This window comes from Mugil cephalus, chromosome 7 (assembly GCF_022458985.1).
Source record: "Mugil cephalus isolate CIBA_MC_2020 chromosome 7, CIBA_Mcephalus_1.1, whole genome shotgun sequence".
Classification (NCBI taxonomy): Eukaryota; Metazoa; Chordata; class Actinopteri; order Mugiliformes; family Mugilidae; genus Mugil; species Mugil cephalus.
The window spans coordinates 26,446,249-26,713,222 of NC_061776.1; the positions used below are offsets into that span (position 1 = coordinate 26,446,249).

The following is a 266,974-nucleotide window of genomic DNA, read 5'->3' on the forward strand; positions in this document are numbered from 1 at the left end:
TCGCATTATGGTCGTTATATGAAACTGATGCCGTTATATTCTAGAGGGGGAGAACAAAGGACAGATGTGGAAGGATGGACAGAGGAAAGCAGGCATGTGGTGCTGGTAGGAACTGGTGGAGTGCAGGATCCTGTGCTTTCCAAGTCACTCAGGATTGAGAGGGTCCAGAGGGTTCCTGAGAAGATCTCTGGAGAGATGGGAGAGTCCAGGATGGTAAGGGTGTCCCAATAGAGAAGCCAAGTCAAAGATAGGACACATAGTGATAGGGTGGAAGAAGAGAGGAGAGTCCAGCCCTTATCAGACAGGGCTCATCACTCATCTTCTTGATGTGACCCAGCACAAGTTGGCAGGTGACACCACACATGCATGTGGGCATTCCCTACATATGGGTGAGACCATCACCAGGGCCCAGAGTCAGGTCAGGGGACGCAGCCTCCAAGAACCACCACCCCAGTGCAGGAGCACATTGGTACCAAGCTCAGAGAACCACTACAGCCATAGGACACGCTGCAGCCCTGGCACACATGGTGAGCAACAGCGAGCACCCCAAGAGAAAATGGCACAGGCTGGACTCATGCGTCTGCATTGAGGACAGTAGCCTCAGTTTATGGTGAATCTACTCAATAAGAGTGCCTTAATACAGCGAGTGTTGAAAACAAATATATTTTAGGCACTTATTTCTTCCAAACCATTTATGATGCACACAAAAATAACAAAATAGTCTGAGCTGCTTTATCAGGTTTTGCAATTTCTTGGGTGGCTTTTGACAACGCCTTACTCCTTTGAAATGTATCGAATTTATCGCACTGTACCTGTGGACACGTTATTAAACAAAAACACATGAAAGTTGGAATACTGTTTTTATTAAACATCCTGGCGATGAAAGACAGTGACAGACGGAGAGTCTCTCACTTAGTCCTTGGTTCTACTTACAGTGTCTTGTTAGGTAGCATTAAATAAGCTATTACAAAGACAAATAATTTATACAGATTAACAATAACTTATAGTAAAAAAACAAACAAACATAAAACATAACCATGCATTGTATTTTAACCAATTGTGCAAAAATGCCTATGTATGTAACCAACTGTCAGTGTCCTGCAAACAGATCAAGCGCAACCCACATTTTCATACAGTATGCAGTTGGGTCAGTGGCACAATATATTTTATACTGTGTGGAAATTGTTTATAAGCTGCTCTGGTTTGCTCATGTTTATACATTCAGAAATGGAGCTGCTCTGTTGTCTGGCTGCCATGCTCAGGGAAACATTACATGCTCTCTTGGCCAAGACAGTCCTTGAGTTCTGTAGTAGTAAACAACTAGTGAAGTAGTCCTTTCAATATAATGTATCACTTAGTGTAACAATGTCCTGGCAATAACCCCCACACAGCTGTAAGAACACACACTATGATAAGAGTGAAAATTTCTACAGGACAAGACAAGGCTGTGCATAACCACCAAAGGGAAACGATATCAATAATGTTGACTCAAAACATTCACCCCTCAATGCCCAAGTAGAGAAAGACTTCACTGCACTTAAAACAGAAGCAGCATGAGAGATTATGTAGTGCCTGGTGACATTCATTATGTCATTGTGTCACACCGTTCCCCTGGAGGACTGGAACTGAGCCACTGAGGATCATGGATGTTTTAACAATTTCAGTCCGACCGCAACACCGCAGTCTCTGTCTTCCTATTGAACACCTAAAGATTCAAGAACCTGCTTTCCCTAATCTCCTCCTGTACAAGCAAAGAATAAACAGAGCCCAAAACACAGAAAGCCCTGCCCAGTAAAGTGCCAGACCAGTTCTATGCTGCCAGTGACAGAAACACCCAGCTGTTACATCTGACGTGACGTCTTTTCACTGACGTTCATTTAGGTGTTTTTTTGCAACAGGTCTAAAACATTATTTTATTACATGATAGTTTGAATAAGAGGGTCCAACTCTTCTACAGTGATTGGATTTCTATTTTTCTCATCTGTGAAGAAACGTAACACTATTGTGGTTTGACAACAGTAACATACAACATACACTTGAGGCAAAACCACACAACTAGAGGAGGAGGAGCAATTGAGGGATCCAACACAAATACCCTTTACCTTGCCTGGAAAATACATATCACTGGGCTTCAATGTTTCACACCATACATATAACTTAGTAGTGGCCTTGCACAGATTGCACTACGTCTAGATGAGATAAGCTGTTTCAGGTGTTTGTAGGGTGTCTCAAGGGAGCTGTGGGCAGTCTGATTAATGTCCATATATAATATCACTAACAACACACTCTTCCAGTATTGAAAGTAAAAACAAAATCTGGTAATGTGGCTCACGAGACCTCCTTATCTCACTTCTCATCTCACTGCAGGTTCATAGCCACATCAGCCACAACAGGCATATGACCTACTTCTGAATCCTGCTAAATCAGTTTGGACCCTTTAACTGTGCACTGTGAGCCAGAGAGTGTTACAAAAATGCACCTTAGTCTGAACTAACCCACCAGTGGGAAAGCAGGTTGGACAACCCTATGCTTTTTATGATTTTAGAGTGATGCACACAAAAGTTATGTTACATGTGTTGTAGTGCAGTGATGGCTGAGACAAACTAGGGCATCTGAAATTATTCAACAATGTCAAATTACTTCTTCGATGGACATGGGGAGGTGTGGGGCGCTAACAAATGACTATATAGGAAACACATGCAAAACCTATCAACATACAGCAGTGTCGGCATCGTCTGTTTACATTCTTCTAATTATTTACTGAGTGTAAAAAGACTAGGCGAGGAAGACTTAACCTCTTAACTGATGAATGAATTAAATGTCTTAATGTCTGCATGAAACTACAGTCTATTTAAGAACTACTTTACAATCTGTAGTGTGCAGCGCTATGTCTTTGTGGATTTGTGACGACCGTCTAAGTAACCACAACAATTCGTTCATGACTTTAGTGGTGAAAAATTGTGAACATGCAGGAACAGGTCTGATGAACACACCAGGAATGTGTGCGTATCTACGAGTACTGATAGAAGGGTTGTTCATCAGGTCTGAAGCCGTAGGCAGTGGCCGGTCGTCCAGGTGATGAGCTGGTCTGGTCAAACACATCATTGACATCTCTGGATAGAGTGGCGGTGGAAAAAAAACAAGAGTGCCATTAGATGGGAGGAATTTTGACTTGAGGTTGTGACTGTTTCTGACGTATGGTAACTCACCCTGTAAGGTGCGATTCTCCATTATGAGGCTGCAGGTCACTGAAGAAATCTGGGCTGACCGAGCCATCTGCTGGAGTGATTCCATCTAAAAGACAGGTACAACAATAAACCTGTATGACAATAAACCATACAGACACGCTGTATATGTTTTTACACAATCAGACATTTCTTAAAATGTTACTGATATCTACAGCATGACAGTTTTAGTCCAACAGTTTTGGACCAACTCAATTTATTTATACTGGTAATGTAAGTATTACATATCCTTTTTGTTCCAGTAAAAAATGATTCCTAAAACTGCATTATATTTTAAAAATTTGGGTTTTAGATGTGTCCCACTTTAACAGAAACACCCACAAATTGAAGAAATCAAGAGGGGATTCAATACCGTTTCATTGCCCTGTATAAACTATTTTACACACACATACAAACAAGGAACTAATGTCCACTTTTCCTCCAAGTCCTCAACTCAAAAACAAAATTACAAATATGAACTACAATAAATATTACAAATATATAGAAAAGAAAAAAAATTACAAAATATATATTTTACAAATGGACATGGCTCAAGTTGTAGCTCGCTGTGTAACTTACTGTTACCATGGCAACGCATTACTTTCCACCTCTTGTAAAATTTACATTAGTTTAAACAAATTATTTTTTTTTCAGGATATTCCAAATCCACTTTAGCATGAATGTTAAAAATGAAGATAATACCGTTACTCAGATCAGCCTTATATAGGAGAGATTATTAAATCAGGTATCATCATAATACCTCTGACATCTAAAAAGCTACAACTCTCTCTCCTAAAGCTGGGTAAAGACATATAATCTCTATAGTCAGTCTGGAAAAGACAGGTAGGCACCTGATACACCACCCTCATTTGTAAACACGGTGACTGAAACTAAAAATATAAGCTATGACCTGGGAGGATTTGAAGTTGTGTACCTGCACTGTAGAATATATCAGTTCTGTCATTGTCATTATCATAAAGATATGGCTCAGAGTCATCAGCTTGGCGACTCTCGACCATCTCCAGCCACTGGTTGTTGTGGAAACGGAACTTCTCTGACTGAATCTTCCTGCCCCACTCATCATCATACTCCTGGAAGAATAGAGTAAATACATTGGAGAATGACAGACAGACAATGACAGGAAGGAGGGCGTCTGTTCCTAAGAAATGTCAGAAACGTGAGGTTCACTTACAGCAATGATATCAAGTGTGTTGTCACACACTTTTCTAATCTCTGCATTCTTGTCATGCATCAAATCTATCAGGTAGGCTGGAGCCTCTGTAGAGACGGTTAAAGAAAAACCACAGACATCCTCTGATGATGAAGAAACACCTTAGACTGAACCCTGTCTAACCTCCACCCTGCTCAAAGACATGTGACTACAGAAATTTTGTGAAGACTGAACTGTGGGAAGGATACGGGTGTCTTTGATGATGACGTCTCGCGTAGCTTGGTGGAACACCATCTGATAGAATACGTAGACAATCTGACACACAAACTCATCATCCTCTTGCTGGGCTACATTCAACATTCAAAGAGAGACATATAAGGAGAAACTTAAAATTCCATCAGCATGACACCGAGATCTATTTTGAAGACAACTATTGCTGTGTGTGTGTGTTACCATTCAGTAGTTCAATAAGGGCAGGGATGATGCCTGATTTAGCCAACATGGCGGCGCAAGCGTCATCCATGGAAACCGTTCCGATCATTATCACCACCTCCAGGATGAGGTCGTCCTCTGCTGAGCCTGAAACAAAGTTGAAGAGCTTGTGGTGGGAATATTTGGGTGAATCAGTACAACTCAGAATGGATTCTCCAGTCAAAACAGATCAGTTACAAAGGAAGGAGTTTAGGTTTTCACTGGGAATATCTGTGGGTGGTGTCCATCTGAAACTCGATTCGCTGGCAGAAGAAATAATTTGCAAATACCACTAAAAACTATGAGTGCATAACAAGAAGTGAAAAGGATGCTGGACCAGCTGAATTTAAGTAAAGTGAAGCAGTATGCCCTTGAAGCTAAGATCCTAAGTTCACACCATCGAAGAAGATGAAATGATGATGATGCATGCCAGTAAATTCTAAGTCTGATCAGTACCTGGTTTGAGCCTATCTTTGAGGTAAGGAACCAAGTTGTACTCCTTCAAAACCAACTCCCAGTCTAAGTCAGGGATGGTGAGGTTGGCCAGCGTCCCCAGACACTCCAGCACCCACTCCTCCTCTTCCTCTGCACGGATCTCTGCTGCCAGGTCACCGACGTAGTCCTGCCAGAGACAGACAGAGAATTCAGATCAAGGAACGCTCCAGTAAAGAAAAACAAAGAAAAATGATGCTTGCTAATACAAATAGTTTAACTTGTAGCCTTGACCCAGCAAATTTATCAGTCTAGGTTTCATTAAGAGAAGTGACGCATCTTGCTGCTCTTACTATGCTTTTTTCTTAAACCACTATATAATAGCATATTTTATTAAAGTTATTATTTAAGAACAACTGTGGCACATCAAACACGCACAGTTTTAGACAAAGTCTGTTTTGTACAACCTGAACTGTGCTTCTTACATTTATAGTATAGACTAAATTTTGCATTTGTCCTGTCCCTCGTTGTCTTTGCTAGCCTGTGTCACTGATTTGCCTGAGGTCCCATGCCCATATAACTAACACAGCTTTGTAGGTATCCACCTAGCTGGTCTAGGTGTCAGTCAGGCATCTTCAGTACTTCTAGTCAAATCCATGCCTTGATGGCTCAGAACTGTTATGGAAGCACAAGGGGGGCCTGCAAAATATCAGCCAGGTGATTGAATGGTGTATAACTCACTAGGAACAGTGGTTTGGTTGGTCCGTCGTGTTGCGAGATGTTTCTGATCATCTTCATAAGAAGGCAGTCTTTCAGCTTGAGAGCTCTCTTCATGAGCATCCTCAGTCCATTTCCTACAGATGAACAAAAACAAACAAGATCAAAGACCAAATGGAGATCAGAACCTGTCAGAGCGACCTTGGACCTAATTGCACTAGTTGTGTGAACAGTGACCTACCTTCACACATGAGCTGTGCATTCCTCTTGTTCGCAGCCAAGTTGATGCAAATGGAAATGAGCTCAGCTTCCATGTCCTCCTCACCATGCTCATACAGCATTTGCATTAGCTACACACAGTCACAGACCCAACATTAGCTCAGACATGCGATCTATCAGTCAAACAGAAAATGTAAGCCAGTTCAGTGGGTCTTATCCTACCTGTGGTATGCAGTCCGTGTAAATAAACATGCTCTTGAAACGGTCGTCAATGCTGATGTGATACAGGATGCGCATGACTACCTGACGGTTGTTCTCATCACCTGCATGACAACCAACAAGGGAACAGGTGAAGATATGAATGTACTTGTCAATAACATGACCATCTCAGAGAAGTATGGAAATCAGCACCTCTGTTGCAAAACATGACTCTGTGGACACTCCAAGGAGTCACTGCACTGTGAGGATGAGTTTTAAAGTATGTACATGATGCCAATATTAGCACAATAACATGGTCATAAAGACATAGAAGATAGAGTAATGATGTTCACCATCTTAGTTTAGCATGTCAACATTTGGTAGTTAGCAGTAAAACGTTAACAGGTGTTGTAGAAGTAAACAAAGTTTTGGCTGGAAGACAGGGCTACATGAAATTCAAAATATTAAGTGGTTTTCCGGTGTTACCAGTCATTCTGTGACATTTGAAAACAACTTCTCTGTGTTGCTATAAGTCCAATCCAAGACAGAACGCTGGTAAATACTTGAAGAAGAGCATAATTCGTAGCATAAAATATCAGGTGTGGTGAATTCCACTGGACTTGAGTTTTGATTATTCTCAATTATCCACAGTATTTCCACTTTTAAAAAAATCCAGCAATTTTGGCACACCGGATATTACATACCCTGCACAACTGAATTCTGAACTTATCCTTCAAGAACATCTGTAACAAACACAGCTCAATACAACAGCACTCAAATATCCAGGAGCTGATCAACATAATTAGGACTCATCATCAATGTTTCATGGCTACCCGACTGACTAACATTACTATGTGGGGTACCGTATGTGAGTGTATGCTGTTACCTAACAACGCTGTCAGTTTAGGAAGCAGCCCAACTTCTACCATCTTGGCTCGGAGTCCAGAATCGAAGGAGAGGTTGAGTAGCAGACGCAGAGTCAAGTTTAACAAGTCTTCATGTTCACAGGGAATGAGTCGAGCCAGTCGCTCCACAGTATCTACCTCAGCCTGAAAATCACAGATACACACGGATGATGCTGAAACTCAGAAGGATAATAGTGTTGGTAAAATCAGGACACATGTCGAAGGGAACGTACAGATACATTAACGGATATTAATTATTTTAATGCAAGCAATACATGTTGATGCATGTATTATTGCTTTAATGTGATATTCAAATGAAAATTATAAATATTTTTAACTACATAGTCATTTTGCTAAAGGAAAGTATTGCATCACTTACTGTATTACTAGACTAACTCCTTGCTCATCTTCGGAGATACTTAACATCCGTAGAAAATAAGTACATAAAATTGCTCTAGGACCAGTTCACATCTTTTCCACTCACCATGTCATTCTTGTTCTCCAGGAAGATGGACAGTTTTTTGAGGAAAGAAACCACCAGGACCAGCAGCTCCTCATCATCCCGTTCGAGCACTTTAACCAGCAGGCCAACAATGTTTTTATTCCTCATCTTCAGCTCAGTCCTTGTGTCCTCAGCAAGGTTGAGCAAGAGGTAAAGAGACACTGAGAGTGGTGGGACAAAGAGATGATGAGGTGAGATGAGGAAGAAAACGTGAGCACTCATTTGCGGTTATAAAGAAAAAGAACTGTGATAATTAATGAATGAAAAAAGGCATATAATGTCTTACTTGCAGAGACAAAATTTACTAGGATGTTGTACATGAAGTTCTTAATTCAGGTTTTAATTCAGGTTTAAGTATCCAGTCAATACTGCTTTCACACGTCAGCAAAGAAAAATACCTGCTACAGTACATGTACGGCAAAACGGCCTACCTCTGAGCAGCTGCTCCTGCTTAGCCAGGAGGCCTTGGTATTTTCTCTGAGCTTTATCCTGGTCTCTTCTTAGAGAACCATTCTCTGGTGCTGACTCACGTATAAAACAGAGCGTTAAAGAACACAACTATACGCACACAAAGTCAGTCAGCTGAACTATAAAACGAATGTGTAGAAAAATAACAGACAACTCAAACAGAAGAAAGGACTGCAGAAAAAAGGATATAAGCCTTGTTTTTCTTGCGGAGCTCCTCACGCCATACATCATGCCTCTTCAGCTCGTGTTCCACCACGTTCATACACAAAGCGCCTATTTTATAATGACTCACCACTCCGTGAAACTGAGAGAAACTGGGAAAGACAAAGACTAAGTAAAGGCTGGAGCACAGAATGTAGACATACTAAAGGAATGCATGCCACTGTGAGTGTGTGTTACCTGGAGAAGCAGAAGAAAATGTAAATAATGATGGTAGCCAACTCAACACTTTGTTTCCAGTCTTCTCTGAGTACTCTGGCCAGAGCACCTAGGGCCACCTCTGCACACACACAGCACAGACACAGTATACTCAGTGTTTTGGTGTGAGACTGAATGACATGAAGCATTATAAAGACATCAGATTGTGGTATCAACTATGTGGAGCAAATTCTGAACATTATTTTTCTCTGCAGTCTTAAACAGTGTAGGAACTGGAGATAATGGACAATAAAAACAACATGTGGAATGATGGTAAAAAAAATGATGGTCTTGCTTTTATATAGCAAATTTCTACCGATTGGTACTCAAAGCGCTTTTACAGCCAGAGACACATCCACCCATTCATTCACACATTCACACACCAGTGCCACAGCCGCCCACTGGCAGCAAGTGCAGCAATAGTTCTGCTGCAACTAAAGACCGACGCTAAAACAGTTTAACAGAGTATGTGGAAAGAACAGGACATACACAGAATTCAAAATGAGTGCGTTTCAGTGGTCAATTATATATATTATATATAACATGTTATCACTGTAAAACACAGTAACTTGATTCTGTTGCAGCAATGCTCGACACAACACACAGCAGTAGCTCATAATGTGAACTGCTTGCTGCTTATTTTACCACTTTAAATAAAGAAGAGTCTACGTTGAAATATATTTCTCAGATTTATTCCTTTTATTGATTTTGTATTAAGAATGGTAGAATTAATGTGGACCAACTTTTTGGCATTTAGAGTAGTGGACTTTAAGCTGCATTTACTCAAGAGATAAAAGGTTATTACTAGCACCACTTTGATGCTCATGACAACACATGCTTACTTCAGGTTTCATAAGATAATTTTTTTTTTATTATGTATGGCCATGTTTAGACCTGCATCTCAAATAACCTCCTTAGTGAAAGTGCAAAATATGCAACAGATAGGTGACAATTTGTCACTCCGAATCATGCTAAATCGACGTGTTTAGAGCGTAATCGTCAAGGATATAACACAATGACAGTGAAAGAAGGTGCGACTGATAAAAACTCTTATACTGTAACTAGGCTTGAATAAGACAAACAACGGTTTTAGTCAAATATTCTGGGCAGACCAAAGCACCTCAGTCCGCCCAGAAAACTAGGGAACATGGTAGGTGTGAGTGGTTTGTATTAGCATGTAGAATGAAATCATACCATTATGCAGCAGCTCCTCCAGGTTATCAGGGTTGCGGGCGAGCTGCAGAATGAGAGCAGAGCCTCTGATCTTCTCTGGGAGGCCTTCATAGAGCAACTCAACATACTCATCGATGCTGTTTATACTGGCTTCCTCGTTCAACTACCCAGACAGAAACAGATACAGAGTATTACTGAACAATGCACAACCAAGTATTTCAGGGAAGTGGTATGAGATCGGAAGCTTTTTCTAGTTTGTTACTTATTAACACTCAGATAATTACATAAAAAATGGGGAAGCAGAATTTTGCTAGAGAATGTTGCTCTTACATTTCTGTATATTTCATCAAACAAAATTCTTATTTCCCATTTTTCTCCTTTTCATAAATGTCCAGTTTGACAGTTACTCAGTGTTTTGGGTGTTGTGACCGCCTGATCAAGTTGTTACCTCCATTCCTTCAAACGGTGTTAACTCTCTGGGCTTCACTGTTCTTTTCTCTTTCTTTTCCACTGATGATGAAAAACAAAACAAACACAGGGTCATTTTTTATATTGTGCATTCAACAATGTTTACCAACAGCATCTATTGCACAGGGTTAACACTAATTGAATACATCTTAGAACTGTCTCTTTATGTCTTTATATGTTTGATGTTTGTACCTTCTGTCCTGCGGTTTTGAGTGAACTCACCTTTGCCCTCCACCGGGGATGATTTCCTGTTCTGGAGATAGTAGAGGAGCTGCTCCACCTGGGGCAAACGGGACGGAGGGATGAGTTTACACTCCTCCACCACTTTCTTTGCCAAAGCTCCCACATCAGTACTAGGAGAAAGACTTTTCACGCGGATACTGTAGGAAGGTAGACGGGACAAAGAGTTTAACTAGTTTAGATGGGTGCCTTGTAACACAAATAGGTCATTTCAGGTTATCAGCCTCAACAAAAGAAGTTCGGTTAACATACTAGTCCATGGCAAAACTGGAGAGGGAACAGAAAATCAAGAATAAACTCACATTTTTTGCCCTTCCTTGCGTTCACCCAGCATGTGACCTCCACCCTCTCCCAGTATAGTTGCCTCCACCTCATAGTGGACAACCAGGGCCTTCTCAGTGGGATGGACATCCAAACTGCCCGCAGTCACTTTGCTTCGGGTCACGATGAACAGACAGTAATTAGTCACTCAAACATTGTCTTTTCGTTTCCTAACTTTCAACAACTCCAGTGTACTAGTTGTGGATACATATTAAAAGACTTTGCTTTGGGCTTAACTGACAAGTCAACTAAAAATGAACTTAATCAACTAATTCATTTGATAATAGTGACTTTAAATGTGGCTTAAACAAGTAAGTCCCTGGAAATCACGCAATTAACGATTAAAACACATTTTTATCCGCCCAGCATAACAACAATAGTTAGACAGGAAGACACGCCCATGCAGAAACACAATGACTGTATTGACAAGCTGGCTCTGGAGAAAACAAGAGTCGAGAAAAGACTGGATAGTTACAAATATCAGCTAAACACAGCTTTAACTGTAAATAAGTACGATTGTTCATTCGCTAGCAATAAACTCGTGGTTTCATTGCAGCTTGCTAGCTAGGCTAACTGTGAGGCGGATTTCCCAGGACCCTTCATTTACGGAACCAAAATCCGTTTAACAATATGGTGTTTAAAGGGTATTGTGTTTATCAACGGAAATGGGTATCGGTGGGGAAATTAAATTAATCTTCAGTAACTGTTACAAAGCTTTGGTGAATTCCGCCTGACAGAAAGTCTCGATTGATTCCTTGTACTGATTTATAATGTCCCTGCTTTGAATTAGCTAGGGACAGGCTAGGAGACTGCGGGAGCAAGCACGCCGCTTTGTGTATTTTTCTAAAGGTACGTGCTTCATCTGTGGATTTCAATTACGCCGTATGAATTAGTAGGTAATAGTAATTTACTAAAGCTATTAAGTCACACGACACTTGATGTTAACGTTTCTTGGCCAGTACGATAACACAAAATCGGCCGAACTTTCACTGGTCATTGGTGTCAGCTTCTCTCCACGCAAAAGAGACGAACAGAGCTAGCGGATTAGCAAAGACAATTCAGTCTCTCCCAAGCGCTTTTAGATGACCACGGGAAGCAAAGTGAATACAATATACTACTTCTGGGCAATAAGTTACACTGGATAAAGATAACATTGCGTACACTCCCTGATACTGGACTCAAGTTAATGCTATGCTCATAACGTTGTTGCGTCTTACCGTTTGAGGTAGCGCGCGTCATCCTGCATCTTCAAGCTGTAGGTTTGAGATTTTAAATGATTTAACAACTCGATCACAATTAATGGAACCCCCAAATCACTGCCATGTAAGCCAACCTGCTAACCGCTAGCACCTCTGTCAAGTGGACTTCAAACATGGAGTCGTATTGTGCATTTTCCCCTCTGACTCTCAGACATCATTTCCGGTTAAAAATATCAAAATATTGACACTAACATTGTCGCCACAATAATCATACATGAAGTTGACTATAACGCTCCAGCATAACTGTTGTAACTGACTGAGTCACAGGTCTGAGAGGTTAAACTCAGGAGACACAGACTCAGTATTCCTTTACCTTTTGTTATCTTGATGCAATCTCAATCGTCTGAATAACTGGTCTCAAGTTTACTTGTTTTCATAATCACTTGTCTCCTCGAAGTTACCTGGGATTGTCTGAGAGAGTTGTAATGGCACACTTGATGATTATTTACACGACTATGTCCTTTTACAGCTTTAAGTTGTGTGGACAGACTAGAAAATCCCCACTATTGCAGCCTTTAGTGTGGGTATTAACCACACTCACAGATAGGATGAAAGAGCACCATTAAGATACTGAAGTTGAGGGGTAATATTATGACTAAATACACCTATGTACAATACTGAATATTATTTAGTGCTCTGCATACATTACTGTATGTAATAATGCAGTAAATATATAATGTCCTGTAGTAGCCACTATAATATTATACAGACACAGAGAGAGAGAGAGAGTTTTGTGTTAAAGACATATTTTATTGGAGAGCTATGATAGGACTGCCAAGCAGTATTTCAACAGGTTTCCAGCCACCCTTCAGTTTATGCCCAACTGCTTCTAAATAAACCATAAACCCATTCTACTATTACTATTGTGCGTTTATGATTTCTCCTCTTCTTTGTCCTTTTCCTCTTATTCCACATCCCCTCCATCATCCTCATCATCAGCGCATGCAGCGAACTCCTTCTCGGGTAAGAGGCCATATTCATTGAGAAACGCCTCCACATCTGTTGCAAAGAAGTCTTCATTGAAGTGTTTGGTAACCGACAGGAAATTACCCAGTAACTCGCCAGCTTTGTACACCAACAGTGCAGGAAGAACCTGGTAGGACAGGAACAACAATCCAGATGTAATCACTGGCTATCTCTGAAGTTATATGACTTAACATTATTATGACTACAAACTAACTGACTATAACTACAAGGTGAAATTGGTGAACATGTCACTTATTAATGTCATAAACACACATTTTGTTGACGAATGAATTCCAGGGCAGTTTTAAAAAAGAGCTTGCATAGCCATACTCAATGCTCAGAATAGAAGTTTAGTACTGCACCATTGGGATTTCATTGTGGCTTGTTTCTTTTAACCATTATATGGAATAAAATAACTACATGCAATTGGATAGTGTTACAATCATGAAGACCCATGATATTGTAAACAAATTCAACTGCACGGCATTTTAGTAATAGATATGACTATGTTGCAGTTATTCTTCTTCAATTGTTTCCGCAAATACATCCAATATGGCACAGATAGACGGCATGTGCTGTCAAACCAAAGATAAAGCATGAAGAAGAATGTATCATATATAACAAACAGATTTAAAGAGAATGTTGAAGGGGTCGTTGTTGCAGAGAGAAAAAGTCTTTTAAGAGTTTGTATTCACTCGTGTTTCTCCTTTTTTGGATTCTTTCTATTTTGCAAAAACACTGTTTAATAAGTGGTAGTCTTATATTAATGGCACCTTCAAATGCCATATTTCCTAACTAGTGTACTAACCTCAGAGGAGAAGCGCTCAGCAGCACCTGTTGCCACAGCATCAATACGACAAAATTTAACAGTGGTGTACTCCAAAGCCAGACAGTCCAGACATGAGTTCAGCTGCTCACATCCTGACAAAGGACAGATTACTATTAGCAAACACAACCATACTATACAATTACCTTGATATTTCTTTGGATTATACAGGGTTATGAATGAGACTGTACTGTAGTTTTGACTACATTGAGGTGTCAATCAGTTAAGACTTAGGCATGCATGCTGGAAAAAAAACCCTAACCTTGGACACCATGTTGGTAGATGTGAACTACCACAAGGGTCAACCGGTGCTCCTGCTCTATTACTTCCAGGAAGGCTTCTCCACTGTCAAGTTCGTAGACTGATTCAAACTTTGGACCGAAGCTCAGGCGCTCGTGCATTTCTTGCATGCACTGTTTTCTGTAGCGTTTCAAGCAACGTTCGTCTTCCTCTTGGATCAATTCGTACTCTTGAACACTCATCTAAAATGAAAAGAATAAATGTTACTGCTTAATATTTCGTTACACTTAAACATATTATCGTTAGTATGCATTTCTGACAGTTATGTGTTTCCTGTCTTCACCTTTCTGTTGAGCCTCTCCTTGTCGTCCTCTCTAGGAGTGGACATTTGTCTGAGCAGTTCTTTCTTGCTTGGTGGGAGAGTCTGATCCACACTATCCAACTTAAACCTACGCCAGTCATTAATTACACCCTTTGGGCCTGGAGACATATTGAGAAATGCTGTCAAACAAAGTACTTTAATGAAGGTATACATGGATATTAACATAGACCTAAGTCAGTAAGTCAGTAAGGCAAAGAAGTGCAAAATGAATTGACCAAAGTTCTAATAGTCTGCTGCCTATGACCTGTGTGGTTGGCAGGGAGATCCTCTTCTTCCTGGGTAGAGGCAGACATCCTACTAGCAGCCTGGTAAGGTACAGAAAGCAGGTGTTAAATCTTGATAACCTTGTTTAAAAATTTGATATTGTGTGACTTTTAGCTTCATAAATGTCACACCTATTTCAAAATTTCTGAAATAATATATTCACCATAAGTAGTTTAGATTTGTCATAAACTACCATGTATCCCTGAAAAGCTGTGTAAACCTTTTAGCTGCTGAACAACCTAAAGTTGACTTGGGAAGAAGTCAGAGTCATACTAGGCAGGTGTGGTTTAAACTAATATATAGGCTGTATTATATATGACTCTCTGGTGTGATATAACAACAGGTAGTGCATCAAAATTGTGTCAATATTTACGTATTTTAAACGTTTCATCCAAACATTCACAATGCTTTAGTACTCAGAAAAGTATTATTTTAGTATTTTAGTGAGGATGACAAGCCAAAAAAGTTTACTAAGTAGAATTTCTGATTCAGCAGTTGTAGTGCGTGTATGTTTGGATTGGCCCATCCAGACACACTGTTGTCATTAACACTTATTGTAAACCAGGCTGAAGTTTACTTATGAGATTATATTGAGATTACCAGGAGTTGGACTTGCTCACGGAACATCCTCTTATGCACTGGCATGTGAGATAAGATACTTTAATTTGCTAGCTAAGCCTGTCATTCTGTTTTACACGTTGTAACCCAAACAAGCTTTGTTCTATTACTTTTATCCTGAAAACATGAGATAAGCCTCTGGTTTGACAGGCTTTATCTTTAAGAACGTTAAATTATCATTTCACTGAATGCCAGCAACATTGCTAATTAAATCAATCATATTGCTCTTGAATGTAGTTTTATGGTAAATTGTCATACTTGTGTTCCTTTGCACACATGAGTTTTTTAGGCAAAATAAATACTGTAATACGTTTTTACTGTCAGTTATAGACAAATTCAATGAAATTATTATACTGCAATAACGTGCAGTCCATGCATTGTTGCAGTATCAAGCAAGCCACGCACAAGGCAACGGCTTCTTCCAATATATAGACATGTAAAGGCCACATTGAAAGTTGCATTGCTAGCTGAGCTGTCAATGACAACAAGGTTATAATCACAGCGACATGAATCATAACACTGATAAAGCCCCTTAGTCTGTGGCAGCTAATTCCTTCATGTTGTCAGAGGAATGCATTTTTAGCATGACTAGTTTTCATCAGAAATTAAATAACTTCACTTGCAAATTATCTAACTAAATATACTTTCTTAATAAATGATTTAAAATGTCCATAAATATTAATATACTCTATCTATACATCTACGCAATATAATAAATAATTGTGTTTTCAGATACATTCCCCTTTTTATTCCAATTTACACACAAATAATAATAAAAAAAAATCCAACTTTATGCGCAAGAGTGCATAAAATATACCATTATAACCAAAACTTACAAATACCACTGTGAACTGCAGAATAAAATCATTATCCATATATGGGCAATTGGACAGTAATGTAGAAACAGACAAACTGGAAGGTGAATTTGTTGCACACAATAAAACCAGCAATTTGGTGAAATTATACTTGTAGCTACAAACATCAGTCACGCACAAACAGGTTCAAGTATCTTATATCTAGTATATAACTTAAAAAAGGCACCAATTCTTACCTTTGCGTCTTGAGTGAGAACTGGTCTGTGAGTTTTAAGGCCAGTCAATCTTCTATGTCCTTACTATTGTGTGTTCGTGCAGGTATTCACTGATTAGTGTGTCCACATATGGGAGTGACAGGAGTGAAGGGAGTGCACATTTAGAAAAAGGTCGTGACAGACGTGAGGGAGTATCTTCACTCTCATCTTCATGGTCACTGTCACTGTAACATGACGTTGCCTAATATGATTAGGTATAATACCAGGCTCAACGTTATGTACAGATGGTAACAGTAGCCACAAATAAGAGAATGCATTTTCAAATTAGCTGCAATACGTTGCCAGCTAAAATCAAACGTGATCAAATACCCTATGGTGACTTTTGTAGTCTCAATTGTTTTGCTTATGTTTGCCCCTCATAGGTAATCATCTTGGTTAAGTCCTACGCAGTCAAAAAAAATCCCCATTTGGTAGAAGTTTTAAGGTATGTAAAGACAACCTGTATCTTATTGGATCACTTTATTTAACGTTGCTGTAAACAACTGAATCTCTCACCAGAATGGTCAGGTTAAAGAAATATTATCCATGTACACACTAGTGGTGAGAGGGCAAACAAGCAATAGCACATTTTCAATGGAAGCCAGCAATATAAAGCTAAAAGCTGATGTCGAACCGGCTATGAACTTTTGGCCGCTTAACCCATATTGTGTTGGCTTCTGCCATTCCCTGGTATCGTTATTCCAAACGCCCCTGTCTATAGCATCGCTGAGAATTTGCGTGACAGTGTCTGGACAGTAAGAGCTATGAGACTGAAACGCTCCAGTTTGGTGCCAGCTATTGCTTCGCCCATGTCTCAGAAGCAGCACCATTGCTGGCAAAAAAAAAAGACAATGATGAAGGTATGATCTGGTCCTGGATCAATCGCACAAATAAGAGCGTAAAACTATTTGCGGTTTCTGTTGTAAAGAGAGAAAAAAAAAATTGTACCTCCCCGTCGGGGAATCGAACCCCGGTCTCCCGCGTGACAGGCGGGGATACTCACCACTATACTAACGAGGAGCGGACGCACGTAGATTTCCTACTACTGGAAATATACATACGGGTCCCACCACTGTGAGACGTATAGTTCGGTACGTTTTCAAGCTAGTGACTTTTCTCGCGTGATAAAACAACCTAGTTTATAAGATATTGGTAAACTATGAATAAAAAATATTATTTTATTTAAAATAGTATTTGTCGTTGGCAGGTGAAGTAGTGCAGTGGTTTTCAAAGGTCGAGCCAAAATCTCAAGGCACACCTGTATACATATCCATGCAAAATCTTTGATAGCACGTGTTATCACTGTCACTACTCCACAAATGTCTTAATTTACTTATACCAAATGTAACTTGATAAACAACTATGATGGTTATTCGTCATTTATTAATAAAATATTAATCACTGTGGTCACTGTTTCCTTCTGTCAATGGAGCCTCTCTAACATTTAGAAAACTGAATTCCATCTCTGACGAGGTTTAAGGTGTGAGCAATGCAAGGGTAGTGCTTCCAGCATATTAACACCGTTGTCTATTAACCCAACCCTCTGAACCCAGACATGAGGTCATTCGGAATGTATACAGAATATATTAAACAAAAGTCAGTTTGCTTTGTAGTGACTGTTTCTCTGTGTTTCTTAAATGTAAAAGGGAAAAAAGGGACGTTGCATTGGCCGGGAATCGAACCCGGGCCTCCCGCGTGGCAGGCGAGAATTCTACCACTGAACCACCAATGCTACATGAAGAGCAAAAAGATGGCTTCATTTTTTATATGATCACAAAGGAAAATGATTGGTCAGATCAGATAATTGTTGCGAAAAGATGAGCTGTTATACAGCTGGATATAGTAAGGAAGGTTCAGTAAGGTTCACTACGGCAGCGGAGCTGAATCACTCTAAGTCTTGTCTATTCTCTGCTGGAATATGCCTTTTGAAAGGGCATATAAGCATATAATAAAAATGTCGTCCCTGGGTGGGCTCGAACCACCAACCTTTCGGTTAACAGCCGAACGCGCTAACCGATTGCGCCACAGAGACTGATGCCACGAGTTCACATCAAGAGGAAGATGTAGCAAGACCATTTTCTGAACTATTGATTTAATCGATGGTATATACCCATGCCGTTAACACCATTCGGTCCTTTCTGAGGGCTGAGACGCAAAGGATGAAGTGTCACAGCATTTCAACAAAATTAATATGATGAGTTGCCTATACGTGGTGAGGAGACTTATGGGTGGTAGTGGTGGCTGATGAAAAATATTCTTGGTGGGGCTGATGTGACAATACATTTCTCTGCCCAGTCCATCACATTAGAATTACAATCAACAGTCAGACAACGGCTACAATTCAACAATAATGATTTAATCTCCTTTTCAAAATCACCAGTTAAACAGAAAAAGTAAATTAACTACTGGTAAAAGACTCAATCCCTGCTTTATAAAGGATATCAAGGGTATCAAACACAATACAATATTGTAGTTCTTGACAGAACTTTACAGCAAGGCTATGGCCACCTGAATCTATACAAATCAACAGTGAGTGGGTGAGTGCATGAGAGAGAGAAATACATGAGTGAGTGTAATATGAGTGAGTGGAAGGATAGTTCTTATTTGTATGAGAACTTTGCTCGTATGTCTTTCTGAGCGCCAAATTTCTTAATGACCCTGACGTTCTTATCGACCTCTTCATTGTGTCTTACCGCAACGCGGTGTCCGTCATCCAGCTCCTATGCTAATCTTTCCTAGCACAGCTAGCTTGATGCAGTTTGCCATATGAACTCTTGATCGTTCATGCTTCTTGATGTGTTTAGAGAGGTGCATTACGTCGGTTTGTCCTGACTGTTTTCAGTTTCATAAAAAAAAGAAGAAGAATACAGGGAAAACAGAAAAGTGCATTGGCTATTCCATAGCCTGTCAGCCACGACTTACACTCCGAACAACTCCGGCAAAAACTCCGGTTTAAGGCTTTATTTTCCTCCTTGGTCTACTGGCTGATGATAAGATCGAGCTTGTCGTGTCCCAGCTCCTTAACATGGATTTTCTCCTCCATAGTTCTTCGTACAAACGGACAGATAAGTAAAGATCTCACCGAATTGGGTGGAAGCTTCTGATCGCTCGTTAAGTTCTCCATTACTCCTCTGCCTGACTTACTGCGCCGGCGCAGTATTTTTTTTTTTAAACCAAGACTTGCGCGGCATTTTCCTGTTTCTGGGGCGATATTTTCAGCGGCCCAAGGCCATAAGATTCTGTGCCACTGATTATATATTAATTTGCCTTGGCAACCGTACTTGATTTGCTATTTCGCTGCACTTCTGACGGAAACTATATGTATCCCCCTCCTATCAAAGTTGGCGGCGCCCCAGCGCCCCCTATGGGCCGGACGCCACTGATGGGTGGGAGACTTCACTCTCCCATCGTTTGAACTTGGCGATACTGAGAGTTTATGTGTCGATCCGATACCAATTAAGTACAGGTTAAAAAGCCCAATTTTACAGCATTATTAAACATGTTTACAGTCTGGTTCAAAAAACGATTTTGGTCTCAATGTTTTATGGTTTATTTCGAGCCTCCATTAAGAACCCAATGGGTGACGTCACGATGGGTTTGGCCATAGTAGTCAATGGTTCAATTAAGTCAGTAGAGAACAGACAAGCTAAGCAGACTGCTGAATTCACTTTGCTGAAGTTGTTTCAACACTTTTTGCTTGGAGGATCTTTATCTGTCTATCTTTAGTATTTTTTGTGGATATTTGTTACATACTCTTCATTTATGATGTTTGTGGAAAAATGTACTTTGCTAGTTAGAGCAGATGCTAGCCGATTGAAATGTACCTGTATAGTGTTTATTCAGTACGGATATGTGTTTCTGCCTGTAACAATTTCCAGTTTTTCGATAACAAGAAGACTTCATTAAAAAGACAAGAAAAGACAACCCTTGTGATTATTGAACCTATTGCATTGTGTGTTCTAAGATTATTGGACTCCCTGCTCACCACCTGAGCCCTGTGTACGAGCAGCAGGCTAGCGGCCTGGCTCGTCGAAGTCTCAAAGACTCAACCCATGCTCTGTTTCCAGCATTTGAGCTGCCATATGGTCGCACATTTTTTTTTTTCATCACAACATTTTTTTTTTTTTTAACCATGCCTCACTTTATTTATTTTATTTATTTATTTGTCATGCCTTATCTGCTGTTTTACAGTTTTGTTTTATGTACCGCTCTTCGCCCTTCTTATTGCCCTTCGGGGATAAATAAAGTTTTTTTTTCTGATTCTGATTTCTGATTGGTACACGCATCGTGAGTGCAGTACAGTAGATGACTTTAACATCCATGTTGATGTTGGTAGTGACAGTCTTAGCTCTTCATTTATGTCATTATTAGATCCAGTTAGCTTTTCTCAGAATGTAAATGGATCAAATCACTGTTGAGTTGTCAAAAATAAAGACTTGAGACTCGACTCGGACTTGGAAGTTAAAGACTCGGGACTTGACTTTACTTGAGACACGATGACTTGAATGACTTGAGTGTTATTCAGTTAATGTTTTCAGTTTGAATATAAAATTGCTAAATTAATTTAAAGAATGATATAGATTACCCGGTAGGAGCGCAGGCTGAGAGTGGCGTTGTCATGATTGGATCACTACCCTGTCAATCAGTCATGCCCTCTCTCTAGTACCTTACGTGTTTATTGGAGAAACCCGCCTTCAACATGTCCGCGGGAGGACTACCGTGAGTCATCGTCTTTGCTTTCGGAATTACCATTTTGACGGCAAAAGATAAATAACTCGCACAGCCAGGCGACAGCTTCAAACTTTGTTCGTCATTTGAAGATCAATTCTGACCAGTAAGTGCTTGTCAATTAGCTAATATTATCCTGTTAGCCTAGTCGGTAGTTAGCTAACGTAATGATACGGGGTCGGGTGTGGTCGGTTTGGTGAAACTTTTTTTCCCCCTTTTTTTTGTTGCAAACATTAACACCATACAACGCAGCATGCCAACCGACTCATCACAAGACCGGCTGTACATTTTAATGAACAAGCAACAAAGAAAGGGTTAAACGAGCTAAATAACATGCCAGGCCAGTGCTCAGGCAACGGCGGGCCGTCTGGGTGATTTTGGCCGCGGCCTTGGTTAGCGCGGGGTCTCCCTGCAAAGCAAACATTGCAGCGATGAAGTCACCGAAAATTTGGTTAAAACTGAGTAACCCATGTAACTAAGGTTGTATAGTTGAGTGAATGCTGTTGGAGATGAACTAAATGAAGTTATTGTTTTATAATTGAGTAATTCTCTGTTTCTAACCGGCTGGCCTTCGGCAGATGGGTCCCTCATATTGAGCTGGGTTCTGCTCAAGGTTTCTTCCTGTTAAAAGGGAGTTTTTCTTTGCCACCGTCGCCCTCAGGCTTGCTCTGGAGGTTGCAGGCTGGTTTTTCTGAAGCGTCTTGAGACGATTTGTATTGTTATTGGCGCTATAAAAAAAAAATGAATTGAATTAATTAATAATTGAGTAATTATTACAAGCTAAAACACTAGTAAATCAAGTAGATATTGCTTAAAAACAGATCATGACATGAATATGGTTTTACAAATTAGCAAAGTAGGTAAATATAATTTAAAATGGAACAAATATGTTTAAACAGTACATGAAATAAATCGGATTATAAAATGAGGTAACGTTTGGTTAAAAACAGCATATGCATAAATTAATTTAGATTAACAGCTGAGTAAATGAGGTGTGTGTATTCATATATATATATACACACACACACACACACATTTACATCATATATATATATATATGCATATATATATCTTTAATGCAATGAACATGATGATAAAACTTAATTAAATAAATGTGATTTAGTATGGAGAAAGTTGATAAATAGAAACTACAATTAAGCCTCAAAGAACATTTTTTATGCTGTTGTAGTTATACTGCTATAGGCCTATAAGCTGCTGTTGGCCGATGCATTGAATGTCCTCTACTCTCTCTTCTCTGGCACCAAACTCGTGTCCTCTGATCTCTTATAATCTATTTTCTATTACTAACTGCTGTGTCTCCATCTCTCTCCTCCCCAGTTCATAAGCACAGGGCCGAGTAATGGTGACACACATCTGGACCAGCTGCTGTTACAGGGTCTAAAGTTGATGTGATCAGTTTTCAATTGGTATGATTGAGCTGTCTAACAGCTGCTTTCCTTGGATTCAGCCTCTTTAATTGTCTAATCACAGATTGTAGTCCGATTTCCCCAGCAGTGGTAAGCGTGTTACCTTGTACGCATCCTTCATGCAACTTTATAGCTTGAAGAAAATGTGGATACAAACTGCAGAAAAAAATATGCGTTGGCCGGGAATCGAACCCGGGTCAACTGCTTGGAAGGCAGCTATGCTAACCACTATACCACCAACGCATGTTGAAGAAATTTTTGCATTAACCGTAGTCCAAACATGCTGTTATGTTTTGTGCTTGTAGTGCTTTGATTTGTGTTGCCACATAGGGATGTAGAAAATCATACTGTCATTTCAAAATGATTGATTGAAATTAAAAGTTCTCAATGCTGTAAACAGACCCCTATTCAGGTCAAATACAGCCCTTTTCACAGAGAGACATTTTGCCTGGTCACCCTCCTTCTTGATGTGTGTTCAAATCTTCAGTCTTAAACGCAAATGTTGAAAAATCCTTCTTGGTGTGTGTTTAAGACTTTAGTCTTGAATGCAGATCTTGAAAAAAGATAAAAGGATTAAAAGGAAGCGCCCAACGTGGGGCTCGAACCCACGACCCTGAGATTAAGAGTCTCATGCTCTACCGACTGAGCTAGCCGGGCTGTGACACTGTGTGTTAATAAGTACATTTTTGTGTCAATAACAGTTGTCCGGAAGGACCGACATGGAGGAAGAAGGATGACCATACCACACAGTGGGGCATCCAGGAGAAGTGGGTCCAGAACCTATCACACAGAGAACTCGCTCAACCAGAGAATTAGATCCTGGCCAAAGGACTAAACTTTGCCATAACACCGGAACAGATTCCAGTGGTAGACCTCATCACTGCCACAGAGTCTGCCATCAAGAACAACAAACTGACGATCGCAGAAGCCGAACAACTCAGACTGGAAATAACATCAGCCCTCACCAGTGCAAAAACACCACCGTCGAACATCACCCCCCAGGAAAGGAAGGCACTAGTGTCACTGCAGAAGGACCGGGTAATCACAATCCTTCCAGCTGACAAAGGGAGATGCACAGTGGTGTTAAATACAGTGGACTACCACACAAAGATGGACAACCTCCTCAATGACAAGGACACGTATGAGACACTGAGACGTGATCCAACCAACATCTACAAAACCAGAATAATAAACTATCTACAACAGCTGGAGAAGGAGAAGGCCATCAACAGACTCCTTTATTACCTTCTGTACCCAGGGGAAGCGACACCATGTATTTATGGAAAATGCACAAGGAGGGAGCCCCACTCAGACCCATTGTCAGCAGTATTAACTGTCACATACAACATTGCCAAGCATTTGGCATCCATCCTGGCGCCGTTAGTAGGCAACACCCCACACCACATCAAAAACTCCAGGGATTTTGTGAACAAAGTCAAGGACGTCACACTGGGCCCAGAAGAAACCATCGTGTCCTATGATGTCACCTCACTGTTCACCTACATCCCCACGAAAGAAGCCATGGATGTAGTAAGGAAAAGACTACAAAAGGATGACACCTTGGCCTCAAGAACCAACCTCAACCAACCCTGTGGACGACACCTGGGTTAAAATTAAGACAGAGGAGGTGGAATCCTTCACAAAACACATCAATGCAGTGGACAGCAACATCAACTTCACCAGGGAGGACATCAGCCCTTTTTGGACTGTTTGGTGCATGTTGAAGAAGACCGAAGCCTCAACATAGAAGTATATAGGAAACCCACGCACACAGACCAACACCTGTTATTTGATTCACACCACCCTCTGGAACACAAACTGGGAGTCATCAGAACCCTCCAGCACCAAGCACAGACTGTTCCCACCAGACAGGAGGGCAAGGACAAGGAGGGACAACACATCAAACAAACCCTCAAAACATGTGGATATCCCAACTGGGCCTTTGTCAAAGGCGCAAAAAGATATCCCAGGAAAGATAGGGAAGAGGAGCACAGCAGAAGGAGCAACATCACCATCCCCTACATAGCTGGTGTATCAGAGAAACTTAGGACAATTTTTGGTAAACACTGCATCCCAGTTTATTTAAAACGTGGCAACACACTAAGACAAGAACTGGTCCACCCCAAAGACAAAACACCCAGGCAAAAACAGAGTAATGTAGTGTATGCTGTTCAGTGTAGTGAGGAATGTACAGACTTGTACATTGGGGAATCAAAACAACCCATCCACAAACGCATGGCCCAACACAGGAGAGCCAGCTCATCAGGAAACGACTCAGTAGTCCACCTCCACCTGAAGGACAAAGGACACTCCTTTGAAGATACCAACATCAAAGTCCTGGCCAGAGAGGACACGTGGTTTGATAGAGGAGTAAAGGAAGCCATCTATGTCAAAGTGGAAAAACCTTCTCTAAACAGAGGAGGTGGACTGAGATTTAATTTACCATCTATTTATAATTCAGTCTTGACTTCTGTCCCCAAGAAGTTTCAACAACATTCACACCTTGAGCCTCCAGGTTCCCATTGACAATAGCCTCGTTAGAGCTCTATTCATAGGGTAAGTAGCCTAGGCACACAGTTCCCCCCATTCAAGGACAGGTAAGTACCAGCCATTATGGAAATTAGTGACCCCAGTTTCTGGTCAAGCAAGTTTCGGGTGGGTGGTACCCACAGAGTTTTTCCTATTTAAACCTGAATTTCCCACTAGTTTATCAGAACTGAAGAAGCTACTCGGATGAGTGGCGAAATGTCTTCAAGAAATTCTACAAGTCCAGCTGACCTTATTCAACGCTTTTTTGGAATATATGCATTATTATTAACTGAACAAATTACATAACCCTGTATATATATATGTATATACATGTTTTTTTATCCCTTGTAAATAAATTATAAATAAGGTCATCACCATCCAGGGCCTGGAGGTGGCTGTGGTTTGTTGCTGGGGGAGTAGTACCAGCAAAAAAGACATCAACAAATTGATCCGAAAGGCTGGATGTGTGATTGGCAGAGAGTTGGAGTTGTTTGTCTCAGTGAGGGACAGGAGGACACTGGATAAATTGCTCTCCATTATAGACAATCCATCCCATACACTGCACCAAACATTAGAGGGACCTATAGATAGATCACTACAAACACCCTGCGTACCACAGAATTTCTATTTCATGAAATGGGGGAGTTGCCTACATTGAGATTCAAGACATGAAAACATCCTGACTTTATTAAACCCTATTCACCCCCAATGGTGATCAACTTGTGTTACAAGTTGGTTTACCTTGAACTTTAGGGTCCATCTATCTATGCATTATTTTATTTCTATCCATTATTTCTATCCATCTGGTCCATTGTGTGTATTTGTTTACTTACGTTACTTTATGGCTAACATTCACACATGTAAAATTAGAAATGGAACAGTTTATTTGTACTGGAAAACAAATTACATTGCTGTTTTAAACCAGTAAAGAATCCAGTTCCGGTGGTCACCATTCTGGATCATTGAAGTATGGCAAATTATGCTGACATGATGATTTACGTGGTGGAGTTTATGTGCATTTAGAATGTGTTTCATGCAGCTGGGTTTCCATAGCACTGTAATGAATAACTGTGTCCCAAACATAATGCAGCAGTATTGTAGGAGAGTTACTGGGAAGAATTGGAGCGTGCTTGTTTGATGCAGTGCCAGGTCATACTCCTTGATAGTCCCTCTTGTAGTGGCAAAGGCAGAGTTAACACGTCTGAATATGCTGCTGCCATTGCCTAATTGGTGTATGGTCCTGAATATCAGATCTTATTTATTGCTATGTTATAGTCACACATAGATGCTCGTGGAAGCCTGCAGCGGTCCGCACTCTTTATCGTATGCAATAAAAGCCCAATTGTCACATGACACTCACTACAGTACGGTTGTCATGGAAACGGGAACCTCATCAAACAGCGCGAGGGCTTGCAACAGCAGCGTGCGACGCAGCCAGCGGAATCGAGGAGGCAATCGACGCGATTTCATCCGCTGTGAGTAAACATCTTCCGCCCTGTTAGTGATTTGAAGCACGGCCCAAGTCACTAAAATAGAAAAGAGCAGACAATCAAGAGATAAAAAAAAAGCTGTAAAGTCTTATCTTCCTGTCGTCACGAACGTCACCGTACACAAAAAGCATTGATGCGTCCGGTGTTGACTTTCAAAATAAAAGCGCTACCAGGGTTATAGCTGTGACGGCAGGAGATGGATAAACAATTAAAACTCATCTCATCTTCCATACCGCTTAAGCCTCACTCGGATGCGGGGGTTGCTGTAGCCTGTCCCAGCTGGCATCGGGCGAGATGCGGGATACATTCTGGACAGGTCGCCAGCCTATCGCAGGACTAACGCATATACACATTAATTAGCGTATGTAGTGCAATGATTAAAATGTAAACTCTATCTATCTATCTATCTATCTATCTATCTATCTATCTATCTATCTATCTATCTATCTTCAGTTTAGTTTTAAATTTAAGGTACGCTCAGTTTAGTTCATAGACTGTATATTAGATAGTTTATGATATTTTATACTTTGTCTTAGTTCTAACCTTTTACATGACATGTTCTCATAAACGGATACTAGCAATAAATTGAGTTTGTCTTACATATACTGCATAGGTGCAATGAAGTGAAATGCTTTGATAAAAAAGAATAATTCAAGGGTCTTCAACTTTAAAATTGTATTTTTGGTTCGAATGACATGTGATCTTTGTAAAAATGCACATAAATATTGAACAATAGTAGTAGATCAAACTAACTGCTGTTACTTGTTCAACCCACAGGACATCATGCAGAATAACAAGAGTGGGATAATTCCATTTCCTCCACCAATCAGCAGAGACAGGGTCATATGCAAATTCCCTGAGGTAGATTTTTTTTTTTTTTACTGTTTGACCAGTGTGCTTGCAGAAATGTAGAAATGTAAAATCTGAAGGATATAGAATTTATCGGAAGTGTGTGACTGCTGTCTAACTTTCCCAGAGACTTAAATTGGTGTCACATCACAACACTCAGGGTAATTAGGGCTCTTGCAGCTACACAGTCTGAGCTCAGTCAACATGTCCTTTTGCCCTCTGACTATTCTCCATATTAACCATTTTATCATCTATAATTTTGATAAGAAAATGTGAGTTGCTATGATTTGTAATCTAACTATTCAATATAAATGATTATAAATGTAAACATCATTCTTTGTCTTATGCCACCATTAAGATTTTGACCTTTAGTGTCAACCATCACATGGATTACCTTAAAATGTGGTACACGTATTCATGGTACCAAATGGATGAGTCCTAAAAATCAAATTCCACCAACATTGTGATGATAATTTTTTTCCATGTTGAGGTTGATATTCATGGTTTCGAAAAACATATCTCAGCAATATATATGTTACTGTCCATTTGTTATATAATAACTTTTAATTTCCTGCTGTCAACAAGTGTGATTGAGAACACAAACGTTTTTAGCTAAAACGCACCAATGTGATTATATAAGTCACACACAGTCGCTGATATGATTATACCCTTCTAGTCATTTTATCACATGTATTCGTTATGTGCAATATATATTACTTGTATGTGTTTTGTTGTTGTCAGTGCTATGCACCTGAGGCTTCCTTGCACCTGAAGAAGGACTGGGACATTCAGACTAAAGCAGCCTGTAAAGACAGAGCTGTCATCCATCAGCCGTGAGCCTGGTTTTGAACATCACTTTGAAAGAAAGCACTGTACATCTTATTACTGAATAACCTGTTGTCTTCTTTAAAGTTGGGACCGTCAGAAAATGTCAAAAGTGGTGGTTGTTGGAGACCTTAATGTGGGGAAGACCTGTCTCATTAACAGGTACCTCATTGTTGAGCAATGATTCTTATGTTATGTCATATGACATAACATGAAGGAGATCACAGAGACCCCCTTTTCTATTTACACATTGGCAGGCACCCTGAAAACCACCCTATGGATGTTATAATGGATTATTGTCAGCAGGGCATTTTACATCTCTACGTAATTTGCATGGAATGAATCATATTTGCCATAGTAGGAATGGAATGCAAATTAATATTTAAGCGGCTGCGATCTTGAGGCAAACCTCTAATTATATACATCTCTTGCAAATTTTTCCATATCATCAGTTTGTTATACATTTAAGCCAATTTTCTTCTGTATTTGGATCAGCTCCCATGCAGTGCAACTGTCAGTAGAAGTCTGAAAGAGAGTTTCACAAAATGGACCATTGGTTTCAACATTCCTATGTTGCCCACGGAACATGGTTTTCCAGAAGTTTTGAAATGACTGATCTAGAGCCACCAGTAGATGCTTGTGTTGTTCACTGAATTATTAAACCAACATTTCTTGTAAGAAGTAAAGAGAGGAGATCTGACAAAATGTGTCCCGCTCACAATCAGATTTATCCTGTTACCCCTTTGATTGGTCACTAAACATAATTTTCCCTGATACCAGCCACAAAACATCATTCAATATCATGTTAAAAAATCTGTACACATATATGGAAATCTTGCTCAGTTATAATATATGAACATGTGTCTTTGCTGGAACTTGCTGAATTAATTAGCATGTAGTCAAACAAACCAAAAACTGACTTGAACTTTCTGTTATTTGCAGATTTTGTAAAAATGTATTTGAAAGAGACTACAAAGCCACAATAGGAGTGGATTTTGAGATTGAGAGGTTTGAGATATGTGGGACTCCTTTCTCCCTTCAGATGTGAGTAGTCTGATTCTAATTAAGAAATCCTTCAAACATGCAACTGCAAATGCTTCGTGTTTTTCTATGTTGTTGTTTCTGTGTTGAATGGCACTGACTTTTGGTTCTAGCTGGGATACTGCTGGACAGGAAAAATTTAAATGCATTGCTTCTGCATACTATAGAGGTGCTCAAGGTAAGTTGTAACCTAACTTAAAAAAAAACAGTTGTGTGCATGATTCTGTGCATTGTAACTTGTGTAAATTAATAATACAGAAATATGTTGTCCATATTTTTCAGTCATTGTCACGGTGTTTGACATGGCCGACATTAAATCTCTAGATAATACACGGTAGGTCTGATAAATACTGGATTTCCTCTACTGGTGTATATAGTCATTATGAGTGATGAACATTACTGTTGTCACTTACAGTATGAACTTTGAGTACTCAAATCAATATTTGGGAGGGTGGCAGACTGGATTATGGTGTATTGTGCACTGTAAGATGTTTTAAGAGTTTTTTGTTTTGTTTTCATAGCCAATGGTTGGAGGAGGCCTTGAGAGAAAATGAGCCTAACTCCTGCTTTGTCTTTTTGGTCGGCACTAAGACTGACCTGTTGGTGAGTATGTTTTATGTTGAATGTATATTTTCCAAATTCTATGCATGCATTTTTCTTCTGTTGTTAAACTATGTTACTCTTAAGCCCTTAGAAGAAAAACGGAGGACAGAGAAAGATGCTCTCAGGATTGCAACAGAAATGCATGCAGAGTTTTGGGCTGTTTCAGCTAAAACAGGTAAAACCAAGGGTATCAGTGCCGCATGGTAAATTAAGACAGTGTAGGTAATCTGCATCCAAGAAACAATAGATTTTCTTATTTTTAGGAGAGAACGTGCAGGGGTTTTTCTTCAGGATAGCAGCATTGGCCTTTGAGAACTGCATACTGAAAGACAAGGAGAATGGTGTCCCTGCTAACATTGGACGTGGAGTTACCATCAGTAAGCATATTACTCAGCCCCTAATAAACACAGATGCTGTCAGTGGAAATGGTAATGGTAAGATTATAAAAAATATACATGAACCTGTCTTCTCAGAATCAGATAGAGCCAACCTGGAGGAGGCTGCACCACAAGACACGAAGAGAAGTTGCTGCTGATAAAAAGTGAAGTTTTAAGGAAAGCAGAACCAGAGGCTCTACTGTCTGCTGTGTCTGTCCCACTAGACTGAAAATGTGCATTAGGATGTGTTCTCTTAGGTTTAAAAAGTCATCAAAACTGCCATGTTGTTTAATGTTTGCAAAAAGTTTCAATTATTGGATAGAAACCTCCGATAATTGATTATTTTTTATTAACACAAAACATAAGAATTTTGATCAGTATGTCTCACTGAAATGTCTATAGGTCAATTCTGAAATACAAACTCCATGTCATAATCTTTTTTGAGATCGACTGTAGTGTCTAGACTCGATTCATTCTGGTCAGGGCAATATTACCTGTGTTAAGGTTCTTGTACGGATTCTTTATATTTTCTTTTCTACGGTCACATAGTATTTGTAACTTTATACAGTATTGTTGTGGAAAATTTCTCACACATTATCATGAGTTGTGTAAAAATGGAATTTATAAACAAAGGAAAACAAATGTTTTTATTTACTTAAGCTTATTAAGTAATAAACAGCTGTACATGTGATTGCTGAATTTGTGGCACAACATATGTAATGGACTGAAAGTTATGATGGGATTTCTTAAAGTAATAAATCAGTTCAGCAATTGCTGATGTTAGCAGCTGTGCATTTAATAAAGACTGTTTTATTATTTAATAAAGTAGAGCTAACTGGGTGTCTGGTGTTGATATTGATAGGCTTAAACATTATGAGGTGTCACTCTGCAAAACCTCCTGTGCTCTGTCACAGTCACACTTGGCTTATACAAGAACCGACGAAATTTAGGTAATAAACTATTTTATTTTTTGTCATTGTACAGTGTAAAAGTTAAATTTTTACAATGTAAACATTGTTACATTGCCGAAAGAAGCAAAGACGATAAAGTGCGGAGTGAGCCCTCTTCCTTTGCAAAGTGTCTTTGAGCGGAAGTCAAACCAATCCGTTTCCGTGTTTTGGAGGAAGTGCAACTAAAGTGTGTAACTTAGCTAGGAAAAAGCTCCATACGTTAACCTCCAAAGAGTCGTCCTGAATTATTTTAGTTATATGGGTGCATTTTCATTGCAAGCAGTTCTTGTAGCGTTGCTGCTAGAGCCGGTTAACTTAGCCGACGCGTTAACTGTTTCAAATTAGCCACATGCTAAGCTAGCAAATGTCAACAATTCAGTGCAGCGTAAGCTGCTAGGAGTTTGGGTGTTTGTGGAGAAACGCTTAAGGTACATGTCTTCTAGACGAGTTTAATTGTTCAAAGTGTTACGTCTTGTTTAATACGTATAATAAACATCCATTGTAATATCTATAGATGCATTGTTTGACTCTTTACACTAAAATAATCGGCCACTCACATTTCCAGCTTTATCTGAGTTGAAACAACTTTGCCAAGAGTGTGTCTAGTTTTTCACTGTGTGCATAGAGCACTATACTAAAAAGATTTAAATGAACTGTTATGTTGCGGCAGTAAAGTGCTCTCTGCAGTAACTGGGTGTAGGAATGACTAAATGAAAAAAGAGAACAACTAGTTTTGCAGAAGTCATGTGCTAGTTTCATTGGAACATAGGCAGCTCCCTAGTAAATTAATGGTGTCATTCCCCAGGAAGCTCAGCATGAAGACCAACAAGTCATACAAGCTAGTGCTGCACAAGAAAGGGTTTGGTGGGAGCGGTAAGCAGCAATGCAGCAGTATGCGTTTCTGTTGTGATTTTTTACTTTTTATTTTTATGGGATTATTTTTCACATAAACTTTTCCTTCAAACAGATGACGAGTTGGTTGTCAACTCAAAAGTTTTCCCTCAAGTCAGCTTAGGGGATATAATTGAGATTGCACATCCAACAGATGAATACAGGTGAGCTTGTTTAACGTGAAGTTCACTGTGTTGGTTATTTATCATATTATTCCACTGCTGAGACTATAATGTGTCATTGTCTTTTTTAAATTCCCAGTCCTCTCCTACTACAAGTGAAGAGTCTGAAAGAGGATCTGCAGAAAGGTAAATAAATAGTGATATAAGATAGCACCATGTGTGCTATGATTTTACACGTTCATTTAATGTAGATTAGAATAGACTAAACATGAACAATCTGGACATCCCAACAACCTCACCGAAGTACACATCTGAAACAATTATCCCATCGGTTTGACTAGTAGTTTTGACATGTTTTTGATAAACAAGGCATTTTACTCGTATTGTACAAGTTAGGATCCGCTGCTTTTACTCTCCTCTCTTTCTTATTTTTTGTTTGGTGGACTAAATAAATGAAACCCAGTGCAACACATTCTGCCTTTGTAAGGTTTCTTATATCACAGATTGTATTTGTTCGCTTACTGCAGTGGATTGCATTAAATTCTAGGATGTTTCTGTTAGTTTGTGCACCTCCATTACTATAGAATGTAAATGGACATATATGCAGTCATTTTACAATTAATATTATGTATTGGGTTATTATTATATTCCTCATGCAGTGCAGATGTTTCTTGCCTCTTGCCCAGCCCTGATTGATATCTTGTTCTTATGCAGAGACAATCAGTGTGGACCAGACTGTAGCACAAGCCTTCAAGCTCCGTGCATACCAAGATGTTATTGTTAACATTGTTGACCCTAAGGTACGTTCACTGTGAGTACTCTGCAGCTCCCCCACTGGAACAGAATCTCTTATATGTATATATATATATATATATATATATATTTTTTTTTTATTTATTTATTTATTTTTTTTTGCATAGGATGTAACACTGGACCTGGTGGAGCTGACATTCAAGGACCAGTACATCGGCAGAGGAGATATGTGGAGACTAAAGAAGAGTCTGGTGGGCCACATTAATGTGTATGTTTGTATGTCTGTATGTGATATGACATTTAACATTGGTGCTTTATGTTCTAGGTGAGCACATGTGCTTATGTGACCCAGAAGGTGGAGTTTGCAGGAATACGGTGCGTTACATTTGTAAAGAAAACATATACTTATATTATACACAGACCACATACAGTGTGGTCGTCATCTTTGCATACAGTGGGGATGATTCCAGGACCGTGTAGATCATATTTCTCTCATTATATCCATGTTTATGTGGTTTTCATTCTATAGAGCTCAAGCTAGTGAACTCTGGGTAAAAGGAGAGAAAGTGACCTGTGGGTACATCAGTGAAGAGACCAGGGTAAGTGGTTAACTAAAGAGGGCTTTAGAGTCAAGATTTGTCAAATGTACGAAAGAAAGAAAACATCCCAGTCAGTTAACCAGATATCCAATGCACAGCAACTGATAGATGTTAAATCATCTTTGGGAATGGAAGGATAATAATTATATTATGTGTCCTTCCTATCGACTAATCACTATAGCATTTGTTTCTGTTAGTCATTTATGTGTCTGAAATGGCATGCTATCTTGTGACACAGGTGGTGTTCAGATCCACATCTGCAATGGTGTACATCTTCATCCAGATGAGCTGTGAGATGTGGGACTTTGACATCTATGGTTAGTTGTTTATAGGCTTGTTTATGACGTAAAACTTCTCCTTATGTTTCTAAATGTCTTATTTGAATGTTTTGCTCTTAGGTGATCTCTACTTTGAGAAGGCTGTAAATGGTTTCCTGTCTGACCTTTTTGCTAAGTGGAAGGTTTGTGTTTTTCTTTCATTTGCCTGCGTTTTGACTCTTAATCTCCTGCTTTTTATAAATGAAACATGAATCATTTCTAATATTGAAACAGGAAAAGAACTGCAGTCACGAGGTGACAGTTGTACTTTTTTCACGTACATTCTACAATGCTAAAAACATAGGTGGGTTTATTTTCTTAATCATCCCAATGTGTTGTGACAAATATCAACACTACAGTAATGCTTAATTAATAATGAATACATAATAATAGTTATAATTTCCCTCAGAGGAATTTCCAGAGATTCTGAGAGGATCCATCAGACAGGATCATGAGGGACGCTACTATGAAGATTTCTACAGGTAACAATGCTCATGCTAACTTGCTTGGAGCTCAGCAGAATGGTCATAGTGGATGACAGTGGAGAGTAATGGCTCCTAACTCTTCTGTGATCAGGGTGGTGGCTCAAAATGAGAGACGGGATGAGTGGACATCATTACTAGTCACCATCAAAAAGCTGTTCATCCAGTATCCTGTCCTGGTGCGCCTGAAAGAAGCAGGTAATGAATTAATTCCCCGATTTTCTGACATTGGATCAATGTAGTTATTTTTAACTAAAATGGGACAATTGTCTGCCATGACAGATGGCTTTCCTGTGGGGTATAACTCCACTGCAGCTCAAGGAAACTACCTAGAGGCCATTAACCTTTCCTTCAATGGTAAGTAAAGCAGAGTTCAGTTAGTTTTCATGAAAGTAATTCATCTTTTTTTGGAACGAAATGCTAATCAAATGTTTGAATGTGACTACACTAAAGCTAAAATGCTAAACAAAACAAAAATGCTAACAGATAAAACATGCAAGCAGCTAGTAAATTAAACTGTTTACCTGTTTTTCAGGGGAAAAAAAACAAAAGCAGAATAACAACTGATGGTGGCCAATATTATGCGTCAAATGTAGTGTGGTATTATTCCTCCATGGGCCAATAAATACATTCCTTTTTAGGGTAAAATGTCCACTTTGTTGTTCCTTGGACATTGTTTAGTTAATGAACTGCACTGGGTTAGTCATAAAAGGAGAGATTTTTGCTTTTGAAAAAGTCTGCTTTATATTAGCTTAAGCTACTTACAGTTACCGGTAACTGTAAGTAGCGGTATGTAAAAGAATAAAAACCAAAAGTCTCCATGTTTCCCACAGTGTTTGACAAGCACTATATCAACCGTAACTTTGACCGCACTGGTCAGATGTCAGTGGTCATTACACCTGGGGTGGGAGTGTTCGAAGTAGATCGGCTTCTTATGATTCTCACCAAGCAGCGTATGATTGACAATGGTGAGTGTGGAGATATAAACACAATATTCTTATTAACGGGGAATAGCTGGTCCGTTAAAGAAAGCTAATGATGTTAGTCATACGTATTCTACCCTTTAGGTATTGGAGTAGACTTGGTGTGTATGGGGGAGCAGCCACTGCACGCAGTACCCTTATTTAAGGTAACACATGTAACATATAGTATATCAGTCTCTGCATGTGCATCAACCCATGTGCCAATCTGTTACTGAGGGTCTCTGTCATTTCTTCTATAGCTGCATAACAGGACAACGCCCGGAGACTCTCGAGTGGGAGATGACTATAACCTGCCTCACTGGATCAACCATAGGCAAGAAAACATAACCAATAATAATATTTTTTTTATAATTGTGATTGGAGTTATTCAACCCCCTTTACTTAAAAGACTCTCAAATGCTGTGGAGACAATTTATAGGACAAGAACCACTTAGCTATTGTACTGTACCTGTGTACATACCTGCACCTTATATAAATGATAACTTCTTTGCACCTCTGATCAGATGCTAACTGTACTTCATTGGCTAAGTATTTGTACTCTGCACAAGACAATATAATCTAATTGAATGAACACAACAAAGACAGTTTATTAATGGATGGAGTATGTATGAATTATAGAGAACATTTTCTCCTGAAAGGTCTGAAATCAAAATTATAAACTGCAGAATCATGGTTAATAACATCAACAACAGCCACAACAATAATATACTTTTACCATTGTGACCAATAAGCATTTGCCACAATATTCAGACACTTGTATTTTAGATTTTTTTTCCATTTGTTTCTGGATCATCAATACTTTTCTTTAATTCTACTTTCTGCACAGCCATGCATAACATGACTGGATGACATTCTTCTTACTTCTAGACTCACATCATATCCATGGATCCAGACTGTTTCAGTTTAGTCTTTTCGCTCCATAAGTGAAACTTGCATCAACTTTACAATAGTTTTTGGTCCAAAATTCCGTGTGAATGGGCTTCCAGTTACGCCGCTTTTTTCAGGGTTCATCAGTACCAACAATTTGTTAGTGTTTTCCTACTACTACAGTCCTCCTTCTACTGACTACAGATGGAGAAACTGACTAACACAGTTATGTGTGTTTTTTTTCCCGCAGCTTCTACACCTCCAAAAGTCAGAACTCTTGTAGCTCCTTTACCCCTCGAATCAAACTGGCAGGCCGTAAGGTATATTCACACCTTTTTCGCAGCTCTTGACCAAAAAACTATTTATTTGTGGGTTTAATAAACTAATAAAAATGACAACTACTTGTAGCTTCATGCTGAAAAATTCAAGAGCAGCAAAGACCACAGTAAGTACTGACCTATTATCTCTATCTTTTTTTTTTTTTTAGTATATTATATACATTTTTTGTATATTCACATGTCTAAACAAGGTAGTGACTTCATGACCTCTTCCAGCTCTCTGTTCGCTGAAGGACTCAGACAACAGCCTGCCTATACAGGTGGACTATGATGCCTATGATGCTCAAGTCTTCCGACTTCCAGGTCCTTCAAGAATTCAGAGGAGCACCAACTTCAGGTGTTTAACTACTTGCACGGTCCTGTTTGATCAGAGAACAGAGATAGTTCTCACTTCTGATAGTGTGGACCTTGAGCAAACAGCAGTGCCTGTGTGTCTTTCAGGATGGGTCGAGACAAAGAGACGAGCGGGAGGAAAAGTTGGGGCTCAGTGGACGTCAGCACAGGCATAGGTGCTTCTCCTCCTATTCGATCTGGAGGTCCTGATGAACAGCGTAGCTTGGCCTCTGATGACAGCCTTGGCCCTGTATCCAACATGCTGCTAATACCCCGGGTGCCTCCTGCTCAGTATGAAGTCAGTAGTTCTTTGGGATACACCAGCACCAGAGGTCAGTGTTTCAGAGCTTAAGCCGCAGTGGGTGCAGGGAATGTGACATTTTTTTTTACTTAAATTCCGTCAATTGTTGTTCAGAGTTACTAGAGAAGATGATGGACTCTCAGCGGGACTCCAGCGCCCCAGGCAGGTTCACGGTGGGGAGTGCTGAGTCCACCCTGCATATACGTCCAGGAGGTTACACCCCTCAGAGAGCACTCATAAACCCCTTCACCCCATCCAGGATGCCTATGAAGCTCACCTCAAACCGCCGGCGGTGGATGCACACGTTCCCTGTTGGTGAGATGACACACAGTCTTAAAACACAGTTTACTTCTAGAAGTCTGGATGGAAAATCACCATGCAGGATCGCTTATCTAGATTATTAATCTTAATAAATGGTGGGAAAATGTTCCTCCTCCTTTTCTATGTTTTTCTGTCCCAATGTAACAAACCGTCTGCTGTGTTAGGTAGTTAGAGGACAGGGAATTTGAGAAGTTTATTATTCTGTTGTTAAGATAGTCATTGCTGCTGTGTGTAGTTCGATTTATCTTTGATGCTGTTTAGGATTAACCACTTTAGATCTACATACAGTGTGGCTTGAAACTCATGGTCTTCACAGTAATATTGGACAAAACCTTTTCTTTTCTTTTCTTTTCTTTTCTTTTCTTTTCTTTTCTTTTCTTTTCTTTTCTTTTCTTTTCTTTTCTTTTCCTTTCTTTTCTCTCTTTTCTGCAAAGAATATTCAGGTTAACTGGCCAAGTTTTTAATGTTCAAAGAATAAACTGAAATATTTTGATGACCCCCTTACCTTTTATTTAATACCACTATCAATCCAAAAATGGCACAAATTGGAGGACAAACAAGACATTTTCATGATTCTCAGAGAATGAATACTTCTAGCTAAGGCTACTCACTGAAATAAGAGTCAGAAACTGTAGCTACATTGCCGGTACTCATTCAGTCAGCAGAGTGTGTGTCCTTGTTCTTCAGGTCCTTCTGGAGAGGCAATCCAGATCCACCACCAGACCAGACAGAACATGGCTGAACTACAAGGCAGCCAGCAGAGAGATCCTGCCCACACATCTGCAGAGCTGCTGGAGCTGGCATATCACGAGGCCACTGGAAGGTTAGACAAAGACCAAACATTGCTTTATAAACACTGTCAGCCTGAAGGGCAGCCAGGTGATGAGATGAATGCTTGTCATTTACCTCTTTATTGAAGGCGAACAACCTCTAGGCAAGCAGGAGAGAATGGCCTTTACATTGGTGGAGGGATGGAAGAGTTCACTGGAAGTCCAGGGAGCAACAACAGTGGTGATATGCCTTCTCAAAAACAGATTTAGTATTTTAGCTTTGCTTTAAACATGTACTGTGTTTCTCTGTCTTACAGAGAATCAAAGCACAACACATTTGTGCTTTGACATTTTTCAAGTTCTATAATAAAATCTGTACAGTAGTTATGAAACGTGTACACGCCCTTGTTATGAGAAATTGATTCTGAACGTGGCCACATATCCAATCAGAAGATGATGTCCAACTTTTAAAGTTTGTACCTGATAGTGGAGGTACTAGATTTACTCCTTACAGCCAATAAACACCATGTGCAGAATCAAACCAACAATTAAATGCCTTATCCAGTGTTGTGTTTGTGTCAGACCTGGCTATAGCACATCATCCTGTGCCATATAGGTCCGTTGTTCTAGCGGAAAATGGGGATTAATCCATGAATGCAAACAGTGCAAATGCACTTTATATTTTCATTAACATTTGTTTAGTCACATTTTGAAAATTACAATTTTATGTCTTCAGTAATAACCACCGGACTTTCAACTCCGTGTCAGAACATAATGTGGTTTGGTTGTTGTGATTTGTTCGACTTTACAAAAAAATGTAGGACTGCACCGACCAATGACGATATCACCATTTTTTCAACATTTCTTTTTTCAATTTTTCAATTACAAGTTAAATTATGAATGTGGCACAATTACCTCAGCTTTCTGAGATTTGTATATATATTTGGATAGGCATTTCATTGTGTAGTCAAGGACATAACCTCTAGGCCAGTTCACAATGAAAATAATTATTACTTTGAAACCTATAAAATGTGTAACTGTGCTTCTCTGTCTTTTTTGTAATTGTGAACTCTTTACAGGAACTCACACCAACCGTAGCTCTTCATTTCAAGATGCTTCTCCTGGCGGTACCGATCCAAGTGAGTCCATCGTGCCCGAAATAAGAATGTATTTTTTGATGATTCACGCAAATTGTCATGTAGCCATACTTCAGGATCAAGGTCGTATTTGAATCAAGCCGAATCAACGAATGATTGAAATAAACCTTCAGAGGTGTTTTTAACCTTTGAGGGCTTATTCAGCTTTGGCAGGGAGGTTTCTCCACTGGGCGTCTGTATCCAAGGGTCTCAGGTATAAACAACGCGTACAGGTCATGTGGTTTGGGGTTACCCTCTTCTTTTCCCCCCTTATCTTCACTTTCTCTATCTGTCTTTTTTCTGTCTTTCTCTGGGCCTCTTCCTGTAATCATATTTTTTGTATTACTATATTACAAGGTCTAGATCTTCAAATGAATTCACTCTTGTGTAATTTTCCTGCACTGTGACTTGTTTTCATTCATTCAGGGCTGGTATTCCTTATCACATTCCTGCATGGCAGTGTGTATAGTATGGATCTCACTATTGTCTGTTCAGTAAATCTGGGCTTCTGTCAAACAAATCTCTCTTTCGCACAGTATTTTTAATTGAGATTTTGCTCACCAGTTTGCACATTTGCATGTGATTGTTCTGCTTAAGTCCACTCAGCCACTTTACAGTTCACAGCTTTGCACATTTCTCACTTTCTTGTGAATGATGCCAATCACAGAGTGACTGTCACAGGAGCACAATCTGCATGTGATCACTACTCCACATCTGCGTGCCCCACAGGAATCACTAGATGGGGTGTCGAGGCCAGCAAAAGTAACTTGTTTCTTCTTTTTTCTTCTCCCCCTCTCCGACTTCCTTTTTTGTTCATATCTTCATCCTCATTCTTTCTTTTCCACCTTCATCTCCTTCCCATTCCTGTTGTTTCTTTTCATCCCACTGTGCTTCTCCAACCCTGCCCTCCACACACATGTACCTTTCCACTCTGGGTACATGCATTTGTCTTTGCTGTGGGGATTTTTTTTTTTGTTTGTGTGTGTGTGAAGCCCTGCTGCTGTCTGCACCCCCGACAGTGCCCAGCTTTTGCTGCACAGTGGGGGTGGACTGGAAGTCTCTGACGACACCGGCCTGCCTCCCCCTCACCACCGACTACTTCCCTGACCGCCAGACTCTGCAGAACGACTACACCGAGGGCTGCTATGACCTGCTGCCTCACAGTGACCTTGAGAGGTAGACTGCATTAGGTCTGAGTGATCTGATCTCATTATGATTATGCTTAGCAAGCAAGCTTAACATTCAGCTCCACAACTTTTCTCACATCAAATGCTGTGATGAAATTGGCTCTTATGTGGACCAGACCCTGGAAAGGAATACAGAGAGTTCTTCTGCCTCAGATGTTCGCTTCATTAGATAATAACAGCCCAAGAATTCAGCAGTTCTTTGCACCTCAGTTTTAGTTCCAGTAGTTCAACATCAACTGTTGACATTATTCCAGAGGAAATCTGGAATTTGAGATTCATATTCCAGCCTCTGTCTTCTCATTAGACGGTGAACTGATGGTATACTTATGTGTGATTCCTATCGTGGGGAAGGAAGAGAAGGACCTGTTGCTGGTCACACTCTTGTAAATTGCAAACTTAAAGGTGACATCTCACTGATGCACAGCAGCACACCAGCCCATCTGGTGTGAGGCTAGTGAGCCTGTCATTCTTCAGCGTTATTATTATGAGAGCTGTTATTGAGCCAGAACAATGACTTTGAATTTTATATATTTTTGTATATACAGAAAATAAAAAATGGCCATGAAAAAAACTTAACTGAAAGAATAACATTGGCACTGGTTATACCAACATGTACTCGCATCTTGCATGTACTCTTTAAAGACTGTTGGAAAACCTCTCAGTCATAATATCATATAGATGGTTGAGAGAATTAAGAGTGTGCAATGCACTTATCAAAGCAAAAATCTACTCTGAGGAATCTGAAATTTATAACGCAGTTTGCTGACTCCCTGATGTTCATCAATGTAGGGCCACTCACTGAGCCCAGTTCTTAACGTTATGGAGTCAGTCTGGGTTTACATCAACTTTCAGCACAAACAAGTTTCCAAGATGCTGAAACAACCTAGTACCTTGAAAAACTGCCTTCTTTTTTAAGTTAAAGAGGTCTCTCATTACTGAAACTACACATGGCATTTTGCATGCCAGATATTTCTTGCACCATAAATGTTTTTTGTTTTCTCACGTGTTCTGGTTACTGTTAAATTGAAGGTGAAGAAGTGCAACCAGTCTGCACTTATAGCTTATAGCTTACACTAAAAGTGTTTCACAGTGTTTGTCATTCACACACAACGGGTGGTGTGGCTGCCATTCAAAGTACTCGCCTGCCATCAGAAGCTCTTCCAAGTTCAGTGTCTTGGCCATGGACATTTTTGCCATATGGAGCTTTTTAGATTGTCTAGACTTGCAAACAATTGCTCTATGTAAAAACAAGGAGACTACATAGAACAGACGACTTTCAATATGAATTGCCTTTTAATGTCTCTGTCTCATCCACAGACGAGAAGATGAAGCTCCAGTGATGAGTGCATCTCAAGTGTTTGAGGAGTTTATCTGTCAGAGGTTGATGCAGGGCTACCAGATCATCGTCCAGCCCAATAACAGGAAACCACAGCCCGCTGTGGCCACACCCCTTGGTAGTAGTCCTCTTTACTCCAGAGGTAAATAAACAAACAAAAGCGTATATAACAGAAAAACGTTAAAATCATACTTGCTTCATTTATTTGAATATAATTGATCAATTAAAAATTCAAAGTCGCAGTATACATATATTTATTTGTGTTAAATAATCTTCTGGTTTAATCTTCTTTATTCAGTTTTGACACTATGAACATCTGTTTATATCAGAATGAACAGTGTCAAATGAAGACATAGCTTTGACTGCAGCATCTGTTTTGCGCACTGAATGGCACAACTTTTTCATAGTTTATCTCGTAGTTAAATCACCATATTCAGACCTGTTGTTGGCCTCCCAGTAGCTAGTACAGTAGCTAGGACTAATTTCAAGTAGCTGCTTTGGCCACAGCTGGAGAAAGGGAAAGATGTGCCACCATTTGTTGACAAATGGTCTGAAAGTCTAATTAGTTCAAAATAAGAGCTTCTTCATCCACATCCACAACTATCAAAAGTGATTACTAGGCTGCCTGTCATTGTTTTGATAGGCGTGACTCCATGACATGTCACAGCTACAGTGTGTGTCTCGCCCAGGTGACATTGTGGTAGGTTTGAAACATAAACAGATCTATTGTTACTGTATGTTCCCTATTTCTTCTCTGTGACATCAGGTCTTGTGTCTCTTCGTCGAGCAGAGGAAGAGGAGACAGTTTACTGGCTCAGCATGGGCCGGACCTTCCATAAAGTGTGCCTCAAAGACAAGATAATCACTGTCACACGCTACCTGCCAAAGTGAGTGCACCTGACAACATCAAACACAATTACACAACTTAAGGACTGCATTCATGCAACATTACATGTCCTAAATGGATAAGATGTGTTTTGGTCTCCAAGCACAGTGAAACCCGACCTTGTACTGCAGCTGATCCTTTAAAGTCAAAAAGAGAAACAGGGAAATTAGACGTTGCGTTAACGTCCATACTGGGGAATCCAATCGCAGGTGACAAGCTTAAAGTGCAAATGTGAACAGTGAGTATCACATCTGACTCATCTGATCTCTGACCACATTTCGAGGTGGTCTGGGATGCATCTGACAAGGGGCGCTCTTGAGTTTTGCCTCATTCATTCAGAAAAAAGAAACACCAAACTTCTATTATAAATGATCAATGAAAAAGGAAAAAGCACCCAAGTGCTGTCTGTTCATTAGATCCTGACAACTGTGATGAACATGACTGGTGGTGTCGATGAAGGGATTCATTCATCAACTGCCACTATTTAAAAACGAAACTGGACTTGTTTGAATTTCAGATACCCATATGAGTCGGCTCAGATCCAGTACAGCTACAGCCTATGTCCTCCACACTCAGATGCTCAGTTTGTTTCATGCTGGGTGGAGTTTGGACACGAGAGACTGGAGGAATACAAGTGGAACTACTTGGACCAGTACATCTGCTCTGCTGGCTCTGAGGATTTCAGGTACAAATCAGTTCAGTTCAATTCAGTTTCATTTATATAGCTTCATTAACAATACAAATTGTCTCAAGACACTTGACAAAGCCTCGCCTGAAACCTCCAGAGCAAGCACGAAGGCAACACTATCACCAGGGAGGTGAAGAGAGGAACACACAGCTATTAGCATACTGTATGGTAGAGTACATAAATGCATGAGGTACTCACACGATCTTGTTTACAGGGAGTTGAGTTTACAGGGGCTCTGTAGTATATTTACACACTGTAAAGCCCTTCAGCAGTATGTTTTGTAGTATACTGATATATATACTTAACTCATTTAAAATAGTCTTTACTATATATTATATATTGATATCCGTTACGTTATAATTTCGGTCTTTAGCCTAACTTTTCAAAGGATCCTAGGAAAGAGAAAAGCATTTCCTCCTTTCTTCAGCTTGATAGACTCTCTGAAGTTCTGGAGGACCCGTTTCCTCCTGCTGCCGGCCGGAGGAGCTCGGCGGGTGGCAGATGGAGAGGGTCACTGGGATGTGTACGGTGACGGAGCGGGTGCTGGGATGGCTTCCAGTGGGGACTGGGTCTTGCTGGACGGCTTCATTCGCTTCCTGGAGGGCCTCAATCGCATTCGCAGACGCCATCGCTCTGACAGGATCATCAGGGTGAGATGATGACATCCTGCAATGTATTTTTCTTTCTTCTTTACAGTTTACACCCCAGTCAGGAGTGCAGTTTCCTGTCCAGTGTTACTTAATTTGTTATCTGTTTTTTTGTTCCTCGTGCAGCAGAAGGGCACACCAATGAAAGGACTGCAGGTTACCAGTCCTATCCCTCCGTACCCTACCGAGCCCGTGGTGCCACCACAAGGAAAGAAAGGAACGTCTGCTTTATCAGCCCTGCTGGAGATGGAGCAGAACCACAAGTGAGTGTCCTCTCAGGACTGCAAGTCACACCCGATGTTTTCACCAGAGCTGTGAACCTCTCGTCTCCACTGCATTCTTTCTGCTTTCTGTCAGGACGCTGGAGGACCAGCAGCAGCAGGCAAAGCCCTCTGCAGCTGTCACTGACCCCTCAAGTATTTCCACAACTTCGACATATGTGGACAGTCCTCGCAAGGTGAACACTTGTATGTGTGGATCTAAATAAGTTGTTTTGCTTCAGGCATTTCGTTTTTGCAGAAAATTTTACTTTCCGGCAAATCCTTTTGTCAAATATTTCTTCTTTGGTGGCGCTTTGGTGGATAGCTTTTGCTCTTGTTTCTCTTCCTCCATCTGCATTTCCCCATGCGTCTCTTCTGTTCCTGCTGCTGGGCTTTGGGTGTTTGATCCTGGGTTATGTTCTTTATGTATGCTGACAGGACGCTGCCTTTATTTTGGATTTTATTCGTAGCCCTCGTTCCTCCTACATCTATCACTCTCAGGTCAGTAAAAGTGTGGGCATTGCTGATGCTTTGTGTTCTAGTGTGTGTGTTTCTGTTAGCTGTTCTAACTCATTCTGCATCACTGCATTAGTATGCTGTGCAGCAGAACCAGTCTGGATTTGTCTTGCATCTTGTATTGTGTAGTGCCTGCTGGTTGGTAGAGACACTCACACACCGGGATCTCATTTATCTTTTGATCCTCTGTGATGCGTTAGTCTGTTCTCTGTATTTCTCTGTGCAACACTCCATAACTGAAACATATACATTTAAAACATATTCAGATTTTATCACTGGAGTTAACAGAATCTACCAATGAAAAGCAAACCAAACTTGGTCTGTATTTGCAGTAAAGATTTTAGTAAACTTTTAAATCTGTGTATTCATTAACTATCATTCATTAAAAATATGACTTTTCAACTTCAGTGTTTGGCCAGTAAAAGGGCTCATTGAGACAAAAAGTGTGCCTTAGAAAGCTGTTTTCTTTTTTGGGAGATTTGGTATTCCAAACACTATCATTTTAGAAGAGAATTACAACTATGAAGCTCATTGTCTCATGACAGGCAAGACCGGTACATTCATTCATATATCTTTTGGTTCTGACATAACACTGAGGACATTCAAATATAAAGAGTGATCCTGGTGTAGCTAACGTGTACTATTACAACTGGAACCACTCTGTAAATATTTGAGGCCCAGTCCTGTTTCTGTGCATGATATCAGGGCCGGGTGGTTAAAGGTGTATTCACCACTTAACAAAACACGTGTTTTGTCACTTCCTCCCAGTGCTATCTGTACATTTAGATGACAGTAGGCTTGTTCTTGTTCTCAGGCATTTCCATGTTAATCAACTTTAGATTTATCTGACAGTCATTAGTTGAATTGTGAATTCAAGGTTTGAACAGTCATATATTCTTTCAATTACTCAGATTTGGCCTTTGTTCTTTCAGGCTGACCTTGACCAGAGTAACTTGTTGCCAAACTGTAAGACTATTTCCTAATATGAATGATAAGAGATATTGTGTTGGCAGCAGGGTAACAGGCGTTCCAGGACTCACTCTGGCCTAAGAGGACAATTGTGTATGTAGTTTGCAAGCTGTCCATCCATCTGTCCCTCCCATAAAATCTTATTCAGGAGGTTTAATACCTACAAACAAAATGGTGCTAACTTTATACATTACCCACAATGCCACAAGGAGCATGCAACTGTCACCATGGACCCTCACACTCAACATACAGTATATCTATGGTATATGATGGTGATTAAAACATAAAAATGTCCATGCACCTCCACTGTGGCAGCGGTAATCCCAAAGTCTGACCTGCATGTCTGGATGTCAGTAGATGAGTAACAAAATAGTAAATAGTTTGTTATCTGGGGAAACTTTTAATACCTATAGGCTGACAGCACATTGAGTGAAATATTTCTGACTTTGTAGTTGGCTGCTGAAACCACTGAGGCTGCAGATAAAGGAGTCCAGTCTGGAGTGGTGGCTGGATCAGTGCCACAGCCTGCAGGAGAAACTGCAGCCATCAGCACAGATCCCAGGTGACCTTCGGCTCTATGTTGGCTCTATATGTTCTGTCGATGTGGCAGCTGGAACAAGAAGACAAAGAAATGCTTAAATTCTTATAAACACCAGTGCTTTAAACACGTCTGTTATTTAATTAATATTAACTAGTAAATGCACAAGGTTTCTTCTGAACTGTTCTCGGAGTTTATTGTAAAATTGTAAAATTAACATAAGTAGTGGGAGCTTAATTTGATCCATCTTTGATCATGCAGTGGGCAGTCTGCAGTGGGGGCCCTCTCTCTGTCCTCTTCCTCAACACTGTTGGAGATCTTGGAAGCCATCAAACATCCCACGTAAGATTTGTTTTATGGTTCTTGAAAGTTTTTTCAGGGTTACAGTGGATCAGGAAGAGTTTACACATCTTCTCAGAAGGAAAGAAGTTCTGTCAGAACTGTGGTTAGTGTCACCAGTATGGAAGATTTTTCTCAATCTTAAATTTATAAATACATTTTTTTTTCTGGTAAGGAAAAGATACTATGTGATGTGAAGTCAAAAATCAGATTCCTTCTCAGGTTCATACCTTAAAAGTAAAATGTGAATGTCCAGAAATGAAACATGCCATTTTCCATGTGATCGACATCTTCCATGAATATCCGTTACCCATCTTGAATCAGCAGAACGTTACATTTCTCTTCCATGTCAAAGTTATCTCATGGTGATAGTACATAAGTGGGTGTAAGTCAAACAGGAAAGGTTAGCACCTCTCAGCACTTTTAATCATACCAACTTACCAAATTGTGAACGAGTACAGTATAACTGTAAAAACACAAAATGTGTCATATTATTCATTTTTTTCACTCCTTAAGTTAGAGGACATGTTACTCAGTGGATGGTTATCCTCAGAGCTGACTATAAAAAGCCCTAAGAATTAAACCATCAACATAAGCTCAGTTACAATGAAGAATAGGTATTTTGTCTTTCTGTATGTTACTATCCTTTTATCTGATGTCCATTTCTGCTCCTATGGTAATACAGGACGGGTGTACAGCTGCTCCCAGAACAGAAGGGCCTACCACTCAACTGCTTCATCAGTGCTGAGGTTGTCCATTGGCTGGTCAACAATGTAGAGGGCGTGGCCACACAGGGAATGGCCGTTGATGTCATGCAAGTAAGAATTATTTGTCATGTACCAACTTCCCATTAACTTTCCATTAACGTGGTGAGGTCAAAAATAAGTTGGAAACTTGTTCCAGCTTATTTCAGTTGACTTGTGACAAAAACAAATTTAGAATTTGAGTTTGGATTTGACGTACGTGTGTTTGTTTTGTGTAGAAAATGCTGGATGAAGGTTTGGTGACCCATGCTTCAGGAGACGCCATGCGCACCTTTGTCTATGGCTTCTACTTCTATAGAATAGTAGGAGATAAGGATGGTAAATGAACTTAACTCAACAGAGACATTGCTTCTCTCTACATACAGTTTTGCACATGCTCATACAGTGTATGGATGCAATGATTATTCTCATGTAGAGGTTTCCTCTGCAGCGCTGACCTCCCAGCTCTCCACTCCCGCGGCTGGAGGCTGGTCAGCCGCAGCCCTGGAGGACTTCGCCCTGTTCCAGAGGAAGTGGTTTGAAGTGGCCTTTGTGCTGGAGGAGCGGCGACCCTGTGACCTGCCGGCGTTCCTCCTGCCCTGGCTGCCCAGCCGGCCAGCCTCCTATGCAAGTAGGCACAGCTCCTTCAGCCGCAGCTTTGGAGGACGCAGCCAGGCCGCCGCACTGCTAGGTATACCCAGCCTGATCCTCCCAGCCCACACCACACCGCAGAGGAGTCCTCCTCCTCCCTCAACCAGTCTGATGCAGATCATGCCTCTGTCAGGGGGACTGTCTGGGTCATGTATTGAAGTGTCACAGAGGACAGTCTTGAAGCGTTTTAGTGAGCCTCATGCTTTTATCCATCGTTCATCTTCCTTGGGCTCATTGTTTTCAGTTTAGTCTACATACATTCACCAAAGGATACTATCAGGTCAGTTCACTGTATCAAAAATATTGATTAGTGACTGTGAAAAATGTTGCGGTAACCATTATTAATCATTAACTGTAGAACATGAGTGAAGAGCAAATGTTTCAGCTGTAGTAGTTATCCATGTTGAAGTTTGCATACTTTTCATTATGTACAAAAGGAAAAGACAAAATCCAAGTATTTTTTCCCATTTTAAACATCACTATAAACTGACAACAATGAGCCCAACGTGCAGACCTCCTCCACAGATATAACATACAACTCACCATCCCATCTCTGATTATTACAAGTTCATCATCTTCTCATGACACTCTCTTTGTCACAGCCCATCCCTGTCTCTGTGACACAGAGACACAAGGCCCAGCACTCCTCACAGTGGCCTGTAGATCTGCATCAAACAGCTGGTGGTGTGTTCTCCATTGCATGCAGAGCATCTGTAGTTGAAGTCATCAGTCTAGTGGGACCACATGTCCTCATGATTTACGTGATCAAATCTTCACCTCCTCCACCGTCCAAGTGCATGCTCTGTGGTTAGTGTGTAGCTGATATACTAGCAGCTACAGTAGTAGTGGTAGTAGTAGTAGTAGCAGTATAGTGTGGTGATTCAGTGCATGCTGTGGTGTTAGTGGCTGTGGTTCAGTGGTGCTGTGGTGTGCAATGTCCTCACCTGTCGCTCTCCTGCTGGCTGGCCCGGCACAGCACATTGTGAAAGGGTTTGCTTCAGCTTCATTCTTGCTTCATGCAGCCATTGCATTCACCTTGTGCATTCACTGTGACCTCAGCATATTCAAACTGCCTTGCAACATCGATGCTTCTTAAATGCCTCTCTGGAGTAACTGATCATTAAGCTATTCTGTTCTGACTGCAGCTTTTCTCGGGTTTAAAACTGTGATAGATTCAGCTCAGTGATGAAGGACCTAATCACAAAACTTAACAGTGTATTTAATGATGAACATAGTAGACAAATAAAAATTCACACAACTGGAAATTCTGGTCATTATACATTTTCTGTGTATTGTCCAGAAACAATAACACAGCATGTTTTAGTCTTTTAATCATGATTCAAGTTGTGACCAAGGTAAGAATATATATATATATGTATATGTATGTATATGTATGTATATGTATATATATGTATATATATATATGTATGTATATGTATATATATATGTATGTATATGTATATATATATGTATATATATGTATATGTATATATATGTATATGTATATATATATATCTATGTATATATATATATATCTATGTATATATATATATATATATCTATGTATATATATATATATCTATGTATATATATATATATATATATATGTAGACACACACACACACTATCACATAGTGTCCCACAGTGTAATATAAGTATTATGCGACTACATTTAGGGCCTGTCACTCAGTTGTGTGGAGATGTAGCTTTCTTCCAGCTCTCACTATCCCTGCCCTTGCTTCTCTGACTGCCTGCCCATCATGCCACCCATTTGTCCGTCTTTTGCTCCCTTGTTTCCTGTCTCCCTGCCTGTCCACCTGCCATGCCTACCTCCCCCTCGTCTGTCCTCCAGCTGCTACAGTTCCAGAGCAGAAGACCGTCACACTGGACGTGGACGTCAACAACCGCAGTGACCGAACCGAATGGTGCAGCTGTTATTACCACGGCAACTTCTCCCTCAACGCTGCCTTTGAGATCAAGCTGCACTGGATGGCTGTCACTGCTGCTGTGCTCTTTGAGATGGTAACCACTGGGTTTTTTTATTTACGGTTTTAACAATGGTAACATCAAAATAGATTGCAGCCCCTACAGACCCATTTAAACTTCTATTCCCATCAACATTAATTTTGCAACACATGTCAGACCTCAGATTTTCCCACCGCTCCCATTGCAGCTGTCTGTATGAATCATGTAAATCGTTTCGTTTTAGCTTCTAGCTAATTAGTAGACGGTCAGAACGATGGACACCACAACCACCACACAGCAATGCTCCTGGTCTACTCACCTGAGGAACGGGGGCCTGCTATATTCAGGTCTGAAGGAGATCCCCATGGACAAAGACATGGAGGGAAGATCTCAAGATAGAGTGATAGTGTAGAATAAGATTGAGATTGAGAGTGGTGGTGAAGCCTTGTCTTCCCATCAACCTGAGGGTGTAGGCAGGGCAGCTGGGTGGGTTAGGGTTAGAAATCTAGAAGACATTCTGTGTAGGCTTGTGATTGATCCTTCTTGTTCATATCCTTCTCTGATATATACATCTTGCCTATTATTTATCCTGAACCAACGTTAAAAGGTAAATAACGGAGAGGTCGGCATTCACATGGATTTGAAGTGGTTGTTATTTGTCAGGTTCAAGGGTGGCACAGGAAAGCAGCCTCCTGTGGCTTCCTGTTGGTTCCCGTGCTGGAGGTTCCCTTCGCTCTGACGTCATACCTGTATGGAGACCCACTGAGGGCCCATCTCTTCATCCCTCTGAACATCCAGTGCCTGGTGAAGAACAGCAATGACAACCTGTTTGAAGGTAAAGACGTCCTCTGACAGAATGCTGCCTTCAGGTGCGCTTGTACAGCTCAGACATTACATCTGACTCCTCCATGTTGTCACACAGGTTTTGAGCCAGAGACGTACTGGGACCGGATGCAGCTCTTTCAGGAGGCCATACTCTACAGGTATTGTGACATTTTTACTACTTACATATTTCGGAAAGAACATATAGATATATACAGTGGGGGAAATAAGTATTTGATCCCCTGCTGAATTTGTAAGTTTGCCCACTTCCATAGAAATGATCAGACTCTGGTTTTTATGGTTGTTTACTGGTTATGGGTATAGACAGAATATCAGTCGAAAATGCATAAAAAACACACAATCTAAAAGTTATAAATTGTTATGTATTTTATTAAGGGAAATAAGTATTTGATCCCCAAGCACAACACAAGTCAGTACTTTGTAGAGAAACCTTTGTTGGCAAGCACAGCGATGAGACGTTTCTTGTAGTTGGTCACCAGGTTTGCACACAGCGCAGGAGGGATTTTGGCCCATTCATCTTTACAGACAGTCTCTAAATCCTTCAAGTTTCTTGGCTGCCTCTTGGAAACTCGGAGCTTCAGCTCCCTCCACAGGTTTTCGATCGGGTTAAGGTCTGGAGACTGACTAGGCCACTCCATGACCTTAATATGCTTCTTCTTGAGCCACTCCTTTGTTGTCCTGGCAGTATGTTTTGGGTCATTGTCATGTTGGAAAACCCACCCACGAGGCATCTTCAGTGTTCTTGCTGAGGTTTTTGTCCAAGATGTTACAGTACATGGCTGCATTCATTGGCCCCATAATGCGGTGAAGTTGCCCTGTACCCTTTGCTGAAAAACAGCCCCTAAAACATGATGTTTCCACCTCCATGCTTAACCGTGGGTATGGTGTTCTTTGGGTCATACTCACGTTTTTTCATCCTCCAAACACGGCGGGTCGAGTTAATGCCAAATAGCTCAACTTTGGTTTCGTCAGACCACAGCACTTTCTCCAAGCCTTCTCTGAGTCATTTAGATGTTCACTGGCAAACTTAAGGCGGGCCTGTACATGTGCCTTCTTGAGCAGGGGGACCTTGCGGGCACTGCAAGAGTTCAATCCATAACGGCGCAGTGTGTTGCCAACTGTTTTCTTGGTGACGGAGGTCCCAACTGCTTCCAGATCATTAACAAGCTCCTGCCGTGTTGTTTTAGGCTGCTCCCTCACCTTTCTCATCATCATCCTCACTCCATGAGGCGAGATTTTGCGGGGAGCTCCAGACCGAGGACAGTTGATGGTCCTTTTATGGGTCTTCCACTTGCGAATAATGGCACCAATAGTTGTCACCTTCTCACCAAGCCTTTTGCTGATGGTTTTGTAACCTATACCAGCCTTGTGCAGGTCTACAATCTTGTCCCTGACATCTTTTGACAGCTCTTTGGTCTTGCCCATGGTGCTGTAGAAGTTGGAATGTAAGAAACTGATTCTTAGAGCAGGTGTGCTTTATATACATGACGAGTTAAGATCAGGAGTATTGGTAATTAGTTGACTGAGCACAGCTGTGTGCCACATGCGCACCAGCCAATCTGTAGGAGCCTGAATTCTAAGTGAATTGTTGGGGATCAAATACTTATTTCCCTTAATAAAATACATAACAATTTATAACTTTTAGATTGTGTGTTTTTTATGCATTTTCGACTGATATTCTGTCTATACCCATAACCAGTAAACAACCATAAAAACCAGAGTCTGATCATTTCTATGGAAGTGGGCAAACTTACAAATTCAGCAGGGGATCAAATACTTATTTCCCCCACTGTAGATGGGTTTGAAGACATTTCTAAGTGGAGGAAACTATAGCAAGGTTCAACATTTTCCACCCAGTTTAAAAAGTGCTGTTAGCGCTTGATTGATTGCTTGCATGCACTTCCATGTGGTTAACTATTGACTGTGTTGTCTAGGTAACCCCTGCTGTTGAGTAATCCTGGTTGAAAGATGCTTGTGATCCGGTTCTCCTGAAGAACTGATGCAGCAAACAAATGACACCTTCCATTTTTTAATTTAGTTTTTATATAATGAATAAATGAGTAACTGCAACTAGAAGCAGACACTGCCAGCAGATGGAGCTGTGCCCAAAACTTATTATAAATCATTGTGTAATTGTTTTAATTAAATCGCTATTTTTCTGCTTGTGTTTAGCTCAGCAGCGCCCCTAGTGCTTGTAAAAAAAGTATTAAAAATGTATTAAAATTTTCAGGAGCTATTGTAACTTTTTTTGGGGGACGATTACTTAAATGATTATCTGTTAAATGATTATCTTATAACTTTGCAACACTCTCTGTAAAGTGTGTAAGAGAATATGCTGATGTTTTGTCTCTGTTGTTCTTTCCACCAGATTTGGCTTTGTCCACGACAAGTTTTCTGCTTCTACTTTTAATTTTCCCTCCGAGAATAAGCCTCAGTACATCCACGTCACAGGTTTGTCTCATCTCATCACAGCATATAAGCGCAGACGTCCTCTCGGTTTCCTGAAAGCTGTCGAGCTTGACTGCGTTTTGTTTTCTGCCAGGCACCGTGTTCCTGCAGCTGCCCTACTCTAAGAGGAAGTATTCTAGCGGACAGCAGCGCCGCCGCAGGAACTCCACCACTTCTAACAGCCAGGGCCCGTTTGGAGGCGAGGAGAGGGTGGGCTACTACTGGGCCTACAACACCATGCTGACCAAATCCTGGAGGACCGGAGTGCTGGGTGACGAGAAGCTGGCCGACCGTCTGCTCAGAGACTTCACGGACTTCTGCACCAACAAAGACAACAGACTGCTGAACTTCTGGGACAGCTGCCAGGACAAAATGAACGCCAGTGCCCCCTGACAGGAGGACTGAATGTATCTGCTACGTATTTATCCTACAGCACGTTGAACAGTGTTGATGCTCCTCTCAGACACTGAACTTCACACTGGACTGTGGACTGGAAGGCTACACACACACACATCACTGCTGCTGCTGTTCAGTGTCCAGCTGATGAAAACAACAGCACAAGCTGAATATCAGACAGTAATAAAAAAAAATGTTAAAAAGAAGTATTAAGTTTCATGATTTTTTTTTTTTAATAAATGAAAGTACTTTTACTAATTGAAATTTTATTTCAGCTTTTAAATGAACCTTCCGCTTGTTTATTTTCCTCACATTTGCCCAGTCTCCAAATACTTGCTGACCTTTTGTAGCCTGCTACTTTATTTTCTTTTGAAGTTCTGACAACCACCACTAATGTCACAATAACAGGACAGCCTTCAGCTCCAAGTGAAGTCCAGCTTCCAGCAACTCAACTAGCTCACGGTGTGATGTAGCAGCAGCTGCATCTTGCTGTGGGGAAATCCACTGAATGCAACAATACAGATGATTCAGTTAATAAATGATGATTTATTGTGGCTCTATAGGTCCGACTAACTTTGTTCTCGTCACCTTTACCTGTGTAGATTCTAGGGAATGAGAAGAAACGTGTATGAAGGCAGAGTGCTAGTGACTGCTTTTCCTAAGTCAACAACAAAAAACAGTACAAAGTCAGCCCGAGGCACAGAAAAACTAAATGAAACAATAAATTAAATTCTCCTTTAACATATATTGATCCATCACCAACTAAACTAGATGATTTCTACTTTTTTTTTTCATTGTCCACAAGATTAGCCATCAATGTTAAAATCTGTTAACTGAGGCAGAGAGCTGACTACGGTGTGAGGTCAACAGATTCTAATAAACAAACAAGACACATTTCCAACATTTCATCTCAAGAAACGTGTTTCCTTTTATTAAACACTGTCACACATGGAATCATCTGAGTGATCAGGACAGCATGGACATGGACATACAAAAACAAATGACAGTGTAGTTGCCACACTTGAGATGAATAGATTCTCACAGAGGTCGCAGCAAATAGCTTTGGCTGAACACGACATAAGACTTCCCACAAGTCCCAGTCAAACCTCAGTACCTGCTCTGGTACTTTACCAGTATTATTCCCTTCTGTTAGTATTTACACATCATATAAATACACACAGCAATGATCCCTTTGAAAATATCAAATAGAGTTCTACTATTTAAGTGTCTTTGGATTATAAAAATATCTTCTAAGTTTGATTTTAGAGAGGTAAAACAATCTAAAAAGAAAACAAAAGTGATACATAAATCAAGCTGTTCCATGAGAAAGGTAAACTCAGAATAGTGCTTTATCAAAATAAATTCCACAATGAGGTAAAAACTGGAACAGCGCTGGGACTGTAAAGCTCCTCTGACTGAAGCCCCAACGGGGCACAAGCTCTTATCCACAGCTCTGAAGTGCATCACGTCATGATCCCTTCTTGTCTGGGTTGTGTCTGTGCGATGCAGCAAATCCCTCACGCGTGTCACCAATAGTTTGTATCTCAGCCAGCCTTCACAAGTCCACCGACGGAATGTTGATGTAGTAGCTGGAGTGGGAGAATGTAGTGCAGTGAAACAATGAAGACGTTCCTACTCGGCTGATGACGCTGAGACGACATCAGCTGCTAGGACTCTGGATCTCACTGGTGCCTTCTGTTGTCCTTTGTCCCTTATCAGATGACTTGCAGCTGTACGCCAGGTCTTTTAGCCTTTCAGGAGATCTGTAAATAGTTGACTCCCCTGACCCCGACCAGGTAAAAGAGTGTACATGCCATAAAATACAAGTTGAACTATTCTGACCTTGGTTTCTCATCAGGTCCTATGGAACAGGCGTCTGTGCTGCTGCATCGTCACGCTTCCCCACTACTGGCCTATTCATTGGTTTCTCAGCTTCCACATGACTGGTAACATCCAGTGCTTCAGCTCACTCTGGGAGAAACGGGACTGAAGCTGAAGCATGTTGTCTATGTGTATGCCTCCACTGATGGAATTCTTGCCTAGAATTTGTGAATTACCATTTCAATTCAATTAATTTCAACTGCATTTATTTGTAATTGTGGAAACTGTTTAGTTATTATATATATGTTGCTATATATTTTGCCATGATCTTTGAATCTCTCAAATGATCTCACCGTCCCGTCTTTGTCCTTTCTTAGTTTGCGCTGTTCAGACGGTTTTGTTATTGATCAAATAAATTAAAATGAACTAATAAAGTGCTTATATTTTGAACGCTGTCATATAATTTACTGTGTTGATGGAGTGATTAACAAAACAGTCTAGAAGGAGGTGTTGCTCTCCACATCCATGATGTAGGCTGAGCTGTTCTCAGTCTGTGACTGAATGAAAATCCAATTATACAGTCAGGTCAGCTACAGCCTGACATGTTTTTAGGGACAGATGATGAGAAAACAAGATCCAGTTTATAAATGTCTACAAAATTAAATTCAAACATCTTCTCTGTTCCTTCTCCATCCTTTGGCATACTAAGTGTACCAGCTGAGCAGCCAGACAGGAAATCCTGAAAAATTCCAGATACTTTTCCCTGGAGAAACTCAAAATGAAACTTAAAAAAACTAAAAGTGAAAGTTGTTGCTGTGCGTCTGAGCCCAGGGTTAGTGCTTCTCCAGTGGGAGGGGGGGGGGGGGATCCTTCAGTTGATTCTGGCTGCATCATCTGGGGTGACTGCCACATCACCTGGAAAAACGCACACAAGCCCATATGTAAGCTACCAATGTATTGACACCAGACAAACACACATCCACACAGGGTATTCGTGTGTTCGTAGGACTCACGGGGTCTGATCTTGATCGGCCAGATGAGGATGGAGCAGAGAGCCAGAGCTGCGACGACGCTCACGCCTCCTGTCACTATGACCATGATGTAATGGTAGAACCACACACATTCTGGACAGCACAACACGGTACTGACAGACACACACACAGAGAACAGGACAGTGGGTGTTACATAGTGAACATATTGATACATATTCTTTTGCTACTGTGATCCCCTATGTTCTGACATAACAGATTACTGTATTATAATAGATTACTGTAAGAGTGAGAGGCAGTTTCAAACCGCACGTCTGGTCATATTTAAGATGTAAAACCCATCGTGTTCTGACCAAAACCAACACCACACTACATGCTCAGATTCACTTCTGAGGGGCTCCAAGGCAAATATTTGGTATTGACCCCCACTATACATGTATTAACATCTGTCCTGGGTAATCACATCACAAGTTACCAGCTTAGAGTAGGGGTGAACTCACCCAGGATGCATTGATGATCTCTGACCACACTTGGAGGTGGCATGAAATCAAATCTCTTTAGAATTGCTTTCAAATAAGGCAGGTACACCAGGGTGGGGGAGGGGCCTCTGTGGATCATCCCACAGATACTTGATCAGTTTGGGATCTAGTGAATTTTGAGGCCAGGTCAACACCTTGTGCTGTTCTTCATGTTCTTTGAGTTGTTCCTAAACTGTTTGTGTGTGTCTGTGTCAGACTGCATCCTGCTGGGGATGTCTGCTGCCATCAAGGAGTGTCATTGCTATGGGGTGGGGGTGTCTGGTCTGGTTTGTGGTGGGTGTTACATGTCCAAGTAACATCCACAAGAATGGATGCCAGGTCCAAAAGTTGAAAACTAAATTGTCATAAGATGGTCAATATTATTTACTGTGCTTTTAATGTTGTGGCTGTAAAGTAGCCTTGTTGTAAACCTTTTTACTTTTACTAAGTTAGCATAGCGAAGCTAAAAAAATGTTCAAAAATGTGACTGAGCTCCTCCAGAGCCACAGCACACATGTACAAAGGCCCAATACCGCCCATGACCAGTGAAACGAATGGAACAACCTTTTGTTTTCATTGAGTTGCATCCGTGTGTGTGTGTTCTTGTACAGCTATCTTTCTGAGGACCAGTTTATGTTTCATACCAACAGATTGAGGACATTTGTGTAAAGTGAGGACATTTTGATCGGTCCTCACTTTGCTGTTTTGAAGGTTAAAACTCAGTTTTAGGGTAAAGGTTACAATTAGGTCATGGTTAGGGTTAGGGGCTAGGGAATGCATTATGGCAATGAGTGTCCTCACAAAGATGGCCATGCAAGAATGTGTGTGTGTGTGTGTGTGTGTGTGTGTGTGTGTGTGTGTGTGTGTGTGTGTGTGTGTGTGTTCGTGTGTGTGTGTGTGTGTGTGTGTGCGTGTGTACTAACTGGCAAGGATTCACGACCTGGATGATCATCACAGCCACTCCATTAGCCAACTTATCAGTGAAACTCATGGCTCCATACACGAACGCTCCACTTTGCTGCAAAGAGACACAAAAGATGAAGATGCAAATAGAGGATGAAGGATGAAGGGAACCCCGTCCCCCTCTCTCCACACACGTCTCACCGTCTGATCTGCGATGAGCTCTGCGGTCATAGCGAGTGATATGACCAGGATGGTGGCCGAGCCGGCCCCCAGCAGCACGGCCGCCCCGTACACCTGCTGGTCCATGCTGACGTCCAGCAGCACCCAGTACGAGAAGGCCATGATCAGCAGCAGCCCCACGAAGTAGGTGAGCTGGACCGATCACAAGAGAAGACACAGTTACTGGAGAATGTGTGTGTGCGCTCACTTCATCTGGCTGTGATCAGTTTGGGGCCACAGAGTACATTAAACTCATAAAATATTACAGGGCATATAGCTCTACTTTTAATGTACGCTCATCGCAGTTATCTTTCTTTGACTTTGACGTATTTAAAGTCCGTATTTATTCTAGTCTGTAAACCCGTGGTTCACTTCTCTAGTTTCATTTCCAGATGTGGTGCAGGCTGTTAGATAGTGAACGTGGAGGAGTATTTCACTGACATTTCCTACAAAAGTACAGGTGAGTTTTATCACATGTGACTGGTGGTGACCTGGAAACTCCCTTTTAAATGTATTCTTGTTAAACAGGAATGTTTCCTGCTCAGTGGTTACTGTGGAAGTTTCAGGCTCTGGGTTTAAGTGTAAAGTGTCAGGACCATTTGGATTGTTACCGACACTGTATGAATAAAACTGAACTTAACTTAACTGAAACTTAGGAGGGTAATAATATATAATAAATAATATATATAAATATATATATAATATAAATTTCTGAATTCAGTTGTTACTGAACCCTGTTTAGTGCCTTAGAGTGAGAGCTTCAACATCTTCTTGACTGGGGAAAATTCCCTGAAATAGTATGTTTAGATTTATACTCAGGGTTTGTTTGTACACAAAATAAAAGCCCAAGAGACTGTATCTGTAGCCCTGTATCCACTAGGAAGGTCACATGTTTTTAATGGGATGAAATTAACTAAATGAAACACTTAATGGTTGCTGATTAACCTTTGGTGGCCTGACCAATAATTTCAGCTCAGAAATTCAAAACTAATTGGTACTGTACGTGTTCTAGGACGGTCCTTTCGGGAATAAAAGATAGCTGAATGCAATTCAGAGCTGTTGCTGTGGTTTTGGTGTGGTTTTCGTTTTTGTACAGAGCAACTACTGCACATGAGAGGCTTGTTTGATGGGACACGCTGAGCTTGACTGTGTGAAACTTCACTGTACATGGCTGCAAACCTGCAGCGTGAAACGTCACGCTCCATTTGAGCTGTTTTTGCAGTGTAATCATGGATACAGACAACCTCTTATAACTCATTTTCTTTACAGAGATCAGAGAGACTGGTGACTCACAAAGAGCCAAGTCTCTACTTAGTTACCCAGATGACCAGCAGGTCTCTCCCAACGTGCTGGTTTTGGGTGTGGGGTCTTGGTTACATTTTCACCAGACAACACATTTCCTGTCTTGAGACACAACTATGAGCTGCCTGCCTGTCACCCCCCTCAGTAATCTGGAGAACCTGTGGTAGAGTTTTCCTTTTTGCATGTGTTTTCTGTGGCCTTGTTTTCATATGAATTTTGTTTGTACCGCCTTTATTCTTTGTGCTCTGTCATTAGAGAAACACTGTATTATAATGTTAACCAGTAAAAGACCAGACGAAGATCATATTTCACACTTGCTGAACAAGTTAGAGCAGATTCCGTTATTTTGGCTCTCGACATACAGATGTGCACAAGTGTTGTTTTAGACTGAGAGGTCCACTTACACATTTTCCAATGAGTTTACTGACAGGCTTCATGATGAAGGAGGACAGGAAGCCACTCACGTACATCACTAATGGAATTGTGGCGATATATTTCTGTTGAGGGGGGAAGGAGAAGCAGAGGGAACAAGCAAAATGTCACGACACAGGACGGCATTACTAATGTAACGAGGAAAAGAGTAATTTATGTAAAATATCAAATGCATAAATCAAATGGAACCTGAGTTACCTTGGGCAGCCTCAGAGTGTTGATGAGATACATTGAAATGTACGTTTGTGACAGGTTGACTATTAATCTGGTGGACATGTAGAGTAAGGCCACCTACGGAGAAAAAAAAACACAAAATGTGGCTTCCATCACGCTGTTGAAACAGGAAGTTGTGATTGTAAAAGGGGTTTGGTCTGATTCTAGCGTTCTTGTACCTGGTAGAAAGAAGGCTGCTGCAGCCAACATTTCCACTGCAGAAGTGACGAGGAGGTGTCCGAGCGAGGCAGCAGGGGCCTCCGCTCACCCTCCGCCTCCTCCTCCTCCTCCTCCCTCCTCCTCCTCTTCCTCCTCTCCTCTCCTCCCTCCTCCTCCTCTCCTGCTCCCAGCCTCCTCTCTGTGGTCCCCAGGTGGAAGAAGATAGAGAAGAGAGCTCCAATCCCCAGGACGATTAATGCCAGATTCTGTGATCGCACACAACACAGCACACAGGAACATGTTTAACTGTACGCAAGCAGAGGACAACATGTTTCTGTGTTCTTTCACTTCTCTAAACTATGTGGATGCAGGGTGAGGTTTTATAGTACGACCACAGATAGGGACAACTGGTTAAGTTGCGGACTACCCACATTTTCAGACTAATTAAACGTGGTGAGATTTTCTATGAGAATATCTGACAGTTGCTCTGAGGCTCATGATATGTGATACATACTGAACAACGTGGACAGAACTAATCAGATGTTTTTGGTATTGGTTACTGTGGCTACAATCATTTAAAATATTTCACAATAACAAATAAACTCATCACCATTACTCTTCTTTTGGATCGAAATTGGTACATTTGTAGGGTTTTCTTAAACAAAAAGCAAGGATACAAATAAAGCTAGTAAACAGCATAAAACAAAGTATGCTGCAAAAGAAATAAATAAAGTATCTTAACTAATCTAATCTATGGACAGCCAGACTCCTCTCTGGTCACATGCAGCGTCCCACAATATCCACAGCACCACACATGGTTAGTTTGTGCTTTCAGAAGTTGAGTATCTGTTAAGGATTTAAGGACTGTTTGACCAAAATTAACCAATCCATCTATATCCAACCAAGCAAGTCGCAACTATCACTAAATGATCTTGTCATCCCACTCATGAAAGGCCTTAAAACAGACTCGGTCCATGACATGAAATGTTTGAAATGTAACGAGGAAGTGTGAATAACTCTTGGTGCTTTGGGGCCGTGACACACTGTGGCATTTTTAGAAAGAGGTGATGAAAACGTCTTGAAAAGTGCCTCAAACTTCCTCCCGCAATCAAACAGCCGTCAAATGTTTTGTTGTAGTAGCAGGTGCTACTTTACAAAACAAAACATGCAAACATGAACCAGACTGACATGAACTCATGGCAGAGGCAGCTTCTTTCACACATCTGACTGATCCTATGCAACACAAATGTGGTCAGACGTGATGTAATAGAAACTGTTTCCAAACTGTGGTGCAGGATTGGGAAACTTAAGGATAAGTTTGGCACAGAGAGCTCGGATAGAAATGTATGTTCATATATTTAATGCTTGCACCACAGAGCCACACAGCCTGTTTGGTGAGAAAGTGTGTTACAAAAACTCTAGCCAGCCGGGGGAAGGAAAATGGTACGTGTTTTGTATACCACCTTTCCCCCCACGGTACCCTGCACTCAGTGATGCTTCCATGGAAAGAGCCTCTGTTTTAGATTCATAGATGCATACCTGTGTAGACTTATGTCATAACTGCAGTAACTTGTGGCACAAAAAATGTGTCATTTGCCACCATCAATACTAACAACTCCTACAAAAGAAATGGGTGCTCTGATATTCTGAAGAAATGTAAATGGTCTTGTATTTATGTTGCACTTTTCTATCTATTGATACTCAAAGCTCTTTACAGCTACAGTGACACTACCCATCTACCCAATTGTTCACACAAACACACACGTATTCACACACCGGTGCAAAGCACTGGGAGCAACTTGGGGTTCAGTGTCTTGCTCAAGGACACTTCGACATGTTAGACATGTAACCAGGGCTCAACCCTATAGTTGGTGAACTACCCGCTCTACGGAGCCACACATGTGTGTGTGGAGCTGCAGCGGCTGAAAGGAGCATTCTTTGTGCTCTGATTAAGACTCAGTCTGAGCAGCCACAAACGCAGGCGTTATTTCTTGACACAAACACCATCTACTGTCTGATCTGAATAGACAAACCATGGTTGGAAGTGGAAGTGGGCACAGCCTCATGACTATGCTGGCACCTCACTGGTAAAACTCTATATAATGTGTGTACAAGAATGCCATTGTTTGGGCATTTTTACCAAAGAAATCTGTCCAAGAGCTCCTGTAAAGATTCTGCATTTGCCAATAAATCAAAGGAAATATTCTTGATTATAGTTACATTTTCAACTAAATCAATCGGATGTTAGGCATTTTTGTTCTGATGTCGTCTGTCGCCCCTGTGGGAATCTTTCTTTTTCAAAAACTGATTCATATTACTTTTTAATAAGTACAGCTAAATGTTCCATCACAGAATTCACCAGAATGTGGAAGTACCGTCAAAGAGGCATTTAACCCAGCATGTCTACTTTCAGTTCCACTCTTCCACTAATGTACTTGCGTCAGCTCTTCTGAGGGTAAAACATACACTGACCACCCACAACATTAAAACCACTGACATTAAAACCTTAGACATGTAGCACCCACCCCAGCAGGACGCAGATGTCTCTAAATTCACTAGATCCCAAACTGATCAAGTATCTGTGGGATGATCCACAGAGGCCCCACCCCTCAACCCATAGGACCCAAAGACCCCCACTAATAACATCCTGTTACCAGACACCACAGTACACCCTCAGAAGGACCATGTCCATTCTCTGATGATTCACAACTGTTGTGGAGGCACAAGGGAGACCTACACAATATCAGTCACTCCGACATTCTTAAGTGTCATGTGTCAGCCTTCTCACCCTGAAAACAGGAATATCTCTCGGTCCAAGCTGATCACTGATTGAGCCATCGTCCTCCCCGGTCTGGAGGTGGAACAGCAGGTAAGCCACCGCATACACTGTGATGTTGGCTATCACGGTGAACGCGTACCTGCTCACACACACGGAGAAGAAAGTGCATGCTCAGTGCTCAGGGCCAGTAGGTTACGTCGCTGTGTGAACTGCACTTCCATGTGAAACGTACCTGTACGCGGTGAGCTCTACTTTAGCATGCTCACAGGTGACCAGCTCTGGGATGAGAGACAGGTGGGAGATCTGCGTGGCGGCCCAGCCGAACTGAAATATGATGATGAAGGGGCTGAAGTAGATCAAACTGACCCACTGAGGGGTGAAGACTCCGCAGCCCACACACTGGTTAAAGATGAAGGCGAAGGACAGCAGCACACTCAGTGTACCTGGATTAGACAGACACACACAAGAGGACACAGTGAGTGTCCTGCTTTTGGTATCCTGCTTGGAAAAACCCACCCACATCATTCTTTGCTATTTACTTAAATGAAGTTGTATAAAACTTCTATCATACACGATGGCAGAATATTGCTCCTCTGCACATCCAAATATCTGACGTTAGATTACACAACCCCTGAGTTAATAAAGTCCAAAAGTCCAAACATGTTTCACTCTCTGCCTATTGTTGATAAAGTTCCCCTGTGCAGAAAGAAAAGTCTGACCACTAGAGCTCCCTCTTTGAGCGCATTTATTCAGCACGTCCAAAACTTTCTTTTTTCTTCCTGATGATTTGATTTTTTCTGGTAAAACAACGGCTGCGTGGCACCAGCCAACGTGACCAGTGTTGAATTTGTGATACTGTGCATGTTTTTACTTTTATTTTTCATGCCTAATGTCGACGTATACAATCACTGTAGGTAGCTTTTAGTTTTTAATTGACAATAAAACAAAGGTCAAGCAGTCACATGTGGTGGTCCAACACGACAATGAGATTACTTGAGGTGAAAGAAAACATCAGACTTTATGGCATCAGTAGCATAAAAACATGAAAATGTTCAAGATTTGCCAACACAGGTCACACTGCTGCATGTGCCAGAGTCCACTGCCACTGGGCAGGCCTGTTACCTTAACCTTGTTATGAAGCACTATTCGCTCTTGTCCTCGTGAATCAACTTGTGGATAAAAAGCTTCCGTCATAGTCTCCCAGTGACCATGAGTGTCTTTTAATCATCAGGTCATTCCACGTGAGGTGTTGTAAAACATAATGTGGCAAGATCAATAAAATACAGACAGAGTGTTAAGCATGAGAGCATAGTCCAATAGCAATAGCAATTTAGAAATACAGTCAAGTTTATATAGTTTATTCAACATAAAGTCCCCAAACTGTGGTTTTGTTCCGTGAAATATTCTGCTCAGAAACTTATCTGCAGTGAGGGTTGAATAATTTTAATTGCAACTGTAGGTGTGTTAACAAGCACCTCAGCCCCAGGCACTACACAAACACCACCAGCAGCCCAACACTTCCACTGTACGCACTACTGTGTGAACAAATGAATGGGTTACATGTAGTATGATCAATTATTATTATATTATTATTAAGTGAAAGATGGGCAGTATATTATAAATTGTCTGAATTTACATTTTACTGCTTGAGGACAATCTCTGTGACTTACCAACTAAATGCCACGTCTTCCTCTTGCCATAGTTTCCACAGCCGGGGGTTTGGTCCGACTCATAGCCAATAAGAGGTGTACAGATAGCATCAGCTATCTGCCCAACCAGCAACAACAAACCTGCACCACAGAGAGACATTCACAGTTCAGTAATAGATTATATTTTAGTATTTCAGAGATGCACGAGAAAGGCACAGAATCACTTCATGAATCACGCGCACACAGAAAGGTGAAAATGTGCAGGTTTTGTAAGAACACACCAAATAAAAAGGCACGGTGTAACTAAAAAAACACAAAAGTGGTGTAAACTGAAGGAAAAAACACAGTTTAGTCAACACAAAACTGAGCAGACATATGTCACGCAAACCTATATCCCATACACCCTCTTGAAAAGATAAAATCATTGATTTTATTCATCTATTACAAATGACCTTAGATTTGATTAGTTATAGCAATTTCAAAAGTGAGTTGAGAGAAAACTGCACAGAGCGCTGAAGGTTCAGTCTTCATCCTACAGAGTTGGACATGAAAAAGTCAAATGAAAAATTACAACTTGTGACTGAAAACAGCAATATACCAAATGAACAACACTACTGTAATTCAAATGAATAAAAACAGCAACAAAAGTTTCTTTAGAGATGACAAATAAGTTCACACACCGTTTAAAATAGGATCACTAAGTATTGATACAGAGGATGCTGTGGAAACCGTTCAGAAACAGGTGCTACGGTTACGTGTGCAACATGACGTGCACAAAAAGAGATGTTTTATTTTAGGATGAGAAAATCAGCCCATATGAATTTGATGGCAGAGGTTTGTACAGAGAGAGCCAGAGAAAAACTCTAACCAGACATCCGAGTCTGTTTGACATGGAGGTGTAGGTGAACTTGAATTTGATGTTGGAATCCAGAAAGGAGACACTGTGGATGCAAACTTTCAGCAGGACGTCGATTCAAAGATTCACCAAAAACATTTTGTTGAGGTAAAACTCACAGCCTGCCAAGTGGTGTGGGTCCCACAGACAAGTGAGAGGACGTCATGGACAAAACTGTCACAGCACAGAGTCAGTGAGTCTAGTGTGGCTGGAATAAAAGCCTGATTGGCTGAAATATGGAGGAAGCTTTCACCACAAGTAAGGCAGAGTGGCTGATCAGCTGGTTGGCCAGATGTTGTTAAGAACTTCTGAAAGCTAAAGGAGTCCAGAGCAAATCACTAAGCCACTGTAAGTAGACAGACAGACAGACAGACAGACAGACCAACCTGCATTAGCGTTTTCGAATCCCAGCACAGAGTGGTAGAACACCAGCAGGTACGTGAACCACATAGAGGCACACAGATCGTTCAGAAAGTGTCCCACCGCATAGCTCAGCCTCCGGAGAACCGGCAGAGACCTCTCCGTATCCGACATCACGGCTCATAGAAGACGACAACACAGTCCAGGAGGAAAGCACGCCTTCATTGGCAATGCGACAGGAGGGGAAAATACCTTCAATGGAACCTCAGACACCTTCGCTCGAGCTAGACGAACATTTTGGACTTCTGAGTGAGTGGAAACGGTCCAGCTTTCGGTTCCTCTTTTCACGCGTCCTTTACTTTACATGTTCTAATTCGTCCGTTTAGTTAGAAACGTGCTGCCCTTGCAGGAGGTAGAACAAAAGCACAGTCCCCTTCATCTCTGCGCTGCCAGTTTCCTCTTGAGATCAGGTGACGGTGAAGCGCCGTGGTTCAGCCAGGAGGAGCATATGAGGCACAATAAAAACCGAAACACAGGCATTCCTGTTTACATTCCTGTTAGAAGAAAATACGATTCCTCTCTTGATAACACTTAAAAGCAACAAACTAGCTATCATAAAGCTATAGAGTGTAAGCTTAAAAATGAAGATAGGAAAACGAGACAGTTCGATGTTGAAAAAACAACCTAAACCCGTAAACGACCTCACAATTAGACAGGAATCGGTCGAGTGCCTCTTCTTTGTTTATTTCACACCGCATAAGCATATAATGTTAAATCCGCCCCGCTACAGAAGATACTCAGCAGCTCCATCATGAAACTTTGGCTAACTGGCTAAACCTCATCTGGAGACATGAATTATAAACAGATGTAAACAGCGAGGCACCGGTAACGATGATTTAACGCAGTAAAAAAAACAGGAGGAATGGGCCAATGGGAAAGCAGCCTTGTTCCTTTCAGCCAATAAGCGGAAACCTCGCGGGCTACATTCCCTCACGTGACGGCAAAATGACAGTCAAAGAGAGAGAGTGTGAGAGAAATCTACTACACACTTCCGCTTTGGCATTAAAGACGTTACTTAATGCAAAATAACAATTGTTATATAACTGTCAATAATAATAAAGAGGACGAGACTCACTGTATCAGAATTCTGAAAAAGAAATTATAACCCCACCCACAACATTTATTTTTTTTTTTTAATATTGGCACAAATTAAATTTCTGTACAACATGACCAAGAAAGGTTAAGATTAGAAAAGTATGGACTATAGAAAGTATCTGGTATTACTACAATATTCTGTTTAAATACAGTGCAACACACCTATGTCTTCATTGTCTTGCTATAGTTCTTCTCTCATGCATGCTACAGGGCTCACTCTCACCTGGACAAGCCCGGGGGTTATGTTAGAGCGAAGTTCTTTGACTTCTCTAGTGCCTTGAATACAATCAGACCTGATATCCTGGGGAACAAACTGGAGGGGATGTGGGTGGACCACTTCCTCACCTCCTGGATTATGGACTATCTGAATGAGCGGCTGCAGTTTGTGAGAACGGGGTCTCGGAGACTGTCATGAGCAGCACTGGGGCCCCCCAAGGGACGGTGCTGGCACCGCTCCTCCTCACCCTGTACACGTCAGGCTTCCAGTACCACTCTGGTTCCTGCCACGTACAGAAGTACTCGGATGACACCGCCATCGTGGCCTGTATTCAGAGTGGGGGAGTGAGTACAGGGAACTGGTTGGGGCCTTCAGTAAATTGAGTTCCAGGAACCACTTGCAGCTGAGTCCCACCATGACTAAAGAAATGGTCATCGATTTCCACAGGGACTGTATATTTTCAGAATATTTTCTTGTAACTTACTACCACATTCTTACACAATTTTCTTTATTTTTATCTTATTCTATTTTTTCTCCTTGACTCATACTCTTATGTCTATGTCTGGTCACATGTATGTTCTCTGTTTGCCTGAGACTTGGACAAAACAATTTCCCTGTGGGGATCAATAAAGTGATCTTCAATCTTGAATCCTCCTCCTCTAGAGCCTTCTTGCACTCCTCCATACTCCACCTCCAGTGTTTTGCCTCCTCTTCTCTTCATTGAATGATTTGATTCAGTTCATATTGGAACATTTCCAGCAATGCAGGACAAAATCGCTCAGCGTTCACACTGCATTCTCTGAGGTCGTTTGGCATCTGTAGTAGATACCTCAAGACCTTCTACCAGTCTGTGGTTGTCAGCGCAGCTCAATGGACTCAATAAACTGGTGAGGAAAACCCACTCGGTGGTGGGATTGAACTTGGACTGCTTGGAAACAGTGGCTGAGAGGAGGGTGAAGGACAAAGTCTGTGCGATATCGGACAATCCGTCTCACCCTCTGCGTGACGGGCAGCTATTACAGCCAGCGGATCATCCCATCCCGAACTGAACGCTTCAGACGCTCCTTTGTGCCCACTGCCACCAGAATGCTCACCTGTATGTCAGAAAACCTTGGCATTCATATGCTACCTCTTTACACTGACTCCACCACAGAGAAAAGGGGTTCAGCATTACCTCGGGACCTTTTTCATTATATTTTATGTTTTAAGTATACACTGGTATATAGTATCTAACATGTCAAATACACACAAATGGACATAATCAAGTAATTTATGGACTATCAAAGCTTTGTGATAGGGCCTATCATCTTGCTGGATGAGGCCAATGTCATCAGGGAATAGTGTTTCCATCAAAGTGTATTCACGGTCTCAGCCCTGAACAATGCTTAGGTAGGTAGGTAGGTAGGTAGGTAGGTAGGTAGGTAGGTAGGTAGGTAGGTAGGAAGGAAGGAAGGATCCAAGAACTTTCGGCAGAACGTTCTCCAAATCATTGCCTTCTTCCCTTACTGCAGCCTGGCACACATGGTTCCACTGGGCCAAATGTTCACTTGCAGTCTAATATATCCCACCAAACTGACAAGTAACCAGATAATCAGTGTTATTCACTTCCTGCCATGGTCATGATGTGATTGCAGATACAACACACCAATAATGACCTGAAAGTAATCCCACTTGCTGGCATCTTGCTATAGTTTATACAAGTCTCTCCACGGATGCTTTGTGGACCTGTTTTTTGTCTGGTCCAGTCAATAAAAACATTTGTGTGGAAGTCACTCCTGTACTGTCTTAACTGTATGCTCTTTGTTGTTGTGGTTGCTTCAGTCAAGTTTTAGACACATCTCAATGATTATTAAAACAAGACAGAAATTTTTGACCATTATTTGAGCAGACAAAGCAACAATCTGACAATACCAGATATTTCAGTTTTTGATTCTAGATAAATCTGTTTAAAATTTAGATCAATAAATCTCCCTCCTAAAATGCTTCACCATCCCCGTAAATAAAAAACAGTTTTTATTTTGTTTGGTTGTTTTTTAATGGAGTTATCCGACTTTCCATCCTCCAACCCAGAGATAAGGAGGGAAAAAACAGAAAATTTAAAAGTTATTTAAAAAAAAAATTACATTTTCAGGAACACACTAGTAGCTACAAAACACAAACTTTTTGAACAACTCAAAAAGACGGGGAAAAATGAGTTCAAAATAGAACACAGTCCTTTTTTTTAGTAACGGGAAAAAGCATAAATTTTATATAAACATCTTTTTTAAACTTTGATTCTGGTGTTTGTGAGGTTTTCCTCTGAGGGTGAATAAGAAATACACTCTGCCCGGCCCACTGCAGGAAACCGACCTGGCCACTCCAGGTGTACTTCCCTTTGACCTCAGGGAATAAAATTTTATAGACTATGTGCAAGAGCCGCATCTCTTTCTCCATGAAGTCTCTTTATGATGAGCTCAAGAAAAGTGTGCAACGTGTTTGTATGAGTGTGTTTCATGTGCACATGTGGTCGACAGTCTCATCTGCATCCCGTGCTTTTGTAGTCCTCTCTTTTGTATCTCCTCAGAAATACACTTCTCTCTCCTCTGATCCAGTCAGCAAGGAAGAAAAAAAAAAAAGGAGAACTAGCCAGTCTGCCAGTCTAGCAGCTGAATCCAGTCTATCAGACAATCAGCTTGCTTTTCACAGTCTAGTCAAGTGTACATTTGTGGTCACGTTTTGTTGATCTGGTTTTAGTTCCGTCTGTGACCAAAATCCATGAGGAGTCCACTGCTGGTACAGCCAGCTCATGTCTTAAACTCTGAGATGGGACAGCAAACAGCAAACTGTCCTCAGTCCAGAGCAATAGAAACTAATAGATCAGCTTAGCCAACGTATTGTGTTGCCTGGTGGTCCAGCCGACCCAAGGTAGACTACAGGAGCTCCGTCAGCAGAGGTGAGGAGGAGGAAGATGAGAGAGGGTTATATTAAAAGGTCTAGAGAAAGAGAAAAGGAAGTGGAGATGGCGAAGAAGAGAGCCAGCGGTTCTCTCTCGTCTTTTGTTTTTATTTGTGTCTCTGGAGAGCTTTCCTCTTCCTCCTCTTGAAGAAACAGCAGCACCTGTGAAACACAAGCAGTAATTAACACACTGCAAAGATGGCTCAAATAGACTTTCAAGTCAAGTCAGTGCTGAACTTGACCAGGTAACCGTGATTAACGGTTACCATCTGCCACGTTAAAGCATCAACTGTTATTGAACTTTTGAGCTTGTTGTGTATTTTGTGATATGTGCTTGTTATACTGTTTAGCAGTATCTGAGTCTTTTGTAAAGTGACTGTTTAAAACAGTGGTCCCCAACCTGGGTAGAGATCACAGGGCTTGCGCCAAAACTGAGCTCACCATCAGTTTTCACCTGTTTCACCAGTTACCAGTTTTTGAGCTTTATTGGTTCTGTCTGCCTACATGTACGATGCAGGTCTTATTTAGAAGAAAAAAAAATGTTGATGCAGGATATTGTCAAGTTGGAGCAGTCATTTGAGTTTGTCTACCACTAGAATGAGAGTAACGCAGCTTTCCCTCTCCAAACTAACATCACTAGCCACGAGGTGAGGACGGAGCAGATGGTGTGTGCCCCAGGCTGCTTAAGGACTGTTCAGCTCAAGTGGCTGTGCCCCTCCAGTGCATCTTCAACAGAAGTCTCTAACTGGGGAGGGTACCGGTTCTGTGGAAGACATCATGTCTCGAGCCGGTCCCTAAAGTTGGGCGGCCGGCTGAGATGAATGACTACAGACCGGTGGCCCTCAGCTCTAATCTGACGAAAACCCTGGAGAGACTGGGGCCCACCTGAGGCCTCAGGTAGAACATGCTCAGGACCCTCTTCAGTTTGCTTATCAGGAGCACATTGGGGTTGAAGATGCAGTGCTCTACATGCTTCACAGGGCACACTCTAACCTGGACAAGCGTGGGGGTTATGTTAGAGCGATGTTCTTTGACTTCTCTAGTGCCTTTAATACAATCAGGCCTGATGTCTTGGGGAACAAACTGGAGGGGATGTGGGGGGACCACTTCCTCACCTCCTGGATTATGGACTATCTGAATGAGCGGCTGCAGTTTGTGAGACTGCACAACGGGGTCTCGGAGACTGTCATGAGCAGCACTGGGGCCCCCCAAGGGACGGTGCTGGCACCGCTCCTCCTCACCCTGTACACGTCAGGCTTCCAGTACCACTCTGGTTCCTGCCACGTACAGAAGTACTCGGATGACACCGCCATCGTGGCCTGTATCTCGTGTCTGTGATTGTAGATTGGACTGTATATTTTAAGAATATTATCTTGTAACTTACTACCTCATTCTTACACTATTTTTTTTATTTTTATCTTATTCTATTTTTTCTCCTCAACTCATACTCTTATGTCTATGTCTGGTCACATTTATGTTCTCTGTTTGCCTGAGACTTGGACAAAACAATTTCAATAAAGTGATCTTCAATCTTGAATAAGAAGTAGGGTGGGGTGGGTCTTGGAAAGCTTGGTTGAGATCCAGCTGCAGCTGATGCTGCATTCAAAACAACTTGGGGAAAAAAATGAGCCCTGAGTTGTAAAACTCAGAATTAAATGAGTGCTTCCAAAATAACAAAAAATAGCTGCTGCACACATTTTAATGTTTAGCAAATGGTGACAATATACCAAACATATTTTTTCTCCTCTGGGTTAAGTTGAAGTCACTGTCTTTGGCAAGATGGAGAGTAAATTTATGAAGCTAAGAAAATGTGTCCTAACTACAAACAAGGACTTAAAAATTATAACTAATATAAAATGTTAGCATGTACAGTTTAAAGTTTAGTCCCTCTGCCTGAATAGTCCAGGCTGTATGGGGTGGGGGGCCCCGCTTTTCTTAGATACAAGTAGGGGGTGCTCCAAGGAAAACAGATTGGGAACCACTGGTTTAAAACACAAGTACTAATTCTTTGGCATAAGAGCTGAGCCTTGTATTCAGGCACTGACACACTCGGTAGGTTTTGTTTTGTATAGACAAATTTAGGAAAAGTAAGGCGCTGCTTCAGTGTACTTCAACCTTTTTTGTTGTTAAGACTGTTTAGTCACGCTTTGTTGTACTAATTTCATCAATTTTGCAACATTAGCTTGCCCAACATTGGGGGTAGGTTTTTTCTTTAATTAGTCACTAAAATAATAAAACCTTAACTTAAACCACTATCATCTGGCTTGATGTTGCTTCCCTCTTAGCCTGACAGCACTGGGTCATAACTATGGACAGTAACAAAAATGCACCATGGTTATTGTCAAACTATTTGTTAGTATGTTCTGTAGAGCAGTGTTTCCCAATCCCGGTCTGATCAGCTCATCATCAAGCCCTGCAGTGGCTTGATAACAAGCCTCTCATTTGAATCAGGTGTGGTGAAGGAGGAAAACATCTAAAACATGCAGGGCAGTGTTCCCCGAGGACCGGGATTGGGAAACACTGCTGTAGAGAGTTATGTTCAGATAATAAAGTTAGTGATTATTACTATTGTAAAGCTTTACATTTTCAGGATAATTATGTGATTATGTTCTTTGTATAATGGGATATGTGTAACTATGGCACACGACTTGTGTTGCCACAAAGGATACAATCAACTAACATTCATCAAGAGGCTGTGAGGACGCCTACGTAGAAAATACTACTTTAAGGGGTGTATGTTCTTACTTGGTATCGTCAGCCACTTCAACCTCTGCGTTGGCTGTGATGGGTGCGTTGGAGTGTCCTGCCGTTGGGTCGTCTGTATTCAGCTCCCCATTTGTTGAACTCATCACCTGGAAGAGAGGATTGGCAGAGTTTGAGATGATTACCGACATAGTTACTTCTTAGATTTGGTGGGACAAAAAGTAAAGACTTGCACTATGTCCACATTAAGCCAAATGCGTCTGAAAATAAAAGTAACACGTTTTCACATTAGAGGTGTTTTCAGGCTTTTTTGGAATAGTTATTTTCCTTCACCTAAATAAGAGAAAAACTTAAAACTTAAAAATCTTACTCTCGGACATCGTGACAAATGAGAACAATTTGCAAACGTAGCCAGGAGTAACGGTACTGCCAACATTCATTTTGTTGCCATGCAAAACAGCTTAATGGCTGACAGTGTTTTGCTGAATTCAACATCTTGTAAACACGGCCTTTCAGTATGTGAATAGTTTTTTCTTGATTCATTTTTTTATTTTCCCCAGTCAAACTTGTCAAAATGTCTCACCCACGCTCAGCCTACTAATATACAGTATCACAGCCCCTCAGGGCTCCAACAAAAGATCACTCAAAAATCACATTTAATAAAATGTAAAACTCCACACATTTTCTGCTCCAGATACCAACATCTCACTTACTAATGACCTGATGAAAATTCAGTGCTCCATGAAAAACATTACACTACCATTACTTTCACCTAGTGATCAGACTCACTGATCATCACAGGCAACAAAATGACTTCTTATGAAGTAGGTGGTGATGTGTGAATGGTGATATGTGAATGGTGATGAGAATTATTCATATAATCCTTCTGCTTTGTTTCAATGTTTGAATTTCCTGCAGATTCAAAAGGTCCATCACACACAAAAAATCACCAAAATCATCCAAAAATCTATTAAAATGCTATTACAAAATATTATTCTTCTAAATGTGGATGGTTGATCAAAAGTAGGTAACATATTTAACGTGGCTCCACCCTGATTATACAACAATTATATACAGCAGTCAAAAGCTTGCACAAAGCAAACGACTCAAGGAAACCCTTACACTGCAGTACAAAAGTGAATACTTCACACTTCTCAAAATCTACCCAATGAAGAAGAGACACGGGGCTTGTTCAGATCTGGTTATTCAAGTCCTGAGTGTTAGGATAACAAGTAACCAGCTGAGAAACACTGTATTTACACTAGACCTTCTCCAGTCACAGTTTCATGCCCTCTATGCAAATAAACACAACATAATTTCAGGCGTAGTAGAAAACTCTTGGGGTTGCTGTCTTTAATCGATCCCTACCTACTGCTGTATCACAACCACAAACAGTGCTGTTTGTCATGTGCATCATAACATGGGGAGAAATGAGAAAAACACTTCGGCACACACTGCACGGCCCACATGCAGAGTAATGTCATCACTGTTTGCAGTAATATAACAATAATCTCCAGCCGAAAAAGAAAATCTCAATACTAATGAACCGACATAATTTACAGGACATTTTCCTTTCGGGCGCCCGTTTATAATAAGGTTATGTTTTACTGAATGAATACTCCTGTTGAGTAAGTGGTCCCTAGTGTTAACCAGGACATGTGGTCAAATGCATCCTCAACATACCCTGGATGTGTTCACACCTGTACTAAAGCTGGCAAATTGTGATAGGTTCACCCAGGAAACATTTTAAAATCAGATCTAAACAGCCCCACATCTTAGGTATGCAAGCATGACAGTACTTCTGGCAAGGTAAGCTACTTCCTCTTCTCTACATACGCAGTAAAAACACCAGGTTATTTGCTTAGTCACAAAAAGCAGCCTACATCACATGACCTCTAAAATCTCTACTCTGTCTAAAGAGAAGTCAGGCCACCGCTTCTGTGCACTTGCAGACAGTCTCCATTAGTATAATGTCTAAAATGAATTTGTTGGAAAAAAAAATGGAAGCGTTAAGTCTGTCAAAATGTTATATAAAAATGTAACATAAAACAAACAAGAGTGCAAAAACGTGAATAAGTAATGGATATAAAATGAGATTTTTCTTAGAATATCCCCATGTGAGGGAATAATTGAGACTGTGAGAACGGACTTGAGGTCAGCCTTGCTGTAGAGACAGAAAGGGTCATGCAGGTGGACAGATAGACAGGTAGGCAGACAGACAGGAAGCCCATAGAGCTAACTCTTCCTCTCAGTACCTGGACAGACCCGCCCAGCCTATCAGCAGTGAGATGGGAGCCCAGCAGCTCTCGATTGGTCACTGGAGTGGGCTGGGACTCACTGCCTTTTCCCTCTGGAGACTAGAGACGGGAAGCCAATCGCAGGAGAAACGGAAGGAAGGAAAAGGAGGTGGTCAATGAGGGGAAAGGTGAGGATGAGATGGGCCGCAGATAGAATGGAACAGAGTAAGAGAAGGGAAAAAGCAGTAACATAGGTGGAGAGACGAGCGGAGGAGTGTTGGGGCAAATAGGATTTCGGTGAGGAGAAAAACGAATGAGGAAAGAGTGACAAAGGAAACAGAAAAGAAAGTGAGTTTAGAGTCAGTATTCGGTGGAGGAGCAACAGGAGGGTGAGCACTCAAGTGTGCATCATGTTTGCACAGGAGAGTGAACACATGTGGCAGCCCCATGCAAAGGGGGAAGGAGGTGGTCTTCCTTGTTTTCCTTCAACCTCATCTGTCCCAAAACTTAACCAAACTAAACTACTGGCGTGTTTGTAGACCTGCACTGATTATATGTATATAAAAGAGTTCTCTCTATATTTTTGTCGTGGGTTAGATCTCCATTCCAAGAAAAATCTTATCAGTATCAAGTCCCTTTGTGTTTCTGTGTAAAGTGTTTCCAGTCAGTTATGTGATGGAGGCACATAAAGCTACACAAATTTACAACAATGTTTTCGAGAGGCCTTGTTTTTAGCCATGAAGACTTTGACACACTCGGTGTGTTCCAGCTTTTGTGTTTATCGGTGTCTTTATACTATGAAAACACAACACATTAATGTTGTAATACAAGACTATTAGTACAAGTATTAGGACTATTAGTAATGTTGGTGCTAACCCACACTGACTGGATATTTGCTGTTGTCCTCTGTTTTGACTGACAAAGAAACCAAAGAAGTAATCCCTGCAGCAACCAACTACCAACTAATGACACTACACACAACTAGTGAAAAAAAACACACACCCTGTGAGCTAGAAAGAGAGCTGGGGTCGACTGTGTATGTGATGCATGTGTTGCCTGTGTACCAAGAGAAATTCTTCTTTTCTTGATTTTTCCACTACAAAGTGCAACACTAACACAATGAGTGTTTGTACCTGGTTTTTGGTTTGCGGTGCTTTCTCACGGTTGCTCGTCTGAAGTGGAGTCTCAGTGGTCACTGGACCAATAGGAGTGGGCTAAGAACACGAGGCAGGAGATCAGCATGGGAGAGAAAGGATGGCAGGAAATACACAGGTGGCTATTTGTTTATATAGATTATACAGAAATGACCATATATGTATTATTATTATTTTAGCCATTCATCAAAATATATTCAAGTTATAGTTATAAAATGAATAAGGTCTTTTTATGTAACAGGGGTAATAAGTGCAGTCTTTTATTCTCATGTACCATATGTGACCACTGTGAATGTTACTGTTCCCTCTCTGTGATGGATTTTTTTGGTTTTGCACTGACAGACAGTTTTGCATTTTGCAGGTTCACCCCATGAGTTTGCAAATACAACTGTCACACTTACAACCAATTCCAGACTGCACTGTAAGCCCATATTATATAACCTGAAAATGTTTTGATAAACTAAATGCCTCAAATGTGTCAGTGTGTCCACACTTGATTCAAACTGTAAATCTAGCACTAGTCACTACCTGTATCATCTTATTAGCAATTTGTAATTTCCTTGTAAAAAAAAAAAAAAATCTAAATGTTGAAGTATTACGTGTATCATATGATAAGGTCATGTTATTCTGATTTTTCACTGTGCCCAATAGAATGAGGAAGGATCTGTGACTAAGCATAAACTGATAGCATGACTTTCAGTTCCTGTTTACACAGCACATTGGTCATATGACCAAGAATCACTGTTCAACTGACCTTTCAGCACGAACCCTCAATAAACTCAGCACTAAATCCAGCTCAAACTGCTTCCTGCGTGCATACATCGCATAACATCACAAACACACACACACACAAACACACAAACACTAACCAGTGCCTTTCCAGTCCAGTCATACTGGTAATCAAAGATGTATCCATTTCTGTCAAAGAGATCCGTGAAGAGTTTTCTCAAGTAGTCGTAGTCTGGCTTCTCGAAAAAGTCCAGCCGACGCACATACCGCAGGTAGGTGGCCATCTCTTCTGTTGCATACACACGAATGCAATACACACACAAACACACACAGGCACAACAACACAAAGGCACCCAACCAACACATTTACAGATTCACGCCCACAGAGAAAATATATTGATCAACATATGTCCTATATGCATTGGTCACACAGAATATCTCTGTACAGATCTATGTGTGCACATACGAACCTGGGAAGCTTTCACAGAGGACCTCTATTGGTGTGTCTCTCTTTGTGTCTCCTATCTTCTGATAGCGCTCTTTCAAAGTGTCAGCCTAATTAAGACACAGGGTGGAATGCATTTATAACAGGTAGCAGATAAGTGAACAGTGACTGAAGACAAAGGTTCATGAAAGGAAGAACAAAAAATAAATAAACACAACAGAAATGACTGGACTGACAAACACACTAGTTGGCTGGTCAGCTGTCTGCTCACCTTGAGTCCCTGCCAGGGCAGACTGCCTCGCAGGAAGTACATGAACATGTGGCCTAGGGCTTCCAGGTCATCTCGTCTGCTTTGCTCTAATATAACATAGAATAAGATCCAAGGCTTCAATGACATGACTGCATCAGGTGTTAAATTCAACACCTCCAACTCCCAAGAACAAAACACTACCCGTTTCAACAGCCAGTCTGGTACGTACAATACCGCAGTTACAAGAAACAGGGAAAATATATTCACCATGAACTGAACCGAACTACTGAACTGAACTAAGCTGAGCTCCATGAACACTAAAGCTGAAACTGCTCGGCTGGCTTTTATGGTTACTTTTGCATTGGATGGATTAGTGGTAAATTTGCACATATGTGTCTGGACGATGCAGCTCACCTTTCCCAAGATGTGTATTGATGCTCATGTATCTAGCAGTTCCAGTAAGACTTTTGTGTTCTCTGTATGGGATGTGTTTCTTGGTCTCCGGGTCTATGTATTCTTTTGCCAGGCCAAAGTCTATGATGTGGATGGTGTGTTGCCGTTTGGAGCCGGGTCGGCCCACCAGGAAGTTCTCAGGCTTCACATCTCTATAAATCAGGCTTCTAGTATGGACAAACTCCATGCGGGTTATCTAAAGGAGAACACAGAGTAATTTACATGAGCAAAAAAAAGCTAGGTAGTCACATTGAACTACCACTGTTCTTTGAGATTGAAACATTAAGATGAAGTAAAAAGCTTACCAGTTGTATGGCTATCATAAGTACAGTCTTTAGAGAGAAGGTCCGGTCACAGAGGTCAAACAGATCTTCTAAGCTGGGTCCCAGTAGCTCCAGAACCATGGCGTTGTATTTACCACATGGACCAAAGTAGAACACTTGGGGAACACCCTCTGGATGACCAACAAAGGACCAGGATTGATCAAACATCATCATCATCAATCAGCAAGTCATCATGCTTCCTACACCACATTAATACCATTACACCTTTGATACATTCTTAACAGTAATTCTAACAGATCTTCTTTGAAAGCTCTTGAAAAAAATAAAAATAAAATATTTATTTACTATTTACTTTATTAGATTAGACTCAACTAACTATTGCATTTATTATGTTTGGTGGAATTAATTGATCAACATCTTAGATTCTAGATTAGATTTACACTTTGTTGTACAGGTACAGAGCCATGAAATGCAGTTTAGCATCTAACCAGAAGTGCATTTACTGTTTATTGTACTTCTGGTTAGAAGTGCAATGTATATGCGTAATGACAATAAAGTTAAATCTAATGTTAAAAAAAAAAAAAAAAAAAAAAAAAAAAAAACGTTCATCAATTAATTCCACCACACTCTGTTACCGGCAAATCCGAATACTAGAAGATTAGGTTTTAAAACCAAAAGACAAAAGAGGAAATTACAAGCCATTGGTGTTCAGTGTCATGAACCTGACATTTCTGACATCAGACTTATAACTTGGGTTCTTCTGTCCAAGCCATGAGACTGAAGTTCACACATTTCTTGTAATAAATGACCCCACTGCTACATTAGTATCTGTAGACAGGTTACAAGTTTGGCCAAACAATATTTGAAAATAATTTATTTTTAACTCATACTGAAGATGGTGGTATAACATAGCGGCTCACGCCCTCTACAGGTCAAACACAGAGTAAGCAGTGAGGAGTAAGGACTGCAGTGTGTGGGGGTGAAATGGGCAAATCAAAATGATCATAGAAGAAAATCAGCAAAAATTAAGGAACAATGTGATCAATGACAAATGCTAGCTGTCATTAGTTTGTATATGACATGCACAACCTTATTTACAAATGTGTGTCTGGATAAATTCTTCCATTAAAGTCAACTAATTTTAACAATAAAACAACTAAACAAGTGAAGGTGGTTCTCACCTGAACTTCCCAGTTGTTTGTAGAAGCGATATTCTAGATGAAGCTGTGGCGCCCGAGACTTGATTGGTTCCTACAAAGGAGGATTATGTTAAAATGAGAATAATACTTTCTCTTCACGTTCATCAGTGAAATTCATCAAATTAAACACTATAAGTACTGTAGCAGTTTGTCACATTTCATGTTTGAATTCTCAGAAGAGTTTAAAAGACTGTGTGAACAAAAGAAGGAAGAGGAGTGATGCCAGCAGTGATGTGGAGTGGGAAGTGGGTCTCTGTGCTGCTCATTACTGTGTGTACTTATGCATCATCAGCTCTTGTGGCATCAGCAAATACACATACATGTCTTTGAAGACATGCTTTGTGACAGTGGGACAAATTTCCCAAATCCAGGCATTCAGTATTAGAGATTGCAGATTTCAATAGTTGTTATGTGTCATTGGGTGTAAATTCTTTTTTTTTTTCCAGAAAACCAACTGTATAGAACAATTTAAGTCCAATGTGACATTACTGATTTTATCGTGATAAACTCTATATATGAATTATTGGGTTGTCAATATGAAATAAATGAGCTGTGCAGCCCTACAATTCTATAATAGAGATAATCAAGGTTTACCAGTTTGATAGCCACGTATTCATTGGTGTACAGGTTCTTTCCAAGTCGCAGCTCTCCAAAGTTCCCACATCCGATCTTCTTTCCCACTCGAAAGTTTGGTCCGACCATCAGAACGCCAGAGTTGGATCCAGCACTACGGCCGCCGTGCCCTGATCGGCTTCCCGTCTTCCCAGACATCCTCTTCCCTTCCTCTGTCTCCCCCTTCCCTCCACCTCCACCTCCGCCCCCTCCTCCCCCGCCCCCTCCTCCCCCTACTCCTCGCTTGTCAAAGTCCATCAGTTTGTGGTAGCCTGGCCTCTCCACGGTTAAGCCGATTCCATGCAACCAAAGCAACCACCAAAACAACTGCCTAGCGGCTTGCCTATCAGATGCTGAGGTGGTCTACACTGGGTCACTCTCTTGGAATCTTTGGCAGATTAGACTGGACTTGGATGGATGGAAGATAACTTCAACACAAGGTGTGGCTCTTGTGAGGCGCAAGATTTTAGGTAGACCGAACTTAACAGCTGTTAGGACAAATCCGAGTAGAAGTACAAAACTGATGAATACTGATTAGGGGGAAAAGATAGAGCAAAAAGTTTTTTGGTGGTAGGATGACTTAATGAAAGAGAAATGAAAAAATGATGATGGGGCACAACAAGCAATGGTGCTATACCCCCTTGTAGGGGCCAGTGATGGTGATGGAGGGGATGAAGATAATGGCCTGATCCGTCACCATGCGTGGCTAGCCATATGCTAACATGCTATGTGAACCTGGGGAGCGATGTTAGCGTCAGGTTCAGACATAATAATCCAGCATGACAACAGAAAGAAAGGACAGACACACTTTAGAGGTTCCTCTTTTTTACATCTAACACTCCAGTATAAAAAAATACTTCTGCTCTTTCATTTACTGCCATAGGTCTAAGCAATGTGGTATCCCTGCAATTATTGGACAACTGTTCTTGTCCTATGTCCCACAGAGGCGGATATTCTGTTGCCTGGTCCAACGCCAGGTGACTCTTGACGGCTGGGTGGCAGTAGTGTTTTTGGTACAACCTGAAAAAAGGGGACAGAAACGATAAGATTAAAACATATTTTTTTAAAAAGTCAACCATATTTACAGATTTAATGTATTACACAGTACAATAGTCAACACATTTAGAAATTTTCTGGAAGTACTGATGGCTGAAATTGATATATTAGATAATTATCAGCGTATATAATTGTGTGTACTTTTACTCTTTTGAAGCTGAAAGTGGAAAAGTGCAGCCGAAAGACTGCACAGTTTGAATGAGAAGGTGAAGCTTTAGAGGAGCAAGAGATGAATGGGACACAGAAACCATATGGAAGACATATGGTCAATTAGAAGGGGACTCTGCCCTAAAGCATGCAGTAATTGTATGTGACCATCATTTACAGAATAAACATTACACTGTATCCAGCTACTAGACAGTTGCGGGTGTGAATATAATATCTTAATGACCATTCTAATTAATTTCTTCAGTGATTCTTTTTCATTCCTGAAGAATTGTTTTTATTGTTTATTATTAAAAAGTAATTATATCCTATTCCTGACATGAAAACATGAGTGAGTTTTAGAAAGAATGACATACAGAGACATCAGTTACTATTACTCATCTTGTTCTACTTCACTGCTTCCTGCAAATTCTGCTGTCTGTAGGTACTGCTGATAGAAAAGGGGCACAGTTGCTAAACTAAACCTGTAGATAGGTTGACATGAAGATGAGCAGACTAATGAGGCCCCTTTCACACTGCACGAAAAACCCAGGACGACGCAGGTTGGCCTGGATTTTCCATGCAGTGTGAAAGGGTCATCCTGGCATTTCAACTCGGGTCAAATGACCTGGCCATCGACCCAGGATTTTATCGCCTCGGCTCGGCTCAGCTGCAGTGTGAACAGGCACCCCGCGGTTGATGTCTGTTTTTTTCAATCAAACATATCAAATGTGTTGTTACACAATCATTAATGGAAGCATGAATTCGCTAATAAGTGAATTAGCCCAACATCATGTCCTGGAAATCGCACCCATCAGGGAATGCATGTATGACTGTGTTTATATATGGTTTGTATAAAAATACGGCACGCTTTTTTTTTATCGATCATAGCAGTGCACTGTCAAGACCGTGAGATCCACGAGCGGTTCTGCATCCGAGGAGAAGAGGAGATTTGGCGGCAGATATCAGGCTCTGTGCAGGACAGAATAATTTATTCAAATATCAGCAGCCTTTTGAAAGAGCGGGGGTTTGACCGCTCCATTATTCAGATCAACAACAAACTGAAAGTGTTAAAAAATAAATACCTCCTGATAAACGGCAGGATGAGCACGAACAGCATGAGATGCACCATACGGTCCATTGTTTACCTCACAGTGTTCCAGTGCACTTAAATGTGTAATGATGACATTGTCGACATGATGACATATTAGAGACAGTAAAAAAACAGACACGCAGCTCTCACAGCAGAAGGTCAGACCCAGGACTGCTGGTGATGTGACAGGCAGCACACCAAGGCGGGTCGAACCGGGTCTGAAAATCCTGGGTCAACCGGCTATTTTCAATGTGAAAGCGGTATGAGCTGGCGTGTAGTCTATATACAATAGGCTCAACAACTGTGGGGGCAGCAACTGCCAAAATAGAAAAGACACTTTCGGGGCTAAAGTGCAGAGATAGTCTGATTTTTGAAAATCTGAAAACATTTAGTGTATATAATAAAGAAACATTGTGGAAGTGTAAATGTGAAAACAGTAATCATTTGATACCAACCAAAAAAAAAACAGGCCAGATCCTCCACATGACATGTTCTCTAGTGTTTCTGATTCCCTCCTCTAATAATAACACACGTTCTGGCTACTCCAATTCCTTCTTTCACTCCTCTCACTTTCCTTCTCACTTATTTCCTTCCTTTTGCATGCAGTCTATTTTCACCTCTCCTCCTCTCACATCCCTTTCTCTCAAGAAACTCCTTCTGTCTTATTTCTCTAATGTTAAATGCCTAGTAGTATGTAAAGGATACCACACTGATCAGACTTTGCAGAAAATCAAATAAACCGATGATTTTCTATTGGCAGACGCTCAACAAACTAAACAACTACTTAAAAGTATCATGCAACTGATCAGCTGATATATTGTCAGTTATCCAAACGTACATAATTACACACATATTGTGTGTTTACCATCCATTCGATTCAAAATTATAGTCCAGCAGATAAAGATGTTCATGACCTACACATGTCAGACTCTTGATAATAATATGAAGGACACAGATAAAGAAGGATAAGACTCAAGGAGAAGGAATGTCTGGACTAGTCACTGGGTATGTCATTGCATCTCCTCTGGTGCCATTTACTGGAATAACATGATCCCTGCGCCCTAATTAATAATCTACATGATAAATGCCAATTAAACCAGCAGAACTAGCCAATGCCTGCATTCACAACGCCGATGAGTAAAATCATTCCGTTGCCACCATCTCCAGGCAGCCTGTCTAGTGTGGCAGCTAATAGATGTAGTTAGTGTTCCCCTTGTGCCATTCTACAGGTGAGCTGTGAAATAATGCTCGATGACACATTACATGACTGGATTTCAAAGCTCAATATACTTTACTTATTAACGAACACAGACAATCCTTACTGGCTGTATAAGTAGACTGACTCCTGTCTTTTAGTGATTAATAGGCGCTCTCAGATCAAACTCCTACTCCTTCCAGGCCAAGGTGGTCGACCATTTTTAGCTATGCTTTTTAGAATGACTGTGGAATGTGAAATTAGGCTAGGTTTGTTTTAATCTAAGCTGGTAAAGCTCTTAACTATTCTTAATAGTGACTGGACTAGGGATGTGATCAATTTTTTTGCCCCCGATCCGATCTTTTATTTTTCAGTATCACCAACCCAAGTCTGTATTCATTTTTTGTTAATTTTAAATGAACAAAAATGTCCTCCTGCAAATTCATAAGGGCTTTTCTAATCTTACTTATATCCTAGATCCCACATGCACTGTGTGACTGGAATAGTGCTGTCAAAGCTACAATGTAGTAATGAGAGGGTAACCTCTCTTGGCTCCAGCAGATGTGTTCTCTACTCAAGAAATGAAATGGTCATCTAACACAATAAACGTAACCCTCACTTAAATATTTTTCACCTTGATACAGATTCTAAAAAAAAAAGTATCATTAAGTGTATGTTTTTGCTTTGCCTTTGCCTGAGGGGACTCCTTGTATTCTGTTCAGAGATGCTATCAAGTGACGATCAATTTACAAATGTCAGTAAGACTGACTTCATTGTCCAGACTAAAATACTTCCACCAAGCAGACAGGTTTAGTCACAGGATTTTAGGCCGTCTTCTTCGTTTTCTTTTCAGCTAGCCAACTACCTCTAAAACAGAAGAAGATGAAAACACTTTGAAGAAGCTACAGGAACATAGTTTTGGTCACTCAAAGCAGGAACACCCTTAATTACGCATAATTTTAAACTGTATGAAAAAAATAAACAAATGCGTTAGAACCCTATCTCCAACTATCCCCACCCACCAAAATAGCTTTTTGTACCAGGCTATAAACATGATCAATATTGCTGTAAAATCAGGCTTTTTAACATGGGGGTCGATAGGGATTTGCTCCCTTTCGGAGCCTCAAACGGCCACTTGATAAACTGCAATGTTTTGCACTTCCACATGGGCTTCAGCGTGGAGGTTGCCACCTGCTGTTCACATGTCTCAGCACAGAAAGTCCTCCCTTTCAGCCGCCTAAGCATCATCTATTAAGATGTCGTCCCTGTGTCCTAGAGTTTTCGGTGAAAGTAACTGCAGATCCATATTTGTCAACTTCCACTGCAACAAGAACAGGTCAGTTGCACTGTGTGGAGTTGCCATCAGCATTTTAGTGGTGAAATTGCAGAACAATGCAAACACTACTGCGGACTGGTATAAAGGAGAAGGCTAAGATATAATTTTTCATTAATATGTTTTTTTTGTTGTTGTTTTTCTTGCTTACTTTTTTGCTTGATACAAGTTTTATTTAAGACTCTCTGCTCTACTTACAAACGCTCTGCTCAGCAAACAGAAAGAGTAACAGCGTTAATTAAAAACTCAAATTAATCCAGCATGAATTGCGCAACTTTGCCATGCACAAAAGCCATAAGGGTGAACCACCACCATTCATACAACTATCTCAATTTTGACTGTGTGGGCTAAATTTCTGCAAAGGCCACATGAGAAGTCTCACACAATGAGTTTCTATAGTTCCCACAACTACAAAAGAGTGAGAGGCCTTCTCTGATGCCGGGTGCGTCACATCAGTGTCTGGAGTCACATTCTTCCACTTAAACATTTATCATACCAATTCAATAATTTAAGCTGATCGGCTTAATCGTTTAAACCAGGCCTTCAGTGTTGATCAAGTACGTTCTAATCTGGATCTGACCACACTAAAGTGGATTACGACATCCATACTTTAGTCAACAAGGGATACTAAAACTTACAACACAAATATCCACAATAGGGACGTCTCAGAGTTGTAGCATTGAAATGTGAGTGAGAAGAACCCCGATTCCACTCAATGTTTTTGAGGTGACTCCTCACGTCCTTCAAAATGCACCACTGACCATATTACATACAAATACACACTCTCCATGTCTTCAGTAAGTGTCTTTTATACATACTTACATACCTTGCTAGTAGTGCAAATTGAAGGGCAGGGCAGCAAGCTTAAATATTTCATATTGCCACTGCTGGCTAACTGGGTGCACACATTCTGTAGATGAGGAAAACTCAGATTATTATGCAAAAGATCACACAAAAAAAACATCTACACAAAATCACAGTACACTAAACAAGAAACACCAGCATTGAAATGTGTTTCCTCCTGGTGGTGATGCTTCAGTCTGGAGTAATAGTGCAAAATGGACCATTGCATTCATACAAACAACTATCCAGCTCTATTACAGTTTAATTAGATACTATCACATTCTCATGACAGTAAACCCCTATAACTAGAGACACACTACACAGGATATTTGTAACCAATTATAGTCGGATGCATCTTTAAAAAAAGTCTGAAACTGATACCAATCTATGCAGACAGCTATGTGTGACAAGAGCTTCGATAGTGCAGCTGCATCAGCTCTTTGCCTGAGAACCTGAACTTGTTTATGTGGGAACTGCACTCAGCAGAGTTTATCAAATGAGAGAATAATGCTTGAAACTTAAGGGGCTTGTAAGTTCATAATAAAAAAGGAAAACCCTTCTGCCCTGCAGAGGTTAGATCTGTGCCTTTAATTACAATGCCTGAAGCTGATCAAACACTGCTTTTTACCCTTTTACCCTCCCACAGAGGCCTCTGTCAGATTGAGCAACTCACAAAAAATCAATAACGCTCTATAAGCCATACATGAGAAAGGGATAGGCCTGCGCAAAGCAAAACGCACTTTCACTCCCACACACCATGGCCTCAGCTAAAACAAGAGTTTCCTACTCTCAATCTGAAAGACTTTACCAAATCTTTACAAAGAAATACGTCTAACTGCTGCACCAAATTTGGTCACTGAATAGTTTGACTTCACCACTGCATGATACTTATGTTGTTCAACAATATATAGTAGTTATATAATATAAAAACTCAAAATAGAATAACTATTGTTCAAATTCAACTGTCTCTATAAACTACTGCCAAAAACCATAAAGCAACTGAGGTTTTAAAATATGCAGGGAAAGATGTAGTGTCAAAATGTTTATTATACAGACAGTATCTGTTAAGTACTTAAAAAGAACACAGTAATCCTGTAATCCAATACAGTTACTGTCTGCAACATTTGGTATCATCCTGTTTGAAAACATCAAAGTAAGCAGTGAAAGTTTAGTGGTTTATTACACCTACAGCCTGCATGAAACCTCGCAAGCAACAGTATCGCCGACACAACCTGCTGCAGGCTACAACCCTGACCCGATTACTACACAACTGGGACAACAGATTCAAGACTTTCCCCAACAAGACAAATCTGACGCACATGCACAGTTTGGTAGATATGTCACTCATTTAAAATTTAAACCTTCCTCTCTACTGACACCCAATGCACTCAGGGTGTGGTGTTAGCATTAGGTTTTTGTGGCATATCAGACACATGTAATTTATAAAACGATAATGTATATCTTTACTAAGGGGAAAGCTGTCTAATATTGTTTCTATCCATTTATGAAAAGTTTTATATATCAAAAAGCATTGCCTCAATTCAATATTAGAACAGTAGAAACCAATATTATAAAAGTTGCCGTTGTCTAAACGCACTGCTGGTCTGGCTGCATGGCTACTCATGTGTAAAGGCTAATGAATGACGTATCACTGACAGGACGTCCCAGTCTGGCAGCTGACAACAATATGTATGCAGTGCTTACTAATAAAAACTTCCTGTGTACACCAACTGTGAAATGAATGAAAAACAATAGGCTTAGCTTCATCTTGGCTATTGTTCTCATCTTATGTCAGGTGGCCTTTACATTACCGGTCAAAATCAAAGAACTGCACAACAGCTTTTCAACAGATATTCACTTATGACCTCCATTCATTCAGTATCTATTACAGATTATCTTCAACTCTTTATAGGGCACTTAATGAAATAACCGAGTGTTATTGTAGGGCATAAAGGCTTTTATTACTTTTGTTGAGTAAAAGATTGAAGTAAGATTAACAAAATCATATATGGTTCCTTGTCCTTTAATGGTAAACACATGCAAACATGTATTTAGACCACTAACACATCTGTGCTGATTCAAGCTGGAGCCTATCACAGCTGACATTGAGTGAGAGGCGGTGTACTGGACAGGACCCCAGTCTATCACAGGGCGAACACAGAAAAATAAATAACCATTCACTCTCACTGCCAAGTTTATTTTGTTACAGGGTGATATGACATTATCTGGTACACGTACCAGTTGATGCCTGCTGTCTTCGGATTACCTGCCCACCATGCCCACCATTAACCACTCATAACGTTACATTACATGAGTAATGGTTTCTTTTATTATGCAATTCGTGTACAAATGACACATTACAATAAGACTAACAAACTACTGAGTGCATGCAGTACAGCTGGGAGCCAAGACCTTCGTTATAGTAGTCATTCTGTACATTTCAAGCTCTTCTCAGCAGGCAACACTGAGTCTGTGATGAAGGTTCTTTTGGTGGAAACACAACACATCTAAATGGCCTCGACTCACCTCCCACAGTCAACTTGCTGCAACACCTCTTACTCATCTCTGAATACGACTTAGCCCTTGCGAACACTTAAAAACAAACGCAAGAGACTGTAGGTCGTAGCTTTGTTGGGAGCTTGGCGAGCTGTCGATGTCTTACAGAGAAGAAAGCTTTTGATGGGACGACCAAACGAGCTCCAGTTTGCCAAAGCGGCTAAGGTTAGCTCATAAGATTGCAGCAGACTTCAATTTCGGGGGAGCATCGACTTTTCTGAGAACTATTTACCTACAATCTCCACAAGAATATTATCCGGTGGCATGTTATGGGAAAATCTATTATTGTTATGTTCTTGCGCTTCAAACCATCCATCGAGATGGGTAGCGCAGGAAGTTAGGTTTAGGCCACAGTAGTTTGTGTGTTTGGCCTTAGTGTAGCTTGACAATGTTAGCTTCATTGAAACATTTTTAGAAGTAGCCGACTAGATAAAATACAGCAACGCGGGTTGCAAATTAACGTCAGACAATATTGCAACAACATTGTCAGAATGCAGTTTGCAGTTTAGCCGGATCAATATATCAACACGCAGCTAGCGTTTACTCGATTCTGTGGTCGCAGCTAATCAAAGCCTGAGAAAAGCTAACTATGCTAACGTGTTAGCTAACTAGCCAACGTTAGCTGAATTTCTCCCCACACTCACTGTCATTCATAAACGTAGCACACTCGTTTTACAGATACGTCGCTGTGAATTGTTAAATGCAGTTTACGTACCTACGCTGAAAATCTTTACGTCGCTATTTTTCTAGCTCGGAATAAACTGTTCCCGTTTTCTTCGTCTCGTTTTCCTGCTCATCTCTTTTTCTGTGGATGTTTGGCTAACCAGCTGAAAAGCCTCGCCAGACTGTAACGCAATTTGCGCAGATTTTCGACAAGAGCAGCGCACCAGACGGAAGGAGCGCGCGTAGGCTGCTTTGTAGAATACCCATAGGAAGCCTGCGTGTGCGTAAGCGCGTCGGCGCGGACGTGCGCGAGAGGGTGCCGTGCTAGTTTTGATTTTGTAAGAAAAGTTTCTTTTACTTTCACCTCTTTCCACTGATCTTACTGAGACTGAGTGCGAGTTTAGTTAGTTGTGTTGATATATTTGCTCAGTGCTCCAGGTTTTGTAAGCTAAATAGTTGGTGTTGAGGAGGAATTTAGCCCTGCTTTCCTCTCCTCTCCGGGTCCGTTGATGTGAGGAATAAGGAGACGAGAGAATGACGTTGAGTACGAGTATTTATTCACAGTCTGCAGAGTGTGGAGACCACAGTACATACAAAGATATGAGTCTGGATCTGAGTTGCCTTCGCGGGGGCAGTTCTTTTCTATTACTACAGTAAACACCTGATTGGCTCATCTCCTTCTCCTCTTTGACACACTTTCTCTGTTAGATTGTGGTCCGGCGTGTCCTGCTCCCCCCGCGAGACATCTTCAGAAAATACATGGTGACCTTTAAGTACAAGTTGTTCTCAATACAATCATATCATTCGGCCTTCCAGTGTTTTCCACTTCTGCACACAGTACATGTTCAGTGTATTCTGTTCCATTGATTATGTCCCATACTTTGCATATTGAATCACTTCTGGTAATTAAACCTGATTATTAAGGCACTCATAAGCACGCATACATTTTACTGTTCCCACATTGGGAAATTAAACCGCTTTGTATAATCATATTGTCCAGGACAAAAGTAAAGTAACTGAAGTTAGATGCATTCAGTTATTAAACAATCATAAAGTAATTTCATCTATTTCATGTATTTATTATTTCACCGACACTTGTTAAAACGAATCGTCTGTCCAAATCTTTTATTCCCTCTGCCACCAGGCTGTTAAACCTGGACGGTCGCTTGTGGAATGAATAATGCACTCCATACTCTTTGAGTTTTGTGTGGTGGCCACTTATGCCAACTTTTGCTTTTGATGCTATTGTTGATGTTATTTGTTGCATCATTGTCACCAAATCACTGTCTTCTTGTCTTCTTGGGTTACCATATCCCCTGTCTCCCTCCCTCTGCTTACTCTGTGATACATCCACAACAAACCTGACCAATCTAAACAATAAACTTCTCCTAGTGGTCCTAACTGTCGCCAGGAAAACTGTCCTTCCATGAAGATGCAAGTATCACTCATTGGAAAAATCTATTTAACAAACTTCAGACATCTCAAGAGAACGCTCCAACCAAAAGTCTGAAATGGAACCTCCCTCTGTCTGGTCACCACTCATTTCCTCCTAACAAAACAGTCCCTTACTGTTATTACATACTGTATAACACTACAGTCTTTGCATTTTATTATAATATTAAAACCACAATATCATTAATATCATTGAAAAGACCTATGTAGCATGATTATTATTGTATTACATTGATATTATCATTACTAATGTATTATAGTATAACTGTGTTCCTTTACTTTCTTTAGTTATTAATTATTTACTTATCTGTCTTTCACTGTCTTTTTCTATCGTTTTTTGTTGTTATTAGTAGTGGTAGTAGTATTGCAGTTATAACAGTCACTACAATCAGTATAATCATAATTAGCTTCATAATAATGTAATTGTTAATACCACCACTTATATTCCCAAATAATACACACACATGAAAACACAAAAAACGTTAATTGCCCCTTGGGAATAAATAAAGTTTTTCCGCTTTAAAATTATCAATGTTTTTATTTCATCCTATTTATATGCACATAGTTTATATATATATATGGTTTCTTGTTATTGTACAGTAATGCTCATTTGAGTGTAATTTCTGCTTTCTACTTTTTGGTCTTTTTTTTGTTGCAGTGTGGGGATTTTTCGCAAAACATGTGCCAATAAAAGCGGTGACTATGCTTACATACTTTTCTGATAACAGAGACTGTATTATGGTCAGTGTTATCGGCAGTAAAGTCTCCAGCTCAGGTTATCACTGCCGTAATCAGATCAAAAATGCAAAGACGTGCATCCTGTATAGGATTTAGGTCATCATCTGACGTCTCTATGTCCCTCTGTGCACATTTTGGTTTGAAATATAGCCAGCACCCACATGTGAAAAATCTAGAACAGTGACAGGCAGGTGGCTGATAAGCAGAAAGGAAGAAGAGGCAAATCCGTCATGTTGGTTCTGGTGATGAGTTTGCTGTACTGGACTCTAGCTGAAGGTGGGATTTTTAGTCTATAGTAATTAATAAAGATATTACAACAGCTATTGTAATTTTTAAAAAGTTGTTATTAACTTGTTATTGCTCATTGTTATCATATCATGTATTATACACACGTACCAGTAAAATCAGTATAGTAAAATAGAGATGCTTTATGATGCAAAATTTATGAAAAAATCTTTCAAAACCTGTGCTTTAGAAAATTCAGAATGTATACAAAGGGTTTCCAATGTATTAACCCAAACAGACAAATATGTACAAGTATATTAAGCAACTTTCTTTTTCAGTAAATTAGTTCTTTTGTTTCTCAGATGAACATGTAATACACTAAAGGATTAAAAAAAAAAAATTAAAAATGAAGGATAGAATTTTACATCTTAAATGATATAATAGGGAAAAAATAATGCCTAATATTTAATATTAAAATTAAAAAAGAGAGAGAGAGAGACTAAATCAGAAAATGTCTGGGTTTCGTGTCCTGCAAGTTAAGATTATCATTATCCCATATATCATCAGGTTATTTCACTATCCATTTCAATTTCAGCTCCTCTTCTGTGGAAGTAGCAAACAGTGCTTCTACTTCACCAAATTATATTGAATATTAACTCCCATCGTTACCATTTACTGTATTTACTGTACTTGGGTTAAATTATGTAATCATGTTTTATGATAAGACTTATTAACTTTGCGGTTCTTTATGTCTAGGTTTCTGCATTGAAACTTATGTGACAATCTTTGGAGCCAGAGGGATGCTTCCAGCTGGAGTGAACTTCACAGTGAGATGTGAGTTCACATGTTCAACACCAAAACATGTCTTACAGCTGTTGAGGGATTGCAAACATAAGGTAGGTCAAACACTTTCCTGACAATTAAGATTTATTAATAAAAATGTATTAGAAAATTGGAATGTAACCTTGATTATGAAAGTATGTCTTAAAGTTGAAACAAAGCTGATAATATTTTCCTCTTCTTCTTGTTGAATGCTAATGATGATGAATATGATTTTATAGTGATAAGTGCATTATTCATTTAAAGGTGCACCTTCAAGAAGATACTTTTTGATTGTTTGACTGACTGTTGATGACTAAATAAACCAGGCAATAAATCGAATGTAGCCTGGAGTAGGGTTGGGTACTGACGTCTGGATCCGGAACCATTAAGAAGATTTGATTCGATTATATTTTTCGGTTCCTAAATGCCTGCACTAGTTTGTTTCCTGGGTTTGTATTACTCGGGTCGACTCAACTCGGGTCAATTGCCGAGTCATTGACCCGAGTCGACTCTTTCACATCGAAAAACACTATGTACATATATTTTTATGTGCCATATACACCCACCTACCCTACGCAGCTCTTTGATTTTTAGACTGCTGCCAACTTGTAGTGTTATTTCAATAAGTTTCAGTTTTACAGTTACGGTTAGGGAACCTCCCTTGTAATTGAACTCCCTAGTTACGTTACAGCAACCAAATTAAACTGTATCAAGTTAACTGGCAATGTGAATAAATAAAAAATAAAAAACAATTAAATACTGTGATTTCAGTAGTTTCTACAGTGCTGGTTTATTGACTGTAAAAATAAAAATAGTTAAGCACTGATATTATATAATGTTATTGTATATGGCAATACAGTACTATTAATGGTATACATTGGTCACTGTAAATTCACATTCTTACTGTACGATTTAAATACTGTTTCACTATGTTTTAATATTACCCATCAATAAGAGAATGACCCACATTCTAAAATATTTAAAATAACTACAGAAAACAAGAAAATTGTTGACCTAAGTATTTATTTAATACATTTGGGGAACAGGAACATGAACAAAGTCAGCTTGTCCATCAAAGTCATTGAAGTCCCTGATGAAGGAGATTGCTTCACCACTCTCCAGTCTTCCAACTCATCTGCTCCTTGGCATTGCACATGATGGAGTCAGGATTAATCCTATCTAAAAACCTATGAGACGAGTTGAACATAGTTGGTTCATCATAGCCCGATAAGCAGAAAGTGTAAATCTTTTTTCTTCCTGCCAGTGATGGTGCTAATGGCAGGCTACTAACCAGTTCTGTCAAGTCCGGTTTCCTGTTAGTCTCAGTGGTTGACCGATTCCAGAATGGCGAGGCCTGCAGTGGCCTAGTGTGGAAAAACCGTTAGCTAACTTTAAACAGGCCGCTGTCTCGGCTTAAAAGACCATTTGGTCAGTTAGTGCCATCACTACATAAGCTAACTACCTACCTGAAATGATGCTTTCTCCGTGCTGTCTCGAGAGGTTTTCGCTGTTTCTGTCACATTGCCAGGCAAAATAAATAAATAAAAAATTACAACGCGCACACACATACACAAACGCAACAAAAATTAACACAAGCACAACACAGAAGGGGCTATTCTAATACTTATGTCAGAACTGCAGTTGCCTGGCTCAGCTCCTTTGATCCTCTGTGATCTTTATAAAAGGCCGCCACCAAACGTTCACTGTCCAACCACACACAGAAGCTTGACTGGGAACCAATAAGTCAATACACACAATAAAGTAAAAATACAGTAGATTACTTTACTATTTACAGTAATATTCAAACTACTGTGATTTTGTCTCATGGACAAGGTTTACTGTACAATTTACAGCATTCTACAGCATCAAACACAGTAATGTTACTGTGTTTACTACAGTACATAACTATAGATTTTACAGCCATTTGGTACAGAGTGGGAATTGTGCTAAATTTGTGCACAAGTGACATTATCATCTAGACTATGTCTGAAAAACAAGTGAACTGCAGCTGAAAATCTTACTTTACAGATCTGTGTGTCAGTACATGGTGACTTCAATTTGTTGCAGATGAAGCCATGCACTCTTTAAACTGTCAGTGAGGGAGCTGTCTGTGTTAAGAAAATCTGCCAGGTCCGTGGTGATTCGGTTTTTTCACGTGCATGTAAACGCACTGCACTGCATAGTAACGGTTTATCTCTCCTAGGGCAAAGTGGCCATGGTCAATACAACGTCTGCCCGGCCCAACGTGACACTGGAGCTGAATATCTACTCTGCCACAAAGGCAGACTCTGGTAGTTACAGCTGCATGACCCAACCACCGGATACGATCAGCCCCTCATTATCCATTCAGATATCAGGTAAGATGTGTTTTATAAATATGCAAAGTCAGGCACGTAGTTAATTGTAAAGGTCAAAGGATACTCTTTTGAGAACAGCATCGCACGTATATGGAAAGTCTCTCTCTGAACAGGGGAAGTGGACTGATATAATCTACCAGTTAGTTACAACACCTGTCTACAACAACGGGTTGTTACAGTATCATTCTACAGGGACTCTATGAGGAGTTGTTCCTGTCAGAAGTGAAGATGCTACTTGGACAAGTTGCCTTTTATTTCTGCTTGCTGTTGATTGGATATACCACGATCCGGATAACTCAGTCTCTTCACAGACAACAACAATGATTAAGAAATATATCGAAGAGTGCTGTGAAAAAATTACACGTAAACACAGAAACCAAAACCCTAAGGTAATTTTAATGCTGCCTAGTCAGTGTGTAAAAGCCAAAGCAGGTCGACCCAGGTCCTAAAATCCTGTGTCAACCCATTATTTTCAGTGTGAAAGCAATGTCTTCAAAGCGTTTCACACATTTTTGTAAAAAAACAAAAAATAAAAAAATCCAAAGTACAGCTGAGGTAAGTAACTAGTGCCAACTACCATTACTTGCTGTCAGTGTCCCCTCATTGCTATGCTTACCAGCCTACCTAGTCTTGTCAAGTCTAAATAAATGAAGAGGTGTGACTTTCTGTGTCTGTGTACAGTCTGTGTTTATGCACACTATTATGTCCAATATGACAATGAATTTGATGTGAGTCTTGCAAACAAAATATTCAACAATGGGTATTAGGAATTAGGCTTCATTCTCAGTGTATTATTCTCCAATTAAGAAGTGGGAATTGATTGGGATTTGGTTTTTGCAGCATTCTGTGAATTGTGTGTGATTATGATTATGTGTACAGTGCATATGGGATATGTGACTCACTGGTGGTTTACATTACCAGACATCTTGACTGTTTGAGGTCAGCTACTGTACGTGCGTTATAACCAACCAATACTTCAAAAGTCAGTTAATCAATAGCTTTCAAGGCTGAAGTAGACATGTGTTTCCAAAAGGAAAGCCCACATTTCTGGTTGTAAGGGGAAACACAAAGTTTTATTAAAAATGTGGATATCAGCAGGTTTTGTGGTTATATGCCAAGCGCACATGATTAAATTTAAAGACACAGTGGAGGAAATTAAACAGGAGTGTTGTGCCATGGGGAAACAAGTTTATCCCTGTTGGAAAACTCGAATAAATCTTAATTTTAAATAATATCAATATTTTAATATTAAAAATGGCAACATAAGTAGAATCCCAATTTTCACTGGCGACGTAAACATCTTAGAAATTAGTTTTTGTTAGTGAGTAAAACAAAAATAAACAGCAAATCTGGTAGCAGCTATTGACATGCTACACTGAGGGGCAGGGAGCTGAGTTTTATCAATTTGTTCCCATGACTATTTATTACTTTAGTGACTAATTGATTATGTGTTCTCTGTCCAGATGACCTGACCACACCCAGAACCCCAAAGTCTGACGTCACTCAACCATCCAGTACTGCAGCCTGTAAGCTCACACATGTTTAATCTGTTTCTATGTTCATATTCTGTTTGACATTTTTTTTTTTTTTTTTGCTTAGCTTTCTTTTTGTGTTACTTTGTGTCCATCGCACATGTCTTTTTGTTCATGATCTGTCATTGTGTGTGCTCAAAGACAGAACGATTAACAAGAGCGCTACGTTGGATTACCTGCTTCATTTTTCAGTTTCAGTTCTGGTTTGCACAGGCAGCATGTTGGAGGAGCGTTCAGTGCCTGTCAGACAAAATTAAGGTTCTGGATTCAATTTGGGGTGTTTTTTGTGGGGAGTTAAGGTGTTCTCTCTGCATGGGATTTCTTCAGGTGCTCTGCCTTCCTCTCACACTCTTGTAAAAAGTCCTGCTTTTGTTCTAGTTTTTGCGTTCTGTGTATTATTATCCTTATTTAATGTGTTTAATTTAGTTTGATACTTTTTAGGGAACTAATGTAATCCCATATGTTACTGTAACTTCATACATATGGCAAAGTGCAGCTTCTGGGTCTGTGCCAGGTACAGGTCATGCACATGATTACAATACAACAGAACCACTAGGTAACGAACATATACTACATAACAGGAAAACAAAATATATATATATATACCACTTATTGTTTTTAGTGACTAATTAATTATGTGTTCTCTGTCCAGATGACCTGACCACAATCAGAACCCCAAAGTCTGACAGCACTCAACCCTCCAGTACCGCAGCCAGTAAGCTCACACATGTTTAATATGTTTCTTTTTTCAAATTTGCCCTCAAAGACAGAGCATTTAACAAGAGTGCTACTTTGGATTACCTGATTCATTTTTCAGTTTCAGTTCTGAGGTTTGTGTTCAGTACCTCCCAGACAGATTTTTTGCTTTTGGTGTATTATCCTTATTATGTTTAATTTAGTTTGATACTCGTTAGGGAACAAATGTAATCCCATATTGCCTACTAAATTAATTTACTGTTTAACTGTAACATTATACATAGGGCCCCACTCAGGGCATCCTGAACCTTTGGTACAGGTACAGCCTCTGGGTCTGTGCCAGTTACAGTTTATGCACATGATTATAATACAATAGAACCACTAGGTACAAATATGCTCCCACCCTACAGCATAGCAATAGGGCACCCTCCTCCTCTGCTCTTTTCATCTCTGGATATGTTCTGCAACTTTGCCTTAAAGGGATTTTATGTAACTAAATCTGTGTCCACGTAGGTATGCAGGGTCAAATGTGGTACTGGATGCTTCTGGGAAAAGTTGCCATCCTCCTCCTCAGTTTGGTCTTCTTAGCTCTGAAATGCAAGAGATGAAGAGAAGAGAAGAGAAGAGAAGAGAAGAGAAGAGAAGAGAAGAGAAGAGAAGAGAAGAGAAGAGAAGAGAAGAGAAGAGAAGAGAAGAGAAGAGAAGAGAAGGATGTTATTCCATTTTTTTATGTTCTGCATCTTTATTCTGCCAATTATGTTTTTATTTTCAATAAAACAGCTACAACGTTCATTGGACATCCTTGCTACACAGTAGTCCTGCTTTACTTTATTTCCTGGATAGATTTTGAATTATTTGAATTGTTTGAATTGAATTGTTTATTTTGTGTTACAAACCTCCAATTACAGGCTGATATGTTAATGTACAAGGTTTTGGTGTATACATGATGGAACCAGTTGTAATAAAATAGCAGTTTGGAAAATATGGTATATACTTTTGAATTACAAAACAGTGGCGCCTATAGGCTACACTTTCATTGTCGCATATTGATAACTTGTACGTTGCCAGTGATTTCAACAGCTGCTGTCATGATATACAGATTCCAGTTTTGGTTTTGATATGCAAGTATAAATGCTGGCGTTCAGGGGGTGCTGTAGAACTGGCTACACAACTGGATACGTTTCGTAATGGTGGTAGTTCCTCTTGTACACTGCCGAGGGCGCTCTGTGCCTTCACAGAACCTTCACCTTCACACAGAATAGGTCATAGGAGTCCACAGAAACAGTTAAAGACTAAATTGGAATAAATGACGATTACTAAACAGGTGGAGCTTAAAACTAGTTGCACACTGATGTTACATGTTTACATAGAGATTTAAACAACTCACTGTCTGTTGTCTATTTAGCTTGGCATCCATTTATCAACAACACACAGGACTGGTGTGGACAATTTTACGACTACGACGTAACAGTAGGTGGCGACATAGCTCCGCTTGGTTGCAATTTATTACCACCACGTGTAGGAAACCATATAAGAAAAAAACCTTTGTTAAGGTACACAGCACAGAAATTTTGAGTAATAAAGAGAAAGAAGGCAGAAAAAGACAATATTAGGCTGGGGAATAGATAAAATAAATTGTATATTAGATAACCTTAGTGTTCAAGGTAAACAGGTATTATTGGAATTATTTAATAAAGTATGGGAAGAAGGGTATTATTTGTAAGCCAGGCAAGGACTCGAGTTTGCCAAAGAGCTACAGGCCTATTGCTCTAACATCCCATGTAGGCAAAGCTATGGAAAAAGCTGGAGAAATGAGAGAAAGTCACCCATGCCGCAAGATTCTAGCATACAGAGTTAAATAGCACGTTATTCATAATACAGAAACAGGAAACTGTGAACTATGTGGAGTATGGGAAACAGTAGAATGTCCTCTTTCTGTGTCCAAAGTACCAAATACAGAGACAAACTCTCAATGCATTTCACTATTTAACACAACATATTTACTTAAGAGAAAAACGAGAGATGTAGAGTAAGGGGCGGTTTTCATGTTTTTAGAAGTAACAGGGCTTATAAACAGAATTTAGTTTATAGGTTCGTCTGTTCCACACTCCAGTCCAGAAGGTGGCGGATATGCACCACAAAGTTGTTTGCCAACCGCCATAATACACAAGAAGAAGAAAAAAAATTAGAAGAAGACGAGTCAACATGGCGGCGCCCTACAGCTGCAGCTACTGACAAACAGCGAGTTAGGTCAATGTAACAACTGGGTTCTTCTCAATAAGAAGTAGGACGGGTGGTGGCATGTTTCCAGAAACGGCTCAGCGTCTCGGAGCGGTGGCTCCGTTGTTCTCTCAAACCGTTTTCCTGAGGGATTTGATTCGGTTGTCCGCACATGGAGGAGTCGGCCGTCTGCAGGCCCGGAGGCACTTCGGTGTCAGCCCACGTCTGACAGCCAAAATCACTCCTCAGCGGAAACCCAGGGAGAGAGTGGAAATCCCGGGATTGGAGATGATCACGTACGGAGAACGGATGCACTATGTACCGGGGCTGGCTAAGCCCGTGTACCCACATTGGGAGAGGGACTATAAGGACCCGAGATATTACTGGTCTCCCCCTCGTGAACAGATGCCACTGTACAAAGACAAACCGTGCTATGTGTTCCACCAGAGGACCAGTATGCTGGAAGGTAAATATTACAATATTGTTGTATGAAACCTAGCCAGGATTCCGTGCTCACATAAACACATCATGCCTTCTTTCTTTCACCCAGGTGTGCTTCAGGCTGCATGGTTGACCAAAACCAAGTTGATCTCGGGTTTGCCCCCTCAGCTCCTCTCATTGGCCGAGACGTCTGGGAATCTGTTGCCAGATCAGGATGAGCGGGTGCAGAATGCCATCAAACACGCCCGCTTCTGGGACACGACAGAGGCTCGTCCAAACAAATTGAAATACAGGTAGGGTCACAGCCCTCGATGAGCCTTGAGGTGGACTCATCGATTTTAATCCGACACATTTTTCATTCATTTCAGCAACTATCGTTTCAGAATGCTCTAGCGTTCTGTTCAGTGTGTGCTGAAAAATCTATGGTGTTTGTGTGTACGTAAATGCGGGGGAAACAAAATGGCTTTGAGGAACTCATGCACAGGACAGGGGTTGGGGTAAAGAGGACAAGAGAAATGCATTAAAAGGATGGTACTTATGGTCAGTCCTAAAATACTGAATTCCAAACAGCCCAGGGTAAAAGGATCAAATGAATATGATTTAAGAAAAGGCTATGGCTTTGATTAGTGACTATTTTATAATGGACATTCCTCCGTTGTTCTGTCTCTGCTTGATGGGGGTTAACATTAGTTATGCTATGTTTGATGCAACCAAAGTATGCTGTTTTGCAGTGCTGCACTAGCAAGTTCATTTGTGAGTATTGCTGTTTGGAGCTGGGGTGTGGCTCTGGGAGATGTCTCATCCTTGCTACTAGAGATACTGTGTGTTTTCATATTTACTAGACAGATTGCATATGTCAATATAATATTATATTTTGTACAATAACAACGTTACTGTTATTTCCTGTGACATTTCTATTATTCTATTATGACAAGGGTGGGGTTCCTTATCCCCACTGTACTCACTTCTGAGGAGTAGTCATAGTGTCTGTCTTTGTAAACGGCTTTTAGCCCAGACCTTCAGCTGGAGTCACAACTTTAGTCACAACTAAAACTAGCAGTCCTGCCATAGATGGTGCGAGAGAGAGAGCCATTCCCGCAGAATTTTGTTTTTTTTTTGCTATGAAACGCATCGTGTATTATTAATGAGTTTACTATGGTATATCTGCACTGACTGATGGGTTCACAAATTTGTGACAGTCAATTCATTTTCACTTTGCTCAAAAACCTGACATTTATAGAAAAATATATATTTATTTTGACGACCGCATTGTACATTAATTGGGCAGTTCTGCACCATCAACTTTATTTATTCAATACAATTGGTGTTAATATGAGTTTGGAGAGTGTGTTTCAGATGGTTTACATAGTCCAAGTTCATCAGTACCTCAGACTGATTGTAGCAGTACAGAGTTGTGCAGACCATTGTTTGTCAATTTTCAGTGAACAAATTTTCTCATTGTCGTTTTGTGCATCTCTTTATTGGCATAGATAGATAGATAGATAGATAGATAGATAGATAGATAGATAGATAGATAGTAGGAGTGTGCAAAGCATCCAGTATTTGTGTTTGTTGAGGAAAACAGTATTTGTATTCTAATAAAATTCAAAATAGGTGTAAAAATCTATTTTTTTGAGTTACACTTCTAATTTAGGATTTGTAAGTGTAAAAATAAATATTCTTCAATTATCCATTATAATAATTATGGATGTATATTCAATATTGTCTGATGTTATGCATTAAATGCAGCTAACAGAGGTGATTCAGGCTGACTTGAAGGTGCAGAACATGACTGTGATGATGATTCTGTGCTTGTAGGAGACAGTAGTGATGACTGTGGCTCAGTAGGTAGAGCGGTTAGCGGTTCAATCTCCAGAATGTGCCACATGCTGAAGTGTCCTTGAGCAAGACACTGAACCTCCAGTTGCTCTAAGTGCGTGACACTCTGTGACTGTGACAGTTTGAGTACCAATAGGTAGAAAAGCACTATATAAAAACACCATTTACCATTACCAATAGACAACAGTCTGTATTACCGAGCTAACAGGCGAATATTGACAGGAGAGAACCTGACTGACTATTTGTAAAAGATTATGTTACTTGTGCCTTTCCAAATACCGTATTCGGGTTCGGTTCCACTCCTGATAGATGGATATATTTTAAATTTTAATCAGTAATTGGATTACTTTTTCAAGTTAACTGTGGCAACACTGACTGAGACAGCCTGAAACTACAAGTTCTCCCAACTGCTCAGAACAAACCATCTTGTCAAGGGCCTTCAGAAAGATGCATGTGGGTGTGAAGAGGTGCGCTGGTGCTGTTTCAGAGACATTTGTTGTGTCTTTTGTTTTCCAGCACTATTCACAAATTTAGGAACAAATCGCGACATCCCCACAAATAAACAGAAATCCAATGATGAAATCTTGTTTATTCATTGATAATGTTGCCAACAATAGTCGACACTAAAATCACTATGTGTTTGTCCCTCAGCAACACTTTGCTGCTCAACCTGCTCCATCTGTGTACGACCCTACAGACCACTTACCCAGCCATCGGAAGGAGGAGCCTTACGGAGAAGTACTCGCTGAAGGCCTCGTGGAAAAGAGGTACCGTAGTATACCCACATGCAATTAGATCTCTCAGTCACAAACTCAGTCTCTCATGTTTAGCAGACTGCATACCACGGCTAGATGTTGGGCTCAGTATTGCTACTGATTTTCTGAGTTGATACCGATTCACAAGGTCCCAAATTTAATTCAGTTTCATTCATTTAGGTATATCCGATCTTTCAAATGAAGATCGATTTGAATCTGAAACTGTATTTTTTAAAACTCTGCCTTACAACATATGAAAAATATAATCAACAAAATCCAATATGCTGCTAGTTAATACTGCATGTGTTCTACTGAACCACCTTCTTTTGTTGTGTGCTAGGTGAGGACCTGTTGCAGGTTAGGGGTCAGAATGGTTTATTGCATAACAGCATGGATCCTCTCCCAGAGGTTTCTGGGAAAAAGGAAGTGTCAGACACAGCAGATCATGTCCTGAAAACCTTCTATCCCGTCTCCCCCACCATCGACCTGCAGAAAGTGCAATTATACAAAGAGGAGGAGAACTGCACAGGTGAGAGAGAGTCCTCATCGGCTCCTACGTAGATGTTGGTCTAATGTTAGCCTGCTAAATGGGTTCTCTCACATTCAATCAGGTTTTGTGGGGGACTATCCTTACCCTCACGCCCACACGCTTTACTTGCTGGAGTCTGAGGAGCGATATAAACTTGGCCCAGAGCAGTTTAAAGCCAAGATGATCATGTTCGCCTTTGGAAATGCTCTGGCCCGCGCACACATACAGTATGGAGTAAGGACATGCAAAGAAACTTATTTTTCTGTGAAACTTGACAGTTGTATTTAAAACAGCATAACCACTGCCATAACTGTTTAATCTAACTGTCCTTCTCTTTTATACGGTGTGTGTCAGACGCAGCCCCTGCGTGAATTAGATCGTCCTATAACTGTACAGGCCGTGGGGACCAACGGTAGACTGTTCCACTTTCTGGTTTACCAGCTCAACACCACAGATCTCTCAGGAGACGATGGGATTAAGAACCAGGTGAGTTGTGTAGATAGATTTACAGATTACTAGATTAATTAGATAGTAATTAAAGATTGAGAGATCAGTCACTTTTCCTCATCATTTGCCATATTTGTAATGAAACAAATATTTGGTCTGCTTTTGTCTCCTTCCAGATGTGGCTGGATGAAACCGTTGAGCTGTATGATTATGCCAAAGTCAAACCACTCATCAAGAAGAGACAAGTGAAGGTATGATTCTCCCTTTCAAGCTCTGTGTTTTATTTAGAAGTCATCCAGTCACAGCAGTTGGATATGGCTAAGCCCCATGGTATAAAGGACATAAAATGTTCACCCTTGAACCAAAGACCCCCTGTAACAACATCCTGTTACCAGACACCAAGTCTGTTCCCAAGTTCACAACTGTTTTGGAGGCACAAGGGAGACCTTGACAATAGTGCCTGATCAGTATGTGTAGGTAGTGAATTTTGCCTTAGGTGAGTGTTATTTTGCTGCTGACTGAATGCTGTGATTCTGATTGGTTGCTGTGTGTCTGCCTGCAGGTACCAGCAGGTCTGGCAGGATACAAGCCTGAAGCATTCAACAAGTTCCTGGCCCTGTACCTGCATGGAGTTGTATAGGGCTGTGTACGAACATGGGCTCATTTCAAATGTTTATGTGTGTGAATGGACACATTGTTTAGCAGTGGGTTACTGTTTAAGATTGCTAGTGTCTGGTGTCTGTCTACTGTTTTACTAAAAAAAAATAAATGTTGTCATAGACAAGTTAAACCAACTGAAACTGCAACTTCTCATTTTTACACTGGTCCCATCACTGTTAGAATGCAGTCAATAAAAATGTAAAATTGAACATGGTTTCATACTTCCCCCATTTGAAAATGAACAAAGTTTGAATTTTTTTCTGCTTGTAATCTCGCCTCCTGAAAGGACGGACTAACTAACTAACTCCACTGGCTGCAGTTGTCTCAGTGTATCAGTGGTTGTTTTCACGATAACATCACTTTAATTAGTTCCATGAGATTGTCTTTAGTGTAAGATATGTAATTTATGGAGTAGGTATTTTTACAAAGAGCTCTGTGGTTCAGTCCGACGACCAATGTGCATGTCAGCATGTTTTCCTGTAAAAGCTGGCTGTACTAGGCACAAAACAGACTGTGGCAGTAGAAGCCCGTCAACGCCCTTAAATACACTGACAGGAGGGGCCAGCATGAAACACTGGACCGACGGCAAACAGCTGATTCAAAACAGTATCACAGTCTTCCCACCCTCGGCTCTCTGAAACTCCCTTAAACTTTCCTCCCTAGCGATAAGTTAGCCAAAGTCACGCACGTTAAATAGGAAGTCAGGCGCTTTGCTTTTACAAGTAAAGCTCGTATAATAAACCCAAATGTTAAAGCTCTAAAAAATATATTTTCCTGTTGCTGACCTTCTACTTTGATATACTACACTATTTTATATATTATATTTTGCACATTACATTGCACAATACATTTGTATGTTGCTGTGTGAGTTTATAACGCCCTGTACACTTCTATTCAAAGTAAGCTTTATGTGATTTACACTTTATTGTTATGAATCTAAATAATGCAACTTTTGTTAGGATTTTAAATAGCAAACGGTAAACAGTAGCTGAATTAAATATATAAAAGTTGTATATCTTTTACATACAGTTTACGGCTACTACTCCTCGCACGGACAATACTTTTGTTTTGAAAGCTGCTGCCGGAAGAAGTGTTGCATGTAGCATATTTCGGAACTGTTTGAAATTAGACTCCGACTCGGATACTTCAGGTATGTGCATACTATAAACTGAAAAACTAACAAAGGTGTTAAAGCTAGCGGACGTTGTGTTCCGGTTGCGGCGACACGGCTAGCCAGTGTACGACCGGTAAGTACTCTCTCCTAGTTAGCTGGTACGATAGTATGATGATGAATTGAACCGACATTCATAAATTACGTTACCAGCTGCGGGGTTCCAGGATTGCAGCAACAGACAATGGTTAGTTCTACAGTTACCTAACGTTACTAACTAGGAGATGCATCGCTTCGTCTCTGCTACTGGGTGTTAATGTGATTATTTTGCGCCACAGAGACAATCATTTGAGAATTAAATTGTTTGGGGGATGGAGAGACTAGCCGCCAGGGACTTTGGTGTAGAGTGTGTTTACTAGTGAGCCTCCATGCAGTGCTGCAATGCAACCTGCAGTGTTAACTCCAACATTTACATTGCACATTTAAACTGGTATAGCAAGTTGCTGCCCATGTGGATAGCTGCACAGTGTAGAGATGTCTGTATCGATCCAGAAATATCGATATCGATCTAGACGTGTGTTTCTCTTTGGAATTGATCTTCACATCAAAATATGGATACAAAGTCATGAGAGGTATTGATACTTTTGACACCTAATCTGTGATCAATTCTAAAAAAAGTAAAAGGCATGAGGGAGAAGGAGCGCAGGGAAATGCCCCCACACCTGAGACAGACCTCTGTGACGGAAGCCCCTCAGAGAAGCAGGCAGTGACCAGGTATATAGTGAAAATACATCTTAACAAAGACATGCAAATGAGAAATGATAGAGAATATAGAATGTGACCTTTGTTGTTCAGGTTCTAACCTGTAGACCACTCTGTCTGCTCCATAAAGAATTCTATCAAAGTCAGAGCGACAGTGATTATTTTCATTTTTGTTTGAGAGGTTGTTTTTTTCAATGCGAATTGCTCAGATTTACAGTTGACTCGCTGATTTGCACAGATTGCCCTGGTAATTACTCTTATTAAAGAGAAGTCTGATATTTGTCAACTTGTTTAATTCTTGTACAGAGGTATAAAATATTTCATAATTACTTGCACAAATGTTCATTTTACAAATCCAATCCATTTTCCACAAGTAGACAGCTTAAAGTATTTACACCAGCAGGTATCAGGATATTAGCCTTTGTATTACTTGGTATCGGATTGAAAAGAAAAATAGTGGTATCACACACACCTCGTGCATTGTTGATGTTGTATTTGAGACTATGTTTGAGACGGTCACATTGAGGCAAAAAAAAAAGAAGGAAAAAAAAGCAGGAAGCAGTTGCTGTGTGGTATGTCGCCATCACTAGCTGTGTGCACTTTACTAATGTGACCTGGTGAGTCATGACTTGGATTCAGTTCACTTTAATTTCACATCAGTTTTATAGCAACAATTCCAACACAGTTACAGAGCCAGAAAGCCAGTGACCGAAGCTCCCAAGAGCAAACACTGGAAACCTTGAGCAGAAACCAACTCATACGGAGGGAATCCATCTCACTGAGGCTGATTGAGTAGAGAGACAGAAAAAGAGCTGCAAGGACAAGATGATACATACATTAACAAAAAAACAACAACATACATTTGAAATCTCACATTATACAGACAAGAGTACAACATATAGCTGATACATTTTGCATAAGAGACTGAAAAATCAATAAATAGAGCAAGCATTCAAATTATTCATTGTGGAAAGTGTGTCCACAGAGTGATTGATGTTACTGTTACATGGATAAACAAAAGCACTAAAAAATGGTCAGTGACAATAGTAGTTCTATTTCAGGTGAGTTGGATGGTGTAATGATTGAATATAAGAACTATCATATGCTGGTTGGAGAGTTAAACCTTCAGGTGGGAGTGGATAACTGAAAACCTGGGCAGGACTAACCAGCTATGTGTTTGACCTTGAACTTGTTTATCTAATTTAGTGTAACTGGTGTGTACTGGTCACTTTCATCCCCATTTTAATCCTAAAAAACTCTTCCCTCAGCTTTGAAGATGAGTTCCAGATTTTCAGGTGAACTGGAGGAGGAGGAAGAAGAAGAAGAAGAAGAGGAAGAAGCGAGTGTCAACCCGACAGAGGTGAAAATGAGTCAGATAGTGATGCCTTGTCACAGCAACCACCGCCAGGAGCTTGATGTGGGGCAGCTCCTCAAATGGATAGACTGCACCGCCTGCCTGTCTGGTGAGATGTGTGAGTGTGCGTGTGAGAGAGAGATTGTGAGGATGCAAAGTTAAGAGAATGCAGTCATGGTGTAATCAAAGATAATCCAGACAGGAGATGACTTATGTCTGTGTCATATGGGCAGCTGAAAGGCATGCGGGAAGTCCTTGCGTCACTGCTTCGATGGATGACATCCATTTTGAACACACCATCAGGTAACAGGGAGTGTGTGTTTGTATATTCAGAAGGGTTGGTCCCAATGTGCTAATACTTACTGTCTGTCTGTCTCTGCTCAGCGTGGGTCAAGTGGTGAACATCAGAGCAAAGGTCAACAGAGCCTTTAATAGTAGTATGGAGGTCAGTGAAGTTCACATTGTGTTCTTTCAATAGATGGATTTCCCTTACAAACAACCGAGCATGCGCACAACAACAAGTTGTAGCTCGTTAAATTAATGATCTGGTTTGTGGTACTGTTACACTGGATTGAAGTAAACACAAAAGTTTCAAAAGGTCTGTCAGAAAGTAATAGAAACATGTATCAGTAAAACACAATTTAATTCAATGAGCACCTCTCAGTTGTTTCTAACAGTTGCTGAATACAATGTCTTTGACAAAGGTCACATCTAGAGAAGGACTGTTATATTAAAATGAATGTGTTTTCACTAGTGTAGTCGATGAACTGACAACTGTGTATATTAACCATAGATTATCCCTCGCCTGTTTCCCCTCAGGTGGGCATTCAGGTGAGCTGTGAGGATCTGTTCTCTGATCGCCACTGGAGGGTTTGTCATGCCTATGCCACCTTTGTAACCCATCGCACAAACACAGGACAAAAGGTAAGGTGTGTGTGTTATGTGGGATGGGATGCCACATTCATTTGTAATAACACGTCCTTCTGGGTTTGGGTGCATGTGTTATGGAAATTAACCGCACTGACAAGTGTACAAAACCAGTCTTTTGGTGTGTTGTCTTCTTTATTTATGTATCTTACGCGAGCCCATAGAAATGAATGTAAAATACACACTAATATTTACTGTATTTATGAACCTGTTCATATCACAGGTGACCTTGAAGCCCATTGTTCCTCAGACTCAGAAAGAGCAGGTTGAATACAGCGTGGCAGCTGAGAGGAGGAGGGTTCGCATGGTGCATGATGACATCATCAAAGAGCTGCTCTCCATGGGGTCTATCCAGCAGGGTAGGTTTGATACCACATCCCAGCACATGAATCCCTCAGATGCTTCTCATAAACGAGGATGATCATGGTGATAATCAGAGGAAATAATGCATCATGCCCTTTGTAAGTTTGAGCTGTTAATGATAAGTAACCTGTTCTTTGTGTAAAAATTCAAATTGTGTCTGTGTTGTGTGTGTGTGTGTGTGTGTGTGTGTGTGTGTGTGTGTGTGTGTGTGTGTGTGTGTGTGTGTGTGTCTGTCAGCTGACAGCTCAGCAGTGTGCAATGCAGTGGCAGCAGAGAAGACTAAGGTGGAGAGTGTTGAACTGGTTCTACCTCCACATGCAAACCATCAGGTTATTTGCTGTATTTATTTTTATGCCGTTCTGTTTCTGTCTCAACTCCTAGTTGTTGGTGTAACTGGTATAAATATAATCTTTTTTCTTGGGCCTTGTATAATTTCACCTCAACCAAACTACGTCTGATCTATGTTTTCCCTTTATCCTAAATATAAGGAAGGAACAGTGAATATAGTACCTGGACGTGGCAGAAAGATTCCCCAGGAATATTGCCATTAACAGATATTGCAGTTAGGTAGAATAATCTTGATTGTAACTGTAATAAGCACCACTTTTACAAGATACAAGTCAAACCAAAATAGTCATAGTCCCACTCTCCCTTTGGTATGGATGTTATTAATGATTCCCATGGCTTTTAGCAAATCCTAAAGACTTCTACTGTTTATGTTCTAAATATCAGGTGAATACTTTTGGAGGGCAGATCATGGCCTGGATGGTGAATGTAGCTACAATTGCTGCAAGGTAGAATCACACAAACATATACCATATGTAGCTTTCTCTATATGAGAAACATATAAGAAAGACAGCAGACTGACAACAATGAATACAGATACATTTATCTGGGTGACAGAGGCTTGCTTGCTGATCTTGCTGGTTCAAAATGAGTTGTTCTGTCTTTTTCTGCCTCTGTGCAGTCGTCTCTGCCAGGCACATCCAACTCTCCGGACCATAGACATGTTCACTTTCAGAGGACCTTCTCAGGTTGGAGACAGACTGGTGCTGAGGGCTATAGTCAACAACGCTTTCAAAAACAGGTATCAGTGTGTCTTGGAACAGTCATAGTCATAAAGACATGGAAGATAAGATAGATAAGGTGAAATGTGCGGGTGACAACTGTGTCATGATAACAGCTCTGTAGTCCATGAGGACTAAGCAGCAGAGCAGTTATGAGAAGGATGAGTGCAAACAGATGTGATGTGTTTTCTGCAGCATTGAGGTGGGGGTGCGTGCAGAGGCACACCAGGAGGAGGGGCCTAACCGACACATAAACTCTGCCTTCATGACCTTTGAGGTGCTGGATGATCTTGGGAAGCCATGCACATTACCACGGATACGACCTGAACCTCTGGTGAGATGGCCCTAACCCTACAATAAAAAATCACTCCATTGCTCTTCGTAGTTTGACTTAGTCAAAGGGGACATCTTTTGCGGATGGGTCTTTTACTTGAAATATGATCACTTCTAATAGAAATGAATGTGGGAGGAAATTAAAGATGGCAACTGGCACATCCACAGAACAGTGAGTGTGATTTCTTGAGTGTTGCACTGAAAAAAGTCTAAAAAGAATGTCCTTTTACTGACAAAATGAACAGACAACATATAGATACAACACTATATTATGCATGAAGCATTAAAAGGCTGCAGGGAAACATATTAGTATTATTTAAAACTAAATGTGTTCTCACTTCTAAATCTGGTTCCTTTCCCATTCATATGATATTATTCAACTATGAGCTATTTAACCAATGAATCATTAACTAAATACATTAAAATATGTGTGGGAAAGGTCATCTAGCCATGTACTTTCCACTAGCATTAGAGACTACTCTGCTAAGCTAGGCTTAAGCTAGTTAGCTTGCAGAAGATTTTGTTACATTTTATCAGTTTGGTTTAGGTTTTAGGTTTGTTTTATAGGACATAACGTGGTACATACAGCAAAGTTAACATGTTGTCGCATCACAACCATTTTTTGAGTTCCATAAATGTCAAGTGGTGCAGTGGTGGAGTGGTTAGGACTGATACTTTAAAGGCAGGATACAGGCTTTCTGCGCTCCGGCTTCCTCCCACAATCCAAGGACATGCTTGTCAGGGTTAAATAATGATTCCAAATGACCCTAGGTGTGCATGTGCTTGTGAATGGTTCCTTGTTTTGGTGTTAGTCCTGTTATAGACTGTACAGGGTGTGCCCCAACTCTCACTGAAGGATAGTTGGGACAGACTACAGCTCCCTGTGACCCTCTAGGCGAAGCAGTAACACATAATGAATTGGTGAAGTGAATTAAGTTTAACTAGTCAAATCTATCTCACCAGGCTGTACTAGCTGGAGTTATTTCCTGGGGTGAAATAAGATGTTAGAAATTTAGATTAAATGTGGTCCAAATATGTAAACCAACTAATTGTGGTTTGTCTTTGCATGGCAGTATACAGTGTGTAATAATTAATAACAGGGAATGACTTTCATTTTAGTATGAGGGATAAGAATAGCGTGACACTAGAACTGTATTTAATATGTTTCAGCATTTAATAACTTTCCATAACTGACCCTGGCTGACGATAAGATGAGCGTTTACTAAACTGGATTTCTTTGTTGAGGTGGGTGTTGAACGTTAATCTGAGAGCCTGTTATGATCAGCCAGTGACAAGACGTGGCTGAATTTCTGAATTTGTTGATGCCGGAAGTTGGTAGGGACCAATGATGATTGGAAATAAATCTGTAGCTATTAAATTAGTATTATCGTTACTATTTGCTAGTGAGCTAGGCCCCAAAAAGCTGCACTGCACACAGCTAGCATGACATGTAAGTCATGTTAACTAGTATTGATGTGTAATTGATTTCGGCTAGAGGTCTTTGACTGGACAAAGGTCAGAGCTGTAAAAAAGCTGCTGGAAAAAAACTTGACAGGCATAAACCCTTTGAAGGAGCGGCCTTTGTCTTTAGAGAAGCAGCTCTTACACCATCGCAATCTGACATCTTTGAGGTGCACTTACAAAGATAATGGCACACTATTTATCAGTTACTATATTGTGAGACAGTATAATACACAAGACAATAAAGTTGTGGACAAAATGTAAGTGTAATTCCATTATAATTGTATAGCATTAATAACATATTGTCTCAAGACAGAAGCCAGAGCCTGAAACCTATAGAGTAAACACCAAGGTGATGGTGTCGAGGAAAGATGCAGAAGATCAAATCTTAGTTGAGCCGTTGTTTTACCCCTCTCTCTCTGACTTGTTTCTGTTTGGTGTACAGGAAGGTGAAAGGAGGTTCCAGGAGGCCATAGCCAGGAAAAAGATCAGACTGGACAGGTGAAACATCTGTCTGCAATACTGTCTTAACTTTTATAATCATTGCTTTCTGTCACATGTTTTGCACATAGATCAACTGAACTTTGCACAACAGGGTCACTAGCTAACAAGTTTGTGTCATGTTTTTCATTATTAAAATGCTTCTATATTTGCTCTCCTCTTGTGTTTAAGGAAGTACATAATCTCCCGCAAGCAGAGTGAGGTCCCTCTGTCTGTACCTTGGGACCCCACAAACCAGGTGAGGAAAGAGTCCCACATCACAATTAATTGAAGTAATTTACAGATCATTTTAACCCATTCGTTTTACAGCTTATGGTAACATTGCTTTATATATAGTTTAAATTGTAGCTGAGAAAATATGATGTACTCTTACAAAATGAGTACATCAGAAACAGAAACTAGGCCCTGCTCAACCAGCTACATAAGTAAAATGCTGCCCATGTCACCACAGTGGCGATATCACGGGGTACATTTTCTGAATAAAGAGCTATTTGAGGACATTTTTTGCTTACAGGTGCCACATGGGTTTTATGTTGTGTGTAATGTAAAAACAGTGCAGTGAAATGTGACAGAAGGTTAAAATATCTAAGTAGAAACCAAGCCAGACAATCTGTCATATGTACTGTATTTTATCTTTACACATGAATGTATTTGTTAGAATGAAATACAAAAATATGCAAAAGACAGTTGCTTAGATTTTTATCCTAATAGCTCAATCAGTTCTTTTCATTGTGGAATTGATTGTCCCTAGTAAAAAAAAAAAAATGCTGTCATTAGGTTTCATTAGGACATGCAACAGACCGTGTAAAATAGCACACAAGAAAAATGAAAATGAAACAACTGTCTGATTGTAGTGGCAAGGACCGACATGTCACAACAGTCTACATGGTGGTTTACTGTCTGCTGTTGTACAACAGGATCTGTTGTACAACAGCAGACACTTCTAGTGCTCTGACCTTACATAAGAAGAGAAACACATAACAGTGCCCAGTTATTTCACTTCATTTGATTTATACTTATGCAGATATTTAAAATCTGACATGCGAATCATTAATTTTCCTGTCTATGATCATGTATCATACACCCGCTTTATCGCAGTATTGGGTCGAACTGGTTTCCTTTGCCATTGGTTTGGAATGCCACCATGGCGAAAGGTCATTGGAATATCTGACAGAGAATTAAAAACTAATGCTTTAAGATGACTCAATGACATTTAATCACTTTACCAAATATTTTCAGAATATTGAAAGCATGTTCAGGAGAGGCATGTGGTAGCATTACGGTTCTGTGTGTAAGTGTATTGTTGTTTTTCCAGGTGTATCTGAGCTATAATAATGTGTCAGCTCTGAAGATGCTGGCCGCTCGAAACAACTGGCGTCTCAGCTCTGAGAAAGACAAGGTATCTACTGTGTGCTCCTTAAAGGGAGTTTATTTTTTGTTTTTATTTTGAGTGTTTCACGTGTGGGGTTGACTGTTTCATGTGATCCCTTGGTTGCAGGTTCGTCTTTACACACTGGAGCAGAAGTCCATGTTGAGTTTCAGGGTGGAATTTGAGGTGGAAGTTCCTGCTCACAGAGCCTTTTGTTTGCTCGCTGAGCTAAGCAACAGACCCAAATGGGACACACATTACAAGTAATGCTTACACACGCCTTGAAAAATAAAATCAATTAGTGCCTAGCAAATTATGCCTTTGGCTAAAAGTCAGATTGTGAGGTGTGATCGAGTCAGCTCAGCATTCAGAAACAGGAAGAAGTTCAGGGCATCTATGCATGAGTGCTGTATTTGTAGTCCTAGTTTTAGGTGTAAGAGTAAAACATTTCAGCTTCCTAAGCTACACTGTTGAGGTATCCTAACCTGTACACTTGTACTTGTAGCTGACTTGTAAGGAGTTGCAGGAGGTTGTGTTCAAGCAGATAAAAAAATCTTTCAAGGACACTTGATTACAACAAATTTATGATAAGATATTTTGTACAAAAACAGTATCGCTTTAGGGACAGACTGTGCCAGAAGTAGAACACAGATTGTTGCTGCAGACACCAAGCATCATTATCTGGCTAATAGCCTGAAGCATGGCGGCGGCAGCATCATGTTACTGAGTGGGCTGCTTTGGAACAGCAGGGATAGCGAAACTGAATGGGGGTAAGAAGGAGAGAAGAAATATGGAGATGTCCTTGAGGAAAATCCAAACTCCATAGCAGTATTACATTCTGCAGCACGTTCTCCAGTCTGAATTTGAGCTCACTGCAAACAGGTTTTCTGAAGTTATGTTATCAAAAAAAATGAATGGATAGTTTACTTTGATTTAGGTCCACATCAGTGTTTCTAACATTAAGTTCAAATTGTACAAAGGCCAGATAGCCATATTTGTTTAAGTGATTGTGGACTGTGGTTTGTGGCAGGCAGAAAGTGGGGCCAAATAGAGACATAGGTCACGCCTGCTTTGCAAAGCCCCATGAAATGTGTTTGTACTCAGATGATTATCCAGGTGATGAAACACTTTGAAAGTCCTCTATACAGTGGCTAGTCAGTGTGTACTATATCAGTGATCAAATGAGGTTAGTGTCTGCACTTGTCTGGCACTGAGCCACAGAGTGGAGTTTTTATAGTCTTCATGCTGATTGGAAAGATGGCAGGCTACGATTGACTGGTGACCAACATATGCTGTAGTCTGTCATGTACTATGGCAAGACTCTGACTCAGCATTAGCACGAATATAAATATATATTGAACTTCTTTTTACAGTATAGTCAATATGTCATCACTTTATTTGAAACCAACTTCTCTTTGAGCAGTGGACTCGTCAGTGTCTTGTGTCTCCTTTCTAAACCAGACAATGTGAGCTGATTCACCGGGTGGATGACGATGACTTTCTGTATCGCGTGGTGGCTCCATCAGTGCATCACAGCTCTGTGGGATCCCCGACGTCAGCTAAGCAGGCGGAAGGAATTCTCCAGGATTTCATCTTGTTGGCCTCCAAAAGGAAGCCATGTGGCAGCGGGTCAGTAGAATGACTCGCTGAAAGGTCAAAGCTCATCCACCCCAGTGCTTCAGGATTTGCTGTCATTTTCAGTTTGTTTGTGTTTTCTTTAGAGATCCATATGTCGTTGCTCTTCGTTCAGTAACCCTGCCAACTTACCCCCCTACTGAAGAGTATAACAGAGGAGAAGTACTCTGTGCTGGGATGACCATACTAGAGACCAAAGTCAACAAGTCACTGGTGAGACAAGTCATGTTTTTAGCGTCAAACAGATACATCTTAAAATGTGATATTAATAAACCTGACCATTACTGTTCTTACTTTGTCCAGATTTGTTACTACAACCAGGCCTCTCCAGAGGTGCTTCCATACATCTCCACAGATATTGCAGGCCTCTCCTCCTCCTTCTACAACATCTTTTGCTCCTGTAGCGAGTACTTGACAAGGAACGCACTTCAGTCCACTTCGATGGAGCAAACCGACCAACACCAGATGACAAAAACCCACAGTCCCACCAGTCTATCAGAGGCCCTCCACAGCGCCCATCTGTAGACATCCAGTGGTACTTGTCCAGGCCAGTTTATGTCACAGCGTAGTGACAATCATCTGCTGTTCATACAATACGGTACAAAATAACTGTCTCAAGCGTTTTTTTAAAGTGTTAACAAACACATAAACAACCCAACATGGAATGCTCAGACTACTGTTCAACCAAAAAAAAAGTGTGGGAATTTTAGAAAATGTAACCATGGCTTTGACTAGGAGATGGCTTCCATTAGCATTTGGGTTTTGATTAAAAACAGGTGGTTTATTAATGGTACTTCAATAAACTATTTTTAAAAACATACGTTGCTGTCTACTTCCAATGATAAAACGTGGTATGGCCACTGTATTATGACATTTTGTCTCCAATCCTCTTTGATGGTAACATTAAATGTGACATGAAATAAATATTGACAACTCTAATGGATGAAATATACACTGTGTGTATATATATATATATATATATACATATATAAATAGAAAAGCCGCCTATGGATTGGTGTTGAAAATAAGCATGTCTGCTATATACACTCAAGCAAAGCATCTGGTCTGTCCACTGGGACAGTGTCAATGTATTTGTGTTCTCCGTATCAAATAAAATAAACATAAACTTTTAAAACTATGGTATGTCATGAAAATATAAATGACAATCAGCAGAGTTATTAATTAATTCATTTTGATTTTTTACTTATTTTATGAATTACATAAATATTTTACACAATTGATTTAAAAAAAAAATACAAATACAACTACAAAAAATACATTCAGATAAGTCCAGCAATTTTTTTTTACCACAAATTCACCAGTGTAAACATGATAGATAAAGATTAATCAATATCAGATGATATTATACTGCAGGTCTACAGAATATTGGTCAGGCTCTTGATGGGTTGCAACATTTTGATGTTACAATGTGAAAGGTCAGTGACAGACATTTCTATTCACAGTATTTAAAGAGACAACTGTATAACACAAATATCCTTGTTGATATTTGTATAATTCTGTAATTCTGAGTTCTTCAGTTAGGACATGTTAGATAACACATACAGGTTAGTGTTTGCTCTCCCTGTGCGCTGGGCCATAAGTCCCTCCAGTACTGTAAATGCTTCAGCATAGCTATTTGTTTCTGTCTCCACTACAAAGTCATATTTGTCCATCAGCCCCATTAGAACGTGAAGCTGTTCCCGCCCTTTGATCAACGATGCTGCATTTAGATGCACAGCGACCCTCTGAGACAAGCCTGTTAGTGGTGCTGGTACCATAGGGGGCCAGTTCTGCTCAGTCTGCACCAGGGTGACATAAGGAAACAGCCTCTCTACTGTGGAAACAAAGTCCTGAAAGAGAGGAGGGTGACAATGTAGAGGAATACAAGCGCCTAAAGACATGTAATACCTGTATTACACAAGTGGTAACAATACTGAATGAGTAACAGTGGACTATTGCATGCCACATATTAGAAATGCTGGTGCCAGTGAGGCAGGAAGGCAGAGTACATACCGAGGTGCTGTCGCTGCTCTGTAAACCCTCCATGCTGATCCAGACAGGCCTGTAGAGATTCTCTGTGCTGTAGGCCGACTGCAGCAAGTTGAGCGAAGCCTCCAGAAGCTGATGAGTGTGGATCCGCAGGTAGACGCCCCAGGGGGCGTGAGCATTTTGCTCAAGCAGCTGAAGGACATCCTGCAAATATGCACACAGAAGGTGTTTTTAATGTAACAGGTTGTTAAATGTCAGTCTTTAAGTGCTCATTACAAAACGAAGAGATCTACACAACAGTCATAAATGGAGCTCAATCATATATACTGACCAATTGCTAACAGTGACTGTTGAGTGTATAGATCCCTAAATACTTTGCTAACAAATACTATCCACCAGTTGTAGTTAGTATTATTGTGCAAATGCAAAGTCCATTTGTGTGGTCATGACGCAGACACAACCAACAGTGCTGTTCGTGGTTCCGATACAGTGGAAGAGATCCCTTAGAGACAACAGTCATTTGATATTTGACTACACTCCAAGTGACTAGAATTAGAATTACAACAAGAAAACCTTCATTTGTCCCGCGATGGGATACTGATATTCATTTGAATTCAGAGCACAGATTTGTGATCAGATCTCAAGACACATTTAAAATGTCGATAAAACCACAGTGCTCACAGCTGGTTACTTGCGAATGGACCACTGAGAATGCATTTAAATAACCAGGTCTGACCAGCCCTTCAGTGTTGATAAAAGACATGACTGGAGAAGCTTGAAAGAGTCACTACTCTTTTCACACTGAAGCCCAGCAGTTTAAAGTTGTCTCTTGTGCGCAATTCTATTCAATTTGCCGGAATACATTTTTTATCTTTGTAATTCTGATATTATTGGTGTCCTGTTGTGATGCTGGTATACCTGCAACATGAGGTGCTCTGAGCTGCTTCCAGAACCTTCCACCACAGGGACGTCAGGCTGGTTGCTTCGAGAAGCCACGTTAATGACCAGCATCCCGCCGTCCCCATCTGCACATGTATGAATGAGACAGAAAGGGAATAATGTGGAGTTCCTGTCACTGTGACTTAAAACAACAGCAGTGTCCACAGGTTTACTTGATATCCTCAGCCTGCTCTTACTTAACACATAATCCAGTTTCAAACAAGTATCATCCCCTCCCAGTGTCTGTAAAAGCTTGAACACATGTTCATGTCATTCTTAATACTACCATCAGATGGCGCCAAACCACCAGATTTCACCAAGGAGAACGTTCTGCTCTGTAGGATAATTACTTTCTTTATCGCATTTATCTTAAGACCGGAGCTCTTGTTTGATATGCATTTGTTTTTTATTTCTCTTCACTATACGGGCTTGTTGGAAACTGATAAGTATAAAACTAAGAATCAACTTTTCACATGATGTAGTTTTAGAGAAAAATGATGTCTACTTATGTGCACACCCGTTTTGAACTTCCATAAAAACACAATAAAATCACCTTTGCATGTAACACATACTAACATATTTAACTTAATGTACTGCACAATTAACATTTTGCACCCCTGGATTCAATTTTGGCCCTCCACTGGGAATAATTTTGGCACCCCTGGTGTAGAGCTATTGATCACAGAATATACTTTAAAAAAGGAGTTTGGGACATAAGACAACGATTAGATTGTGAGAACATGTGATGTGAAAGACTAGATACCTGAGAGCTGAGCCAACAGGGAAGCCTGATCATTGACTGTAAACCAGCGCACTGCCAGGCTGCTGTGCTGTGTAGCTGCAGGTGAGACGTTGGTGCCTGGGTAGTGTGTTGGATAAAGGAAGTCCAGCAGGTCTCCTCCAGGATAGAACTTCCTCACTTGGCTCCGATTCCCTGCAAAGATAATTAACATAGCAATAAAAACAAAACATATATATGATGATTATTTATTATCATAAATAATCACAAAGGCCTTTTAGGAAGGCCTATACTTTTCAAGTATTATAATAATAGTTTTGTAATAAATTTAGTTACTTATTCTTATCTCAATTCTAGTTTTTATTCACCATTTATTAAGCAACAAAAACAACTCATGTACAGTATATGGCATGTCTGCAGGTTCCTAACTTGCCTGCAGCCTGTTTGAAGTCTGACAGCGTGGGTTCATATATATCGTAGTAGACTTCCGAAGGCTGAGTGTTGTCACGGACAAACAGCAGATCACTGACGTTCGGGTGAATGGACCCCTGCCACAAAGTCAGGCTGAACCTGAAAACCAAATTTAATCATCAGTGTGCGTCACCATCATGGAAACTCAAGAAACAATCTTTTTGGGTTCCGCCCAGTATTTTAAACAGTTAGCAATCAGCTCACTGCCTTGGCACAGATGGAAGTTATTCGTTACCGTGGTGACTGGCTGAGGAGCCATTTCAGATGCTGCCAGCCACTGCGGACCAACAGGGCGTGGACAGGGAACGTGACCTGGAGAGACAAAACAGCCCTGATGTTTCACTGCAGATCTTAAATCCGTCATTGACTTGGAGCTGCTGCCCACAATGTCATATATTAGAGACACAGTATACGGATAAAAACAAAACTTTGGGCTGCTTTTAGCAAATTTGTAACACAATATGTATACGGTACTATTCTATATATACACTGGTCAGGCATAATATTATGACCACTTTCCTAACATTGTGTAAGTCTCATTGTGCCTCCAAAACAGTTGTAACTCATCAAAGAATGGACATGGACCTTCGGAGGGTGTCCTGTGGTGTCTGGTATTAGAGTGTTATTAGTGGGGGACTTTGGGTCATATGGGTTGAGGGGAGGGACCTCTGTTGATTATTGTACAGATACTTGATCAGTTTGGGATCTAGTGAATTTAGAGGCCAGGTCAACACCTTGTGCTGTTCTTCATGTTTTTGGAGTTGTGGCATCCTGCTAAGGATGGCTGCTGCCATTAAGGAGTGACATTAGAAAACCTTCAATAATACAGTAAAGAAGTGTGTAAATAAATCTATACTTGTGAAACATTGATTCAGAATTCAATTAAAACTGAAACAACGTAACTATCAGACAGATCTCTTGTCCTGACAGAGATACAGTATGTGACAATGCGGCGGCCGCACTGATGCATCGCTTCAAAGAACAGCAGCAGCTAATTGAATATCGCCATGAATATAGTAGGGTAAGCAGTGAACATGAACAATGTTTTGTTGTTTTTTGTCAATCCCTTTACTAAACATCCTAGTTTTCACACTTCTGCGAATCTTTGTAGCTTACCTTTTGGGGTACGTCTTTGATCATATCATACATGTCTTCCACCATGGCCCTAGAGTATGAAGCAACAGCTATTGGAGGAGTATAGAGTACCTGTCAGAAACAATGCAATGACAATTGTAAATTCCAATCATTCAGACAAATGGACTTCTGATTATTCAACTTCTGGGTGGCTGCATGAAAGAGTCAGAGTCTACTGAGCCAATCTGAGACTCTGATCTGTAGCTGGGGGGCCTGAAATGTTTAATGTTTAATTAAACATTTCAGTCGCAGCTGATCAACCCACAATGTGGATGACTGAATATGTACTGGACACTAACAATCAAACATGGCAGCCACACATCTGAAAGGAAACTTCTCAGATGACACGTGATCCTGCTTTTTTGTGATGCAGGAGTTTTTGCACTGCATCAGTGAAAGGACAAACCACTCCATTCGTGTCCTTTGTGTCCTGATGACACTGACATTTTGTGAAATGTCTCAAAGACAGTTGCATTGCTTTGATCATCCTGTAACACACCAAGCCATTTTCGGTTCATAATTTCAGTAACTGCATTACACTGACATTACACACTATGCCTGCACAACTACACCATATTTGCGTTGTCACTGTTTGCATATTAGCAACCAATGTTGACAGTATTTTAAACCTTACGTACAGCCTCACACAGCAACAGAATGGATGTGTACCAGTTCCCCACCAGCTGACTGACATGACCATCCCCAGAGCTATAGGCTAAAAAAAACTGCAGGTTGTCGTGATTGTTAGTGGCTAGGAGCATGTAATACCTTCCATCCAGGAGACAAAGTTGCATCTGGAAACTTCTCTTGAATCAATTGAAGAAATCTGCAAAAAAGAATGTAAGAGAGTTGGTTAGCCCTTTATATAAACACTACACCATAATTCCCTAATATGCTTTATTTTTGTAATGTTGTGAGTGTGAGCGTGAGTATGTGTACCTCCAAATCTAAATCTTAACAATGTTAGGTTTCTTACATGGTTCCATTGACTGGACGCACAAAATTTGGTACGTTAGGACCTGGAAGGATGTCTGCATTAAGCCACACAGGCCTGTTTATCGCTCTTTCAGTGTTCTTTTGTCTGAGCAGATCCAGTGACAAACCCACTGACTCCAGAGATTTAAAGTCCAACTTCATACCTTAAAGGAGACACAACACGTCACAGCTCGTCATCGAGTGAATCTGTTAACGAGACTAATTTGACTTGTTCTATTCGTACCTTTTGTAGAGGCCAGCACAGCATCCAGCCACTGGTCCAGAGTGTTATCGCTAAAGATGTCTGGAAAGTGAGCCATGATAGGGATGGGCTTCTGATCAGCGGTTCCATAACCATGCAGAGTGATATCAGCCTCCAGGATCATGGCATCACCTGAGAGGACAGAAGAGGGGACAGGTTTAGTTAAACCACATATTTAGCACATGTATGATGTTGCTGCAGTTCAGTACAGGATGTCAGTCGAACAGTTCCTAGCGCAATCACTGAAAGATGCAATTTTATCTCCGGTGTTAAGTGTGTGTCTTTACTTGCGAGAGCTTTGTTCATGTCGTCCTGGCTGTTGGCTCTGTGAAACCAGGTGGCCAACAGGCCGTCGGGTTCGCTGATGTTACCCATCTCCACCAGGTAGTCCAGCATGTCTCCACCAGTGGAGAACGTGAGAGGAGCGGGGGACACTGTTTTTGAACAGAGAGACCATTCATGTCAGATTGGTGTTGCAGTTTTTTCTCATCGAATTATAGGAAAGCCTATAAATACAAGTAACACCCTCTACTTCTCAATCACTTTCACACTGTGCCTAAATGCGAATTTAAACAACAGAATGTCCTATATTATAATTAGTATTAGCGATACATTACTCAGTATGTTCATTTTATTTATCTGCATAAAGCTTTGAATACAGTTTCCTGTAAAACATTAACTCCTGTTACCTGATGGTTAGATGAACATGTTTTTAATCTATACTGTTGCTTCATATCTAATCATGCTGATAAACGTGGTGCTCAGACTAGAATAAATTATTCACACCATGTTTTATTATTTTACAACAGTGGATTCACTGTGACGCTGCATCATTCGTGTGGATCATGTAACTCTTCTTCAAGTCTCATGAGGGGAAGCTCTTCAGTGTTGCATGGAATCTAAATGAAATTTGACCCGTCTATAGACAAGTTTTTAGAGAGAGTAATTATAGCACTTTAGGGAGAGAAATATTGAATGATGTGGGTACGTAATATAAAACCCAAATATAAAATGGAACAGTCTGGAGACGCCCTGATATAAAGGACTTGGCTTAAGGTACCAGGGAGATTTCTGTGGATATAGGTTTATAATGCCGGTCTGAACTGAAATTATGATTTAGTGTTTCTTGTGACAGTGTGAACATTCAAGTTGATATATACAGACCAATATTTATGAAGATGTTTAAGTTTGGTAATTGGTTAGTTATTGTCTTAAAAGCATCCATGATACTTTTAGTTCCTTCATGCGCTGCGGATTGGGACTAGGATGGTCCAATATGTATATAAATATGACAAACACGATATGATTTTGTCAGTCTTTAACTAACAACTGTCTTAAACCATGTGCTAAAATACATATGTGCAATCAGTGGCGGCTGGTGGTGAAATCTGGTTGGTGGGATAACAATAATACTGATTAAATAGCTAACACAGCAGTAAAAGAAACATCACCTACAATCTTCAAACTTCTTCTGTTATACATGTGTGGTCTCAGTCAAAGGTGTGCATGGCTATAGATTTGTGTTAAATGGCGCTCTAAGTAGCAGTCATCAGCAAACACAAGCCCAAACATTTAAAGTATATGCTATAAAAAGAATGTCAACCCATATGCTACTAAATAATAGAGTTTAGTGTGTGATCATCTTAAGCACATTATTTTTTGTCTACACTTGTGACTCAGATTTCAAATATAAAGCCAGGTCAAAAGGGTTCAGTCTCTATAACACCCATAGTAAGAGTGAATTACATAACTCCAGTTGTCTAATGGCAAGCGTGTGATGTTTATCCCATTAAAATCAGCTGTGTGTGTTACTTCATGAACTTTGATCACCTTAATCAAACAGATTAATTGCATTATAAGGTATTTAAGCACGTGGTTTGAGGTTACAAAAACACGCTGCTCAAAACCTGTATCAAATCAGTCAAAGCTAATATAAATCGATGTACTTACCAAACTTCAACATTGAAGACCTGCTCATACATCACCATGATCATATTCATAATGTTACTTTTTTAATGACAGAATCACACATTTAATTAATAATTTTATTCGTTAACACTAAATTAGTTTCATTTATTTTTTTATTTACTTAATAGCTACAAAGCCATGATATTTTTAAAAGGCTCTGATTGTGACGGTGAGCATTTTCAGATAAGCATTATTATATCAGCACGGATAGCTCATATCCAGTCATTTAATTTGTCGGTTTACTCTAGGTTTTAGTTTATTGCTTAGTTTAATTTGTTGACAGCTGAAGGATTTTACTGCACTACTGATGCGTAGACTTACAGTGGTTTAGCCCTCTCTGGTGGTCCATCGTTCAGGATAGTTCCCGTGTATTTCCTCTTCAGGTTAGAAGGTAAAAGCCATTTTTTGTGTCGTGATAATATGAAGTACTATCATGATTTCATAACATTATGTCTTTGCAAACTTCTACCCTGAACCGATTCACATCCCACGAAAGCCGCCATCTTCTAAACGTTAACGTCAGCCAGTGCTGCGCCGCCGACCAATGACTGAAGCCAAAGACAGAACTACTTCCTGTCGCTAAATTATGCGCCTTTCAAAATGAGACCGTAGCGTGACCATAAATACAAAAATCTTGAACCCTGTTCGGATCCTGTCTGCTTTTGCAAAAGCTGTGTTTACACATTCATTCTGGGAGAAAAAAAAACACTCAACCGCAGTTTTGAATAATTTCCTCTGTGAGTGATGCACATTCATTCGTAGGGAAATCATTCATTCCTTCCTTCCTTCCTACGTTGTCCTTAAACTAACGTGAGGGAATCGCCACAATCTGTAATCTTTCGGGATAATTTCACAACACCAAATTTCGCCCGGCAGGTCTCTGTGGCGCAATCGGTTAGCGCGTTCGGCTGTTAACCGAAAGGTTGGTGGTTCGAGCCCACCCAGGGACGGCAATCATTTTTGTTCAAAGATAAATATTAGAGAAACTTTAATGATCCACGAGGGATCAAACAATCAGATTAAATTTAGCAGTAGTAACATCATGATCATCTCTACGTCGACTCTAGTTTTCCACAGTACAATCACTAGTACTGGCGATTTTGCACACTGCTAAAAATATATGGTCAAATGCAACCAAAACCACCTCCAACTGTGATCTGAATAATCACATCTCATCATGTCCTCAGTGTGTCTTCACTCCAGTGCTTAGACTACTGACAGCTTGTGCATGGGTTTAAAGATGTATTTCAATGCCATGTCTGAACATGGGTTGTGTGATCGTATATTCATCACCTTTGTTTGTTGTTGTTTTGTTTGTTTGTTTGTTTTTAGCAGAGTTTCTTTTTTTTAAAAAAGCACACATGCAAAGTCAGTTCCCCCCCACCCCCCCCACTCTTCTCCTTTGAGGTTTGAGGCTGTAGAGGTGTTACTGGCTAATGTTTTGGATGATTTTTCAAGTGGAAATTTCAAAAAGTTGCATAAGACTGGAGTGATTAAGTGATTGATTACTGCTTGAATGAAATTGTTCAGTTAATTGTCACATGTGATGAACATTTCAGCAAAGGTGCCTCAGAGAACCATGCTTCCAAGTATCTTGAAGAATGTACCTGATTTATTGGAGAGCACCACGGCAGTGACAGTGATAATAATCAGCACGATGATAAGTCCAACAGCCACAGACATCATTATTAGGTGTCGTTTGGTGAGACAACCCAGGTAAAGGTCATTTTCCTGCGACTCTCTATAGTAAGACAGAAGGTAAACATAGAAGAATTAATTGGTTATCTATGCAATCACATGAATTTCATGTATTGCGGTGTTTAAAAACCTGTATGCTGCAGTGTCTGTAGTGTCTTTACCTGACCATGTCACAAACACATGTCTCAACCTCTTATGTTCTGCTTGATTAATTAATCGAATAGGTCAGTAATTTGCCACTAACCTGTTTTGCCTTTCGTCCACGTCTTTGCCAGTCCTATCCTCCCTCTTGTTTTTCTCTTCCCCCATCCTCTTCTAGCTGCTCTTTCTGTTGTGACAAGATTCAAATGTTTGACACACAGTTTTTATGTGAGTCTAAAGAGCAGAGACCACTGTGATAAGATTCTCATCTTTGATAGATCAAGGCAGGACTCTTATCTAGAGTCAAGAATGGAGCGAGTATGAAACACAAGTGGTGCAGTCTGTACCCTGTGTCCTTTTACTTTAACTGTCCCTTTGATAAAAGAAACACAATTATTATTTCACTATACTTGAATAGGAAGATAATGATCACAATACAAGTAAAGTTTCCACCTTTTCCCTTTTCCACCACCTTACAACTGATTACAAGGTGGCACTTGGTTGTAACACACACACACACACACACACACACACATATATATAAAACAATCCCTCTATTTTGAAGCTCCAAGAATCTCAGTATAAAATGTCTGTTTATTATAAAGGTAAGGTAAACTTGCGACTTTAGACCTAGGAAGGGAAGGGAAACTGCTTGGTTATAGTAACACAGTTGCACATAAAAGAAACACTCTTGACACAAGTACAAAGAAAGATCAAATAAAAGAAAATAAAAAGAAAAGGAAACGTAAATCAGACCTAGTAAAATAAAATAGAAAATAGTGTAAGCCTGTCTGCAGGGTTGTAATGTACGCGTAATGTGAGGCGTCGCGTTACCATGGTAACACACCAACTTCAGTAACAAAGCGCATGAAAAATGTCTGCTCCGGTGGCAAAAGAGGAAAGACCGACGAAACGCACCCTGGTGCTGAGGCCGTAAGCTGACATCTTTTTCTCGACATGTTCTGTCTAACCATCCTAGCCGCGCTGACCGCTGCTCTGCTCTCTCCGTAGCTCTTCTCGAAGAACAAACGTGTCAGTGTCGGGACCTCAGGGAGTCAACCAAAGCTCAAGGCAAACAAACAGCGTGATCTTCTCCCCGAGCAAGAGGCGCCTGAGTCTGGCCGCTGGCAGCAGAGTTCTGGAGAAGAGCACCATTCAAACTCCGAGACAGTCTGTTCGGGTAACTTTAAATGTGTTAATGTTTAGAGGCAGCAGCATTGGTGGCGCAAGGAAACTAAGAAGAAGCTTTTCTAGTGGCAGGCTACTGCATTACTGAAGTCCACAGAATAATCAGAATAGTGTTCTTAACATAACCCAGAATAAACACAAGTATTGTTAATAAAACGCTAACTCTTTCAGTTCACTGTGTTTTCTAGTAGTTCTTCTAGTTTTCTTTAGCTACTTTTAAGTTTACTGTTCCCTTTTTTTTTTGGTTTGACTGGTTGTAAGGGATGTAGCAAAACATTATCACCCAATTCTGTGTTTCACCTTGTTACTCAACTTCACTCCAAATCAGTATCACCAATTTTACACTTATTTTTTGAATATATGGTAAACAGACCTCATTTACATAGCACCTCCACAGTGGTGGGCTGGTCAAACTAGTAGCCAGTAAAGGTGCTGCAGGATGGGTGCAACGCATTTCTTTGAGTAACTTACACGTTGACTTCTTAAGAAGTCTCTGATGTCCACTTTTCTTTTTTTAGACATCATGGCTGCGTCTAATTACCAAACACACACACACACACACACACACACACACACACACACACACACACACACACACACACAAACACACTGATTCAAACGTTATTGTAAATGCAACCTCTGATATTACAATCCTTCTAGCTGACGTGACCCAGGCAAAACAAACGCCCAACTTACAGTGGCGGATTAACAGGGACACCTCGGTAACTAGCAGACCGGTGTGTAAGTGCTAGTGCTGTTTACAACTTGATGGAGTGACAGCGGGGACGGCCAATCACACGAGAAACGGGAGCCAATCGAGGAGCTTGTGTGCGGGTCTAAACTAAGGGAAACAGGCTTCAGCTTGAGCGGCCGTTTTCCACTTGGTCCTAGCGCTTCACCTGTCTCTGAGGAAACTCCCCACGGTCCGTACAGTGGTTAGCTGATGGCTCCCAGCGAGAAGGTTCGGGTTCGAGTCTAGCTCGGGCCTTTCTGGGTGCATGTTCTCCCTGTGTCCGGTTGGGTTTCCTCCGGGTACTCCAGTTTCTTCCCACCTCCAAAAACATGCTAACCAGAGACTCTGAACTGACCGACTGAGTGTGGGCACGAATAGTAGCATTGTGATAGACCATACTGTCCAGGATGTACCACAGTAAGAGACCAGTTATTTTCCAGTTTAGTTTACACATAAACAAATAATTAGCTTTCCAACATAGAGATTCATCAATATTTACACAGACAAATCTCATAAATTGAACTCTATCAATTAATGTGTTTTAAGTTCAGTGATAGTTCTGTGTTCACTGGTTGAACTCCAAAGGAAACATAGTAGGTTTTCTTAATATTTAGAGATAGTTTGTTGCAGTCAAACCAGTCATTAATCTTAATGAGTTCCTGATTTAGTACTTTAAATATTTCTTCAGGGTTGTTATGTGAATAAAAGACAGTTGTATCTTCATATAATACCTTAGACAATTACATTGAGACATTACATGGATCGTTAATGTAAATTGTAAATAATAACGGCTTGAGGAACACCATGAGTAACTTGACAAAGAGTATTAAAGTAAATCATTAACTGAAATATATTGCCTCCTGTCGGTTAAGTAACTTGAAAACAAAGTAAAGTGCATTTTTTACACCCAAATTCATGAATTTATCTGATGTGTTTGATTAAATTTAATTTAATAATTTTCAGATCAAATTAAAGTGATTGTATTAATGCGCTGAAACAAAAAGTACGTCACAGCCCTTTGAAATGTAGCAGAGTAAAAGCAGAAGCTACTCAAAACAAGTCTTATCCAGTAGTTGTATTTCCAGGTGTTTGATGAAGAAGACAATGACGTCACTCCTCAGCCACTGTACCAAGCAGACCCAGGAGCAGTGCAGGCCAAAGCCAGCAGGTTCTTTGCGGATGAATTCTCAGCTGGATCATCATCAGATCAGACAACAACCACAGGGAGCTTCGCCATGCCTTTCTCCAGGTGCCACATTGTTTAACACCAGCTGAGTTTGTGATCTGAGATGGTCTCAGGGGGTGCACAACCCATTTGTTAAAGCAATAAGGAGAAAAAACACAAAAAAATATTTGCATCATATTTACATTTGTCTCAGACACCTGGCATTTTACAAACTAATTTGTGCACAACTGCCCATTGTAAGAAAAAAATCTGAAAAATATAAAACTGATAATTGGGTGTCATTGGTTTGCTATTATTGTTTTGGTATGTTTTCTTTGATGACCAAATTAATTAATTTGACATACTGTAGAATAGGAGATACGTCTGCATTTTATACTATGTTATACCATATTTCAGACAGGTCAGGACAAAAGCAAAGCCATGGAGTGAAGGGAACTCTGAGACATAGAGATGTTTGACTGGTGGAATGACCTACAACTATGGGTAACTCTAATGGAGCGTCAGAGAGGAATTTTCTAGGCTTTATGGTATGCAACCTTTAAAATGATGGAGTGGTTTCAGGACCACTGCCTAGAGCAGCTCAGCCTTAAAACCCCAGAGTTTAGAATTTTTAGTGAGACTCAAAGATAGTACTTCACAGCTTTAGTCTAATGAAGTATGACAGGATTTGCGAGAAAAACACGCCAAAGCGGCTTCTACAAAGTGCTGACTCAAGGATATGAATCCTTCAGTTTTTTGATTGATGAATTTGGAAAAAAAAAAAAAAAACAGCTAAAAATGTGTTCTGATTTTGAGATAATAGAAAACTGTATCCATTTATAACATATTCTACAACACAGTACCATGTACAGAAAATGAAGAGGTCTGAATCATCACAAACTATTTGTTTGTAATGAGCTGTGACATTGTTTTCCAGGTCGGTATTGGGAAGCAGCAGAATATCTAGCCAGTCCACAATAGAGTCATTGAATGAGGAGATTGAGGATACATTTTCCAAACGAGACCTGCCCAACTTCTACCCAGGTCCCTTAAAATAATGCACATTCATATATGTTATTATGTCACAGATCCCAGTAGCCAATAAATGTAACATATAGTCTCTTCTGTGGTATTACATTTTTGCTTCATATCTTTTGTCTTCTGTTAGACGTGAGAGGCAAAAAGGACACAGTGAAAGAACAAATGACAGAAGATATGTTGAAAGAGGTCATAGACGTCTTCATCACTGAGACGGAGGATATTTCACTGCTGGACATACCCAGCACCTTCGTGTCAGTGCAAGCTGATGAGGCACAAGACATCATGTGAGCATTCTGTACTTCCTGACCATTTTATCTATTTGACAGGAACTGGATACCAAGTCAGCTTGAACAGGCTGCTACAAGGCTTTAAATCTTTTAAACTGCTCTACTGAACTGACTGCACTGACTGAGGATTTTTTTATTGATGACAACAAGCTGTTGTCTTTGTTGTCTTTCTGCACAGAGAGAGGAACAGTCGCTATGCCGAGGTTTGCAGGAATAAGTTGGGCAATGATAACTATGAGGACCGATCGATGCAGACAATGAATGGAGCTACTAAAAACAAACAGGTCCAGACTGACAGCATGGTCATGGTGGAAGCAGGTATCTACTAAAACCACTTATTCACTACTTACTACTAAACATTGTTTATTGTTCCTGTGTTTTCACCCACCCGATGAATATGTGATTCCATAATTAACTCTTACTGTTTATATAGCTTTTAACCATGACTATAATGTCTATTTAAAACATTTTGTTACAATTAGCCACGTGATCTCATGCGCAGACATACAGGCAGTAGTCAGAGTAAGTGTAATGAGTAGTTTATTTACTCTACATAATGGCTCTGGGGCTGAGTCTTGGCCTGGTAGCTGAGAAACAGAGGCAGAAGCTTGGGCTGACTGATAAAGCACGTCAGAGAAAAGCAGAAGGAAACAAGGCACACAGAGGTCTAGGGGTGTGTGAGCTGAGCTGATGTATTTAATATCTGTTTCAAAGGTCTATCCTTATAGCTTTTAGCTATTTTACCTTTTTAAAGACCATGTCTGTGAAGATTCTCAGTCACCCAGGTCATGGTAATCCAAAATGCGGTGAATAAGGGCAACTGGACTGAGAGAATTTTACAAATCCAGTTGCCCTTATTGCCCTTTTGGATTTTTAAAGACTACTTTTAGCTAACCATTTCTATTTGTAGCAATATCAATACTTTATTCAGCTGTAACTTTACCAGAATTTCTTGCTACCTGTTATTCAGTCAATACACTTGGCACACACACATTGGCACATTTTCACAGGAATTTTAGCAAATTAATTTTTTACACAATGAAATGTTTCAATATCTGCAGCCACGACTGTTACCACTTGGGACATGTATGACACCTTCTGCAGCACCGATCAGGAAGAAGCTATGGATAAACCCACAGCAGAGAAGGATGATTATCCAGAGGCTGTTGTGGACTCCAGTAGAGGCACAGAGAAGAGTGTGTCAATGGGCAGCACAACCAGTACAGGTAAGGATGAAGGACAAAATTAATCATTAATATTAGCTTCAATATTATTTCTTTCATGAACTGTTTACATCATACAGACAAACTGTTTTACTGATTAAGAATAGTGTCCATCAACAGATGTATTACTTTATCATATGTAGTCTGTGCCTCTTCAGTTAGTGTTTCTAGCTCGCTGAAAGAGGTGGAAGCATTGGGGAACAGTTTTTACTCAGAGTCAGAACTGCAGCTCATCATGTTGTCGGAGAAATTCCAGCACTGCTTACTAGTGATGGAGAGGAGCATACTGCGAAACAGCTTCCAACCTCAGCTGTCTGCTTACAGGCAACTCCCTGTACTACAAGGTAATCTCAGCTCATCATCACACCCTTTTCACTTGTGCTGACATGCTAGTAATAAGACACAAGAAAAAAGAGCATTTTACTGCTCACACCTAGTCCTATACACATTCACGCTATGCCCTCCAGCTGTTGGTGATAATGAGTACTAATGTATGAAATGTAACCATTTAAACAAGTATATGTGGAATGATTTTGTCAGATCCAGATAGCCCTATGAAGCCTGGGGCTGTAGGTCAGAGACTGGGGGATACCGAAAGTGCTCCATCTCCAGCCCTGGAGTGTCTCTGGGTTTTCAGCTGTGAGCTGAGCAGAAGACGCAGCATCAGCAGCATGGCCTGGAACAAGAAGAACCCGGTAACAGAGACTAGAGAACAAATAATCTATTATGCCCTACGGAAGTAGAGAACAGACTCTAAAACCACTGGAGGGTTTGAAAGTTCTTAGCAAAACTGTGCAGTACAAGTTATAAAAGAAATTAAAAAAAATAAAAAATATTGCTGTTGTCTTGATGATGATTTAGTTTGATAAACACATACTTGATACAATCATTATATATAATTTAATGATATCGCAATAAAATACATTCTGAATGTCAGATGCTGCTCCTACTCTGCTAAGCTGGGCAAGTTAGCTTTTAGCACCACCTGTTTATGTGAATTAAGCAAATGTGAAATCATAAGAACTGATTTTCTAAATCAATCTAACTTGTCACCTGGAAGTGTTTTTTTCGTGTCTTTTTAAAATCATTTTATATGAATTTTATGTTATTGAGACTTTGAAACGTTCTTCTGGAACACAGGAAATTTGTGAGTAGTCTGTAAACAGAATACCAGGGACTGCTTTTGTTGACACATTTATCAAAACTGTTAGCAATGATTTATGTTATCTTTTATGTAAACTACTGGGAGTCTTAAATACATTCAAACTGTAGTAATTTCACTAAAAAAGCTTTTCTCTGTCAGGACCTCCTGGCTGTGGGATATGGCGAGTTTGACTCCCAGAACCAGAAATCAGGTCTGGTGTGCTGCTGGTCTGTCAAAAACCTCATGGTATGGCTTTGACCTGACTTACTTAGTAGCATCATATCGCTGAGTGACAATTTAGACTATGTATGAGTTCCTGCTGTGTCTCCTCCCTCTGCAGTGGCCTGAGCGTATCATCCACTGTGACAGCGCTGTGACTTCCCTGGATTTCTCAGCCAGCAGCCCCAGTCAGCTAGCTGTGGGGATGTATGATGGCAGCATAGCTATCTACAACATGCAGAGTCAAGACAGCGAGTCACATGTTATCAGCAGCCGGTGAGCACAGTGCAGGCAGGTCTTCCATCACGTGGTAAAATTAATTTAATGCCACTCATGTTGCTGCTCTGTTGTTGTCTGTGCAGTGAATGTCTCAACAGACACTTGGGGCCTGTCTGGCAGCTTAGGTGGACTCAGCAAGAGCTGAGCTTGACAGGAGAGGAAAAGGTAGAAGCTCTCTTCTCTGTGGGTGCAGATGGCAGGATAAGCAAATGGTTTGTCTTCAACAATGACCTCGACTGCATAGGTACTATACGCAATAACTACACTACTTTTATTTCAGTGCCAACAAAGTAATGACAGGTAATCATGAGCTGTTTTCTCTTACCACAGACCTGATGAAAATCAAGAGAATTCATAATCCAAAGAAGAAGGCAGGAGAGAAGAAGACAGAGAAGACGACAGAAAGTGTTCTGTCAGCGCTGACTCCTGGTCTGTGTTTTGACTTCCATCCAACAGTAAGTCGATCCAACAAAAAGTCAAAGTCATTATATGTGTGGTTGGGTGGTTTCCAATGAAACGTCTTCAGAAAAAAGGAGAAACTTGTGATTTTTTTTTTTAAAAAAAACAGACAAACAAACAAACAAAAACAGAAAGCACTAATTATGTTGTCATCATCATCATGGACGCCGATTGTCTTGTGTTACATTGTTCCTGCAGGACTCCAATATATACTTGGCTGGTACATCAGAAGGTCTCATCCACAAATGTTCCTGTTCCAACAGTCAGCAGTTTCTGGAGACTTACAAGAAACACTGTGTAAGTCGATCAGGATAAATCCACAATCACCACCTCCTTCTGGTGAGGCTCATTTACAAACAAACATGGCTGTAGTAAAGACACGTAAGGAGTATAATGGGTTTCCACCCCAGAAAATATTTGATATGAGCTTCCTTTGGTCTTAAGGCTCTTTAGGCTCAGTTGGTAGGTAGAGCGGGTTGTCCAGAGGATTAGCGGTTTGAACCTCAGTACATGGAACACATGCTGAAGTGTCATTAAGGAAGATACTGAACCCCAGTTTAAATAGTGAATTGTCAGAACCATGTATTATTTTAATTCACTGTATAATGTATATTATTTATTTTGCAGGTACATGTGCATGAACATGTTCTCCAGAGACAAACCTAATAGTTACAGAAACTTACTGACAGAGAGAGCACAAGTATGATTGACATTTTGCACCCTCTCAGTGTCCTGTGAACAGCATCACTTGGTGTCCACTCCATCCTGATGTGTTCCTGAGCTGCTCCGCTGACTGGACCATCCACCTTTGGAAGCAGGACCACCTGCAACCTGTGTTAAGCTTCACCTCCACCCAGAGGGCTGTGCACAACATCAAGTGGTCTCCAAAGTGGGCCACAGTATTTGGAGCTGTTAATGAAGGACAACTAGAAATCTGGGACCTGAATTCAAGCCTGTGAGTCAGACTGAGTGAATACTCTGTTTGTCCTGTTCCCTGTTTCACTCTGATGTGTTATGTTCATACATGTACTTCCCTCCTCCAGTCTGGAGCCAGTCACTGTGAAGCCTGCTGCCCCTGGTGTGAGGATGACGTCCCTGCTGTTTGCCTCACAGACAGACTGCGTTGTGGTGGGAGACAGTGATGGACAAGTTACCTTCTACCAGCTCAAGAACCTTAGGATGGGGGAAACCAGCCAGGTAAAATAGGGGAGTGGGTGGTAGACAGAGACACACAGGGTGAACTCCTAAAAATCTCTCTCTCTCTCTTTTCTTTCAGGTGGAAGTTCTAGAAAACCTACTGCATTCTGTAGCTTCCAGATAACTCCAGGAAACAGACAAATTTATATCCAATTTATGGGTTTCTGTCTGCGGAAGATTTACAAAGAAATATAAGACATCCCAATGCATGAGTTAGAGAGATGGAGTAGTTTTTTTTTTAAGTAATAAAAAGACAAATATTTATAAAAGAGTATGAAAGATGCCACAAAAATGTTAAAATCATTGTGATGGGAGTGTATCATGAATTCCCATTGTCATTATTTCTTCTATTAATTATAATTATGTATTTTCATCTTCTAAGTACTGAGCACGAACCATGAACCTCATTAATATATAGACTCATAAAACCTAGGCTTCTACTCCTCATTTTGTATTGATTCGTTGTTTTCTCTTTAGTTTTGATTTATTCTGTTGTGTTCAACCAATAAAACCTTTTACAAAAGATTGATGAATATATTCTAATAAATTTTAACGTCATTTGTGTATTATTCCAAGATTGAACTCTACCAAGGATATATGATCAGTGATCTCAGCATCTTAGTAGGTGAGTGTCTTCATCTCAGTCTTGAATTACCAGAATTCATAAACCGTTGTCTCTACTCACCACCTATATTTACTTGGACAATATTTTGTCAACCTGACTGGAATTCTGATTATACCATAGATACATAAAATTATCTGCTGAGGTGGATGTGTTAACATGGAGCTGAGGCTGACATAAAACAACGGCTGATTGTACCAGTGCAGATAGCGAGTACCCGACTGAGACCGGACCTGCTATTGTGGTCAGAGGTAGAGAAGGTGGTGTATTTTGTTGAACTTACTGTCCCGTGGGAAAACAGAGTTGAGGCTAATGAGCACAAGAGAGCTAACATTAAACATACAGAGATGGCAGGCCAGCAAAAGCTGAACAGCGAGGGTGGAGGGACTGCCTGTGGCCGGTGGAGAAGGGTGGCTGTGGACCCATGGCAAAATCCAGCATTACTCTTCTGTGTGAGGTGGGCATTTGTGGGAGATAACAGAAGGTGGCAGTAAACTGCTGCCAGGAACAACATGTTCCTGGCAGCAGTGCGAGCAAGTGAGTGGCTGTGGCTAAGGAGGGCACATTATAGCTGGGGAGCATGCTAAAGGTAAGGCTAGCTGAGTAGTTTTAGTAGTTAGTAGTAGGGCTAAGTTAATCTCTCAGTTGAAGGCCACGTGGTTGCGTGGTGGCTGCATGGAGGTGGGTGACCCCAGGATGCTGGAACTCACTGTTAAGCCTTCTTGAGGTGTCGTGGGCCCAACTTAACGAAACATCGGTGAAGGGAGGTGCCCACTTGAAAACCCCAATGATGTGCTGCATACTGCCTACTGCTGTTGGCTAGGCTACTTAGCTGGTGTGTTCTTGTTTGTTGCTAGTGGTAGCTGACTGCTATCCTGCTGTTCGGTTTTTCAGTTGGATTGGGTTTCTAAATACGTTTTCCCTTGGATCTTGGCACAAGGGATTGTAACATCTCATCCTGTGTAATAATGACCGCATGACCCAGAACATCAATATATTTCATCAATTACCTGTGTGTTTCTACTAAAAATGAAGCTAAGGAATAACATTAATAATTTTATCATTTCTCAGCCTTTATTCTTGTCTCTGCAGCAACATAAATGACAACCATCTTCTCAAACAGAATATCACAAATGCATTCTTTCTTCAGAATAAACCACCAATTAGGCATGGTCTGAGACCAGATAACACACAATTTCACAACTGAACATGGTCTGCATAGGAATTTTACAGTTAATGTTAACCCAAAAATAAAACAGATTCTGCATACATTTTCTCAGAAAAAAAATAAACAAATTAAGTTTCCTTTATAAATGACTCTCATCACCAAGAACCTTTTTTTAGTCAAATACAATGTTGGCCATCAACAATATCCTCTAAATGTTTTATTATAATTATTGTCCTTAAAAAGCCTGTCATATATCAAGTGTCTGATTTAATCCTTGTTAATCTCTGTTTAAATTACTACACTTTATAGTTTTTGTTTAGTCTAAAACACATAAAAAATAATTAAATAAAGGTTATAATAGTAAAGTGCATTTGCTGTTAAGAATTATGTGGCTTTGTTTCCACTCCTCCACTGATGTTACACAGAAAACTGACTGAATATCTGAAAGTGACAATCCTTTACCATTTTTGATATTTAATCCACATGATAAATCCAAACCTGTAACGGAAGACTTTAGTGTTGCAGTGAACGGCAATGCATCTGGTCAGGAGCATTCTCCAGTCACTTCAATGCATCACCTACACAATTTCGAAATCCTCTTGATGGAGAGTATGATTTGTACAGGCAGCACCATTATCCAAAGATAGAGATAATATGGGTTTTAATAATTAATTTATTTTGATTAAATCCTCCTTTAAAACTAGATATGACAGAGAATCTGACACTACTAGGTCTTGCAATTCATGTTTTGTTTCGTTATAAACCCATGTGATCAACATGTGAAAACCTTCAGTTTAGTTTACATTCCCACTGTGGGTGAAAATAACCATGAAAATGCTCAGTAGGTAACAACCCGCTGATGTGTCTAAACTGCTGGCCCTATGGCCCACCAAGACATCAGTCAGGAGTTTTATTCCACATGAATATATAGAATTGTATCATGCAGATACTCTAATGAGATCTGAGGAGTCATAAGACCAGTACACATAGTCTGAGTGCCAGCAGTTCCCCACTGTAGCCCAGAGTTCTTATAACTGCATGAGTTGCTTGTTGCTTGTCAGAGACGAGAGGATGACCCAGGGCAGGGTGTCAAACTCATCTTAGTTCAGGGGCCACAAACAGCCCAATCTCAAGAGGCTTAATACCACAATAACCTATAAATAATGACAACCAATTTTTCCATTTTTTCTATTATTTTAGTGCAAAGGAGTAGATATCTACATTTAATGAGTTAAAATATTGCATTTTAGGAGCAAACTGAAATCTCTTAGTGTGATTACATTGCATTATTGCCATTTACACTAATTACTCACTTTTATCTTTATCAGATAATATCTTCTGTGTCATTTTCACACTTTGGAAATTCATCCCGTGGGTCAGATATGGGTTTCTGGTAGAACGACCCTGATCTAGGGTGTTAATCCTTTTATCATGCATTGGTTAAGGAGACCAATGGGTCCTGGTTTTAAAGCAGCCCTTTAAATGTTTGATAAACTTGGGGAGCTGGTTCTATCAGTCCCTGCATCCAAATGAAGTGGCTGTGTCAGAAATATAATAGCAGACAAAATGTTTAAGGCCCATTAAACCACAGCATGTTGGAGGAGAGCTGATCCAGAATTTAACCAGTTCATCACCAGTTGAGTTGGCTTGAGGGCAGAATGGGAACATCCAAAGTGAAGTCAGTGAATTAATGCTGGCCTGGTGCTGAACAAACTGAGGCTGAAGGGGCTGGGGAGAGAAGCATACAACGCACACAGAGTAAGATCAAGGGAAGGAGAAGAATTTGTTTGATCTTTTAAATGAAACTAAAATGTGGACACCCACCTTCTGATGTGTGCAGTGGTGGTGGAGGAGCTTCGCAGAAGCTTTTTAGAAGAGGAGGAGGAAGGGGACAGAGGGAGGAAGACTTTAGAGGACTTAGGGGGAGGAAGGATGGAGCATTGTGAGGTTTTGGGAAGGTTTAACCTGAATAAGAGACACAGATGAATCAAGTTGTTTTTGATGCAGCATGTTTTCCATATACATATAGTCAGTTGTTTTAACATAGTTCATTTTAAGCAAGTGACAAGCTTGGATAAACAGAGTTATCTATTTGTATTGTGGGTCTGTTCGCAGATTTGCGCAAATATCACAGATGCTGGCTTCTGAGTCAATACGTTTACAGACTTAGGAATACTGCATAGTGAAAATCGATATCAACCTCTCTGTTTACTCCTTATCCTCATAATGGTGAAGCAAACGGAATATGAAAATGAAGGAACTAGCAATGATTCTGTTGTGAAGAAACAGAAGGCTGTCAAAATGTCTGTCAAACGGAAAGCACCATTGTTAACGACTAAAACCAGCAGGATTCAACTGGCATGCTCTTGTCCCAGTTTAAAAAAAGAAAAAGAAAAAATATATATATATATATACAGTCATATTTATCACTTTTATTTAAATTATATATTGGCATATTTTCTTTTTGGTGTAAACAAATGTAATGTGTCTTTCCTGAATTAGAGCTCATGCATGCATCATTCCATGTCTGGATGGAGTATACTGTCATATATAATGTCATCAACTGACTAACTGTCATGACTCCATGGCAAACCCACTGTAACTGTAACATTGTCTAAAAAATAAGTTATAACAAGTGGTACCTTGAGGAGGATGAGACTGATCTCGGCGGTCGTTTCCCCTTCAGTGCTCTCAGTCTGTCGCCCTGAGTTAGACTAGTTTCCTTGTAGTTGTTCTACGCAGAGAGAGAGTTTGAAAAGACACTATTGGGGTTACATTGTAAATTTACATTTTCAATTCTGCATTTCATCTCATCTTCTAATACTGCTTAATCCTCACTAGGGTCTATCCCAGTTGTTATTGGGTGAGAGGCGGGGTACACCCTGGACAGGTCGCCAGCCTATCTTAGGGCTAACACAGAGACATTCACACTCCCATCTAGGATCAATTAAGAGTCACCAATCAACCTAACGAGCATGTCTTTGGAGGTGGACCCATGCAGACACAGGGAGAAAATGCAAGCCCAGAAAGGAAAGGCCTGAACCTGGACTGGAACTCTGGAAACTTCTCGCTGTTAGGCATCAGTGCTAACCACTGTGCGCCCCCAATTCTGCATTTATTTATTTATTTTTTGCAAGGGCCTAATCACCTCATCCAAGCTAAACGATTTGCAGAGGGTGGTGTTGATTGACAGGTCGTCCATGCTGGAGAGCAGACGGGACATTTCTTCCTGTTGTCCTCTCTCAACCAGGTCAGAGCTGTGAAGCTGCGGCTGCTGTAGACGCTGTTGCTGCAGCTGCTGTCGTCGACTCAGTCTCTGCTGGACCAGCTTCTGTTTGGACCGATGAACGTCACCTTGGACCCACAAACTGTGCTGTTTCCTACGCACACAGAGGCAATGACTGCATCACACTGTCAAATCTACGATACTGGTCTTATAACATATAACATGTTCAGCATCCCACGTTATCATGTTAGCATGTAATCATCTAAGGTAGTTCTGGTGTAGTTTTATAATTTAGTTGTCAAACAAAGTAAAAAAAAAAAATGCTTTTGAAGTCCTATTTGATTTCTCCACCCTGCCTGTGTATCTGAGCCTGAATCATATTACCGAATCTTTAAATAGCTCAAAAACATTTAGTTCCATTCTTTGAAAGATTACCCTGTAATTTCCCTGCAGAATGCTGCATATGGGACTAAATAACAAAATAATAACAGTGTTTATGGTAATAGAGGAACATGTTAGCCAGTGCAGCAGTGTAGCTCACTGACTGTGTTTTTAATAGAAAACCATGAGGATTATGACATCTATTCATGTGTTTAACTGTGAGCCAAACTGACTGTAGGACCAGTGGATCAGACAGTATTTCCATCCCTAGAGCCATGTCTTTAAACAAATCACATAACCACTTTAAATGTCTTGCTAAAGTTGACATTGACTTCCATACTGAAAGCTTCCATAGCAGAACTCTCAGAGTCTTTATCCCGAAATGAAAAATAACACACTGTGTCTCTTTTTGTTGTGAAGTCATCGCAAATAAGGCTGAAACTTACTCTTCTAAGAAATTCTGCTGGGGACCAATAATGGATCCAGGTCGACAGATTCTGGTCCAAGCAATGGCCTCAGCCGCAGTGAATCTGAAGTGCTTCATCAGGTAGCAGCCAATCAGCGTTCCTGTACGTCCTAGGCCAGCTACAGTTCAGAGGGATGTTTAAAGAGAGAACATCTTCTATCACAGGTATGTATTTTGGACTGCAACATTAAGGTGACACACAAACGAACATCTCACCTTTACAGTGAACAGCCACAGCCCCTTCGGTACTTTCACACACATGCAGGAAGCGCCTGATGATGAGGTCAGAGGGCGTGGTACCATCCAGGAAGAAGAGATCATGGTGCTCAAATCCAGCATCCTCAAACTTCCTGCCTTCATACAACTTCCTGTTCAGACGAACCACGGCCGTCACATTGTTTTGTTGGAAGTATGCAAAGTACGCCTCAGGTGAATGGAGAGGATAACCTGCAGACAGAACCACTGAGCTGTGATGGTTTTAAACACACATGAGACATTTTCTTTAAAATCAGACTGAGTCTGATTCAGTAATGGAAAAAATGATGGATTGTGCAACCTTTTGACAGAACCTAACCCTGGGAAGTCCTTTTTTAGGAAGAAATGTGACATTCTGACTCACCATTTTCTATCTTACTACGCGGGTGAGGGCTGCTGAATGCCAGAATCTTCCCTGGAATTATCCAGTTCATGTCTCCATTTTCTACTCGCTAAAAACACAGAGAATAAAGAATCAGATGCCGCGCATTAAAGGGATCATCCAACAACGTTTCATTTTAAAACATTACAAGAATCACTTGTATTGGGGCATGCACTTTGATATATTTTCAGTTTAGTCTATCTATCCTTTTTGCTTACATCAGATCAAACACTCTGTGAAGATGCCTTTGATAATTTCTAGATTCATCATCAACATTTTAATGATTTTGCATGTTGTGTACTGTATCTGCAGTCTGCATTGTGTAGCATACACGGCTGTAATCATCCTCACCTCGTAATGTTCATATTCCTCAACACTGAAGCTTTCAAAGTCCAGAAAACCATGTTGCAACGCCTGCAGGAGAGGAGAGGAGAGGAGAGGAGAGGAGAGGAGAGGAGAGGAGAGGAGAGGAGAGGAGAGGAGAGGAGAGGAGAGGAGAGGAGAGGAGACAGTAAAAAAGAGCTTTTAAAACAAAGTCCCTGCAGCTGATCCACTGCCTGTGGGAACAGCGGTTAAAGTAAGAGCCTTCTTAATTTATTAAAGTAATCCACTGCTTTCAGGCTAAGTTGTGTGTTGTTTACCTTGCGTATTCCTTGCAAGCAGTCCAGGACAGTGAGGTTGAAGGAGCACTCTCCCACTGCTGCATCCCTGTGGGGCACACATACACACAACAACATCGTTCTAATACAAAGCCTTCAGTTGACTGGACCCAAATCTTGGCTTTAGATCCAGAAATTGATGTTTTTTGTGAGTTTTTTTTGTAATGCATCTACTACAGTATGTTATACAATGATATTAATCCGGTGCTTTTACATAATCAAATCCAAAACCTAGGACAAATATGCGTGTGTGCGTGTGTGTGTGTGTATGTGTGTGTGTGTATGTGTGTGTGTGTGTGTGCGTGCGTGTGTGTGTGCGTGTGTACATGCGAGACCTCACAGATACGATATGTCACTTGCATTTGCATTGTCTGGCTGAGTTCTGAGGTAATGCGTTTTTATGAGGCATCCCAGACATATCTTGACTGGCAGCAGTGACTCTTTGAACAGAGGTGAACTGTCTGTTGCTGTGCTGCTTCTCCTCAGCTAAGTGGGAGTAGTTTTCAAGGACAAGGTAGAATTAATCGACTTCTAACAATAAACTGAAACAAGGGCGAATGGACTTTGAGGGTTTCTTACAGACGGGCACAATCAATAGATGTCCCCAGTCTTTTAGAATTGAAGAAGTTACTTGGAGAAACCGTAAAAAAGTCCACCTGCCCTCGTTTCATCCTTGTCTTTATACCATGATCTGGATGAGAGAGAACCTTCACAGATGTTAAAGCCAAGCTAAAGAAAGACTTATAACAACACCAAACTGTGTGTGTGTGTGTGTGTGTGTGTGTGTGTGTCTACCTAAATGGCATGTAGCTTGTGTTGTTTCCCGAGATCAGAGTCCTGTAGGCTTCCTCTGGACTTCTTCTCAAATAGATTATCTAGAGAGCAGAGATCAGATTACTTATAATATATGAACAGGTGGGTGATTGTTGACATGATGGGTGGAGTAACGGACAAAGTGATGGATAAATAAAAGATATTTACAGCATAGGCACCGATGAGAACAGCAGCATTAGCTCTCTTCTTCTGATCATGACTGGTGTAGTGGACCAGTTTCTTTCTAGACATTGTGGAAGACTAGTAACAGAAAAAGCCAGCACCCATAATTAATCAATCAATAACAATAACACATGAGTACAGGTGATTCAGAGTCAGCTGTCTAAGCACTGTAGACCCTGCTGTTACTCTGCATATGAAGAGTGTGTTACCTTGAGCTTCTTGTTGAGCTTACAGCAGTATCTGTACAGCATGGCCAGGTTAAGGGGCCCAAAGTCTGCATAGAAACTGCAACACACAGAGAAACAAATAAACATGTAAATGGGTTCTGAATTTTTTTTTAAATTTTTTTTGGAACTTGGAAAACACAACAGACTGCACATGACAGTATACAGTATATTTATACACGGCAAAGTATGTGATTTTGGTGTGACTTTAAATCATGCAAACACCAAAGGAAAGGAAAATGCAAAAAAAGAAAAAAACACCCAACAACCCAACAAAGTAACAAAGCTCTCTGCCCTCCCTTGGAAAATACACATGTCACAAAACATGCATACCATAGTACATGCTGCAGCTAAACCTTTTGAGCATGATCTTCTGGGAAAATCTTGCTTATCTCCTACAAGCTGCAGGTCATCCACGTCAGAGGATGCTGGTCTTGCGCACTGTTAGTGCAAGCTTGCAGCTCGAAACATGGGAACAGTGTTGAACAGGTTTTCTGCATTTGAAGGATTCGTTGTTGGTTGTTTGATGTCCCTCAGAATGTTAAGGTAATCAGTGCCTGGAACATTATATTTGTATTTATCACTGCTTTTCTGTAGCACCACACCAGAGGGAACCAAGAATGCCCTGTCGCAGCTCCAACGCTCTCCGCTCTGCTCAATGTCCGATTTCAATGTCTCACTAATAGGTACAGTACATTCATACTCTCTTTAGGGTCCTTCCACTAAAATGTCTAATATCTGTATTTGAAGAACACAACTAGTGCTTAGTATTAAATATATTGGAACAGTACAGCATTTAGCCAGGTCTGGTAAGCTTTTAGAACTGAAATGCATGTTTTTGTACCAACTTTTTTTGCTATTTTGGTGAATCAGTTAGAAAATCAATCAGCAAATTTAGTCCACTGCATATATCAGGAGTGAAAATGAATGAATGAATAAGTGTCCAGCCTAAAGCAGTTCAGTGTTCGTCCTAAATCCCGTCGTATGACGAGGCCACAGCCACTGATCTCATCTTGGCCTATATTTTACACAAGACTCACAAACACTGAAGGCTGAACATGTATGGGAATGAATGGGTATTTGAAACAGACCAGGGCGCCCCCATCCCATTCACATATTTCTCATTTTATCTGTACAAGTGTCCCTCTTCCAGATGCGTTCCTCTTTGCTTGGGTACTTGAACCACATCATACAGGACAGAAAATCAAAAGTAAGGAAACATTTTAAAAGGCTGGCCTCAGATATTAGCTTTGCTTTTCTGTGTTTGATTGTGTTAATTTAGGAGATGAGTTGTGACCACTCATCACAAAATCACTGTAAGGCCACAGATACTCTAGTTATGCACTTATAGAATAAACTTGTTTTTTGTTCCATCAACAATGAGTGTGTCCTAATAAGTTTAACTCTTAATGTGTGATTCATTACAAAAAGAGGACTCACTCAGTTTTATGTTATGCATTCTACTACAAGAGCTCTTGACTAAATTTTCTAAATGCATTCAAACCGTTTTTCCGTAAGGTGGTGGAGTCAGAGGAGCTGTGACTGGCAGCAGTGCAGCAAACGTTTATTGACGAGTAAAGTTTCACACAATAAATGAAAATAAAGAAACAAATAAAACTAATTTAAATACATTTATTCTTTGAGTATCATGGTTCTTGCAACTGTGTTTTTTATTATCAGTATGCTGATGTTGTGCTAGTCCATACTGACGCAAAACGGATTATTTAGTTATATAAATTCACAACAGAGGGTTTGGCTGGCAGTTGTTAAAAACGTTGATCAAGAATATCACATCACTTTTACATTCTCAGCACGTTTAATCTCTGACTGTTTTGAGCTTGGCGTGACTAAGCGTCCTCTGAGTTATGCAGACTGACTAGGCGTTAGAACAGTGCATGAAAGTCCTGTGTTGACACAGAGGAGGTGACAAAACGCTAAGGGGAGAAGATATGTACATGGAGAAATAATATTGAGTTCTATGAAAGACATCGTGGCTGTGCCATAATTTAGATGTAAATTGAAAAAATAACAAAAAAACAAATTATAAAATAACATTTTAAATGACATATGTGACTGACTGACTTTGTTCTTTAAATTAAGAGTCAAAACGCGAATAGAAATAAAACAATGAGTAAAATTTAGTCATCACAGAGTAAGCAATCACACAAATCCTATATTGTTACACAGTACACACACTGCAAATGTACATGTGCGTACATACAGTAGTACAATGGTGAAACTACTTGGAGATGCTTACCTCTCATATACGAACTCCTCATCTGTGCTGAAGTAATGTGTGTTGCCTGTGTTTTTTGGTTTGACACGTAGAGTGGTGAAGTACAGACGGTCTGCAGACGACATCACATACAGAGTAAAGTTTTACATTGTTAATAAAAGTCGAGGGTTAAGGGTGATCACAGATTGCTTTTACCAAGCGATTGTACTGACAAGTCCAACTCGTACATTTCCAAACATTAAATGTGAGTGGACTGTTTGCCTCTAAGGCCCCTGAAACCTCCTCCACTTTGACAGTTCAATGCAGAACCTTATTAATTCCAGCCGCTATGTTTGACTGGGACACCCAGGCAGCTTGTTCCCAAAGCTCCTCATCCCAAACCACTGTTATTTAACCTGATTTAATACAACTTAATCCTAGCCTTACTGAAACTTTATGTAAGGTGGATCATTCTAATAATAAAGGTATATGTGAAATTTGCATTGCCAGGTTGTGAAAGCAGTCTCTCTCTAGTTGGTGTAACACTTTCTCTATTTAAGACTATTAACATGAATGGCTTTTTAAATAACATGGCAACCAAAATTCAATTAATAATTGTGCTCTGTTTTTTTACTAACCTTCAGCACATCTTTAACCTTTAAATGCCATGTGCTCACTGTAAATTCTAACATGGTATTTAATCAAATACATTTAGTGGCACTAACAACTTGTTATCCACGCTTACACAACAGCTGGACCAACTCATTGTTTTTAAGTTCAATCCTCTTAGAAAAAGTATTTTGTTTTTGGATAAAGAGCTTTTTTTCAACATTTGGACATGCACAGATAAGTCCTCTCCTACTTGGCTCCTTTTTACGTCATTTCATTGAAGCTTTGAGGAAAAAATGACAAATTTATTCAGAGAGCTGAGTTACTAGTAAGAGCATTTTTAATGAATTCATTCTATGTCATGTCTGATGACAGAGTCGAGCGAAATCTGCTTTCCAGCACAAGAAAATAATGAGATAAATGTTCTGTAATGGTTACTAAGTGTTTATGCTTAAGAAAAGACGTTCCAAGCTCCCAAGCTTCCAAGTGTGTGGAGCTGTCAACAGTGGTGACAGATTCAAAGCCTGAGTCTGATGGTTGGTGCATTCATCGTCCAGAACATGTTGCTGATGTTGATTTGCTGGGGGAAATAAACCAGTAATTCTGGGTAGGAGTGGTGGTGAACTCATTTCATTTTATGGACACGGGCTAGACGGAGTCACTCACTACAATCATCCGGTTCACTTGAGTCAGTGTTGTTACACGTCTTTAGCAGCGAGCCAAAGGACTCATGAGATCAGGGTTAATGGAGACTTTGGGCTCGTAATAACTGATTCAGTAAGAAGAGTCGAAGCAAACCAGATAATTCAGAAACGGTTTATTGTTCCCTCCTGATCTGTCGTGTTTCAAGTGGTATTGCTCTGAATAAACGCTGGAATGCATGATGTCCGTTTATTATTTTTAGAGGATTGTATAGATTCAAACCGTTATTAGGTATTAATAAGTGACTCTGAACTGTTGAGTGAGTATAACTAAATCTGAAGTTAGTAGTTGATTTAAGAATGGTGTAATTTGTGGCAAGTAGTGGACACTGAATGAAATCAATTAAACAAGCTAAATAATAATAATAATAATGTTAGTTGTACTATATATTCAAGCAGTAGTAATTAAGTTGTACTAACTCAGCTTTGATTCACCATGTTACCTTTGCTTTAAAGTCAGTTCATTAGAATTTACAGTGTACTGACTTAATTTTTTTTATTCACTGAGTGTGCACTAAGTTACAACAACACTCTAAGTAACAACAACACAATAACACACAAACTATGCTGAATTCAGTATGAACAGTGGACTCATTAATGTCCACGATCTCTGAATTACTTTAATACTGAAAAAAATTATAATTATTAGTAAGTACAATTTCCTCTCTAATTGAGTTCATATAAGATTCAGTGTGACTTAAAGATATAATTATATAATTATATCTTTAAGTCACACTGAATCTAAAAACCACAAAACATAGAATATGATCTGATAAACACTGTGAGTTTGTAGCTCAGCAGCTAATGGTTCATTGTGATAACAGTCTTCTTACACTTTACATCCAAATGCACTTCTCAAAATCTACAAAGTTGGTTATTACAGTGTATCCATGCATAACTTACCTTTAATAAACTCTGACGCACCGAACTGTTCATATTCTTCTGCCATTGCACTCACTAGCGATCAGTCCCTGGACCTTCCTGACTCGTCTGAATAGTCCTCTCTTCCAGTCAGCGTGTTCTTGGGTTATCTGTTCAGGTGCGTCCAGAAAAAGACCGCTCGAAAAAATATCATGACACTGAGTTTATTATCCCACTTGGGTGCTCCTGGCATTACTTGGAGCTGAAAACAAAAAAACAGAAGTAACTCTTTAATTGGCAAATTGTTGCAGTTTCCATTCCATGTTCACACCCGATGAGACGAGCGTAAAAGTCTCCAAAGTCCAGTAAAACCAAAATCAAAGTAAAATCCTCTCTCTCTCTCTCTCTCTCTCTCTCTCTTTCTCTCTCTCTCTCTCTCTCTATTTCTCACTCTCTCGCTCTCTCTCTCTCTGATATCTACTGCCTCTACTTCCGTTCCTCTATGCCTAATTTAAAACGTTTCCCGGAAAATTCCAGCAGCAGAGACGCACCAAGCCGTCCACAGACGGAGGGAGCGCTAATCTCTGCACATGCTCAGTCAGTGGATGCACGCACACACGCGCACTGCTGAGCATGTTGCCAAAGCCTGATAGAGGTGGATTGATGGATGAAACAGTACTTGTTGTATATGTTCCTGTAATCCCTTTCTCCTAGTAACATGCTTTTATATAATAACTGATTTTTAATGCTACTTTAAAATAGATTGGTGATTTGCTTCCAGTGGGACAACGGGTGTAGTGAAACATTTAATGTTATCTGTTATATATAAATGTCCATTCTGGATGCCTCCCCACACATATATTTTTTGCTTAATTACAGTTGCCCTGCTGTGTGCATTGCTGTAGCGGTCAATGTCTCATATGGCAGATTGAGTCGTCTGGCCTAAGGAATGTGCTTCCTCTTCTCACCCAAGGGTGCAGAGCCAATGGCTGAGGTGCCAAATCCCTGATTGCCTGGCTGAGCTGTGAACCTCGCATGAGGCCAACAAAATGTGCACTTACATCACGCAGTTACAAGTGTTTCTGTTGGTGATTAGTGTTCGGTGGTCACTAAACCGAAGTTTATAGAATCACCAGTTCCTCACAAATGTTCTAGAAGGAGCCTTCTGTCCAACAGGGGCGCGTGGCTCTAATTTGTCTTCAGTGATTCCAGTTAGACAGCAAGGCACGATGTTTGTACTTGATGTGGTTGTAGGGATGTCGTCAGTCAGTAATGATCGGAATGATTAACACAAGAATGTTTTTTCATCCATGTTACAGGATAGACATTGTTTGCCATGAGCACTCTACTGTATTTTTGCCTTTTACTGAAATGTCTGAACAGCACTATATTTCGCATTTACATCACATTTGACCATGTGTAGGTGTAAAGGAAACAAATGTGTGATGTTACAGTAATACACAAACAGTTAAGATTAGGAACTTGTCATGTTAAAAAGAATTTATTTTTTTTCCCCCACACATCCATCCACCTGACCTCCTCCCTACATGGATATGATGACTGTATGATTACATCATGCAACTTCAACATCAACTTCTCGTGTCAGTTACTACAACCAGTGAAATGTCAGCATACCTAACTCAAACTTTGACCACACCAGCAGGTCAGGGTTTCCACTAGCTCTGTTAAATGTCACCACCAAACCTTTGCACATTTATGGTCCTGATGAGAGCATTTTTGTTGATCTCCTCCATAACAACATGAGGTTGCTGGCGTATGAAGTGTCTGAAATATTAGATGAAAGCTGTTGCCCAATACTGTGGTTCGTGACCAAATGCTGTGACGATCCCACCGCCTTGTTGACTCCTTTAAGTTTAGTGACATGTAACTGAGCATGCCAATCACTTACCAATGCTTAACAGTATACCTTCATGTTAGCACTGTCACCACGAGCATGTTTGCATAATACTCCATTCACTCCATGTCAGCAGAAAGGAAAGAACAGGACAATCTGATTTTAATCTGAGCTAGGAGAGTCAGTCTGTGGAGACGTGTTTTTATTTTTGCTCTTGAGAGATTTTTATTCAGTCTGTCACTCAGAATAAAGTAAACATCAAACCTATCAATGTCAATGGACATGGGTAGATTACATTTCACATGACGCTGTTTAAAATGCTTATTTCTGTGTAATTGGAGCAACTGGTGAGGGATTCTGTCAAGGACAGATTTAGTATAACAGTATTTTCTTTACCTTTGTATTGTCTTGTACTATCCTAACACTCTGTCTAACCTCGAACACCAACCCACACTCACACTGAGATGCCTGTCTATGGGATGTAGTTCTATTCCTGGCCATAGCTTCATCTGCTCTAGTTAGCCAATTAGACATGAGATTAACAGACTGAAGGGAGGGAATGGACAGGGTCACAGGCGAGGACAGCGGCTCTCTGTCTGCTAAGACAGAAAACATGTTGTTCCTGGTGGGTTATGTTCAAAACCTCTCAAATCTGAGTCAGAGAGAATAAATGAACTTGTAATATTTCATGGATTAAAAGTTGTATTCCTCACCGGGGTATCATTTTATAACATGACTGAAGTCTGGCTTCTATTACACAATTATACGTTGGGACGCTATGAAGGTTTATTTTTCAATGAGAGACCGCCCCCTTGTGGCTATGTTTGCTAATAATATGGAAACAATTTCACAGTATTTTTCTGGTTTTATTGGAACCAGTTAATAATACATGGTCACTGATCATAGTGCTGATTAATGAGCTCAGAATCTTGCACTTTGCAATCTGGGTTTGATCAGGTCAAGCAGGTGAATTAATAGTCCCAAGAAACCTGTGAATCTGAAAAGTAACATACTATAATACTGAGGGCATTAAATGTGACCTACATTACTGTGCGTTTCTTGCTGTAGATCATTGTTAATCAGTTTTAATTTTACAGTTTTTCAAAAGGACAAAGGAGAAGAATGTGCGGGATACTTTAGAAACTAAAAAAATATATATAAATGAAAAACAGCACAGGGACTGGCCTGACTTAGCCTGCACAGATGCACAGATGCCAATCCCCTATACCCCTTTTTATCTTTTCTCTGAAGAGTCACAATTGTTTTTGAGGCAGAAGGGAGACCTAGACATTATTAGCAAGGTAGTCATAATGTTATACCTCCTGTATAGTTCTTAGCAGACTCAATACAACACAGAGTTTGCTTTTTGTGAAATAGAAGTTACTTTTTCAACGGTTACTGTATAAAGCATGTTTAGAGCAGCAGCTCATGTGTGAAAGTGAAATCTTATAGTAGACACTATAGTATCTGTCAGACAAACATACTTTTAATGTTAATAAACATTAGTGTAAAATGCCCTCTTACCAACAATTAGATGTTAATGACTAAACACTGTGTGGTAGAGCGGCAAGAGGCTGAGGAGGTAGAGCAGAAAAGCTTTAAAATGAGAAGAAAAGAAGAAGAGAGAGATAAACTAGATGTGGTCAGAACTCATACTTCATCGTCAGCCTGATGAATGTGTTGTGATGTAACACATCAGGGGGTGATGGCACATTGAGGTGCCAATGAACTTTCCAATCTGCTCCTCTCTGGCCTCGCTGCCAAAACCCCAACTTGTTATTGATTCCATTCAGGGAGCGTGACGCAAAGAACATTTCAGCTTGACCAGAGAGTTTGACTGCTGAAATGAAAGGATGCTAATCATATTATATGATGGCTTCATTCCTGTGACACAGTCCTCAGTCAAAGAAACAGCTCCACCCTGTGAGTGCCGGACTGACTCTTACAGCAGTTCACTCATTACATGAAGCATCACAGCTCACAGCATGACTGCTTTCACCCCCGGAGGTCTGAATAGATCTGTTCCCAAAGCAGTTGCAGCTGAAATATCCTCTCACAGGAAATTACTTTCGTTCACAAGATCTGGCAAAACTCCTCTGTGAGTGGAAGGACAGCAACACCATGTAGGAACTGAAGAAGGGCAAGTGAGGAACAAATCTTGCAGTCAATCTTGCACTGACAAGGCACAGTTTGTCGTATCAGAAAGAGTCCAAAATTGCTTTGTTCTTGAAGAAACTAACACTCAGCTGCCGAATCTTTGTATGTGGCAATGTGTTATGTATCTTATAATCATGTATTGTGGAAAAAGTCTAATTAAAGAAGCACTCAAGAATCAGCCTCATATACAAAAATATTACAGGAAGAATGGAATGAATGGATTTGTTTTTTTAGTTCAGGGTTTTATTTATGTTAATGCCACAACTAGGCAGAATATACATGAATGTGGATGACAACTATATCAACGCAGAGCAAACATAAACAGTACAGGCAACTATTTCTTCAAACACACAAGTGCAGGCATCCTTGTGGGTTAAAAAAAAAAGGACAATGGGAGGTAGAGCCTACTAAGGCCTTGTCCTCTGGAACTAGTTTGGGCACTACCTTTAAGGTTTGGCTTAAATCTCTTTTTTTTTTGGACAATACTTATAGTCAGATGACCCTTCTTCTCATCTGGAATTCATAATCCTTTCCTTGTATCATTTTGTTTCTCCTCCTCTTTCTCTTTCCTGCCTCTGCCTGGTTGGGCCTCAGACAGATGGGTCCCTCCACATTAACTGGGTTCTTGTCAAGATGTCTTCCTGTTAAAAGGGAGTTTTGCTTTACCACCTAAGAGCTAACACAAAGAGACAGACAACCATTCACACTCACACCTGCGGCCAATTTAGAATCATCAGTGAATGGAACGAGCATGTCTTTGGAGGTGGGAGGAAGCTGGAGCACCCAGAGAGAAGCCACGCAGACACAGGGAGAACATGTAAACTCCACCCAGAGAGGACACAGTCGGACGGTGGATTTGTAGGAACCTTAATGCTGTGAAGCATCAGTGCTAAACACCACCACCACTGCACTGCCCCAGAAACATGTAGACAAGAAATACATTTGTTCATTTTTTTTAAATTTAATCCTGAAGGGAAAAGGAGGATGTCTCAGGAGGAATAAAATAACTGATGTCACTTATACAGAACAACTTGCAGTACAACTCTAGTCTGTTGTTTTCCATGTCCTACACAGGAAGAGTCATCTATCCTAAAAAGATGGTTGCAGTCATAAATAAATTATTTACACAATTGCCAGAACTGAGTCATGTAGTGCCCTCTTAATGTTATTGTAAACATTATTTTTACACGTGATATATATTTCTAATTTGAGATATGTGAAGAACAATTTGTGCAGGTTACTGTGATTTAACGCAGTAAATAATGAACCTGCTTTTAAAGCAAACCGCCGAATAACGGGGAGGCAAAGTGACAGACCCAAATGGCTGCATCAGCTGTGCAGGAGGCCCGGTCTCAAGGGCAAAGAGGGGGAGGGGTGGCAGTGGGGGGGCGTTGGGGGATGAGAGGAGAGCATCTGTCTGCATGGTGACGTCACCCCGCCCCAGCCGCTGGAAGCCTTCTCCTGTGCGTAATCCACCGCCCGCCCGTCCGCACCGTCCGGGAGGATGAATCCAAACACTTTGATTTCATTTAACAAATCCGTCTCCAGTATTAAAACCAATTAAGCGAGATCATTTTTTTTTGTCCAGAGAGTGGAAGGAGTGGACTGCGCCTCATCGAAAGGGACTCGATTTTGCTGCTTAATTTTTTCTCAGACTTTTATTTTTATTTTATTTTTTATTTTTTTGCACTGAATGAAATGGTGTGAAACAGGAGAGGGAGAATGTGAAGTCTTCGGGATGGATCCTGGAGGAGATTATGCGACAAGAAGACGGGCAGCTCCATGTTTCACTGCAGACATCGACGCGCTTCATATTTAGGCAAATCATTCCTGTTGTCTTGTGCCATAGCTTTTGATGTGAGGCTTCCTTTGTGTGTAAAATGCAGTGATGTAGGCTGTAGTCAAATAACCTGTTCCCGTTGAAATGGAAATATTTCTATATGTCTCATGGTGCCTTTTTCTTGAAGCGCATATTTAGTTTTTTCTTTTTATTTATTGCTTGGCAGGATGCGGTAGTTTAGGCCTTTGGTGGAGGATATAGGGTTATGTTGCATCGCCCGGCCTACATACTGTACGAATCTGCTAAATTTGATGTCAAAGCCAGATAAAAAAAAATCCCTCTCATCATTCTGAGAGGGACATTTGTGTACGTGTTAGAATTAAATGTGTTACTATGATGGCATGTATTTGATCTTCTCTGCAATAGTGTAGCAGGGACAATGTTACTGTTGCAGCAGAGTGGATGTGCTGCGTGCAGCGAGATGCCTTTGTTATTTAATCCACACAGTATCGTTATTTTAATAATGTCATTCTGAATTGACTTTAACATTTTATTCTTCCCAGGGAAAAGGACACAGTGCCCCCATTTGGTACAAGGGATACCTTCAACAAAAAAAAAAAAAAAAGGAAAGAAAAAAAAGAAAGAAAGAAAACCATCAACATAATCATCCACATATCGGTGCTAAAAGCCTCCTTATCTTGTAATTATAAACCGAATCAGATGCTTCGGTTTCCATCTGTTTACATCCTCAGGAGGCTCCGTCAAATCCGGTCTTAGCCTCATTTAGAGCCCGGGCTGCTCTCTGTAATGGCTGCCTGCTGGATGTGTCCTTGACATGTCATGAGAAAGAAAGATGGAATATCATACATTTCTGTGGCTGCTTTTCACTGCAGAAGGCACTGTGCTGGGGGGCGGCCAGGTGTCAGCAGTGGATGGTTGTCATAAGTGTCAGGGAAAAAGGGAAGGTGCTCATCAGGTAAATGTGTGACCTTTAACTACTGTCAGCAAGGAAGTGAGTTTTAGAATAAAAACATCTATTAATCTGTTAATAATAATACTTATTTTATAGACATAACCTACTGAGGCAGCTGTGGTAATACTACACAATACCAAAAATACATTACAAAGGCCAACTGCATGCACACTACAATATTCACTCGAGTGCCATCCAGAGCAGAAAACACAACAGATATCCGGCAGGTTTGACCTCAGCGCTGTCTGCCTCAAGGTTACCCTCACTCTCTCTCTGAGACTCTTGGCTTCATCTCTCAGTGTTCACAGTGGACCTTGATTTAAAATCAGTCAATTAAGGCACGCGGTGAATGCCAAGAGAGGAGCCTCACTGCCCCAGAGTGGCTGGAGATCGCTGTGGAATGCACTAAAACCTATAAGCATACATAAGTTTGTGTCTCTGTGTGTTTCTTTGCTGAGAACATTTCTGGTAAAATCCTTTCCTGCGCTGGACGCCGTTGTTCAGAAAAGCAAATACATCCTCAGCAGGAAGGGAGTGATAATAATTGCACGTTTGTTGTGAATCTGTTTTCTTCTCATGTTATTAAAGCTGAATTTGTATGAAAATATTAAAGTGGTAATTCTTTGCCTTGCTCTCAAAACCACTTTCAATAATAAAATGTAAAAATGACCACAGATTATTCCAGTGACATCAGATAACGACTGGTTCATACGCCGTGTCCAAGCATGTGTCCTTCACAGACAAAAGTAAATAATCCTACAGAGTGATGTGTATAGGGGTTTAAGTACTGAACCAAAATAAGGCCACAATACTTGAGTATTACAATTTTATTGCACTTTGTACTTCCAGGCCACATTACAATTCACATTTACATTCAGATTTTAATTCAAAATAGGATCAGTGAATAAATGATCAGATTTAATTTGGGAAAATGCTTTTCAGATGCACATGAAACTAACACAGTGACATAAACATTCAGCTGTAATTGGTTTAACCTCAGTGTTGTAGTGTTGTCAACATATTAATCCACTGGGCCTGAGATATCCCTAACAGGACTAATTAAGAAAAGCTAATTAAGAAGTGGTACTCAACAAACAAGCCTGTAAACAAGCATGTAAACGGACAAAGCTTTTGTATAGACAGATGGACTATTATGTGCACTGGTGTCTTCTTTTCCACAACAGTGGATTGTGAAAAGAAGGCATGTATGCCATAAATGACAGAAAAAGAAGATGGTCCGAAGGTAAATGTGTGATCTCAAGATTTAGATAACCTAGCAAAAATCATTTCTATATGTTATTAATAAAATTTCCGGTAACATTACTATTCTGGAAAAAAAGGGGAAAAAAAAGAAGAAGAAGAAAAAGTGGAGCACTGAGAAGGTCCTGATGTGGTGCACTCCCACAACTCCGATCTGTTGCCTGATCTTATCTTGAAATGCATTTACAGGCCACACTCTTGCTGTTGGTACTGGATGCCACTGTGTACAACAATGGTTTTAAAAGTTTAAACAGTTTTCCCCTAGTTTCTCTGTTGGTCTGAGTAATCAACAGGGCCACTAACCAGCCATATGGATGTAACCGTCTATGGTGCATGGGTGATCTCATCATGATGCATTTAAATAACAGGTGTAAAAGGAGCTTGTGGGGGTAGATGCACCTTGACTGATTTAGCTGCTGAGAGGATGGCACGATATCTTCCCTATCACTCTACAAGTTGGGTCGCCCTCTCCACCAGCTGAGCTATTCTTTCTGTGGGCCAAATCGTTCTTACCTTGGCAACAATTTAGAAACATAGATGACTAGGCATCAACATTTCTTGATGATGATGATGATGTTCGTGTCATCTGTACTAAAGATGCAATGAATTAGTGACTCATCTCAGAGAGTGATCAGAAAGATTTAACTGAACTGTCTTAACTGAACACAAATACTTAGAGGACAGGGACACCGATCAGCCACAACATTAAAACCACTGACAGGAGAAGTAAATGACAAACAGACAAAACATGAACAACCATTGAAGGTGTTGACCTGGCCTCCAAATTCACCAGATGCCAAACTGATCAAAGACCCCCACTAACAACATCCTGCTGCAGGACACCCTCAGAAGACACATGTCCATTCTCTAATGAGTCAACTGTTTTGGAGGCACAAGGGAGACCTACACAATATTAGGAAGGTGGTTTTAATGTGTGGCTGCTGGCTGCTCTGTATTTTTGATATTTGTAAAAGTAAAAATGAACTTAGGGGAATAGGGAATGAGGACCATCAGGAGACAGGGAGAAATTCAGATGAATCTCAGTTTTGTGCTTGCCCAAACACAGACTTCTCCTTCCGCTTACCACTTAATTCAACTTGTAGTCATCTCTATGTCCTGGGCAGTTTATCAGCTGATGCCTAAACTTGCTTGTGCTCTTTTTCGGTGTCCAGTTGTGCCCTGCCATGATCATACACACATTTACCTGTGTTTGCTGAAAATATCTGTCCCCACAAGGATATCCGTTTTGTATGTTTTATAACAAACTGAGGTCTAGAAATTAACAATTTACAAATTACAGACAATGCTGACTCTAGCTGTCCACTTACTTGAACTAGATCCCTGTGCCAATCTCTGCAGCTTGTGAACTGACTGGGCCCAATGGATCAAATTTTGTACAGCACTGGACTTGAACTTGTAGAGTTACTTTAAGTGATAAAAAAGTGACCAATTGTTATAGTAATTCTCAACCTTTATGACTGTCTTTTCTTTATTGCAGGTTTTAGAGTCAATTATTTATTGTCTAATAATGTCCAAAGGAAGTAATGCAAGCAATTGAAGCCAGCAGTACTACAGTCTTATATACTTTATAGATATTCTGCAGGAGGACTGTGAACTCTCACATCCAGTCAGAATAAGAACAATTTTCAACAACAAGAAGAGCAAAGGCCTGTCACATCACTAAACTGTCCAGTTGTCTAGTTGGATCCTCACAGGGAGGCGTTGTAGAGTCTTCTGGCCTGTGGGACAGCAGCCTGTCACTGAACGAGCTTCTCTACCTGACTATGTTGTCGTGTAGAGGGTGGTGGACATTGTTCATGAGGAATCAGAGTTTGTTTAAGGTCTAGCATCTGCCACTGATGTCAAGCAATCTGTTCTGCTGACTCATTGAGAAACTTCATCCACTCATTTTCTAATGAATGAATAACGGATAATCACAGATGTGGCGTTTTAGTACACAAAGCGTTGGGTCTCAACTGCCACTTAGTGGCATTGTCACTGAAAAGCTGTCTGAGGGCAACATATGGTCGGAGCAGTGAAGTATCACGTGACCTAGATTTTGGATGTTAATTGGCTGTTTTAAACTCTTCTAAGGCTGACAAAACTTTCGGTCGCTAGCAAAGGTGGGTGAGAGTCACACACAGCACAAATGCTAATAGGGCAGGGTTTTCTTTCTAATGCCTCATGCTGTATTTCAGCAATTGCAGAGAATTCCCATATTTACAGCTTGTTTCAAACTGCAGATGCTATTTTGTTTACGTCTAAACAGCCTTGTTATAAAAGGCGAGCCACCTTAATCTGACCCTGGCTGTCTGTTAATCCTCAGTAATGCAGAAATGACTGCACCACATTTAGTCCTGCTGCCTCTCTGGATGCTTCCACAGGCAGAGGGTCGTCATCAGCCACGCTCACTATTTCACTGATCTTCTTTTCCAAAATAATCTTGTTTAGTGTAGAACCCTGTGTCCTGCACACACTCAAGTGCACACAGATGGCGTAATCTTAAAATGTTTTCGCTCTATTGATCCGGTGGCACGCTCAGATGTATTTTAAGTCGAGGCGTGTAATTTTAATCCTTCAGAACCAATCTAAAACATTTCGAATGTCATTTTATGTAACAACACGAGGAAGCAATTGCAGCCAACGCATTATATTTTATATGGAAAATGCATTATTGCCTTTCTATGGTCACAATAGATTTGGGCATTGAGGTGAGAAATAATCATCCAAATATAATAAATGTCATGTGATAATGTGATTAATTAAGCTATTGGAATTCCAGCAAGAAAAACAACAATGCTTTTGTTTGAATAGTAAAGTTATATGCAGTCTCTACACAGCTATTATATGTAATTGGAATGGCAAGAACAGAGTTCCAGTCATGGAGAAGGGTCACACTTTAACAACAGTCATGACAGTACTAAGACCACAGGGTGTAAAGGGTTAAATGTGATACAGTGATAGTTACATTCTGAGCTGTGGAAAGCTGGAAAAATCACATTCTTGTTCCAATCGGCAAAAATTTGCAATGCAAAGCAGACACTGTTAAAGATGAGTTCAGCCCCACTGTACTGCCGTGCTGGTGCAGATTAAATTAAGTTGTGTTAATATTGCAAATGAGGTTGAGGCTTCTCTCAGAAAACAAATGGCACATGGATGTGGTTGCCAGGTAACAGTGGCCATCAAGTAGCAGACAGATCCTACTGAATGGCACCAGAGGACCTTGAGGAGGAGACAGGGGATGAGCTTAACCTTTTTGGATGGTAGTCTTATGATACATGAAGGCATGTCTGGATACCAAAAAGTATAAAGATATTTGAATATACTTTCCAAATGCATCATCTAAAAATGGGCAGCACAGCAGCTCATGGTCCCAACGAGAAGATCCGGGTTCAAGGCCAGTTTGGGCCTTTCTGGGCGGAGTTTGCATGTTCTCCCACCTCCAAAGACATGCTCGTTAGGCTGATTGGTGACTCTAAATTGACCCTGAGTGTGAGTGTGAATGGTTGTTTGTCTCTGTGTTAGCCCTGTGATCTACCCGATGCCAGCTGGGATAGGCTCCAGCAACCCCCGCGACCCTATTGAGGATAAGTGGTAGTGGAAGATGAGATCATGAGATGAAATCATCTAAAAATAGGACACAACAAGAAAAATGCCAACATTCAAAGTGGAACCCATTGCCCTAATGTACTCAAAATATCAAAAGTCAAAGTAGTTCTTTTAGAGAAAATTGTTTTAAATAAATAAACAGACACATAAAAATCTGTTCTTTATATTTACAATGGTCTCTTCCTGTATGTGCCCCAAAAGGGTACCTGGTAGGTAAATTAAAGTAGTTTAATCAGTAGTTTAATCTTTAATGACTTATTATCTTTTATAAGCTTATACCAGTAAAATCTACATATCTGCAATATAAGCGGTCACTAGCTACTATGTGCTAACGGTGACATGTAATAAAACATGGACATACTCATATAACCCACCTCTCAAAGTTGCAAATAAGCGCAGTATCTGACTAAATGTACATAAATGCTTCCCACTATCGCAAGTAGATGGATTTGTGATTATACTTGTACAGAAACCATTTGAAACATGTCGTTGGCATCAAATTCAATGTGTTAATGTGAGAAGGAACAATTAGCAAACTGCAGCAGCATTCTGTTTCTGGAATCAGGGTTGCACTTAAAAAACAACAACAATAAAGCATAAATAAGAGACAGAGGGGCGTTAGGGTGCCCGGACCACAGTGACTGACCATGAGTGCGTTATAAATGGTTCAACGCATGAAATAGTGCAGTTTGCCTGAGGCCTTGAAGCATTCACCCTTGAAAATATATACTGTTTTCCTTTGGGTAGAAATAGACGCCACAGTATTTAAATATTTTTGGATATTTTGGGTTTGAAGCCAGCAAAAAGGTTATAAAGCACCTTTGCAGAGACTGGCTAAGATCTTGGTGGGTCTGCAGTGCCTTATCAAAACACCAGAGGATGCTGTTAGTCTTTTCATGACCACCCTCTGCACTCTTGTGCTCTTACGGTTCCTTTCACTATAACTGATACATTTCCATTCAGGCTAATTCCTCAGAATAAATCATTAAATGTCAGAAAAGCCAGGGTGGATACAGTGCATTCAAGAAGAGGTGTCCTACATTTTTAAGGATAGGTGATCCTGATGAATGAGTCTTTTGTGCTATTTTTCTTCACATTTATTCATTTGTGGTGCCTGACTTCAGATATCCGCTTTGTGATGATAGTTACATGTTTGATTCATATTTTTCTGCCACTTCAATAATTAATATAGTTACAGTAAGGTCACGGGTTAGTTACATGCCTGATATCTGAGGAATTATCAATATCACCACAATACTGTATACTGTATTGTTTTTGTATTCGTAAAGCTTTCAAATTTCACTCAACTTACAGGCTTACAGATGGCCAAAACGTTGCAATCCAAAGTTTGCCTTTTCTGATGGTTTTTACTTTTTTTGGTTTAACTTTCATTTTTCCAAAAATGTCCATCACAGAATCATTTCTTTTTTTTTCCTTATGAAGATTTTGAAAAGATGCTAACTAGTAGTATGGCGTGTATTTTATTGTTTCTAAATATTTGATACATTTCACCAACAAAAATATAAACCATAAAGGGATCATGGGAACACATAGCTGGATGTACAGCATTGCTTTTCAGTAGCCTATATGTTTATTTTTGGATTTTCAAAATAGAAGATCAGCCACAAACACACAGAGGACATGCTGTGGAAACTTTCCACTTGAATTTCGCCCCTTGCTAAAAAGTCTATCTACATCTACGTCATCTTCCCTAAAGGTGGCTGTGGACGTCACACGTGCCGCATTCATGTGTCATCGGAATATCTGGTGAGGGTTTATTTTTTCCTATTGAAAGCAAGCTGCACACGCTGTTGAGAGGAACATGATCTATTGCAGAGGGGAAAAAAAGAATTGAAATAAGAATTTAAATGACTTCTAAAGATAAATGTTAGAACGAAAGGGGATATAGGAATCGAGAAGAATCACCAAAGCACAAAGAATAAAAACAACACGTTCTGGTGATTCATAACAAGAATTGTACTTCCTCAGTACGGCAGCAGCTCCTGTGCTAAACACAGGCTAAGCAATTGGGTGTATATGGATGTGTATTCCTCCTATTTCTGTTACAGCCAGCTCATTGGCTCGCCATCAAGTAAAAAAACGACCAATTGACTTTCCGGGGTGCTTGACGTCTCCCGGACAAACCTAGTTACACCCACCGCCAGCAGCATAGTCATGTCCGACGGCGACCGCCTTGTTTTCATATTCCCCACTGCACCTGAAGGCAGCGGGAGACTGGAGGTGGAGAGAGAGGTGGAGGAGAAACGGCAGCGAGAGAGACTCGGCTAAGGCCAACACTGCGAGGCGAGCCACCCCACCACAAATCGAACCTTATTGCGACATTGGCGTTACAGATTACCCCACATTTAAGCATTTTCCTCCAGTTAAGATGTGACTCCACCGGAATGTTGTCGAGTGTGTTTAAAAAGACAGGCATGTGTGCCGGTAGCTAGCTAAGTTAACGCGAAGACAAAAAGGGGGCATCTCTCTGTCTTTGAGCGAGCAGCCACATCGTGATACTCGGATGAGAGTTTCTCTGAGGACCTTTGAGAACCAGCACGGCGATAACCAACCCCTTCCTCCCCCGCTAACCCAGCTGAACCACCCCGGTCCTGGTTACGACGAAAGCAGAGGAGGGAAAACTAGCAGTTGTCGAAATGAAATTCACAGAGCATCTCTCGGCTCACATCACCCCGGAGTGGAGAAAACAGTACATCCAGTATGAGGTACGTTAACTCCAGATTAAACCTGCTCCACGTTAGCCCAGACTAGCGAACTGGCTAACCAGATAGACACACTAAGATGCCTGTTCAGTTTCATCCTGCTTATTTTCAGTTCGGGGATATTAATTAGAGATGGCTTCCACATCCTTCTCTTTTCTGACGTTATAAAGCAGGAAGGGGGGAACTGCTTCAGTTGACTCGATCGCTAATTCAGTAGCAGCTCACCAGGTTTAGCTAGGACACCAGACCAGCTAGGTTTGTTTTGTTGCTCTGCAGGTTCTAGGGAGCTCTTATCTACACTAGTGATGCGTCGTTTGAAGTGAACGACAGGAGCCGGTTCCCGTCGTTGGGAGCCGTTTAGTTGTTTTTTTCCGTCTTTTCTTTTTTTTATGCGACCCTCCAGCGGTTACACTAGATGAGAACCAGAATATATATATATTTTTTTGTAGCAGTCCAAAGAGGATTTAAATAATACATATTTAATACAGTACAATTCTATTAGTAATTTCTTTTAAACTGTACACACTGTGGTAATAAATTAATGTATGCAACAGAAGATCTGAGGAGCCCGTTAGGAGAGCTAAAAGAGCTGACTCTTTTTACTGAGCCGAGCCAAAAGCACCGGCTCTCTAAAAAGAGCCGTGTTTCCCATCACTCGTGTACACCAGCAGAGCCCTGCGTGTCTGCCATCTCTATCTGCTTGGAGTGGGTTTAGGAGATAAAAAGGCATCTGGCTGAGTCATCATTTATCGAGCTCGTTAACCTTTGCGCCCGTTGACCCCTCTGTCTCTTCTCAAATAGCTCACTGAGAGAGGTGCTGATGGCTCAACCTGCAACCTTTGATCTATTAATGCCATCAACACACTTCAGCTCTCACAAAATGTACACAAGACTCACCTTGTCAACAAATTTGAAAAAATAAGAATGAGCCTGCTGTGCTTGTCAGTGCTGTATGGGTGGTGAGGGAGCAGGAACCTGGTGCTGAATCTAAAGTCTATATCCATTGGTATTCTGCATGCTTGGCAAATTCAGTCACAACGAATCAACGTGTTATCACAGCAGAGTAATATTGGTAGTGTAAAAGTTGCACCTAATGTGGTTTGGCTGGCACACCCGGTTAATATTCAGCTGTAATATCAACAAAAACAACAAGCTCTGCATGTATTGGTGTGTCTGTATTAAGGAATGGAGGAAATTAATTGAAACCAGGCTTAAATTCTGCTATCATCATTGGTGAAAAAATCTGGATGATTGTTAGCTTAGAGCCATGTTTCCCAACCTTTCTTTGAGCGATGGCACAAATTTTACTTAAGAAAAATCCTATGGCACACCACCAAAAAAAAAATGTCACAAAATGTAAAAATAATGAAATAATCATAATCTACTCACAATTTACTCACTCAGTGTGAAATCTGGGTCTGTTTAGTTGAACACAAAGCTCATCACAGAATTTGACGAAAGACACACACGAGATCTTCCTCAATGGCCCTGAGTTTCTCTCGTTTTCGTTTTTACGGCAGTCATGCTTGCAAAGCCCAGCTTATTTCCAGGCAGGTAGTTTTTTTGTCTCTGCTACCGTGTGGGGCTTAATTTGGCAATGAGTTGTCAGTTGACTTTGAGAGATCCCTCATTCATCTTTGTGGTTTCCCTCAATAAAGCTGCGTGTTTCCCGGTCTGTTCGCACAGTTCAGACAGCTTTTCCTCACACACCAAGCACGACAGAGTGGACTCAGTTGGTCCCCTGGTAAAAGGAAATGTAAACGAAAGATAACTCTCATTGTTTTGTCTTGAGCTCACCTTTTTTGCTTTCTTCTGATCACTACTCATGCTAGGAACCTCATCTGGGTCCGAACTTTCTCTTGGTCCCAGTTCAGATTGAGTCCTTTTTCTTTTCCAGTGTTTATCCATCGCTATCACCGCTGTCTCACTCCATGCATCATGACTTATACTGTTGTTTGAATGACAACAGGCTAATTATCTACCTTGTGCCATCTAGTGGAATTTAATTGGATTTAATTGTTCTGCCTGTCATTATATGTTGCAGGCATAGACGAACGAAGACTAATTATTTGTGGTAAATATATAATAATTTTCTGACCATTTAAGTAAAATTGGTTGGGATTCACTGACTTTGAATGACGAAACACTACAGTTCTGAGAGGCTCTATGGCGTCTATTGTTAAAACCTGAAATGAGATGACTGCATTCCTACCTGACTCACCGAAATAACAAGTGTAGTTGTTTAATGTTGAACGGCTCCTTTTTCACAGGCCACCAGCTCCAAACACTGAGAGAGCGATTAGGGTTTTAAGCTTGAAGTTCTCCTCCCTGCCAAAACATGTTCTGCTTACATTTGACTTCACCGTGTTGTTCTTTTATTTTCTGGTCAGAGCAGTGTCTGTGCAGAGACTGAAACTGCTAGGCTGCTAACACATTTTCAAGTTTTGAGATGTGCCCACACAATTTGTGGTGTCATAAATATTTAGGAAGCCGGCACCAATCCAAACATCTACTTTGAGTTCAGTTACGCACTTTATAAGTATGTCACAATGATCTATTGCATCAACATCTAGTATTGAAAGCCGAACACAAAGAGTAAAATTAAACTATACCAATTAAGTAGGCAAAACAGCAGAAACTAGACACAAATGTTACGTGACTGACACAGCATCTGTCGTCATATTTCTAGGCCAGAGCCTTGTGTGAGCTCAGTTTGCTGCAGTAGATTTCACTATGCTTGTGACACAGCATTGACCGTTCGAATCATTGTCAATTGTCAATCTGCTCCAGTTCACGACCCAGTAACAAAAAGTCAAGATCTGCTTTGAGAGTTTGTACTTTTAGTATTAAAAAAAACAAGTTCTACAGTCTTGTGTATAAGTTTTTCAATTTGTGAAAATAATACACTGGTTACTTGAAGCTGTTGCAAGTATCACCTCCTGAGATAAGAGAGGGAGATGAGACTTTATTGAACCCTGTGGAAAATTCTAGGTGTCAAGGCCCCGGACAAGACGCACAATAGAATAAGTTAAGAGAAGAAAAACTGAGGTTACTCTTGAAAAACAAGTATTGGGCCAAAAATGTCATGAGTATGTTAACAATGGGAAAGTACCTGAGATGTGGGTATTGCACTTGAGAAAAAAAGGGACGAATTAATACAGTGATAAATTCTACCATGCTTGCTCAGTATATATATATATATATATGTGTATATATATATATATATATATATATATATATATACTATTGTATATAATGAGAGATCAAAAGACACAGTTCAAACGTGATATATTTTAATGTTCTCTCAGGGAAGACTGCACACAGCAGTGGTACAAGCATGTGGCGGTCAGATTCTTCATTAAAAACACTGTTATGAACACAAATGTCATAGTTTTTTATAGAACTGGATAGAAATGTACACAGCTCTGGTACAGTATAATATAAACCAGCTAACTCAATGATAGCAAATGTTACAATTCTCAATTTAACCAAAAACATAAACATTTATGGAACTCAAAGAATAATTTAGTGCTCTTACACATACAAAATAAACAGGTAAAAAGAAGTATAGCACAAGCATTTTCCAGCTTCCAGCTGCATGCGCTCTGCTAGTAGGTGAGGGGTAATGTATAGGCTGCATGGGTCCGTAGCAAGGGCTGCCAGTGGATGTGTCCGTCTGTAAATCTTGCTGGGAAAAATTATATATATGTATTGGCGAACTCATCCGCGTATCAACTATCCAGTCGATACATCGGTCGATCTCTAGTATAAAGCGTTTTTGTGTGTGTGTCTGTGTCAGGCTGCATCCTGCTGGGGATGACTGCTGCCATCAAGGAGCGTCATTGCTATGGGGATGTGTTGTCTGGTCTGGTCTAGGTGGGTGCTACATATCAAAGTAACATCCAAATGAATGAATGTCAGGTCCAGAAGTTTCCCAGAACCTTGAATTATCACAAGATGGTCGATGTTATTTACTTCTCCTGTCAGTGGATTTAATGTAGCTGATCGATGTTGTAGTCCCTAATAGATGGTGGCGATGGAATAATGTAATGAGAGCACAGTTTCTTTCTAGTGTTCTGTATGTATGAAGCACATGGAAGATGGCAACATTATGAATGTCAACATGCTCGTGATGTTGATTTGGCCATGTACACGAAGGGGCACCAGACCATGTGCAGGCCAAAATGTGTGACCACTCTGACTGAACTCGAAATGTTCGGCTTCTGCCCAAGCTTGTGAGAGTGCATTCACAGAGAGGTGTTTCAGTCTTCGGCCAAGTACAGACACTGGTTTCAAGAAGGCACAATAAATACACATCAACTTTGTGTTTCTGTTTGAACCGCATTGCAACTGTTATTTTATGGAGCTGCTATCACACTTTCATTGGCATTGTATAACATTGGGAATGCATTTAATTTCTCAGTAGTTAAAGTGTTTTTTGTTGATGTCCCAGATGTGATCGATAGTACAGGAAAACGTGTATAACTGCATCATATTTCAGTATAGCATCATTTAGCACACATATCAATATGTATGTGTGTAAATAAGCTCTAGAGTTGCATTGTGAGTTGTTCTACCATATAAGACTTTGCTGTGACTAGAATGCAGCTATCATGTTTCTGCCTCCAGGTTCTCTCCCCCCACTCTCTACCTGTGAACAGCAGTATCTGCATTTTTCGGTGATGGTCGTTGCAGTGTTTTTCACAAGTCATTGCCTGTGCTCTGCAGAGCCACTTATTGGTACAGCTCAGTGTGACTGCAGCACATTTTCTCAGTGAGTTTCTGAACGTCTGAAACCTGAAAAAACCCTCTTTATGACGATCTCAAGTGTATTTTAAGTGATATAGAAGTGCTTGGTTTTGCTCTATATATTTAGAATATTTATTCACGCACACATTTGTCTTGTGTTTTTCCATTTGTCTGACCAAGCGCTGAGTTCCTGGCTTGAAGTCGGGAGCTATCGGTCATCTCCTGACACATTGTTTGACTCCCCCGTTCCTTTTGCAGCACAGTCACATTAGGCTCAGGTCCGAAGGTCTTTCCCTGCGGTTACAAGTGCAGTCTGTTTTTGAGGAGCTTGAGCAGCCCTCTTCAGTGTTATATCAGCCTGCCACCTTTTTAGAATTCACACCTGCCTCAGATCCAAACAGCAGTTGTAATCACCAAAGCAGATAACCTCTGGTAATTTAGAAAGCTCCTAAAATAGAGACTTATTCGATGGTTGGAAATGCTTTCTGTTCTGTGCACAAATGGCTTTAGGGGAATTAAGCAGGAAAGAAAAAGCTCTGGGTCTTATATTTCTTATGCTGCTGAGCTGAAGTTGTGAAATGGACAGATTCAAACATTTTACTTGTTTTTCACTGCTAGTATCACAACACCTTTATAAAAGGTCCCCATTTACCTTGTAGTTTGTGGAAGGGCTCACATCTCTCTGTCCACTGAGACACTAATTTATTGGGGAGATTTATGCAGTGTATACCTTATATGAATATATGTTGTATACACTAGTATTTAAACAGCTGGAATGTCCATCTCCATGTACAGCATAGCGTCAATAGAAATCTACTTTGTTTAGTTTCATAATTCTGTATGTGCAGAAACAAACAGCTTTCCATTTGAAAGGGCACTGCAAAACTGTGTAATGGTAACTATAAGCATCTGCTCTAGGAAGAATTGACTTCTTGTCTGAAAGTCAACAGATAAGGATGCAGCGGCAACACCCAACCAGCAATCACACAAAGCCGTTGTAATAGATGGACCAAATGCTGATGATGGTGTCTTCTTGCTTTGTGGTTGGCACCCTGGCTGATCTTCTCTGTTGAGGTGTAGATGCATAGTGGTTGTTGTGCTGTGGTAACCCTTTTTGATTTTACAGTGGGGCCTTATTGAAGAATTCCCACACCTCTTATGATGGGGCTTTTGTATATGGTAGAGGCAAACCCCATCATTGGGGAGATATGTGAAGACAGTGATGCCTCTATGTGTTCCATGCAAATCAAATGGATTACGTAAAGAGGACAAGATTTTAAATAATCATCTCCTTTACTATGAAGGAAATCCATTTGACATGTTTATAAGCATTTAGGTTTTTAAGACACCCAAACATTGGTCAGATGACCATGCTATTACAATAATTGTGAGATGAGCTGTAAAAGAACTGTGTCCACCTGGACATATCTAAAAAAGTGAATGCACATATCTAAAAAAAATCACAAAAAATCTAAAACATCCATCACTAACTCTGGCCTAAATATATTAAAAGAACAATTGTGAATTGCTGGATTACCAGGCTGATTGTTTACCTTACACTATTGAGCCTGAGAATGTCGGTCTGAGCTGGCCTAACACATCGAGAATCGGTGAACTCTAACATATTTTTGTGTTTGTGAGAGGGACACAAGTGGATACTCTTATGCACGTACAGCATGTGTTACTTCTTTTCCACACAAGTTTCACATGGACTCCCTGTCTTCCTGCTCCTCCAGTGTTTGGATACAGACCAGATGTAGCTTGTTGTTCCACCCAGCTGTAAATCTGGCCCTTGGCCCAGTTAGTTTTAGGCCTGTGAAGATTGGGGACCCAGGCCTGCGAGGTTTGCAGAGCCATGTTGACCACGGCTGCTAAATGTGTGTCATATTTTCTCTGGGCCGCTGTGTTTGGGTCAGACACCTAGCAGGCCAGTTTGATAAACAGTGGTGTACCCTGAGTTGCCATGAATTGATGTTTGCAAAGCCAATCAGCTTCCAGCGTCTTTGTTTTCATTGTAGGCCAGGTCATTTCAAGCACATTATAATTTATTACAGCGGCCTGTTGCTCAGATTATTGGCATTCCAACGGTGTTCAGTTGTATGTGTTTCCTGCAGTTTAATCTACGAAAATGTGCAAGATATTTAGCCTGTACAATAGAATAGACTCAGACTTTGTTGACACTGGCCACATATAAACCTATGATGGAATCAGCTTTATTTAACCTGGCAAATTCCTAGTGCGGCTCCCAGACAGGAACTACAAGGATATAAATGCCTGATGGTGATCTGTGTGACTCTGCAGACCCCTTGACTGACTGAAAACCTTGCTGGATCCAAGTCTAGGGTGGGTTTTATTGCAAGCTGAGAATTTGTAGCAAATGTTCATGTTTATATATTGAAAGGATTATTTAATTTCAAAATGGTTACTAAGGGTTTGTGTTAAGTAATTAATTGATTTACTAGTCGTTGGATCCTTTAGAGAAGAGTCATGGATTGAGGGAAAAACCAGATAAAGTTTTGGTGCAATTTTGACGAACTTTTGCAGTATCTGCAAAAAAAAACAAAAAACAAATTAATGTTAGATGAGACGACTATTATGCCAGTCTCACGAGTTGTTGCCCAAATAGTTGGTGATGCTATTAAAGGTGAAATTGTTTCTAAATAAGACAAATACCTTTCTCATAATGAGGTTGCTAGCTGGGATAGGCTCCAGCAATCCCTGCAACCCTAGTGCAGGATTAAGTGGTACGGAAGATGAGATGAGATAATGAGGTTGCTGTTGTAGCCTACAACATAATGAGAGCACTTTGGACATAATATAGATATATTTGTGTTAACGTACTGACTCAGAGGATGCTCAAACGAGTGTAGAAGAAGAGTAAGGAACTAGAATGTTTCAAAGTAGCAACCAGCTGCAGGGGCTGCAACAACACATTTTGGTCACTGAAGATTGTTGTTTGAACTTGATCTTGATCTTTGTCTTAGTGTTGACTCTAAAATTCTGTATATGTATTTACCAGATTTTTCCTCAAATGCATCAGTGTTTAATGCGTTCTTAATCTGACCTGACCTGCTTTATTAGAATTGTAATCCAGACCCAAAAACACTTACATGCTGGGTACTGGGGTGTGCTGCTTTTATACTAAAGCTCACTGCAGTTGTGTCGTCTGGTGTTAAGGTTTCACTGATTGTAGTTTACCATTCATTTGTAGCATGTCACTTGCAGATGAACAGTATTGTGCAGTAAAGTGTAGCACTTCTTCATGACATCATTTCCATCTGCCATTGGCTTATTCAACACAATACTGTTCAAGTTCTGTACACAGCAGCAGTGGTGGAAACTCCACGTTGCAGCAGCCACAGTTCATGGGAAGTTAGTTTGCTGATGGTTGCTGGTTTCAAGTGGAGTGAGGAATAGAGAAGCTGACGGCAAAATAAGGGTCAACAATCTGCTGGTTTTACTTGTACCCGCATTACTAGTCAGCAGACATTTAAAGAAGGGCCTCTGAAACTGACAGACTTCATTTAACACGTATTATTTTAAATTAGGTTTTTCTGTTATCTTGAATTGGATTATTTTTATATTAGAGTCATTACTGCTGTGATTTTTTCCTTGAATATCAACAGCTTAGTACTGTCAATATTTTAATGTTTTAAAGATTAAAATTGTTAGTACCGATAAAGGTACATAGTTAAAATGCATAATGATAGAATTTAGTTTAGTGCAGGTAATGCACATGAAGCATGGCTGCTATCAGTCAACAGTGTCACCTAATGAAATACAGACTTTGCTGTTCTAACTTGTTAGTTTTTTAATACATTTTGTTGATGTGAACTTCTTTTGCCTACAGATGTGTTAATTTTAGTGGAGCTTTTTGGCTGCTGTGTACATTTCTCAAAGCAAAATGTCAGAAAGGATGTTAGTCCTGAAAAGTCCTGAAAAGCTTTGTATTAGCAGCAGCAGTATTAAAATGTATCGCATACTGGTAGTGATGTCAGTCATCTCTGTGAACCCTGGTGCTACTGAATGAACTTCGATACTTCATTTCACCTGATCGATAATTTACAGTGAACCAGGGATGTGGCAAACACCCCTAAAACACTAAAGGGTCATTCTTGGACATTGTTCACGCCTGGAATCTGCTGGATAGCCTGTGGCACAAAGTATATCCACTAGATGTTTCTACAGGTTTGGGTAAGGCCTATGGTTGTGTTTGGCACCTTAGATGGGTTGTTGGCAAAATATGGTTATGGAAGACAGCTGCTGATTCTGCTGGTCTTCCAATCTGAATTGGATACGATGAAATCTGTAATGGATAATAGACAAGGAAGAGTTGCAAAGAGAGGGAAGATCAGCAGGAGAGCAGAATAAAGAAAGCTGCGAAGAGAAACATAAAGGTCAGTGTAAACAGAGCGTTTTCCCAACTGTGGGTAGAGGATTATCTTATCTTATAATTGGATTCAAGACAATGTCCATAGAAAAAAAAGTTGAGAATAACTGTTGAAATTTGAAATAGATTAAAAGAAAGAATAACAAAGAATCTGGCATTTCTGAAGACTTTCTCTTCATGACCACTATACAAAGTCTAATGGAACCTTTTTCTAGTATCAGAGAAAAATATATGAAGATTAACAAAAAACTTGACATAGAACGATTAAGAAAGAGAAGAACTGGGTAAACAGGTCAGATGTAACTAAAATGACAGACAGTGAGTGGCGATGGCATTGGCTACCACCTGACTGGTATTAGTGGATCACATTCTCGTCCTGCAGACCGACACACATGCATCACGTGAAGAGGTCACATTTGAGTTAATAAGACGTCGTTTTCTTCCCCTTTTTGTCTCTGTCTTCAGCATTTTACTCAGTCCCTTCAGTCACCCTGCCAAGTTCCTAGTAAATCTTTATCTATTTCCCTGTCCATGTTTTCTAGAGAGTCACAGCACGACCATAGTAGGAGCAAGACACAGAAATGTTCCCGTTGGTCAAGTGGTCCGAAAACTATTTTTCTTTATACATTAGAAGTCTCTTTAACACTTGATGCCATGGATAAACTGACATTAACCAGCTTATAATGTATCTGTTTGATACAGTTTTCACATTTAATCTGTAATATCTAATATCCTGTTGACATTAGTCAAGTTTAGGCGACATTTAATTGAAAGTGCTGATAATGTCCAGGTTAAATCTATGTTCTTATGAAAGATCAGATATCAATTCATAAAATCGTTGGATAAATCTTTAGAATATATGCCCTTTTCTGCATCCTCTTATAAGTATGAATCACCAGGGGAGGAAATTTAGTTTTGGTAATTTTCCATCTAGACTCAGATAGTCTGATACTGAATATTAAAAGATTGGATTGGAGGGCAAACACACTTGATAGGGGCATTGCTACCTACTACTACTACTACTACGTACGGTCCCTACTGAGGAGGTTTTATTACATATCACTGCACCTTTACGTGTCACAGCACTCAGAAGGAAATGATCCCATTCAAAACAATCAGGACAAAGTAAAACTGATACTTGACCTCAACCAAAAGATCACAAGTGGTGTCCAGTTTGCAGAAAAGCAGGTTTTACTACACAGAGCTCAGCTCTCAATTCTGGGAATGGTAAAGGCATCCTCTGCATTTAACGCCTTTGACTTTTAGGAAGAGTGTGAAGCCGTTCTTAATAGCTGACACATATTTGTTCTGGGGACAGTGGGATCACTCTCACAGAACAACACATAATCACTGTGATGAGGCCTCATGGCTGCATTGCTTAGTCCACTCATAGAAAACAATAAATAGCCTTAAAACATTATTTGATATGATGAAAACATTTTCATCATCCTTATTGTAATATATAGATTAATGGTCAGTGATGCCTAAAATGACAGTAATAGTAATACTTTCCACAGTCACATTTTCCACATGAGAAAATGTTTGAATTCCCACATAGTTCAAAATATTGCTCAGTCAGATGAGTGAAGTTGCTGGTTTAGCTTTTTAGCTTGCGTCATTGTGCGTCACTAAGTGTGACATCACTGAAATTCCCTAAATACATCTTCCAAACTCAATTGTTTGCATTTTTGGGGCTGCCCTTTGCTTTCTGCTCCAGTGCACTTGAAGGATTGACATTTAAACTCACAGCTCCCTGTACATCTCTCGTTGTATGGCTTTCACAAAGCGTTTTGGATCTGAGCTGGGAAAGCCACCAATACCAGAAAAATGAGGAACAACCCAGAGATCTGAGCATAATCCACTTATGACTCATATAATCCTTTTGACAGTTTGGTGTCAAGATTTGAAGTGTTTTCCTCCTCATGAGCGGGGGTTTGGAAAAAGAGCGGGGCTGAGGGAGCAGTAAAGGAATTTATGAAGGAGATTAAGCAGAGGACACCGAACAAGAGCGTGGGCAGAGAAAAAGTTGGCTGTGTTCAAAGAATCAAATAAAATAGAAGGACAAAGGAAGTGAGAAAAGAAGAATAGGCTGAACAGAAAAGAGGATTGAGAAAAACATTAGAAAGATCTAATAAATAAAGAGGATGGCAAAGACCCCCCTCTCATTTACAGGCAGGTGTGTAGATTTGTGGTCAGCTGCTGTGGTCCGACAGTCTGTGCCTGTGGTGAGTCTATGTTTGCATTAGAGTGTGTGTGAGAGAGAAGAGGTGATCTACCTTTAACTGTGACCAGCAAGAGGCTAAGAGCAGAGAGAGAGGGAATAAGAGATGTGGAGAAGGAGAGAGTGAAGGGGAAAAGGACAGAAGTAGGGTAATCTGTGAGGATAAGCGGAGCTGCCCTCCTTCCTGTTGAGCTGCGTGTGTTTTGTTTTGGAAACTTGCGCCTTAGCACATGCTGAGCCAGCCTACTGACAGCGCACACACACACACACGTTAAAGGCCTCAGGAGGAGTGTGGGAAAGCATGTCATTGGTGATCTACGAAATGTGTGTCTGTGAGCGTTTGTTTGTTTTTGATGATAGCACAACATTAGATGAACAACGGTGAAAAACGCACTCTGTCAGCTGAAGTTTTGTCAAATTAAAATAATGTGCTGTCTGTGCATGTTTTAGACAAAAAGTCCCTTGCTCTCAAACTGCCTCAGTTTACATACGGTGGTGTCATATTATGGCGTCATACAATAATCAAAGTTACCGAGACCTTCATTTCTCTCCAGTCTGACGGTTCTGTATCTACAGGTTTGTATGCTGCTGCCTAGACCTGTAACAACTCGACCGCCACGATTTCTGTCTCTGTTTGTCCAGCCTCAAGCAGATGGATCCTTCCGTATGAGCTGGGCTCTGCTCAGGGCTTCTTCCTGGTAAAAGGGAATTTTGTGCTGTTGTCTGCACCATATCTGCTCGGGCTGCCAGATCGGGTCTCGTAGATGATGTCAGCTATATGTTCAGCTGCGTTCGGCTCCATTCAGCTCGGGCTACGAGATGGGCTAATGGTTAGACGACACAAGTTTCAATTTTTTCACAATATGTTTATAATTTTCCACAAATTTAATTTAATTTCCCATAAAAGAATTAAAATGTAATCATTGAAATCCACTGACAGTACTTCAATAACGTCAATGACCCCAAAGAGCTTATTACTTTTCCAAACATCAAACGCATGCACATTTTTGTCCCTTGCTTGAATACAACATCTTTTAATTTAGAGTGAAAAAACATGCCCAGATTTTTCTTTGTAGTTTGACCAACTGGTGGAGATAAAATAAGATGGTACTTTATTTTTCCCTTTATTTATATGTTACAGTGGCAGGGAACAACAGTGCCCAAAAAATAGAATAAGGTAAGACCAGAGAAACTATATCAAATTAAATATGTTAGGGTAATATTTACATATTGCATCAGATTCAAGTAGCTAAGCAAAAAGCTGAAAAACCCTCCAACAATTTTATTGGAAGCTTGAAGTGGTAAGGAGGTTCAATATGACATTCATGAATATCATGAATAAAGACAAACACCAGTAGGAGTTGCAAGTATTGCACCAAAATAACATGAGGTAATGACGAAGTAATACAGGCATGAGTATCGACAGATGTATTATGTTCTTTGTCTGTCTAAGAAAAGAAGCTCAGCAGCAGCGCTAAGAAATGCTCATGTTAAAGAGAAGCCCTCCTTTTTGCACTGTGGGTGCAGCTAAAGTCCCTCTGCCTCATACACAGGCTGAGAGGGGTTGGTCTCGATATTTTGGGTTGTGAGACACAGCTGGTAAATGTCCAGACATTTAGAAGATTGTGGTTCAGTTTGTCTTCGTAACTTTGTATGTGGTGATGGTCACAGCGTTTTAATGAGGCAACACAGTATAACTAGGTATTAATGGTTTTGTTGTTGGTCTCCCACACACCATGTTTGGAAAGGTGTGGTGAATATCGAACTGTTGTGCAAAAGCAAGCCTGCCCTAACATGCACTTTCTCCTCTGCTCATATCTGCGTATTTTTGCACTTGAGAAAAGAAGCTCTTCCTTGGTGGTGAATAATATAAATATGGCAGAGGAGCCGATGGGAAAACTCCTCTGTCTCCTCTACCTTTATCTCTCGGGTTACTGTGGCAAACTGTTTCGTATTGATCTTGATTTCTTTCCTTGGAATAAAGCTGTTTTCATAGCTGCAGTGTTTTAGCACACCATCCTGCAGTACAGCGTGTATGATTATGTCTTCCTTGGACCATTTTTTTCCTGCAGTCTATTTGTCATTTAGACAAACCCAACTAATGCTGTGCCTCTAAATGTAAATTGGTGGGAGTCACCTTGCAGGCTTTGATTCCTTTCTTTATCTCTGCTGTCACCTTACCCTGTGTTCTTTGTGATGATCAGTATTGTTGTTTACATTGTTGTAGAGGCTGCGCTGGTGAAACAGTGACTACAGGCTTGCTGTGTGGGCTGAAGTTTGACAGTTTGACCTTGACCTGCTCTGCTGTTTGCTGCAGAAGCAAGTTTGTCCCGCTCCGCTGCTCTTTGACTGGCTGGCTGGCAGGCTGGCACACAGTGAGCCCATTGTGGTGTTGTGCCCTGATGGCATTCTGAAACACTGACTGACTGACTGACCACTCTACTATTCAACCCTTCAGCAACAGTAGATGAAAAAGAGTGACTGTCCTGGTGTTCTACTAGGGCTTACTGAGACTGAATGACTGCCGTCCTCTTGCCTCTCCACAGCAGTGACAAGCTGCAGCATACACTACACATTTATTATCACACGGCACGAGGAAGACTGATTGGCTGCACCTACAGACCTGCTTCACTACAAGATGAAGGCAAAAATACAGCAGTGCGAGGTCAACATGTCAGTTACAGTATTGTCAAACTATAGGGGCAAATTGAGTAAAATACACAAGAAAACAGCTTGTTTCCAAAGTACAGTTGATATTTGTTTAGGTTTTTTTGAGGAATCCTCCATCCATACTATCTTAATAGATTTGTTTGTCACAGTACTGTACAGTGCTTTCAGACATTTTCTGGAGATGTTTTCCAATTGTGTGAGTAGTATCTAAAAATACTGGGCAATATAGATAATATCCTCAACCACAGCTGGAGTGATTTTATGTTGTTTGGCACAGGACTTTCTTTCTAGACTTCTGTAATCCAAACAGTTACAGCCAGAAGTTTATTACTAAGTACGTGCAACAAATTCTACACTTTAAGTTCCTCCTGGAATATATTGGCAGTGCACTGCTTCTTTTCTGACTGCTGTAGCGTTCTGTGGGGGTCAGCCCTCAAAGCTTGGCAGACATCACAATTGTTCTGAATGCTGTACATCAGTCACATTCACATTACATGTCGTAATTAGCCTCCCTGCTGCCAGAATCTGCAACTACTCTGCTCACACAGCTCAAAGTTAATATAAACAAAGTCCCCACTGAATTCTGTCAGATGACAGCTCTGTTAAAGTTTATTCAAACAGAATGGCTGTGTCCTCGGTGTTGATGAAAGACAAAAACCAGCACAACTATAATGAACTACTGAAACCACAGTAGTTACTCTAAGTTCATTATAAATATGTTTTGCTTCTTTAAAAATAGTGTTTCCTATTGAGTTGTGTCTTTTTTTCCGACTCTTAGAATTTTGTGTATCATTTCACTGAAACATCAGTTAGTTGAGAAACTGTGTGTGGAGACCGTAACTGTCTGTTTACAGTATACTTGACTGATGAGTACAGTTATGTAAAATCTGTTGCCATTAAGCAGACCTGCTTTTTGTTATGCTTCTTTGTATAAAGGGAACCAATAAATTTAGAGTAATCAAAGGCAGAGCTACTGCTGTGTTAATGCAAATGTAAACGCCTTTAAAAGTTTGCTTTGGGACATGCAACACAGTGCAGTCCATCCTGGACAACATCAGGCACCCCCTCCATGACACCCTGCAGGGACAGAGAACCAGCACCAGTGAGAGGCTTCTCTCACTACACTGCAGGACTGAGAGGTTCAGGAGGTCCTTTGCCCCCATAGCCATCAGACTGTACAACACCACTGTTCATACATGTGTTATTTTTGGCTACCAGTCCAACTTTTTGGATGGCATGGTGCTATATTATTAAATAAGTAACTTGTTTGAGGTTCAAACTTTTTGTCCACAGTCCTCCACCCAACTGTGAACACGATGAACAAGTGCTGCTTACTACTTCCCTTCTAGTCAGACCTCCGTCTATGAGTTTTTATCACAAGAGCATCTAGCTAACGCTTAGTGATTTTTCTGATGTGACGCAGAACAGAACTAATATGTGTGTGGTGCTTATTACGTCACACTGTTGGTGGTTGTAAACTCTTAAGGGATTGAATTTAAAGATTAAAGTAGTCTATATCTAATAACGGTCAAGCATAACGATGTCTAATCACAGGAAGAATGACTGAATATGTTTTTACCTGACACTAAAATTGATACCTCTGCTGTGGCGTTAACCAAAGCAATCATTTCACTGTCACAGTTCATTGTTGTGACAGTCATTTATGCAATGGAATCTAGAAATATGTGTTATATAATGCACTTAACGCTGATAGTGAATAAAATAACTCTCACATCTTTTAACCTTGAGATATTATCCAGTCCTCTAAATATTCTGCTGCTCTGTGAAAGTGATTCAGATAGATTAGATCCATGGACTTGATTAATCAAAAATGAAGTGCTTGCATAACATGTCTCACACTGGCATTTCATATTCTTAACCCTGTATAGAACTTTCCAGATGATCAAATCTTAACTTAATGTGTATTTTTGTCTTATTTTGTATGCAGGCTTTCAAAGAGATGCTGTATGCTGCTCAGGACCAGGCCCCATCTATTGAAGGTATTCCACGTCAACGCACATACATACATGTGGTCCATTTCATGAGTGTGTAGGGATGTGAATCAAATATACACTCTCCTCCAAAAGTATTGGAACAGCAAGGCAAATTCCCTTGTTTTTGTTGTTCACTGAAGACATTTGGGTTTAAGATCACAAGATGAGTATGAGACAAGAGTTCAGAATGTCAGCTTTTATTTCCTGGTGTTTACATCTAGATGTGTTAAACAACTTAGAATATATCATCGTTTGTATACCAAAGCATTTTTAGGTGAGCAAAAGTAATGGAACAACTAATCTTAAAATAAATAACATTTGATATTTGGTGGCATAACCATTGCTTGCAATGTCTACCTCAAACCTGCGACCATCGACATCACCAAACTGTTGCGTTCTTCATTTATGATACTATACCAGGCTTTTACCACAGTTTCTTCCAGTTCTTGTTTGTTTTGGAGGGTTTCTCCCTTCAGTCTCCTCTTCAGGAGGTGAAATGCTGCTCAATTGGGTTAAGGTCAGGTGATTGACTTGGCCAGTTTAAAACCTTCCACTTTTTTGCCCTGATGAAGTCCTTTGTTTTGTTGGCAGTGTGCTTTGGGTCATTGCTCTGCTGCATGATAAAATTCCTCCTGATTAGTTTGGATGCATTTCTCCATAAATTGGCAGACAAAATGTTTCTGTACACCTGGGAATTCATTCTGTTGTTACCATCACCAGTTACATCATCAATAAATATCAATGAGCCTGTTCCAGAAGCAGCCATACCTGCCTAAGCCATGACATTACCTCCACCATGCTTCACAGATGAGCTTGTATGCTTCCTTTCTTTCTCCACACTTTGGTTTTTCCATCACTTTGGAAGAGATTAATCTTTGTCTCATCAGTCCATAAGATTGTGTTCCAGAACTTTTGTGGCTCATCTCTGTACTTATTTGCAAATTTCAATCAGGCCTTGTGATTCTTACTACTGATGAGTGGTTTGCATCTTTTGGTATGGCCTCTATATTTCTGCTTTTAGAGTCTTCTTCAAACAGTGGACTGTGATACCTTCACCCCTGCACTATGGAGGTAATTGGTTTTCCGAAGTTTTGTGGGTTTTTCTTCACAGCTCTCGCAATATTTCTGTCGTCAACTACTGTTGTTTTCCTTGGCCGACCTGTTAGACGTCTGTTGCTCAGTACACCAGTGGTTTCTTTCTTATTCAGGACATTCCAAATTGTTACTACGCCCAATGTTTGTCCTATGGCTCTGATTGATTTTCCTTATTTTCTCAGCTTGAAAATGACCTGCTTTTCTCCCATAGACAGCTCTCTGGTCTTCATGTTTGTTTATCCCCTTTAACAAGAAATGCATACTTATAGGTTATGGAGTTATTTAATGTTTGAACAATCAGCTTTAAAGTCAACACCTGGTCAACAAGAAACACCTGTCAGTCACATATTCCAATGGTTTTGCTTACTTGAAGAGTGGGTGGGTTCAAACAAAAGGTGGTTTGTCCCGAGTTGTTTAACACATCTAGATGTAAACACCAGGAAATAAAAGCTGACATTCTCAAGTCTTGTCACATACTCATCTTTTGATCTTAAACCCAAATGTCTTTAGTGAACAACAAAAACAGGGGAATTTGCCTTGCTGTTCCAATACTTTTGGAGGAGACTGTAGATCCGTATTTCAAATGTGTATTTTTAATATATAACATTAGTCTTTCTTGAGAAGTCCTCAGTGTATGTTCTATGGTTTAAGTGTGAAAGTGTGTTCTGTTATGTTCTGCAGTTGAAAACAATAGCCCTGGAATAGATATCACCACAACTCTGTACCATCAAAATTGGCATGTGCAGTTCTTTACCTCCAATTATACTAGCTCATGCTGCATTATTGCATAATTGTGTGCTTAGCAAAAATACAGGACCAAAATATAAGGCCTCAAAGTCTTAAAATGTCTCAAACCCAGTTATCAGAGGCATTTTTTCATCATGTAATGACAGGCTTCTTTGTTTCTCTACACTGCACACACTTAAAGCAATACAAAATGACATGACAGTACACCGTCTTTTCGTGGTATCTTTTCTTTCATCTTATTTTGACAGAATGGTCTCACCACTTAAAGGAACTAGTTGCATTCAAAAACATGGCCTCAAAGAACAAACCAAACAACTCTTACCCCACATGGCAGACTCAGAGAAGCCCGTGTGGTTACTTTAACAGGTCGCTTGTGCTGCATTTGGCTCCTCTTGTACATCTGCCAGCTGCCTGTTGATCAGATGCCATATATTGGGCTGGATGTGGCATTAGTTTCCATGAGAGGATCATCACACGCACTAACCTATTTAACAGTATTAATACAGTTTTCCAGCTGGTCCAGCAGGTGCACAAAGTTCATTTAAACCACTGTTTAAAAGACTAAGTTAAGCTTTAGTTCATGCAGACATTCCCATGACGATCTAAAGATTACATTTTAAGGACATCCCACAATGCTAATTTGCTCTGTTAGCTGGTAAATGAATTCACAAGTGTGAAGTTTGTAGGACAATATTCATCTCTCCATCAAATCCAGATCTTTGTTTAGATTTTTTTAATATCAAAGTTATAGCTGTTATTATGATGACATGTTAAAGGTCAGATTCATCCAAACTCAAGTCAGGACTTGTCTAAAAATAGGAAAGCATTGCCAAGGGTGGAGTAACCTGTGATGGAGATCATCTTGAGGTGTGGGCTGTATTTAACCCATCATGTAAGGAATGCACATACCCATGGTCTTCTCAGGATTATGTAAAAATGGCATCATTCTTCTTTTCCTTTACACATTTTGACCTTTACAGTATTGGACTCTACTGACATAATTGTCTAACCTCTGTATCAGTGCGTCTAATTGTGTCATTTTCTTCCACAGATGTGCCCTAATCCCCTTTTCATAGTGTCCTCATGATCTTTTCTGACAATCGGCATGCTGCAGCCATTGAATTATACACATTACAGACAATTTCAGAAACATCGCTTTTATTTGATGAAAAACTACAATGGAAATGCAGCTGCTGTTTGCTTAAACCTTGGATTAGAGCTTACTTAGGATGGAAGCAAAGTTTAAAATCAATTCTTGTCAGAAAGTGTTCAGCTTCACACATATGTGAATTGTGGCCTCCACTTTGAGCAGCTAGCAGTGTGTCTCTGTGTTCCCTTCAGTGAGTCCAGCCTGAAAAGTAATTTGAATGTATATAGTTATTGTATGGATTTCCATGAAAGTGACTCATGGTCCCTGGACGATCTTGTCACGTCAATGACCTGCGCACTCTCAGCTATATTTGGTTTATGTACAACAATAGTCACATGTTGCTTCCTACTATCATGAATCACAGTCTGTTCCATTCTCATCTTCTGAGGAATCGATACATCCAGCCCAACCATTTATAGTCACACTAACCGATAGGCCGTTTCATTTTCAGTTTATTTTAAGAGTTTGTCTTTGACTTTTCTCCAACTCAGAGGCTCAAGTCTGGAAAATGATTAATCACGTACAAAGGGTGTATGTCTGTAATTGTCTTAAAATTGAACTATTTCTTTGGTTTGATTGAGTTTCCTGCAGTTGACCAACACTAGCAGACTTTTATCCACCCAGATTACTGGCAAACAATGCAGTCAAACTGAGTCAAACTCGTTTTAGTTCAGGGGCAACATTCAGCCCAGTTTGATCTCAGGGGGGCTGGACCAGTAACACAATACCGTATTAACCTATAAATAATAACAACTCCAAATGTTTCCCTTTGTTTTAGTGCAAATAAGTATGTTATGAAAATGTTTACATTCAATGAACTGCAATATTATTATAATGAACAATGGGACAGAAGAAGTGGAATTTATGTTTAGTTCTAGGTTCACAGTGTTGTGTTATGTCTACATCTCTCACTAAAACTGTGTGAACCCTTGGAAGAGCAGATACTTTTATTGGGAAAAATTGTAGTTCATGTCTTCAATGAAATTTTTGCATTTTACAAATTCATCCTGCCGGCCAGATTAGACTCTCTGGCGGTCTGTTTTTGGCCCCTGGGCCGTATCTTTGACACCTGTGCGGTAGATCTTTAACAGGCACAAGTCAACACAGGATGATTTGAGATACACTGGAACCTTCGACTCACAGGAGGTATTTTGAAATCTTACATACGGAAACAATGGCTCATTGTTAATATTATTAAATCAATCCGAGGAACCATCTATCATTCTACTTATCCCTCCACCTTCTGTTATGGTCTCTTTAACAATATGTTTTGCTTATTCTGTTTCCATTACTCCTTGTCAGTCTTTATTTTGTCTGTCCTCCACACAATTGACTTGATTTGCAGGCGTGTTTGACAGGATTTTTCAGTTGGCTGCAGCATCAGTGACTACTAACAAAACAGTGTCCAAACTCACAGAAGCTAGCAGAGGATGTGTTATATAAAGCTTGAGTTAATGATCATTGTTTTGACATTAAGTGGAAGTCTGCAGAGAACAGTTGGTCAGTTGGACACAGCCCCCACAGTCTGACATCGTGAACGTGTAAAGTGGGGACTTCAGAAGGATCTGACGTTGTGACGTGCAGTTCACTAGACTATATGGAGTTCGTACTCCCTAATTACTGGATACTGCAACCGGTCCATGACTGCTACTTCACTTATTCAAGCATCATTATCAAGTACATTGAATTTAACCTTCCAAAATACTGTGTGGCAGCACTGTGTGCAGGTGCGAGGGTGCAACTGTGTGAGCAGGAAAATCACTGCGTATTCTCTAAACAGTAGCTCCAGAAGTCAGTGTTCAGGAGCCTTAGAGAGCAACAGACGAGCCTGCTGTCAATCAAAGGTTATTAATATGGCATTCTTTTCCAAAATGATCACCGGCTTTTATTACAGGGCCCAGATTTATAATTAGGACCTAAAATGAATAGTTGGACTGTTGGAGACTGGGATTTTTTAATAACCAGCATCTAATGCCTTTTTAATGTACTGGCTTCAACCTTGAACTGTGCAGACTCGTGATGTAAATGTTATTTAAAACATCCAACAGTTACTTGTCAAAATCTCGGTTGGACGTCACTGTGAATAGTATTTACAGTATTGTAACTGTTCTACAGAAGCAGTCCCTCTAAGCTGTTCACTGGCCGTACTGTGAATTGTCTACAGTTGAAGGAGGTGTTGACTTAAGCTGTGTTTCCATATATATATATTATAGTACCTAGAACTTCTAGGAATTAAGGGGTTCCTTAAGTGTATAGGTAGTCTGCTTTTCCATGCCTACTTGACTCACGTCCAGCGGGTTGCATGGAGAAGACTATACAACAATGATAATGCCATACATAGTGAAAGTCAGTGCAACACTACAGATACAATAAGCATGGAGGAGATTCAACATAAGCAAAGTAACATCCCCACAAGTTACATGGTCCCTGCACTGGAAACTTGTGTGTACTTCCAGAGTTTCTTGGTTCCTTTGGTGGAAATACTGTTTAAGAGAATTATTCATTATTTAATGTTTTTTTTTTTTATTTAATGTGTGAACTGATTTAAATAACCTCTAATTCTGTTTCTGTGTTATCTAATGTTTAAGTGCCTTTGAGCAAGACACACAGCCCAGGGTGGTGCACTACTTGACATGAATGTGTGTAACGTTGTAAGAGTAAAGCAGGGTGGTGCTAAAAAGTAGAGTTAAAAAACATCAATTGTCCAATGGAAAGTATAGCCTATTGCACAGAAACAGACATGTCATAATGACAATAATGATAATAATTATCATGTCATGAGCTTGGAAACAGTGAGAAAGAAGCAGAATAAGGCCAAAAGGGGATAAGGAGATTACCGTAGTCTGACTGTGGTGGTTGTTTGTGCTCTGGTGAGAGAAAAAGGGAGTGGTTGGGGCTCTCCAATTTAGTTAATTTGGTGTCTTGTCTAAAAGCAGCCAGTCTGAAACTCTGTGAATCACTGAGTCTGCACACTCTGACTCAAAACCACCTGCCTGGACTGTTGTTGTTTTTTTTCTGTCGTGACTGTGGATACAAGTTAGTGGTCGGACACAGATACAGGTTCTCTGTCCACTGTTTTGTGTTTACCAGAATCTGTCCCAGCGTGAGATCTGAAATAGCTGAGTTAAAAAGATGATGGAAATTACAGGACTGTGTCCTGGTATAATATATATATATATATATATATATATGTGTGTGTATTAAAAAAAAAAGCTCTGACTCAATGGGAGGGATGAGAATTTAACTTGTAAGTAAATATAACAAATATAACACCAGTATCATTATAATTTTCCAAAGCCAGATGCTGTCTCATGTTGTCCCTAGAGCAAGCACTAAGGCAACGGTAGAAAGAAAAACTCCCACTTTAACAAAAATCCAACTTGAGCATAAGCCAGCTCATATTTAGGGGATGCATCTGCTTGAGGCTGATCAAGTAGAAACAGAAAACAGAAAAGGGGGGAGAAGATAGGCAGTAGGACGAACAAGAGGATATGTACACCTGAATCAAGCTTTCATGTGGAATCTAACCATGATACAGAAAGTAGAATATATAGCTGATGCATGAAAAAAGAATGACATAAAACAGTCTGTGACAATAGTACTTCTATTCCAGGTGAGTTAGCTGCTATAATATACAACTATATATTGTACTTATATATAAGTTGCTTCTTAAAGGCTCCTATAAAATTTCACTTGCTCATGATTTACATTTATCTACTGCACTCAACGATCGAAACAGTCGAACACAGTCGAAAGGGTTTATTGTTTGTCTGTTGTTTAAATTCATCCTTGCACAGTTGATCAGAATTAGAAATAGAAATGAATTGCTGGTATAAAATGAATCCGGTGACTCTTCCTCACATCTGTTAAGATAACGGTTAATATTTTTGATGACTCGAGTGGTTGTTAAAGCATTTTCATGGCAGATCTTTTGGCTTCTTTTGTTCCTGCTAAAAATGCTTTTTTGGGGCAGGCTTTACTCCGAATTAGAAATTAATTTCATCTTTGCACTTCAGCTCCTTAATCCATTTTCAACCACAGCTATACATCGCAGTCACAGCACAAGGGTTGATAAACCCAAGCATACCCAGCAATCTGACTGTTCCATGAAAATGGCCTGCTGCTGTCTTACTGCTCCCTCCGCTGGTGGGAACAGGACAGACAGGATTAAACTATTTTACTCGCTCCTCCCTTCCGATTCATCATTTGTCCTCACCATTTCTTTAGTTCCCTTTTTTTATGGTTTCATTTCCCATCTACATTCAGATCTGTCAAGGAAATAAATTCACCAATAGACCTTACCGTTCTTTTTATGTCTCTTTTTTTGTTGCAGTCACAGATGAGGATACAGTCAAGAGGTACTATGCCAAATTTGAGGAAAAGTTCTTCCAGACGTGTGAAAAAGAGCTGGCCAAAATTAACACCTTCTACTCTGGTAATGCCTGACACCACTACACTATACAGTTTAAAATCACTCATGTACCTATAGCTATGACACAGGATTGTTTTTACTATCCTACTTCTTATCATTTACAGTGATTTCTTTTTTTTTCCTTTCAGAAAAGCTGGCTGAGGCTCAGCGGCGATTTGCCACACTGCAGAACGAGCTGCAGTCCTCACTGGACGCCCAGAGGGAGAGCTCAGCCAGTGGGCTCGGCCTACGGAGGAGGAAGACGGTGTTTGCCCTGTCGCAACAGGAGCGATGCAAACACAGAAACATAAAGGACCTGCAGCTGGCCTTCTCAGAGTTCTACCTCAGTCTCATACTGCTGCAGAACTATCAGGTGCATATTGACAAACACACTCCATCTCAACACAATGACACAGCTTGACTGAAATTTCTCATACACAGAATAAACGTATTGTGTTTAGTATGTGGCTTTGCAGCGCTGGTGGAATGAAACAAACCATTTGATCTCCATGACATGTGTACATTCTGTTTAAATATTTGCAACTATGCATCCTGCATCTTAACTGTTTTAGTTTATACTCAGCTCTGCTGCTAAAAGCTCTGCCACACCAAATAATCACTTTAGAGACTACATGGTGGACATTGTGGAGCATTTAGCTGCTGAAGAGACAGATATTTGTTTCGGTAACAAAAGCTGGCCTCAGACAACAGGAGTCTGCCTGATTTATCCCCATATCCACCCATCCTGATAATTAGAGGAGAAATGCAGTTGACCTTGCTTGCTCAATCATTTGGTAATGTGTTGAAACTGAGGGTTAACATCTAACCTCCACTTCTGACAGAAGAATGGACACTGCAACTACTTTCTCATCCACACTTGTTTAGCCTTCTGCTTTAGTTCTTTACTCAGTTGGTTTTGAGAGTCTCTGCCTCATCTGCCTTTCTTCCTCTCTGCCAACCCCTCTCCGTGTCTCCACAGAACCTGAACTTCACAGGTTTCAGAAAGATCCTGAAGAAGCATGACAAGATTTTGGAGACATCAAGGGGGGCTGACTGGAGGGTGGCCCATGTTGAAGTGGCTCCATTTTACACATGCAAAAAGATCACACAGCTCATCTCTGAGACTGAGGTAAATACATACATCCATTTGCAAATATTCCTGTCAAATCCCCCAAAGTCAGTATGGCTGTAGTTATGTACACTAGTATCACTAAAGCAGACTGTACGGTGTTGTCAGTGTCAGCATTAGACTTCAGAATTAACGGGAAGAATCTCCAATGCTCAAAATTGTGTCTTTCAGGGACTGGTCACCACAGAGTTGGAAGGTGGTGACAGGCAGAGGGCCATGAAGAGGCTGAGGGTACCTCCTCTGGGGGCTGCACAGGTCAGTCTCAGACACAGTATTATTTATAAGTCATCAGCTTCTGCTGCTTAACTAGCTTCTAATAAAGAGGGAGCCAAAGTGCTTCTGTTGCCCTTTACTGTGGTTAATGTGGTTGTTTTGTTTTGTTCTGTCTAAATTTAGAAATGTGATGCCCTTGTCTTTGTGGTTTTACTGCAATGCAAGTGCTCTCTCTGTCTGAGCTCTTTACATTGTTATTGTTTTGTATTGGAGCAGTTTCACATTCATTATAGGCTGGTTTGTATTCAGAGAAGTGTGCTGTTGTGTAAACTGATAATACATTAATTTGCACCGATCAGCCACAAGATTAAAACTAACGTGGCCGCAAATCACATTAACAATCTTGTTGCAATGCAATGTTCTGCAAAAAATATGCTCCTGGTATTCATGTAGGTGTTATTTAGACCCATACCTAAACATCGTTCCTTACCAGGCATCCCCCTCCCCATAGCAACGACATTCCCTAATAGCAGCCATCCCCAGCAGGAAAATGGCCTGTCCACTTCCCAGTGCACTCGAACTCTGTGGGAGGCAAAAGGGGGAACTGGGCAGGTGGTTTTAGCGTTGTGGTTGATGAGTGTATAATTCAACTCTTCTATTTCTGTTAACATCAACAAGGACATCACAACTTGTGACCTAGGACCGCTTCTGAAATTTCCTCTTACAAGGCTGTCAATTAATACAAGAAAGGGCCGTTCACATTGTCTCTACTTGTGAGCACAGTTAACACAACCCCATCTGAAGGCAGCAAATCTACCCTAAAGTATATGCTACTCACAATACGAGTATTATTATCTGACTGAGAGACCACTTTACATTTCTGTTCCAATGTTACTGCTCGTTATATCACACACTCCAGATCAACGGGTGTTTCTCTCCATCCACAGCCTGCTCCTGCTTGGACCACCTTCAGGGTCGGCCTTTACTGTGGGGTGTTCCTCGTCTTAATAGTCACTGTGGTTATTGCAGGTAATACACAACACACATTCCTAAATGCCTAATAATACTCTGATATTTATAATGATGCAGTGACTTGGTTTGAACTTCCTGGAAAGTGAGTGTCAAAATGCATATGCTGGAAAAATCTGTTCAGTATTTGGGCTGTTGGTCACAGCAGGACAAAACTGAATCATAGTGTCAGAATGAGGAATTAATGTATCCTTGCTTTACACATGAGATTAGACCTCATTATATGTCCTTAAAAAACTCTGAACACAGCGTTGAGATAGTATTAAAAAGTCTTAAATGTAATTATTTGCTATAATGTTTGGATGTCAGAAGATAGTTTGTTTTTAGAATTAACATATTTTATGTGTCTCTAATCTAACCACCTGTTTTCTGAATTGAATGTATTACAACCCGCAATCACATTCAGTAACACATACCGATCTCACTAGGAATTACTGTTTATAGAAATCTAAACAAAATGATCATGTAAAGGTCTAAAGCTTTTGTTTTATGCACTCATGTGGTGATGAAGACTCTTCATCGTCATTTCTTTTTTGTTTTCATACTGTCTCTCTGTCTAGGAGCTGTGGTGATTGACGAGCCTGATGTTTGGCCTATGGTCAGGATCTACAGAGGAGGCTTCCTGTTAATAGAATTCCTCTTCCTGTTAGGTACACACACACAAGCACACATCACACATCACACAGTACATGCTTAGATACTAAATTTGGCATCCAGTTTCCGTTTATTCAATTAGGGACAATGAAATTCCTCTGTACTGGAACAGATAGTTGAACCTATCCACAATATCCTGCCTTGATGTTGATGTTAATTAAATTGAAGTTTCCAGTCTGACAAATGTACTACACTAAACAATTCTATTTCTATTTAATAGTATTTCCTTGTTCTTGTCTTTCAGGTATCAACACGTATGGCTGGAGGCAGGCAGGAGTTAATCATGTACTTATATTTGAACTCAATCCCAGAAACAACCTTTCCCACCAACATCTGTTTGAGGTCAGCACCCACATACATTCTAAACTCACTCAGGTCACAGTACAAATAAGCTGACCTGTATGTGTGTGTGTGTGCGTGTGTGTGTGTGTGTTTGTATTTGCACAGATTGCAGGTTTGTTGGGGGTGCTGTGGTGCGTCAGCCTGCTGTCCTGTATCTTCAGTAAAAACATCCTGGTCCCAATGCAGGCCAACCCTCTGGTTCTCTACGGCTTCTTCCTGCTGTTCCTCATCAACCCCTTCAAGACCTGTTACTACAAGTCACGCTTCTGGCTGCTCAAACTCCTGGTATTCATCAGTTATACACTCTTCATGTTTGTTTATCTGTAAAGGTTGTGTGGTTCATTTCATTTTTTAAATCCTTAAATTGTGAATAGAGCCTCATCTTCCCATCCGCCTTTCTCTACAGTTTCGGGTGGTGACGGCTCCGTTTCACCACGTTGGATTTGCAGACTTCTGGCTGGCTGACCAGCTGAACTCTCTGGTGGTGGTTCTGATGGATCTGGAGTACATGATCTGTTTCTACAGTTTTGAACTGAACTGGCAAAAACATGACGGACTCATTGAAAACGGTGAGACTGAAATATAAAATGTAACTTAACACACCTGTTGTGAGTGTGTGTATACAAAGCTATGAAAAGTGATGGAATCATATGGATGCACCATAACATGACTGACAATGTCATCTTCAGGTCACGGCGTGTGTAATTCCTACTCCTACGGCGTCCGTGCGGTGATCAAGTGTCTTCCTGCTTGGTTCCGATTCGTCCAGTGTCTGCGGCGTTACCGTGATACCAAGCGGGCCTTCCCTCACCTCGTTAATGCTGGGAAATACTCCACTTCCTTCTTTGCCGTTACCTTCTCTGCCCTGTACAGCACACATAAAGGTAGACACGACCACCACTGTAAACTTAAGTTTGACAGTCTTTTGTAAAAATAACGGGTTTTCCTGTTTAGTGGAAGTTCCTAGATTTTATGCAAATTAATCAAGGTCTTACTCTCCTCACTAAGATAAATAAAGTTGTTTATATAAAGTTGTTACAACCTTATGTAATTAAACAACTCAACCTACTGCAGCCTCCAAAGTGACTCAACTGCTCTCTTAATAAGTTGAAACAGAAAATAAATATTGTGACCTTTGTAAAGTTTTAATGCCGGACTTACGTATCAAACTTCTAGCTAGAGTTGGCCAAGTGTTTAAGGCGATGCACTGCTAAGCTATTGTGCTGTACTGGGCAGCTATGGAGTAGTGGTTAGAGATGCAGCTTTCATTCCATGACACCTCAGGTTTGCATCTGTCTACTGAGTAAGAACCTGAAAATCCCAGACTTCTCTGTGGGCACCTTGCCTCTCTGGCCCCTGTTCCACGTGTGCATATATACAATGCATGGCAAATAAAACTGATCTGATCTGAACTAGAAGGTTCTTGGAGACCGAATCCATCTGATTATGTGTGGGGAACTTAAGTTCCATATTTTCACTTTGTCGATAGGAGTGTAGTTTGATGGGACACACAGCCCCTTGACTCCACCTGCAGCGCATGCTGTTGCCCACTTTCCTGAGCATGCCCACTACCTCTTGTGTGTACTAATGGCCATATGTGTAAAGCATAGCACAACAAAGCAGTAGTGTGGCTGGGGTCTGGATCCCTGAAAACGTGACGTATCAATTACTCCCATACTATCGATCTGATCTTGGCACCTTTCTCCTCCTCAGCTCAAGCCCCCGCTGAAGCCCAGATATTCTTCTATTTGATGATCGCCTGTTTAGTGGTCAGCTCATGTTACACACTAGTCTGGGACCTGAAAATGGACTGGGGTCTATTTGACCGCAACGCAGGAGAGAATACCTTTCTGAGAGAGGAGATAGTCTACCCACACAAGGTATTTTTCTGCACAACAGTGCTTGACCCTTTCACTACCTGATAAAAAGAACTGTTACGTAACGATGTGTTGAACACTGTATTCTTGTTCTCTTGTCCCATCCAGGCCTATTACTACAGTGCCATTGTGGAGGATGTGCTCCTGCGTTTTGCATGGATTTTAACTGTCTCACTCAGCACACTCCTTGAGTCAGATAACATTGCTGACATACTGGCCACAGTACTGGCTCCATTGGAAGTTTTTAGGTATTCAATCTGTCTATTTTCCAACTTTGTCCATCATCACCATCCTTTTCTTTTCCACATCTCCTTATGGTTCTCTATTTATTTCTAGTTGTTGTACTCTCCTCATGCAGATTATTTATGTGGTCTCTGGTCGTATTCAAATGCTGCAGTCCTCCTTTCTAAACTGTACAGCCAAGAGGAAACTGAATGAGTCTGTGTTTGTCCTTCCCAGGCGCTTTGTGTGGAACTTCTTCCGACTGGAGAATGAACACCTGAATAACTGTGGTGAGTTCAGGGCCGTCCGAGACATCAGTGTGGCTCCTCTCAATGCCGATGACCAGACACTGCTGGAGCAGATGATGGACCAGGAGGATGGCGTCAGGAACCGCCAGGGCAAGAAGAACTGGAAGAGGAGCTACAGCATGAGTCTACGGAGGCCACGACTTGCCTCACAGTGAGTATTAATCTATGATTCCTAACCATGCAACCCAATCTGTACTGTAGTCAGTGCTGTGTGTAATCATCTGTTCCCCAACATCTTGCCTGCTTTTATCTTTCATGTTAACTCTACTTACTGAAAACAAACATGGCAGTGTTAATGTTAAATTAATCGTTAAAATGTAGCCATGACAATGCTTATTCAATTATATTCCAATAATTAATGATGTTTGATATTTAAATAATAACCAGGTATCTGACTAATACAACCAAGACAGATAGAAAGCAAGGATCCTACAATAAGATCCAGGGGCTCTGTTGAAACTAACCCAAGAAAATATGTTTTTAGGTTATGGTGCTGGTACTGACATCATAACAGTGTCTTCACACAGACAGAAATATTATTTTTCTGCTGGTGAGACAGTTTCCAGTCCAGAACTAAATTTCTAGTTTTGTTTATTGAAATCAATGTGAGTAAAGAAGTGTCTGTGCATACGCATACTGTGGGTAGGTGCTGCAGTACTATTGTCACGTCAATAAAGATGTCAGACGGTAGTGATCTTTTTCAAGGTGAAGGTGATCTGATTTTCTGCTGCATACGACATGAGTCAGCAAACACCAGGGTACTGTCTTGATTTGTAGAAGCACATTGCATTTCCTTTGACCACTTCACACTAAATGTCAACTTGTTCCTTTCTAGTTAAATGTATACTTTGCAACTCATGGCTACTGTCTGATGATTACACTGTGCATTCATATCCAGATATCTCTTCACAGAGATTACATCAGCAGCATTTTGTTTACTTGTTCAGTGACAGATAATGTCATAACAGTTATCTATTGCAATGTAAATCTTTAAACACCAGAGTAAGTGCAGTTGAAGCAGTTTTTTGCTTTTCTGTGTTCAGTGTTTGCTATACATTGAAACCAAGCTTATACAAACAGTGACTAAACTGTGTAATGCCAGATCTTTATGTTTACTTGTAGCTTCCACTCATGTGGACCTTTGAACAGAATATTTGGCACACATTGTGCAGCTGTTACTGAAACCGTGTGCAAAAGTTTTAGCCTTTACTTGTGCAGTGTGAGTATGGAGGTCACTGTGATTTGAGCACAGATGTAAAGAGTGATAAAGTAAACAAACCAAAGGGTAGGCTGATGTACCAGTTTCTACAAAATTCACACTATAACGACGTTCTCCCTCTTACCTCCTTTTCAGGTCCAAGACCCGTGACACCAAAGTTCTGATAGAGGACACAGACGATGACTCCTGACATCAGGCCACGCCCCTCGCCTGGGTCCAGAATTTATTCAAAGGAGGAAACTCCACCTCCTAAATAAGGAATTACCCAGCGAGAGGGCGTTGAACTCTCTTCTAGGGATGAGTGTTAAACTCTCATGCCTACATAATCTTTTCTCCAATGCATGAGCCTCTGCTTGGGTTCAGAAACTTTTCAAGGGAAAAACTTTCTCTTCTTGAACTACCAACCCAGCTATGTGGCCATCCTACCTTCAGTAATAACCAAAGGTGGGCTTATCACTTAAACTCTACCTTACTCAAGCAGTGGATGAAACATTTCACTTTCACACCAACAGCCACCCAGTGGCGGTCTGTTTAACTACACCTACTTGTCAGCCATTGCTTGGGCTCTCCTCAAAGCCTCCGCTTACCATGAACAATGCAGCTAAATGAAACGCAAGCTGATCATCCTGACATGAAGTGTCCCTGTGCCCTCTCTGTGCCACACATCTCCCACACAGGGAGAGGCTGGCAACTTCAAGCTACTGCTGTTCTTTAGCTATTAGACTCCGACACTCCCAGCATCCAGGTTGTTCTCAGACAGTGGCCTTGAATAAATTGTGTACTATTGGCACCTAAAGAGATTTGAAGTCACCCGCTAATTTGGACCTTGGAATGAACCAGAAGCTTTTTGTCCACATCAGATTTATAAAGGATGTTACGGGGACAACAGACAATGCGGACAACCAATTTGTGATGCCAATCAGTCACTGGCTTGACTCCCCTGTGCTCTTCAGCTTACCCAGTCAAATCATCACAGAGCTGCCTACCTGCACCTTACACGCTTTAGAGACACAACACAGAAACATGCACTTTGTAGGAAAAATGAATTGGAACCGATTGCCTACCGTGTTTACACACACAGACACTGATTTTATTATGTTCCATTCTTCATGGAGGTGCAACACTTATTCTTTTTTTCATACCCTGGGAAGAACACATGCACACATACAGACTAGCAATTATTTGTGACTGTGGTTGTAAATATGTGACAGACCAAAGTAGAAGGTGATAAAATATAAAGAAAATATCAAGTAGAAAAAAAGATGAAGTACTGTGTGCTGAAACAGCAGCAGAAATGACTGTTCAGCTTTGGAGCTGAGAAGGAATATTACTTTTGTTTGTGGAAAAAGATGAAGACCATCTTAATCATCCTGCAGTGACTCCTACCTTCCCTGTGTGGAAAAAAAACCATCCTCCACTGGGAAATGGTTCTGCTGAATGAATGTGGACTTATTCGTGTACATATGAATGAAGAGATGCCTCGTCACCACCCGTCAGTTCATTTGGGATTTGGGATGAGTTCCAAGGAATTTTTATTTTGTCCCATGAAATCTTAATTGACCAACTGAAGACTTTTTGGAAATAGTAACAGTAACTCTTGTCTTGTAATTCTGGTTGTTTGAAACGTGGCCATGATGAAAGGAGTAGAGGTCACCTGTCTGTCACCTACATGTCCAAACTGTCACAGTCAAAAGGATGATGTTGTTACACAATTTCCAGTGGAGTGGCTTTTAGACTCAGTCTGTTTGACTACATATACGCAGGTGTAACTCAGGTTTAACAGACAGATAAGAAATGACATGTTTGCCTTGAGACAAAATCTATTTAATGTATTTGTTTGTTTAGTATATAATTATAAGTCTACTATATATTCTCATGTAGTAACAGGGAGAACCAGGCCTTTATTGGGAATTGTATTGGGAACCATCGTTTATTCCTAATCTCACCGATTTACCAGTTAATATGCACTCTGAAGCTACTTTGCTTGTTGTCTTGATAGATCCAGCATTGTGTACAGTACATTTCTGCAGTGTTCTAGACAGCCTCTGCTCCTCTGACTTCCTCTTCTCCAACACAAATGTGTCTTTCATTCACCTGGTAACATCAGTGCTTTACTGTTTTTCCAATGGCAGCACATCAGAGAGAAAACTGCATTTAATAGTAGGATGAAAACGGCATTTCTGTTAAAAGTTTAGCAGCGTGTATGACATGGATATGTACTGTACATTATGCTGAATTGGTCACGAGTCACTGTCGTTGGCATCAGAGTGTTTAAATCGGTCTTTACTAGATCTGTGTTTAATACAGTTTATCCATTATTTAAATATCAGATATGATGGTGATCTTTTATAATGGCTGATAGTTCAGAGCCTTGGCTGTGGTTTTCTCTGGATTTGTCTCTGTGTGACTGTCCATCAACAGCCACCATCACATCGTCTGCATATTGCAAAGCTAATTTCAAGAACTCTTTGTCATCGTGTCAACGCTTTAAGCTTTACTCTCAGTCTGTGATGCCAAATCATTAGAGCCACAAAATGAAATCATTCTCTTTTGTTTGCTAAAGACAGGTAGTTGTGGTTGCACTGGAGGAAATATTTTTTTTCTTAATGTTTATAATAGAGTGAAGGTAATAGTTTTGTTGCTGTCTTTACACATTCCAAAAACAGGCTGGCACACATGTGATGTGTGTTGCTAGTTGTTCCAAATTTAGCTCATTTTGCGGTAGTAGTAACAGTTTAAGAGAAAATGAAAATGTATACATTCTGTCAATTCAGTTGCAAACGTTTGGCATCCCTGGTGTAGAATTCATGAATACTACTTGTGGAAGCAATTTGGAGTGACTGACTTCAGACATGCTTCAGACAGCTCAGACTGAAGTCAGTCCCCAGCCCCAGAGCAATAAGAGTCTCTCAAGGAGTGCGTGTACTGTAATGCCAAACTTTATTGTGCTGATTTTTCCTTGTCTGTCCAGTGTCTAGGTCCTGCTAGAGTCTTAGTTTGTATCATCATGTTTTAGTGGTGCTTTGACCGAATAGGCAGTAGAACAACTTGATGTGGAATGCATCAGAACAAATCATTTGTTGATTTTACTTTCTGTGTTATGCTTTTAATTGGATCCGTTTTGAATCATTTTGAGCTTTAGGTGGACAAATGAGAGAGCTGTTATTATTGGCAATGTTTTCCTGATAGATCAAAGGTTCTCTGTGGTGATTGCTCTTGTTACTCTATATAACTAATATTCTTGTAGCATAACTGTTTCCAGTATCAGCAGAGAGAAACAAATATGCTACATTCAGCCAGATATATCCGTTAGTAATATCAAATACAGTCAAGTTATTGGCCATGAGCTTTGGCCGTTTTCTAGCTTGTTGGTCTTTACTTTCCATCTTCATTACTTAATGACAGAAGTGTTGCGCAATGGAGTAGAGAACAATAGCGGACATGTATGTAGCCATAGCCAAAAAATGGACTATGGTAGCAACTATCTGACCAGCTGCAACTATTCACCAACTGTAAGAATAATCCTTACAAGAAAAGCTCCAAATCAAAATATCTGCTGGCTAAAAATTGCTGTCTCACTTTATAGTGTTGCCAGGTCTTTACGATGCCGCCATATAGGAAGACGTTCTGTAATGTAAGATGACAATCAGTGTTTTGACAGTTTAGGAAGTAGCTCAGCGTTCTTAATAACTTGCTTTAATGTGGCGCTATGAAGAGAAATAAGCTGTTAAGTGTTGACGATGCACTGAATTGAAAACATTTCACATCCATTTCACAAGATCTGCTGTTGGAAATTAGTGTAACGTATATCTCTTGATGCATTTCCTGGATTCTTCCTTCTTTCTTGCTGTGATTTATTTTAGTATACTGGTTTCTTTAAAGCCGGTGTTCATTTTCTTTCAGTGAGGATAACATTTAAAATTGAGTATTACTTTTAGGCTTTAGTGCTCAGGGTTTTTCTCCCTATCACAAACTGACACCCACAGATGGCTACAAAAAATGAGGACAACTGGATTGTCGTCCTGTAAATATCCCTTAATCAGAGAGCATTCCTGTGTGTGGGACTTTTATTCGTTAATCCCTCAGGTTTCCATGTTGACACACAAATAAAGTTAAAGCCACCCTTGAGTTATAAATAGCATATTCCACAGTGGCAGGTGAGAGGGGGATGAGATGTGATTAAGATTAGTACTCAGGATATATTGAGCACATTAGCACCATAGCCTGCTAATTCTCAATCTGTGTATAAGCTTCCTGACTGCCTGTCATGCAGCCCCATGCTTTTTTGGTGAAAAACTTTTTATGTATGTACTGAAAACTAACACCATGAATATCTTTGCTTACCCATGATGTGTACACCCAGAGTCCTGCTTTATCTTCCAGACCCAGGAAATGGACCAAATAATAAGGTTTCTTTTTATCTTTTTATCTCTCTCTCTCTCTTTTTTTTTTTGTTTTGTTGTAATCTTAACATTTCAGCTGCAGGCAGCCTGACTTATTTGGACCATGTCGCACTGGGTTTACGAGATAGTAATAATATGCACCTTTTTAATTCTCCTTCTACATTCCAGGTGATCACATGCACTTCTGTTAAACCTGAAAATTGGTTTTCGGTAAAGATGTTTTAGATGACAGGTGACAGACAGGTGAAACCTTCCTGTTTTCCACCAGTAGAGAGTATGCCTGGGTATCAGCCCTGAGTATAATGTTGGTACGGTCTACTTGGACATGTTGGGATCAGTATGGATTAAAAAAACAAAACAAATGTCTGGTCAAATTTTGTTATTTTGTTTTTGCCTCCATATAGTTCCAGATTTGAAATTTTGGCGTTTGGAAGACAGAGATTGTTAAGAGGTCATGTCGCCACTAGTATCAAAATGTTTTCGAATACCCAGTCATAGTCTAGAGTGGTGGAATCTGTTGAGCCCAACATACTTTCTTTCAGAATGTTGTAGGAATGTTTAAATACAACACTGTCTGTTCACTTTGCACTGTACCAACTGATTCTGACCAGATCTCAATAACTCCGAGAGTTAAGGAAGCTATGATGGGATTAGACTGCAGAATATGTTTGGTCATTGGCAACTGGAGAGAGCTGAACAGATGTATTTGCACAGTCACCAGCCGAGAGACACTTTTGTCCTCAACCAATCGCCCATCTCTCCCCACCATAATTATAATGGATAATGTGTGTACGATACTGACTATCTTACACCTGCAAAAGCCTAAAATGACTGTGAACCCAGGTGGCCTGACTGTGCTTCAGCCCATCGATGTTCCACCATAATAAAAAGTGCACTGTTCTCATTGTGGACGATGGGAAAAGAATTCTGTCGGCGTTCTTTTTGGTCAGAACGTTACAAGGTGTCCAATGCAATACAGCCTTGGTTGTCATCTGCTGACTCTCCATAAGATAAAGCTATGAGCTGTTACGTGTGACTTGCTTTCAGCCCTGACAGTAGATATTGTGCAGTCTGAACCCAACATTACACCCAACACATGGAGGATATTGTTATTATTTTGAACAGAACTCAGTGGTATGTTTGAACACACATTTCTCCATGTTATGAAGAGTTTAAAGATCTCTGCAGAGGACACAACACAGCAGGCAGCTGAAAGCATCAATAGGAAAGCAGGGTTGTTGCTGAAGCCTGAGCTGAGCTGCTTCCAGCTCACTTTTCCACTGCAGCACTGTCTGCTCTTCCAGCCTCCTCTTTTGTCTCTAAACAAGTCTGATCTTTGTAGCTATTTGCTGCTGGCTGGTACTTACCCCACACAAGTGTGTTGTCTTTTCTATCTTGAACACCTGATGGCCATGAGTTCTCATAGATACACGTCCATCATCATCATCATCATCATCGTCCTCCTCCTCCAGTGCTCTCTTGACCTCTGGGTCTGCAGAATAGAAATAGAACCACTTAGAGCACCAGGATCCAGGGACATAATTTATTTTTGAAATATTTTATGACCTTCCTACTCCATAAACATTTTTCATTTTGAGGGTATATTTGACTTGAAGTATATCATGATGTAAGACATTTCATGCTCACTGGTCCAAAGCTTTCTCAGTGTGAAGCATAAAGAACGTTGTCAACATAATATTTAAATCCAAAGTCTCTGATACCCACATTTTGACTAGAATAAAATGAAGACGTTTTTAGGATTGCAAACCCAGAGGGAGCTTTCTGATCCACATTGTGACCACACATGTGACACAGAGCTGTTGATTATACAATACATTATATATTGATGACCACATTGATTAGAAGCATTGTATAATCAGTGACTGTGCTGTGGGTGTTGTCTTGTATGTACAGTAGCAGCATTATGCTACAGAGGTGCCTGGTTCACCAACCCCTGTTACATTTGTTTTCCAGTAAAAACAGCTCTAAAAGCTCTAAAGTGTTTGCAAGTCTTTCTTTCTCTTACCTTTCTTATATATTATTAACATCACTGGTGTAACTACATGAAGTTTTGGGAAGAACATCTCAGACATGTATTGACGATGAACATTTAACATTTTTAGTTTATCACTTTATACTGTTTATACTGTTACATGTCATGTGCAACACATACATATATATATATATATTACTTAAAAAGGCAGAAAGAAAGGAAGATTCCAAAATCTCAATATGAAATTAATAAAAGTAGCTGCCATCCTTAACGCTCCGGTTTATCTGAAGAATAGTAGCAGCTGAGTAGTGGTTTCCTGTAAATTCTTTGCATGTGCACAACATTTAAATTGAGCGTGGGAATGGTAGACAAAGCAGGAGAGGAACTAATGAGTAAAATAATTCAGTCAGTAATATTTATTCAAAAAACAAAAAAAATATATCTTAATATTAGAAGTTTAATAATAATATTCTTTTGATTGAAATCTTCAGAGGTTGATGGCTGCTGGTGACCAGCAGGGGGAAATGTTGAGCAGCTTTCTGCATATGACTGCAAATCAAGTTCACTTATAGACAGTAAATATACACAAATAAACACACACGAGACGTGATCGGAGAGGCAAAGAACTGCAAAAAAAAAGCCACTAAAGGATACACAACAACTACAAAATGACTACAAAAAATGGGCTAAATGAGTTAAAAGAGACAGAAACCGTAGGCCTAATTGCTCTTGTGTTCGTGAGGTGGGATGCCCTTAATGTGCCTGTGCTCAGGGGCCCTTTGAAGTCCCTTGCCCTACCAAAGAAAGTTTTTACTGATTCCCTATCTCCTTAAGATAATTCAACCTTGGTCTAGAAACTTAGTTGGAGCCCTCACAAATCGAGTAAGAGAGGACTGCACACAAACATACGACTGCACACACTCCAGAGTCGGCCCTAAGCATAGGCAGTGCAGGCTAATGCTGAGAGTGCTGTGGATTGATGGGGGGCGCACTGAGGGTGAGGTTTTGTTTTGTTTCATACTAACAGCCTACTACTAATACACTTGATATATTATTACGTTGTAATATTACCAAAATCCACTATAACTCATCTATTAGTCGAAAATTAGGAGGCAGCAAAAAACAAACAAAAAAACACAGGTAATTAAGTGTTGAAAATTGCAGAAATAGCCTCCACCTTTTCTCTAATGTCTCTAATTATCTTATGTCCTGCATAGACCACCTTCCTGTCTGCCTGAGAAACCAGGTATAATGTTACGTTTTTATTGACATATAATATAATATAATATAATATAATATAATATAATATAATATAATATAATATAATATATATTTAATACTATATATATATATATATATATATATATATATATATAATCTATTCATCTCTTTTCAGATGCACCTCTGAATGTCCTGCATCTACAAAACCTGGGCTGTCTGCAGACACCTCTACCTCAGACTTCAATGATGTTGTAACAACTGGTCTCATCTACATCCATCATCAATATAATCATGTAGTCTCACAACCGCTGTCTTAGGATGATGTTATAGATGACTTAACTGCAGAGAAGGCAAGATGAGTGGCGCTTCAGACTTGAGGTGGCAAGTCAACTTAAGGCCTTAAGACCTCTCCAAACGTAGACAATGTCCAGAGTCGCTCATTTGCCTCAACTGACATTCATAAACATAATGCTGCCTCCAGGTTATTTTTCATATAAGGCCCAATATGTATTGTAGGACAGTGCTATATTATGCATGTTATTGACATTACATACTGTAGGTTTTTGAGCAATACTCTTATTTCATTATATTTATATTTTGTTATATCTGCACTGCGTTCTGTTATATTTTGTTTTGTATCTTATTTATATTGTGATTCATTTTGTGTGAATTTTGCGTGTGTTTAAATGTTGTATTTTGTATATTATAGTATTTGTTGTTGTTGCCTTATATATATATTTTTTTGTTGTTTGATGTGTAAGTGTGAAATAAAGTGAAGTTGGATTGAAATTGAACTGTGACACTTTTTTTTATTAGTTTTTATTAGTTGTGATTTGGTTGCATGTCACATGGAGTTGTATTTGCCCATGTGTGCTTTAGAACAATGTTACATGATGTATAACAAACTGATACAGTTTTATACAGTTTTTTGTGCACTTTATCCACTTCTGTCTGCACCGGTTTCATCAATTTATTTTGTGCACTAGCTTATTGATGTGGGTGGGGGCGCTAAAATGACTGGGGCCGGCCCTGGCACACTCACAGACACTCGCACCCTCCCTCCATCCATCGGCGGCCGGTGTGTTCCCCCTCTCTACAGCAGTGAAATGAAACCGGACCAGAGTGCGACATGAACGGACCTCAGCTCAATGAACTCCCCGACGACTCGGAGCAGCTGGAGCCGTACGTGAGTGGCCTGAGGCGGGGCGCGCTGCAGGCCGCCGACCCGTCCTCTGTCTGGACCTTCACCGACACTTTCCTTCTGAGGTTTCTGCGGGCCAGAGACTTCGACGTGGAGCTCGCTCTGAAGGTGCTGCGCCGCCGCCACAATCCTACACAGATACAAAACAAAAACAAATCAGTTCAGCGAAGTGAAAGTCCTGCACTCAAGGAGCGCACAGGCTGAAATGATCAGGAACTAGACCGTAACTTCAAGCAAAGTTTGGAGGGTTTTGTCTCTGTTTGGCTTAGTGGATGACTGTTGTGGTGTCTTTACGTTGTCATTCGTCCATGTGAACGAGTTATTAGTAGACTTTCATCTCTTTAGAGACATAGCTGTGGTATGGTGGTGATCATGATTTACAGGCATATGTACTCGCCGCGGGGCCTGAAGCCAAAATCTTTTAGCTATGTTCTATGTTAAAGTTAGTGTTTTTAGGAGCTGTAGAGGGAAACTTTTTATATGCTCAGATTAACTTCGGCCGCTTTAATACAGGCCCATGTAGACGATCCGTTCGTTATTCTCCCTCATCACGTTTATTCATTCCAAGAAACAGTCTCAGAATACTTATAAACTCAGTCCTTCACTGAGTGCTCCATTATTGTGGAGAGTTTGCTTTCTGTTGTTTGCGGTCTAGTCTTTAGTGTTACTGCACTGAGACACGAACAACAGCCACCGGCATTTTACTAGATGCTCCTGGTATCATACAGATGTTATTTAGTATCATGTCACATCTTCAAACAATAATGCTAAAGCTGTGAACGTCATATGTGAAGCCTACATACATCTATTGAAGGTTGTTTGGACCCCAAGGTTGGGCAATTGTGTGTTCTATTTTGTCCAGTTATATTTATTTGTGGTAACAGTTGTACTCACTGGTTACATTATACAATAATAATCATATTTTAAATGGTAAACTGTGCATGTAATATAGCTTACCCAGCTACATATAAAATTAAAGTCACCAATCATTTCTGTTTTCCTTATCACCTGACTGTGACATTTGGGCTCCACTGAATCATGTACTTTTGACGTTTGGTATAATATGTGACAAGCGGACACTTCACAGCTTGTATGAATGTACGAATGCCCGTCTTGGTGCAGTGGGAAGTGTAACCTGACCCTCTAGTAGCTTTTCAACAGTTCTGCATCAGTAATAACACTTAGATAATAATCCAGTAATTTAAAACTGCCCTTTTTAGTTGAACATTTTTGATGCTTGTTCATTTGTTTGTTTTTTAACTGCGTGTGCATGAACAACAGTTTATTTTTTGTTTCAAACCTCGAGTTTGTTTGTTGTGCTTATAACACTGGACATTATTATACTGGGGTTCAACTATGATAATACAGAGGTCATTTAGTTAAAAGGTTCAGTTGTGTCTCACATGACATCCAGTCCTGACTGTGTCTGAGTGATTAAAATCCAGAACACATGTGTTAGTCGCTGCCACGTCTGTAAAGGGTGTGAGTTATTCAGGCAGCATCACCGGGGTGCTTTGCGTCGTAGCAGATATAACGTCAAAGGGTGAGGGCATCCACCACATAGTGAAAGATGATACACAAGTGGGACTGAGTACATGCTGCAGCTATGTCTGTTCAGCTATGTCTGTTTGTTTTCTGTTCAGTACAGCAACATGAATCAGCTCCTGATTGTTGCTGTTGCTACTTTTGTCCTTGTTGGCCAGTAGAGTTGTTGACTGCGTTAGGAAATTCTGTGAAAGTTAATTTCCTCTTTGAAAGCCACCATAGGTCATTGTGTGTTAGTGTGTCTTTGAGTGTCTCTGAGTGTTTATTAGGTGGCTGCATGTAAAACAGTCTCCACAGGAAGGCTGAGTGTCTTATTTTCAATGAAGACAGCAGAGGCTCAGCCAAGTGGGTCAACACTTAGACAAAGAGTCAGACTTCAAGCACAAAAATGGCTGACAGATGAATGGTGTGTATTTTTTTTATTTTCAGTTCGATCTCTGGCAGTAAGGTTATTTACTCCCAGGGGTTGGCCCAGATAACAGAGTAGATTAAAGGTTACTAGAGCTGAATATTTGATCTGTGTCCTTGGAGCTCATAGCAAACATTTAAACTGCTGAAGCCACATTCCAAGGTGAGAACAGATACAGTAGAATCCACTGAATTCCCTGATGTCCCTGAATCTGTCCTGTGCAGCTCCTGCTGAACTACCTGCGATGGCGGAAGGAGAGTCCTGAAATCAGCACCTGCCTGTCTCCTTCCTCTGTGCTCGGCCTCCTCAACACATCGTATCACGCCGTCCTCCCGCAGCGTGACCACACTGGCAGCAGGGTTCTCATCTACAGGATTGGTCAGTATATGGTGTGTGTCATGAATGGATTACAGAACTGGACATCTGGGGAGAAGAGATACACAATGAGTGAAATAAAACCACAGAGAAAGTCAAAACAAGAGCACATGCTCTTTAGACTTCACACTGTGATGAGATCATCATCAAACTCACTTGATGGATTTTAGACTCAGTTGTCTTTTTTTTTTTTTTTTACAGATTGGGGAAATATGTGTTTTTTATTAGCATGGAATTTTTATTGTGATACCATGCACCATTGAGGTCAATGGCAAATTAAGTGGGAGTGTCATTACCAACTTTTTTAATACACCCATGACACATGCATCTATACATGCAATATGCTTATGGTGTGCTTTACTGACAGATTATCTCAGTGTTTAATCATGAGATAACAATGAAAAAAAATATTACACCTCCAACAAGGTTCAGTTTAACTCTTTTTATTATGAAAACTTAAATTTCTCTTTGATGTTCTTTCAATAGATCTGTGTGTGCCAAATTCATCCAAAAACTCTTTTGTAATCTAAATTCTCTAATTTGTTGTGAACCAGTCACTGCCTTCGTAACTTTTGCTGAAGGGTGACTAAGGTGGTCTCATGTGGTTACAGGATGAGGCCTTGACTTTAGGCAACAACTAAAAAAGTTGAAGAACTGACTCATTAATAACAGATATATTATATATTACTGCATAATATTCATGTAGGTTCTGTTTTGCTTTGGTAACGTGTCATTTCTCCTTTCAAAAGAGACGACTAACCTTTTATAGTGCACTAACTGAAATACTTGTAAATACTTAATTTCCACCCTAAAGCATTCATGCAGAGGAGATTCTTTCCACCATAAGGGGTTAAACAACACACAGAGTGTGAGTTGGTCAAAAAAAGTGAATGTAAGCATCCTGAAACACTTCAGAGGGTACCTTTGTTGTCTGTCCAACATTGTCCAGAGAGACACTGACCAGAAAAGGATTTGTAAGACAACTGGTATGTGTTTGTCTCGAGCACTGTAAATTCTCTGTGGTTTTCTGGTGATATTTACTTCCCATTGTGTCTGACTTCTAGATTCTAATCTCATCTGAAACTCTTCCACACTAGTGTTTCTGACAGTCCTATTCTGTGTAGCCCTGTGATCATAATGTCTTACATATTTCTTGCATGGACGCACGTGCTTTAAGGTTTCAGGTTAACAAAACCACCAGAAAGATTCCCGTCAGGTTAGTTCACTCAGAAGGTATTCGTGCCACTCCTGAATGGGCTGCTGTGTATCTGATATACTAATGTGTGTCAGTATGTGTCATACTACGACTTTACTTCTTGACAGGTTCAGTCACTTTTTTCCCAATAGAATGGCATGCAACTCAACAGGATACAAAGTTCCAGTAATCAAATGTTCACGACACAAACACTGTGGTCTGTGATATCTGTGGTTGTTGGACTGCACAGGATTTCTTGTTGCAGCACTGAGGGTGACCACTGAAGAAAATCAGTAGCAGTTGCTGAGACAGAACCCTAGAAATGACTCAGTAGCAGTGACCACTACCAGCATGCCAACGCTGCCTTGAAATGGGGTTGTTCAGTAACAACTGAGTTCTTGAGTTGTGACCTGGTTGCTGATATTTTCACAAGTGGTGGTCTTGGATAGCACCCTATCCTTTCATTATGCCTTGGCATACATGAAGTTACCTGGTCATTCGCTTCCTCAAAAGTTGCCTAGCAACATTCACAAAGTGGTTCTTACCACTTGTACGTTTGTGTTCACGAAATCTCATGTCGTAACCTCAAGCTTGTAAGTGCCATCTGAAAGCAGTATAACTGTGCTGGTGAGGCAGATTCAAGAAGGAAACCCTGTTAGTTGCACAAAAAATGGAACTAGTCAAATATTTGATATAAAGAATGTATTTAACAGAATGTTGTATGGGTCTCTGTGCTCCAGAGATTTTTTTTGCTGATACTTACTGAAACTTGAGGACTCATTCCACTGAAGTACAGTAACATCAGTGTGTACTTCTTCCTGTCTGCAGGGCAATGGAACTCAAAAGACTGGTCGGCCTTCCAGGTCTTCAGGATCAGCCTGATGACATCAGAGATCATCTCCAGGGAGATAGAGACACAAAGGCGGGGTGTAAAGGTCATATTTGACCTTCAGGGGTGGTGTTTAGCCCACGCCATGCAGATTAACGCTTCCCTCGCCAGAAAGATATCCTCTGTACTTTCGGTAGGCCTGAAATCACACTATGCTATGCAGATGATGACCAAACGTTTCTGTTAATTAATTTTGATCTAAACAATGGTGTATCTGATACACAGGGGTCATTTGTAGTAGAAAGGTGAAAGGTATTGTTTTTTAAATATCCTTGTTTTTGTTAGTCTTCTGAATTTTGGCCTTTAAAGGTAAGTCATCAACTCAACAGTTTTATGTGCCTGGCCATTCTGTCATATGAAGTAAGTTTTGACCCACAGCAAAGACATGCGACTTAAGAGCAAAACACTTAAATGACTGAACAGCAATTGAATGAAATGTTGAAGACAACCAACACAAGAAGACAATTATTCTGCAGCACTGTTCTGCTACACACTTCTGAGCATGTATTATTCTAGCTGCAACTGAATAATCTGCGCTGTATCTAATTTTCTGTCCACCTGTCTTTCATTAGTTCTGCTCAGGAACATGTTTACTATAAACTACAGTTACCAGTGTTTTGTTTGCAGTTACGAACAAGTCTATATATATCCATGGAAATATTAGAATCTTTTGCGCTCCTTGCCTTTATTTAGTCTGTAGTCAAGTGAACTTGCTCAATGTGTTTTACACCTGTATGTGCTTGTGTCTGTGTGTTTGTATGTGCAGGATGCTTTTCCACTGAAAGTTAGAGGAATTCATTTGGTCAACGAGCCGATGTTCTTCCATCCGGTCTTCGCCATGATTCGGCCCTTCCTGCCAGATAAAATCAAACAGAGGGTCAGCTCCTTTACATCTCCATCATTTGTCATTTGTCTTATCCATTCTTGTGTTGAAAATTGCTTCTAAAAACAAGGACTCTTTTAATTGCAGATTCACATGCACGGCACTGATTTCCAAGATTCTTTAAGCGACTTCTTCTCGCCGCACATCCTGCCTCCAGAATATGGAGGGGAGGGGCCTGATATAGAAGATGTGTGTCAGGACTGGACCAATCAGCTGCTTCAATCAGAGAACCTCCTGAAGAAGATTGCCTCCCACCCAACGGGTGACATAACATCTGAGGATTCAGATGATGTGATGGCTGAACAACTCTCTGAAGGATGATCCTTGGAGTTTTGGCATATTGGATCACACATAGACAAGGCTCATTTTTTTACTGTAACATCTCTCTGAGCTACGCCCTTATCTCATGAGCACCGTTCATGGTGTTGGTTGCGCAGAGGGAGCTGAACAGATATGATTAATGGCTGTGCTGATTTTATGCCTTACACCACTGATCCATCTGACTGACTCCTTTATGTTACATAATGTTCGCTTTTTAGCTTTTCTGACCAAAATACACTTTCTTTGCCAGAGTGAGCTGAAGAGGTAGATGGCAGCTTTGTGTCTAGCTCTGATCTGACTTTGGTCAGAGTTGGGAGGAACAGAAGGTAGCCCAGTTTAGCAAATCAGTGACAACTCAGCTGACTTTAACTTTGAAAAAAAAAATAAAAAATTCAGTTTACTTACTCTTGCTAATTAACATGATACATAGAAAATAGAGAAACAAAATCATCACATCATACCTGGGCTATAGTTGTTACACTTAATTTCCAAACTAAAAAAATCAATCTTGGTTATTCAGGAAATATCTTTGTCAATTTGGCCAGATTTGTCAACACAAAAAGGATGAGGAGGAATACATGTTTACTGAGACTGTGACGTCTACATGATGACTGTTACCCACTCTGAACTAGCCCGGGCCATGCAACTCGGTACAATACTCCATTCTATTAGTGTTTCCACTCTTTTATTTACTGGTTTATTTGTGCAGGATTGACACAGGATTATTGAAGTAATGAAATGTCGTGGACGTGAGAACCGGTCAGCTCAGCCATATGTAGCACAAGAAGTAAGAGCACAACGATTACTGAAATTTACAGCACTGGTAAAAATGGGAAGTGGCAGTTGCATTGCACATTGTAGTGTAGCGGCAGATAAGGTCCATATCTGCCATATGAGAACAGAACATAACAATTTGCTCATGGGGTGGTTGTGGTTCTTGATTATGTTAACCATACAAGCGATAGATAGATAGACAGAATGACTGACTGACTGACTGACTGACTGACTGACTGACTGACTGATTTGGACCAATAGTACTTTCATGATATTTAACACCAAATAAAAAAAAAAATATATATATATATATATATATATATGTATAGCAAATTAATGTATTTTCATACCAACATTTTAGTTACACAGGTCCTTAATACGATATTGTATAAGGTTGTGTTAATGATTGTTACCTATTAACAATTATTACACTAAGCTAGGCTGACCACATCCTGACTTCAGCAGTAAAACACATCTAACTCTAAAACAAAGCCTACAAAGCCTCTTCGCCACTCTGTGAATACATTTTAAATGTTAATTCATGTATTTTAATTTTCTAATGTCTGCTAGCTGCTTGTTCAGGCTGACTGAGCCAACTCATCTGGAGCTACTGAGCATTTTGGTACGTTCGAGAGACTGGATTTAGAGACAGTATGGTTTACTGCGTCACATCCATTTGGAAACAAACCTACTTGAAGGGCTGTTCATGATTTCTGAGCTCACAAGATGTCATGGATGACAAAAAACCCAGAGCTTGCCTTTATCTGTACCGTTTTTAACTATCACTGAATTTATGTAAATGTCTAATCAAGACGATTTTCTTTTTTTCTCTCAGCGGGAACTCTTGTTTTGCTATTCCATAGTAGTTAATCATTAATTATTCCAGCCGTTTGTCCAGTGGACCTCAGTGATGGATTGCTTAGTCACTGTGAGTTACATGCAGCAAAAATTTACCTGGAGTCCAAGCAGTTTCCCCAAATGTTATGTTCTCATGTCAGGACAGACGCTCATAAACCTTCTCTCTAACTTATCACTCCATATAAACTTTCATCTTATCAGCCAGCCAAACCAATCCATCCACTCTTCTGTTTCCTCGTGGTTGATATTTTTTTTCATTATATTGCTATCAGTGAGCTGATTATGATGTTTTAATGATAATTTAAGACTGTGAACGGGTGTTAGGTTGATTCCTTCCACCTTTGAATATTTTGGACCAACATATTGTAATAATGTGAATTTTCTGTAGCTTACTGCCTTTATTTTTGTATTAATTTGCTGCAAAACTCAGAATATGTTCATAATAAGAACATATACTTATATACTGTTAAATGTAATAATTTCAATGATTGTAATTCTAAGGTGCTTGGGACACTGAAAGTTCTCATGTGTCATGTCATGATAATCTGAAGGACTGATCTGCCTCATGTTAGTCTTTGTCTAACACTCGTTAACAAACCGGTAGCATAATGGGCTCAATATACTGTTAATAAATTGGTCAGGAACATACCAGACTCTAATATCTTTCCATGACTCCTTATTTTGTGCTTATAGTAATGTTTTGAGCTTTTGTTCATAGGGTTTCTACTCAGATACTCTAACACACACACAAAAAAAAAATCATTAGCACTAAAAACTTTCTTCGATTACATGCGTGTCATAAAACATGAAACAGGACTATAGTAATTATATGTTTGTAGCAATGAAACGATGATACAAACACTGGAAAAACATCTTCCTTTAAAGTAACTCCATCACTTGTGGTGTGTGGCATTAAATATATCTGAAGTTTAGAAAGTCAGATGAGCTAATATAATATAATGTGCATATACAGTTATGGTTGTGGTTCTTTTCCACATCTAAGATGAAAATGATTGTCATGTTATAGCTGCTTTCACCTTGGTTTCCAATGTTCTTTTTTCTCGAATGGGCATTAAGATATCATCACAAAAAGGGGACCATCACACATTACAGTTGATTGAATGAATTTCAACATGAAAAAAGCTCTCAAGCTTTCCATGATGCAGACAGTGCCTTCTGTCTAACTGTCCCGTCCGTGTCTGTGTTTCTCTCTCTGTGCACTATCGCTGCACTGACCTTTGATCAGTGGCAGATCAGTCAACATGTCAGCTCAGTCTAGTAAACACAGTCCACATTACAAAACTGCAAAACTCAAATGTCTGGGATCAATCCACAGTCAGAATTGCTATACTTTGACTTTTTGCCTTCATAGTATGACTCCTTTATGTTCCACTTGGTCTCTTTTCTAGTCAAAAACTGCATGTGTCCATGTTTTAAATGTAATATGTCAAGGTAATATGGCCAAATAAGGGCAACAGGAAATTGATGTTGTTTTCCAAATATGAAGATTTTAACCAATGTGCAATATGATATTCAGAAATAAAAGTCAGGAAAACAATGTTGCCAGCTTTGACGCAACCATTTTTGGCTTCATGGTTTTCTTACCCATACTTACTGAAGAAATATTAACGCTGTGATAAAACAGCTATGGAATGCATGTCAAATGTTGCTGACTACTCACCAGTTGATTCAAAACCATGTGTCGCCATCCTTTACTACCAGTAAGTTCCCCTTCATAGGATATATTGCAGTAGTTTTTGGTCACATTACACCACCTGTGACACATACACAAATCTGTGAAATATGCCAGTGTCAAAATAGTGACCACATGTGACCACACTTAAAGGAAAGCAGGTGATAATTAGAGCTAAACACCATGTTGAAAAAACAAACAAAAAAAACATTATCTTTTTCATTTATTTTTTCTGAGGAGTGTAAACTTTAGAAGCATCATGCATGGTGTATTAGCATAAATCTGTAACAAGCTACATGTGGTGGTTAAGGATCATTGGTGCTTCACAACCCATGTTCAAATGGCCTTCAATTTAATGTTTACAATTTAGTGTTTTTTTTTTTTTTTTTTTTGCAGTGCAGGTAAACTTGATAGTATGATTAATGCACCATGGAAACCATTTCTATCATTTCATGAATGTGACAGTCTGGAGGAGTAAATGTCTCATTCGGTATTCTTTTACACAGATTTGTGTCAACCTTTAGCCCATGTTTGAAGTGATATTCCTCCTACGGACGGGTTCATGTCTGGTATTTATCTCTAGCATAGAGATAGCTTCGAATATATTTGTTTGCGTGTACGTGAGGTCTTTCGCTCATGAGATTTTTCAAACTACAGGAGATTTCATTTAGCAAATGTTATGCAAAAAGCCTTGAAGAAATCTCTGGTTCAACAGTTTCCTGTGTCCTTTCCACATCGTTCCTCTTATATGCTTTTCGCCCAGCCCTGAGTACATGGAGAAATCAAAAGCAAGCAATAATAACATATACAATATATTTGAGAACACAATTGTAAATAGCATTTTCTTAACTATTCATTATGTTGTTTTAGTACTGGTGTGAAAGAACCAGTCCTCTAATGTAAAGATTAGAAACATTTACAGTAGCTAAATATTATATACAGCTATAGTCAAACAGCACTAGTGCTTTCTTCTGCTCACTTCTAAGTAATCATTATGGAAATCATGGGCCAGCCTGGGGAGGGAAGCTCACACAACGCCACCTACCAGTCATTACGGGAATAGCACCAACTTCCTTTATTGCCCAAAACATTTTCCTGCCATTGTGGTGCTTGACCCTCTGATTAGCTTATTAGATACAATAGTCTCTAGTCTTACATTGGAATGTAACCATCTAAATTCTATGATGTTCCTCCAGTGATCATTTGTGTCATTCTTTACATCTGTGGAACCACTGGAAAAAAAGTACAACTGTGAAAGGTCACCAGCTATAACGTTAAAACAACAGATTTTAAATAGTCTATAGGATTAGGCAAAGGAGAGAGGTTCGGATAGAGCACACCTTCCAAAACCAGAAGTGACAGTAAAATGTGCTTGTAGTGGTGCAACTACTGATAAGGACTATGTAATCTGAAAGAGGGGTTGTTTTGCATGCTCTGTCAGCAGAGGGAGTAAGAGAACTACTGGACACAGGCAGATCCTCAGTTCTTCAATAGAAATGAAATTGATATTACTCCCTGGTGTTGATTTATTAAATTAAATTTTTAGATGGACATCAGATAACTAAAATGAAAGGTCCACTGTAGAGATAGTGTGACCCTAGATACAGTGAATGTGGTGACTAGGCAGGAATATATCTTTCAGACCTCCTGTTGTATCTACATCTTGTGGACCCCTTCCTTTATTGCTGCCATATCGGTAGATACTTCTTGTATCAGGAAGGAAACTCCAAAGCTGTAACAGCAGAGGTGGACATATTTCCTGTCAAGGCCTTGCAGACACAAATGCATGAAGTTGGACCTTAATCTGTTACGATGTGTAACAAGGAGGTAGAACGGAAATGCAGGCCGTGCACACAAAAGCTAAAAGGACCGCATGAAATAATTTTTGGTTTAGACTCACAAGCCTCATAATTGAGATGATAAAAAGTGTGAGGCAAGACAATGCTGAGGAACCATGAACCACCAGAAGGTGAACAGAAAGAGAAGGGCACATGAATAAGTGGGTAACCAAACAGATGACCTGGCCCGAGACAAAGGGAAAGACAGGATCATGCATACACAAATGGACTGATGGGTTAATGAGACAAACAAGGAGAAACATTCAAAGAGACAGGCAGTAAAGCAGGCAGTAAAGTAAGAAACGCAAACAGGATTACAGAAAATGTTCCAAAGTCAATACCATGACATAATTAGATAACAGTCCGCAGGACTCTTCTGTTGTCACAACTAGGAATACTAAAGGTTATCATGGTATCCCATTTACACACTAATGTGTCCTCATTGGTGCAGATGAGGGTGTTCACTTGCACCCACTGCATTTTAAAGATGGGGCCACCAGCTCAGACGGCTTTTTCAACTGCAGTATTCTCACCCTGATACGATTACACCTTTCCTTTATGGAAATGTCTCACTCTGCTGTTGTTCTTTGGCCTCCAGGCTTTGCACCCAACCCAACCTCCCACTGAGCTGATAGCAAGCTGACAACAAAATGGCCCTGTGGTGTTTCAAGCACCCTGTCTGATGGAAGCTTTTATTCATTTCAAACTCTAGTGTGTGTGTATCAGAACTGTTGTTTACATAAAACAAATTTAAAACCACACAATCTAGCTCTTATCTACAGCTTATAGGCTTAGAGTTATCCTCTCCAACCTCCTCATGTTGCCTCTTATATTCAATCATCAATCTGTCATGTAACATGTATCAGCTATATCTTGTATCTGTATCACAATTAGGCTCTACGTGTACGTTTTACGACTTAAATGTATCTTGTTCCTCCTGCTTCTCTTCTCTCACCTCTCTCTGTATAATATTTATATAAACTGAATACAAGATTAAATAAAATTGAACTACATTGATGTAAATATTGAACTCTTTAAAATGCATTCCACAAAAATAACACAACATACATACAGTAGGTCAAATTTTGAAATGTTATGTGAGCAACCCTTGGTTACATGAGTTAACTACTTCACTTAGGTTTTTGCATTGTAATGTATTTTTGGAAGGTGCAAACAGGTGATTCTATAATTCCTGCATAGCTCGTGGATCCTGATAAGATGATTGCCCCAACCCAGTACATGAACTCACTCATGTGAAACAAGCTAGTAGTGAGAGTAGGAAGAGCTTAGAGAGTTTCTGGCCAAAATTAACAATGGATCAAGGAGCTCATTCTGCCGAAGACTGATTCAGCTCCACACCCACAACTAAGCTTGGCTATGACCAAGCAATTTTCCTTCTGGGTCATTAAACTCTGTCTACTCTACAGTACACTTTTCATGAGATTCTGAGAAACTCAGGTGATCTGATTCAGTCTGTATGAGTTTGGACCAATTGACCAACAACACACACGCCTGTCACCAGATTCTGAGCCAGAAAGGGGGCCACAAGGGCTGGCAAACTTTACGCCACCAAAGTGATACAACGACATCACAGCTGGAAACCTCTTTACAGGCCCCCCTCCTAGCTGTCTAGTGAGTTATTCACTCTGTAGCTCAGTGACATCTCAAACTGCACTCAGTGCACTAAAATCAATAACAGTTAAGTGTCCCACTATTTATATACTTACCACTGCTGTGGTTTTGTTTTAAAACACAGATAAGCCAACTGCCATAAGTATTATTATGATGGCAATGATGGCCTTTAAGACTGCAAGGCATGCTGACATGGTCTCTACAAATATAACTTAAAAGGAAGGAATCATGTGGGGTTTGAATACTGTTTCACAGCACTGTACACCCATCATGCAAATGACATTCCATTCAGGTGATTAGATCACTACTGCTACCCAAATCAGTACTCCCCACAGTGATTGGGTCCATTCAAAGCCCTTTCCAATCCCTCAACCATACATACAGAGGGGGAGAACAATGGTGAGCACTGTAGAGATAGTACACACAGCGATAGTACACATACACACATGTCTGTCACTGTTTTGTCAGAACATTCATTAACATGATGCATTTCCTTATTTCTCTGACCTTAACCATCAAAGCCCAAACCAGGCTTAACCTAAGCCTAGCCTAACCTTAGTGTTTACCTTCTAACAGACCGTTGAAGGGGTGTAAAAAATAAACAGTGGCCAAAAGCTCTCTTTTACAAAACGTCCTAACAGGGATAGACTAGTGCAGACACACACAAAGCCTGGGGCAGTGTTGTCTGTGAGCTGACCAAATGTTAGATATGCCAACAGATAACCAAATGGTCAGTCAGCAGGGGGTGCGGACTCTAGTGAAGAGGTGAGAGTCATGAATAAGTAGATTTAGTTGAATAAATCACACTTGTTTAAAGATAGTAAAACTGGAAATTGTGTCTTAAAAATAGTCATTATTCTAAGAGCCAGAAAGGGTAAATAAAGAAGAAAGACTGAAAAAGATCTGTAGCAGAGCTGCACACTGTCCCTTTTTAAATAGTGATGTTGATGATTTTGGTTTACAGACCTCTGTTGCAGACCTCTTACATTTAGCATACATTTCCACCAGGAAATGCTAGTAAATGCATGGGCCTATATTCAGGCTGTGAGACAAAAATACCAAAACATATACAAAAATACAACCAATTATTTATAATTATTATATAATTCATATTGCAAATATCATACACTAAACATCTAAACCATACACAATAAACGTAATATATATATTGTTATCACAGCATGAAAGAGGATTCGAGTTTAATATCCTCGTGCACGACTTCTATTTATTTATTTTGACTGTAAAATATACTTGGAAGTCCGCAAATCTACGAGTTGTCAGTGAAAGAAATCCGTCTGCGCTGATGTTTTCGAGATTTAAATTTTAAATTCGCGAGGGGAGGAGAACAGGGAAACACCGCGATGCCAGGGAATCTACCATCTTGCCACGTTCCAGAGGAGCGAGGGGGCGGGGCATAGATAAGACTATCCACACGGTTGAATAAGCCCAACGCCTCTCGAATTGTATTGGTCAGAAATATATTGAGCCCGCCCATTTGGGCGGTAGAACAAGCTTTCCATTGGCTGAGAGAGCTGTCAGTCCTAAAGTGGACGGGGTTTCTATGGTTGTGAGTTTTATGAGGCAGCAGGGACAATTTTGATTTCTTTTTACTGCTAGCAAAATACTGTCAGGCAGCTCCAGTTGCTCTTCTGCTCTTCTCTTTTTGAGGTAAACCAGTCCAGCTGCCGGAGACTCACCATGGCTTCAAAGAAGACCCCCAAAGTCCCAGTAAAATCAAAAGGTGCGTTGCTACCTCTCCTATTAATTCTGTCATGTTAGTGGTTGGGGATGATGCGTTGCAGCATTTGGCTTTCACCGCCAGGCCTTTGAAAGTTAATCGGGTGTCAAGCTGTTATTTCATCTAGGGCCCTATGCCTGGCTAGCTAGCTTAATTTGCCTTTGGAAAATCGTGTCGACGTGTTGGTTTCTCCGTGCAAGTCGGTTGGTTTACTCGCAGTTAAGCGGGGCCCGCTCAGCATCTTAACACGTTTATTTAAACAACGTCCTGCTATTAGTGCCGCGGTAACGCCACAGCGCAGGCTACGTCGAAATGAATGAGGTTTTAGAGCTGCGTTCAGCTTGCCAGACTAGTCCCATATTATCCAGGCGCCAGGAATGCCTTTGCCTCACTGCTCCTAGTACTGTGGAATGCTTTAGCCCGGCACAGCAGCTGTTTATCCGGTGTCCAGGCAGGTTCACCATGGCGACTCTCGCTCCCGGGATTACTGTCAAACACCTATTTGCACGCGAGAGATAACGTTAACCTTCTCTCGTGTGGCTTCAGCTTTTTTTTTAAAGCCTCGTCTGACGCCTCAACAGCTCGACTAGAAATGTAGGCCATTTCATCGTTAGACTTACAGGATCGAGCCGACTGGTTGTTAATAGCCTTTACTATCACCATATGTGAACCCCTGGGCGCGAGGCATTCCGCCCCCACTTTAGTCCAGTCACTTTCCTAAATGCTCACGTGTCAGTGTATGAACCGTGGGTGTGGTTATACGTGGCTCCTGGGGGTCTCTTCTTGAACCCGGACCCTGTGCATTCAACACGCCATCGTTGTCGCATTAGGACCTCGTTAGAGCGTCGAGTTCAGCTCCACTTCCACGGCACACATCCAGTGTGCGACAGTCCTCTTAAATCAATAATGCAAATTCAGCGCTTCGACTTATTGTTATTAAACCGAAGTCTCACGTTTGAATGCATTCAGGCACAGTTTTAAGGTTCCTAAACTTCTGCAGAGAGAAATTAAATGGACATATATATGTATATATATATTTGTTACCTTCCCAAACGCCTGGGTCCAGCAGCATTTTCTTGCTGTATTTTATTTTCATTAAAAGTTTTGTGCTGACACGTGGCTGTGGGCGAACCTTTGTTGTGTATGGTACTAGCTATAGGAAGCACGCATGGTTCAGCTTTGAGGACACCGTGTCCTCTGTCGGCTGTACAGGGCTTCTCAGGATGCTACCCGTCTAAAGGTGTAGTGGGTTGAAAGTTTACCTCACACAGAGACATGCACACGATGCCGTTTTCAAATATGCAATTTTTTCCCCAAATTGTGTTGTCAGTAAGTTTATCTGACTCAGGAACAACGTTGCAGCAAATGAAGGGGCAGAGTGAAGTTTACAAAAGTTCAGAGAACAAACTGTTCACTTTCCCGACCTCACCCACCACAGCCCCTGTGTATGGAGTTGTAGTGACAAAAAAGCTGAAGAAAAAGCTGCCAGTACAAAATATATGAAGTCAAGGTGGTGATACAAATTCCAGCATGCATGCATTGTTCTGTAATATTATTCAACTTTTAGCTTTAATAATATTTTAAAGTATTTACTATATTATATTCACAATATCTAGCATTGGTTGCCTAATCTATCCTAGAAAGTTGTTACCATGTGTTCCAAGTAGGTTATAAGAAATTTATAAAGCAGTATGTTACACAGTGGCTAGTATGACACATTTGAATGAGAAGATGTTTCATAATATTTTATATATATATATATATATATATATTTCTTTTTTATTCGTGTTGTAATATTATATAATAGTATTCACTCATTATTTATGTGAACAGAACTCGAGTCCAAAACCAATTTCCATATGGAGACAATAAAGTATATTTAAGTAAAGTATATGTGTCCATTTATTTTCCCCTGCTTGTCACATGTTCTTTTTTTACTGTTCACACCACAATCCCTCAGGGTTCCTCCTACTCTCTTCTCCTCAGGGCTGGGAGTTGCTCGAGTATGCAGAGACGGAAGGGTAAAAGCAATAGAACTGATGTGTGATGGTGTTTCCATTGCATTTGTAGTGTGCTCTGTTTCTAAACTAAACCCTGTAGATGGAAGCCTTGCATGACATTGGGGTGCAGTGTGTGTATCTGTGTCAGGGACACAGTTTTGAGTTGAAGATGCATCTTGGTGCCTGCTGTTCAATGAAACTTGGGTGATTTAAGTCTATGGATAATCCCATAAGTTTAATAGTTTAATGTCGCAGTAAATTTAACTTAATCTAAACAGCTTGAGCTAATTTTAGTCACATTTCTCACAACAGTTGCAGCAAGTATGGAAAGTATGGAGTTTTAAATATGGGACGTAAAGGTGAGGTATTGTTGCTTCTGGATCACAGTCACTATCAGTGAAATTTCCTTTACACCACTTAAGATCCTGGCCCTACAAAACTGTCTTGATGCCACTGTCAGTACAGTGTAGTAAGTTGGAAGCTTGGAATATATAAAGTCATGACAGATTTAGCTGAAATTGGCTGACTTCAGGACACTGGGTTGGGTAAGGATCAGAGGTCTGCATTCTGTCAGCAGTGTCAAAGGTTAGATAATCTGTGGAGCACGAATATCTTCTAAGGTATGAAACCCTGTGTATGTGTGTGTGTACACACACAATGAGCATGCGTGTTAAAAGCCAGAGGGAAGAGAAACAAGTTGGAAGGCTCTGCACAGCAGCCCTTATATAAGACTTCAGAGGAGCTGCTCAGACTGAACAGTGTCACAGACAAGAGGCTCAACAGACAGAGACGGTTCTTTTTTGTTTGGAAAGGGCTGTGTCCGTGTGCATGCATGTGTGTGTGAATTAGCTGCTTTGGTCATATCACAATGAAGTGTACAGAAGAACAAGACGGTATGTTTATTGCATGTTTTCTGTGTTACTAAACTGTTTCTGTTTTCTTTGTGTGTGCATGGATGGCCATGTTGGATGGCAGTTATTTATTTATTTTTATTATTTGTGTGAGGTGTCTTAGGTACATCCATATTGGACTATGCAGCTGCCAGTAGTGCAATTCAGAACAGTGAACTGGGAACATTAATAGTTTGAGTTTAACTAGTGATGTTTATTTTCCATTGTAGTTTTATCTTATTTGCTTAATTTCGGTTATGGTGAAAACTACCAAGTATTGGGTTAGAATTAAACACTAATATCAACGTATTCCCTTTTACTCACTGATATTTCTGTTGTAGATTTATAAAAGCAATAAGCTGGATGTGAAAACAAGCATTACTTGCTGTTTCAAATGTTGCCACATTAGTACTGAGGGCTGGCTCAGTGTCAGTATTAGGGTTAGCTCTTTGATTTTGCTCTAAAACAAGTAGTTGGGATTTAATTTTAATGTGTATCCTATTGAAACATATTTCTAATCCTTAGTGTCTGTGGTTGTGCACTGTAGTTAAATCCATGAACTCCCCCAGACCAAAGTTTAACAAGGACAGACACAGCATGTTAGATCAAGAAAAAGGCTTTCTTTTGTTGGTCTAATTCCAATGTCCCCAAAATGTGACTTAGTTTATTTGTTTTTGTTTTTTTTTCTGTGTGAACCTTATGTGATAGTCACCTATAGGGCCCATACTCAGAGTGTAGTTATGTTGGGGTAGTGCGTGCTTCAGAGCACAGAAATTTTCATATACACAGCTGACACAGTGGAGCTGTGTATTTGAGAGGAGGTTTGCACTTTGTGGACGCACAATGATTTTTATCTAAACCGGAGCCACTGGAGTATAGAGATGTCCTGATAAGCCCTGACTCAGTTGCGATCATTTTAATATTGGGTATTGACCTCTCATATATACAAACTACTAAAATTGAAAGAAGGTCATGTGGTCTGATGAGTCCAGATTTACTGTTTCCTGTTCCAGAGTGATGGGGCATCAGGAGAGAGGTGGATGAGGTGATGCATCCATCATGCTTTGTGTCTACTGTACAAGTCTATACAAGCCAAGATTCATGGGGCTCAAATTGTGAGTAGTTCAGGGATCATGAGCCATCATTTTCATACATGGATTGGCCAGCACAGAGTCCAGACCTTAACCCCATTAAGAGTCATTGGGATGTGCTGGAGAAGGGTTTGCTTAGAGGTCAGACTCTCCAACCATCATTATAAGATCTTGGTGAAACATTAATGCAACACTGGATGGAAATAAATCTTGTGACATTTCAGAAGCTCATGGAAACAATGCCGCAGCGAATGTTACTGTAATCAAAGCTAAAGGAAGTCCAAAAAAATACTAGAATGTGAGACTTTTTTTTTTTGGCCAGGCTGTGTGTGTGCTCGACAGTTGAATAGCCCTAGGGGGAAAAAATGAATGCGTCATAGCCTCCCCTTAAAGATTTAAATTTTATCATGCTCTTAACAGTAGAACCATTGTACAAAATAAAGAACAGTAAGAAACTAAAATTACTTCGGCATCTGTAGCCTGACTCTAGATTATAGCCCAGACAAAACTCAACAGTTATTATGCCAGGTATAGCTAGACCTTCTTATCGGCATGCAAATCTGGTAACGTGCCATTTGGATTTCATAATGGGATGTTTTTCAACTGACTATGAGGAAAAAAAAAACCTTCTGGATGCCATTGGATATACCTGCAACCTATTGCTCAAGTGATTGGATTTGTCCGTGTTGTAAATAGGATTGTTTGTGAATGTATTTGGATAAGTATTACTATATATGTTTTTTTTTTATGTGATGGGTGCTCTCGGTCTTGTTATATCATGTATACAGTAACAGTAAAGGCCTGACTCCAAACCAACTTTTCCCCAGAGAGGAAGTTGAGACTGGCTTCCAAACTACAATGATTAGGAAAATGGAGAGATAACCACATTTTACAAACAAATTTGAAGTGGTCCATTTTATTTTTCCTTTACAGACTAACAGATTAGCACATTGTCTCAAACACTTTCCTGCAACTACAGGGTCTTATGTCATACACACACAGGGCTGCTTCACTTAAAGAGAAAGGGGTAAAAGCGTAAAGTACTTCCACACAACAGTCATGTGCAAGTTTGAGCAGAGCAGACATAAACAATTGCAAAAGATTGCCTTTGGCTACCTGCTAAATCAGATGATATTAAAACTTGATCAGGACTGCTGTCCATCGAACCTAATCCATCTGCTCTAATAATACATAACGGGATAGAATGTTTTTGTGTAAGGAATATCACACAAAGTGAAGTATGACTTCATGCTATATCAAGCAGTGGAAAGGTGGGCAGTTCCAGGCCAGCCTGGTACTGATGTTAATAGCTGTGTTCTTCCCTCCCTCTGTGTGTCAGGGCCAGCTGGTCTGACAGCACTATAAATAGCTGCCTATGACCTCCAGAGCCATAGCAGACTCCTGAAAAAATAGTGACAAAGAGCTAGGATGATGGACAGATGAGCAAGACGAAGAAAGCCAGTAAAGAAAGAGGGGAGGGCCAGAAAGGGTTGCAGAGAGAGGAAGGCAGAGCTGTTCTTCTCACTTAGCTGGGACTGCAGTTGTCTGCTCGGCCAGTTAACTTCTTATTTGGTTAGTTGGCAAGCCGAGCTGTAATATCGCAGGGATGGGTGATCCAGCAACCCTGGTCGAGACTGCCATCCCCCCTCCTGTCACAGCAATCCCAACTGTGATATCTGGGGAAATGCAAGGTGAGGAATGTGATTGTTCTAGAGTTATTGACCTGGAGAACAGAGGACAGAGTAACGCGTGGAGGTCATCGCAGAGGTCTGATTGTTTGTAGCAAGGGGAGGAAACAAAGTTTGCTGAAGCTCCAGTTTTCTGCCCATGATCCAAGATCGTGGTGAAACACATTAGTGTGGCTGTGTTTTATTTCAGTTAGTGCTCTGTCAATAGTGCATAAACACATCTTAAATTACTACCACACAACAGAGTCATTTTGCAGATTTTGTAAAAATAGGACAAAATTATGTATAGATGCGATTTTCGAGTAGTCATGTTCTTAAGTAGTTTAACTGGGAAGAATACGTGTTGTATTGTCGTATTTGCGCTTCCAACTGTGTGGGACATTTTGACCCACATTCATGTCTGCTTTTAGGTTAATCCTGAACATGGTTAGTGCCACTGTGCCAAACATGCAAACCATGTTCTTGCTTCCAGTCTTTTTGTCTGGGCTTGTTTAATAGAACCACAAAAACAAAGACTTCTCTAACATGTTGGAGTCTTTTGCAATATGATGTGCATTTCAGCTATGTAGATGGATTTTCAGTATTGTTCAGTGTTCAGAGTCAACCCTATATGACTGTTAGGAAGTGTCTAAGATTTGACCTGGCACTATGTAGCGGACTTCAGCACCTGTTCATTCTCTCTGCAACTATTTTCTCCCATCATGCATTGTACGATGTCATTGACACTCCCAGAATAGCTTCTTGGATATAGTTTATTTGTCTGGTTCAGTTGCCTCTGCTGTTTCCACAGCCAGCTCTGTGGGGTTTGTGACTTGATTTTTCAAAGATTTGGCCAGATTCCCACTTAAAAGCTAAACATTTCATACCATGTTTATGTTTATGTGTTACATTTGTGTGAAGTCTGAAAACAACAATTGTTTTTTACTCGTGTGAAGGGGGAAACGTCCATTCTGCTGTCGCTGTGATGTACTGAGTAGACTCTTGAATCTCTTGTTTTTCATTTTTCACTATACTGACAACATAATCCGTGCCGAGGAAACTTCCATTATTTATGGAAAAATGAATGCATCCAGAGAAACTTTCCAAATCCACAACCTGACATCAAGTGTTTTTGTGTTTACAGATGGTACTAAAACCCAGTCAGCCAGTAAGAATGGAAAGAAGGCAGACTCTGGGTCCAGCAGCAGCAGCTTCTTCACCTGGTTCATCGTGCTGGCCTTGCTGGGTGTCTGGACGTCTGTAGCCGTGGTCTACTTTGACTTGGTTGACTATCAGGGAGTCCTTGGTGGGTACATGATTTTAAAAAAACAACACATACACACACACACATGTGGCTTGAAGAGCAGATTTTATGTGTTCATTCCACCTCAGGTAATTTTCTGGAAAGGTGTGGCAGCAACTAGTTTGGCTTCTTCTGTCCACAGACCTAACACCTGCCATCTGTCTCTAAAGTGTGAACTTCTACCCTGAATACAAACCAGTCTAACCATAATATCTGTCAGAACACTTGCGTCATGTCAGCTGCTATTACTTACCTGACATGAGTCTGCTTCAGCCCTTCATTTTTATTTATTGATTTATTGATGTGAAAGAGGCTGTAGGTAAATCGTATGAAAATTACCTGCCATGAAATGATTTAATATAAGAGTCAGTCAAATGAAGTCAATACAATAATGGCTTTAGAAAGTCATGTGCTGATCGGCATCCAAATTATGTTGTTATTCAAGCTTATGTTGTCAGATGCATCACTTGTGTACTATCACCTTTGATTGTAAATTAGATTCTTTGATAACATTGCAATAGTGACATCTGTCAAAGCAACATATATCTAACTCAAAAAACTACACGCAGACCCATCTAGCCTTCGCTGTCTCATTGCTCTGTTGCATGTGGGCTCAAGTCTATACTGCATACGTACTGCAACTTTACCAACTGATGCCTTTTATCAGTTAGATAAAGACGCATGCCTGTGTTTCTTTGATTGCAGTCTGTTTCAGTGTGTGCCTCTAATGATAAATTGTGGGTTCTTGTTTGTGTAGTATGTAGTAGTATTTATCTGCTCTTAATATATGAAATCTGAATCTGTGCTGTTATGTTATTTAATCTTGCTGTTACAATATTTATGTTTTATGTTTTGCATGCAGACAAGGCTAAGGGCTTACAAATTAACCTGTCTGAGGCCTTGCAAGGTAAAACTTTCCGGCTATATTTCTCTTACACTTCTGCTAACATCAGGTTCTTGTTGTCTAAAGTCACATAGAAGTCAACATATTTCCCTCACTCCCTTACACACTCTTTTCTGATCCTAAAAATAGCTAAGAAAATTGAGCCTTATGTGGGTTGCTAGTATAATACACTAACCATTACATACCAGTTTGTAACTTTACAACACAGAAGTTGGATAAACAGTCACTATTTCCTTAAAGGGCAGGTTTTTATTTTTGTGAAGTGAAACCTTTTCGACTTTAAGATATGTTAGACTACTGGATACTTATTTCAGCAGAACTGTAGAATGCATTTTCTTCTGCAAAACGAGTACAGTGACGCAATCCTCATTGGCTAAAGGAAACAATACAGCAATTAAAAACTGCTAATGTGCTAATGTGCATGTCAATATTTTTAGGGATAGTTATTAGAATAAGGGATAGACTAAGAATAAGTCCAAACCCATGTATAAATGTAAACAATATGTTAAAAAAAAACTAATCTAATGTTTATGTACATTCCTTACCATTCTAGGTAAACTGGTGGCATACGATACAGACGGTGATGGAGATTTTGATGTCGAGGATGCCAAAGTTCTTCTGGGCAAGTTGATTTTTTTTGTTTTTATTTATGACTTATGTTAGTTTTAGCATTTGTTTTTCTTGCAGAAAAGGGAATGAAAAAAGTCTATAGGATATCCCGAATTATGCCGGTTTCTGCAGTACACTGATAATATGGGTTTCATGTAAATTGCACCACATGGCAATTTGGGTTTCTTTTGCATGGCTGTGAATCAAATAGCTGACTGTTATTTTGGAGAAGGTGCCATAAGTAATACACACTCAGCCCCTCAAAGCCTGCTTCTGAACAAGCATGTGTTTTTTTTTTGTTTTTTTTTTGGATGTGTTTTTATTTATTTATTTTATTTTATTTTATTTGTCCATGATCCCTAAAACTCCCTAAAGATTAAGTTCCAAATAATACGGTGGGTGGTCTATTGTAGGGCTATAACAAAGCCATGAGGTGTACAAGGTTGAATTAATAAGGTTCATTTCTGTCAGGTTTGTTTAACATGCCTTTGACTAAAGGAGCATTTCCACTTTTCCTGTGGGAACTAGACCTTCTGGAGAAACTTGGTTGCGTTACCTGAGGATATTTTAGTTATGCTTCAGGTCTATCCCTTAAAACTTTTAGGGTCAGGTTTGCAGCACTACACATGACATGTTTTGTCATGTATATTTGAAAGAATAAAAAAAATTCTTGTCTAACTACAAAAATGTTACATGAAAAAGAAAATCGCAATGCGCTGGAGGAATTTAACCCCCTGAGGACAGTTCCTGGACAACAAATCTTGGAAATGTAAAGCCTGTAGGCAATTCCGGTGATCTGAGGAGTCCTGATGCCCGAACGAATGAGCTGTGCCCTCTTTCATACCTGCCACTTGAGAGGCCCAAACACACCAGGCTGTGTACAAACTCAACATGGGCAGGAGCTTGGCAAGTATCGTCCCTTGCTTACTCATGGCTTCAACATCACCGTCTGATTTCCAGCCTCGTCGGCCTGGATAAAACAATATTTTTTGCTCACTCTGTGCTTGTAGCAGCTCTTCCCCTCGGCTTTTGTAGCAGGTCCTCCTTATTCTGTGTCCATCTTTTGTCTCTAACAATTTCTACTCAAATTCCCTTAACACTTTGATCCTGTCTGCTCTTTAAATCTCCCTTGTGCATTTGTAAACATCAGCTTTTATCTTTAATGTCCTTGTATAGGAATACCTAGACATAAAGCTCATCCCTCCTATTCCTTCCTACATCTTTGACCAAGGACTGATTCTTGTTTACACCTTTTCTTTTATGAATCAATCTGTTTGTCTGGTGATTGATCTCTTACTGCTTTATCTGCCTCGTGGGATAGGATTATTCTTAAAAACATTTAGTTTTCATGTAGGTATTGTCATACAGCTTTAACATATGTTTTAATGCATGGTTTTCTGACAAATGTAAAGGGGACATGATATTACTCATGTACCACTTCTAGGATATGTGTAAATGCAAATGTCAAGTATGATGTCCCAAAGGTTTCAGCATAATGTCATGCTACATGAGTAAATGTGTTTCCACTGAGTGTAGTGCTTTATATGTGCAGTATCTGCACCCCTGAGAATTTCAAAAAAATGACTCAAAACTTTAGCAGATTTTCACACAAGTCATCAAAGTAAACAGAGACACCCCAACTCAACCGTGTAAATATTTTTTTGTATTTATTTATTCCAGAAAATGAATAATTTCTTCATATCTGTGAGGGGCACAATTAAGTGAACCCTTGTGCAGAAGGACGGCTGTGGCTCAGTAAATAGAGCAGTTTGTCCACGAACCAGAGGGTTAGTGGTTCCATCCACATGCTGAAGTGTCCCTGAGCAAGACACTAAAGCCCCAATTGCTCCCGGTGCCTGACACTGGTGTGTGAATGCGTATGTACTTATGTGAGTGAATGGGTACATGTGTCTGTGACGGTAAATGCGCTTTGAGTACCAGCAGGTTGAAAGGCGCTAAACCAAGACCATTTGCCATTTAACAGCAACTAGCAGCTGTGAGGGTTTTTAGCCCATTCCTCGGAACAGAAACACTTCTGAGATGTTGGTGGCTTTCCTCACACTTCACACATGTTTTTCCTCCTCACACCTGCTTGTGTCAGGTCTTTTCACTACACCTCTATAGTTTTAAGGTCACAACTTGGATTTTTGGTGTTTGTCTTGCATCACCCATTTATTCTTAAAATTTAGCTCATGGACAAATGTCCTGGTATTGTCTTTTACTATTCACTGGTATCATTCAGATGGATCCATCAATGATCACGAGCCATTCTGGCCCAGAGGCAGCAAAACCCAAACAACTTGTTTCACGGATGGGATGAGGTTCTGATGCTGGAATGCAGTGTTGTTTATTCTCCAGACATGATCTTTTTATTTAAACCAAATAATTCTACTTTGGTCTAATATGTCCACGAAACATTTTCCCAGTATTCTTCTGGCTTGTAGTCATTATGTTTTGCAAATAGCTGACAGGCAGACATGTTCTTTTTAGAGAGCAATGCCTTTGTCTTTGCCACTCTGCTATGCACACCATGGTTGTTCAGTGGTCTCCTGATGGTAGATTCATGAACGTCACCATTGGCCAATATAAGAGAGGCCTTTAGTTGCTTTGAAGTTGGCCTGGGTTCCTTTGAGACTTCTCACACTGTTATGGAGTGAGCTTTGTTGGATGACCACTCCTGTGGAGGGTAATGGTCGTCTTTACTCTCCTCCATTTGTTCACAATCTCTCTGACTGTGCATTTGTGCATTTCAACCATTTTTTAGGTTGAGAGATTGAAATAGTTTTGTAAAATTTTCCACCCTAATGAGTAACTCTTTTTCTTAGGTCCTCTGAAAGCACGTTTGTTATTTGTCTTGTCTTGTCTTTGTCTTGTCTTTTTTTGATTGGGTTCTCTTTGCCTACTCTCAGGATTTGTGTGAAAAATCTGCCAAAGTTTTGTCAATTTTGTGCCTACTGTGTACATACATAAATATATATATATATAGCTTTTCCTCTTTTTCTGTGTCTGATTTCATGTTTATAATTCCAAAGGCTGTCTACACACGATAACCACTGTCCATCACTAAATAATATATATATGTTACAGTCTAAAATTTAAGCATGGATACATTATTCAGGATTGTTGTCCTGTCTGTTGTAAAATAATGCCTCAAGCTGTAATAACAATAAATTAGATTTATATGGCACCTTTCAAGACACCGAAGGACACTTCACAAGAACAGAGAAGACAAATTAGACAAAACAGACAAGGTGAACAGCACAGGGAACAAAGTGATTTTGTTGGTCATGTGCAGACAGCCTAGTTCTTTGCTGATGATAGAGCCTTAGTAGTTCCCTCGCTGCCTAACCTTTCTCTTAAAACTTCTCTTACCTTCTCCTCTTGTTTTTCCCCTCCTTCTTTCTTCTTCTGTACACTTTGTTCCTCATTTGTTTTCACCTTTCTTTTTCTGCTTCTTTATTTTTTCCACTTTGTTTCCTTTACATCTCCACATTTTGCTCCCGATTTTCCCCCTCCATCCACCCATGCCTCCATCCCTTCCCCCTTTTTGTTTACGTAGGCCTGACCAGTGAAGGCGATGGTCAGGGTGAATCCGAGTTTCTGGATTGGTTAGAAGAAGTGGAGGAGGGCGGCTCTGATTGGTTAAATGGTTTCTTCACTTTCCTGTATGGTCTCATAAATCCTATGGAGCCCCTGGAAGAGGAACATGATGTCTCGGGAGGAGCAGTGGAGGCACAGGAAGATGAGGAGGAGGACGAGGATGAAGGAGTGATCAGAAGAAAAAAAGCAAATGATGATGGAAATCAGGGACAGAAGATCGTCATAGTTGGCCTCCATAACCAATAGCCTAAACCTGCAGTGCACTTGTTTTTGACTGAGGAGCCTCTGTGTCCAGATGCCAAAGCTACAGCTTCAGAAAGAAACTATTACACAGTATTTGTCCTGTACTTACTTTTGCAGGTTTTGACACCTTTACCGAACTATTAGTGCTGGATATCAATAGCTCGGGTCTAGCGGTGTGCTGTGGGTCCCACCCAGTTCCCATCCCAGGTTATATTTACAACGAACCACAAAAACTTCATAAGTAAAATCCTTCAGAAGGCATTTTCTACTTTCTCTTTACAGTGTGTAGTCCTCTGCCAGGATAAACAATTGATACTCAGGAACACTTTTATAAGTTCTCTATTAAAGTTTTTTTAGGAAAATTAATGCAGTTTCTGCACAACTTGTTGGTAAAAGCCAGCAGCACTAGAAACAACATGAAATGCAAAGATAATTTGCACTTGGACAGCTGCTCAGTTGTCCCTTTTTTTCCATATTGCTGCATGGCATAAAAACTGAGGCTGGAAACATTTACTCTGAATACTTGGACAATAAGCATGAATTTCTACTTTTTTTATAACCGTCGATTCAGAGTATCGATTTCGATTCTTGGTTTTGTGTTGGAACCTTTTCTACCTGGTACTACCATGCAATCAGTATCTGGATTAAAAAGTCCTAAGAAAAAATGACTACAATAGGCTGAGAAGGTTTTTCACCATGGCTATTATGAAATGCTATATGCCAAAGGAAACGTAAGGTAGGTCTTCAAAGACCAGTGTCACATGACTGACATTACCTTCTATGGACAGACTGTATTTACCTGCTGTGTATGTGAACTGAAATGTTACCTAAAAAAGATCATACTTTTTGCGACCATATAGACGAAGGTTCTAAGTTTTTAGACTTTGAGTTTACACATCGAGATCCAATACAGGCATACTTGAAATGATGAGAGCACCTACACTATATATGTAAAATCATATCCTTGTAATCAGAGATCATCAACCAGGTGACGTATCCAGATGCAGATTGCATGTTAATACATAAGAAAATGGGATTATCTGGCTCTTATGTTTTTTAGGGTTACCTTCATTAATTCATGGGTGTATATTAAACCAACTGTGTGTTTCTCATTATTCAGGTTCATGAGAATTCCACAGAGATCAAATTTAAAAGTTTCTTGCTGCTGTATTTTTATTTATTTATTTATTGATGGTCTTTAAGCCATTTTTCTGCTAGTGTCTCAGTAGAGTAATATTTCGCTGTATCTGTCCCATTCTCCTAATTTTTCTTGACCTTTTAATAAATCTTATACCTGCAAGTAGTTGCCAACTATGACACCTTAAAAGCTGGTTGTTTAATCCTTACATTAGTCTGTGTGCTAGTAAAATTAATTAGTTTATTTGTGTTGTGCATGAAGTGTGTGACGTGTTCAGATCACAGAGGGAGGGATGTTTGATTCTTCATGATTGAATCTACAATTATCTGCTACAAGCTCAGGCAGCTGAAAGCAAGTGTGGTTGTATTATCATGTCCATGTGCCAGAGGGTGTGTGCTCTGTGTCCACAAAATTGCAGTTAACCTGATGGCTGTTATAAATGCATGACTGATGCCTTATTCAAAGACAGGTTTTTCCGGTTCTGGGGTGGGGTCACTCTCCACAATACTGTCAAAGCATAAAAACTAACAGCAAAAGGTACAGCTTATTACAATTACATAGCCTTAACTCAAGCAACCAATCAACCTGCCTGTCTTCTTTCAATCTTACCTATCGGCTCATGCAGAACACATTAAGCGCTCCTGATATCTGATAGTGTGGTTGGTGTGGTTTCCCTGGCATTTACAACAACTTAAATATCTTCTGTCTTGATAATATTATCTATTTGGTATGGCTCTGGTTTCTTGGATTTCCAGTGTCGTCCATGTTTCTTTTCATTGAAACATCAGTTAAGCCGAGTGGAAGAATAAAAGTAGGCAGAGAGGTACACAGATCTGTCTAGATGACAGTCTGTTGAACTCACTGCCTTGCAGCTTCCTGGGTTACTGAGACATAGCAGAACATTCACTCTTCCTTCCTCAGCTTCCAGATGATTCTTAGACTAATGTTCGTTCATGCAAAAACTTACTAATATGCAGGTCTATAATTCTGCAAAATATTGTATATATCCATTGCTAGATTACACTGGTTCACAATACAAAGAGGCAGATAAAAGTAGTCATCAGCCAGGACTCACTTGTATCTTGTTTTTTTCCAACTGACCATTTTGTACCTAACTCAAATTGGCTTCCAGTGTAATGTTAGTATAAAGGTTGTCATGGTTTTCCCCAAGCTTTTAAGATACTTCATAGATTTGTGTTGCCAATTTTGTTTCATTTCTTTCTCACTGTTTTTTGGATGATGAAAGGGGCAGAGTAAAAATACTTCCTACATGAGAACTTCATGACAACCTATTTCCGGCAGCTTTCTTTTCTATTTTTGTCGTTCCTAGTTCTTCCAGACCTGGCTAAGTTCAGGGGGAAGGAGATGGACAAACTTTCTGGCAGGAGTTATAGCAGCCAGTATCTCAAGGCTTTGTGAACTGCTAGCTTTTGGCCTCTTAATTTGCTGTACCGTTTTTCATCATCATTTCATACTATATTTTTGTAACATAACCCCCAATCTCCCCTGCACATGGAAATGTGTTGATTTTGACTTGTTTCAAAGAACATTAACAGATTTAATTTGGATCTCTTATTGATCTTAAGCAGCATTTCGTGTGGACCACATTTATGAAGTTGTGTAAATAGCTAGTGCATAAACAGACAAGCGGTTCTGTAAATATGCTGATCAGTTCACAGCATCTAACAATATACAGTAGACGTATTCCAAGTGAAGCATCTTAGATAAATGACTTATTTGTTTGTGCTTTATATTAGATGAAAAACCTGGAGATGAGGCCAGGAGAAGAGCTAAGAAGGGTATGGTCTTGCAGCAACATGCATGAAGCTGTGCAGTGTTACAGTGTGGACTTGACTAATAGATAAAGTTCGACCTACTCACGACTTATTGGCTGTGTTCAGACAGTAGGCAAATCAGAGATGTTTATCAGAAAAACGTGCACTGTTATTTGTGGGTATATGTGTGCGTTCTTAGTTCTTCCTATCTGCATGGGTTGTTGTGGTAGTGACCAAGTAATTGGTAATGCGTCCAGTCAGTCTGCTGCCCAGACTCTCTAAACTGTAAAATCTGGATACGGGACAAGCAGTCTGAACACATCCTTCTTGGTCTTGGATCTTGCAGAACTTTAGTTTATTTGATAGACAAACTAAACGATTCATATGCTGTATAGGAGACTTGAGTTATTTTGTTTTAAAATTACTGATAAGCCTGTGATGAGTTGAAACCAATAGATGTCCAAAACTAACTTGACCTGAGTACATTTTAAAGAAACTGGTGTGGAAACCTGGTGTGTGCCTGCCCTGCTACCGGTTTAAACTGAGAATAACAACCCTGTGTTGTTTACAGTCGGCACATTACTTGGAGGAAATGAGGAGACATTTAGCATGGAGTGATCTTACTATGGATAGTGCAGCTCTTTATTCATCCACTGATGTGCACACTGACACCTGCCTGCTGTGTGTTGATGTCCGTTAACAGAGTGAATCTGAGCATGGTCATTCATTCCATAATGATTTCATGAGTGGTATAAAAACAACCAATCATACTCATCGTCATCCATCCCAGAGACCTCTTCCACCAAGGATGTGGGCTGGAAGCTTCGGGAGGCTCTGAAGCAGCAGCTGGCCATCATCCATGAACGTGTAGAGGCCAAGAAGCTCGCCAAGCTGGCTCTGGCTGAAGTCAGGCAGCTCCTGGCCAAAGAGGAGGAGGAGAAGGAGCTGGAGTTGGGACGGAAGGAAATAAGGGCCAAGGTGAAAGAGAGAGTGGCTACCAGGCTGAGGGAAGAAGAAGAGAAGATTGAAAAAGAAGAGACTGACAAGGCCTTGGAGAAACTAAAAAATGAAAAGGCAAAACAACTGGATGGGAAAGAGGAAGATGAGAGCAAGGACGAGAAAGGAGGGGAGAAGAAACTGAAGAAAGGAGGGGAGAAAGAGGAGAAGTCAGAGAAAAGGGTGGAGGCGGAGGGGAGTAAAGGACAGGAAGACAAGGAGCGAGGGAAAGAGTCTGGCAAAGATAAAAGAAAGAAAGGCAAAGTGGGGAAATCTGACAAAGGAGGCAAGAAATGAAGTCAGAGGTAACCGCTTTTCATAGAAACATACTGATGCCATAGGAAGCCAGTGTTATCTATTTTCACCACTAGGGCAGAGTATTGAATGTCATTTGGTACTTACCAGAATATCCAAGTAAAACTGACTCGAAGCTGGGATCGAGTATTTGGTCAGTTTCTTTATGCTATTTGTTAATCCTGTTTTCGAATTTCACCAGTTTTTGACTGTTTACACAACATTCAGAACTTGAGGAGTTTGTCGCACAAATTTATTGCAAGATTCAAATGCACGCAAAGAATCAAATGATAGCCAGCCCCGCTAGGCCTGTTTCTGATCGATTTACTGACGGATTATTGTTCAGCCATTAACGCATTGTGCACTTATCAGCTCAATGGCTATAAAAAAATATTTCACAAAGCAAAGATGGATCTATTAGCTTGTTGGAGCTATTAACCTATCTAGAAAAGATATGCAACATATCATAATTACTGGTTTAATAAAAATACAGAATAATGATGAACTTAATGAAAAAGCTGGCAGCTACAGTGTTCCTGTGGGGTTGCAGCAGCATAAACATTGTTGTGTCATTGGCAAAGTGCAGCTACAACTGTGGTTTACATGCTAACTGGTATACATGTTGTAGCTGCCTCAGTTTTTGCCACCGTCTTAGTCATTTCAGCTAGAGGGTGAGAGAAGACTTGGATAATTGGGAAGGAAAGTAGAAGGGGAAAAAGATTGCAGTTTGCTCTAAATTATTGACATAAAGTGTGATGTACTTTAGTGTAGTAGATAGCCCACTGTTCATCTACCCAGTGTTGACCACAAAATGTGGATTTTTGAATTTACGCTTTTATGTTGCCGACACGCCATTTTCTTTTGTCAATAAAGTTTCTGGATCCTTTGTAGGTTCTTTTCTTAAGTCCTCTCTATGGGTTTGTCAGAGTTTTGTCAAAGACTAGATGTGTGTGAAGACTGTTTGCTAATGTTGTCCAAGAATAACTGTTTTTCATTTAGCTGTAAACCTTAGTTTAGTATCTGAAATCGTACATTTCTGAACACTGTTCAAGCACCAGTTTTGCATACAATGAATTTTCCAATGCCTGTGTTTATTGAAACATAACAGAATAGACTTATTCCAGAAGAACTATCATGTGATGCTTACATTTTCACTAGTGCTTAGATTTGCTGTCAGTTTAAGGCCTACCATAAAACACACCTTAGTTTTCTGATTCAGTGATTGATTCAGTGATAAAAGCCAGCAAAGGAAACCCACGCCTTTTAAATGATTCAATCACAAGTGTTTCATTTAACTTTTGTTGCAGAATTTGAGGAAAAATTTTAGGAATTACAGCTCTTCATCATATAGCCACCTCTTCTTGAAGTACATTTCTTCATCCAATAAGTATATTGCAAAAACGACAACAATAAAATAGCTGCAGTTCCTAAACATTTTGTATCAGTTTGATCGGCCAATTGTATTAAAGCTAGAATTCTCCTCTCCAGTTGCATCTGACTTGTTTGATTTTAAATATTTTGTGACGACATACGGAGGCAAAATTCTAATAATAGTGTTACGGTTAAAATACTTATGATCCTCCCTGTATCACGTGTCCACACTATACACATGCACCAATTTCCTGCCAAAAACATGTGCATCATCTCATGTAGGACTGAAAGAGAAGGCTGTTGTTGTCACTTCCCGTGATGAAGAGGCTGCTGCTCCAGTGGAGGCTGCTGAACCTGAACCCACACAAGAAGGTAACACACACGTTGGTAGGCACACACTCACAAACTTTGTTTCCGAAGACACTCTGATAGTGGATAATGAGGGAAGATGGAGCACAGACGTGGTAACAGATATTACTAGGGCAGATTGTCAGAAACATCATCATTTTGGCTGAGTGTTTAAAGGCTCTGTGTACTTTAAACATGTCCCAGACGAGCGACAAATGTGCTTTTACACTTTGATTTATCTTGATAGCCAAACAACTACTGATGCTTGCCTGTACCTCAGCAGTAAGCTGTACTTATTGCTCACTCCTTCTTTATTCATTGCCCTCTTTTATCCATTTTAATGTATGTCCAGCCTATCAAGTCCATTTGTTTATTGGTGAATAACTACACTAAGAATGTTTTATGTATTGTAGCAACTTTATCACTTTGCTTTTACATAGATTAAATGATAGATTTGTAATACATTCATACTTTGTGTTCACACATGTGCAAAGAATGCAGTTATTGAAGCCAGCATCTTTCCTATAATAATCAGTTGTCAGTATATCTGTATCTGTATATTGGGTCGATAGCAGCTTTTTATTTTGACCAAATAACAAGTCAGAACTGTGACAGATATTGTGCGTAAAAAGGAACACTTTTCTTTGAATGACCTTAGATTGTGGAGTGTGCAAAGTGAACTTTTGCTTCCTATAGCAGCTCTGTCTGTACCTTTGATATATATACGTCTGTTTTCCATTACCAGTCAACAAAATAGAAGTATAGTGCAATATGTCACTTGTCACATGTACATCATCCTGTTTTGTCCACAGCTATTGTTGAGCCTGACCCAGTGCCGGTGGAAGATGTGATTGAACCTGCTGTGGCAGAAGATGCTTTTTCAGGTGTGTGTGTGTGTGTGTGTGTGTGTGACACCAAGGCACACGTCTGATAACTGTTATTGTTAAATATGAACCTTGCCTCAGCATGTGGAGGCCTGTAAAGCCCCTTTTGTAGTGTTACTGCGATAGATGAACATTATATTTTGCTCCCCAAGGTTGTTTGCTTGTTTTCTGTATTTACTTGAACACAAACTACAAACATTCATTGTTTGCAAGAAACAGGTTTTAGACACTTGGCCTTGTGTGTGCATGTGTGTCTGTGTGTTGAATCTGACAACTGCCTGCTTCTCCCCTCTAGAGCCTGAACCTGAGGTAGCAGCTGAGCCTGAAGTAGAATATGAGGCTGAACCTGAACCAGAGGATGAGCCTGAACCGGAACCAGAGGATGAGCCTGAACCGGAACCTGAACCTGAACCTGAGGTGGAGACTCCTGAGGTTGGTACATATCAGTTTATTCACTGAAACCCCAACATCAAACTGCAAGTTTTTAGACCTTTTTCCAGTCATTTAATTCATTTTAAATTTGGACAAAGTCTAGTTTGAATCTCTGCGGTGTATTCCTTTTCAGGTGATTGAGGAGGACCCAGAGGTGCTGGAGGAGGAGCCATCTGCTGTAGAGGATGAAGCACCTGTTGAGGAGGCAGTGGATGAGGTATATAGTCGGCATACTTGTCTAGGTTTTTGGTAAAATAGGAGACGTAGGAAGTGGAACTCTCTTACCTTTAGTGGGTTTATAAATGAAGCACAAACTCAGGTTTATAAGATGTACCTCAACAAGAAAATACTAAGCCGTAGGCCTAAAAAGTTACCATTTATCTGTGGTAACAGTCTGTGCAGGTTTTTTAAGTTGTCCCAGTGTTTCTACTGTTCTTCTAAGACCAACTCATGCCACCGTCATCTACATAAGGCAGAGCAATGAAGACAGCCGCCGATTGTTCATACCACTGTTCATAGTCAAAGAAAGCAGGAGCTTCTACAGTGTAAACATTTTAAACCGGTGCCTACTGCTGCCAACATTTCAGCTGCTATTTTCTATTTCAGTTGTTTCTGTTTGTCATGTGTTTTTGAAGACATAAAATACATGTGTATTTTTCACATCATGAATTATAAACACATCCTCTCAGCAGTAGTCAATGTTTCTGGGGACAGAAACATATGTTTGCAGTTGCAACCTCTTCTATAAACTCAATATGGAGTACTTGTTTGAAACAAATGATAAACAGATAACTTTAAAACCCCACAGTATCGTCAAATAAATGTCAGCTGTTATCAGATTCAGTACCTGCTGCTGTGTGCTATTGGTATATAGTTAACATGGTACCTGATACCTGCTATGTAGTGTTTAGTAAAGATAGTGAAGGTAAATTTATGTTTACGCTTTTCTGCTAATTCTACTCTGCCTGAATCAATAGACTAGGAAAAAAAACATCATAACCAGCCATTCTGGTTTTTGTGTTATCCTTTCTGTACACTCCAACTGAATAGTGTAAGATTGCTGTACAGACAGTGCACAGCTGATCACATATTCATTTGAGCTGAAATGCCAAATATATCACTACTTGTTGTCACAACTAATACTGTGACATGGCCAAATCATTTCAAACATTTAACCCAACCTTTTTGTTTCACTGTTGTATGTTGACTTGTGTGTTATTTTCTCAGGCTGTATGAAATACCTATTGCATATTATAATTTATAATTCTTGGCAATGTTGAATTTAGGTTGCTCCAGTTGAGGAGGAGCTAGCCGATGAAGAGGTTGCAGAGGAAATGATGGCGGACGAGGCTGTCGAGGAGGAAGCCGTTGAGGAGCCTGCAGAGGAGGCGGAAGAACCGGCAGCAGAGGCAGAGGAGACCGAGGAGGAGGTGGCTGGGACTGTAGCGGAGAGCGCCCCAGTAGATGAAGCTGATGAGGAGCAAGCTGAACAAGAGGAGACTGCTCCTTCAGAGGAAACAGAAGAGGAGGCTGCTGCAGAAGAAGCTGCTGAGGACTTGGCAGCAGAAGTTGAAGTAGAGGGAGCTGCAGAGGATGAAACAGAAGAGGAGGAAGCAGTAACAGACGAAGCTGCTGAGGATGTGGCAGCAGCTGAAGAGGAAGAGGCAACTACAGAAGAAACCGAAGAGGAAGCAGCAGCTGAAGAGGCAACTACAGAAGAAAATGCAGAGGATGCTGCAGCTGAAGAGGAAGAGGCAACTACAGAAGAAGCTGCTGAAGATGTAGCAGCAGCAGCAGAAGAAGAAGAGGAGGAGGAGCCTGCTGAACAGGAGGAAGCTACAGAAGAAGCTGCTGATGATGTAGCAGAAGAAGAGGAGACAGCACCATCAGAAGAGAATGATGAGGAGCCCACTGTAGAGGAAGAGGCAGCTCCCTCAGAAGAACCAGTAGAGGAGGATGTAGAGGAAGAAGATGCAGAGGCAACTCCAGAAGATGAAGCAATGGAGGAGCAAACAGGTAAGAAATGAAACTATGAGTAAAAGGATCAAGTAAAGTATACTTTAGGCTCTGTTTGGTGTTTCTCTCTGATCCTAACATGAAGTTTTAAACAAAAAGTCAAATAAGCATATTCATTCTTTGACATGGTGTGTATCCACCTAAAGAGGATACACACTACTGCACTAAATGGTAAACACACACTTGGGGTATTGTACTTATTAAGCACTTTACATTGCACTTAAAAGGCCGTGAGCCTGAAGTACTGGAGCTCATGCTAATGATTGGTGTCTGTTTACCGATGCTGAATAATATGTTAATTCAAGTGTTTTTTTCCTCCACACTCACAGAGACAGAAGAAGCACAAGAGGTAGAGGAAGCTGTGGAAGAAGGTGGGTATAGACACACCTGAACCTTGAAAAGGATACTTTGTGAAAATCACCTGAATATTTTAATTCTGAATTGTGTTTGTCTTTGAAGCAGCAGAGTTTGTGGAGACGGAGGAACAGATTCAGGATGAGCCCACAGGTAAACACTGTTTTAAACCAGCTTTATGTTCACACTGTATGCGGTCTTTAAAGATTTCACCAGTCAGGTGCCTGAATGTGACTAGCAGCATGTTATTAGTTGCTAACTACCCAGAAGCATTTATGAACTATGGAGGGAATTTAAAGAATTGCAAGGTGTGACACATAAAAGAGGTTAACCAACTAACTTGTGACTTCGTCCTTGAGTAGTTTCATTGTGGATGGAGCCCTTCATAAAATCACTTGGTCACTGGTCTAGTTGCTGTTTGTTCTACACATTTCCAATACATTTAAAAACGGTGTTAAAGCTGTCTATCAAAACACATAGCATGAGGCTTGATTTATTGCATGGTATTTAAATATCCCCAGGATCCCAATGTAAGTTGAACTATTTTGTATGTTTTCAAATCAAAGGCATGTGCCACCAGAGAGCAGTCAGTTGGAGGAGCATGCAAGGATGGCCGCTGCTGTGGTCACTATGTGATAGAAGATCAGCCCATGTAACTGGTTCTAGATAGCACTTGATGCTACAGCAGTGTCATACATGACACAGTGACAAAAAAAAACAACAGAAAATTAGTACAGTGAAACCACATCTTCCAGTATTTTATTAACTGCTTTTACCATGGATTAATGGTAAAAACGTATGAATCATGAAGGCTGGAGGCCGGACATGTCTCTGCTGTCAACGTGGAACTGATAGTCAGCTGCACTTTGGCTCTTGGACAGAGGAACACATTATCTCTTTTTGTTTCTTGAAAGGAGTTTTGGTTATTGATTAATCTGCCAATCTACCGTCTGTATTAAATTATGCCCTGTATAATGTCCAGCATCCTGAAGAGACATTTATTACGGTCGTGTTTCAACACAATATTAAGTTGTACAACAGAATGCACTTTCCAATGGAATACAAATGAAAACTGACAGATGTAGATGAAGCGATACCCTCCCTTGTGAAGGCTGAACATCATCCTGCTTGTGCTTCCCACAGAAACGTAGAGACCATAACTGTCGCCGTGGTGACGAAGCAGGGATCCACTGATGTTGCATCAGCACCACCTGAGCGCGCTCAGAATGATGATGCATCCCTCCACCTCCAGAGAAATGATTGGGTCGTCATGACAACACTCGCCTCTCCCCCGTTGCCCCCCTCACTTCCCCTCCCCCTCCCCATTGCCCCCCCCCCCCCCCCCCCCCTCTGTTTTGACACCTCCCTTTAAATTCCCCTCTTAGTGTAAATGTGTGAGAATGAGTTGTTTACTAATGTGGTACTCCTGTTTTTACTCCTGTGTTTTCTTTGAGCTTTTGACTCCTCATTCTTTTCTTGCTTTGTTCAGGGTGTTTTGTTTTAGTTCTGTGTCCCATGGCCAGATTTCCAGGCCATGTAAAGCGTGTGTGCTGGATTTGCACAGCCAGTCTACTAGAGCTGTGTATCTATAAGAAGATTAAACCAGTGTGGAGCTTTATTTTGAAGTCCTTCAATGACATAATTCGGCTTCCTGGAGCTAAATTCTTTAGCCATCATAGTGATGCTGAAGTTCACGGCTTAAGACAAATCTGTACTTGGTTTTATAATGATCTCCAAGTCAGACTGTGGTCTTTGTAGGTTCTCAAGCTTCACTCTTTGTAAGGCTGGGCTAACTGGTATCCCCTCCTCACTCCTGTGGATCGAGCCGACAAAAACATTTCACTCCTTATTCATTGAATCGAATCAGTTGTGTACCTTTATCATAATATCATTGATAAATGCAGAGAGCCAGCCCTCCAGCTGTGTTTACTTCTGGTTACAGTGTTGTGTGTGGATTCTATGCAAAAGTGTAGCAATGTCTGTCACCCACCCTCCCCACCCAGACAGTTACTTTTACCACTCAGTATGCATCGTCTCCAGGATGAGCCATATGCTAGCACGTGAACTCAGAGAGAATGCTGTGTGTGTGTGTGTGTGTGTGCGTGTGCGTGTGCGTGTGTGTGCGTGTGTGTGTGTTGGTGTGTGCAGAGTGTGTTGAATATCTTTAGCTAATCATTCCTTTCTGTGAGCTGTAGATGTCAGGATGTAGTTTGAGACTGTGGTTAACTTCTTCTTCTATGACTATATGAACCTTTGTGTGCGTGTGAGTTCTGTAGATTTCTAGTTTTTGTTTTTGTTTTTGTTTTTTTTGTTTTTCTCATTTTCAGATGTGATTCCAAGACCATCAGATAAGTTAAAAGAAGCTGTACCTTTAAACTTCAGCTTTTAGAGTTTGAACTGTGATGTTGATGAGGACATAATGGACAGAGCAGACATTTTTTTCAAACACACCAGCTATAGACAAACAGAAGATCAGATGTCTTACTGCTGTAGAAATCTCAGCATGACTAGCTGCCAATCAAAAGATGTTTGTCTTTGTCATCAGTATGCTTACTGCCTCATTCTTTCTTAAAGGGAAACCGACCACCTTTCTTTATTCATCTCTCCCCTTTCCTTTGTAACATCAGAATTGATCATGGTGTGTGTGATTGATGGTAGCTCTTAACACACCACCTTAGCCCAGAAACATTTAGCTAAGAAAGCCAAATAAGAGCAGGTAAACATCCTGCGTCTGTCCCTGTTTTAATTAGACTTCACCTTGTATTGGATTAAATTGAAGCATCACACTAAGATGCTGGGATACTGACAGTAAATGATGTTTAAAACATGTAGAATTTGTTACAACACACTACATTTAGTGGGATTAGTTGTTATCTTTGTGTCACTAGTCCCCACACACTGTAACTACCACGTTGTTTGGTCCAGTGGTGTGCAGTAGCCGTTTTTGTAGGATGTCTTTCCTTTAACACTTGCTGGTCTTTTCTACTTCCTAACACTTTGTAATGTGAACTGTAAAACCTTTTTAACATTGAACAATACAGTCTTTACTAAGAGAGAGCTTCTAGATTTTTAAAGGAACATTTTTAAAAAGGATATTTGGAGAAATAAAGATTTTCAGAAAATACTTTAACATACGTTTCTCACAAAGCCATAAGCCATTTGTTGACAGGCAGATTCAAGAGAACTTTTATTCTGTAATAACACTAAAGGAAGAGCAATAAAGTAAAAATAGAAGAGAGGGACCACACAGCAGCAGCCCTGTGAAACAGAGGGTCTGCTCTTCACTACTAATCTCTGATCAAAAGCCTTGTCCATGCTGTAGAGACTTGTAATGCATGTGCAGGTTGGTTTCTAAGCAAAGAACGGGACCATGTGCAGGGAAGCATGCATGAACAGGAGGGACAAGCTCAGACTAATGGGAAAACATAATAGTAGCCTCTCTTTGCCACACAGTGTTGTCTTGACAATCATAACCTTCAGTCTGCAGGTCTGATGTGGTCCTCTGGACTCTTGACTGTGGGGATTAAATTATTGTGAAGTAATGATGGATTGTTTAAAGGAGATTTGAAGTGGCACCATTTTCTGTAAATGATCTGTTCTGGGAGCTGCAATAAAAGGTTTGGGACAACATGACAACGACTCGGGTCTTTTTCTATTTTATTACTCCTGATATAGCTTGGCTTACTTGTCGTGATTCGAACTACTCCACCGTCAGCAGCATATGAGAAAAAGATATTGCAGAGGATACAAGTTAATTGCAGAAATCTTGTATTGTATACTCAGTTAGTACATTTATTATATCTTGTAGGAAAGGTTTGGAAACACTGTTAAAAAAAAAAAAAAAGTAACACTTAAACATGAGGACTACGTAACATGTCAGAAGTCATATTTAGGAAGAATTTATTGAACAGGCACTTTGACTTTTAAGTCTCATGTCCACAACATAGATTACATGGGATGTATGAGCTATATTGTAGCCAGCCACCATGGGATCATGATATGATTTGATTTCTCTTTTGGAGAATGTCTTTTTTTCCCCCATAGTCTGGTTGGAGAGAGGTTTTAAAGTTGCACTAGGGGAAATATAGCATCAAATATATTTTTTCTGTGAATGTCTATTACTCACTCTAAAACGACCAAGTTAAGAAGAATAGAGAATAGGGAAACGTGGAGCTCATTGTGTCAGAGTTTTATGATCTCTCCAAACTGATGTCTGACCTCTACACCACTGGTTACAAAAACAAAAGCATCAGAAGAGCTGATGAAAAACCTTCATCTCACTGGGAACAGCTGAGGATTCAGTGTCTTGCTCAAGGACACCTCAAAGCCAATGTTAGAAAATCTTAAGTGAAAAAAATTAAATAAATAAGATATTAAATATTAGAATAAAGATTACTTTTGCGTGAAAACATTTCCCTGAATTTAATGATTTGTTGTTTCACACTTAGCCACAAGGTGTCTCTATATCTCTTTGTACTTAGTCTGTTGAATTTGAAAATTACGCGACAAAAACAAAAGATGTTTAACAAAATGAGACACATTTTTCTTTTTCTCACTAATGACTGTCTGACATGAGGCTTATTTAGTTTTATTTAGTGATCAGTTACCTTTTACTCCTACTCAGCTACCTGTTTGTGCTGAGATCTGTGACGTTTTTACTTTTTACTTGAATTCTACAGAAACCTAAGTAATAAATAAATGAAGAAAATTGGAAAGCATGTCCGTTAGGATTTGAAAAACAATAGATTGTTTTTTGAGCCGAAATTTCATCATTTCTTCACTGGCAGGTTTATTGTTTATTATAGAGTCAAAACCCTACTGCGATCATTTCTTGAATTTTTGTGATAGCAGCTAGGAGTAGATAACAGACATACATCATCTCAGCTCAGTATTCATCAGCAAAGAGAATGGTAGGCTGAATCAACAATGAAGAAAAAGAGATGATCAACTTCTTCCAGCAGGCTTGTTGTAACCTGGCAACCGACTGAAAACCTAAACTAACTTCGTAATATGCTTTGACTGTCAAATATAGACCAAATTACCCAGGAGAAGTTGAAGACTGAATTCTAGAAATGTTCTGAGTTTTGGTGTCATAATAGGACATATTTTTGTAGATGATTTGTCAGAGACACTTGAGCACAATCTAAGACTTTCAGAGATCAACCGCTGTCTTTACGATGTCCCTGCTGTCTGGGAGACAAATGGCACCACCGCCTAGGAGTGACAACGCTAATGTATAGGGGGTTGATTAGTAACATTGATAGTTTGATGGTCTTATTGTAATCTGTCACACTTCATTAAACCATATGTGTATCCTGCATGATAATTAATGTGCCCCTCCAGAAAGGCAAGCTTTTTGGTTAAGTTCTCTCTGCCTGCTCTAACTGGTCTGTAGTCTGCAGTGATAGCAATAAACATAGTAAGGTTGAGTCGTTACAAAGGAGCGGTGAAAAAAGTTTCACACTCCAGGAGTGTAGGCAACAAATCCAGGCAGCAGTGCGACAGGGCCTTGACAGCATTGCAGCAACTCTAGTGCTGCAGTACACTTCATATATTTCAGTATTCAATATTTCAAATATTACTTGTGCTACATAAATACAATTGAATGGAATGATATTTGCTAAAGCTATCGAAAAGTTCACAGTAATAGAGGCTTCAGGTCAGTGTCCAGCTTGACTAGACACCAGCAGCTACACTGGACAGAAGCTGTGGCCACGAATGTAGCCTTCACTCAGTGAGTACTTTCAGTTCCTGTTGTCAGACTCTAGCGTCTGTACAGCAGAATGAAAGTGGCTGAGAGTCAACACTGAGAGAAAAAGCCTTACTACTATACAATACACTAAGCACAGGTTATAGGAATATGCGTACATGAGACGGCTGTGAACACTGGGGGAACAGCTTCAGTGATCCATCCACATGTCAGACATAAAACTACAGTTTGTAAAACAATATGTGTAACAAACTAATTTCTAAGCTGAGGAGGCGTCTGTGTATCAGACCTGCTGAGAAGTGCTGTGACAGGACCTGGGACAAAGGATTTACTACACCCCTACAGGTAAATTAGAGTATAGCTTTCAGGTTCTCAGCCTGTCTTTAATCTACTTTCATAAGACTGCTGGGGAGGCTTCACTCCGTTGGAGTATTACACTATGCCTCGGTGTTTAGAAATGCTCCAATCCTGTGCGCAGAGTACACTCTCTATTTTATCTATTTTTTTTTCTCTATTTTTTAACAGACAGAAGAAGATATGTTGCAGCGATTTATTTGATCTGCACAACACACCTGTCATACTAAGATGACAACAGGTCACTCTAAGATGAGAAATAAGACAAGATGGGGGAAAACTAAAATCAAAAGGCTAAAATGTACATTCCAGCTTACAATGTATGTAACACAAAAACACCAAATACATATCCATATTTGATTATGCTGGTGGTTACAGGACTGACAGACCTAAAGATCACTTCATGGTTTGTAAACAATGTAATATATTTTAAGGGGCAGGGCTTAACTGGAAGCAAAGGATCTCAAACACTATAGATTGTAAATGGCGGTAAGCATATTTCAATGGACTGTTTTGGCAAGAATGGACAAGAAAAACGCATATTTTAGACAGTATACTAATTCACTCACTCCCCGATACTGTGAGTGTTATTTTAAAAAGTTGACTCTGACTGATGGGATTATCTTTACTGACCCCTACACTCTCATTGGATGGACAATTTGACCAAAGGAAGACACAGAGGGGATGAAGTTGGTCTGTCTTTATCAAGTGAAGCATCCCCAAAAAATATTACAAGAAGTAAGTGGAACCACTGTGGAGGGAAACGTAGCAAATGTAACTTCTGCTTGGACACAGCTGAAACAAGCAACTGACATTCCGTTAGCTCGTAGTGAGCATTAGCATTAACGTGTAACCTTAAATAACCCTTAACGTAATTCCAGTCACAATTTATTCAAACCTATAACAATCTGCGTATTAGGGGTGTAACGATTCATCCACTACATCGATGAAGAATTTATTTTACTACGATCCGACTACATCGATCTGTGCTTGGCAAGTTGGCCTTCCGGACGACATACATCGATCTAATATCGATTTAAAAGGTCGATTACAGGTCTGGCTGATCAATTAGTGGATCGAGACACTTGAGGAAGTTTAAAAAGTGACTATAACCAGTAGATTAAGAACCCCAAAGAGTAGATACTGAGCAAGATAGAAGATGAATGTAGAGGAAACACTGAGTAGGTATTTATTTCAGTCACACTGGTTTAATTTTTGGCTAAAAAGTTACTGAATCGATTTCAAGTCACTGAATCGGTTTGGATCATATCGTTCTCAATGAAATAAAATCGTCCTTGAATTGTATCGGCAACCATGAATTGTGAATCAAATCGAATCGTTAAAGCGAATCGTTACAACCCTACCGTGTAACATTCGTTCTTTCTCTTTTGTTTTTCGTTTTTTAATCTAATATGAAAAAAAGGCCTGTTTTTGAGCATTGAGATTTGAGATTGAGCATGTATTATATTCAGCAATCAGAGAACTATTGGAACCAACATAAATGTAAACATACAGTTTATTTTATTTATTTTTGACGAAACAACTGAATAATCAGAAGAAAAAAAAACATTTGGTAACAGGAATGAAAATCAGTACCAGGAATGAGTATGTGAGTGCGTGTGATCTGTATATTGTGTCAACCCCATTGTACTACAGAGCTACATGAAGAACATCATATTAAAATACATTGTTGCTATTGGTAAGATTGAAAGACAGAACATGGACATAGCCTCTACAAAATTATTAAAATCCACATATCAACATTTAATTAACTGTTCGAGGTAGTATAATGGGAGTAAATCTCATTTTTCATTAAGGTTTAATATTTTGCATAATTAGGGGCGTTCCTGCTCTGAGTGACCAGCGGTAGCCTGAGCTAACTGGTAGGGGAGTATTAAGGGGTGCAAATGTGTTGTTATACAATCGTTAATGGAAGCACATAGGTGAATTAGTCCTACTTATGTTCAGGAAATTGCACTGACTGGGGAATGCATGTGTGACTGTGTTTATATAACCTACAGTTTGTATAGCAATATCACACACTTTTTCAATGATGATGGTAGTGTTCTGCGGTGGCATCGGCCACTGTGCAGGACACCGTGACTGATGAAAATATCACCTTTTGAAAGACCTTTTATTTTCATGCTAAGTGTGTGTGTGTGTGCATGTTATAGATTGCTTTAGCTTCCATGAGTCCATAGAGACTGTGCATGTTGTAATGTATGAACTCCTTCTGTTGAGCCATGGCACACAGAGTTTTAGATCTCAGCAAACCCTCACGTACGCCTGAAAAGAAAAACAAAAGACAGCTTTACACTTTGAGACTCCTATGTTTTGTATTTGTGTGTTTATGTGAAATGTGTTGCCTCTCACCAGGCGAGTAAGGAGAATTTTTAGGAGGGCTTGATGGACAGCCATTGGTCGATCCATCCAAGAAGTTTGATGGCTCATTCATGTCCTAAACCAAAGGGGACGACATCAGAGAGAATATACAGTAGTTCCTTTAAGTCGAGGTCACAGCTTCCCTTTTGTGCAACACTGTCTTCTATCCATAACTTACAATCCATAACCCATCAAACGCCACATGGAACTTCTGCAAGTTGTCGTACCACCATTCAGGTGTCACTTCATCGGAGAAATCAGGATATTCTGTCAGACCTGGCCACACCTAAAAGAGAAAAAAGAAAAACAAATGTTAATCATCCCACAGATACTTGACCACTGCGCTTCTCCTGACCATAGAGACTGATTGGTCTGTCGTCTCGTACGTCAGCCTGCTACAGGGTTGCTCTGCTCAACACCATCCCACTCTTACCCAGTGAATGAGATGATGAACCTCATATAGCGTGATGACCACGGTATGACAACAGACACAAACAAAGACACTCTAAGTCTCCTTGAGAGCGTCCCCACCTGTGGGGTCTCCTGGTGCAGGATGCGATCACAGGCTCGCTGTTCAAAAGCACAGGCCAGGCACAGAACTGTCAGAGACGGTGGAGTCTCTGCAACAGAGACTCAGCGGAGTCTCTGCCTGCACCCATCGGGTCTCTGTGCTGGTGTACAGCTGATCTGTGACCCGGACCCCCCTCCATACAGTCATTGGGGGGTCCTCATGCAGACTGTCAGAGGACCTGTATTTATAACCTCGGTTCCTCCGTGGCCATACGTCATGATCGCTTCATGATGACGTCATCAAAGAGCAAGCCCTGTTCGTTTCCATAGTAATTGTCAACTATAGAGAGCATGCATTGTCATCACTGCCGCCTTGGGCCACGTCCTCCTGAGTGTAACAGTGCAGCCAGACCTGAACAATTGAACTCGGCAATGATCCAAACGAACTAGCTGGATTTGGAAAAGTGGATTAACCTCAGTATCAAACTCAGTTAGTTTTGGTTCATTTCAGTTATGATAAATGTAGCTAAATAAAAGACGCTAAGACGCTAAGAGCAGTAACTTTAGTTACTGAGTTACTGAGAAGTAACGTTAGCCATATAATACTGTAGTGTCCGACTGGACGTTAAAAGCATGACGAGGAGTAATCGCAAACAGTCAGTTTATTGTTTTACTGTTATTTAATGTAGGATATGAAGCACTGTCGGCTGTAAATACGAAAAAACAACAGCATCGTCAAACCTATCTGACAGTCCCCCAGAACGTAACTTAAGAAGTAACTTCATCAACAAAATACAGCAAAAATTAATATTACCTGACACTAAATGTGAACCACAACACCAGGTTTCTGTCCCTGGATTCCAGTTGTTTCTTCGTAATGCAGCGATCCATTTACTTCTCTTTTCTTTGGCAGTCGGAGATATCTGCAAAAAATATATATTTGGATATCTGTCACTAACGTGACTAATCTCCATGCTCAACTGTCACTGTTTTTTCCACCCAGTGGCCGTAACCATGGAGACTTCGCTTGAGGTGACGTCACGTGCATACCCTCTATTTTCTTTGAAAGGCGTTTTATAGATAGATAGATAGATAGATAGATAGATAGATAGATAGATAGATAGATAGATAGATAGATAGTCGGGACAAATGGCCTGAGCTAGCCCGGTAGCACAGATTTGGGTAGGCGGGTTTCAACGTTCAGGCTGCTTTAGCCCCGCCCCAACACGACCCACATATCCATATTTGGAGTACCCGAGTGTGGGCGGATTAAAGCTCATCCAACATGGCGACCGCAGGCTCTGCCCACTTCGGGTTTAATTTTCGAGGAACAGGAATGCTACCTCGACTGGTTTTTCGCTCTGATGTTGATGTACCTGCCTGTTACATTCTGATTTTAGCACTCGGCCTGACAAACTGTCAGCTCAAAACAAGTGTTTGAAAAGATCATAGATATTTTGAACACATTTACTCATTCAAAATGAGTACTGGTCAATCTCAGGCTACTTTATTTAATTTATTGCAACTTTCGAAAGTTTATTATCATTGAATTTTTTTCTCTGCTGTTACCAAAACTCAAATGCCATTTTAACACCATGTTTAAAAGAATATCAACCACATACATGGTTTTCCTTTAGAAAAAGAGTTAATGGAGAGGAAATGGATGGTTACATGATGAAAACACTAATATTTATGACAAAAAAAATTACTGTATTTTGACCAGAGTTGTATTTCTCTAAGAATGCAAATCAAAAAATTTTCCTTTATAGGACATAAAAAACAAATAAATAAATAATTTAATCCAAAGATTGAGCATGTATTATATTCAGCAATCAGACAACTATTGGAACCAACATAAATGTAAACATACAGTTTATTTTATTTATTTTTGACGAAACAACTGAATAATCAGAAGAAAAAAAAACATTTGGTAACAGGAATGAAAATCAGTACCAGGAATGAGTATGTGAGTGCGTGTGATCTGTATATTGTGTCAACCCCATTGTACTACAGAGCTACATGAAGAACATCATATTAAAATACATTGTTGCTATTGGTAAGATTGAAAAACAGAACATGGACATAGCATCTACAAAATTATTAAAATCCACATATCAACATTTAATTAACTGTTCGAGGTAGTATAATGGGAGTAAATCTCATTTTTATTTAAGGTTTAATATTTTGCATAATTAGGGGCGTTCCTGCTCTGAGTGACCAGCGGTAGCCTGAGCTAACTGGTAGGGGAGTATTAAGGGGTGAAAATGTGTTGTTATACAATCGTTAATGGAAGCACATAGGTGAATTAGTCCTACTTATGTTCAGGAAATTGCACTGACTGGGGAATGCATGTGCGACCGTGTTTATATAACCTACAGTTTGTATAGCAATATCACACACTTTTTCAATGATGATGGTAGTGTTCTGCATCTGAGGAGAAGAGACGATTTGGTGGCATCAGCCACTGTGCAGGACACCGTGATTGATGAAAATATCACCTTTTGAATGACCTTTTATTTTCATGCTAAGTGTGTGTGTGTGTGTATGTTATAGATTGCCACCTTGCAGAGGCTTTAGCTTCCATGAGTCCATAGAGACTGTGCATGTTGTAATGTATGAACTCCTTCTGTTGAGCCATGGCACACAGAGTTTTAGATCTCAGCAAACCCTCACGTACGCCTGAAAAGAAAAACAAAAGACAGCTTTACACTTTGAGACTCCTATGTTTTGTATTTGCGTGTTTATGTGAAATGTGTTGCCTCTCACCAGGCGAGTAAGGAGAATTTTTAGGAGGGCTTGATGGACAGCCATTGGTCGATCCATCCAAGAAGTTTGATGGCTCATTCATGTCCTAAACCAAAGAGGACGACATCAGAGAGAATATACAGTAGTTCCTTTAAGTCGAGGTCACAGCTTCCCTTTTGTGCAACACTGTCTTCTATCCATAACTTACAATCCATAACCCATCAAACGCCACATGGAACTTCTGCAAGTTGTCGTACCACCATTCAGGTGTCACTTCATCGGAGAAATCAGGATATTCTGTCAGACCTGGCCACACCTAAAAGAGAAAAAAGAAAAACAAATGTTAATCATCCCACAGATACTTGACCACTGCGCTTCTCCTGACCATAGAGACTGATTGGTCTGTCGTCTCGTACGTCAGCCTGCTACAGGGTTGCTCTGCTCAACACCATCCCACTCTTACCCAGTGAATGAGATGATGAACCTCATATAGCGTGATGACCACGGTATGACAACAGACACAAACAAAGACACTCTAAGTCTCCTTGAGAGCGTCCCCACCTGTGGGGTCTCCTGGTGCAGGATGCGAGAACAGGCTCGCTGTTCAAAAGCACAGGCCAGGCACAGAACTGTCAGAGACGGTGGAGTCTCTGCAACAGAGACTCAGCGGAGTCTCTGCCTGCACCCATCGGGTCTCTGTGCTGGTGTACAGCTGATCTGTGACCCGGACCCCCCTCCATACAGTCATTGGGGGGTCCTCATGCAGACTGTCAGAGGACCTGTATTTATAACCTCGGTTCCTCCGTGGCCATACGTCATGATCGCTTCATGATGACGTCATCAAAGAGCAAGCCCTGTTCGTTTCCATAGTAATTGTCAACTATAGAGAGCATGCATTGTCATCACTGCCGCCTTGGGCCACGTCCTCCTGAGTTTAACAGTACAGCCAGACCTGAACAATTGAACTCGGCAATGATCCGAACGAACCAGCTGGATTTGGACAAATGGCATCAAACCGGGCGCGAGGGCACCGTGTTAGCAGGCTGCTAGTATCTCGGATAGCGATTAGCCTAGCTCGGTAGCCTGAGCTAGCCCTGTAGCACAGTTTGGGTAGGCGGGTTTCAACGTTCAGGCTGCTTTAGCCCCGCCCCAACACGACCCACATATCCATATTTGGAGTACCCGAGTGTGGGCGGATTAAAGCTCATCCAACATGGCGACCGCAGGCTCTGCCCACTTCGGGTTTAATTTTCGAGGAACAGGAATGCTACCTCGACTGGTTTTTCGCTCTGATGTTGATGTACCTGCCTGTTACATTCTGATTTTAGCACTCGGCCTGACAAACTGTCAGCTCAAAACAAGTGTTTGAAAAGATCATAGATATTTTGAACACATTTACTCATTCAAAATGAGTACTGGTCAATCTCAGGCTACTTTATTTAATTTATTGCAACTTTCGAAAGTTTATTATCATTGATTTTTTTTCTCTGCTGTTACCAAAACTCAAATGCCATTTTAACACCATGTTTAAAAGAATATCAACCACATACATGGTTTTCCTTTAGAAAAAGAGTTAATGGAGAGGAAATGGATGGTTACATGATGAAAACACTAATATTTATGACAAAAAAAAATTACTGTATTTTGACCAGAGTTGTATTTCTCTAAGAATGCAAATCAAAAATTTTTCCTTTATAGGACATAAAAAACAAATAAATAAATGATTTAATCCAAAGATTGAGCATGTATTATATTCAGCAATCAGAGAACTATTGGAACCAACATAAATGTAAACATACAGTTTATTTTATTTATTTTTGACGAAACAACTGAATAATCAGAAGAAAAAAAAACATTTGGTAACAGGAATGAAAATCAGTACCAGGAATGAGTATGTGAGTGCGTGTGATCTGTATATTGTGTCAACCCCATTGTACTACAGAGCTACATGAAGAACATCATATTAAAATACATTGTTGCTATTGGTAAGATTGAAAGACAGAACATGGACATAGCCTCTACAAAATTATTAAAATCCACATATCAACATTTAATTAACTGTTCGAGGTAGTATAATGGGAGTAAATCTCATTTTTATTTAAGGTTTAATATTTTGCATAATTAGGGGCGTTCCTGCTCTGAGTGACCAGCGGTAGCCTGAGCTAACTGGTAGGGGAGTATTAAGGGGTGCAAATGTGTTGTTATACAATCGTTAATGGAAGCACATAGGTGAATTAGTCCTACTTATGTTCAGGAAATTGCACTGACTGGGGAATGCATGTGCGACCGTGTTTATATAACCTACAGTTTGTATAGCAATATCACACACTTTTTCAATGATGATGGTAGTGTTCTGCATCTGAGGAGAAGAGACGATTCGGTGGCATCAGCCACTGTGCAGGACACCGTGACTGATGAAAATATCACCTTTTGAATTACCTTTTATCTTCATGCTAAGTGTGTGTGTGTGCATGTTATAGATTGCCACCTTGCAGAGACTTTAGCTTCCATGAGTCCATAGAGACTGTGCATGTTGTAATGTATGAACTCCTTCTGTTGAGCCATGGCACACAGAGTTTTAGATCTCAGCAAACCCTCACGTACGCCTGAAAAGAAAAACAAAAGACAGCTTTACACTTTGAGACTCCTATGTTTTGTATTTGTGTGTTTATGTGAAATGTGTTGCCTCTCACCGGGCGAGTAAGGAGAATTTTTAGGAGGGCTTGATGGACAGCCATTGGTCGATCCATCCAAGAAGTTTGATGGCTCATTCATGTCCTAAACCAAAGGGGACGACATCAGAGAGAATATACAGTAGTTCCTTTAAGTCGAGGTCACAGCTTCCCTTTTGTGCAACACTGTCTTCTATCCATAACTTACAATCCATAACCCATCAAACGCCACATGGAACTTCTGCAAGTTGTCGTACCACCATTCAGGTGTCACTTCATCGGAGAAATCAGGATATTCTGTCAGACCTGGCCACACCTAAAAGAGAAAAAAGAAAAACAAATGTTAATCATCCCACAGATACTTGACCACTGCGCTTCTCCTTACCATAGAGACTGATTGGCCTGTCGTCTCGTACGTCAGCCTGCTACAGGGTTGCTCTGCTCAACACCATCCCACTCTTACCCAGTGAATGAGATGATGAACCTCATATAGCGTGATGACCACGGTATGACAACAGACACAAACAAAGACACTCTAAGTCTCCTTGAGAGCGTCCCCACCTGTGGGGTCTCCTGGTGCAGGATGCGATCACAGGCTCGCTGTTCAAAAGCACAGGCCAGGCACAGAACTGTCAGAGACGGTGGAGTCTCTGCAACAGAGACTCAGCGGAGTCTCTGCCTGCACCCATCGGGTCTCTGTGCTGGTGTACAGCTGATCTGTGACCCGGACCCCCCTCCATACAGTCATTGGGGGGTCCTCATGCAGACTGTCAGAGGACCTGTATTTATAACCTCGGTTCCTCCGTGGCCATACGTCATGATCGCTTCATGATGACGTCATCAAAGAGCAAGCCCTGTTCGTTTCCATAGTAATTGTCAACTATAGAGAGCATGCATTGTCATCACTGCCGCCTTGGGCCACGTCCTCCTGAGTGTAACAGTGCAGCCAGACCTGAACAATTGAACTCGGCAATGATCCAAACGAACTAGCTGGATTTGGAAAAGTGGATTAACCTCAGTATCAAACTCAGTTAGTTTTGGTTCATTTCAGTTATGATAAATGTAGCTAAATAAAAGACGCTAAGACGCTAAGAGCAGTAACTTTAGTTACTGAGTTACTGAGAAGTAACGTTAGCCATATAATACTGTAGTGTCCGACTGGACGTTAAAAACATGACGAGGAGTAATCGCAAACAGTCAGTTTATTGTTTTACTGTTATTTAATGTAGGATATGAAGCACTGTCGGCTGTAAATACGAAAAAACAACAGCATCGTCAAACCTATCTGATAGTCCCCCAGAACGTAACTTAAGAAGTAACTTCATCAACAAAATACAGCAAAAATTAATATTACCTGACACTAAATGTGAACCACAACACCAGGTTTCTGTCCCTGGATTCCAGTTGTTTCTTCGTAATGCAGCGATCCATTTACTTCTCTTTTCTTTGGCAGTCGGAGATATCTGCAAAAATATATATTTGGAAATCTGTCACTAACGTGACTAATCTCCATGCTCAACTGTCACTGTTTTTTCCACCCAGTGGCCGTAACCATGGAGACTTCGCTTGAGGTGACGTCACGTGCATACCCTCTATTTTCTTTGAAAGGCGTTTTATAGATAGATAGATAGATAGATAGATAGATAGATAGATAGATAGTCGGGACAAATGGCCTGAGCTTGCCCGGTAGCACAGATTTGGGTAGGCGGGTTTCAACGTTCAGGCTGCTTTAGCCCCGCCCCAACACGACCCACATATCCATATTTGGAGTACCCGAGTGTGGGCGGATTAAAGCTCATCCAACATGGCGACCGCAGGCTCTGCCCACTTCGGGTTTAATTTTCGAGGAACAGGAATGCTACCTCGACTGGTTTTTCGCTCTGATGTTGATGTACCTGCCTGTTACATTCTGATTTTAGCACTCGGCCTGACAAAGTGTATCGATGTATCAATTATAGAAGTTTCAGCTCAAAACAAGTGTTTGAAAAGATCATAGATATTTTGAACACATTTACTCATTCAAAATGAGTACTGGTCAATCTCAGGCTACTTTATTTAATTTATTGCAACTTTCGAAAGTTTATTATCATTGCATTTTTTTCTGTGCTGTTACCAAAACTCAAATGCCATTTTAACACCATGTTTAAAAGAATATAAACCACATACATTGTTTTCCCTTAAAAAAATAGTTAATGGAGAGGAAATGGTTGGTTACATGATGAAAACACTAAATTTATGACAAAACAAAAAAAAAAAAAAAAAAAAAAAAAATACTATATTTTGACCAGAGTTGTATTTCTCTAAGAATGCAAATCAAAGTTTTTCCTCATAGGACATAAAAAATAAATTATTTAATCCAAAGATTGAGCATGTATTTCATTAAGCAATCAGAGAACTGTTGGAACCAATACAAATGTAAACATACAGTTTATTTTATTTATTTTTGAAGAAACAACTGAATAATCAGAAAAAAAAAACATTTGGTAACAGGAATGAAAATCAGTAATAGTCCATGGGCCAGACCAGATTTTGGTATCAGTCAAAGGGACGAAGGCTACCTATATTTTTTTGATAGATATATGTCTGTAGATATTTTTTTTTGTATGATAGCCTTTCCAGGTGAGTAGCTAAATATTGGTTATCAGCTCAGAGTCCATCTTTACCCAACGCAGATGGTCATGTAATACCTCTTTTTGTATGTTTACAAGGGTGGGTTCAATTCCAGGGTTATTTTTGAGATACAAGGTCAAATTCAAGGTCACTTGAAGGTCAAAGGTCAAATTTGGAATTATACTGTGCTCCAGTTAGAAGTAACCCCAGTCCACCACAACAGAAAGAAGCAGAGCCCAGGTAAATATCACTCCACCACTGCTGTTCTATCAACGATCACAATCAAAAACAAGCAAAGCAAGGTTTGTTTTACTTCTATGATTATTCTATCAACACATCGTTCACTTCAATTATATATAATTTGCTTCAGATGTAGTACTGTGGAGTGTGTAAGACTGTTTTAGTGGCTATCTAGCAAGAACTGAAAACTTACACTAACGTTAGCCTCGCTAGCGTGATTTTAGCTAGAAAATGATGATGTTTGATGCAGCAAAATTTTGCATTCAGGAATCAGAGTATATCCTAAATATATTTGTAATGTACACCAGCGGTCCCCAACCTTTTTTGCGCCATGGACCGGTTTAATGTACGTCAATATTTTCACGGACCGGCCTTTAAGGTGTGGTGGATAGATACAGGGCTTTCCACAAGCGCGGCTGACGGCCATATAGCCCACTGCAAAATTAAGTCCAGCCGGCTACTTTAATGACTATTATTTTTATAGCCTCCAGGCTCTAAATATTAATGTTCAATTTTAATAAAACTTAATGTTTATCGAACGTACTGACAATAATGTAAAACGGAACAGCATTCATTTAAGTTGTGATTCGCGCTGCTTGTACCGATAATCACAAATTACTCTGATCACCGCCAACTTCATTGAACAAGAGAGAGAAACTCATCCGTGTGTGTGTGTGCGTGCGCGCTCAGCGGCGTCAGTAGTGTGTCGGCGTCATTGGTGGGGACAGAGATAATGCTTATTTTTTACCTCTTTCACCACCCCAGGTGGCTCGCCTTTGGTGCGCGCCCCTCCCCCTGCACAGAAGAGTGCAGCCAATTGCAGCTAACAACTGTAGCATATGAAGCTACTTGTCACTTTCACACACATCACGCCACTTTCGCATAAATTCTCTTTGTCTTACTGCCGAAAGACATCCATTCATGTGTTTACTGTCCTTGCATATAACCACCGAATGCCTGGCCACCTGAGGTCAAACCAGAAACAGAGTGTCCAACCATTCCAGCATCGCTCGCTGTGTTCCTGTGCTATCTACTCACAGGCTCTAATGATCCTGTTCATGCAGACCAGAGAGCTAAGCGACTTCTGCAATCATTTGGCCAAGACATAGTATATGCAGTTACATGTGGAAAAATCAAGCCTTCTAAGCACATTGTTCTGCCATCCAGTGTCAAGTCATTAACGGGTAGTGTGGAGTTGATAAACATCCTCAACCGACTTGGGCACAGTGTATCCTATTCCCAGATGGCAGAGATCGACACTGCCTTGTGTTTTCAGAAGCTCTCGTCATCAAGGAGAGATACGGCCTTACCAGGTAACATCCATCCAAGAATATTCACAACTTTAGCCTGGGACAATATTGATCGTCTGGAAGAAACCATCAGTGGTGAGGGAACATCTCATAGAGTCAATGGGATTGCTGTGCAAGCAAAGCGAGTTAACCAAGTTCCTGTCCAACCCATGGCCAGTGTTGCCAAAACAAAGAAACAAAGTATTGATGCACCCCTGCCAATGCTGCCAACTTACAATGCCGGACAATGAGTGGGGCCACCACAAAGCAAAAGTACACATGTTGATACTGCTGCCAATACTCATCTTGCCAGAAACAAGAACTTTGTTTGGATCCTTGGACTGGCTTCAACATCCTGACTTGAGGTGACATAATCGTCATCCCTGACAATGTAGGCTACCTGCCTACCATCAATGCTCCAGCAACACAAATGTCTACGGTCAATGAAGTGCTCAACCAGTCACTGAGCATCATGCAAGATTTAAGCCTGAAAGAGATTGTCTGTGTATGTGACCAAGCCCTGTATGCAAAGGCTGCTGAGATCAGTTTCAGAACATCATTATCAGGCTTGGGGTATTCCACACCATCTGCACACTGATGGCAATATTGGAAAACGTTTCCAAGATTCTTGACTCCGAGACCTCTGCATTGAGTCTGGTGTGGTTGCAGAAGGCTCAGTTTCCGGTGTTATGGGTGGCCGTAAATACAACAGGGGTGTGCGACTACACAAGCTCCTGTATGAGGCTCTCATGCGACTGACATGGAATGGGTTCCTGTCTTGGTTGGAGGCAACTGACATGAATGACCTGGTTCACCTGGAAGAGACACTGAAAACAATTGACTGTCTTGGGAACAACGTCTCCCAAGACACTTTGAAGGAGGTTCTCGACAGCAGCTCTTGCACACGCATCATGGAACTGTTTGAAGTGTACCGCAAGTTCCTCAGAGATGGAAACGGCAGCCTCTCATCCTTGTGGATGACCTATTTGGACATGGTTGAAATCTTGTTGGGGCTCATCCGAGCGTCTAGAGAGGGAGACTGGATGCTTCACCTGGGAAGTATTCGTGCAACGATCCCCTGGTGTTTTGCATATGATAGAATGAATTATGCATGGTACCTTCCATATTACCACACCCAGATGTGTCAGCTTCCCACCACACACCTAGATGTATACATGGAGTTCATGAATGGGGGCTTCTCAGTTCAACTGACCTCCACAAATCCTTTTGGTCGAATCCCCGTTGACCAAGCCATAGAAGAAACGGTGAACAAAGACATCCAGACCGCTGGAGGGACAAAGGGGTTCAGCTTGAAGCCAGGAGCTCTGAGTAAATATTATTTAACACCTGAGTACAAAGGCATGTACCTTAGACAGCTGAGAGACCTGACAGGCCAAAGCATGTCCAAACTATCCCATTCAGATCTACAGGGTCCAAGGATCCAAGAGAGAGGCAGATGTCCAGTCTCTCATTGATCTTATGGTTTTTAAGTAAACCAGGTAAGATGAGAACTCCTCTTCAAAATTCTATGACAGGATTACCAAGTAAAGTCTGAAGACATTCTCCAAGGTCAGCAAAAAGACATCTCATGGGATGAAAGGAAAAGATGTAGTTCTTGAGGCAGATAGAAACCTTTTCAGCCACATGATCCTGGTGGCTGAACACAGGAAGGTGAACATGAAAGATGCCCTTGCCCACCCACTGGGTCCACTGCCATGGCCACTGGCAAATGCTGATGGATCTCTGCGAAAAACAAACAAGGCTGCACTTGCCAGAGAGCTGGAAAAGAATGTGTCTCCTGCTGAACAGATCCCAACACCATCTACAACCATCATTGACGGGATGAGCCTGGTCCAAAAACTGAATGGCAACAACAAGACCTTTGCACAGATTGCAGAGTCAGCCTTCACCTATGTTCTTCATGAGGTAGCAGAGAGTGGAAGGATTGATGTGGTTTTTGATGTCTACCACCAGATTTCGATCAAAAACGCTGAATGACTAAACCGGGATAGAGATATCAGAGAGTGGAAATGCCCACGATATAGAGAAATGCTGCATCGCAAGGTGTTGTACATGACCTGTGAGGAAACCTGCTAAAGGATGAGTGTGAGGAAGTATCAGAGCTGTACTCAACCCAAGAAGAGGCCGACACTCGCCTACTACTTCATGCACTGGATGCAGCAAACACAGGCTCAAAAGCAGTTATCATCACAGCCGAGGACACTGATGTCATGATGTTTTGTCTTGGCTTCCAGAAGGACATCTCTTGTCCCATATACCAGAAGTGTGGGACACAGAACCGCATATGGTTTGTTGACATCAGCAAACTGGCAAGCTCACTTAGACACTCTGTCTGTGACAGTCTAATTGGCTTACATGCCTTCACAGGCTGTGATACTGTCAGTGCATTTGGTGGTCGAGGGAAGCTGAATGCCCTGAAGATGGCAACAAAAGACACTATCTGCCAAGAGACTTTTAGTCGACTGGGGCAATCATTGGACATTAATGATGATATGTTTGAAAAAAATCGAATGGGTCACCTGCCGCATGTATGCTGCTACAAGCAACACTGGTGAGGTCAACCAACCGCGCTATCAACTTTTCACCACCAAAAGGGGAAAAGTTGAGTCCCATCAGTTGATACCCTGTAGAGACTGCCTCTATATGCATGCTCAACAAGCAAACTACCAAGCAGCAATCTGGAAATGCTGTCTGCAGGCTGACCCAGTGGTGCCGAGCCCTACTGGACATGGGTGGACTGATGATAATGGCGAGCTGGTCATAGATTGGATGCACTCACCGCCTGCACCAGATGTGGTCTTGGAACTATTGGCATGCAAGTGTGTTCATTCATGCACAATGCCATGCTGCACATGCCTGTCAAATGGTCTGACATGCACAAACATGTGCAGGTTACAGACCTGTAGTACCGGTAACCAAAAACTGCAGGAAGATCCAGAGCCTCCTTTTGAAGTAGGGGGTCAGATGACGAGACTGACACAGTGTGGTGATGGACTTGGTTTGGGATAGTTATATTATAGTTATGCTGATGTTAATATTGTTGAAATGATTAAAATATTTACGTTTTGAATCATATTTTTGTTACCTATTTTATTGTGATATTACTTATTTATTAGCGTAGATGTTCATTGTGTATTTAACAAATGTAACCTATAGAGACCATTGTGTGACCTAACCAGCTAAATCTGGTTTGTATTTTGTAAAAAGAGACTTTGAAAACTTCAGGCTCACAGTCACTTCTCACAATTTTATAATTTGGATATATTATACATTTTCCGAAGTTGATTGGCTGATAGTTAATTGGATTTGCACTGGCCTCAGATGCGCCATTAATCATATGAAATTTGACCTTCAAGTGACCTTGAATTTGACCTTGTATCTCAAAAATAACCCTGGAAATGAACTTCCCACCCTTGTAAACATACAAAAAGAGGTATTACATGACCATCTGCGTTGTCATGATCTAAAGTTGAAAATGGGTAAAGATGGACCCCCCCACGCCATCTTGAATTCTCACAATGAAATTGTTGGCATGTTATATATTTTCTGAAACCTTATAGTCAGGTGAATGTTGTGGTACTTGTGTTTTGTGTTTCTGATGTTCCTATGTCCTACAGGATTAAAAGAAAGAACATAGTTTAAGCGTAAAATGTGAAAAAATTTATGCTTTTGATGGTTTGATGAGCTGCAGTGACCTCCATATTTATCAGACAAGTACACAACTGGGTTTAAATAGAAGCTTAGAAGGTCCCCTTTAAAATGATACCAAACACAATATTATTGAACATTGAGAAAAGTCCTAATCATGAGGGTAAAACAGGTTATGCACATGCGTCTAACACACAGTTTTCCTTAGGGGGTGGTTAACTTCATGAGCTGATAACCAATATTTAGCTACTCACCTGGAAAGGCTATCATACAAAAAAAATCTATAATAATCTATCCAAAAAATATAGGTAGCCTTCGTCCCTTTGACTGATACAGAATAGTGAAATTTTGGCCTCTGGCCCATGGACTATAACAGGAATGAGTATGTGAGTGCGTGTGATCTGTTTATTGTGTCAACCCCATTGTGCTACAGAGCTACATGAAGAACATCATATTAAAATACATTGTTGCTAGTATTGGTAAGATTAAAAGACAGAACATACAAAATTATTAAAAAAACATCAACATTTCAAAAAACTGTTAGAGGTAGTACAGTGGGAGTCAAAAGGAAAGACGCACTAACTAACTGTGTGTGTGTGTTGTGTGTGTGTCTGTGTGTGTGTGTGTGTGTGTGAGTGAAAGAGAGAGTGAGAGTATGTGGGTGTGTGTGACCTGCATGTAGCCGTAGCACATAGGTGAATTAGTCCTACTTATGTTCAGGAAATTGCACTGACTGGGGAATGCATGTGTGACTGTGTTTATATAACCTACAGTTTGTATAGCAATATCACACACTTTTTCAATGATGATGACAGTCTTCTGCATCTGAGGAGAAGAGACGATTCGGTGGCATCAGCCACTGTGCAGGACACCGTGACTGATGAAAATATCACCTTTTGAATTACCTTTTATCTTCATGCTAAGTGTGTGTGTGTGTGCATGTTATAGATTGCCACCTTGCAGAGGCTTTAGCTTCCATGAGTCCATAGAGACTGTGCATGTTGTAATGTATGGACTCCTTCTGTTGAGCCATGGCACACAGAGTTTTAGATCTCAGCAAACTCTCACGTACGCCTGAAAAGAAAAACAAAAGACAGCTTTACACTTTGAGACTCCTATGTTTTGTATTTGCGTGTTTATGTGAAATGTGTTGCCTCTCACCGGGCGAGTAAGGAGAAGTTTTAGGAGGGCTTGATGGACAGCCATTGGTCGATCCATCCAAGAAGTTTGATGGCTCATTCATGTCCTAAACCAAAGGGGACGACATCAGAGAGAATATACAGTAGTTCCTTTAAGTCAAGGTCACCGCTTCCCTTTTGTGCAACACTGTCTTCTATCCATAACTTACAATCCATAACCCATCAAACGCCACATGGAACTTCTGCAAGTTGTCGTACCACCATTCAGGTGTCACTTCATCGGAGAAATCAGGATATTCTGTCAGATCTGGCCACACCTAAAAGAGAAAAAAGAAAAACAAATGTTAATCATCCCACAGATACTTGACCACTGCGACAAAGTTTACAAAGTTTCCCAGTAGAACTTTGCATTGTCACAAGATGGTCAATGCTATTCGCTTCTCCTGACCATAGAGACTGATTGGTCTGTCGTCTCGTACGTCAGCCTGCTACAGGGTTGCTCTGCTCAACACCATCCCACTCTTACCCAGTGAATGAGATGATGAACCTCATATAGCGTGATGACCATGGTATGACAACAGACACAAACAAAGACACTCTAAGTCTCCTTGAGAGCGTCCCCACCTGTGGGGTCTCCTGGTGCAGGATGCGATCACAGGCTCGCTGTTCAAAAGCACAGGCCAGGCACAGAACTGTCAGAGACGGTGGAGTCTCTGCAACAGAGACTCAGCGGAGTCTCTGCCTGCACCCATCGGGTCTCTGTGCTGGTGTACAGCTGATCTGTGACCCGGACCCCCCTCCATACAGTCATTGGGGGGTCCTCATGCATCTATCAGGATGATAGATTCTGCCAGATGACTGTCAGAGGACCTGTATTTATAACCTCGGTTCCTCCGTGGCCATACGTCATGATCGCTTCATGATGACGTCATCAAAGAGCAAGCCCTGTTCGTTTCCATAGTAATTGTCAACTATAGAGAGCACGCCTTGGGCCACGTCCTCCTGAGTGCAACAGTACAGCCAGACCCGGACAATTGAACTCGGCAATGATCCAAACGAACTAGCTGGATTTGGAAAAGTGGATTAACCTCAGTATCAAACTCAGTTAGTTTTGGTTCATTTCAGTTATGATAAATGTAGCTAAATAAAAGACGCTAAGACGCTAAGAGCAGTAACTTTAGTTACTGAGTTACTGAGAAGTAACGTTAGCCATATAATACTGTAGTGTCCGACTGGACGTTAAAAGCATGACGAGGAGTGATCGCAAACAGTCAGTTTATTGTTTTATTGTAATGTAATGTAGGATATGAAGTACTGTCGGCTGTAAATACGACAAAACAACAGCATTGTCAAACCTATCTGACAGTCCCCCAGAACGTAACTTAAGAAGTAACTTCATCAACAAAATACAGCAAAAATTAATATTACCTGACACTAAATGTGAACCACAACACCAGGTTTCTGTCCCTTGATTCCAGTTGTTTCTTCGTAATGGAGCGATCCATTTACTTCTCTTTTCTTTGGCAGAGGTATCTGTAAAAATATATCTCAGAGGGCTCCATGCTCAACTGTCACTGTTTTTTCCACCCAGTGGCCGTAACCATGGAGACTTCGCTTGAGGTGACGTCACGTGCATACCCTCTATTTTCTTTAAAAGTCTTTTTATAGATAGATAGATAGATAGATAGATAGATAGATAGATAGATAGTCGGGACAAATAGCATCAAACCGGGCGCGAGGCCACCGTGTTAGCCGGCTGCTAGCATCTCGGATAGCGATTAGCCTAGCTCGGTAGCCTGAGCTAGCCCGGTAGCACAGATTTGGGTAGGCGGGTTTCAACGTTCAGGCTGCTTTAGCCCCGTCCCAACACGACCCACATATCCATATTTGGAGTATCCGAATGTGGGCGGATTAAAGCTCATCCAACATGGCGACCGCAGGCTCTGAGGGGTGGGTTTCAACGTCTGACACAACCCCCTATGTACATATTTGAAGGATCCGCGCGTGGGTGGAGTAAAGCTCATCCAACATGGCGACGGCGGCCTCCACCCACTTCGGGCTTCATTTTCGACGTTCAGAGTCCAATGGGTGACGTCACGACGCGTCTGTCCTTAGTATATACAGTCAATGTTTGACACGCCTAATTTTCCTGCACGTTACAGCAGCAGATGTCCTGCAATTCTCAGAAATGAGCATCAGAAGATTCTGTGCTCGGCATGATCCGAGGAGAAAAAGACGTATGTCAGTCGCAGAGCTGGAGAGCGCTTTGGTTCAATCTATAGATCGAATATTAAAATTAAATTCAGTCCTGTGGCCCTATTTTTCCATTTTGTATGTTTGATCTGAGTCTAAAACTGAAATATGAAGACCCAGGTATTTTTTCGTTTTTTGTGTTGGATTAAAAAACAAAAACAAAATCCGTTTGATTGACAATTGAAAATAGAAAGAACGAATGATACATGGATTCAAAATGTTTTCCAGGCTGATACTGATGATGCATTACATATTAATCTCACCTGATACAAAGTATGCATGTTGTTGAGTGTCTCACTCCAAGTCTTTTCTTTTAATCACCAAAGCCAAACCAAACCAAAGTTCTCTATTACCGGCAGTGGCTGGTATGTGATTAAACTTCAAGTTAGTGTTTTTGATTTTATTTGGTTTTGGCACCAAAAAACACAGCAAGACGACATTTTCATGGTTGAAAGTGATAGTGTTCACCTCAAGCTTCCCTCTGTTTTGCCTCTGGCTAACATCATGACGTCACAGGGACGTAGGTCATGAAAGGAGGTCTATTAGAGCTAACATAGCAGCAGCAGTGATTAAGATCAGTTTTTATAGCTGTTGCGATTGGGATGGATTAGAGGACACGTGTTAGCCTGTGTGCTGGACCTGAAAGATCAACAGTACATTCTCAGTATAATATCCACTCTCCAACACACTGGCTCCTGTTTTATCAAATCTGTTGGAAATATCACAGTTTAGATGTCCTGACCCTGTTTCTATATGATTATTATTATATCAGGTACAGGTGCAGTAGTCAGCCATTTGTTCAAATGCACATTTTGTACATTTCTGCTAATACTATATAATTTTATATTACTAGAATTTTATTTTGTAACTATCTTCACCTATTTTGTCTTTTTACATGATCACTGTGACACTGCTAACACTGGGCAGGTGGATGAAGCTTTCATATAACTTTTTAAAAACATAGCACATTACAATCTGACAAATCCATACAGTCTAACAAAAACTAGAATAAAAAATAATTAACAATTTTTGTGAGACTGATGCAGTGCCTCAATGCCTTCAGCTGTTGGTTGCCACGATTCTTAATTTCTGCTCGTGGTGTTTATGCATAGTGAAAAGCTACTTCACAACATTTAGTTTCTACTAAACCAAACTGCTAGACATGCTGACATCATAGTACCATACTGTCCCAACAGATCACTACGATCTCTAAGTGCAGGTCTACTTGTGGTTCCTAGAGTTTCTAAAAGTAGAATGGGAGGTAGAGCCTTCAGTTATCAGGCTCCTCTCCTATGGAACCAGCTCCCAGTTTGGGTTCGGGAGGCAGACACAGTCTCTACGTTTAAGGTCAGGCTTAAGACTTTCCTTTTTGAAAAAGCTTATAGCTAGGGCTGGACTTAACCATCCCTTAGTTATGCTGCTATAGGCCTAGGCTGCAGGGGGACGATGCACTGAAGACATGTCCTCTCCTCTTTCTTCTCTGGCTCCTGTCCTCTAATATCTTATCATTTTATTTTCTATCTCTTATAATTTACTAACCACTGTGTCTTACTCTCTCCCCTCCGCTCCCCTCCCCCTCCATCATCTTGTGAGGGTCTCTGGTCTGGAGTGCTGAATATCTGACCTGTGGAGTTCTAAGCTACATCTGCTGCCGTGGCCTCATCAACCAGCCCAGTCTTCATGGTCTGGAGTGCTGTGTATCGGACCTGTGGAGCTCCATAAACTACATCTGCCCCAGTCACCATGGCCTCCTCCAGTTGTACACTCCTACCTAGATGAACAATTCACCAACCTGCCCATAATTCCTGTTATACTCACAAACTGTCACAGATCATCAGCTATGTGTTATATTACTAGACCCTACATGTTTCCTTCCGCTTGATGTATGTATCTATGACAGAAGTTTGTTTATCTTGTTTCTCCTGCTCTTCTTTTCTCTCTATCTTCTCTGTTTCTAACCGGCTGGCCTTCGGCAGATGGGTCCCTCCATATGAGCTGGGTTCTGTTCAAGGTTTCTTCCTGTTAAAAGGGAGTTTTTCCTTGCCACCGTCGCCCTCAGGCTTGCTCTGGAGGTTGCAGGCTGGTTTTTGTGAAGCGTCTTGAGACGATTTGTATTGTTATTGGCGCTATATAAATAAAACTGAATTGAATTGAATTGAATGATTGTATTGATAGTATGCTGACGACAACCAGGTATAACCATGCTCACCATCTTAGCCTGGCATGCTACCTTATAAGGAAAATATACAAATATATCTGGTGGTAAACCAAAGTAATTATTTCATGTTTTTTGAGTTGTTCCTAGATTGTTTTTTGTGTATGTTTGTGTCAGGATGTATCCTGCTGGGGATGTGTGCTGCCATCAAGGAGTGTCATTGTTATGGGGAGCTGGTCTCTAGTCTGGTCTAATTCATGAATGCCAGGTCCAAAAGTTTCCAAGCAGAACATTGAATTGTCACTAGATCATTGATGTTATTTACTTTGTCTGTCAGTGGTTTTAATGTTGTGGCTGATCGGCATATACTGTACAAACAGTTTGTTTTGGAGGATGAAAACCCACCCAAAGCCGTAAAGACTTCTCCTAACTGTATTGTATAAAATCACACAATGACATGATGAGTGAGTCTGGAACGAGGGGGACTGAGACAGCGACAGAGTGCAGAACTAACAGCAGCAATGTGTCTGAAAAACAGGAAGACAGACACAGAAGAGTCCTGCTGAGCGTGACTCATGCTCCCAGAACAGACACAGACACACTGAGCTGCTGTGATACTGACTGGAAACCAAGACGCATCCTCACTGGGTCCCAACATCTCCACACATCAGAGCAGGCTGGGCTGAAGCGGGAGTCTGTTAGTCCTGATGCGGTCGTGCCAGGGTTTTTGATTCAACACTTTATACGGAATGTGTTTGTTGATTTCAAGTTAAATCGCTCATTTTCAAACAGTGAAGGGAGTCACGACCTGGAGCGGTAGAATAAACTGTCACTGTGATTTAAATTCATATGACCTGCTCTTTGCTATCAAAAGAATCAGGTACTCAGTAAAGTTAATTTAATGAACTGTCCACCACAAGAGACAACATGATGTCTGGATAGCTGTCTGGCAATGTTAAAGTGGAGCTTTAACATTAATGGGGGAGTTAGTTCAACTAGCTAGTCCTGGATCGAGCAAATCTGCTGCAGGAGATGCCAGTACATAAAGTATAGTCTTGTATTTAAAGTCTATGAACGGTTTCTTACTTAACAGTACAAAACCTAAAGTCTCCAACAGTTAAATGGAAACACTAGGCCATACCTTCAAAGTGAGCAGTGCTTTAGAAAAAGACCTGACACGTGTACATGCATATTAATAATTTCGTGGCTCGTGACAGTTGCAAATATATGACAGTTTGAACAACACGTACAGGCACTTCTTTCAGCCCCCGGGCCAGTCTGTGTCTGATGTCCTGATGAGACTCACACTCTCTTCACTCTCTGCAAAGACAGAACATTTGCTGCAACACAAACAAAAACAAAACAAAACAAAACAAACAAACAAAAAAATGATTTTTTTTCTCTTGTTCTTTATTCCAAGTGTCAGCCTTTCAAATGCATCAGTACGTTTGTATGAGACAATTTAAACAACCTTTGCAACAAAGACTGCAAAATGATCTGCTGTCGGCAAAGGCAGCTTGCAGATGAGGCAGTGGAGCCTCCACCTTGACTTCCAGGGTGCATTTCAGTGTACAGGATGATCTCCTTTAGGTTTGGAGCGTTGGCTGATTTCACAGGAGAATGAATGTAAATGACTGAAGCTGATCAGAAATCACTCATGTCTGTCATGTTGTTTTGTGAACAACATGTTCATGTCCTTTGTACAAATAGTTGGGAACTTTTTTGATGGGATTGATGCGATGAAAGATTTTCTTGAGTGGTGAAACTTCTTCTCTTAATATTATAAACTGCTGGGCAGGGTTTGGGTGCCATATTGTCCTGTCATACATTACTCAAAATGAGCATATGTGTATCAACTGAAGCAGCCTTCCATATCCTCACATATTTCAACACAGCTGTTTTCTGTCTTCACACAAACTTAAAGTGTCTCCAATCAATATCATCAAAATGGATCAGATTACTATATTTAACAAGATGTTTCTCTGCACATCCAATGTTTACGTTGATCCAGCACATCAGTTTTCACCAGCCAATTTACAGCAACTGTACTTAAGAAGCTGGTGTGAACCTAATCAGGGGACATATAGACTTAAGCAACTATTTATGCAAATTTAAAAGAAAAGAAAAGAAAAATATATTGCATAAAGTATATAAAGTTTATAGCTAGGACTGGCTCGGGTGACACCCTTAGCTATGGTTGCTGCAGGTTTAGACTGCTGGGGGACTTCCTATGATGCAGTCCTGTCCTCTACTTTTTTCTCTCTTTATTTCTGATCTGCAGAGCCCCATTCTACCCCATCTGTGGTCCTGGTTTCATCAACCTGCCCAGTCTTCATGGCCTGCAGTTATCCACGCTGTCAGTCATTTTTTCTGCAGTCAGATGAGTCTCCATATGAGCTGGGTTCTCCTCAAGGTGTCTTCTTGTGTTTTCATGCCACTGTTGCCTTAGTGCTTGCTCTGGAGGTTTCAGGCTGTCAGTTTTGTAA

At 40.4% G+C, this 266,974-nt stretch overlaps 14 protein-coding genes, 3 long non-coding RNA genes, 6 other non-coding genes and 1 pseudogene across 46 annotated transcripts; 10 read left to right on the plus strand and 14 right to left on the minus strand.

The window, feature by feature from the left end:
* Positions 1 to 843: 843 nt before the first annotated feature.
* On the minus strand, positions 844 to 12,289 carry LOC125010863 (kinesin-associated protein 3-like). The gene is made up of 20 exons (XM_047589743.1): positions 12,144 to 12,289; positions 10,908 to 11,039; positions 10,588 to 10,745; positions 10,346 to 10,407; positions 9,919 to 10,060; positions 8,707 to 8,806; positions 8,497 to 8,621; positions 8,271 to 8,369; positions 7,822 to 8,000; positions 7,319 to 7,481; positions 6,457 to 6,557; positions 6,257 to 6,365; positions 6,040 to 6,152; positions 5,323 to 5,488; positions 4,849 to 4,974; positions 4,644 to 4,742; positions 4,417 to 4,502; positions 4,159 to 4,315; positions 3,210 to 3,294; positions 844 to 3,113 (listed from the first exon to the last, which is right to left on the minus strand). Exons 1-20 carry the CDS (start codon positions 12,170 to 12,172, stop codon positions 3,011 to 3,013), a joined length of 2,334 nt encoding a protein of 777 aa, XP_047445699.1. The 5' UTR covers positions 12,173 to 12,289; the 3' UTR covers positions 844 to 3,010.
* A 625-nt stretch (positions 12,290 to 12,914) lies between these two features.
* Positions 12,915 to 16,725, minus strand: pdca (phosducin a). Its single transcript, XM_047589722.1, has 6 exons — positions 16,533 to 16,725; positions 14,844 to 14,904; positions 14,561 to 14,697; positions 14,240 to 14,459; positions 13,960 to 14,072; positions 12,915 to 13,278 (listed from the first exon to the last, which is right to left on the minus strand). The coding sequence occupies exons 2-6, from the start codon at positions 14,890 to 14,892 to the stop codon at positions 13,090 to 13,092; spliced, it is 708 nt and encodes a 235-aa protein (XP_047445678.1). The 5' UTR covers positions 14,893 to 14,904; positions 16,533 to 16,725; the 3' UTR covers positions 12,915 to 13,089.
* Positions 16,726 to 17,498: 773 nt separating this feature from the next.
* trnad-guc lies at positions 17,499 to 17,570 on the minus strand. The gene has a single exon. It is a non-coding gene; the product is annotated as a tRNA-Asp (tRNA).
* Positions 17,571 to 18,211: 641 nt separating this feature from the next.
* On the minus strand, positions 18,212 to 18,282 carry trnag-gcc. The gene has a single exon. It is a non-coding gene; the product is annotated as a tRNA-Gly (tRNA).
* Positions 18,283 to 18,508: 226 nt separating this feature from the next.
* Positions 18,509 to 18,582, minus strand: trnan-guu. Its single transcript has one exon. It is a non-coding gene; the product is annotated as a tRNA-Asn (tRNA).
* A 2,667-nt stretch (positions 18,583 to 21,249) lies between these two features.
* Positions 21,250 to 25,132, plus strand: LOC125010693 (annotated as a pseudogene).
* Positions 22,877 to 22,948, minus strand: trnag-ucc. Its single transcript has one exon. It is a non-coding gene; the product is annotated as a tRNA-Gly (tRNA).
* Positions 23,290 to 23,362, minus strand: trnak-cuu. Its single transcript has one exon. It is a non-coding gene; the product is annotated as a tRNA-Lys (tRNA).
* A 1,333-nt stretch (positions 25,133 to 26,465) lies between the features above and the next one.
* Positions 26,466 to 31,259, plus strand: rab36 (RAB36, member RAS oncogene family). Of its 2 annotated transcripts, none has more exons than XM_047589674.1 (11): positions 26,466 to 26,709; positions 27,502 to 27,585; positions 28,315 to 28,406; positions 28,486 to 28,560; positions 29,341 to 29,442; positions 29,553 to 29,617; positions 29,722 to 29,773; positions 29,961 to 30,042; positions 30,127 to 30,217; positions 30,306 to 30,419; positions 30,516 to 31,259. In XM_047589674.1, the coding sequence occupies exons 1-11, from the start codon at positions 26,584 to 26,586 to the stop codon at positions 30,575 to 30,577; spliced, it is 945 nt and encodes a 314-aa protein (XP_047445630.1). In that variant the 5' UTR covers positions 26,466 to 26,583; the 3' UTR covers positions 30,578 to 31,259. The 2 variants fall into 2 exon arrangements, with proteins under 2 accessions (XP_047445630.1, XP_047445632.1); XM_047589676.1 differs by lacking the exon at positions 26,466 to 26,709 and adding an exon at positions 26,915 to 27,040.
* A 278-nt stretch (positions 31,260 to 31,537) lies between these two features.
* depdc5 (DEP domain containing 5, GATOR1 subcomplex subunit) lies at positions 31,538 to 54,548 on the plus strand. Of its 10 annotated transcripts, none has more exons than XM_047589748.1 (43): positions 31,538 to 31,797; positions 32,175 to 32,242; positions 32,337 to 32,424; positions 32,522 to 32,568; positions 33,097 to 33,182; positions 33,303 to 33,386; positions 33,461 to 33,510; positions 33,665 to 33,734; positions 33,973 to 34,051; positions 34,133 to 34,194; positions 34,286 to 34,355; positions 34,461 to 34,533; positions 34,628 to 34,731; positions 34,816 to 34,890; positions 35,367 to 35,501; positions 35,601 to 35,662; positions 35,756 to 35,829; positions 36,634 to 36,703; positions 36,792 to 36,828; positions 36,938 to 37,058; positions 37,163 to 37,386; positions 37,470 to 37,670; positions 38,364 to 38,499; positions 38,596 to 38,687; positions 39,526 to 39,585; positions 40,575 to 40,758; positions 42,087 to 42,247; positions 42,872 to 42,992; positions 43,509 to 43,676; positions 44,107 to 44,329; positions 44,453 to 44,589; positions 44,684 to 44,783; positions 45,025 to 45,087; positions 46,524 to 46,633; positions 46,871 to 46,951; positions 47,634 to 47,766; positions 47,931 to 48,030; positions 48,128 to 48,382; positions 50,195 to 50,364; positions 50,971 to 51,142; positions 51,230 to 51,290; positions 53,519 to 53,601; positions 53,693 to 54,548. In XM_047589748.1, the coding sequence occupies exons 2-43, from the start codon at positions 32,185 to 32,187 to the stop codon at positions 53,989 to 53,991; spliced, it is 4,779 nt and encodes a 1,592-aa protein (XP_047445704.1). In that variant the 5' UTR covers positions 31,538 to 31,797; positions 32,175 to 32,184; the 3' UTR covers positions 53,992 to 54,548. The 10 variants fall into 10 exon arrangements, with proteins under 10 accessions (XP_047445704.1, XP_047445710.1, XP_047445707.1 ...); XM_047589754.1 differs by having other exon boundaries at positions 48,128 to 48,322; XM_047589751.1 differs by having other exon boundaries at positions 48,143 to 48,382.
* Positions 54,549 to 54,897: 349 nt separating this feature from the next.
* LOC125010870 (major facilitator superfamily domain-containing protein 12-like) lies at positions 54,898 to 67,162 on the minus strand. Its single transcript, XM_047589758.1, has 11 exons — positions 66,260 to 67,162; positions 65,000 to 65,119; positions 63,562 to 63,772; positions 63,339 to 63,468; positions 60,571 to 60,816; positions 60,377 to 60,469; positions 60,151 to 60,243; positions 58,427 to 58,597; positions 58,246 to 58,340; positions 56,829 to 56,959; positions 54,898 to 56,730 (listed from the first exon to the last, which is right to left on the minus strand). Exons 1-11 carry the CDS (start codon positions 66,405 to 66,407, stop codon positions 56,687 to 56,689), a joined length of 1,482 nt encoding a protein of 493 aa, XP_047445714.1. The 5' UTR covers positions 66,408 to 67,162; the 3' UTR covers positions 54,898 to 56,686.
* A 2,459-nt stretch (positions 67,163 to 69,621) lies between these two features.
* On the minus strand, positions 69,622 to 89,700 carry LOC125010871 (casein kinase I-like). 5 transcript variants are annotated; one of them, XM_047589762.1, is made up of 12 exons: positions 89,541 to 89,700; positions 80,588 to 81,625; positions 79,976 to 80,045; positions 78,816 to 78,964; positions 78,472 to 78,706; positions 78,079 to 78,164; positions 77,833 to 77,917; positions 77,503 to 77,648; positions 76,613 to 76,693; positions 75,498 to 75,599; positions 73,285 to 73,391; positions 69,622 to 70,701 (listed from the first exon to the last, which is right to left on the minus strand). In XM_047589762.1, exons 2-12 carry the CDS (start codon positions 80,861 to 80,863, stop codon positions 70,647 to 70,649), a joined length of 1,392 nt encoding a protein of 463 aa, XP_047445718.1. In that variant the 5' UTR covers positions 80,864 to 81,625; positions 89,541 to 89,700; the 3' UTR covers positions 69,622 to 70,646. The 5 variants fall into 5 exon arrangements, with proteins under 5 accessions (XP_047445718.1, XP_047445715.1, XP_047445716.1 ...); XM_047589759.1 differs by having other exon boundaries at positions 77,503 to 77,651; XM_047589760.1 differs by having other exon boundaries at positions 77,503 to 77,651; positions 89,545 to 89,681.
* Positions 89,701 to 99,485: 9,785 nt separating this feature from the next.
* mrpl37 (mitochondrial ribosomal protein L37) lies at positions 99,486 to 104,335 on the plus strand. The gene is made up of 8 exons (XM_047589644.1): positions 99,486 to 99,996; positions 100,081 to 100,264; positions 102,462 to 102,577; positions 102,906 to 103,094; positions 103,177 to 103,328; positions 103,449 to 103,580; positions 103,718 to 103,792; positions 104,104 to 104,335. Exons 1-8 carry the CDS (start codon positions 99,612 to 99,614, stop codon positions 104,179 to 104,181), a joined length of 1,311 nt encoding a protein of 436 aa, XP_047445600.1. The 5' UTR covers positions 99,486 to 99,611; the 3' UTR covers positions 104,182 to 104,335.
* A 790-nt stretch (positions 104,336 to 105,125) lies between these two features.
* acot11a (acyl-CoA thioesterase 11a) lies at positions 105,126 to 115,904 on the plus strand. Of its 4 annotated transcripts, XM_047589641.1 has the most exons (18): positions 105,306 to 105,448; positions 105,991 to 106,086; positions 107,343 to 107,537; positions 107,662 to 107,731; positions 107,813 to 107,873; positions 108,248 to 108,352; positions 108,579 to 108,714; positions 108,956 to 109,047; positions 109,451 to 109,512; positions 109,686 to 109,805; positions 109,981 to 110,119; positions 112,025 to 112,080; positions 112,252 to 112,318; positions 113,396 to 113,479; positions 113,579 to 113,712; positions 114,911 to 115,078; positions 115,171 to 115,297; positions 115,388 to 115,904. In XM_047589641.1, the coding sequence occupies exons 3-18, from the start codon at positions 107,351 to 107,353 to the stop codon at positions 115,607 to 115,609; spliced, it is 1,830 nt and encodes a 609-aa protein (XP_047445597.1). In that variant the 5' UTR covers positions 105,306 to 105,448; positions 105,991 to 106,086; positions 107,343 to 107,350; the 3' UTR covers positions 115,610 to 115,904. The 4 variants fall into 4 exon arrangements, with proteins under 4 accessions (XP_047445598.1, XP_047445596.1, XP_047445597.1 ...); XM_047589642.1 differs by lacking the exon at positions 105,991 to 106,086 and having other exon boundaries at positions 105,126 to 105,351; XM_047589640.1 differs by lacking the exon at positions 105,991 to 106,086 and having other exon boundaries at positions 105,285 to 105,448.
* A 372-nt stretch (positions 115,905 to 116,276) lies between these two features.
* On the minus strand, positions 116,277 to 127,301 carry fam151a (family with sequence similarity 151 member A). Of its 2 annotated transcripts, XM_047588399.1 has the most exons (14): positions 127,285 to 127,301; positions 125,504 to 125,587; positions 125,169 to 125,302; positions 121,881 to 122,027; positions 121,576 to 121,725; positions 121,333 to 121,495; positions 121,125 to 121,182; positions 120,339 to 120,428; positions 119,458 to 119,534; positions 119,185 to 119,321; positions 118,776 to 118,946; positions 117,992 to 118,098; positions 117,098 to 117,277; positions 116,277 to 116,934 (listed from the first exon to the last, which is right to left on the minus strand). In XM_047588399.1, the coding sequence occupies exons 2-14, from the start codon at positions 125,566 to 125,568 to the stop codon at positions 116,623 to 116,625; spliced, it is 1,791 nt and encodes a 596-aa protein (XP_047444355.1). In that variant the 5' UTR covers positions 125,569 to 125,587; positions 127,285 to 127,301; the 3' UTR covers positions 116,277 to 116,622. The 2 variants fall into 2 exon arrangements, with proteins under 2 accessions (XP_047444355.1, XP_047444356.1); XM_047588400.1 differs by lacking the exons at positions 125,169 to 125,302; positions 125,504 to 125,587; positions 127,285 to 127,301 and adding an exon at positions 123,883 to 124,089.
* On the plus strand, positions 124,438 to 124,511 carry trnan-guu. Its single transcript has one exon. It is a non-coding gene; the product is annotated as a tRNA-Asn (tRNA).
* On the plus strand, positions 126,213 to 134,517 carry dnai4 (dynein axonemal intermediate chain 4). 2 transcript variants are annotated; one of them, XM_047588396.1, is made up of 17 exons: positions 126,213 to 126,333; positions 126,412 to 126,580; positions 128,407 to 128,570; positions 129,424 to 129,530; positions 129,655 to 129,811; positions 129,993 to 130,132; positions 130,876 to 131,040; positions 131,181 to 131,381; positions 131,578 to 131,732; positions 132,341 to 132,427; positions 132,522 to 132,676; positions 132,763 to 132,923; positions 133,010 to 133,134; positions 133,337 to 133,435; positions 133,867 to 134,093; positions 134,182 to 134,335; positions 134,415 to 134,517. In XM_047588396.1, exons 1-17 carry the CDS (start codon positions 126,275 to 126,277, stop codon positions 134,457 to 134,459), a joined length of 2,370 nt encoding a protein of 789 aa, XP_047444352.1. In that variant the 5' UTR covers positions 126,213 to 126,274; the 3' UTR covers positions 134,460 to 134,517. The 2 variants fall into 2 exon arrangements, with proteins under 2 accessions (XP_047444352.1, XP_047444353.1); XM_047588397.1 differs by having other exon boundaries at positions 131,196 to 131,381.
* Positions 134,518 to 136,009: 1,492 nt separating this feature from the next.
* Positions 136,010 to 147,596, minus strand: LOC125010152 (dual specificity protein phosphatase CDC14AB-like). The gene is made up of 14 exons (XM_047588529.1): positions 147,143 to 147,596; positions 144,972 to 145,062; positions 142,700 to 142,775; positions 142,476 to 142,568; positions 142,290 to 142,369; positions 141,477 to 141,543; positions 141,187 to 141,249; positions 140,818 to 140,905; positions 140,415 to 140,645; positions 140,179 to 140,317; positions 139,274 to 139,505; positions 138,768 to 138,859; positions 137,950 to 138,090; positions 136,010 to 137,853 (listed from the first exon to the last, which is right to left on the minus strand). The coding sequence occupies exons 1-14, from the start codon at positions 147,186 to 147,188 to the stop codon at positions 137,805 to 137,807; spliced, it is 1,488 nt and encodes a 495-aa protein (XP_047444485.1). The 5' UTR covers positions 147,189 to 147,596; the 3' UTR covers positions 136,010 to 137,804.
* A 13,338-nt stretch (positions 147,597 to 160,934) lies between these two features.
* On the plus strand, positions 160,935 to 198,279 carry LOC125010452 (xenotropic and polytropic retrovirus receptor 1 homolog). Its single transcript, XM_047589093.1, has 16 exons — positions 160,935 to 161,460; positions 177,436 to 177,487; positions 184,807 to 184,908; positions 185,034 to 185,257; positions 185,864 to 186,013; positions 186,185 to 186,268; positions 187,174 to 187,255; positions 187,816 to 187,905; positions 188,154 to 188,251; positions 188,357 to 188,536; positions 188,658 to 188,820; positions 188,941 to 189,135; positions 189,965 to 190,131; positions 190,237 to 190,376; positions 190,588 to 190,809; positions 192,013 to 198,279. The coding sequence occupies exons 1-16, from the start codon at positions 161,392 to 161,394 to the stop codon at positions 192,065 to 192,067; spliced, it is 2,073 nt and encodes a 690-aa protein (XP_047445049.1). The 5' UTR covers positions 160,935 to 161,391; the 3' UTR covers positions 192,068 to 198,279.
* Positions 198,280 to 200,527: 2,248 nt separating this feature from the next.
* On the plus strand, positions 200,528 to 208,590 carry ttpa (tocopherol (alpha) transfer protein). Its single transcript, XM_047590504.1, has 5 exons — positions 200,528 to 200,803; positions 202,874 to 203,027; positions 205,048 to 205,241; positions 205,875 to 205,985; positions 206,079 to 208,590. Exons 1-5 carry the CDS (start codon positions 200,624 to 200,626, stop codon positions 206,310 to 206,312), a joined length of 873 nt encoding a protein of 290 aa, XP_047446460.1. The 5' UTR covers positions 200,528 to 200,623; the 3' UTR covers positions 206,313 to 208,590.
* A 6,072-nt stretch (positions 208,591 to 214,662) lies between these two features.
* asph (aspartate beta-hydroxylase) lies at positions 214,663 to 240,393 on the plus strand. 5 transcript variants are annotated; one of them, XM_047588424.1, is made up of 12 exons: positions 214,663 to 214,848; positions 221,638 to 221,799; positions 222,659 to 222,703; positions 223,254 to 223,322; positions 233,009 to 233,098; positions 233,887 to 233,958; positions 234,254 to 234,390; positions 234,524 to 234,607; positions 235,677 to 236,406; positions 236,736 to 236,777; positions 236,866 to 236,913; positions 237,904 to 240,393. In XM_047588424.1, the coding sequence occupies exons 1-12, from the start codon at positions 214,806 to 214,808 to the stop codon at positions 237,909 to 237,911; spliced, it is 1,530 nt and encodes a 509-aa protein (XP_047444380.1). In that variant the 5' UTR covers positions 214,663 to 214,805; the 3' UTR covers positions 237,912 to 240,393. The 5 variants fall into 5 exon arrangements, with proteins under 5 accessions (XP_047444380.1, XP_047444382.1, XP_047444378.1 ...); XM_047588426.1 differs by lacking the exon at positions 214,663 to 214,848 and adding an exon at positions 217,574 to 217,738; XM_047588422.1 differs by lacking the exon at positions 214,663 to 214,848 and adding an exon at positions 220,252 to 220,517.
* A 4,592-nt stretch (positions 240,394 to 244,985) lies between these two features.
* On the minus strand, positions 244,986 to 246,589 carry LOC125011221. The gene is made up of 4 exons (XR_007113146.1): positions 246,531 to 246,589; positions 245,385 to 245,492; positions 245,198 to 245,282; positions 244,986 to 245,110 (listed from the first exon to the last, which is right to left on the minus strand). It is a non-coding gene; the product is annotated as an uncharacterized LOC125011221 (long non-coding RNA).
* Positions 246,590 to 247,577: 988 nt separating this feature from the next.
* On the minus strand, positions 247,578 to 249,246 carry LOC125011193. The gene is made up of 3 exons (XR_007113139.1): positions 248,670 to 249,246; positions 248,483 to 248,567; positions 247,578 to 248,395 (listed from the first exon to the last, which is right to left on the minus strand). It is a non-coding gene; the product is annotated as an uncharacterized LOC125011193 (long non-coding RNA).
* Positions 249,247 to 250,251: 1,005 nt separating this feature from the next.
* On the minus strand, positions 250,252 to 252,546 carry LOC125011163. Its single transcript, XR_007113134.1, has 4 exons — positions 252,488 to 252,546; positions 251,342 to 251,449; positions 251,155 to 251,239; positions 250,252 to 251,067 (listed from the first exon to the last, which is right to left on the minus strand). It is a non-coding gene; the product is annotated as an uncharacterized LOC125011163 (long non-coding RNA).
* Between the last annotated feature and the right edge of the window lie 14,428 nt (positions 252,547 to 266,974).

Excerpts from the sequence above, each read along its gene's own strand:
- LOC125010863 (XM_047589743.1), bottom strand. The coding sequence starts at position 12,172 with ATGCAGGATGACGCGCGCTACCTCAAACG. Across the intron at positions 10,746-10,907 it reads CGCAAGGAAGGGCAAAAAAT|TATCCGCGTGAAAAGTCTTT; the intron begins GTGAGTTTATTC and ends ACCTTCCTACAG. Across the intron at positions 8,001-8,270 it reads GCAGGAGCAGCTGCTCAGAG|TGTCTCTTTACCTCTTGCTC; the intron begins GTAGGCCGTTTT and ends CACCACTCTCAG.
- pdca (XM_047589722.1), bottom strand. The coding sequence starts at position 14,892 with ATGTCTGCCTCTACCCAGGAAGAAGAGGATCTCCCTGCCAACCACACA. Across the intron at positions 14,698-14,843 it reads TCTCCCTGCCAACCACACAG|GCCCAAAGGGTGTAATTAAT; the intron begins GTCATAGGCAGC and ends ATATGTCTCCAG. Across the intron at positions 14,073-14,239 it reads CTACCAACATGGTGTCCAAG|GATGTGAGCAGCTGAACTCA; the intron begins GTTAGGGTTTTT and ends GTCCTTTGTCAG.
- rab36 (XM_047589674.1), top strand. The coding sequence starts at position 26,584 with ATGACACTCACTACAGTACGGTTGTCATGGAAACGGGAACCTCATCAA. Across the intron at positions 28,407-28,485 it reads AGAGCTGTCATCCATCAGCC|TTGGGACCGTCAGAAAATGT; the intron begins GTGAGCCTGGTT and ends TCTTCTTTAAAG. Across the intron at positions 29,443-29,552 it reads ACTCCTTTCTCCCTTCAGAT|CTGGGATACTGCTGGACAGG; the intron begins GTGAGTAGTCTG and ends TTTTGGTTCTAG.
- depdc5 (XM_047589748.1), top strand. The coding sequence starts at position 32,185 with ATGAAGACCAACAAGTCATACAAGCTAGTGCTGCACAAGAAAGGGTTT. Across the intron at positions 35,502-35,600 it reads GCAGCGTATGATTGACAATG|GTATTGGAGTAGACTTGGTG; the intron begins GTGAGTGTGGAG and ends TCTACCCTTTAG. Across the intron at positions 42,993-43,508 it reads GTCACACGCTACCTGCCAAA|ATACCCATATGAGTCGGCTC; the intron begins GTGAGTGCACCT and ends TTTGAATTTCAG.
- LOC125010870 (XM_047589758.1), bottom strand. The coding sequence starts at position 66,407 with ATGTCGGATACGGAGAGGTCTCTGCCGGTTCTCCGGAGGCTGAGCTAT. Across the intron at positions 63,773-64,999 it reads GAAGACGTGGCATTTAGTTG|GTACACTGAGTGTGCTGCTG; the intron begins GTAAGTCACAGA and ends TGTCTAATCCAG. Across the intron at positions 58,341-58,426 it reads AGCTCATCGCAGATCAGACG|CAAAGTGGAGCGTTCGTGTA; the intron begins GTGAGACGTGTG and ends GTCTCTTTGCAG.
- LOC125010871 (XM_047589759.1), bottom strand. The coding sequence starts at position 80,863 with ATGGACTTTGACAAGCGAGGAGTAGGGGGAGGAGGGGGCGGGGGAGGA. Across the intron at positions 77,652-77,832 it reads CCTCTGTGAAAGCTTCCCAG|AAGAGATGGCCACCTACCTG; the intron begins GTTCGTATGTGC and ends TGTATGCAACAG. Across the intron at positions 73,392-75,497 it reads GGCTGGGCGGGTCTGTCCAG|GTGATGAGTTCAACAAATGG; the intron begins GTACTGAGAGGA and ends CCTCTCTTCCAG.
- mrpl37 (XM_047589644.1), top strand. The coding sequence starts at position 99,612 with ATGTTTCCAGAAACGGCTCAGCGTCTCGGAGCGGTGGCTCCGTTGTTC. Across the intron at positions 103,095-103,176 it reads AGAGGAGGAGAACTGCACAG|GTTTTGTGGGGGACTATCCT; the intron begins GTGAGAGAGAGT and ends ACATTCAATCAG. Across the intron at positions 103,329-103,448 it reads GCGCACACATACAGTATGGA|ACGCAGCCCCTGCGTGAATT; the intron begins GTAAGGACATGC and ends GGTGTGTGTCAG.
- acot11a (XM_047589642.1), top strand. The coding sequence starts at position 107,351 with ATGAGTTCCAGATTTTCAGGTGAACTGGAGGAGGAGGAAGAAGAAGAA. Across the intron at positions 108,715-108,955 it reads CATGGGGTCTATCCAGCAGG|CTGACAGCTCAGCAGTGTGC; the intron begins GTAGGTTTGATA and ends TGTGTCTGTCAG. Across the intron at positions 113,713-114,910 it reads AAATGGGACACACATTACAA|ACAATGTGAGCTGATTCACC; the intron begins GTAATGCTTACA and ends TTTCTAAACCAG.
- fam151a (XM_047588399.1), bottom strand. The coding sequence starts at position 125,568 with ATGGGGGAAGAGAAAAACAAGAGGGAGGATAGGACTGGCAAAGACGTG. Across the intron at positions 121,496-121,575 it reads TGTGCTGGCCTCTACAAAAG|GTATGAAGTTGGACTTTAAA; the intron begins GTACGAATAGAA and ends GTCTCCTTTAAG. Across the intron at positions 119,322-119,457 it reads CTCCTCAGCCAGTCACCACG|GTTCAGCCTGACTTTGTGGC; the intron begins GTAACGAATAAC and ends TTTGGTTTTCAG.
- dnai4 (XM_047588396.1), top strand. The coding sequence starts at position 126,275 with ATGTCTGCTCCGGTGGCAAAAGAGGAAAGACCGACGAAACGCACCCTG. Across the intron at positions 131,382-131,577 it reads GCAACTCCCTGTACTACAAG|ATCCAGATAGCCCTATGAAG; the intron begins GTAATCTCAGCT and ends TGATTTTGTCAG. Across the intron at positions 132,924-133,009 it reads CAATGACCTCGACTGCATAG|ACCTGATGAAAATCAAGAGA; the intron begins GTACTATACGCA and ends CTCTTACCACAG.
- LOC125010152 (XM_047588529.1), bottom strand. The coding sequence starts at position 147,188 with ATGGCAGAAGAATATGAACAGTTCGGTGCGTCAGAGTTTATTAAAG. Across the intron at positions 141,250-141,476 it reads GCTTGCAAGGAATACGCAAG|GCGTTGCAACATGGTTTTCT; the intron begins GTAAACAACACA and ends CCTCTCCTGCAG. Across the intron at positions 138,860-139,273 it reads AATCGTTTAGCTTGGATGAG|AACAACTACAAGGAAACTAG; the intron begins GTGATTAGGCCC and ends CTCTCTGCGTAG.
- LOC125010452 (XM_047589093.1), top strand. The coding sequence starts at position 161,392 with ATGAAATTCACAGAGCATCTCTCGGCTCACATCACCCCGGAGTGGAGA. Across the intron at positions 177,488-184,806 it reads CCAGGCCCCATCTATTGAAG|TCACAGATGAGGATACAGTC; the intron begins GTATTCCACGTC and ends TTTTTGTTGCAG. Across the intron at positions 185,258-185,863 it reads TACTGCTGCAGAACTATCAG|AACCTGAACTTCACAGGTTT; the intron begins GTGCATATTGAC and ends GTGTCTCCACAG.
- ttpa (XM_047590504.1), top strand. The coding sequence starts at position 200,624 with ATGAACGGACCTCAGCTCAATGAACTCCCCGACGACTCGGAGCAGCTG. Across the intron at positions 200,804-202,873 it reads ACGTGGAGCTCGCTCTGAAG|CTCCTGCTGAACTACCTGCG; the intron begins GTGCTGCGCCGC and ends TGTCCTGTGCAG. Across the intron at positions 205,986-206,078 it reads CAGATAAAATCAAACAGAGG|ATTCACATGCACGGCACTGA; the intron begins GTCAGCTCCTTT and ends TTTTAATTGCAG.
- asph (XM_047588422.1), top strand. The coding sequence starts at position 220,433 with ATGGGTGATCCAGCAACCCTGGTCGAGACTGCCATCCCCCCTCCTGTC. Across the intron at positions 223,323-233,008 it reads GGATGCCAAAGTTCTTCTGG|GACTGAAAGAGAAGGCTGTT; the intron begins GCAAGTTGATTT and ends CATCTCATGTAG. Across the intron at positions 236,778-236,865 it reads AGAGGAAGCTGTGGAAGAAG|CAGCAGAGTTTGTGGAGACG; the intron begins GTGGGTATAGAC and ends TTGTCTTTGAAG.